Source organism: Passer domesticus, chromosome 15 (assembly GCF_036417665.1).
Source record: "Passer domesticus isolate bPasDom1 chromosome 15, bPasDom1.hap1, whole genome shotgun sequence".
Lineage (NCBI taxonomy): Eukaryota > Metazoa > Chordata > Aves > Passeriformes > Passeridae > Passer > Passer domesticus.
In genome coordinates this window covers 1,665,933-1,883,509 of record NC_087488.1, presented here as the reverse complement: position 1 = coordinate 1,883,509, position 217,577 = coordinate 1,665,933, and the positions used below count along the sequence as shown (strand labels likewise).

At 53.6% G+C, this 217,577-nt stretch overlaps 10 protein-coding genes and 1 non-coding gene across 17 annotated transcripts; 7 read left to right on the top strand and 4 right to left on the bottom strand.

Moving 5' to 3' along the window:
- Positions 1 to 40,895: 40,895 nt before the first annotated feature.
- On the top strand, positions 40,896 to 47,654 carry PRR35 (proline rich 35). The gene is made up of 2 exons (XM_064390704.1): positions 40,896 to 42,514; positions 43,544 to 47,654. Exons 1-2 carry the CDS (start codon positions 40,896 to 40,898, stop codon positions 44,472 to 44,474), a joined length of 2,550 nt encoding a protein of 849 aa, XP_064246774.1. The 3' UTR covers positions 44,475 to 47,654.
- A 9,186-nt stretch (positions 47,655 to 56,840) lies between these two features.
- Positions 56,841 to 57,682, top strand: NHLRC4 (NHL repeat containing 4). The gene has a single exon (XM_064389806.1). It carries the CDS (start codon positions 56,994 to 56,996, stop codon positions 57,672 to 57,674), a length of 681 nt encoding a protein of 226 aa, XP_064245876.1. The 5' UTR covers positions 56,841 to 56,993; the 3' UTR covers positions 57,675 to 57,682.
- A 1,810-nt stretch (positions 57,683 to 59,492) lies between these two features.
- On the top strand, positions 59,493 to 97,203 carry PIGQ (phosphatidylinositol glycan anchor biosynthesis class Q). 3 transcript variants are annotated; one of them, XM_064389802.1, is made up of 11 exons: positions 59,496 to 59,687; positions 62,726 to 63,416; positions 68,967 to 69,098; positions 70,650 to 70,770; positions 77,175 to 77,301; positions 78,460 to 78,613; positions 81,158 to 81,269; positions 83,339 to 83,419; positions 84,381 to 84,495; positions 88,520 to 88,581; positions 92,819 to 97,200. In XM_064389802.1, exons 2-11 carry the CDS (start codon positions 62,752 to 62,754, stop codon positions 92,969 to 92,971), a joined length of 1,722 nt encoding a protein of 573 aa, XP_064245872.1. In that variant the 5' UTR covers positions 59,496 to 59,687; positions 62,726 to 62,751; the 3' UTR covers positions 92,972 to 97,200. The 3 variants fall into 3 exon arrangements, with proteins under 3 accessions (XP_064245874.1, XP_064245872.1, XP_064245873.1); XM_064389803.1 differs by lacking the exon at positions 59,496 to 59,687 and adding an exon at positions 59,800 to 62,566; XM_064389804.1 differs by lacking the exon at positions 88,520 to 88,581 and having other exon boundaries at positions 59,493 to 59,687; positions 92,819 to 97,203.
- A 4,195-nt stretch (positions 97,204 to 101,398) lies between these two features.
- On the top strand, positions 101,399 to 138,290 carry RAB40C (RAB40C, member RAS oncogene family). The gene is made up of 6 exons (XM_064389798.1): positions 101,399 to 101,861; positions 120,029 to 120,089; positions 122,764 to 122,824; positions 132,911 to 132,988; positions 133,347 to 133,569; positions 135,360 to 138,290. Exons 1-6 carry the CDS (start codon positions 101,708 to 101,710, stop codon positions 135,638 to 135,640), a joined length of 858 nt encoding a protein of 285 aa, XP_064245868.1. The 5' UTR covers positions 101,399 to 101,707; the 3' UTR covers positions 135,641 to 138,290.
- Positions 138,291 to 138,434: 144 nt separating this feature from the next.
- WFIKKN1 (WAP, follistatin/kazal, immunoglobulin, kunitz and netrin domain containing 1) lies at positions 138,435 to 145,038 on the top strand. Its single transcript, XM_064389797.1, has 3 exons — positions 138,435 to 141,084; positions 141,687 to 142,332; positions 143,103 to 145,038. Exons 2-3 carry the CDS (start codon positions 142,108 to 142,110, stop codon positions 144,591 to 144,593), a joined length of 1,716 nt encoding a protein of 571 aa, XP_064245867.1. The 5' UTR covers positions 138,435 to 141,084; positions 141,687 to 142,107; the 3' UTR covers positions 144,594 to 145,038.
- On the bottom strand, positions 145,038 to 147,970 carry METTL26 (methyltransferase like 26). 3 transcript variants are annotated; one of them, XM_064389800.1, is made up of 6 exons: positions 147,733 to 147,970; positions 146,420 to 146,582; positions 146,276 to 146,335; positions 145,811 to 145,878; positions 145,552 to 145,630; positions 145,038 to 145,486 (listed from the first exon to the last, which is right to left on the bottom strand). In XM_064389800.1, the coding sequence occupies exons 1-6, from the start codon at positions 147,921 to 147,923 to the stop codon at positions 145,439 to 145,441; spliced, it is 609 nt and encodes a 202-aa protein (XP_064245870.1). In that variant the 5' UTR covers positions 147,924 to 147,970; the 3' UTR covers positions 145,038 to 145,438. The 3 variants fall into 3 exon arrangements, with proteins under 3 accessions (XP_064245870.1, XP_064245869.1, XP_064245871.1); XM_064389799.1 differs by having other exon boundaries at positions 146,296 to 146,335; XM_064389801.1 differs by lacking the exon at positions 146,276 to 146,335.
- A 46-nt stretch (positions 147,971 to 148,016) lies between these two features.
- On the bottom strand, positions 148,017 to 148,087 carry TRNAG-CCC (transfer RNA glycine (anticodon CCC)). The gene has a single exon. It is a non-coding gene; the product is annotated as a tRNA-Gly (tRNA).
- A 1,448-nt stretch (positions 148,088 to 149,535) lies between these two features.
- MCRIP2 (MAPK regulated corepressor interacting protein 2) lies at positions 149,536 to 152,778 on the top strand. The gene is made up of 5 exons (XM_064389813.1): positions 149,536 to 149,693; positions 149,772 to 149,853; positions 151,425 to 151,552; positions 151,767 to 151,868; positions 152,704 to 152,778. The coding sequence occupies exons 1-5, from the start codon at positions 149,642 to 149,644 to the stop codon at positions 152,772 to 152,774; spliced, it is 435 nt and encodes a 144-aa protein (XP_064245883.1). The 5' UTR covers positions 149,536 to 149,641; the 3' UTR covers positions 152,775 to 152,778.
- Positions 152,779 to 156,186: 3,408 nt separating this feature from the next.
- On the bottom strand, positions 156,187 to 185,620 carry ABCA3 (ATP binding cassette subfamily A member 3). The gene is made up of 31 exons (XM_064389812.1): positions 185,527 to 185,620; positions 180,700 to 180,798; positions 177,623 to 177,887; positions 176,866 to 176,993; positions 176,608 to 176,773; positions 174,349 to 174,608; positions 173,549 to 173,665; positions 172,908 to 173,028; positions 171,907 to 172,080; positions 171,114 to 171,295; positions 169,805 to 169,951; positions 169,353 to 169,482; positions 168,454 to 168,608; positions 167,560 to 167,715; positions 167,059 to 167,269; positions 166,630 to 166,780; positions 165,588 to 165,686; positions 165,236 to 165,428; positions 164,098 to 164,401; positions 163,330 to 163,603; positions 162,231 to 162,435; positions 161,559 to 161,778; positions 161,166 to 161,324; positions 160,515 to 160,687; positions 160,099 to 160,233; positions 159,771 to 159,965; positions 158,647 to 158,834; positions 158,320 to 158,490; positions 157,735 to 157,922; positions 157,555 to 157,628; positions 156,187 to 156,388 (listed from the first exon to the last, which is right to left on the bottom strand). Exons 2-31 carry the CDS (start codon positions 180,751 to 180,753, stop codon positions 156,257 to 156,259), a joined length of 5,127 nt encoding a protein of 1,708 aa, XP_064245882.1. The 5' UTR covers positions 180,754 to 180,798; positions 185,527 to 185,620; the 3' UTR covers positions 156,187 to 156,256.
- A 7,495-nt stretch (positions 185,621 to 193,115) lies between these two features.
- Positions 193,116 to 202,472, top strand: VRK3 (VRK serine/threonine kinase 3). The gene is made up of 12 exons (XM_064389893.1): positions 193,116 to 193,272; positions 193,346 to 193,671; positions 195,085 to 195,137; positions 197,505 to 197,571; positions 198,289 to 198,373; positions 198,835 to 198,937; positions 199,281 to 199,373; positions 199,560 to 199,692; positions 200,436 to 200,556; positions 200,848 to 200,906; positions 201,468 to 201,617; positions 202,169 to 202,472. Exons 1-11 carry the CDS (start codon positions 193,154 to 193,156, stop codon positions 201,614 to 201,616), a joined length of 1,308 nt encoding a protein of 435 aa, XP_064245963.1. The 5' UTR covers positions 193,116 to 193,153; the 3' UTR covers position 201,617; positions 202,169 to 202,472.
- Positions 202,473 to 202,677: 205 nt separating this feature from the next.
- Positions 202,678 to 215,221, bottom strand: CCNF (cyclin F). 3 transcript variants are annotated; one of them, XM_064389891.1, is made up of 17 exons: positions 215,088 to 215,221; positions 213,528 to 213,682; positions 213,003 to 213,109; positions 212,212 to 212,279; positions 211,280 to 211,473; positions 210,882 to 210,935; positions 210,239 to 210,343; positions 209,609 to 209,686; positions 209,072 to 209,223; positions 208,174 to 208,338; positions 207,183 to 207,306; positions 206,655 to 206,835; positions 205,666 to 205,753; positions 205,136 to 205,235; positions 204,730 to 204,860; positions 204,377 to 204,546; positions 202,678 to 203,852 (listed from the first exon to the last, which is right to left on the bottom strand). In XM_064389891.1, exons 1-17 carry the CDS (start codon positions 215,098 to 215,100, stop codon positions 203,455 to 203,457), a joined length of 2,283 nt encoding a protein of 760 aa, XP_064245961.1. In that variant the 5' UTR covers positions 215,101 to 215,221; the 3' UTR covers positions 202,678 to 203,454. The 3 variants fall into 3 exon arrangements, with proteins under 3 accessions (XP_064245961.1, XP_064245960.1, XP_064245962.1); XM_064389890.1 differs by lacking the exon at positions 215,088 to 215,221 and adding an exon at positions 214,664 to 214,794; XM_064389892.1 differs by lacking the exon at positions 215,088 to 215,221 and adding an exon at positions 214,630 to 214,647.
- Between the last annotated feature and the right edge of the window lie 2,356 nt (positions 215,222 to 217,577).

Genomic DNA, 217,577 nt, shown 5'->3' with positions numbered 1-217,577 from the left:
GCACCACGGCTGCATCCTTCACCTCCTCCAGCCTGGGAATTCAGCTCTGCTTTTCAAGACAACCCCCACCCCCTCAAGAGCCCCCATCCTCCCCCTGCTGCTAGAGAGAAACTAGCTGATGTTCCTCTTCTCTGTGCACATCGCAATCCCTCCAGCCCGGGCTATGAGGAGCCGAGGGGCTGCACAGCCCCCTGCTCCTTCTCCATCTGGGTCCCAGGGACGCTGGTCGGAGCGGGGCCCAGCGCTGCCGGAGGGGCTGTGGGGGAACACCCAGAGCCGGGGGCGGCCCCGGCGCTGAGCGATGCTCTGACCGTGGCGTGCGAGCTGTCCCCGGGCCAGCGGCTGCTGCGACAGACGGGCCCCGCGCCCGCAGCCCAGCGCGGAGAACCAGCGGCCTCTGCCCGTGCCACCCCCTCTGGCACGCAGGCACTGCAGCCAGCTGGGCCAGGAGGGAGCTGGATGGAGATGGGCACCTCCTGGAGCCGGGGAAGGAGCTGCACCAGCCCTGCTGTCCCAACCCTGCTGTCCCAACCCTGCTGTCCCCAGCCCTGCTATCCCAGCCCTGCTGTCCCAGCCCTGCTGTCCCCAGCTCTGCTGTCCCAATCCTGCTGTCCCCAGCCCTGCTGTCCCAGCCCTGCTGTCCCCAGCTCTGCTGTCCCAGCTCTGCTGTGCCAACTCTGCTGTCCCAGCCCTGCTGTCCCAACCCTGCTGTCCCCAGCCCTGCTGTCCCAACCCTGCTGTCCCAACCCTGCTGTCCCAACCCTGCTGTCCCCAGCTCTGCTGTCCCAGCCCTGCTGTCCCCAGCTCTGCTCTCCCAACCCTGCTGTCCCAACCCTGCTGTCCCAACCCTGCTGTCCCCAGCTCTGCTGTCCCAGACCTGCTGTCCCAGCCCTGCTGTCCCCAGCTCTGCTGTCCCAACCCTGCCGTCCCAACCCTGCTGTCCCAGCTCTGCTGTGCCAACTCTGCTGTCCCAGACCTGCTGTCCCCAGCTCTGCTGTCCCCAGCCCTGCTATCCCAGCCCTGCTGTCCCCAGCCCTGCTGTCCCAACCCTGCGGCTGCCAGGGGCTGGAAATGAGCCCGGGGAGGTGACCCTGGCTGTGGGAAGGGCACACGGGTGCAGCCCTCTTCTCCTCATGTCATCTCTTTCTACTGGTGTTTGCTGAAGTCTCCTGCTCATGGAGTTTACACCTAAAGAAACAACTTCCCCTGGATGCTGCTGTTGCATCCTGTGACCAGCAGACCCCTGTGTCAAGAGACCCCTGCAAAATCCGCCCCCTCTTGGGGTCAAGCAGGGTGCCTACGTGACCAGATTTGGTATTTTATCTTGAAGAGTTCTGAGCTGAGGTCTCAAACCAGCCTGACCATGGTCTCCACCTCCCACAAGGCTCAGCTCTGTTTTCAGAGATTCTGCACCCAAACCAGACCCCGGAGATGTTTCCCTGTACCAGTGAGACACCAGCAATAGTGAGAAAACTGGTTTTATATCCCAGTGCATAGAAGCAGTGTCTCAGTCCAGCCTCTTCCAGGAGCCCCTAGGCAGCAGAAGATCTGGAAAGGAACTGGAAACTCCCACTTCCCCTTTCTCAATGAAAAATGGAAGATTGTTTTCCAGGGCTGAATCCATGCCCAGCTGGCAGATGAACCAGTCTGTGGTGATGCTGGCAAGGATGCTCAGGTGGTTCCTACACAGCCCTGTGCCACAACATGGAGGGGCCCATGACCCTTGAAGGAGCTCAGCTCCAGCACCGGACCCTCCTTGTCACAACAAGGCCAATATCAGCAGCATCCACCCCCCCAACACCTATTGGCAGCTCCATGGAGACATCCCACTTCTTCCCACACCCAAGAAATCCCCACTGGCCATGAGCTGGCATGGAAACCACCATGCTTCCAACCAGGACAGCTGCCTGCTTCTCCTACAGCTTCCTGGCTCACTTTTGGCATGAGGATTTGGACAGAGGACTGGCTGGGAGAGAGCTTTGGAATGAGGCAGCAGCTCTCCCTCTCAGCCAGATCCTGGCCACCTTGGGGCCACCTGAGAGGCCACATCATGCCAGGGTCTCAGTGCAGTGGAGACTCTCTGAGAGCAGGGTTGGATTGCATAGTAGAGAAAAATTCATCCCTGTGAGGGTGGGCAGGACCTGGCACAGGGTGCCCAGAGCAGCTGTGGCTGCCCCTGGATCCCTGGCAGTGCCCAAGGCCAGGTTGGGCAGGGCTTGGAGCAGCCTGGGACAGTAGAAAGCATCCCTGGACACGACAGGGGGTGGAACAAGATCTTTGAGGTCCTTTTCAGCCCAAACCATTCCAAAACCCTAGAAATGGCTGCCTACAGCACCCACAGTGGCTCGGGGAGGGCTCTGCACAGAACTTGTGGTGGCTTTTAGGGGCTGCCTGGGAGCTCCAGTGGGGAATAGCCCACCTTCAGGAAAGCCTGGTGAGGCTGGAAAGCAGAGACAGCTCAGAGTTGATGGATAACCCAGGGCTGCTGCAGAGGCTTCCCCAAACCCAGCCCCTGCCAGGAAGGGTGTCCGGCTCTGTCCCGGGTTCCGCAGGGTTTCTGCATCCCGAGGTGCTCTGAACGCCTCCATCGCAGCGTCCCTGGCACATCCAGCCCCCAGCGCCGCGCTGCCCGCGTCCCAGCAGGGCCAGGGAGCGGGACCGGGCGCGGTCCCGGCACCAGGGGCTGCGGGAGCAGCGGGCACCGCGCCCCGGCCCCGCCGCTGCCTGCGAGGGAGCCGCCGGTTCAGCGGCGGCCGGGGCGAAACAGCTCAGGCAGCACAAATCGACTGTGACAGCCCCAGAAAGGCTGAGCCCGGGGGTGCGGAAAAATACAAGTTAGTTTCCTTTTCCTTACCATATGCTCCCCTTCAGCTGTGGGCGGCACGATAATTACTGCCATCCACCATGCTGGCCCGGCTTGTCACACACGCTGCCGCCTGCTCCCGCCGAGGGCTCCGCGGCACCGCCTCCCGGGCCCGCGGGTGAGACACGCTGGGGTTTGGCTTCCCCGGCACCGGGACATCGGCTTGAAAGCAGCGGAGCTGGGGAGAGGGATGCAGCCCCTCTCCCCTCGGCTGTGTCACCTTGCTGTTGGCTTTGGTGTTAGCTCCTCTTCTCCACCAGTGCCAGGTGAGGACACCCCTGTCCCTCTTCACAGGACCCTGCTGGGATTGTCCCGTGTCACATTCCATGTCTGGATGCCAGGAGATCTCTGGGGACAGCCGCTGCTTGGGCAGATTGGCAGACAAGGTCTGCGGGGCACCCCAAAGGCCAGGGAGGGGGTGAGGCTGTGAGCAGGACCAGAACATCTCCAGACTCCTTCCAAGCCCCAGCAGCGCTGGGGCTCTGTGGGGTGCAGCTGGTGCCATGCAGGGGGAGCACCATGGGCCGAGGGATGTGCTGTGACCCTGGCAGGTGCAGGGCACCCCCTCCAGGGCACCCTTCTGGCCAGCAGGAGCGGGCTGGGGGCTGGCAGGGGGCTGCTCTGTGCCTGGACAGCCCCTGGAACAGGAGGTCCATAAAAATGGGATGGAGCTCTGCTACAGTCCCTGTACAAGCACCCGTGGCTGTGTCCTCCGGGGCCGTGCAGACTCCAGGACTCAGGACTCAAGCCATGGCTGGTTCCTGGCCCCCTCAGAGATGTCTCTCTGGGCCAGGGACAGGTTTGTCTTGGTCATCACCCTCCCTGGGCATGGGTCAAAGTGGATCTTCGTTCCCCAGTTAATGCCTGGCTTGAACATAAACTGCTTCAGTGTCCTCATTCGGGAAGAGGAGGACGAAGCTGTGGCTGCCCCTGGACCCCTGGAACTGTTCAGGGTCAGCTTGGACAGGGTCTGGAGCCCCCCGATCAAGTGGAAAGTGTCCCTGCCCATGGCAGGGGGTAGAACAAGATGAGCTTTGAGATCCCTTTCAAACTGTCCCAAGATTCTTTGAGGGGCCTTGGCACACACTCAGCATCTTGCAGGACTTGTTTCTCACAATGGACAATGGGACCTGGATGGGGACATGGTGCCACGAATCGATGTGCTCCTGCCAGACTGCCTCAGAGGCCACAGGCTGTGCTTCCATCCCTGCAGCAGCTCCTTCTGTGGCTCCTCTGGTGCCAAGAGTGTCACAGCCCCAGTCCTGAGCCCATCCATCATGACTTTGCACAGCACGTGTACTAAAGAACCTGGGCCCTGCCTCAGTTTCCCCATCTCCTCAGATTCCTCTCCCTGGTCACACCAGCATCCCAGAGAAGCTGGACAACTGAAACACTGGGAGATGCAGCAGCTGAAAAAAACAATCCAACTGGCAACTTCCCCGGGATCCCCCTGGAGGCTGTGCTGGAGAGGAGAATGGATCTGGCCCCTGGCTGAACCCTCCTGACCCAGTGCCCCCGGGGCCCAGATTTGCCGGGAATACACCCAGTAAAGCAAAATTCAGGAGACCTGAGGTGCCGCGGGCTCCCCACCTCTGGACAGGTTACATGGAAGACAAACCTTCCCACACACCGAGCGGAGTGCTCGCTTCCTTTCCACACCTGAAAAGGGAAGCTCCCAAACCCCATCTCCCCGCCCTGCCATCCCTGGGAGGTGCCCGTGCCCGGCGGTGCCCGGCGGTGCCCGGCGGTGCCCGGCGGTGCCAGCCGCTTGAGTGACTCGCTGACTCTTTACGCGGCTCTGCGGCGCAGGAGCTCAGCGGAGGCCGGCGCTGATGCGATGTGACAGCCCCCGCACACCTCCCGAGCGCGGCGCCCGGGGCGCGCACCCACCCGGGCAGGGCGGGGGGCTCGGGGCCGGGGGGGCTGGGGAATCCTTCCCACCGCCCAATCACCCTGACGTCACTGCAAGGCGGATTAATATCCGTCAATCGCACGGAAAATCGCATGTTTGGCCCCAGAGCCCTCCTCCCCACGCCCCCCCAGCCGCCTGTCCTATTTTGAAGGGCTCATTTTCCCGGCGCTAATGAAAGCGACAGCCGTGCAGGGCTGGTATTTGGGGTTATCAGTGAGAATATTAATGGTGCTGCTCGGCGTTAACTCTTTGAGAGGCCGGAGCTGGGCAGTCCGGCCCCAGATGAGCCCGGGCTCCTCAGCACCGCATCCGGAACTGGGAGTGGGATGGGATGGGAACCCCACTTCCACGAGGCTTTAATTGATTTAATCACTTTTGGGCTCCAGGGAGGGGATCGACCCTGCTGCTTCCTGCTGAGGAGGCTGAGGGAGCCGAGGTGGAGGCGAGGGGATGGTGGGGCTGCTGTCACCTGGAGCAGCAGCGAGGCTTGGGGCAGGAGGGGACGGTGGGGACACCAAGGCACCTCCTCGGGGGAAAGGCAGATGCCAGAGGCGAGCTGTCACAGCCAGGATGTGGGCAGGGAGAAGGGATGAGCTCACCTTGCACAGGAAGGCTCTGGCAGTCTGAGTGTGTCGTGTTTGGCTGGAGATGTTAATGGTTGACTGGAATGCAGAGTTCCCCACGAGGGCTTTGCAAACAGCTGTGTGCAGATGTTAAAGAACAAACACATCCCAGAAAACATCCTATAACACTCATGGTACAGAGATGAGCCTTTCAGCAGGGCCTGTTGTGAGAGGATGAAGGGTGGTGGTTTTAAACCGAAAGAGGGGAGATTTAGGTAGGATATAAATAATTTTTCACAAGGAGGGTGGTGAGGCCCTGGCACAGGTTGCCCAGAGAAGCTGTGGCTGCCCCATTCCTGGAAATGTTCAAGGCAGGGTTGGAGGGGGCTTGAAGGAGCCTGGTGCAGTAGAAGGTGTCCCTGCCCATTGCAGGGAGGGGTGGAACTGGATGGGCTTTAAAGATCCTTTCCAGCCCAAACCTTTGTGTGGTTCTGTGATTCACATCCTCACTCCACTGACCTCTCACTTGGTTTCAAAGTAATTCAGGTCACTGCCATGCCGGTGGAGGTTCCGTATGAAGTCCCCAAGCCACTGTCCCTCAGTGGCACCTCAGGGGGGCTTCTCCTCGTGGATCCCACGGGGCATGAGCTCCTTGGAGTGGTGAGCGGGTGTTTGTACTGGCACCCCTCAGTCACAGCCTGCAGAGGAGTTCATGTGTCCATGGAAGGCATGAATGTGCCTCCTCAGACTCCCTAAGGAGCCATCCTAAGGGATAAAGGATCTCCTAGGGCTGGATCCCAAAAAGAGATTATCAAAGAGCCACAGAATATCCTGGGCTGGGAGGGACCAAGTCAGTACAAGGATCCCCGAGTCCAGCTCCTTGATTGTGGTCACAGTGAGAACTGGCACCTCAGCCTGTCATACACAGCAGAACCTGACAGTGGGGAAGGGACAGGGGAGCTGTGCTGTGTCCAAGACTCCAGGCAGCAGCTCCCTTGGAGATCCAGGGCTGCTGAAAACCGCAGCAAACACTGACTGATTTTATCCCAGCATCCACCCAAGCTTTGAGCACGACAGCATTCACTGGCAGGTTTCTTGGAGAAAAACCAGGCGGGATGCTGTGAATGCCACCAGGGCCACAGCAGTGACAGGTCCCACCTGAGGAGAGACTGGTGTTTGCCAGGGGGAGAGCAGCTCAGCCCCAGCCTGCAGTGAGGGCCCGAGGTGCCACAGCAGCCCCTGCACTCCGGAGCTGCCGGCTCGTCCCTGCAGCCCCTCTAATTGGATGCATTTAAAGATGCCTCCTGAGCTGTCTGTGTCTCCAGCAGGACACACATCCCTAAAATGACACCGGCTAATTAAGTCCATGGAAGCCCAAGGACTCTTGTGTGCCTTGTTTGTTATCCAGGAGCCTGAGGCAACGCTGAGGCCAGTAGGACCCTGACAGGCAGCTGGAGAAAGCTGGTAATGACAGGGCCACCAAACCGGTCAGGGAGAAAGGGGCAGGAGAGTACAGAAATCAGCAGTGACAATAACAACCGGCCATGCTGACACCTCCTGTGCCTTGGAGAGGTGGGATCAATGAACCAGAGAGCTCCTCACCCTCTTCCAGGCACCTCCAGGCCCAATGGGATGGAGGCTGGGGGCGGCGCTGGGGCACTGGTGGTGGAGTTTGCTGCTTGAAGGCCAAGAGACAAGTCTCTTATCAGACTTTCTCATGATTTCTGGGGAAACATAGCAGCACCCCTCTAGTTTGGCTGGAGAGCTGTCTGACTGCCCAGCTGCCCAGGACAATAACCTGGAAACCCCTTCCTGCTGGCCTTCAGGATCCAGAAACCAGGGCAGAAGGTTCAACATGCACAAGGCTGGACCTGGGAGAGCAGTTCATGAGGGACATCACCTGCCACCCTTGCTTTCAGTATCTCCTCTGCTGTTCTTCACCTTGTGCGTCCACATTCTGTGACAAAACCCCTCCTGCAGCATCCTGGAGCCTGTTCCCACCTCCCTCACCCTGCGCTGTTCACAAAACACTGGAGCAGGATTCCAGGGCAGTGGTGGTCCCCGCTGCTGGAGGGGTTAAAGACCATGGAGGTGTGGCCCTTGGGGACAGTGCTGGGTTAATGGTGGTACTCAATGACCTCAGAGGGCTTTTCCAGCCTCAATGATTCTGTGATTCTATGAGATCTCCTTTCCAGGGTGTGTGTCCACTCCACTGCTCCCTTTTCTCTGACACCACCATATGGGAGAGAAAAAGAGATGATTCACGTGGCTGCCGTGGCTGCAGCAGCTGAGCAGACACCAGGAGTGCAGCCCCACACCATGGCTAATAGTTAATGGCTAATGGCTAATGGTTAATGGCTAATGACTAATAACTAATGGTTAATGGCTAATGGCTAAGGGTCTGCTCATCTCTCTGTTCCTGAGCCAGAGGAGCTGCTGAGGGAATTCCAGATTTTATTTTGAATTATTCTGAAACCAAACCAGGGAGAGATGTTTGGAGGGGGCTTTCAGCCTTTCAAACAAGGTTTCCCCAGCAGTATCTCATGCTCAAGAAAAGCCCATACAATTCCATTATCTTTATGTTAGTCCTCCATCTTTTGATCTTCTCAGGTCTCCTTTATGCAGGTGATGGATGCAATGGTGACCTACCTGGAGCAAAGGTACCTGGTAAGCACTTTGGGGGACAAGAAAGCTTCAGAGCAAGAGCAAAATTCATTTTGCCCAATTTCAGACACCTGGATGATGCTCCCAGTCCCAGTGTTTAACTCCAGGTGGTCCTGAGAGGAGCAGGGAGCTGCACTTGGTGATCCTTATGGGTCCCTCTCCAGCTGGAGATGCTCTACAATTCTGTGTCTGATGGGAGGAGGTGCAGAGCTCTGGGTGCACCCAGCACTCTCCCTGTCTGTGCTCAGGGCAAGGAGCAGCCCCAAGCTCGGTGTTGCTGTCAAGAACTGTTTCCAGTGAGGGCTGGAAGCTGTCTGTCCCCGTTCCTCTGGTGTGAATGATTATTTGTGTCCATGGATGGACCTTCAAATTCAGCACTGACCAGTAACAGAAATACCCAGATTGCACCTGCGTGGGGTGACCTTGAAATAGAGGAGACAAACAAGGACCAAAGAACTCAAGGATCAGAATCAGCAGAGAACTCTTTTGCCATGAAATCCATCCATTAATTATAATTTTTTCTAAATTCAATTTTGGCTGTAACGATGACTTTTTTCCCTGGCAATAAGCACGTGAGAGGAAATGGATGTGCTCAGCTGAGGAGGGGTCAGTGGTTGTCTCAGCTCTGCGTGTGAGTGCTGTGCTCCCAGAGAGGCTCTGGGGAGCCTGCAGCTCTCCAAGGAACCACGTTACATTTCCTTCTTCCAGTTACTTATGATTCCCTGAACATCCAAAGCCTGCAGTCTACATTATATGACAGAGCAAAAATGTCCTATGGGCAAGGGTCTAGGGAATCACACAAATAGCAATTTACTAATTTCATGCTGCCTGTAGAAATCCTAAAGGCCTGGGGGCCTGGGGATGGGATGTGAAGCTTTTCTCTTTTGGGGCAATTAGTTTCAATCCAGCCTTTCTGATGACTGAAGGTTCTTGCTCGCCTGAAGGGACTTCAGAGGCCTGAAGGAAAAGGATCAGGGTCTCTGTGTAGCTCTGGTCTCCAGATCATCAAACCCACCTCTACACATTGGGCTGTCATGAGCCAAGTCAATGAGGTTTCACCCTTTAGGGTGGTGAAAAGATTCCTGATAAGGAGGGAGCAGGTAGGCAGAGGTGTGGAGAAGCCCACATTTCCAGGGAAATTGTGCTCCTGAGTGAGATTGCACAGAAAGCTCCTGCCTTGGCTGCAGGGTCTCTACAAATAATTTTTGTCTGGTCTTGGCCAGACACAACCACTCCAGATCCCACCCCACACCCACAGCAGCAGTGGTTCACCAGATACAGGAGCAGGTTCCTGCTCTGAGCTGGAGCCCCCGGGCTGCTGAGCTCCCCTGCCCAGAGCCTGGCAGCTCAAGCCTCATGGAGCAGGACCTTGTTTCTCCCCTGGATTTTACTGAGGAAGGTGAGCAGCAGGTCCCAGCCTGCTGTTGGTTCTGTTCTTAAGGAGGTGACATTCATGGGATGTCATTTGGAGTCTATATTTTGTCCTGTGTCTGTCATGGACAAATGTTTTCCCGAGTAAGGACATGGTGAGGGCTCCAGGATCCCCAGAGAAGATTTGGAGTGCTGTGGAGGGTTGTCTGACATGGGTGTGACCTGGGAATTTTGAGTAGGGTACCATTCCCATGTGAAGCTGAAAGAAGACCCTTGGGAAAAGCGGTTGGAACAGAAGACCCTTAAGGTCCCTTCCAACCCAAACTATTCCATGGTTTTGTGAATCTTTTACAGAGAACATCTGATATGGGACAGGAGGATGTTCTTCCCCTTGTCTCAACATCTCCCAGGGCAGCAGCTCTCACTCCTCAGCACCAGTTCCAGCAGAAAAGGCCATTTTCTGGGGATCATTTCAGCTGTCCCAGCACAGGACTTTTCCTGCAGGGAGCAGGAGTGACCACGTTCCTGAGGCTGTCGCAGGACAGTCCCACAGCCCATCGCTCCCAGCTCCTGGCTGCACTTCACCGTTCTGGCTCCTGCAGGTGTTTTCCCTGCGGCCTTTCCAGGGGCTGGGGGTGCTGCAGGGTGCTCTGGGCAGCCCAGCCCAGCTCCAGTTGCAGCACGGCAGCCGCAGCTCTGGCTCGCAGCTGCACAGAGTCCTCCCCGTCTGCTGCTGTCCCCCCACGCTGTCACAGCACCGGCACTGAGCTGAGGGCAGCAGGGAGGCTCTCACCCACTCAGGGGGGATTTTCGCTTTTTTCCCGGCTGGGGTTGCTAGGAGGCTGAGCCGTGCCTTTAGCCAGTCCAGCTCGCTCCTTACAGCTGGAAGCAGCTCCTTACAGCTCCTTACAGCTCCTTACAGTTCCTTACAGCTCCTTACAGTTCCTTACAGCTCCTTACAGCTCCTTACAGCTCCTTACAGCTGTTACAGCTCCTTACAGCTCCTTACAGCTGTTACAGCTCCTTACAGCTCCTTACAGCTGTTACAGCTCCTTACAGCTGTTACAGCTCCTTACAGCTCCTTACAGCTCCTTACAGCTCCTTACAGCTCCTTACAGCTCCTTACAGCTGTTACAGCTCCTTACAGCTCCTTACAGCTCCTTACAGCTCCTTACAGCTCCTTACAGCTCCTTACAGCTGTTACAGCTCCTTACAGTTCCTTACAGCTCCTTACAGCTCCTTACAGCTCCTTACAGCTGTTACAGCTCCTTACAGCTCCTTACAGCTCCTTACAGTTCCTTACAGCTCCTTACAGCTCCTTACAGCTCCTTACAGCTGTTACAGCTCCTTACAGTTCCTTACAGCTCCTTACAGCTGTTACAGCTCCTTACAGCTCCTTACAGCTCCTTACAGCTCCTTACAGCTCCTTACAGCTTCTCCCGGAGCCCTCGGCCCAGGCAGAGCAGAGGTGTGAATGGGGAGCAGAGAGGAATGGTCTGAGTGTGGGACAGAGGAGACACAGACTTTGGGGTGCTGGTGGCACCAGGAGAGAAGCATCCATCCAGGCCAAGCTGCTGCCATGGCACACTCCCAGGGACCAGACCCTGCTGCTTTGCCTCACCTCCTCCTCCTCCTCCTCCTCCTCCTCCTCAAAGCCGCTCTTGTTCTACCTCCTGTCCACCCACCGCTGCGGGAAGCACAAACCCGGGGCACATCCCCTTCCCCCAGGACCCTGTCCCAGCCCCACGCGTGACGAGGAGCCACGACCCTCCCCTCCGGCCCCGTCTCCGCCGCCGCTCCCCCCGCGCCCGTCAGCGCTGATGGGCCCTGACAGCGCTGCTCTTTTTCTCACGCCCCGCCGGGTGCTGCGCGGGGGGACCCGGCCCGGGGGAGGTCGCGTTGCACCGAGCAGCTGTTCCCCGTCACATCGCGCCGCGGGACCGCGCCGAGCCTGCCGGAGCGGCGGGGGGACCGGCCCGGGCAGGATGGACATGGTGGGGTTGTGGGATCGGTCCGGGGGAACGGACACTGTGGTGTGCGACCGGCCCGGGCAGGATGGACATCCTGGGGTTGTGGGATCGGCCCGGGCAGGATGGACACGGTGGAAGGTGGGACCAGCCCGGGCATGATGGACACGGCGGGTGCGACCGGCCCAGGGGGATGGACATCCTGGGGGGGTGGGACAGGCCCGGGCAGGATGGACACGGCGGGGTTGTGGGATCGGCCCGGGCAGGATGGACACACTGGGGGGATGGGATCGCTCCGGGCAGGATGGACACACTGGGGGGGTGGGATCGCTCCGGGCAGGATGGACACACTGGGGGGGTGGGATCGGTCCGGGCAGGATGGACACGCTGGGGATGGATCCGGCTGCCCGGGGCCCGGGCGGCAGCGGGCAGGCCCCGCACAGCACAGCAGGGTTCACCCTCGCTGCGCTGACCCAACGCACCGCTCCCACCTGTCTGCGATCCCTCACCCACGCCCTGCAAAACTCTCCTCTCTCCTCCTCATCTGCCACCTCCAGAGCTGCATCCGAGCAGGTTGAACCCTTTCTTTGCTATTCCTGGCTCGTCCAACTTACGGTCAGCTCTGGCCAGGAGCATTCTGCTGCTGAAGACAGAGGGTGCTCCCCACCTTGCTCCTGCACTGTGCATCCAAGCCTACTCCTTTTCCCTGTGGAGAGCAGGGAGGTTTGCAAAGCTGCTAGTGGGACCAGCCTGGATGCAGTGGCCCCTGGAATGTGTGGGGCACAAACCTGGTGTCAGGAGCTACTGCAGCTCCTGCAGACAGGAGGTAGAAGATGAGGGGAGAGATCCCTTCCAGTTCACATCCTGAGCCCAAACAAAGCAGAGCAATGGGACCTGTGCAGGTCCTGCAGCCCAGTGTGGCTGCACAGCAGTGATGTCCACGCTGCTTCCCCAGGCTCAGGCTCGCTCCTCCTGGCCTTCCTTGGGCAGCAGAAGTTCCCATTCCTGGTGCTTGCAGGGGTTCTGCAGCCTCACTGCACAGCTTATCCATTTTTAACGAGCCCACCTCATAAATACTTTGTAAAGCACCTTCTAGCCAAAGTGCTTTTTTTGATTATTTTTTCTTCCCTGGCTGCTTGAAAGAGCTGCTCACCCTCCCATTTCTCTTTGGTCTGTTGTCTTGCTGTTGTCTTGCACACATTTGCTATGCTGAAGTTACAAGGCTCTGCCTCCAACACCTGTGGTGGGTCACAGTGAAGGATCACAGTGCTCCCCTTTGCTCCCTACACCCTTCTCAGCAGCCTGCAGGCACCCTGGTGCCTCCATCGACCCTGCTGAGCACAGGAGCAGCCCAGGTGGGCTCAGACCCTCAGCCAGACCTTCCTCACCATTTCCATCCCACAGGGCCTCCTTCCCTGCTGTCCACGCTGGGCTCTAGGCAGGACTAGAGAGCAGGACCTGCCCTCTTCCTTCCCTGTGGCTCTCACACCTTCCCAGTTGCTCCCAGCTCTGCCATTTCTCCCTGAATTTCCACAGTAGGTTAAGAAGCAGGTGGGTTGTGAGCAGGAGAAATGACAACCCCAACACAACTTGCCAGAGCTGACTCCCTGCCTGGGAGATGTTCCCAAGCCAGGGCCTGCCTTGTGCAACATGCAGCAGGTTATTTTTATCTTTCCCTCTTTTCTGAATCAATGTTCTGCATGGATCAGACCAGTGCTTCCAAGGCAACTGGCCACAGAGCTGTTTTGTCACTGGCCAAGCTTCATCCTCTCCAAAAACCTGTCAGAGCAGCTGAAAGAAGCCAGGTTGTGCCAACTGACATGGATTTGTCTCCAATTCCTCATTACATGGCTCCAGCAAGCCTTGGCCTTGCCAGGTGCTGGTGTCCAGTGAGCAGCCCAGCAGCACCAGTTCATCCCTGTTCCTGTCCCAGCTCCTGCCTGTCCTGCTCCCTCTCACAGTTTCGATGGAGACCTGTGAGTGCAGCTGCTGGACGAGGCTCACGTGGTCGTGCTGGCTGTCCCAGACTTCTCCCTCCCTGAGTGTTTGGCCCCATTTCAATTGAATTGGACGAAATAGACAAAATCTGAAAAGTGGTAAAAATTGTTGTGAGGCTTCTTGGGCTTTGTCCAGTAAAAAACCCAAATTTCCAAGGAAATGCTGCCATGTGAAGTCACCAGGACCTCCTAGAAGCACCACCAGGCCAACCAGTGTGTGAACACAGGAAAGCAGCTGCTCCCACCGTGGCTTTTCCCACCCTTGTGAACCTCATTTCTTCTTTCCTGGGTGGCAAAAGCATCCCAGACACGTTGCAGGGGCTTTTGCCATTTTTCTTCTGCTGATGTTTAATTCTGTTTTTCAGCTGTGAGAGCCCCACTCTTGTCCAGCCTCTCCCACAGCGGCACCCCCAGCCCGGTGAGGACTTTTCCAGGCAGGAAAGGGACAGCTCCAGAGCCTTTTGTTGCTGTTCTCTGGTGTTAATGGCTCTTGAAGGCAGCCGGAGCCCATCAGGCAGCGCAGGCTGAGGCGAGCATCGAGCGGACACGGCGGCCCCGGGCACGGCTCGGCTCGGCTCGGCTCAGAGCCGGCGCGGAGGGGGGGCTGTGCGGGGCCCGGGCTCCCCTGGCTCGCTCTGGAGGGGTGGCGGAGTTCTGGGTGCAGATCCCGCATCCCGCAGTGCCAGGCACGGCCAGGACAGGGCACACCTCTTCCCCAGCCGGCTGCCTGCAAGGGCGGGCAGAGCCCTCTTTGGCTTCTCTTGTGGCTTTGAGATTGACAAGCCCCCGGAGGGGCTGGAATCCAGCCCATGGAGCAGATCCTTGTGGGGCTTTGGGACAGGACACCTTCTGCAGGGAAGGGAGAGGACACCCTGCCTGGTCCCGTGTCAGAAAACCAAGCTGTGAGATCCAAACACAGAGAGGGAGGGCAGGGTGAAGGAGAGCAGTTTCCAAAGGAGTCTGGGGGTTTACTGGGCTGTGGAAAAGCACTTTCCCAAAAGATCAAGCGTGGTGAGATCTATGAGGCAGGAGTGGGCCCATGGCAGCTGCTTTTCAGGATGAACAGGGGGAACATCCCAACAGGAGAACAGCAGGATCAGCTCTGTCTGCAGCCGCAGTCCTGCAGACTGAATTCCACTGAATCATGGAATGGTTTGGGCTGGAAGAGATGGTATGGGCCATCTCATCCCACCCCCTGCCATGGGCAGGGACACCTTCCACCATCCCAGAGCTCCAAGCCCTGCCCAGCCTGGCCTTGGGCACTGCCAGGGATCCAGGGGCAGCCAGAGCTGCTCTGGGCACCCTGTGCCAGGGCCTGCCCACCCTCCAGGGGAGCATTTCTTCCTATTTACTAATCTAATCCTGCCCTCTGTCAGTTTAAATCTCTCCCAGCTGCCAAGAAAATGGCCAGGCCACCAAGCACAGACCACAGCTCAGTCCTGGGAGAGTTTTGAGGAGAAAGGATCAGCAAGCAGTGGAAGGACCTGCCAAGGGGAACCTTATTGGTATGCAAGTCATATGTCCCCATGAAATGCTGCCAACCAAAGACCTGTGGCAATGAGGACATCTGTGAAAGCATTTTACAGTGATGAAACAGAAGATCAGATGGGTAAAAAAGCTCCCAGCCTCTCTGTCCAGCCTAATCTTTTGGAAGACGTGGCACAAGGGACGATGCACCAGGCGAGCTGGATGGTGAAGGTGCTGACTGGGTCCTGTGCAAAGCCTCTCACAGGTCCTGTACTCCTGGAGGGGTTCAGAGATCAACCCCTGAAAAGAAAAGCAAAGCCAGTTCCTCTCTCTGAGTCACTGAGCATTTCTTTACCCACCCTGTTACGGCATTTTTTGGGCAAGTGCATGTTCTCTGGTGGTCTCAGTTGCCCAGATTTAACATAAAATACCTCTGTGTGTGTGTTTGATACAGGCACAAGACAGGGGAGCTTCACACTAACAGAATGGAGACTTTGGCTTTCCATTTTGTCTTACTCAGATCGTTGCTTCAGCCCCCTTTGCTCAATTTGGAATTGAGGACACCTTGATCAGAGAGTTCTTGCCTTATTGAATTACTGGAATTACTTTCCCCTTGAATGCTGCTGTGCTCCTTCTTTCCCTCTGTTCTTTAGAGTTCCACACCCAAATTAAGACGCCACTTGCTGCTGTTTTGGGAGCCCCTCACAGACCTGCACATGTGTTCTCTGGAGCACTTTTGGAAGCCACCTCAAGAGCAGGAGCCTCCCTCTGCTCTGACCCAGCTTCCCTGTGCTTTGTCCTCATGTGATCATTCCTACACGTTCAAATCAAACACGGGCTGGGCATGAAGGGCACATCCCAGTGCCAGCAAGGCCATCAGAGAAGCTGCAATTTTAATGATATGGAGGAAATGCCTCTTTTAGAGCCTGATTCGTGAGGCTCTATTACCCGTGACAGCTGATGCTGGGACTATATTTGCTTCTGCTCTCACCTTCCCACGTTTCTGGGATAATTTTTATTCCACAGATTAACTCATCTGCCCTGATTCCCAGTGGTCCTTAGTTGGTTAAGAAATACAAAATTAATCCTTCTATAAATTGCTTCACATTTTCAACATTTTCATCCCCTCTGTTCATAAGCAGAGAACTCACCTCTGCCAGACCAATGTGGCTTTTGGTAACCCAATTACTGAACTTTCTGATTTACTTTTTTGTGCAACTCTTCCCTCCAACCACCCTGGGTGTTGGAAACCAGCTGGGAATTACCTGCATGTCTTTTCCATGTTTTCCCTGTGGAAACACCTTCCACTGGCTTTGTTGGCTGACAGGTTCCTGTCTCCCAGACAAGGTTTTAGCTGTGTTTAGTTTGCTGCTAAGTGGTGTTATAAATAAGCACTACTAGAGGGATTATCATTCAAACCCAACAGGAGGAGGAATATGTTGCTTATTCTGGGATTTAAACTGTAATTAGCTCTTACTGCATAGAGTTTTTGGCATGAAAAATGGTTCAAATCACTGATCTTCTACACAAGGCTCCCTTTTCCAGCTGGGGACTCATCTCCCAGCCCCCTCCTGCCTGCCCCACTGGCTCCACTCCTCTGCTCCCATGAACATTCTCCTGCTTGGGGCAGCCAGTGTGGAAATGTCACTGCCTGTGCTTTGGGGATTCCTCAGCAGCACTGTGGCAGTGAGGGAGGTGTCCAGCTTGTCCCAGCCAGTGCCAGGGATTTTATGCCTCCTTTGTTGGAAAGTTTTCCTTGCAACTCCAGTGAATTCAGAGGAAATGGGAGCTTTGTCTTGCTGTAATTCCCAGCTTCAGGTGCTAAATGTTTGAAAGGACTTCAGCTGGACTAGATGGTCACTGTTGGTCTCTTCCAACTATCCCATCCCATCCCATCCCATCCCATCCCATCCCATCCCATCCCATCCCATCCCATCCCATCCCATCCCATCCCAAATTTCCTGCTGTACTGGAGAATGGACAAAGCTCCTCCCAGTCATTGCAGCAGCACTCTGGGCCAGGAAATGCTCCTGGTTTGTGGAGATGTCTGGCCCAAGTTTGGGATCTGGGGCAGGAAATGGGTATTTTGTCATTACAGAGCCCACACATGGGTGTTGGCCAAGTGTCCTCTCTGCAGCTGGTGTGTCCTGCTGGACAACTTAAGGCTGGAAATTAAATTTTTCCTGTGGCCCAACCTGTGACAAGAAATAACCCAGTTTACCATTGTCAGCTGGAATTTGGAGTTCAGCTGAGACCATAAAGCAGAAATATCTACAGAGAAAGACTCAGATCTTGACCTCCTATGCACCTTCTTTTAATTCTGTCCTCCAACCTCCACAGGAGCAAGGGAAGGCTCCCCCTTCCAAACAGCCCTGAAGGTGCCTACACGGTGCTTTTGCCCAAGAATGAAGTCTGTGCTTTCAGCTGCTGGAAGACTCGAGCTGCTGTTCACTGTCAGGGTTGAGCTGGTGACAAGGTGTGTGTGTCACCAGTGGCTGGTGGCCTGGAACTTCCAGCTCCTTGGTCTGCGGGAATACAGGGGTAATACTCCAATAGCTTTCCACTGGAAAAACTCCAGTTCATAATTTAGTAGGTAGCTCCCCAGAGTTGGTACAACAGTTCCAAAGGTTTTTTGTGATGATGGTAAATTTGTGATGGAGGATCTCAAAAGATACTATTGGAAAAGCATAAAAAACACAGGCCAGGCGAGGGGACTCAACTTTTTGGGTATCATCTAAAGGAGTGAGTGGTTAGTAAGTACCAAGTTTTTTTCTGCCCTATACATCTCCTCTTCAAGGACATTTGAACATGATGAGTGAAGAAATTCAAGGGAAGAGAGTCTCCATCACCTTTTCTCTGTTAACCACATGGACCTGCTTCAGAAGCATGGTGAAACAAATGCAGTTTCCATGGCTGTGATGTCCCACAGCACCAAATTCAGCCAGGATGAAGAATTCAGTGTGGTGGAAAGAACAGGAGGGGAGAGGAGAAAAGGGGGAGGTGATATCCATCAGAGGAGAAGAGACAGGTTGTCTCACCATGGCTCCAATGCCCAAACCTTTCCTTGGTCCTGAGCAGCATCAGCAGCTGGGGTGGTGCTGGGACTGCTGCATCCTCTCGCAGGCCTGCTGCACCTCCAGCCATGGCCTTGGACAAGCCCAGCTGTCCTCCTCCCACCACTGTGGCAGCAGTGACCCCACTTGTGTGACAGCTTTGTGGCATCATCAGTGCTTATGGTTTGGAGCTTCCTGGGTTGGGAGAGCGAAGGGCTGTTGTCTAACGGGCATCTCCAGCGAGCACTGGAGGTGCCACCACACAGGAGCCCTTTGTTCTCTCTTCCCAGACCCTTGGTCCTGGTGGGTTAACGTGTTGCTGGCCGTGGCCCCTGTTGCTGCCGTGCTTTCCCCCTCTCCCTCGCCCTCGCTCCCCCTCTCTCTCCTCCTCTCCCAGCTCCGTAGCAGTTTCCTCGGGAGTGTTCAGCTAGCTGACACATTTGCCACAGATGGATGGTGCACACGGAGACAGCTGTCACTCCCGATTTGCGGCCCACTGCGTGACAGCAGGGCTGATGCCTTCTGAAAGGCCGTCTCGCGGAGCACATGCACTCTGACATTCTTCGAGATGAGCCCTACAGACACCTCTCAGTGGACCTCAGGAGGAGCTGGCAAGCGAGCCCTTCCCGCTCCCCCTCCCCGGAGCAGCCTGCGGGCTGGAAGAAAGCAGCCACTCTGGTGTGCACACACACACAGGCAGGCCAGCCTCCTTGGGTAGTTGTGTGCCACTGCTGGCCTGCCAGGTCCCAGCCCGGCTGTTTGCTCCTGATGCTGCTGAATGAAGTGAGGCGGGCTGAGATCTGCGGGAGGGAAAGGTCACCAGCAAAGCTGCTCTTTTCCCCTTTTCCGCCTTTTTAATTGCAGGAGGGAGGGATGTGGGCTCCAGATTCATTCTGTCACAGCAGCTGCCTCCAGCCTCTTGAGCTCCTCTGTCACAGAAAAGCTGATGGACTTTGCAGCCACAGCCCCTTCAGGCCTCTCTGTCTCCTCCATCACCTCTGGTGGTCTCCATCTCCTCTGAACACAGCAAAATGGAAGTCCCCCCTCTTGGCAGGGCTTTCCTCCCACCCTCCCACCTCAGCACTGCACAGGGCAATGGGGCAGCTGCCCCAACAGGACCCCGAAAGTTCCCAGGGTGTTCCTCTGACCAGCTCCAGGCCAGCTGCAGAGGCAAGGCTGGCTCCTTGCAGGACAAGGTTCTCCCCCTCTTAACCAGGCTCAGGGTCATAATTTCAGGCTCCAACCACAGATACCTGTCCCAGGCACTGATGTGTAGACACCTGAGTTTTCAACTCTGAGACCTTCAGCAAAACCCTTCAGGTGGGACTTTCAGCTGAGTAGACAAAGCAGAACAGAGGAAATTGTCTTCAGTTCTGGGCAGAACAAAACCCTGCAGACTCAAGACTCCGTGGGAATGGGAACTGGTCCTTGCTTTGGTCCTCAGAGAAACAAATTCCTGTTAGAAAAGAGAAACTCACAGCTGTTAATGGTCAATTTAACTTGTAAAATATTATAATCAAGGGAATAGGTCTACCTAAAAGGGAAAACTTTAACTGATTCTAGAGAATATAATCTGGGTCCCTCTGGAACTGGCCTGAGACTTCCCCATCTTCTCCAGTCTCTGAACCCACCACAGGGGACACCTTGGCTGCACAAGGTAATGAAAAAATTCCTTCTATCAAGGTCTCTGGTGGTGCTGAACAGGGGAAAGGGGAGAGGGCACAGGCAGAGCAAACTCACAGGAGACTTCTCTTGGGCACTCTCCAAGCTTCCTACTGGTCAAAGCTGGAGGACTTAATGAACCAGGTGTGATTTCTCCATACTCAGTGACTCCTGTTGGAGCTCCCACCTCAGCAGAGCCTGGCTAGGTCTGCCCATCCCTCCCATTCCAAAGTCCTTGAGAGCCATTCACTTTCTGAACATTTACAAGTACAGAGCCACAAGGACATCAGTTATCCTGGTTGCTTTCACCCCTCCACTCCTGTTCCATCCCCTGGGAGCAGCCTGAGCCTGCTCAGCAAGGAGAAGGTGTGATTTGCACCAGGACTCAGATTCCCTGGATCCTGCAGCAACGGGAACAGCGTCTCCCACCAGGGTCTGACTGTGTTGCCTTTGAGCTTCCCAGCTGGATGCTGCTCTGTTCCAGGGCAGGGACACCTCCAGCCTGGTGGGAGGTCATGTCAAAGTGGCATCAGCATGAGAGGAAGGTGTTCAGTGGGGTGGTGATCCTGGCAGGGAGAGTGGGGCCCTTACCCAGCCCCAAAGCTGGGAAAGTGTGCTTGTGTGTGGCAAAATACTAGAATAAGTGTGGATCCAGAAAAAAAAATTCCACTATCAGAATCACGAGTTCAAGATTGCTGAAAGTCACTGAGAAGAGGCTGAAGTGGAGCCCAAGTGAAATTCAAGCTAAAGAGAAAGGAGCCATTTCCCTCCTGATGAGAGTACACAGAAAGAGAGAGCACCTGCTCTGTCTCCAGAAAGATTTCCCTGTAGTGTTCCATGAGGCCACCCCTAAAAAAGGTGGGACTGTCCTGCTCTGAGAATCACAGCTGTGCCTGAGAGGAAGAGTCCCAACAGGGGACTGTGCTCCTCAGCTGGAAGGAGCTGTGAGCTCTCAGGAAGCCTCAGCAGGTTCTGGTCTGACACACAGCAGTGTATGCCTGGAGATGGAGATCCAGGGAAACATCCTTTGCTCTGACACAGCTATTTTAACTGAGGCTGGGAAGACCAGACCTCCTGGCACTGCCATGGGCCCCTCTACAGCAACACCACAAAGCTCCAGAGCACACAGAGAAACCAGAAGCAATTGTGCTGTGAGAATGTGGCACTCTGAGGAAATCCTGGTCCTTGTGGAGCAGGCATGCTCAGACCAGGCACTGGCTTTGCCTCTGGGATCCTCAGGATGAGGAGATCTGGTGAAGCTGAGCTGTAGCAGGATGGAGGTGTGAGCTCTGAGGGAGGAGAGCTCAGCCCAGCCCAGCCATGATGATCCAAAGGCAGTAGACACAACCCCAGCTGCAGCTCTGGGGGCAGTTCTGGGGACCACAGCATAAAAAAGATCTAAACCTATTAAAGGGCCACCAGAAGAGGGCCACGAGGATGGTATAGAGGGGAATAAAGCCAGGTGAGGAGTGGCTGAAGTGACTTGGTTTGAAAAGAGGAGGCTGAGGGGAGACTCACTGGGGACTGCAGCTCCTCCTGAGGGGCAGCTCCAAACTCTGCTCTGTGACCAGGGACAGGACCAGGGAACGGTGGAGCTGTGCCAGGGCAGGGTCAGGCTGGAGGTCAGGGAAAGGTTCTTCCCCAGAGGGTGCTGGGCACTGCCCAGGCTCCCCAGGGAATGGGCACGGCACTGCCAGAGCTGCCCAGGGTGGGATTGTTGGGGTGTCTGTGCAGGGCCAGCAGCTGGACTCGTTTCTTTTGGGTTCCTTCCAGCTCAGGATATCCCATGGTTCTATGATTCCAGATGCCTTCTGCCCAGAAAGACCCTTCAATGCAGACACATCACCAGCCTGACCCCTGGCCCCTCAGCTCCTAAGGTGTTATAAGGAAATCTTTGCTCACAGTCTCATGGGGCTCAGCTGTATTTAGAGGTCCTATCAGGGGCCACCTCAAATTCCCCATGTCTGTGCCACCTGAAGATGGGAATCCCTCTCCCAGGTTCAGATGCGAGTGTACCCAAGGTTCCAGAATTGCTTCAGTTAAGTGGTGTAACCCAAAATTATTTTCCCCCCACTATTTCTGAAGAAGGTAGAAATGCAGTTGAGAAGAAGATGCAGGTTTGTGTGCAGGATCTGGGACCTTGGGAGCACACTGTCAGCTCAGCCAAGGCTGGGATGTTTGGGAAGAGAACAAATGAAATTCTTGATGAAGAATTCTTAGGTTTTGAACCTTAACAAAATACAAATTAAAACATTACATGAAACCCTCACCATATTCATAAAGAAAACAGGAACCCATCATTATGGGCAGAGAGGTGACCCATCTGTGCTGTGTGTGACCAAGGGCACCAGAAGACATCAGGCCCCAGGGATGACTCTGGGTTTGGGAGGGACATCATCACCTCATGTTCCCTTTCTGAGGACAGGGAGGCCAAGGCTTTCCCAGAGAGGCTCTAGCCAGGAATGCCCGACCCACAACAGGAGAGTGATGTGCCCTGCTTGGCTTCCAGCCTAGAGACACAGGGGGCAAGCAGGGGGAAAGCAGAACCTGCACATTGGCCTGGGGAGCTGGTGGGGTGGTGGCAGTGGTACCAGGATTGAAAAGCCACCAGGTAAGATCTGGTGCAGCAGATGATGAAACTGGGATTTCTGCAGCCTCTGCTCTGCACAACCGGCTGTGCACCCCTGCTGGGGAGGTGAGACAGGGGAAAGGGAGGAAACTCCTGCTTCTGGAGAAATGTCCTCAGACCTTTAGGACATCTGGCAGGACAGCAGGTCCTGCAGCCTCCTGCCTGTCCTTCCTGTCCCACCGTGGTGGTGGCCGGGACACTCACACCCGGCTGTGCTGGGAGCTCCCCACCAGCCCTTTCCCTGGGGTGGGTGAGGGGAGCAGCCCCCATTCCAAGCACCACAGAGCTTTCCTGGCCAGTCCCCTGCTCCAGGAGATGCTGCCTCAGTACCTTTGCCCCGTGTGATGGCCCTGGTGCCCCAGGATGTTGAGTGTGTTTGGGGCAGGATGGTTGGGAGGCCCTGGGAGCGCCCCATCCCTGCCCTGCCTGGCAGCACGGGGGGCATGGCTGGGGAGGGATAAATATTCCGTGCTGGAGAGCTGCAGGTGCACGGCAGCACTTGGCAGAAGCTGCAGCCCCTCACCTGCTCGGAGGCGAGGCAGGAGAGTGATCAAGGTGAAGGCACCTTCACATCTCCCCGGCCTTGAACAGCAGATGAAAGGGGCACTGGGAGCCAGGGATAACAAAAGCAGAGCCGGGAAAGTTCAGGCCAGGCAGGGATTTCTGGCTGATGGGTTTTCCACTGAGAAATTCTCCCTGCCTCTTTCATGGTGATGAAGATCCTTTTAATTTTTTTTCTTCCCCCTTTCTGCTCTCCTTCTTCTTTTCCTCTTTCGCCAGGCGGATAGCTGGGAGCCGCGGAGCATGTGATGCATCTTCCATATAGGGGCAGGAGCAAAGCAAGACCAACTGATGGACGCCCTAGGGCCAGACTTGCAGACAATATATAACCTACTGCATGATCTAAAACGCTTCCCACTTCCACAGAGCGAACATCAGGCAGAGCGGAGCCGCAGCGAGGGCAGAGTCCTGCGTGCAGGTAAGTCCCCCTCGCCTCCTTCTCCCCGAGGGGGTCCAGGGAGGGGGAAGGTGCAGGGACCTGCTCTGTGGCAGGCTGCCGTGCAAGCAGGTGGGATGGAGCAGTTATTGCTGCTATCAGTGGGGATTTTTAAAGCGTTTTTCTTGCCAGCGGAGTTCAGGACAGTGGTGGAGAGAGTGGCAATAGAATCTGGCAGAGCCCAGCCTCAGCCTCTGCCCCTGCAAGCACGGACACCGTGAGTGGGAGAGCATCCCGGGCCAGCCGACCTTCCTTGACTCGCATTAATTGCCGTCAGGTCCGCCTGGGCTGCGGGAGCTGCTGCCCGGCTGCTGCCCGGCATCCCCCGCCCACCCCCGACCCCGCTGGGGTCCCTTTGCCTTTGACAAAGCAGCAAAAGGAATCACCAAACAACTTTAAAAAGCACTTTTGCTCAGCCCGCCGCTTCTAGCGCCTGCCCGGCTGCCTTCACCTTCCTGCACTGGAATTTCCTTTGCAAGGGAAGCTGTTCCCAGCAGGGACTGGCGGGGGGACGTGGACTGGAGGCAAGGAGGTGGCAAACCACGAACCCAAGTGTGGGGGCGAGGGTCTGGGGGGTGTGGGGGGTCTGGGCAGCCCGGCTGCTGCGGCGTCCCCGCGCACACCCGCGGCCCCACGGAGGGGGAGCAGGCTCTGCGCCGGGGATAGTTTGTGTCCTGCTGAATGGAAAATCATCCTAGCAACAGCTCCGCGCTCCGCGGGGCCTCACCGAGCTTATGGCACGGAGGGTTTGTGTGCTTTGGGGGGGATCTGGGGGTTGAGGAGCCCTGTCTGTGTTTGGGGCTGGGGAAGCTCCACGAATTTCCAGTCTTGGACAAGCCCTGGCAGTCCCAGGCTAAAGGGACTCCGTAATTGTAATGGGGATAAAGATGGACAAAATCATTAAAATGAATGTTTTGGGGCATTTGGGCTTATACACCCCCAGCAAGTGCAGAGACGATGAAACTGCTCTGTGGGTGCAAGGCTGAGGATGTTGCCTTGCTCTGTGCCTCAGTTTCCTTCTCTCTGGGTTCCGGGCCAGGCCCGTGCAGGGCAGTGCTCGATGCAGTGCCCCAGTACAGTAGGAAGGGTCAGCCCAGGGGAGCATCAGAGCTCAGCCACGGGGTGTAATTAAGGTTGTATTTAGATAAGGGGGCTCTGAGAACCTGCAGCAGTCCGAGGCACCTCTGTGAGCAGAGCTGCGGCTGCCAGGGGCGGGAGGGGACAGCTGTGTCCCCAGCACCCAGACTGGCACCAGGCTCACCCCGGCAGCACCCTGCACCCTGCTGGGGGCACCGGGCACGGCTGGAGATGCCCATCCTGAAGGCAATCAGGTGTGATCAAGTTGGGTTATGGACCCAGGGTCTGCCACACGGGGCTGGAGATGTGCTGGGGGCTGGCAGGGGGTCGAGGGTCTGTGCCAGGTGTGGGGTTGGGGATTCCAGCCAAGCTCTCCCTCTGCTGCCATGAGCTTTTCCTGTGTGGGGGGTGGAAATCTGAGGGCTCACAGTAGCTCAGCACAGGGCCTCGGGGCTTGGGGAGTCCCCTGCCCTCGGCTCGGACTGCAGTGGACAGGAGGAGAGAACACCTCTTCCCCATGGCTCCAGACCTTTGAAGATCTTTCTTGGTAGCAAATGTTCTCAGATTTCTTTACTGAAATGAAGACAGCTCAAGCCCTCTCCAGCTTTTTTGAGCCCCCTTGGTTGTGTTCACACCCCAAAATCCCAGCTGTGAGCAGGGCACCGCGCTGCTCCTCCCTGATGCACAGGAACCGAGCATGGCAGGAACTGAGCAAAATCCCAGCTAAATCAGGCCAAGCTGGAACTGCTGGGTGCTGCATCCAGCTGCCACTGGTGAAACAGGAGGTCCCCAGTGCCATACACTAGTGCCCAGCTAGAGGGAGAAGTAAAGATGTCAGGGTTTTTTCCCCCCTCGTGGAATAAGATAATCCCTTTCTCCCACCGCTTTTCTCCTCACTGTTTTTCTCCTCTCCCACCCTTCCCAAATTTCACATTTGGGACAAATTTCAGGGCACTATCAGCCAAGGTGATGTCTAAAATCAGCCTTTCTGGTTCTCCCAGGCTCCAGACTGGTTTTGGCTAGCAGTGCTGGGTTTGGTGGGGGAGACGTGAAGCGTCCACTCCAGCGTCATTTCTTGATGTTCCCATCTCAGTGAGAACCATCTGGAGAAGGTTTTACCCCTACAGTGCCTTACCCTGATACAGGGATTGTACCCTGGGTTTCTCAGGGACACAGCTGCGAGGGCAGTGCCTGTGGGAACCACCAACCCTGCCAGGAGCACCAGCTCTGCCGGGAGCAGACACAGCACAGCTCCTAAGCCGAGAGCAGGACTCGTGTCCCTGAGCTCCTGCCAGCACCAGCTCTTGCTGGATCTGGAGGTGCCTCAGCTTGCTCTTCTTAGTCCAGGAGATGAGCTGGGTTACCCATCTTTGTGCTTGATTGCCTGCCTTGGAGCCCACCCTCAGACTTGGGCTGTGTCCCTGTTTGCATCAGGCTCAGGATAATTATTACTTGCAATTATTCTAATTATTTCTGATTAGAGTGGTACAGAGGTGTGGGGCTGGCAGGAGGGTTGGTGGGCACAGGGGGCAGAGCTGTTGCTGTTCCTCAGATCCTCCCTATGGTTCTGGGGAGCTTGGGAGGAGAATCCCTCGGATCTGGGGGAAAAGGGATGGGCCCGTTTCTGACATGCCGTAGGGCGAGGAGCGAGCTGCGAGCCTGGGTGGAGGGAGCCGCACACAGGGCAGGGATTGCGGAGCATCCGATCGCTCCGCGGGATCCAGGGCGGATTCCTGACACTGAATCCCAAAGCCGGGGTAGGCACCGAGCCTGGCACTGGCACTGCTGGGAAGGGCTGGCAGAGGCATCTGATCACTGCAGCATGGGCTCCTCTCCGGGATCCAGGGGGTTTCCTGGGCACAACATCAGGCGCCCATCCCAAAGGCAGGGCAGGCACCGAGCCCGGCACCGGCAGCGCCGGGAAGGGCTGGCAGAGGCAGCGGGGCTGGCACAGCTGCGTGGCTTTCAGAGATGCTTGATCGATAGCTCCTTCCTCCCACTCCCCCCGCTCCCCCAATCCCCACATGCATTTTTCATGCTAACCCCTCCTGGGCAAAGACTGTCTGCGTAGGAAAAGAAACAGAAAAAAACCACAAAACACAACAAGCCGCAACCAAAATCTACGTTTGTTTCTCTGCTCCCCGGAGATTGTTGTAGTTTAAGGGCCAATCTATAGATTCAGGGCTGGGAATATCTTTGCTCCATGAACAAAGAGGGATGAAAAACCTCCCCGGGGCTTTTCTTAACCTTCTTCAGGTTGGTCCAGAGCTGGAAAAGGCTCTGTACTGTGAGGGGTGCAACTCTGCCTGGGCAAACTGGGGAGGCTGGGAAGGGGAGCTGGGTTCCCCTGCAGCTCCTCCTGGGTTCACAGCCCTCCCAGGACACGCTGGGATGCAGGGAGCAGTAAAGGGGATCCCTCTCTGGGGTACAAAGGGTCTCCAGGGCTCCTTGTGCGGCTGAATGTCAACCCACGCATGCAGAGCTGGGTCCAGGGTGATCCCAGGCCACAGCAGCTGGGAGGGCTGGTGGATCTCTGGGCTGATCCTGCCTGACCCCCAGGAAGAGCTCAGATGAAGGTCTCAGAGTTAGGAAAAACCTGTAGGGTTTGAGCAAAGGGCAGTTTTCAGGGTGAATCCCCTTTTTCGGTCTCCTGTTGTCAGTGAGGCATGTTCCCTTTTTGCTCCTCACTTTTGGATGGCGGCAGTAAAACCCGGGAGCATAGCACAGCCCATGTTTCCCCAGGGCTGGAATGCTGCTGTGACTCTCCTTCCCATCACCGGCACCTGCCCAGGCTGTGCAGGGCAGCTGAGAGCTGCCCGTGTGGCTGTGCTGAAGGACCGACCCTGGGCGAGGCTCCCGGGATCCCTCCAGACCCACGCTCCCTGCTGCAGCCCTGGCACCCCGCTGCAGGCACAGCACCGACTGCTGCAGCCCCGGTGCCTCGGGAGCGTGCCAGCGCCTGTGACACCCGGGACCAGACCCACCTCCACTGGGCACGGTGATCCATCCCTGCACCCCCAAATTCCCACTATTTCCCGTGAAGCCGATGGCACACGGCTGCCCCCGCCCTGCAGCAGTTCCTCTGGTCCCTGAAGAGCCCGGGTGGCGTGGGCAGGCACAGAGCATCCTGCCCGCAGCTCCCGCCGCCCCGGGAGCAGGCACCGGGGACGCGGCCGCACCGAGGCGGCGTGTCCGGGGTGCGGAGCACGGCAGCGCTGCCCGTCTGCCGGCGAAAGGGCACGGGCCAGAAATAGAAGGGGGAGGAGGACGCCGTGACCTTTCCAGCAGCCGGTGACGAATAAAACTTTCCGGCTACCTGTAGGAAGGCGCAGCACGGGCTCCGGTATCGGCTCATCAAAGGACGACGTCCCCTGTGAGCAGGACAGGCACAGGCACAGCCACGGCGCCCGGGATCCTGGGCTGAGCCGTTCGGTGCCTGGCTCCGGGGGCTGTAGGGCTCCAGACACGCGGGGGGCTCCGGCCGCGGCATCTCAGGATGCTCCTGGAGCTGAGCAGGGAGGGAGGAGAGCGTGGTGGCTGCCGCCGGGGCGAGCAGGAGGGCAGAGACACCTCTCTGCCAACAGGCTCCCTTTGGCTGCTCCTTTTGGGACACCCTTGGGCAGGAGGGGACGTGCTCAGTGCAAGGGGTTCCGGATTCAAGACACCCCAAAGACCCGTCAGGGATCCACCTCTGCGTCCCTGCAGCGGGGGACGCCCGGAGGCAGCAGGGAGTGGAGTCGGCAGCCAGCCGGGGTGCACACTGTCCCCACTAAAGGGCTCAGAAATGTCCCCGCAAGCCCCACGGCAGCCGATCCCAGCAGGAACCCGCGGGAGAGCTGCTCCCATCCCCTCCTCTTCCCCCCTTCGGGATGCAGTGGCACCCACCCGCACGGAGCGGGGCGGCCGAGCTGCCCCAGCCCGGTTGTCCCCTGCTCGCTGACCCGGCGGGGGATGGCAGCCGCCCCCCGGCCGCCCCTCGCAGATGGCGTGGGCAGCCAGCACAGGTGGCCCTGCGCCGCGGCAGATTGGGCCGGCTGCCTGCGGAGAGCCCGGCAAGGGCTGTGTCCCTGCCACACTCCGGGGACCAGAGCAGAGCCAGGGCCCCCCATGCACAGGGGGTGCAGAGCCGGGGGGGCCCCACAATGCTGTGCCCAGTGCTGGATCCAGCACTTCACCAGAGCCCTGAGAAATAATCAACCGAGGACGTGGAGCTGGCGGGCCAAGTGTGAGGGGGGACACAGGGTGTCCTCTCTCGGCCCCAAAGAAATGAGCTGGCCCAGAGCATCAGGAGGTTTTGGAAGGGTCTGATTTTAAGGAATTGCATTAAACCATGCCATGCAGGGACAGCCCAATGCAGATGTCTGGAGTGGATCTAACATCTTGTGAGGAGATTCTTGGGATAGAGCTTCCCCCAGTCCTTCCAACCAGGGCAAACACCCTGCTGGGTGCCAGACACCCCAGCTGGATGGTCTGGGACTCATTTCTAGGAGAAAAGGACCTGCAAGGGAGAAGGGAAGCACCCAAGCTCCGAATCACCCCTGCGTGGGGCTCCTGTCTCTCTCCATGGGTGATGGTCTCAGCCTGCACAGGGCACCAGGGTGGGCACGACGTGGCAGTGATGGTATCAGCTCCAGGGTGGGCACAGGGTGAGGATGATGGTGGGACTGTCCCACTCAAGAGGACCCATCTCGTGGCATAGAGGGGGATCTTGAGCCGGAGATGTGGTGCAGGAGATGTCACAGCAAGGGTGGTGGAGGGAGCAGGTAAATCATTAATTCTGGAGAAAACCAGGCTGGCATCCTGCCCATCACTCCTCGATAGAAAAAGTTGATGTTGGAAGGGGAATTTTCACTTGTAACCTTCCCCTCCCTTCGCTGCCTTCCCTCTGGGGGCAGAGGGCTGGAGCAAGGGGCCAGCCCGGAGCCACGCACGCACCCAGCCCCAAACCAGCCTCTCGCCGAGCACGTTCTCTTCCAGCCCAGCTGGTTTTGCTTCCAGCCTGCTCCGTCTGTGCACATTAAAGCTTTTTCTAGGTCTGAACTGCTTTTGGCAAGCCAGGCTCCTGTTGGTCCCCACCACCCTCCCCACGGCTGCTCCCCCCGATCCGCTCCCCGTCTGGCTCCCGCTCCCCCTCCCCGGTCGAAGCCCTGCCAGGGACACGGCAAATCAGCGCGAAGCCTGCGGGGCAAATCGGTACAAATGAGACCAAGCAAGAGGGTGGGGAGGGACGGCGGGGGCGATGACTCCTGGGCTGGAGCTTCTGTTGCCGAGTTTGATGTTTCCTGCAAACAACCCGGTAAATGCTCAGGAGTGGCTCCGGACATCACCTGTCCCCCGCCGCGGCGGGGTTTGGGGACGCTGGGTGCCAGACGGGGGGGACAGCCCTCGCCCCGCTCCCACAGCCTCCCCGCAGCCGCCCGGCCCTGAGCAGGGACCCAGCCGGGACGGGGGCCGAGCTGTAAGTGCTGACATTTCAATCTGTTTTGGGGAGGGATGCGGTGGGCGGAGGGTGGACGGTGCTGGAGGCAGCAGAGGGACTCACTGAGGGTCTGGGCAGGGAACAAAACCCACCGAGGACCTGGAGCGGAAAACAACCCTCTCTAAAAAGCTGCCTGCTCCTGCCAGTTTTGCACTCTCCCAAATAAATCTCCGCGCATCTGGCGGTGCCCAGGGGAGCCCTGTGGCACGCCACAGGCTGCCGGGAGCAGGAGCCGGTACCCGGAGCGGGGATGTGCAAACCCGCTGGGAGCAGGGAGCCGACTGTTCCCAAGTGATGCTCTTTGATCCCGCTCTCTTTGCAAGCCGTGTAACTCCTGATTATTAAAGGCACTCGGCACCGGGAGGTCATATGGGGCCTTTCTGCTTGGGTTGCTCTCTTAATGACACGTCCGACTGCCTTCACCAGGGATCTGCTCACGCGAGTCCCTGACGATAGAAAGTTTGTGGAGGATTTTGGATGCTTTCCCCGTGACCGTGTGGTGATTGCAGAGGTCTGACTGGTTTCCCCACAAAAAAAAGGAAAGGATACATCGGGAAAAGGGAACCAGCCTGGGAGGGCACAGAGGGCAGGTTCATTTTAATATATTTACCTCTCCACGTTTGGGTAACAACCAAAAAGATCAATGGTTTTCTGCAGGTTTGGAGCTGGGATGCGTATTTGCAATTGTGAAAAAATACAAACCAGGGGAAGGGGGAAATTTAACAGTAAGACAGTACTATATTTGTTATCCATATTTTTCCCCTAAATCCTTCTTAAAGGAAGTGAAAACTAAACTGAGCTGTTGAATTGCCAGAGGAGGAGAGTTACTGAGATGCTTAATGGTGTCAACTAGGAATATACCTCCTCACGCCAGGGAATGTGTGTTTGTAGGAATTTTGACAATTAAATCAAAAGGTCACATAACAAGGAATAGTCCACAGCAGTCAGGGGCTTCTCGAAAAAAGGAAAGGAAATCAGGTCAGTGAGGCCCAGCTGTGCATCGGGGTGGCGGCAAACCCCGGGACTGCCACGGGGAGAAGTTTCTGGTGCCCACTGGATGCTCCTGCCCTGCTCTCACTCCTCCTCCCTGAGGAGGATTTGGGTTCCCCTCCGTGAAAATCTGGGACGGGATCTTGTGGATGTGTCACCCCTCCTTCCCTTCGGTGTTGTCACTCTTTCTTGGCGATCCCAAGGAATTTCAGAGCGCTGCCCCACCCAGAGGCAGTGGGGGAGCCCTGATTTGGAAGGGGGATGGAGACAGAGCCCCCCTTCCTGCCCAGCATCCCGGGGACTGTCACAGCGGTCGCTCCCGGCACGGTGCGGGCAGCCGGGACCCGGAGGAACGCGGCTGCACGGCCATTCCAGCTCGTCCTGCGGCGAGCGCAGGTTAACGAGCTGCATTGCCGCTTCCTGCACCAGTTAATAATATCCCTGCCTCCTCCCGGTGGCTTTGCCTCGGGCCCTTCTTATTCCTCCTGGTCATCCCTCGGCCAGTGCAGCCCTCGCTGGGCAATTTGGTGGCCGAGTGCCACCCGCCCGCCCGGCGTGTGCTGCAGCCCCAGCAGCTGCCCTCAGCTCCCGGCCCCGCGCTGCAGCCTGGCACTGCCCACGGCTGGGGCCGGGGGCTGAGCAGCTCAGCCCATTTGTGGGGTGCAATGGAGCTGGAAACACAGGGAGGATCCCAGCAGGCAACACCAGCCTTAATCTGCATTAAGAGCCCAGCCAAACATCACCACCGAGTAGCAGGCAGAAGGTAGAGAGGTGTCTGCTGCCCACGGGTCAGCCCACAGCACTGCAGGGGTTCCTGACCAAGAATAAAAATGTATATAATTATAAAATTAAATACAAATAAAAACATGTTTTGGAGAGAAATCTGTCTGCTAAGAGGCTGCAAAGGGTGTGTAGTGCTCAGGGTGTGATGTGCTGCCTGGTGTGTTCTGTGTCCCTTCAGAACAGCCTCCTCCCTGCTCTCTGCTGGGAGCAGGGGATCCCCCAGGTACAACCCGAGTTCCTCTCCTGAAGGCTTTATGGGTGTCCTTGTGTGCTGGCCCTGTGCCAGGGTGTCCTATCCCTCTGAGAAGGCTTCTGCCTGGCAGAGCTCCCCCACATTCCCTGGAGCCCATCCCAACCAGCTTTTCTGCTCTGCAATCTCCATGCTGTTCCTAAGTTCTCCCAACCAGCATTGAACCATTTCCCCTTCACATTTTTATTTATCAGGTGGAATTGTTTGTGCTCCCCTAAGGATGGGGAGGGAGAAGCAGGAGGTGTTCCTATTTAGGACCATTTTGAAATGGATTTTGCAGTGGGCTGGATTTCATGGATGTGGTCACAAAACTACACACAACATATCAAGCCCCCTCTTCCCAGTTTATTTTATTGGCTTCAACCTTAAAGATAACAAGTCTTTCACAGGTGGCAGTTCCTTGGTGGCTGGTTGGACCTTGCCATGATTTAAATGCCTCCATCCCAAAACAGCTGGCTGGAGCCAGAGCTGGCAGGAGGAGCAGGGATAAGCCCAGGTCCTCCTGGGTGGGGCCCCAGCATTGCAACAGCCCCTCTTTCCTAGGAGTGGTTGAAATCATGGCCCCATCTTGGCCATGCTTTGGCTAGAAAGAGACCTGTCCTGTGCCTTAGGGGAAGGAGGAGCTTTGGGGATTACCCTGGCAGAACAACACCCCAGCCAAGAAAACAAAGGGGTGTACTGTGCAAGATCTGCTCCCTGTGAGCTGTGGTCTCCCTTCCTGCCCTGCCCTGCCCTGCCCTGCCCTGCCCTGCCCAGCTGAGCTGGCAGGAGAGTGCTGAGGGTGGCAGGCAGGAGGCAGTGACTGCGTGTCTGCTGGCAGGGCTGTCTTCAGGGTGTACTGAGCAAAGTTCTTTGGCTGCGTGGGGTGACCCCAAATGAGGTCTGGGTGGCTGCCAGCAGCAATGCTCTGCTTTGCAGGCCCCTGGGGACGCTGACCCGGGTGAGAAAGCCCCAAGAGGGCCAGCTGTGGACACTGCTAACTCCATCCCAGTCTCTGCTGAGACGTGCAGAGGTCCCTGCAGGGACACAATGGCCCCTGGCACTGCAGCACACATGGCTCAGACCCTCCAGGGAGCACCCAGAGTGAGCCAGACATAACTTTGGTCTCTAGGACAGCTGTGAGCTCTCCTTGAAGTCCTTTTCATCTTCAAGGATGGCAAGAAGGTGCCAGGGTGAATTTACTGGGGGCAAATCTTGTCAGAGCAGCACAACTGCTCACACTGAGGAAGGGACTGGCTGCTGAAACCGGGGAGGGAGAGAAAGGGATCCTCCTTAAGTGACTTTAGTGTGGCTCCTGACATGGTCTCCTGCAGTCTCCTCATGGCCAAACTGGAAATGTAAAGACAAGGTGGGTCAAAAACTGGCTGGACTGCCAGGCTCAATGGGCTGTGCAAGGTGCAGCTCCCAGCTGGAGAAAGGGAATGGCAAAGTCCTGCATTTGGGATGCAGTAGCCCCCTGCAGCAGGGCATGTCCTGGCAAATGAGCTAAAAAGCAGCTTTGCAGGAAAGGAGCCACATCCAAGACACGAGCAGAGCCAGAATCTTGACTGCCAGGAGCTGCACCAAGAGAGGAGAGGATGGGAAAGGAAGAATGGGGACAGGGAAGGGTGAGGGAAATGCCTGGGATGTCCTTGTGTGAAGCTCCTCTCCTGCAGCAAAGGATAAGTGAGGACACAGCAATGGACACATCCAGGAGCAGGAGAGGGCTGGGCTGCAAGGCAGGATTGGGGCAGGCAGAGGAGGGGTGAAGACTCCCTGTTCCTGTCCCCACAGGATACATAGGGTAGATTTGAACTGCAAGAAGGAGCATCTGGAAGATGGAGAGTGATTTGGTGGAGCAGGACACCAGAGCAGCAAACACAAGAACAGCAGGTGGGAGAAAGCTCAGGCTGGGAGCAAGGCTGTATCAATATGGGAACCTTTGGCCATTTTTGGAATGTCTTAGAAGACACAAAAAGAGCTGGGCTCTGCCAAGCCAGGAAAAGCAAAGCAGAGGACATCTCCTTCCTTTCTTATCATTCCCATCCCCAGGGCATTTATGGAACATGAACAGCCCAAGGATAAATGTAAAGTGGATGAGAACATTTCTAGTAGGAGGAACTGGGCTGTAGAAGTTTGAGGAGCCTCAGGGAGCCTTTCAGTTGGTCAAGGGGTGACTGAATGCACCTCAGTGTATGACAGATCTCATTGCTTTTCAGGGGAGGTGGCAGTGGAGGTGGAATCTTGTCCACACCCAGACTGGGGATCTGTGCTGATGTGGGCAGAGAGCTGATCTAACCTTTGTGTCCACACTGAGGACACTCATGTGGTTTGGTCTGTGGTGGGAAGGAGAAGTGGATTTTGGTAATCAGGGCAGAGTTGAGCCCCACATTGCCCAGCTTGGACTGCTGCTGATGTGCCACAGCATACAGAGGAGACAGGTGCCAGTGACCAGAAAGGGCTTCTGGAGATCCCCAGAGATCCCCCAGATGGAAGGCTGAAAGGGAACTTCCCCGTGCAGGTGGTCACAGGCAGTGGGATCCATCCTTGACTCCATCTCCTTCTCCAGCAGGAGAAGGAGGAACTTGAAAGGTGGGGAAAGGAATTTCAGAGGTCATAGAAACTGGAAGGAGCTATGGAATTGTTTTCTGGAAACAGGAAAGCCCTGCACATTACAGATATGACACAGACTTTAGCACAAAGGATGGCTGGACCTAGATCCTTCTTCCAGCTGCAAACACTTGTTAAGCCCCCCAAGCTCTCTCCAGCTGTCCATCCTCTTCCCATGCTCCCCATGCCAGCCTGGACACTGGCATGCACATCCCTGCATGCCAACACCACTGCTGATCCTCCTGAGTTAACAGACACCTTCCTCTCTATCCAGCTGCACGTTTTCATTTGGACACTGATGATGTCTTCACAAGTTTGGGGATCATTTTTCCAATGAGCTGCTGACTCCATGGCTGGGAGCCTGTGGTCTCCTGAGGCTCCATTAGCAGGTAGAGAGGAGGTGGAGGAAGATGTAGGAAGCTCCCAGAGTGGGGCTGAGGCAGAACTTTGCGGGTGGTTGATATAATGTGGAGAGACAGTCTGATATCTCCTCACCAGGACCTGCCTCTTTCCCCGAAGGGCTCGCAGCAGGAAAGGCTGTGGGAGGAAAGTCCTTTGAGGTGGAGGACCCTCAGGTCTCTGGAGAGTAGCCTGGAGGCTGTGACGGCCTGATCTCATCTCTCAGGGAGCCTGTGAGCTGTGCTGTGAGTGTCACAGGCAGACGATGATGACTCCAGCCCATTGTCACTTGGTTGAATGCTCTTCACGGGGTGTTGGGGCTGCCACAGGGAGCCTTCAGGCCAACATTTTGTGGGTGGAGGCTGGAGGAGAGGTCAGAGACATAGCAACACTTCTTGAGGAAGTGCACAAATGGAAGAAGATTTGACACAAAATGAGGGAAAACTTTACAGGTGGAGATGCTGTGACTATGGGGAGTATGTTCATCATCTGGCTGAAGGACACCCCAAGGCCAGGCAGGAGATGCCAGACAACCTGCACATCCAAAGGCAGCAATGCTTACAAAGATGGACCCACCTCATGTCTGGGCTGGGGTTTGGGTCTCCACCTGTGAAGAGAGTTAAACTTCCCCAAGCAGAAACTCGAGATCCCGCCAAACACTGGAAACCCAAGGGCTGGGAATCCAAACGCTGTCACATTTGTAGACCATGCCTCTGACTTTGTCTTGCCCCTGGGGTGTGAAGCACATGGTTTGGGGAGCCCACATATGGAGACACAGCAGTGCTGATGAAGAACCCTCGGAGCAGGAGAGCCAGGCTCAGCTACAGGACGTGGGCCACAGCCTCTGGCCTTGGACACGAAGATGTGCTGGGGGCAGACATGGAAAGATTGACTGTTTGGAGGAGACAGGAAACCCCAGCTCTTCTGAAGACGTGCTTTTGGCAAGAGAAGAGATTTTGGTGCAATAATCAAGATCAAGCTGGAGAAAAGCACAGCTCGAGGTGGGAATAGTTTCAAAGCTACTGAGGTAGGGAGGCAGAGGTGGTGGGATGGCCTCAGTCACTCACACAGCGGCTGTACAGGGTGAGGCTGGGGAGGGGCAGAGCCCCCAGCCCCACCAGCCACGCTTCCCTCCTCTTGCCGAGTGCCTGCTGCTTTGCCATGGCCAATTGCCTTCATCCCAGCTCCGATAAACGCTTAAAAGCTCAAATCACACCACTCCAGGCTATGAAAACGAAAAGGGACCCAATAGCCGCTAATAGCCGAGCAGCCCCTGCGGCAAACGCGTGTCGTGTAGGGAAAGTGGTTTGCATTGATCAGCGCCTGCCGCCCCGGCCGCTCCCCTCCCGGCGCTGCCCGGCCGCTCCAGCCACGGCGCTGCGGAAAACGGGATAAAACCCCACGGGAATTTCCAGAAAGGCAGAATCCAGGCAATGGCAGGAGCAGGAAGGTTTGTGGGATTGGCGTGAGATCCCACCAAAGGGCCATCCTTTTGCTCCACACTGTCCTGTCCTGGCACGGTCACCAGGGCAACGCAACCCGGAATGGCAAACAGCAATGCCAGGGCCACACCGACTGGAGTGGTGCTGAGCCCTGAGAAATGAGTGGCTGGACAGCCTGGAAGGAAGCACCTGGTGGATGTAGGAGCAGGGAAGAGCTGTCCTGGGGTTGGTGCTGGGTGTGCAGGGCACCACCAGTGAAATCCTGCCTGTGGAGGGTAGGACCAGCTTGTAGGAGACCACAGGAATGCTCAGCTGCAGGACAAGGGGCAGGGCAGGAGGTTCATCACAACGACACTGACTGCAGAAGAACTTCAGTGCCTTTCCTAAGCCCATTCCTCCATGCCATGTCCTACAGCCATCTGGGAAAGGTTGAGGGCAGCCAATTTCCATGGGAGCGTTGCAGCTCCCTGGCAGCCTCCCAGTCAGCACTGGAGCACTTGGAGGTCAGCAGCAAGGAAAGGACATGAGTTTGAGAGATGGGGTCTTTGCTCCAGTCAGAAAAGCTCTTGGGAGTCTGCAAAAGCAGATCAGGGCAAGTTCCCATGCCCACCTACTGGTGGAGAGGGTTGGTATTGGTACAGGAAACCCACTGGACTGAGCCCCTTCCTGCAAGTGGCTGCCACACACCAGAAGCAGGCTCAGGGAAGAGGGTGGGATCTGGAAGGGTTTGGCCCTGTGTCCAGCTTCAGTTTGGAAAGGAGATGGTGAAGCAGGGGTGTGGTGGTGAAACGTGTCTGGAGGGTGGACAGGAACCGTGGTTGCTGCTTCTACTAGAAGAAAGAATTAGCATCAAATGAGACTTGTGGGGACAAGCTGGAGGGTGAAGCCCTGGGTGGTGTGCCAAGGACTCCCTGGTGCAGCACGCTTCAGGGGCTAAACATTTCCATAGCTTCCAGAGAAGCTCCTGCAGATTCAGAGTGGGGATGTGTATTCTCTGTGCTTCATCTGGTGGCACCTGGTCTGCTGGGATGGCTGATGGGCTAGGAAAATTGGAGCAGTAGTACCATAGATGCTTGTCCTACATCCTGGAAATCGAGTTTTGGCTGTTATTTGAGATGTGAGCTGGATGGACAACTGAGGTGCTGTGGCTCAGCTGCCCCAGCAGCTGTGTGCCCTTTCCTGCATGCCTGTCCCTGGAGACCAGGTTGGCATTTTTTAAGTACTGGAGCACCAGGGACTGCAGATCAGATCTCTTTTGTGGGCATCTCTCTCTTCTTCCTTCCCTTTGTCTCTGCTTCTCTTTCTTCTCCCCTTGCCGCTCGGCTCCCTCCATCGGAGCGTGCCCCTCTCCCCTGGCGGTGCCGGGGATGCTGCAATTCCCTGGCACAGGTGCGCGGTGCCCGCTGCGCGCTGCCCCCAGGCACGGCCCCCGCCGCCGCAGCTGACAGCCCACTGGAAATAATGCGTTGTGGCAGAGAGAGACTCAGCAGACCACGAAGATCTGCTGGTGCGGGAACTGCTCAGCAACCAGGAGCCACAACGCCTGTCTCCCGGCTCTGCAGGGCCTGAGCCGGCTCGGGGGATGCCTCCGCTCCGCCGGAGCCTGCCTGGCTCACACGCAGGGCACTTCCCCACTCTCTCCCATTCTTCCTTTTTGCTCTTTCCCCTTTTCCTCCCTTGCTGTTCCTCTCCGCAGCGCTAAGGATGTGGAAGCAGCCCAGCTGCCTGTCCCTACACGGGACATCGCTCTGCCGTCCTCTGCACCACCGGGCACAGGAGGGGAACAAACGGCTCCCGCAGCAGCCTTGGAGGAGGAGGATCAGGTGTGCAGGAATGGAACAACCAGTTCCAGTCTTCCAGCAAAGATTTAATCTGCCTCTGGCATATAAACAGCAAATGTTTGTTCAACTGACCTGCAAACAGGCGACGTGCATCGCAGCGGGGCCGAGGCGCCCAGCTCCCCGCTCCGCCACTCCCGGTTTCTCGCCCTCTAGCAGGGTGACAAGGGGCAGGGGACCAGGGACAAGCAGGTCCAGGATGCTCAGGGCACCCCAGGCTCAGCGGCTGGAGCCAGGGAGTGATGCTCGGAGGGGCCCCATCCTGCCCAGCTGCTGCTGCATCCCTCCTGCTCCCGCGGGCAGCGCAGCGTGTGCGCAGCTCTCACAGCTCACAGGAGTGACGCGCACACATCGCGGCTGAGCGCTGAAGGACAGGCGTGTCCCCGCGGGCAGTGCCGAGTGCTGAGGTGAACCTGCAGGCAGGAGGCCCCAAGCTCTGCCCGCACATCCCACTGTGATGGGAGAAACCAGCCGGGGCTGCTGCAGGTCAGGGCTGCACCCCGCGGCTCCCTCCCACCTCAGGGGACGCGGGTTTGTTACAAGGGGACGTTTTTGTCTATTTTCTGCATGAGCAGACCTTATTGGCAGGGTTGAGTACCAGCTCAGCCCACAACGTGGGCATACAGGGGTGTCCCCCAGCCCTGCCTGAAGCTCAGCCTGCCCCTGGGAAAGCCACAGCATGGCTCATTCCCTGTCCCCATGGCAGGTGGGAGATACTCCGCTGTTTGATGTCAAACCTCAGAAAGAAACTTGAAAGAGTTCTATGCAGGTAATTCTATGACACAAACATGATCCCAGGGGAAGGGGATGCCCCTAGGTGCCCCTGGCGAGGAGAGTGGGTACCAGAGCATGGGAGCATCCTTCAGTCCAGCACAGCCACTGCCTGGGCACGGGGCTGGTAGGACTGTCCCCATAGGACTGTCCCCCCCAGGGCCACTGGTATTGCAAGCTGCAGCCAGAGCATCCCTGTGTACCTGGAGCAGGATGATTAGGGAAAAAATCATGGGGCCATGGGGCTGCAGGGCAAGAGGTCAGTCCCAAGGTGTGGGCTCACCAAGGGGAGCAGCAGGAATGCCATCCAGCCGTGGGAGGTGGACACTACCATAAGGTCATGTGGCAATCCATCCTCTGGTGTGGTGCTGCTGCAGGAGCCCCTTCTCTGCCCATTCCACCCTGACCCCAGCCCCTTGGCACTGCTGTGCCAATCCCCCTGCCCTGGGAACTGCAACGGTCCGGTCCACCCCAGCCCCAGAGGGAAGCCCCCAGACCATGTGCAGAAGGATGTGGGCTGTGGCTGGGCACACTCCAGGCCGCTGGGGAGCAGGGCCCGTTGCAGGGGCTGTCAGGTTCTTTACCCACTGCCTGGGCCTGGCCCCAGGCAATTCCCTGTCCCAGCTGCCCAAAGTTGCAGAGACACATGCTGTTTCCCTTTCCATCCTCCAAATCTTGTCTCCTTCTTCCCAGAAGCCAAGGAGCAGATTTTTTCCCCAAATGGCTCCAGCTGCCACATTGGTGCCAATCTGGAGCTGCTTCTGGCCTTTTCCTTTCTGGGCGCTGCTCTCCCACACCAGCCTGGCTGCAGGGTCTCTGGGGCAGAGCTCTGCCGTGAGATCTGGTACATGAGGGAAGGATTTGGGCCCTGAGAAATGAGCCCCAGACACACAGAATGACCCCTCAAATTCGCTGCTCTCCCTGGGAGAAGCTGGCAAGTCCCTCCAGAGCAAAGCAGTGTCTGGAGGGGTGACACTGCGCAGGCATTTGCAGCAGTGCTGGGTGCCCGTGACTGCCTGGCCACCTGTGAAGGAGCCCAATGTCACGACTGTGGTGCCTCTGCAGTCTGGATCCTCTGTGAGATGAGGAGTGGGGGAGCTGTGCCCCCTGCCCATCTCAGAGCTGGTGGGGGCCAGGCTGTGGGACAGGCATGACACTGCTGTCCCCAGGGAGTTTGTGGTGGGAAGCACAGAGGGGGCAGCGCAGTGTTAGTGTCCTGCGGGGGATATTGGATGGACATTTTGATCTTGGCAACACCTGGAAGTGGGGAAGCTGTAGTTTAGCCTGGATTGGTTTTCCAGGCCAGATGATCCCTGCTCTGTCACAGGACAGTGTCAGTTCCATGGGGCCAGAGAGGCTGCACTGCTTTTCCAGCAGTAACACCAGGTTTCAGGCAGTCAGTCTGCAGCCTCTCCCATCCAGCCCATCCATCCCACTGCCCTCTTTGCTCCTGGATCACACATTCACATGCAGGGCTGCAGGTATCAAATTTAGCCCATCTCTGCAGCAGTTTTGGTGCCAGAGCTTTGGAACACCTTGGTAGGCTCTGGCACTGCCGTACCCCAGAAGATGGCAAAGCCAAATGAGTCCTTGCCCAGCATGGTATTGGGGCTGCTGACTCTTCTCTCTTTTATCCCCTGCCCTCAGCAGGGAAATGGTCCCTGAGCTGGGCTGGGGCTGCCCCAGAGAGGCTCTGGCTGGCCAGGCAGGTCACCTGGGCACCTCAATGTCAGTTTGAGGTGGTTTAGCTCCAACGCCTTTAATAGTGTTTGTTTTCCTTTTCCTCTGGGGTGGTTTCAGAGAAGAGGGTTGATAATGGAATCAGTGTATACAGGCATACCTGCAGGCTTTGGGCAAAAATTCCATCAACAATTCCATCCAGCCTGGCTTTAAATCTCAAACCTGAGAGCTCCATACTGATCTCCCAGAAGCTCCACTCTGTGGGGCTCCAATCTCTGGGGTCAAGAGGTGCCCGCAGAGCAGAGCCATCTCCCTGGGAGCTGCAGGCAGAGCTCACCACCTCCATGCTGTCCTTCTTCCAGGGCACATTGTGCTTCCCAGAGAGGTGTGGGAAGATTCACCTGCCGTGCTCCTCTATTCCCACCAGGAGCCATCTCCAGGCAGCCTCCACCATGTCCAAGGACGACGGGGGCTGCAAGCTGACCTCAGTCTACAAGCACAAGGAGAGGAAGCCGAAGAAGCCTCACTACATCCCGAGGCCATGGGGCAAACCCTACAATTACAAATGCTTCCAGTGTCCCTTCACCTGCATGGAGAAGTCCCACCTCTACAACCACATGAAGTACAGCCTGTGCAAGAACTCCCTGTCCCTCCTCATCGAGTCCGACTGGCCCTACAAAAAGGGGAACCTGCTCCACCCGGAGCTGCGGCTGCTGCACACGGAGAGCTCCCGCCTGCGCGGGCGGCAGGACGAGCAGGACCCCTGCGACCCCACAGCCACCGCGGCAGGCTCCGGCCGGCCCAAGCAGGTCCCCGGCAGGGACGGCCACGAGGAGAAGCTGACCACAGGGGTGGAGATCCTGCCTGCTGAAGGGGCTGCTGAGGAAGGCGGCCAGTTCCAGGAGGAGGAGGATGTTGCTGGCCTGCTGAGGGAGATGGATGCGGGGGAGAAGAAGGAGAGAAACGAAGAGCCAGGTTGCCAAGGTGACCCAGCTGAACCAGAAGTGAACACTTTGGTCTTTGGCTTCAAGAACAAGAGGGACAACAAGCCTTGCAAGGAGGTGGAGCCCGACTTCATCATCACAGATGTCTTCTCCCTCAAAAACCACGTCATGAAGGGCAGGGAAATGGCCTCCCCTGACCTAGATGCAAAGCCAAAGCATTGCAAAGTGCCAAAGAAATGTCTGGCCAGCGGTGGCATCTTGATGGAGCAGTGGAAACTGGTGGCAAATGGGCAAAGGAGGAACACACCTGAGGTCTCCCCACCTTGTACCGACAGCAACATTATCCCGTGCTACCCCCCTCCAGCCTACAGTGACTACCACGAACCTCAGGGCCTGAACCTCTCACTGCTGGGTATTAACTACCCTTTGAACCCCAGTCTCTTCTCCTACCTGAGCCCCACCATGGCCAACAGCACGACAACACACCCTCACTTGGCTCAGCTGCCCTTCCTGGCCTCCACAGCCCAGCTGATGCACCCCCATGCCTCGCACTTCCAGCCTCTGCAGAGCCCTGAGCGCTCAGCCTTCCTCCCCCGCTTCTACTACCCCCTGCTCTTTGAGCACACCTTTGGCTCCACGGAGAGCAAGATGTCCTCCAGCAAACCAGACCCCCAGCAGCTGGTGGGCTCAGTCATGCCCACACCACCCCAAACCAAACCTTCCAGTGAGCCAAACAAACCCGGGCTGCTGAAAGTTCCCATGCTGAAGACAGGTTTTCCTTGGTCCAGAGGTGTCCGGGAGGAGCCAGGCTCTGAGCTCGGCCACTCTGCCATGGTGGGGCAGGAAGAAGAGGAGAAATGGCTGTCCCAGGAGAAGGAGAGCAACCCAGCTTTGGGCCTCAGCAACCTACGCAAGAAGTCAGCCACTGACATCTACCAAACCGTGGTGGGGATGAAGGATGGTGCTTTCACTCACAGCACTGTCAGGAAGACAGAGCTGCCAGTGGTGCCCTGTCTGGAGACCAGCAGCCCTCCAAGAAACCCGCTGAAGAGGAAGTTCCCTGCCAGTGGGGTGGATTTGATAGGAGCCGAAAGGATGATGCCTGGGAAGCTCAGCTACCAGAGCAGGTAAGGTGCCTGAGATCTCTCTGCCTCCTCCTCATTTCAGGTTGTTATTGTTTATCTCCATGTCCTCTTGGTTCTCTGTTCCCCCCACTAATCCATGGGATAAGTCCTGGGGAGCTGAGCACTCTTCAGGCTGGTGTTTCACACCAGTGCCCACCCAAGAAGAGCTCCCTGCCCTCCAGGGCCTCAAAAGCTCCCAGGGGCAGCCAAGCACCTGGGCTCTGTCACACTTGCTGTCCCTTGCCTTCCCCTGATCTATCTGGAGCCAGACATGATGTGGTGTCTGTGTGGGGGTGGACCTGTTCTCCCCAGTGATCAGGAAAGCACCTCTTGTGTCCCCACATATCCCAGGTTTGCTGGAACAATCGTCTATTTTAAAGCATACACATTTGCATTCCTTTGATTCACCTTCTGGTTTCAAAGCCCAGAAGGAGGGTCACATTCCCAAACATTTCCTTTTACCTGGGGCTAGAAATGTGCACAGCTCCTTTAAACAGAATTTCAGTTCCTCCCCTGGTTGTGCAAGTCCAGCTGTGGCTCCAAGAAAAATGTCACAGTAAACCCACAGCTTTGACACCCAGAGGAGCTTTCTGTGGAGAAGATCTCTGTGGTTTTCTATCTCCACCTGCCCTTGCCATGCCCTCAGGCTGGCTGGACAGATTCCCTGCAATTTGGCCTTCAGGACTGTGGAACAGTAATTTCCATCAACATTCTCCAGTGCTCCAAGAAGAGGGGGAATCCAGGCTGGGCTAGCTGAGGTGGGATCTGCACCATCTCCCCAGGCTGGCCTCTCCCTTTGTCGGTGCCATGAAATAGTGTGTGTCAGGATCCACCTTCCTCTGGTAGAACAGTGCCAGGAGCAGGTCCAGCCAGGGCTCTGCCTGCTCTGACCAAAGTCCTTCCTGGAAGGGTCTCACGCTGGCAGCAGCCAGTGGAGGAAACCTGCCTAATCTGGTAATGCTGGCCCTGGACATAAGTGTGAGGATTTTCCTGTCTTTTCCCCTACTGATTGTATCCACTTCTTCTCTGCAGTGGTCCAAGGGCCAACCCTGGCCACATCCCCAAGGCCCTGGACCACTGGCACTCGGACGTCCTCATAGGCCAGCCTGAGGAGCCAGAGAGGGGCAATGACACTGAAGTCCTTCCCTCTGTGGCTGCTGCCCTGGACCATGGCCTCTGCAATCAGAGCCGACCCCAAGAGACTTCTTCCATGACAGGTCCTGAGGCCACAACCATGCTCATCGGGGACCTGTCCAAAACCTTGGAGGAGTACCAAGAGGTGGAGAAGAAACTGTCTGATCTGTCAAAGGAGGACACCCCTGGGCAAAAAGAGCTCAGGGAGCAGCTGGTCAAAATCCGAAGAGAGCTCTATCACATCCACCAGGCACTGGAGAAAGCCACTAAATCCCACGAGGGGCCGCTGGACCTGTCAGTGAAGAGATCCTCTGAAGGTCTGGAGAAGGCCCAGCAGGCCAAGAAGGAGCCCTGCAATGTGAGCCTGGGAAGCGAGAAACTTCATGGCAAAGACCAAGGGCCCCTCAGCAAGTGTCCGGCCACGGGGGAGGCTGGAGATGGGGAGGGGCTGCCCAACTGCCTCCTCGAGGCTGAGAACAAAACCATTGACCTGCTGATCAAGATGAGCCGCTCCGAGAGCCTGCGGGCGGCCTCCTCCGAGGCCCCTGTGGGCGCCGTGATCAAGGCGGAGGTGCTGCCCCTCACCGTGCCCCTGGAGCTGCGCCACGTCATGGAGCCCTACTACAGCCGGCCCACCAAGTGCGAGGCAGACTCCAGCGTGCTGCTCTGCTCCGACGGCAGGTCCAGCAGCACGCAGGGCCTGCAGCTGCCGGCCGGTGCCGAGGACGGGCCCCTGGGCTGCCGGGCCATGCAGCGCTCCCTGTCCTGCAGCCTTCCCGGCGACACCGACGCCGTGTGTGTCCACAGCCCCCTGCATGCTGACCCCTAAGTTCACTTTGCTCAAAAGCTCCTGGATCTCACTGACCACCTCATGCCTCACCTTCCCAGTGTCCCACCACTCCACTCCTCCTCCTCGCCATGGATGAAAGCTCCACCATTGCCTGGTTGGACCACGTTGTGTGGGGTTCCAGCAGCTCCCCCGGCTGAGTCCACCAGGTGCAAAAATCCAGTCCCTGTGCTCCCCAATGTGTCACAGACAGTGCTGCTGGGCTCTGCACGCTCCCAGCCTCAGCACCCCAGTCCTGGAACTCCCTTAAAAAGGAGCAGGCACCAAGAGAAAACTGCTAAAAACACCAAGAGAAAACTGCCAAAAGCACCAAGCTTTCATCAAGGCTCACCCAGCCCCCTCATCAGGGACACTCAGGGACATTTGCAACCCAGTTCCTACAATCTGTAGACAGGGTAGGGACTACAGAGGGCGAAGCCTTGGTCCAAGTTGTGCTCAAACAGACCATGGCTGTCACCTTGTACAGAGCAAGGACACAGTGGCTTTGTCCCACTGCAGCTGGAGGATCACAGCCAGGAACCAGATGGCCAGCTGGATTGCCCCAGAGACCAAGAGTTTTCTGCACTGTGGAGTCAAGAACATCCTGCAAGTCATAATGACAAGTGTGACAGAGGAGCCACCTTGCCAGCTCCACACCTGGCTCCTGAGCTCTCCTGCCTAGGTCATTTGCCACGTGTAGGGAATGCTGGGATGTGGGGACTTGTTCCTGTCCACTGACCATCCATTGTCCTGGTCCTCCTTTTGCCTTCACACAGAAAAGACCTTCCCTCCCTCTCTCCCCACGCAGGTGTGATGCATGTTCCTCACCAAGGCCCCCATCCTGCAGAGTCCAGCTCCCAGGAGCTCCTGCCCACTAGTCCTAATCCCCCAAACACTGGTGCATGGGACAGCAAAATGGGTGAGAAGGATGCTGTTGTGAACTCAAGAGACACAAACCCCCAAAACAACTGTGAAGGGACAAACTTGGCCTGTCCCAAGCTGGAACAATGCTGAGCAACCACCCCTGAGCCAGAGCACTGGAGATCAAACCATCCAGGCAGATGCCTGCTGCTTGTGGGATCAGCACTGGCCTTCCCAAAACGTTCTCCCTGTGTTCACTGGGGGTTCCTGATTCTGTTGGGCAGACTGGGACCCACTGCAGGGCAGTCCCTGTTCCCACAACCCTTGTGAGAAACACCTGTTCTGGCTCAGGATGCCCTCATGCTTGGGCCAGGAACTCTTGGAGTCTCTCCGTGTAGTGGTCTCCTGGAAAAGCATTTCCTCTCCCATCCACACATTGTATTCAGGACATGGTGGGGTGTTCTGTTAGCTCCCAGGCCCTTCACCAGCTTGGTGGCTTGTTCCTTGAAATGGGAAATACTGAGATGGGGCCAGGAAGGCAGGACAAAGAGGACAAATAAGGGACATACACAGCACATCCCAGGAGCTTTGTACACTCTGGGCCCAAAGAGGCTGTGGTGGCTGAAGAAGGCGAGGCCCCATGCGGGACCTGGGATTCCCGGGTGCTTTGAGGGACCCAGACAATATGAAGAGTTGGCTCTTCTCACCTGATTGCTCCCTGGACAAAGCTTCCACATCATCAAAGGGGTTTATTTCTCATTGCAAGAATTTGCTTAGGGCACAGGGCCCTTGTGGGGTTATTGGTCTCTTCTCTCTGGAGGAAAGTGTGGGGTGGGGCAGAGGACAACGTTCAGAGATGCTCAGCTCTGCAGTGTAGCCTTTTGAGCCAGCTCCACATCTTCCTGATGGGCCGTGTCCTGCTGCTTCCCAGCATGGCCTGGGTCCCAAAAAGGAAGGTGAAAAGACCCCACAAGAACAGACCACAGAACCTGGGTGGAAGCTCCTCAATTCCAGAGCCCAGGGAGGTGGCATTGCCAGCCTTTCTGGGTGTGAATTGTGCTGCCATCTCTGGATGCCAGAACACCACCAGCACAGCTGACCCTCCACATCAAGCACCTTGCTCACATTAGCCTCCCCCAACAGCCTGCCAGTGTCTCTCCAGCCTCTTCTGCCATCCTGTGCCCCTCTGTCACCCCATGCCCTGCTGTCACCTCCTCTCTCCAGAGCCCTCACTGCCCTGGCAGCCCACACTCCCCTTGCTAGCACCTCCCTGTTCCCATATCTCAGGGCTCCCTACTTTCTCCCCTCACCATTTCTTCTTCCATGCCTGGACCTTCACCCCAATCACAGCAGGAAACCCACAGGCACAGCCAGGAAGTTGGAATCCCATTTTCCCATGACATCTTTCCCTGCCTTTACCTCCTCTGAGGAACAACAAGTCATGTAGGTCTCTCTGCCTACCTGGAAATCACATCTCTCCCAGTTCCAAGCACCATCCCATATTTTTTAGCAGATCCACATTTGAACATGGGCACCTTGGAGATCCAGGACAACAGAGGGGTAGCTGAGCTCCGGGACCATCAGCCCTGAGCTTCAGCAGGAGATCCACGTCCAGATCACCAGGCCATGCTCCCTTTCACCCCCTCTTAGCAGAGATGTTGCCTGCACACTGTCACCTCTCTGTGCCCAGACCCTGACTCCATCCTGCTGCCAGAGCTGGGATGCTGCCTTGCTCTGTGGTGCCCATGATGTGAGCTGGACACCTCCCATGAGTAGAGCAGCCCTCCCTGTGTCACTCCCTGTGTCCCTCACCTCTGCAGAAACCTGGGGAGGGGGGCAAATGGGAGCTGGGGGCCAATCACACAGTATTTATTGTTCACAATTTTACGAATGTACAAAACAAAAACCAAACCATTAAAGGAAAAACCTCTGAGTGGGAGTTGCTGCTGGCTGCTTTGTTCTTTCCTGGGAGTTCTGCCTGCCCTGGCTGGATCCTGCAGCAGTCTTATGCCACAGTTCCCATCACAGAGCCTCTGTTTTTGAGGTGCCAGGTGAGCCACCAGCAGGCTGTGGCCAGATGTTGACACTGGCTGAGGGTGGTCTGTGTTTATGTGGGTGGGCTTTGACTCTTTCATTCTGCTGCATCAACACCAGGATCCCACTGGTTTGTCCTGTGCTGGAGAGAGGGTCTGCCCACTGTGTCTGCCAGCAGAAGTCAGGCTGAGATGTGTCCTCATAGAGTGTCCTAATTCATAGAGTCCCAGAATGGTTTGAGTTGGAAGGAACCTCAAACCTCATGTCTTTACACCCCCTGCCATGAACAAGGACACCTTCCACTATCCCAGGTTGGTCCAAGCAACCTGGCCTTGGACACTTCCAGGGATAGGGCAACCTGTGCCCAGCTTCTTTGGGCAACCTGTGCCAGGGCATCACCACCCTCACAGGGAAGGATTTCTTTCCAATCAATAATCTAAACCTGCTCTCTTTCAGTTTGAAGTCATTCCCCATGCCCTACCACAACACCACTTGCTCCTGCAGAAGTCCCTGCACACACACACGTGGCCTTTTCTTTCCATTTCCTTCACAATCCACCATGGCTGGACTTTGGGACCACAACAGCCGACTCTGAGTTCTGGTGCAGGGAAGAGCAGAGAGAGGGTGCACAGCCATATCCCCTGTCCCCAGTTCCACCCTGTCCATCAGCCTCTGCACCTTGCCCCCAGGGGTGCTGGTAGCACCCCCACAGAGGGAATGGCTCCCCTCTCTGCCCTGCCATGGCTGTCCAAGGCAGTCCCCTTCCCAGGGACTCCTGCCTGCAGGCCACCAGGGAGGTGGCTGAGCTGGTGGCACCATTCCAGTTGAAAAGATGAAAGCATTTACCCTTACATTTAAATAATGGATGGGAGTTGAACTACAGGGGTGGCTTATCCAGGCTGCAATCTGCACCCCCAGGGCCCTCAGCCCACTCCAGCACAGGACCCATTACACGCTATTTGGTCACCCTAGAGGCATCTGATAGCGAGCCATTACCCACAGATAGCCATCATTCCTGGCCATGGTTGGCCACACTCCCCCCACTTGCATGTCCCTCCCATTTTCCTGCCATCCAAGCCCACTCCCAATCAACAGATGGAGGACCTAGCCAAATCCCTCCCCTGCCCTGATGAGGCAGCAGCCCCCCTGCTCCTTGGGCTGGGGGATACGGGGTCACAGCAGGTCCCTGGCACAGCTCAGACCCCAGCAGCTCCTGGTCAATGGAGCTGCACAACTTTTATGGGTTTCTAACCCCAGGTGGGTTCAGCTGCTCCCGCTCAAGAATTCCTTCTCCTCCAGCTTCAAGAGCAATGGAGAGCTCAGAGATTGGGAGGGAGGGAAGTTTCCTAATAAACAAACCCTGAGGGAAGGCTTATCTCAGGCAAGGCAGTGGAAGGAACCAGATTGCAAGGTTCCTTGTAAAAGAGGAGGTTGTTATGCTTCCCGTCCCATTGGCACAAGGACACGGCCCCAGGGAAGCTGGGAGTGGAGGGCACGGAGGGTGGCTTTGCTGCATCCCCAACCAGTTTTCCAGCAACATTGGTGTGACTGTGAGCTCTGGCTGGATGCCCTGCCAGGGTCAACAGCAAGGGGAGAGAGTGCAGGGGCACACCAGACACCTTGGGACACAGGGACAGGACCAGAGCTCCCGGGGAAGGGTGGCAGGACAGCCTCAAGCATGAGGTAGGAGCATCCCCGAGACGCCTAAAAATGCTGTGTCCCCAGATTTCCCCAGCTTGGTGGGAAAGGGCTGGTGACAAAATCTGGGGGTGGATGCCATGCTGGAAGAGGATATTTGCTGCAGAGGTACAGTCAGCAGGAGTCCCAGGAGTCATCCACCTGCATGGAGGATGGCTGGGGCCGTGGTGGGCATCACCTCTTCCCACTGCACTCCAGTCTGGCAGGGAAACCATGGTCCAAGGGATGGAGCTGCAAACTCCCTTGGGTTTGCCCACAAGCAAAAGATGTGGCAGAGCCAATGCCATCTCCAGGGCTGGATGCTGCCAAGCACCAGCAGGGTGCTGGGTGTGACACCCAGAAATGGGGACACGTTTGTTGCCAGGGGGAGTTCATCCCTCTCACACAGCAATGTGCAGCTGGGTGGGGGGAATCCAAGTGATCTGGGACCACACAAATCCAGAGGCTGAGATGACCAGGAGGGTGAGTGCTGAGGTGCTTCACCCCACTGTGCCAGGGCCCCACCTGCAGCAGGCTGGGGAGCTGGGCACTCACACGGAACTGTGGGCTACCAGGTGGAACCAGCTGGGGACAAGAAGTGGTTCCTGCCCAGCAGCACAACCAGTTTTCTCTTACCCCAACATGGGCAGGCCGGAGCTCGGAGCAGTGGAAAGTTACCAAACGTGGGCTCAAGAAGGGCCAAGGTCGGGCAGGAGATTTCTGAGCAGACATGTGAAGCTGCAAAGACAACCTGGAGCAGAATTGCTCCATCTCAGGCAGGAGGGAGGCAATGACCCAGCCTTGCAGCGGTGACAGGGCAACTTGAAGTGTGAGACAAGGGTAGAGAAAGATACCAGGCTGAGACAGCTCTGGGGCTGGGAAGACAAATCAGGCATTGACCCCAAAGGGGTCTCATCACTCCAGAGGGTGTGTCCCAACCCATCTTGCACTTCCCACCAGAGGAAAGGCTGGGAAGGTTTCCTTTCTGCCAAGTGACTGCACATTGGGGGGTATTTTCCCCATGAACTTAAGTAAGGACTTGTGCTGTTCTTGGGAGCTCCAAGTGTCCTAGAAGGTACTAACAGTGCCAGGAGAACACCCTTCCCTTTGTCTCTTCCTCACACCTCTTCTCAGCATTATTCCTCCTTGGAAGCCTTAGCACAGTAGGAGCAAGCAGGGGAGGCTGTGACCCCCTCGAGGCACAAATGTTGCCCCCAGGGCTGGTAGCACACCAGGGAAGCAGCACAGATGTGCTGAGAGCTGGCAGGGGCTGATCTGCCAGGGCAGTGCAGATCAGAGGGACAGCCCAGCCCAGGCCTCTGCCTGCTGTCACCCAGGCTGCAGCTCCTGGGGAAGAACAGCAAGTCCTCCTGGGAGCTTCTCTGTGGGAGGAAGAGGAGCACAGGCAGCCAGAATCATCACTCCACACATTGCCTGTGGCTTATCTTGGATCCTCTGCTCCCAGCTGATTGTGGAAGCAGCACTACCGCTCCTCACCACTCTCCCCACCATAACTACTGTGGTGGCATCTGTGCCTGGAGCCATCTCACTGTGCCCTGGTGACTGTCCCCTGGCTCTGACAGGAACACTGCTGGTGTATTTTGGGACCCACATGAACTCTTCAACCCCCATCAGCCACAAACACTGAAGTGCAGAGCAGTCCCTGAGACTGCAGCTCCAGATCTGCTCCGGCAGCAGCTGTCTTCAGCATCCCCCCACAGCGTGTAACCAGTGTGGAGGAGTAGCTATCCCACCTCCTCAGCTTTACATGAGGAAAAACAGTACAAAAGGCTACAAAATTTCCCTGCTTGGTTTTCCCATCTGTTATTGCAATTGGAGATTTCCTCTCCCTGCTCCTAGATGCCTCTGAATGGATTGGTTCCCTGGGTATTTGCCCAGGGCAGAACCTCTCTAGCTTTGGAGCTGGATCAAAGGCCCATGGAGGGAAGCAGTGAGGGTTTAAGTACTTAAAAGAGCTGGAGTGGGTGAGAGCAGTGCTCTGGCTCTCACCAGGGCCGATGCTTCCAAAGGCAGCCAAGCTGAGCAGGGAGGTTTCCCTCAGGCTTTGCAGGCTAAGGCAGGGTGAGATCCCGGCTGCTGCTGCTGCTGGTTGATCAGCTCGTGCCTTCCTGCCCTCTTCCCTGCCTGGAAGGGGCCATGCCCACTGGGACTGGGGCAGTACAGGAGATGCCAAGTGGTGCCAGGGCACCACGGCTGAGTGCTCCCCACTTCTGCCTTGGGGTGCAGGAGAAGATGCTGAGGATCGAATGGTTCAGAGAGAAGGAGCAAACATTCCTGCAAGGCAGAAGCTTCCTGAAGACCCAGGAGCACCAGCACAGCTGGGTACTGTGCCTGAGCAGCCCTGGCTCCCCCATCCCAGCTGCTGCAGAACCAAAACTCCCAAATCATTCTCCCAGATCCAGGGCTCAGGGAGTAAAAGCACTCAGCTGCTGTTATTTCCTCCATGATTTTAGGTGCAGGGTACCCAAGGATGTTTACAGTTTGTGGTTTGGGTGGGAAGTGGGAATGGAAAGTGGAGGAACAGGCTTCCTTGCCCACCTGTAGCCAATGGACACAAGCCTGTGGCACACCAGCAGTGCCAGCCTGCACCCAGAGGAAGGGCTGGAGCAATCCCTCGTGGAAGAGAAGTTGGCTCAGTATCATCCATAAGGGGATGTTTCCATCACATCACTTTGCTCCAGTAATAGCCATGCCCCTGGGAGTCTACAGTGCTCCTGGACATCCAGAGCTCTCCTCAGCGGGCTGAGCATGGAGCTGTGTTTGCAGAAAGCTTTTGTTCATTTCCCACCTCTTGCATGGCCTTGGGATGCTGCTCCCTGCCAGGACAGGAGAATATTTCTCTTTCCTCCCACCACCCTTCCAGACCAGGTGGAGAGGCCAGGATGGGGTGGAGGGAGGCAGCCTGATGGGACCATTACCCAGCTCCCATGGCCCTGGGGACAGCCTTGTGCTCTGGTTGGGTGGAGAAGGGGGTGGCAGCAATGGAGAGGCTGCAACCAGGACAGGGATTCATCCACAGGGCTGCTGCTGGCATGAAAGGGGTTTTGTGGCAGTGCTCCACTGTGCTTCACAGCTTCTGGCCCTTCCCAGCAGTCTTAACAGGGAGCTTCATGTCCCAAAGAGGATTAACTCCCTAATCCTCTTGTGAGCCTTGTGAGCAAGGGAGGCTGCAGAGGAGGAGGGAGAGAGGGAGAGGCTCAGGTGCCAGCTGAGCCCTTATCAGATTCTGGAGAATCTTTTCCATTGGTTAGCTAACCAGCTGCAGGGATTCTGGGCTGTCCATGCTGATCAGAGGACAGGGCCAGGTCAGTTTTAGGGACCAGAGCTTTCATTTCTGGAGGGATTTATGTGATGCTTGAAGAGGAGCTGAATTCTTGCTCTCACCTCCATGGAACCAAGTTTAGGAAGCCCCAGCCCAGTCTCAGTCTGCGTGGGGGATCAGATTCCAAGAGCTGTGTCCCCCAGTGTCCCCAAGTCCCGGCATGGACACTGCAAGCATTCCATGAACAGTGGGGGTGCAGCCAGGACAGAGGCTCTGGGGATCACGTTTTCTGTGTGTAGATGTGCAGCGGATGCTCCAGCTTCCCACGGAAGCCTCTCGCACAGTCCCGGGACACGACTTCCCTTGCACACACACGGACACAGACAGGGTGCGTGCCAGCTGCTGGACGATCAGTGCCCGTCACTCGCGGTTGCTGGGGCAGCGGGGCCGCCTGGTGTCCGCACAGAGCAGTGCCAGCCCGTGTCCGGCCCGACACCCGCCCGCTCCGGGCCCTCATCGTCCCTGCAGTCCCTGCAGACCACCACAGCCCTCGGCCGCTGCCAGTGGTGCGGAGCAGGCTGGGGACTGCTGGCATGCTCGGGGCCGGAGCGCTCTGGTGCCCAGCGAGGACCAGAGCCACAGGAAGCTTTTGCAGCCGCACATGTGGCACTGGACTGACACTGTGGATTTTCAGGTCCCCCCACACTCTCCCCAGTCACAGAGCTGTGCTGTAGGTGGGGAATATTCTCAGTGGAAGGGTTTGACTTATTTTCCTGCAAGTCTGTGACTTGGCAGCAATGACGTTGACTCCTCCTGTGGGATCTCCCGCTGGCTCCCGGCACACTTGTAGCGTGCCAGGCAGGCACCGTGCCTGTCTCTCTGGGCACAGGGACTGGACTCATGTGTTCCTTGTGGACACACAAACAAGAGCTGCTGCCAGGGGAGGAAAAGCCACAAGGGATGAATTTTACCACTTATACCTGCAAGGAATGTGCTCCAGGAAAGCCTGAACTGAACACGACCACTCTTTCCCTTGGTCCATCTCTGGCAGCAGCAGGCTGACCATGGCCATGTCCTTGACCCCTGCAGCTCCCAGTGCTGGCGTAGGCAAGGGCTGTGCCAGGGCTCTGCCATGACACAGACCTCTCCTGGGGTCCAGGGTGGCTTCTGAACAGGTTGTGACAAAGCCACGGTCCTGGAAAGGTGAACGAGAGCCCCAGGGCCAGGCTGTGTTTGTTTATCCTGGTGATGGAGCACACAACAGCAAAACAAAAGGTCAGACCCTGTTGCCCTGGGAGATGGTTTTTGAAGCTGCCTCCCGTCCTGCTGGGGCTCGGACGGAGTGGCCCCAGTGCTTGTCATGTCAAGTTAGTTTTGTAATTTTGGCTGGTAATAGGTCTGAGGCAGGCAGGGTGAGCTTCAGGGATACATTGATCCAGGACCAGAAGGGCCCTAAACACCTGATGAGAAGAGCAGCCAGCCCTGGGACTTTGGAGGCAGATCCCCATCCCACAGCTCCTGCAGCCAGACAGACCCAATCTGCTTCCTTAGTCCTAAGGGAGGCACATGCAGCCCCTCCAAGCATCCCAAAACGTGGCTGAGTCTGACCAAAACTTCACTCACATTTGGCCCATCTGAATAATGAACAGACACAAACTTCTTCATGATTTGGCCAGGTTTAAGGTGGGTGGTTTGATCTCACTGTGGGCAAAGGTGGGGAGGGCACTCTCAGGAAGCACTGTCAGGAATCACTGCCAGGGAGGGAAAGCAGGTTCTGAGCAGCCCCTTGCAGGCTGCTCCTTGCTAACTCTGCTTTTACTCCTGACCCTCTTTGTTGGGGCAGAACTAATAAATGCCACCATCAACTCCAAGCATGGTTTTGTGTAGTTGTGGGGAGCCTGGGTTGAGTAGTGTGGAGATGGAAAGGGGGGATGTTCCAGCAGTCCTGGCTGATCTGCCTCTTCTAGAAATGCTTCTTCATCACTGCACCTCAAAGCCTGACATGGCAAAATTCACCAGTGTCCTTTTTGTAAGGGGGGAGACTGAGGCACACAGCTGCACTGTGCCCAGGCTGGGGCACACAGGGAGGCAGTGGTGAAGCCATGAGGAGCCCTGATTCACAGTGTGAGCATCCCTGTCCCACCCCAGCAGCTGTCAAGGGTGAGGAGCAGCAAATCAGCCTTTTTGCCTCTACATAAAAACCCCAAATCCCCTGGGCAGCTGGGTACCTCCCTCTGGCAGGAGCAGGCAGGCGGGACACAGACTGATCCTGGTAGAAAGGCACCTTGTTTCTGGGCAGGAGACCAGCAGGGAGTAAAAACCACATGGAACAGCCCTTGTCTTGCTGCTTCTGGTTGTCAGCACAAGGAGTTCTTGTGTTTACCCAGACTTCAGGGCAATCGCCCGTCACTAACAACACAACACCCCTTGGTCCCACTGCCCTGAGCCCGGCGAGGGAGCAGGACAGAGCCAGCGGGAGGCCAGGGAAGGACAGGCAGCCCCCAGGACAGCAGGACTGAGGTACAGGATCTGTGGTGCTGAGCTTGTACCCACAGGTGGTTAGCCTGAGCTGTGTGGGGGACAGTGTCAGAGCCCTCTTCTTGGGTTTGGACCTCAAGCAGGTCAAGCTAGGCTCAGGACACACCATGAGGGTCTGATGGCAGCTTTGGGTGTCCAGTGCCCAGGAAGTGAGGTGGATGCTCCTGATAAGGGGTGTGTGGCAGCTGGCACATCATCTCCCTGGCAGTGACTCAGTTTCCCCATCTGTAAAATCCAGCCTCTTGGCTTGAGGACTCTGTCCAGCTCTGAAGGAGGACCCTGGCAAGCAGTCCTGGGATATGGAGGGCTTGTTTCCACCAAGCAGGTCTCTGCTGCTGGAGACACAAGGCATAACCACCATGGGGAAGAAAAAGCTGTTCCCAGGCCCCAAAACAGAAGAAATTGGATTTCTGTCTGTATTCTTTCATCCCCACCATTGTGTATTTGCATTTGGTAACTCTGCAATTATTCAGGGATGGCTTTTAGACAGTTGCAGTATTTGCACATGAGAAGGACCATTTGGCACCGTATGCCTTAGCTTTCTTCAGCTGTGGTCTGGTCACTTTTGTGAGCAGCATAAGGCACATGATCCAGGCAATCATGGGACATGGGGCAATAAAAGTGGAGTGATGGCTTGCAAGCAACTCAAAATAGTCAAATGTGCCCATTATAATTTTAATTATAATCACATTTAAAGCAAAGTAAAGTTATGCCTCTCCAGGAGCTTTAATGAGGTCATATTTCTCTTAACATTTCACTTGTCAGTTCCTGGCTGTGTGTTGTAAGCCATGTTCCAACCAGGCCTGGGGAGAACATAGTAACGCTGGGCTCCCAATGCTGTCTAGCCTTAAAATTTGGGTTCTTATGGTGGCTCTCTGGTCTGAAAAAAATGGTGAAGATTGAATGTATGTTTCAGAGCAGAATCTCCACTTTTCTTTCTGACAAGTTTGTTGGCTACTTCAGAAATAACTTGATCAGCAGGTGCTAATCTCTGCTCCCTGTGACAGGGACAGGACCAGGGAACAGCTGGAGCTGTGCCAGGGGAGGGTTAGGTTGGATATCAGAAAAGGTTCATCTTCCCGAGGGTGCTGGGCACTGCCCAGGCTCCCCAGGGAATGGGCACAGCCCCGAGGCTGCCAGAGCTCCAGGAGTGCTTGGACAGCACTGCCAGGGATGCCCAGGGTGGGATTGTTGGGGTGTCTGTGCAGGGGCAGCAGCTGGACTTGATGGATGATCCTGATATGTCCCTTCTCACTTAAGATATTCTGTGATGCTATGAAACTATTTGGATGGGAAAGGGGCTGCCCTGAGCAAAGACATGCACTGGCCACGTTTGACATCTGACTTGTGGGAGTCAAGGAATGGTCACCCTAAGTGACTCAAGTGTTGTAATGGATTGAGCTTGGTTTGGAGCTGTTGGACATTTTTTTTTGGCTTGTTCCTCCAACTGCATGTCCAGTTTGCTGACCCTTTCATTTCTATGCCATGGTCCTTGTTTGTCTTTATTTCATAATTAGCTGGCAATAAAGTGATGTGGTCTCTCTGGCATGAAGTGAAGCCAGACTAGCACCAACACCTTGACCCTGGGTAGACAGCAAGCACCATAGCACAGCCCTAGCAATGGCAGCAGGCAGGGACAGTCATGGGCCTAACTGCTTCCCCTAAACAGGGACAAGAGATTTGTCATGGACTACACACTGGAGACCAGCCAGCTAAAGCAGAAGCTTCTGAAAACCATCTACAGCCTCCAGCTGAAGTCATTTACCACACTGCAGTCAGCCAGCCCACTGCTGCACAGCCATCGTGGCATGGGCATGGTGACCCAGAACCAGGTCCACCAGCTGGCAGAAAAGGCCAAAAGCCTGTGTGGAGATCTGGACAACATCAAGAACCTCCTCCACTATTGCCAGGATGACTTGGTACGGCAGATTCCCAACCCCACTGGCAGCCGCTATGGGGGTGTCAGTGGAATCCATTGCTCCCTGGATGGCTCCATCTACGTGACAGCTGAGAGTGCTCCCTGGGTCCACGTGCTCAGCAGCACAGGCCACACACTGCAGACCCTGTCCTGCCAGCAAACAGGCAAGGGAGGCAGCATTTTCTTGCCCGAAGATGTGACTGTGACTAGGATGGGAATGGTGGCTGTAGCTGACATGGTGAATGAAGCCATCTGGGTCTTCAACCCTCACACCAGCCTCTCCAAGGGGGAATGGATAAAGATCAGGACTGTCGGTTCCCCCAGGGGCATTGGAGTAGACTCCATGGGCAAGATCCTGGTAGCAGATTATGCACAAGGCCAAGTGCACAGCTTTGCTCTGGACCATGCCTTCAGGACACTCAATGTCCACACTGTCCCAAATCTGCAGGGACCTCGCTATGTCAGCCCGGTGCCCAGTGGAGGCTTTGTGGTGAGCGAGGAGTGTGGAGACGTCAAGGTCTTCATGAGCAGCTGTAAGCTCCTCTGCTCCCTCAGCAGCAAATATGGACACCAGTTTGGCAACCCTGCTGGGGTCTGTGTGGACACGGATGGCAGCATCCTGGTGGCAGATGAGCAACACCGCACAGTCCACTTGTTCCCAGAGCATGGAGCTCCCATCTGCCTGGTGTCCACAGGGCTGCGGAGGCCTGCTGGCATGGCTTGCTCCTCCTCTGGGCACCTCTTTGTGGCAGACACAGTGGAGAACTGTGTCAAAGTCTTTAAGTACTGTGTGAGGCCCCCATACAGACCCACCAACGCTGGGGCATCATGTGCTGACCCCACCCAAACACACAGGTGGGGAGGAGGGGTGATTCCCCTGCAGCCCCGCTGAGCTGTGCATCTGCTGGTGTGCTGAGAGCTCCACTGCTCTCACAGATTCCTGTAATGGAATAATGGAATGGTTTGGATTGGGAAGGACTGTAAAGACCATTTCAGAGACACCTTCCACTGTCCCAGGTTCCTTCAAGCCCTGCCCAACCTGGCCTTGGACATTTCCAGGGATGTGACATTGCCCCAGACCTGACTGCTTGATGGCCCCCAGCTTCTCCAGAGCTAAATCAGCTCTGGACTCACCACAGTATGTAAAGGATCACCCAGCTACTCAGAATTGGCCTTGCACTGGTGCCTCGGCAAACTTGTTATCACGACACCCTTGATTCCTTGTGTGTTTTCCAAAGCTGATATAAATATTTCTCCTCTCTCCATGCAATTTTGATGTGCCATGGTTCCATCTTCCTGATGCCAGAGCATGACCGGAGGGGCAAGGCCATGCTAGAAGTCCATCCTCTGTCACAGAATCATAGAATCACACAATGGTTTGGATTGGGTCCTTAAAGATCACCTAGATCTACACCCTGACATAACTAGGGACACCTTCCACTAGATCAGGTTGCTCCAAGCCCTGTCCAGCCTGGCATGATTGAGCCAACTGGTCTGTCCTAATTCATTCTCAGGCTATTAGGGAGCGTTTTGCAATCAGAGAACGGCACACTGGGTCTGCAGCAGACTTCAGGAAAAGGGTAAGATGTTCTGTGCTGCATTCCTGACCTCTACAGGGAAGCAACAACCACTACATGGAGTAAATTCCATATGGAATTGTGGAACTCCTCACACTGCCCCACGTCCTGGGGTGGAAGCTGCCCTGTTGTCCTCCGGAGAGAAGGGCTCAGCGCCACATCCTCTGCCTTTATCGGCAGGGGCCAGGGAAGGCGGGCAGGGTGTGCCGGCACAGGGACGGGCGTTCTCCTCTCCCCGCTCCAGCGCTCGGTGTGGGCACAGAGCTTAACAACTCCTCGGTCTCTGCTGATGTCCTAGACCCAAGTCACTGCCTCTCATCCCAAATGATCCCTGGAGAGGGCCTTGCTCCCTTCTGGCCCTGGAACAGGCACTGAACACAGCAGACACCCCGTGGGGCTCTCCAGGACCCCTCTCCCTGCAGAGTGAGCAAAGCAGGGACTGGGGCTGCATGGTGTGCAGGAGCAGCCTGTCCCACCCCAGGAAGCTGAGCTCCCTCCCACAAGAAATAATCTCCCCCATCTTATTTCCAATTCTGTAGCATCCAACAACTAAACTAAAACCCCAAACATTTATCTAGCTCACCCCCACTTTGCACCTGCTCTCCCTTTCCATGTGGGACCCTCTCATGCTGCCCAGCCTCTTCCCAGGCTCACTGGCCCAAGCCCACTGCCGGATCACAGGACAAAGCTCTTGGGCACCCGTGGGCACCCGTGGGCACCCGTGGGCCTCTGCTGGGCCAGGCATCCCCTGAGGCGCTCAAGATGGGTGTCAAGAGGGTCCCATCAGCACAGCCTAGTGGGATGGGGAACAGCAGGGTTCCCTGAGGAAAGCTGAGTCCTTGGACTTTGGGGATGAGGGCAGTGGGGTCCCACATGGAAAGGTGCCTGGCCTGTGGGGTGAGTGACAGCAGGCTCCTGTGAGAACAGCGGGGCCCCTCCATTTTGGGAACAGAGGACAGCGGGGTCCTGCGAGGCCAGGTGAGCCCCTGGCCTGAGGGGATGCAGCCAACAGTGTCCCGTGAGCACAGCGGAGACCCTGGCTCCGCTCCAGGCGGGCGGTGGCAGGGCGGGAGGGGGGCACCGCCGCTCCTTATCGCGCCGCTCAGGCGGCCCCGCCGCTCTCGGGGCCCGCGGGAAGGCGCCGGGACGAGCCTGGGGAGCGGCGCTGCCGGGAGCGGGGCCGGCGGGGCCCGACAGGCCGGGAGCGGGGAGCCGGGGCACCGCGGAACGCGGGCGGCGGGCGGCGGCGCCGGCCGGGCCCGTCCCGCTGCACGGCCCGGCGGCGTCTCCGAGCAACCGCGGGCGGAAGCGGCGGAGCGGAGCGGGCGGTAGGAGCGGGGCGGGCCGGGCCGGGCGCGGGGCCTGCGCGGGCACCGGGGAGCCCTCGCCGGGCCGGGGGCAGCGCCGGGCCCCTCGCGATCCTGAGGGGCTGGAGCGTGTCCAGGGAAGGGAACAGAGCTGGGAAGGGGCTGGAGCACCAGGAGGGGCTGAGGGAGCTGGAAAGGGGCTCAGCCTGGAGAAAAGGAGGCTCAGGGGGGACCTTGTCGCTCTGCACAGCTCCTGACAGGAGGGGACAGCCGGGAGGGTTGGGCTCTGCTCCCAGGGAACAGGACAGGACAAGGGGAAACGGCCTCAAGCTGTGCCAGGAGAGATTTAATTTATATATAGATAGGATAGATGGGCAAATTTCTTCACACAAAGCATGGTCAGGCACGGTCACAGGCTGCTTGGGGCAGTGGTGGAATGCCAGCCCTGGAAGTGTTCAAAAAGCTGCGTGCATGTGGCACTCGAGGGCATGGTTTAGTGGTGGTGCCGGGGGAATGACTGGACTTGGTGGTTTTAGAGGACTATTCCAACCTTTACAATCCCACAGTTCTATGATTCTTTAGATCCTGGCCCTAACCTCCTGCAAGGATGGTAGGATGCTCAGGTGTGGGTCTGCAATGGGATCAGTGCCCCTTGGCACCCTGTGGCCATAGGACAGCCTCTGGGGTGAGACCATGGCCACATCCCACCATTCACCTTTGCTTTTCTAACAAAAATTCTGGAATTAATCAGCCCTGGGGTCCTGTATTCATTTGTTGGTTTCATTAACACATTTTAGGTGGTATTTATTTTGTTCATTTTAGTGACCTGAGATCATTGCATTGGTGCTGTCAGGGAAAGGTGGATGTTTTCAGCAGAAATAGGTGATTTTAGGCACTTGATGAACAGAGACTGCATGAACAATGCTAAGATTTTTCTGTTAAAATTAGCAGCAGTGAAGCAGTTGACTGTGATGACATTTGATATTTCAGTCTGTTGAAATGAATAAGGTAGATGCATGACAAGTCATGGATTTGGGAATATGAGAACATTAACATAACAATAGTTGATCAGCCGGGTTTTCAACTATCAAGATATTTTGTACAGCCTGAAAGTCTTATCAGAATCTTCTCTGCCATGTTTCAAGCAGCCAAAGGGTAGATCATTTGACCTGAGCTATAGCCAGAGGAGATGGGTGCATAAAACTATGTCAATTTAAAAAGCTGGGGAAGGTGTAAGAGGAAAAACTCACAAACTAGACAAGATTAGGATGACAAGTATTTCTACTCCATAAGAAGTTTTCCCAGAGGATTGTGGCTATCTTTAAAAACAATCTCAGTGAGAAATAGGTGTGTGTATGAAGAGTCAGTTGACAATTCCTCTCTGCAATGTCCAGTGGATGGACAGACCTTTAGGGACAGCTGTGCATGGACACTGAGAATGTCTTGTAGCAATACTCATAACAACTCTCCCTCTTTCAATGGAAAAAACATCATGGGGCTGTCTTGGATCTTTTTCCTTGGACTGAGTTTTCCCTTTTACTGCAAAACTGCAAAGTGCATCTCAAGGCTTCCCTGTCCCGAGGGATTTTGTTGGCAGTGTGGTGCTGGAAGCACAGTGTTTGCAGGTCCTGAACACAGCCAGCACTGGCCCTCGCTGCTCCAGAGATCCTCCAACCCCCAGCAAGATCTGGAGGCCACAGAGGGACATCATTTCTCCTTCTTTGACCAGAGGGATAACCTCAGAGACCTGGAGTCTGTGAGGAAGCAGGATCTCAGAAGAATGATAGAACAGTTTGACATGGAAAGGACCTTACAGACCATCTCGTTCCACCCCCTGCCACGGGCAGGGACACCTTCCACTGTCCCAGGGTGCTCCAAGCCCCATCCAATCCGGCCTTGGACACTTCCAGGGATGGGGGTCCACAATTCCCCAGATTACCCCAGTGTGAGTGATGAACCCCAGTGGTTATTCACTCCCCATAACTGCTCCTCCATCCCTCTGTGCTGTAGGAAATTCCCAGGTGCTGAGCTTTACTGGCTCAGCTCTCCTAAGGGAGAGGAAAAAGCCACCAGGCCCTTCCCGCTGCGCATCCTCTCCATGCTGTAAATACCCTCTGTGTTCCCTTTCCAACTGACTGGTCCCTTGCAGAGGAGCAGCCTCGGGGGCCTGCGGAGTTCCACATCCCTAACAAAGCACTGAAGGACAGGAAAGGACAGCGGGAGCCGGATGCTGCCTGTTCTGCACCAGCGCCCTCCTTACTCCAATTATATTCCTGTTAGAAACCTCCACCTTATTTAAAGAGACACTGTCAACTGCCTCAGAGCTCCTTTCTGGAAAAGTCTCCCAAGGCCATTGAGATGTGTTCTTAATGATGGGGAGAAAAGCACTAAAGATAAAGAGCACTGATAAAATAGAGGTGCTTCTAATTTTTTAGGCTGTTGAATCTAATGAATTAAAACTACTTCACTTAATCACTGTAGTCCCTTCTGTCAAAATTATCGTCTCAGTTTCCAGATGAGAGGAGTGAGGCAGGAGGAGCTGAGTGATGGGATCAAGGTTGCTCTGTGAGTTTGCTGCAGAGCTCTGGGTTGTAAGGTGGTAAAGAGACTGAATAGCATGAACCAGTGTTTGAGTGTTGGTAGCAGCAGGAAATACTCCCCAGAGGCACCACGGTGGGTTATGATGTAGTCCCTTCTCTGGGAGGTGCTCCAGCACATCCAGTGTGGATCCAAGATCTAAGGCTGGGTGAATGCCAGATCTTGGCTGGTGTGGTGGGCTGTGCCTATCTGTGTACCACCATGAAAGACCTTTCCAGGACTGGGAGAAGGGCTTTACTGGGAAACTCCAGGCTCACCTTCCCTCACTTCAAAGACTGCAGATCATCAGGAACCTCCTGAATGTGTGTATGGCTGTTGGCTGTCACTAATGTCATTATTCATGTAGTTAGGCTTAGTGTTTTCAAACATGCTTAGTTCTCCTCTCTGGTGGCTTTGGCCAGCTCAGATTTTCCTTGCGTTTAATCACCATCCTCAAGTTTAATTTTTGTGTTTATTGACAGGTTTACATCCCTGCAGGGTCGCTGCCATGGTACTGAAGGTGTTCTTTCCATCGTGCTGCTCCTCAGCAGACAGTGGCATTCTGATCGGCCGCTGGATCTCCGAGCAGAACTCTGCTGTCATCCTTGCTGTGGTACACTTCCCCTTTATCCCTGTGCAGGTGAAGCAGTACCTTGGGGAAGTTCAGCGCGTGACTAAAGTCAGTGTTTCTGTGCTTGGCTCATGGAGCAATAGCAAACAGGGCAAAGAAGAGAGTCTCAGTGAGTTCTTGGAAGACCTTGGGACCATATTCTGCCACAAGCCATGGATCCAGATAAGCAAAGAGGGAGACAGCAAATTCTGGAGCTGTTCTATCCTTCAGAAACACTCCGAGAACCCTCAGGAGGAAGAAATCATCTTGGTGTACTATGACCAGCGCAAGGTTATGCTTTCCCATCTGCACCCCCCTTTGGACACAGCTGGCCAGAGGGCAGAGGACACCTCAAAGCTCTCGGCCATCTTTGACACAGTAGCCAGGAGCCAGGTCCTGTTCATGACAGACAGGTACGACGAGGGGCCCATCAAGCTGACCCACTGGCAGTCAGATGGGGTGGAGGCCAGTATCATCGTGGAGCTGCTGAAGCAGGCCTCTGTGCCTGCCTGCATGCTACTGACATTCCTGCTCTCACTGGTCTCTGGGATCTGCAGGAGCAGGTAGGTGATGTGACATCACCCAGCTTGTTTTGCCTGGAAATGTAATTTGTGTTTAGGCATTGCGGGATTACTGCTAAACCCCACTGAGAAATGTGATACAGAACTGTTCTGTTGGAAATAGGCTGCTGCAAGAGATCCTGTTGGAGTGGAACTCCAACAGGAAAACACAAGGCCAAAGGCTCCTTCAGAGCTCTTTGTGGAGCTGGAAGATTTTCTGGGGAGGCATTCATGTCCTCTCCATTTGCAGCAGGGATAGTTCAGCCCTGCTTCAGTTTCATCACAGGTGAAACAAAACAGTGGATTTCCAGCTATTCTATGGCTGACAGAATGACGTGAGGCTCTTCTTAGTCTCCATTGCTGGGGACTCCTCCCTGTTTGCTGTGAGTCCCTCTGCAGCTGTGAAACATCAGCAAATACTGTTTCTAAATCCATCCTCTCTCCAAGAAACTGTGGTGCTGCAACCTTGGCACTTTATGGAAGTTTAGAGGGATTGCTGCTCAGCCTGAATCCTTGGTGAAATCCTGTTCTCACAACTGTGAGCTTGAATAGGATGCTCCAAATGTAACACGTAGCAAGTGCTTGGACTGAAAGCTAATTCTGAGCAGATTTGCAGGGAAGAAACTTAGAATCATGGAATAATTTACCTTGGAAAGGCCCTCTAAGATCATCGAGTCCAGCCATTAACCCAGCACTGCCAAGGCCACCACTAACCCATGTTTCCAAGTGCCTTTGAATACTTGCAGGGATGGTGATTTCACCACTGCAGCTGCCTGGAGAGGTTGTGACAGAGAGGAGAGTGGAGTTCTGGTTCTAAGCTGCAAGAAGACAGTGTAATTGATGAAATTTTGATAACAGCTACTACTGTATTCATTGATAAATCTTTTTAAGTAAAGTCTAAAGGAATGGAGGTATTTAACAGGTTTCCAGCTGTGTGATACAGTTGTAAAAGAATAACAGTGAAACTCTTCCCATGCAAAGATTTTCTGAGCAGTTGGCTTACACAGTCTGGTACACAAAGGAAAAACAGTCCAATTTTGAATTATTGGAAGAGATTGAGATTCAAGCCTGATATCATCAAGGACCCCTGTGTCCTGGGACTGCTCTGTAGATACTGTGTGTTACAGGTTCTTAATGGTGATTGTCACAGCTTTGTGGCTGGGCAGAAGATTTGGAGTCAGCTCCAAAGGTCCTTTTTTTGTCTGTGTGCCACCACCACCAGACAGGATGATTTTTCTTTTCTGCACTGGCACTTGGTCTCACTTGGTCCCACCTCAGCTGGTGCCAGGATTCAGGCCAGGTATGGAATCAGGTTAAGCTCAAGCCTTGCTGGCATCCAGTTGCAGTCTGCAGTCTAAACATAAGTTGGGAGCTCAAGCTCAGCTGGCAGATTGGGCCCAGATAGCTGCTACCCTGCATCTCAGGAATTCTGACTTCATCTTTTCCTAGGGCCAGGATAGATGTTTTGAGGTAGAGCAGCAGCCAGCTGTACCTGGCAGCAGGCAGAATGCAAGGCTTGCTGTGCATAAACCTACACTGAGCCTGTCCTTAGCCTTGGGAGGCAGAGCTTTCTCTCTCCTTGTTTTATTTACCCACAGTATCAACTTTATATTTAGTTATCTCCTATGTGTTTTAACACTTCAGTCTTGGAGAGCAGAGATTAGTACCTGGCTTTATAACAAGTCTCCTGCTTGACCTTCTAAGTAATTTCAAGGAGTTTGGTTCCATTTTGTACCACATGATGTGTGGTACAACTTCCTTCATGCCAACATACTCGAGGCAGAGAGGGTTCAAGATGTCATGTGCAGGTGTCCTTCCAGTCCCCTCCTCCCCATGCTGGGACAGGACATCCCATAAAATAATATTTACTGGTTTTTTTCTCCTTCAGGTCACAGGACTTCTTTCTTTCTGTTTTTTGTGATGTTAAGGGATAGTCAGCTTTGAAAGGCTAAAGAAAGAGATCAGCAATGTCCTCTCAGGCTGGGGAGGCTTGGGGATTTTTGGATACGCCCCTGTTGTGTATTTGCACAGGAGAAGCAGGGCAGCAGTGTTGGAAATCTCAGGGAGTGAGTCGCTGCCATCCCTCCAGGCTCACCCCGTGTTCCCAGGTCCTGCACATCCTGAATTAAGGCATTTCTTCAGCACCACCATGTGCTAAGGGGTGGCCATTGCGATTCTGCTCCAGAGGAACTTGGGGGCAGCATTCCCATTATCCCTGAAGGTCTCTGCTTCTGGGGATGTTAGGATGTTTTAGTCTTAAGGCAATAAATTCCATGTGCTTGTTTTAAAAGAAGTTTGTTTATAAGCCCTCCAATTCCTCATTCAAAGGGAGGCACTGCTCCTGCAGTTTCTAGCAAGGAGCAAGAAAACACTCATGAGTTCTGGTTAATGGAGCTTAATATTTGCATGTGATCCAGATTTGGAAAGATTGCTTTTCATTTGATATCTGAAAATTCCCCTCTCACTCTTGGGAAAAAACTGAATTGGAAAATCAAGACTTACTCATGGAGGCTATGTTAATTTATTGCAAAAATTCCATATATTTGGAAATACCCCAAAGATCTCCTGCTGCTTAAATAATGCAATGACACAACATCACTGGATTTTTGTTGTTTTTTTTTTATCTGGTTGGTTTTCCATTGAAGTTCTGAAAATGGTTCTATATACTGTGTTGTAAACAAGTGGGAGTATTTCTGGCAATGCACAGTCGATGTGCAAAGGGGTAGGAGACCACGCAAGGAATATTTTTTTGCCTTCTTCTCAGTCCTCACAGAGAGGAGAGTTCCCATAGCACATCTTGCAGCTGCTCTATTGAGCTTTTTGCAGTATGTATTTTTATTTCAGAAAGTACGTGTATTTCTTTCCTTTCCAAAGAAAGTATGTGAGTGCAATAGAGGTTGTGCTTGAGGTGGTGGGTGAAAAGGGGGTCACTTGTAGCACAGACAAGAACATCCCTCTGATGTGTTTTTGGCCCCATGTTGTCCAGTTGAGGAGCTGAACCATTGCTGCACAATGTTTTGGTGCTCTGAGGATGAGGCTGCTTTGGAAATCATTCCCACTTGTGCAAGGCATTTCTCAGGCAGACCACAGCAGCCTGTCCTTTCTCTTGGCAGAGGTGTCAGACTGGGGGTGACCCAGGGGCTGGCTGCCTCCAGCTTGAGGAGCAGCCATGGATGGTGAGAGACACCCACTGCTGAGAGAGGATGGGACCATCACCCACTGAGTGTGTAGTGTGGCACAGGTCCCAGAGCTGCTGCTTTCTGCCTGAGCTGACAGGGTCTGGCAGCTGGTGTTTGACCCATAATTCTTCACCTTCAGCCATCTGTACATAATCCCACAGGTAGAGCGTTCCTCCTTCCCCTTCTTTACATTTCAAGTGCAATTCTCTGCTCAAGTCAAGTTTTGCCACACCAGAGTTTGTAACCACTGAGCTGGGGCGTAATTGGAAGGGAAAACTCATCTGCTCTGGTGTCTTGGTGAATCTGTGAGCCCAGGTGTGTATGATCAGTGGCCAGATCAGTCACCCCCTCTCCCTCCCCTGCACGGTGCTCTTTTCTCCACCGCCTCAGCTCCCTCCTCCTGACAAGTCAGCTGAGGAACAGTGCATTCATTTGTCTCCAAGGTGGGAGGCTGTAGCGCAGAGCTGAGTAACTTGGAGACCTCAAATTAAGAATGATTCACAGTACACTGCGTGTGTTTCAAACCCAATGTGTCTGAAATTTGAATGGGGAGGGAGGGGGAAGAGGGGGACTTCAACTGACTCGGCTCCTTCAGCTGACAAACGATGCACAAAGTGGGGTTCAAAGGACTCAGGAGGGTGCGGGGAGGAAAGGGACAGCAGCCCCAGGGAACCGAGCAGGGTTTGGAGGAGCTGTATTCTTGTGATTGGTGTGAATTGTATAAATAGCAGTGAGCACCCCATCCTGGCCAGTCATGGAGGCATGTGCTGCTGGGCATGGGCTGGCATGCTGCAGGTGGAATCCGTGGAAGGCACGCACAGTTTGCAGGGACATCCATGTCCAGGCCATGCTCAGTAATGATCCATGCAGCTGTGCAATTTCCAGAGTGAAGCAGGATTCAAGGAATAATGGTATTGTGTGAAATTAATGTAACCTGAAAAACCGTGACAAAGCAGCACAGAAGAGTAGATGAAGTGACTAAAAATGACCATGGATTCCTGGACCTGTAACAAAAAACAGTAAAACACTGTGAAAATACTGTAACAACTGCACTGGCTGGTGCAGTGTACTCTTGTGTACAGGAGAGAAGTGATCCAAATTCCGTCCACATCAGAATTTATCCCCCAAACCAAACCTGGTGGCCTGTGTTGCTGTGGGTTCTGTGACCAACCTGCTCCCAGTACTGTGTCACTTCAGCCTGCACAAATCACCAACGGTCCTTGTTTTATAGGTTGTGCGGTAATAAAAGTAACTCCCCAAAATAATTGAGCATCATTTTGTACTTTTCTTCTGAGTCATAAGAAAAGAACCTTGTGACTGTTTCCTCCCCAACAGGCCTAATGTGGATGTTAACTTTGAAACCTAATTAAATGCTAAATGTTATCTACATAATACTGGTCACTGCAGAGCAGTGGAGAGAAGGTAGAAGTGAAGACCCTGAAAAAAGAATTTGGAAGTAATAAAGAAAAAAAAAAAAAGGAGAGAAGAAGTGGAAGAAAAAATAAAAGGGAGGGGAAGGGACATAAACTGCATGTAGGGCACAGCTGTTTGTTATACCAAGCTCATACCACACAGAGACTTGTGATCACCTCTGCTCTGGAGCCAGGCTGGGAGAGCTGGAGAGGTTCACCTGGAGAGCTGAAGGCTCTGGGGGGACCTTTGAGTCCCTTCCAAATGCCTAAAGGGGCTCCAAAAGAACTGCAAAGGGACTTTGAACAAGAGATGGAGGGAAAGGACAAGGGGGAATGGCTTCCCACTGCCAGAGGGATATTGGGAAGGAATTGTTCCTTGTGAGGGTGGGCAGGCCCTGGCATAGGATGCCCAGAGCAGCTGTGGCTGCCCCTGGATCCCTGGCAGTGCCCAAGGCCAGGCTGGATGGGATTTGCAGCTACCTGGGCTAGTGGAAGGTGTCCCTGCCCATGGCAGGGGGGTGGAATGAGATGAGCCTTAAGGTCCCTTCCAACCCAACCCATTCCATGATCTGTGATGAGTTACACTGTGGTTTGTGCAGCAGTTACACTGTTTTGTATTGTGGCACTGAATAACTTGACTCTGCTCTCCTGGAGACTGGAGCATTGTGCAAGCCCAGTGATGTATCCAAAAGCAGAGTTTGGAATGAGGATTGCCTTGTGGCTTCCTTGGAAGAGTGAGATGTGGTTTGACAGAGTGCAAATGAGAGCTTGGGTTGTCTGCATGTCTTGGTCTGGCAAGGCTGCCTTAATTCTGTTAACCTTTCCGAGAGCCATTAACTTCTAATCACCAGCTCAGGTTGCACAACCTTAGGTTCACACTGACTCTTTTGCATGGATGTTGGATGCTGGCCTGCCTGCTGCATGGCAAAGGCAAGAGGAGACATTCCCATGTGTTTCTGCAGGGTGCTGAAGTTTTGGCCTTTGTCTTTCTTGTGGAGCAAACTCTCAACTTGTGAGCAGCTGGGGCATCGCCTGCAGCACCTCCAGATCATCAGCAGCAACAAGAAGGCTCAAAACCAAAATCAGCTGATGAGGTATGGAGTACATGTAAAGTTAGGTGTGTCTTGGCTCTATTCCTGTCACCTGTGGAAAACCCAAACCATGAATCCCATGCCTGGACAGCACTAGGTCCTCACTGCACCCTATCATGTTGCTATATTCCCTGCTAGTTTGCATATCTTTACTCTGCACTGTATTCATATGCATATATATTTGTATTTTTATGTGTTAATGATGCCTTTTGCCAGATACCTGCCTTTTTCCCTAGCTCAGGAAAGGCAACTGGGATATTGCACCCCAAAAGCTTATGCTGCACCCATGTGTGAGTGCTTTGCTGTCACTACTCCCACAGGCTCGTTGCTTTCACATGTGCTGCTGTCAACCACAGCCATCCATCAGTGTTCAGTGGCACTTTCCATAAGAGCAGAAAGGTTTAAATGCTCCCCTTTTTCACCTACTCTTTTGGGGAAGCTTTTTGTGCAGAAACTGCAGACCAGAGACTCCACTTACGCTGTTAGAACAGAAACAAAGTGTAAGAGAAAAAGCAAACATGCAGCACAGTGAGAGGAACAGAGCAGAGATCTGAGACAGATATTGGATGCCCTACAGCTCTTCCACAGCCAGTCTTGTTCTGTGTGGTTCTCTGATCCTGCAGTAATAGACTCCCAGGGAACACTTAAAATAGATTAACAGATTTGAAGGCCAAAAGTAACTATGATTGTTCAATCTGATTCCTGAATAACTCACGTCATGGAATTCCATTCAGAAACTCTAGTGAGGAAGGGGCAGCTCAGCAGCCCTTCTGGGTTTGTGTATGAACCCAAAACCACTATTTATTGCCTTGTCTGGGAAAGCCATCTGATCTCAGTGTGGATGTGCCAAGTGCTGCTGCCCTTTCTACTGGTAATTGGTAAATCCCCCGAGTGTGTATATACCTTTCTGTCTTAACATTCCTTTTTGTAGCTTCAATCCCCTCTTTGCTCCCTACTAAGGAAGGTTTTGTGGGGTGGCAGGCTCTGAGTGGCTCTGAGTTTGGAATCATGGTAATGCAGAATATCCTGAGTGGGAAGGGAGCCACAAGGATCATCCAGCCCAGCTCCTGTCCCTGCACAGACACCCCAACAATCCCACCCTGGGCATCCCTGGCAGTGCTGTCCAAACACTCCTGGAGCTCTGGCAGCCTCGGGGCTGTGCCCATTCCCTGGGGAGCCTGGGCAGTGCCCAGCACCCTCTGGGGAATGAACCTTTTCTGATCTCCAACCTGACCCTGCCCTGGCATAGCTCCAGCCGTTCCTTTGGGTCCTGTCCCTGGTAACAGATCAGAGCTGCTCCTCAGGAGAGAGCTGTAAACAGCTGTGAGGTCTCCCCTCAGTCTTCCCTTCTCCAGGCTGAGCAAACCTCTCCTGTGCTTGGCTACAGAAGGAGCAGCACACCAATGGAAGTGAAAAGATTCCAAAATTGTTCCTCTTCAGTGTCCTGGTGTCCCTGGGACATTTAAGGTGCTACATAAGCGAAGCCAACAACTGTCATTGAAACATTAAACACTGTCCTTCCTTTAACTCTGTTTGTCTCTACCCTGCCTGCAGGAAAGCCAACATCTTTGTGTCTCTGCTGATTGATGTGGCCCTGGGGATACTGCTGATTTCGTGGCTGTACAGGAAGAACCGCATTGGTCACCTTGCTGACACTCTCATCCCTGTGGCTGATGTAAGTCTGGCCCAATCTGATCCCCTTTCACCTGCTCTGGGTTGGTTGTTAAGGAGGCAGTGCCTCTCACACAAGCTTTCAGAGAGACCTGTCTGAAGTCATGCAAATTAGGTCTCCTCAAGAACAGTGAAATCTTCAAATTAAGCCTGTTGGGGCTGCTCAAAAGAAACTCAGCTCTGCTTTGCATATGCTGTGAATAGTAATTAGATGTTTATGGGAGGATTCCTCGAGCTTCTAAAGGAACAATTATGGCTTGGACAGAGCTCTGCAGCTGCAGGTTGGGTGGTTATGGAGCCATAGTGCTTTTTTTTTTTTTCTTTTTTTTCCTGGAGTCAACAGAAAGTGTCCTCAAGTTGTTGCTATATGGGTTGTTCATGGTGAAAAAAAAAGCTGTAACCTGGGTTGAGCCTGATCAACTGCTGGAAAGTCAAATATGATAAGCAGTGCAGCTGTGCTTCTGGAAGGAGTTTCATGGGGAAGTCCAAAGGCTTTTCTGGTCAGGAAGCAAACACCTGAAATCCTGCCTAAGAGCTCTGGGATATGGCTAAATTAGGAAAACCTGCTGTGTGTTGTGATTTTCTTAAACATAACTCCTCTTGCCCACTGAGATCCCTCAACATCAGCAGAAATTCACGGATAGAAAGAATGACTCACACTGTCCTGCTCTTCTGGTGGTTCATTTTAGGTACAGAGCTCCAGTGTATCTGTTTAGTGGCAGTAAGGAACATATAATATACTTCAGAGGCTGGAGACCAGACTACTAATCTGAGGTCAGCTCTCTTTTAAGAGCTTCTGTGTCTTGGGATTACATGTGCAGCCAATTTTGAGCCCTGCCATGCAGCTGCACAGCCTAATCCTTTCTCTGCCCACTTTTCTTTCATTTCTGCATGAGTCTTTCCATTGGTTTCTTTCTACCAGCTGGAGAATGTCTTCTCTCTGCTCTTTCTCCAGCTTCTTGGTTGGGAAGAATTTTATTTTGATCAGAGAATTCCAGCAGTGGTTTATTTTTCCTACTTATGCTGCATTTCCTGGGAAGACCTCACATTTCCCTTGATGATGATCTTTTTGGTCCATGTCTAACTCCTTAATTATTGCAAGGTCTCTGATCATTCTTGTACATGCTGGACTTTCAGAAAGCATGTATGGATTGTCCAGCATAGCTGTGGATCAGGACTGTTGCTGGTTTTCTTAGCTTTCATAGTCGAACTTTTAAGGACAGCATGCATGCTGTAGACACTACTCAGCAGCAGTGGTGACTAGGGAGAACCACATTTGTTGCAGGACTCTTGGTCTTGTGCTTGAGCTATACACTGCAAATATTCTTCTAAGCCTTATTCCTACATCTTTTCCCTTACAGATATTTCAGCTGAAGAAGTTTAAGTTCTCTAGAGCTCTCCCTTTGGGGTTACTGGAAGTGCCCAACTCTCAGAAATCTGATTTCTTAACAAGTCTGCAGGGAAGTGGCTTTGGCTGCATTCCTGGTTGCACAGGTGGCTCCGGGAGGGATTCCATCTGCCCGGTGTCTTGGGCAGATGGACGCTCTCCGTGCTCAAGGTGTGTCCAGCCCCAGCACCTGTCCTGGACAGGCTTTCTTGTGAGGGTTGCTTGTTTGTTCCTCTTTCAGTAATTTAGCTCATCTGTCACTCAACTTTTGCATCACAGTGACAGCTATCTTCACCAAGTCTCCTCCGTGTGTGGACTCTGTTACCTGGCTATCACCAGGAGCTGTTTGCTTTCCTTCCTGGAAGTGCTGACTCCTCCATATCTGGGGGGGGCTGATAGCCAGTCAGTGCCTTGCTTCCCTGTTTTTCCAGGCTTATCAGTTCAGGCCATTCACAACTCTTCTTTTTTCCAGCCTTACTTTCTTCGTTCAGGCATATGAGATTGTGGACATAAAATCGTTTAGAGTCTTTTTACTCCCTTTGCTGGGCATTGATTTATATGCATTATGTGCAGGCCTTAAAAAATGCAGATCTGAGTGATCCCAAAATATACCAATGACTTCAGCATGTGGTGTACAAGCCAGCACCACTTCTTTTCCAGTATGACAGCAAAATCTCCCCTCAGCCATTCAGCAGTAGGTTTCCTCTCTGCTGCTGAGTGTCCATCTGGTCTGCATTATTCCCATCACTGGGCTTTCTCAAGTGCTTGTGTTTGCCAAGTTCAGTAACTCAGCATTCCCTGTGTGCAGAGAGCCCCTGTTCCTTCCCTAACACTCTTCTGCTTTGAGCTGTGCCCAGATATGCTGATGGCATTGACCCTACACCTCTGTGTCTGTTGATAAATAGAACATTGGATATCTCATTTGCCCCAGGGGGTGCTGGGCACTGCCCAGGCTCCCCAGGGAATAGTCACAGCTCCAAGGCCACCAGAGCTCCAGGAGTGCTGGGAAAATGATCTCAGGGATGCCCAGGGTGGGATTGTTGGGGTGTCTGTGCAGGGACAGGATCTGGACTGGATGACCCTGGTGGCTCCCTTCCCACTCAGGATATTCCATGTTGCTATTATAATAAGGTTGTTATGTATAATAAGGCCATATACATAACCTCACTTTAACATTATTGATTTTAATATTGACAGACTACCCTTATATAACACATAACCTTATTGGTTTGATTGATTGATTTTAACATTGACAAAATCCCAGCTGTGTGGGCCCTGGATACAGTGCCTGGGTTTTTTCCAGCCAGCATCTCTCTGGAAGGCAGCAGTGCAGGTGGGTGATTTTGACTCAGCACTGCCAGGGTCGCAAGCTCAGCCCGCTGCCAGGAGTTCAAGATATGTTCCCTGGCCATCCCTTGTCATCCTCTGATAAAATGGATTTCAGATCAGCACTTGGGTGGCAATTATTGATGCTGCACAAGACATCACTGAGTGCAGCTCCCACATTCCCAGCGTAGTGAGCTGTACTGTGCTGGCTGTAATAACAAGCTGCTTTTGTCACTCAGTGAGGCAGATGTGATTCAGAGACACCCAGGGAGTAACTGGCAAGGAGCTGTTAGGAAAGACTGATTTTTGAAGCAGGCTTTCAAATCCAAAAATGGAAAACTTCAATAATCTTCTCTCTGTAGGTGCCCTCACAACTCCCACCTTCCTCCTTCTCTTGATCCCACCAGGCTTCCCAATGGTTGTCCTTGCTTTTGCCTTCCACAAGACAACCTTCTGTCAGAAATACCTGACTCAAAGCTCTGCACTGGTTTTAAACAGAAATGCTTATAAACCATCTCCATTTTTTTTCCCTTTATCTCTTTTATCCTTGCTGATGTCTCTTTTTCCTAAGTTGCAATCTGTTTGAAACAGTTACATATTTATCATAGATTGTGCGTGCAAAAGCTTTACTGGGGCTGGGAGATAATTGGATGTATGCTCCTAGTCAGTCTTGTTCCACTGATCCATAAACAAAGCAAGCAGAGAGAGTGCTTCCTGAAAAATATTTTTAGATGTTAATTTATAAAATAGTGTATCTTAGGGCCCCAACCACCTGCAACAGACACAGGGCAGGTGTGTCTGACAGGGACAGCTTTGGCTCTGCATGCTCTGACTTGCACCAGATAGAGCCCTTAAAGTGGAAAAGACTTTTAGGATCACCAAGTGCAGCCATCAGCCCAGCACCACTGTGTTCACCACTAACCCCTGTCCACAAGGGCCCCCAGGCATGGGGGCTCCACCACTGCCCCAGGCAGCTGTGTCAGTGCCTGACCACCCTTTCAGTGAAGAAATTTTCTCAATATCCAATGTAAACCTCTTGTAGTGCAACTTGAAGCTGTTTCCCCTTGTCCTGTCCCTGTTCCCTGGGAGCACAGCCCGACCCCCCCAGCTGTCCCCTCCTGTCAGGGAGTTGTGCAGAGCCAGAAAGTCCCTCCTGAGCCTTCTTTTCTCCAGGCTGAGCCCCTTCCCCAGCTATTTCAGCTGCTTCTGATGCTCCAGCCCCTTCCCCAGCTCCACTCCCTGGAGCATCACAGTGCCCTGTGTGTCCTTCTCCAGCCATGTCACATCAGCATTCGTCCTCTGCACATGGAAACTAGGAAGAAGAGCATGACAGGAAAGAGAATATTTCCACAGTGAGCTCATCTAACCCTCGTTAGTACCAGTCTCTCTCCAGTTTGGTCATGTCCCAGCACCCTGTTATGAAACACTTCCAAACCACTGTATCTGATTTATTAATATGCCCACATTCAGTATTCATGACTGCAGGAGGAGAATCGGACTCACCGTCACCTTTCCTGATTCTACTTGCTATTGATCAGTCCTAAAATATCTGTCTGGAAAACAACCTGCAAGGTTATGCTTCAGGACTCTGTTTTGAGATGCCTTGCCCAGCTAAATAACAGCAAGGTAGGGCACCTTCCCAGGGCTACGTGCCCTGGCAGGGTTTAGCAGCACCTCTGGGACAGGCAGCCTCCAGAAATACTCCCTGCTAAAACTCAGCCTTGCTGAAGGACTGCTTTCAAACATTTAAATATTTCATTAAAATCCCCAAATGCTTTTTCTAAGTTACCAATCCAACACTTTAAATATTAAAACCAGTCTATTTATAAAGCAGCAAACGCTTCTCAGCCACAGAGGTGAGCTCCATGGGATCCAATCAGTCCTGACTTGCAGTGAGACAGACAGAAAAGGAAGGGAATAGAAGGACAAGCCTTTTGGAGAAGCTGAAAATGGAGCCATTAATTTTGCCACTGCATTAAAAGTAAATGTTTACAAACTCATTTTGCCAGGATCTGTTGGTTAATAAAAAAAACCTGAACCATTCCTTGGAAATATTTTTTCCATAGGGAACTTATACATGTGAATGATAAGGAAAGTAGGCTACAGTGCATCAGCTTTAGGGGGCATAGCTTGGTGGTTCTGCACGTGGGCAGTTTTCAGTGCCCTTCACTTGCGTGGCTGTAAGTGCAATTTTTGGAGAAAGAGGGCTTTTCCTCACAATCTCTGTCCATGTGGGACAGTGTAAGAGGTCACTTCTTCCAGATATTTTCTCCACCTGTTTGCTGAAGGTTATCAGCTCCCTCAGCTCAGAGCTTGGTAACTGGAGCTGAGCAATGGTTTCAGCTCAGGGGAGCAGGGCAGGTGTGAAGTTCTGAGGAGAAAAATCACCCAACTGCAAGGAGACTGTGGAGTAGTGGAGTGGAGAGAGAAAATCAATAAATAACACCAGCCTGGGCTGAAATCACCAGAAATGGTGAGTAACAGCCCTCAGTGAGGGGTCTGGAGCACACATTTGAGGTAGGGAAGAGCAAGCCCAGAGCTGTGATTTGGTTTCTTCTGCAGCAGTGAAGTGACAGCACATGGGCCTGGAGCAGGTCCAGGGAAGGGAACAGAGCTGGGAAGGGGCTGGAGCACCAGGAGAGGCTGGGGGAGCTGGGAAAGGGGCTCAGCCTGGAGAAAAGGAGGCTCAGGGGGGACCTTGTGGCTCTGCACAACTGCCTAACACGAGAGGGCAGCCAGGAAACATGGGACAGGACAAGAGGAAACCACTGCAAGTTTCATCAGGGGAGGTTTAAATTGGATATTGGGAAAATTCCTTTATGAAGAGGGTGGTCAGGCATTGGCACAGGTTGCCAAGGACAGCGGTGGAGTCACTGGAGGTGTTCAAAAAGCTGTGTGGGTGTGGCACTTGGGGATGTAGGTTAGTGGTGCACCTGGCAGTATTAGGTTCATAGGACTTGATGTTAGAAGGCTTTTCCAACCATAATGATTTTCTGAGTGATGTGGGGAGGACCTCCATGAGTGTTTTTCATCAGTGATTCCAAAGCTGCTTTGTTGCTGGGATGCCATGAGTACCCATGAAGCCTGCAGAGAGTGATAGGCAAGATCAGGGATATTGTCTAGTACACCACAAAGTATCAAGAGAGATGTGCATGAAATACATTTATGTAATTGTGTTTTCTACCCTTCTCTAAACAAGCACAGATTGTTCATAAAAATTAACTCTTTTTTGCCCATTAGTGCACTGCCTTCTTCCCCCCTTTTAAAATCCTAACAGCCTGCCCCAAACTCAGCTCTGACTTTTCACCTGACTGTCCCCAGAAGTGGATTTGTGCACCAGCATTTGCCATCTATTTCCAAAACCCTCCAAGACTCCCAACCCTCCAAAACTCCAAGAAATCCCACTGTGCAAGCCTTCCAGAGGTGGCCAGAGGTGACATAGTTCCATGATCCCAGTACAGAGACCACTGAAGCAATTCAGCTTCCTCTCAGCTGTTGTGTTTGACTCAGTAAGGAGTCAATAAAAGTGCATTTCTGATTTAGGTAGTTATCTGTAGAGCAGTTGTTTGGATTTTTTCACACTGGTTTGAAGGTTGTGGTAGAATACTTGAGGGGGCAGCAGTTACAGTGCACTGGCTCTGGTCAGTGTGATTACAGTCTTTTCTCTCCATGGCCTGGCTTCCTTGTGTTTGCAGCACGTGGCTGAAGAGCTGCAGGACCTGCTGCAGTGGCTGATGGGAGCACCAGCTGGACTGAAAATGAACCGAGCCTTGGATCAGGTTTTGGGCCGCTTCTTCCTTTATCACATCCATCTTTGGATCAGTAAGTGAAATTGTTTAACTTTCCAGCCTCCCTTTTCATCTCTTCCCTCTGAGTGTTTAATGTTTGCCTAGAGGTGAGTAATGAATCAAAATGCACTTCTGCAAGTACAGACTTGTCTGGGAGTCTTCCTGCTGTGGGAACTGAAGCCAAAGTTGGATTCCCACACAAGGAATTCATGCATATTAAATAAAGTGCTGGTATTGATGCTCTGCAAGAAGTGTGGATGCTGCTGGGGCTTAGTTCCTTGGTGTCACTGGTGGTGAGTGTCCAAGGGAAGGCACTGCTGTGAGGGCTCTTGTTGGGTTTCATGGTTTTTCCCATGTGAGAGGCAGCTCTTGGGATAGGGATGAAAAATGTGCAAGGATGCAAATGCTAGTCCTGTGCTATCACCAACTTCAGCTTAATGCAATTTTATTATTTCAGTTTCTTCCTTGAAATAACACACTCTTGTTATCCTTGATGGAGGAGTACAGGCATGATGGACATGAACTCCATAGTTATTTTACTGATTTACTTTGCTCATCAGTCAAGTATGGTCTTCTTTCTGTGACTATGCCCCACTTTGGTGATGAAAGAGACTGTTTGTCCATACTACTTTATTTTACAAAAGCCATATGAGGTGGCTTTTGTGGGAAGAGCAGAAAAACAGGAATGGTTGTAGTAAAGGTTGATGTGTGCAGTTAAAAATGTACTTAAGAACCTGGACACAAATGTAAAAAATCAAATATTACATCCCTGGAAGTGTTCAAGGCCAGATTGGGTAGGGATTGAAACAACCTGGTCTGGTGGAAGGTGTCCCTGCCCATGCCAAGGGGGTGGCACTAAATTACCTTTAAGGTGCCTTGCAACACAGACCATGCCATGCTAATTCCATGAAATCTCATGTGGAGGAAAGTGACTTCTTTGTTCAAGCTGTGCACACTCCTCCTGGTCCTCCCAGTGCTGCCCCACCTTGGGGCAGAAACTTAGGCAGAAGGAGAGTTTTTGTTGGCCCTCCTGAAGAGAGGGTGGCATCTAAAGGAGTTTTCCATCTCCACTTCCATGTTTTCATGGCTCTGATTTCTGGAGCAGTGTTCTAGGGCGAGGGGAATCAGCCTTTTGAGAGGGTCAAGAGGCAGATGACCCAGTTGAACAGTGACCCTCTGCCATGTCCCCCAGGCTACATCCACCTGCTGTCCCCCTTCATTGAGATGATCCTGTGGTACGTGGGGCTGTCGGCTTGTCTGGGCCTGACCGTGGCTCTCTGCATCCTCTCCGACATCATCGCGCTCCTGACCTTCCACATCTACTGCTTCTATGTCTACGGGGCCAGGTGAGTCCCCCTCCCTCTCTGGGCTTTGCTTGGAAACCCCTCAGGCTGTGGTGAAGCATTTAGTCCTGATGCAGTTCTCCTGAATTCACAGTTTAACCCACAGTCATTTCTTGCAGTCTTTTAAGCTTGTAGAAATGATGGCCACAGTAGTACGAGCAAACCATCTTTCATGTCTCCTCCATTTAGATATTTATCTGTTATGGAAGTGACCTGGGAAAATGAAACTACATGACAGGCAGAGGACAAGAAAGCAGCTCACCCCATCCCTTTGATCCAGCCTCTTAGTACTGTCCTCCATTGCTCCCTGCCAGAGATTTGGAGGGGAACTGGAGAAGAGGAGGAGGAGAGGGGAACCCCTGCAGTTTTGGAGAAGCCCCAAAATCCCTGTCTCTGCCCTGCTTCAGAGGTCCTTGCCTGCACTGTGGAGCACAGGTGGCAGTTTAGGGTTACAGGGGATCTTGTGCCACAATTCTGGTGTCATTGCCTGGAGAGTCCCATGGCCTGAGAGCTGGGCAGAGGCTCTGAATGATTAGGGGGAGTGCAGGGGACTTTGGGGCACATCTAGGGCATGTTGGGCTTTCTGTGCAAGAGGTGCCCATCACTGTGCTCTATTCCTGCTTTCCTCTAATTTGTGCTGCACCAAGGAGTCCCACAGGCCACAGGATGTGCTTGCCAGGGAGATAGGATACAAGAGATGAAGGACATTTTGCCTTATAAAGTACAGAATGGCCATCATCCCTCCTCAGACTTTACATAGGAAACAGCACAAGAAATAGAAAATCTTTAGATATGGGTAGTTTAGGGAATGGTTGGAAATACTGAGACCTGATTTATGAGCTGGATCTGTTGTGAGCATAAGTCTTACAGCCAGAATCAGTAATGTCAGGAGTGCGAGGTCTCTTCCCAACACCTCTAATTACTGGAATTTCTCTGCTGGTCTGGGAGGAATGGCCTTGCTCATCCTCTTTGTGCAGAGTGGTACTAGGAAGTAGGAAAAGCATTTTGTTAGCTGATTGCTCTTCCCTGGAGCTCCAGGGAGCCAGCTTACCCGTCCTGTCAGAAGTACAGAGTGTACAGCTGTGTGCTGTCCCCATGGAGAGCCAGCAAGAGTCAGCAGTCACTCACAGCCACCACAGCCCCCTGCACTCCTGCAGCTGGCTGGAGGAAGAATTTTCTGGTTCAGGTGCTGGTAAAGCCTGAGATCCCCTTGTGGAGCAAACCACAGAGTGAAACGAGGGCAGGCATGTGTATGCAGGCAGCAGGGCAGGTGGGGCAGGTGCCACTGCAGCAACACCCACTGGGTGTCATGCCAGGGGATGCAGGGAGAGCGTGGCCTTAGTCAGAGCCATGGGTAGGTGTGTGCCAGAACCTGGAGGAGTTGTCCTGGGCTCCCTCCTGCCTAGAGATTAGTGCACCAAGCTGTGCCTGCCAGTCTGGAGGCACCCTGCCAATTCCTTGAAGCAGTTGGTGTTCCTCAAACCAGATTCTTCTCTTGGATGAGACTCCTTGCCTCTGCTTTCAGATTGCTGCTGTGAAATCTGAGCAGCCTCCACACCTTAGCTAGCCTGGTTTACCAGTCTGGCTTTTGTAGCTCAGGCTTTCTCAGACTCTGTTCTGCCCCATACATTGGCCATGTACCCTTTCTTTACATCCCTGTGTGTTGGCACTGCTGCCCAGGGCACTTTGTGCCTCCTCTCCATCCCAAGGGCACTTTCTTCCTTGATGTTGTTCCTTAAAGAGGTGTCTCCCTTGTCACCCCAAGTTTCCCTCACTGTTGTCATTTTTCTGTGAGGGAAATAGCTCCAAGTCTCACATAATCAAGTTCTGAAAGCCTAAGAAAGGAGTGCAGTAGGGGCCACCTGGCATTTCACTGGTCTCTTCCCACTCTGAAGGATTTTTAGAGCTGTGGGTTACTAGAGAAGCTCCAGGGGCTCCACTCACAATTGCATTGCATTGACTCAGGTGTGGGGGTGAGACCTTGGCCAGCCCTGTCTGGAAGGGTCTGAAGGCAGGGGAAGGGACAGATCTGAACTGGGGAGACACAGATGAGCTAGGGGAAATAGGATTGATGGTTCTTCTCACAGAATCATGGAAAGGTTTGGGTTGGAAGGGGCCTTAAAGCTCATCTCCTGCCATGGCAGGGACACCTTCCACTATCCCAGGTTGCTCCAAATCCCATCCATCGTGGCCTTGGCCACTTCTGGGGATCCAGGGGCAGCCACAGCTTCTCTGGGCACCCTGTGCCATGGCCTCAGCACCCTTTTGCTGCAGGGAAGGTGTTGCCATGAGGCTGGTGACTGCTACAGCTCCAGGGCATGGCCTGGCCTTTGCCCTCCAGTGGCCCCAGAGCTGGCTGCAGTAGCCCCTGTGCCAGGGACCAGCCCAGACAGGGTTGACTGAGCCATAAGGATTTATCTGCATCATTCTCCCTGCCACCCCTAGCTCTGCAGGTGGGTGAGTGGGCGTGGGGCTGTGCTGGTGACAGCTGGGTGATGTTGGAGCTGAGAGCTGCCAGCTGTGCTGCAGAGTCTTCTCTTTGCTCAGGCTCTACTGCCTGAAGATCTACGGCCTGTCCTCTCTGTGGCGCCTGTTCCGGGGCAAGAAGTGGAACGTGCTGCGGCAGCGGGTGGATTCCTGCTCCTATGACCTCGACCAGGTAGTGCCACAGCCCCGGGGACACCCCAGGGCAGTGCCTGGTGATGCCCTCCCTCCTGCTCTGACTGATACTGGGACAGACACAGGAGCCTTTGTGGTGCCCAGAACAAGGACATACCCCAACACTCTGAGCCTATGGCTCCTCTGCTGCCTTACAGCACTCCTTGACTGCCCTGCAGCACTCCTTCATTGCCTTAGACTCCTTCCCTGCCCTGCAACATCCCTTCCTTACCTGCAGCAGTCCTTCCCTTCCCTTCCCTTCCCTTCCCTTCCCTTCCCTTCCCTTCCCTTCCCTTCCCTTCCCTTCCCTTCCCTTCCCTTCCCTTCCCTTCCCTTCCCTTCCCTTCCCTTCCCTTCCCTTCCCTTCCCTTCCCTTCCCTTCCCTTCCCTTCCCTTCCCTTCCCCAGAGGGCCAAGCTGTGGCAAGTGCAGAGCTGCCCTGAGCTTGTGCCAGGCACCCTGCGAGCTGCGGTGGGTGCTGCAGGTGCCGGTGGGTGCTGCAGATGCCGGGAGCTCCCGAGCCTGGAGTGGGAATGGGGGAGGGATGGAGGCAGTTGGAAATGTGGTGCCCAGCAGTGTTGCCACAGTAACAGCCGTGGCAGCGTTTCTATTAAAAGGCCCCGTTTCATTCACGTTGTGCTGGAGCCTGGCCCACACACTCTCACTCAGGCAGAGGCAGTTCTTTGTGAAGTGCTGTAAGCTCTTTTTAATTTCTGAAATGCCATGCAAAAGTCCAGCAGAGCCTGAACGGCTGCAGGCCAGCAGCTGCAAACATCACTGAAATAATACAGTAATATTTGGAAACTTGCAGGGTCAGCGCCTCTCTCTATTACAACAGATAACCTTGAGCTTCCTGCACCACAGCTGAGAGCTGGTTTTCTGTTTCTTTGGTGATTAAAATCCTCCGTGCCAGGTTTGCATCAGGGCTCATTCCCAGTGTACTTTGAGGAGAATTGGTTTGGCACTTGAGGCTTCATCCTGCTGCTCTGGAGACCAGTGGGAATTGTGTCGCTGGACGGGTAGGAAGAGACATTCAAAGCAGACCTTAAAAGACTTTTGGAGGTTTAAACAACTGCAGTGGAGTGACAGGAGAAGGGAGAAACAACTGTGAGGAGAATGGATTGGGTTGTGCTCTATTCCTGGTTACATCCCTAAAGCTGTGCTGCTGATCCACCTGCGTGCTGTGGCTGCTAGGTTGTTTTCTTTCATGATATCCCACAGCTGTGGTCCCTTTTTGTGGAGGTTGCAGTGCCCTGTGCTCCTGTGGCTCTCTGATCTGGAAGTGGTGACTGGAAATAGAAGAGTCAGGTACCTGTTTGGTATAAATCTGAATTCTCCCACTTGGAATTATTTAGACCTACGCCAACCTACGCTGGTCCAGAATAAAAATAACTTTTTCTGTGGGCAGTGGAGCTAATGACACCTACTTCCTTAGGGATTTTTCTCCTTCATCCTCTAAATATTGCTCCCCGGTTCCAGCTTCTTTGTCTCTCCCACCTTCCCACTGAGCAAGAGGCAGAATTCCTGTGGCTGGAAGCTCAGCCAGTTGCTGCTGGGAATGTTTATCACAAATAATTCTGTCAGGTTTGTGCCAGGTGCCTGCACTGCTAAAACAAGGAGGAACAAAAGTACTTCTCAATTCTTTCCAGAATTCCCATTCAAGTTACCACTTCTTTGTTATTTTCCACATTTTTCTGGTAAAATCTGATCAGTGGCTCTAAAACTTTTGGGGACAGAGAATGGAAAAAATTGCAAGATCACTTAAGTCTAGTTTCCTAAGGAAGCTGGCCTGAAATGGGAAATCTTGAATGTTGTCTGTAAAGGAAAAGTGCTGTCAGGATCCAGCTATTATCTTTCCAAATGTACTCCCATAATAAGGAGTTTTGAAGAAGGCCCAGTGAGAGGAGAAATACTGAAAATGTCCAAGGTAACAACATTATTCATACAGGCAAGATAAAAACACTGATGGAGTTCTGCAAGCTTCCATTGCCTCAGAGTCTCCTATTTTTTATTTGTAATGTATTTTATTTTACCATCGCTCTGCTCATGATTGTGTTTCCTTTTTCCCTAGTTGTTTATTGGGACTTTGCTGTTCACAATCCTGCTGTTCCTTCTGCCTACAACTGCACTGTATTATTTGGTGTTTACCCTGGTAAGATTTAACCCTTGAAACAAGTCAAACACTCTCTTCTGAGGTAGTAAAAAATGGTTTCCTAGACATTTATGGTCATCCATAAAGAAAATAAAAATGTGGGTGTCTTAGGAAGGATTCTCACACAGCTCATGTTAGTGTTTTTCCAAAGAGAATTCTCAGCAAATCCTGTCCAGCAGGACAAACTGTTTCCCTCCCTTTCTCTCAGAAGTTGATATGTTTCTGTCCACATCTGTGGTGATGGCCTCTCTAGTCTGATCCAGAACTTTTTTTTCCCCAGGGAATTAACTTGCTGTATTAAATGTTTTCATCCAACAATGTTTTCATTTCCTCAGAGGTTTGAACTTCTTTATTTTTCTTTTCTTCTCCCAATATGACCAGTCCTCTCCGTGGTCTGCCTGGAGCCAAATTTTCCACAAAAAGTGGCCATCACATGCTTTCAGCGTCTTTTTTGAGCCCTCTCTTTTCAGATGAGATTGGCAGCAGAAAATAGCTGCAGTGTGACAAAGGAGGTGCTTTAGTCAGGGACAGAAAACACAGAGCAGGAAGCTCATTTCTGCTGCTCTGCTCTTGCTTAAACTCTACGTGGGGTTTCTTCAGGCTGAAATGAGCTGTTGCAACTCACTGTTGGAGGGAGGAAAATTTACATTCACTGGTACACAGACTCAAAGTTGGAGATTTTGGGCTTCCTTTTCAACTGTGGCTGTTGAAAGTGGAAGTTCTCACGTCCTTGCTGGTCACAGCTTCTCCAGCTGTAGGAGCTTCATTCCAGTTACCCCTAAAACCCAGATTGCTGAGGACCCTCACACAGGGTCTGGATGCTCAGCACTTCCAGACATCACACCCACTTTGGGAGGCCTTAGCTTAGCACACAGCAGTGTTAGATCCCAGCTCAGCTCAGGAATTGACAAGTGTTTAATCTCCTGTTTCCTGAGATGTTCTGTTAAACTGGTTTTTGTAGCTCCGGTTGCTGGTGGTGGTTGTGCAAGGCCTCATACACTTGCTAGTGGACCTGATTGACTCCCTGCCACTTTATTCCCTCATCCTTCGCCTCTGCAGATCCTACAGGCTCGCAGGTGAGTCCCTCAGTTCTGCCCCTGCAGCACTTCAAGCATTTATGCATTATGTGCTTGATTTTGGTGCACTGGGTCACTCCTGAACTGAGGATGCAGTGGGGGTAGGAAGGAGCCCGAGGCTTGAGTTGTGCAGGTGTCCCTGCTGTGAACCAGTTCCTGCAAGGAGCAGGACGAGGGTGTCAATGGAAAGAAATCTGAACCTGAAGCAGAATCAGGAGCACCTTTAGAAAGTCCTTGGCCACTAAAAATTACATCCAAACAAGCACCATATAAACGAGGTCAACTTTTATTCCAGTTCCAGACTACAAGGTCAGGTAAAACTTATGTGAGTCAAACATGGCGTGGAGCTGTGTCAGGGCAGGGTCAGGTTGGGTATCAGGAAAGGTTCTTCCCCCAGAGGGTGCTGGGCACTGCCAGGCTCCCCAGGGAATGGGCACAGCCCCAAGGCTGCCAGAGCTCCAGGAGTGTTTGGACAATGATCTGGCATGCCCAGGGTGGGATTGTTGGGGTGTCTGTGCAGGGACAGGAGCTGGGCTGGATGATCCTTGTCCTTTCCAAATCAGGATATTCCATGATTCTGTGAAACAAGCTCATAACTTCGGGTGTTTGGACTCTGAAACAAGCCAAATCACAAAAATATTTGGAATATCAGCTGTTCCAAAGGGTTGGATCTGCAGTAGTTGCAGATCAATGGAGCTCTTTCAGTTCTATGCTGACTTTGACTGACTGAAGCCCTGGTGTTTGGATGAATTTCAAAGCTCTGGGCAGAGTTCAGATAATCATTCCCTTTTTGAGACTAATCTGTCACCATTTTGAAACCAGTCATTGTTTTTTCACTTTGGATAACCATAAACCAGGGCTGGCACCAGAGTAAGGACTCAGTTTGGAATGCCTTTGACCGTCCACAGCTATGGTTGGTCTAGTTACAGTCAAGCACATCTAAATTATTATCTCCCATCCTTTCAAAGAGCATGCAGCAGAAATTTAGCATAGAAGAAAGAGCCTGATCATCAGTAAGCTGAGGCAGTCATCAAAGGCAGAGGAAGCTTGAGGCAACCTCAGCAGCTTTGTCTGCTGGAGCACTGCCAGGCTCAGTTTTGGGAAGGTAGAGCTGGGCTCTGTTACTAACTCTGTTGCTTTTCCATGGAAGCCTTCAGCAGGTTTGTGTGAATTTCCTGGCAGAAACATCTTAAACCCTTCAGGGCTGTCTTTGGGGAGCAGGAAATGCTGCTGAAGAAAACTGACCCAGTAATGGGCAGGATGTAGGGCAGGAGGAAATCTTGGTGCCACTGAGAGGTTGAAGACCATGAATTCCTTTAGGTTATGTAAGGCCACAGGTTACTTCTCCTCATTCCTGTTCAGCCAGGTCTCTGCTGCAGGAAACAAGCCCCCACCCGAGTAGGGGGTTGACTTCTCAGCTGTGTTCCTTAAGTGGCACTGCAGTGCCCTGGTGTCTGTGAGAGGAAGAGGCATCTGAGCATTTCTGCAACCTGTGTTCCTACACCAGCACAATGCTGTGGCATGGCAACAGGAACAGATGGAGCAGTTGAATCCAACTCAAAGGACTTGAGAGAGTACACATCACATGGTGTCCTCACTGCTGAGGTGCTGCCTCCCTTGTCAGACTCAGAACTTGGAGAAGACATCCTCTGGCAGGTGTTAGGGCAGCTGATTCTACAGGCACCATCAAGATGGTTCTACCAACATGAATGGATAGTTTTTGTGGTAGAAAGGGGGTTGAGTTCAACTCGGTTCAGTTGTGGCATATGGCCTCCAAGTTCTTTGATTCAGTGTCTGAATTGACAAAATACTCCACTGATGAAGCCCAGGCCAGGGGTAGGTGAATGATCCATCCACACACCAGAAACTAAATGCATTTTTTTCTTTCCGCACATCCAAAGTGAAATATTTTTGACTTCCAAAAACCTTTCTTATCTAGATCACAGCTGATGTCCTCTGTGCAAGAGTTCTGTGCACCCAGTGCCAGCTCAAGGGGTGCCACCTTGGTTGGGATGTGGATTCACAGCCTGAAGAAAGGACCAGCAGGGGTTCCAGGGCTCTCAGACTGCCCACACAGGATACCAGCATTGTTTGATTGTGAACAGGCCAGCTTGTTTTTACTCTACTTCCCTTTCCCAACATTCACAGTGGAATTGTTGGGACAGATTTTGTCATAGTCCTATAGCACCTGCCACAATTGCTGGAGTACAAACCCTCCCTTGAGTGTGCTGTCACGTGAAACAAGGCAAATGAATTCATGTCCTGACCTCTCCTGTGCCATTGCTGATGCCTTTGTACAGGAAAAGCAGACCCCTGAGCTCTGGAGCTGGCTGGAAGTCAGGGAATAGTTCAGGGTTCTTCTGTGCTGGAGTGATCTGCAGGAGCCTGAGCCCTGCTGCTCTTCCCATGAGAGGGAACTGCTCAGAGTCCTGAGCTCTGCAGTCACCTGCAGGCCATTCTAAAATGAATTTATAGCCTTTTTGTGCTTGTATTTTCTTAGAAGTGTAAGACTCTTGAGCAATTAAATAATCTAATTAAGAAAGTGTTGGCTTGAAGCTTTAGAAGGGAGATGTGTGGCCAGGACCTACAAAACCAGCATTTGCTCAGATAATGGATTACTGTTCCTGGGGTAAGACTGCAGGGTCTTACCACATGTCTGAACCTTCAGTGCCTGCTTGTTTCTGTCTCTCTCTGACAAAGTCTGCCAGAAAAGTAGTTTCTGGAATGGCTTAGACACTTCCTCGTAGCCAAAGCTCTATGAATCACATTGAGCACTTTGGTCATCCAGCACGTTTGCTTGTTGAGGCCCAAGGTACTCAAACATCTATTTCAAGCCACTGGGGAAGCCCTTCTATCAATATAATCCAGCAAAATGCAGATAAATCCCTCCTGTCCTGGACAGAAAAGTTGAATGATTTAGGGAGAGAGTTTAAACCAGAGCTGTGTGCTAGAGAAGAGCACTCCATCCCAGGAGTGAACTGTATGATTTTAATTAATTCAGAGCTTGAGGAAAAAGAGAAAACATTTTGGTTTTTCAGCGTTCAAGAGTCATAGAGATACTGCAGCAGTGGCACTTACACTCACAGTGGTGAGGAGTTTTATTCTGTTTGTGCTCCTGTCAGTGTTTGATCTGTGCCTTAGTCTTCTCTCGTCTTCTTACCTGCAGGAAAGAATAACAGGGCATGCTTGGCTGGATCAGGTTTGCAGAGATGGATTGGTGATTTTATTTCTGTGAAGTAATTTGACATCTTTGTAAGAAAAAATGCCTCTCTGGTCCAAGCTGTTACCTTTGAAACACTGTATTAAATCTCTGTGTGCACTGTGTCACCTTCAGAATCCAAAATCTTTTCTATTTATCTTTACAGTATTGGCAATGAGGCAAATCCAAGAGGAAATAGGAAAGTGGCAGGTTTGATGGGGTTAGCCTCTTAAAAACATGTGGATGCTGGGATTAATGGGCAGGGATTGCTTTGAAATGTTGTAATGCCTCCAGGTCAGCCACTTCCCTCCCTTATCCTGAAAGAGGGACAGATCTGCACATGTGCTCTGTCTACATGAGCACAAATTAAAGACAGGCTCTCTGCCTGCTGCTAACATGGAGTTCCCATTCTGATGGAAGTTTGGGAAAATTGGAAGGTTTTTCCAGTCCCTCTATCATCCTCATGTCTGGCTGGCTGATTTCTAGGCTTTGTGCTTGCCCTAGGACTGAGTTTTCCAGCTGGAGTTGAGAGGGGTTACTTTTAATGGAGCTGTGTCATTAGGCTTAAAGCACTGTAGAGACAATCCATGCTTCCTGTTGAAAGTGGGGAACGTTCCCAAATCCAGAAAGGTTGAAGAGAGTTTCTAGGGAATCAGTGCTCGGCCAACAGCACTGGGCAGCAAATTCAAGGTCTGTGCTCCAGGCATTGAACCATGGAATGTCCTGAGTGGGAAAGGACCACAGGGATCATCAACTCTTGGCCCTGCACAGGACACTCCAACAATCCCACCATGGTTTTGCTTTCCTTGTTTTGTGTCTTTGCAGCTGGAGTGAAGTTCAGAGTCCTTGAGCAGCAGGATGGAAAACCTCTGCGGCTCCTTATGCAGGTGAGGCCCCAATGCCTTCCCCCAGAGTGACCCCAGTCCATCTGTGCTGCTCCCACTGAAAGGCTCCACTTCAACATTATCAGCTGTAAAATGCTGAAACAAGGGAAATAATCTTGTGTTGCTGTGGCTGACTGCTGCTTTCTGTGCTTTTTGATGCCCTGTTTGTGTCCTGTGTTTGGAGGAGATGCAGTGCCCTGGATGGTGTGAAATGTAGAAGGGGAGTAGGAGAAGCACAGAGCTGTGTTACTTCTGGGATTAAGACCTCATGCCATTATCACCTCCTGGCTCTGTGCAGCTTCATGTGATAAATTGCTGAACACTGGGAGAAGCAAAGAAGGCAGTTAACCCTCCAGAATGAAGCAGCAGGAAAAGCTCTTCCCCTCCAGTGGTGCTGGAAAGCCTTGGCTGCTCCATGAGGCCAGCAGGACGAGAGCCTGGGCAAGATGAGGGAGGAAAGTTGCCCTGGTGAGGGGCATGGGCAAAGCTTACCTGTCCCACGCTCTGGCATCAAAAGATACTAAAGGAAATTATCTTCTGAAAAGAAATGAAGTGTTGGCAGCAGGGAAGTTCTCCTTACACTTTCAGGAGTGAAATTTCTGTCTCCTGACCCAGCAGGAACACAGCCGTGTTCCAGGGAGGCTTTTCTTGCTCTCTGCATCCTAAAGAGGGGAGGCTGCCAGTAGTGTATAACACTTATAAAAGCACTTGGACACTGGGGGAGTGTGTGGGAAGGATTTAACTGCAGCTTGCCAGTCCTTTTGCTTTTTCCATCACCAGTCCCACCCTATTTCAGCAAAGGTCAGGCTAGCAGGGAACCAGCAAACCAGCTAGTAGCAATTCCAGAGGGAATCCCTTCTACAGATGTCTTCTAGGGCAGAACTAGCATTCTCTAAGCAAGCTGTCTTCCCAGCTCCTGCCTTTCAGTAGGATAGTGGTGTAAGAACCAAAATGTGCCATCCTCTATAGCCAGGAGATTCCAGGAAAAGGAAACCAGGCACCAGAGATGAATCATAGGAGCTGCATAGGAGCAGAGGCTTTGGCATCAGTGTGTGTGAGAGATGAGGTGGATGGAGTCTGCAGAGAGAAAAGACCATGACTTAAAGAGCAAAGGCAGTGAGTCATATGACTGTGATGAATTTTCCTTGGACCACTGCAGGAAGATCCATTTTCTATCTGAAATATAGCACAAGTCATCACCTCAAGAGGTGGAAGTGCTGCTGTAGATGTCTGTCCCAGCCCTCAGTTCCAATAGTAATGAGCAGACAGTCAGAAAAGGCACTTTTTTGGCTCTCTTTGTGTTGGTGGAAATGAAAAATGGGCTTGTGTCAGAAGTCCTGCTGAATATCCCACTTTCTGATAGCCTTTGGAGAGGGTAATCTAAAAACCCTATTTTTAAGTGAAATTCTTATTTATTGTACAAGTGATGTGCCTCTCTTGAGAATCTGCAGTGGCTTTGCCCCGTCTCTATGTGGAAGCCCTCTTGGAGCAGTGCCTGGTGGAAGTCAGGCTGGATGCATGGATCTACAGCCATAATAATTGCAGCTGTAGGTGATAGTCTGAGCTGTCCTGTGGGGCACTGGGAATGGATTAGAAATCAATAATGCTGGGTTTGAGCATTCCCAACCAGCTCCTAATTCAGCCAAGGGATTATTTTTGATTTTTAAGGTAGTGCCTCTGGAATACAAAGTCCAGACCCTGGAGGGGGGCAGAGGATGGGGGATGACATTTCCATTTCAAATGCTACTTAATATTCTTCAGGAAGTCTTACATAGATCAGTATTTTCATTAGTGTTTAAAGTAATTTCTTTTGGTGCACAAGAAGAAATATTTCTGGCAGTGTGGCACAACTGAACTGATAGCCTAGGGAGAAAACTGGCTTTAAGCTGAAGGAGGGCAGGTCTGGAGTAGATATTAGGAAAAAATTCTTCCCTGTGAGGGTGGGCAGGCCCTGGCACAGGGTGCCCAGAGCAGCTGTGGCTGCCCCTGGATCCCTGGCAGTGCCCAATACCAGGTTGGACAGGGCTTGGAGCAGCCTGGGATAGTGGGAGGTGCCCCTGCCCATGGCAGAGGTGCAACAAGATGGGCTTTAAGGTTCCTTCCAACCCAAACAGTCTGAGATTCTGGGATTCTAGATCACAATGAGTTTGATCCATTCATGTACCTTCTGCTGAAAGTCTCATCTTCTCCAGCAATTGCTTTGGAAAGGGTTGAACAGCAGAGAAAGGGAAAAGGGAACAGCTCCATTAGGATGGGTATTCTAGCAGGGTTTATTACAGATTTGACCTACAGAACTTTCATAAGGGGAACAAATATTGCCTCTTCACTAATTAATAAAAATAATGAGTTTTTCCTGTTTGCCTCCATTTGTACCAGTAGAGGCAGAGACCTGAATTGCTTTGGCTGTAAGAAACCCTGATTGTTACAGTGGCCAGTGCTACCCCTGGGTGTCACCACTCCACCCAGAGATGCTTCTCAACAAGAAATGTTGTGTGCAGACCTTCCAGCCCACACAGCTAATAGCCAAAGCAACACACGCTGTGCCTCTCCCTTGTAGGGCAGCAGTTCCTGTCCTCCTGCCCAGCATGTTTGCACTTCAGACACTCTGCTTTGCCTACAGCTGAGGAAATGGGCAGAAATAGTTACTCGTGTTTTACAGCTGTTAGTGCTGGGGACAGGTTTCTTTGGCCTTCCCCCCTCCCCTGTGTTTATTCTATTTTATAATTTTCCCTGCAAACAGCTGCCCTGCCTTTTTCCTAAACTTCCTATAGATGCTTCTGCGTATGGGCATTTCCCCCTTCTGCTTGAGCACTCTTGTACTTTGAAACTAATTTGACAAAGATCTCCAGGATTAGTTCTAATGAGCCCTTAGCTCAATCCCACTTTCCAAGAGCCACGTCTCTGTAGGCACTGGGGGTTCATCCCTCACCACTCCATGAGCTCCAAGCAGCTGAAGCAAGCTGGTGGCACAGGCAGACTCCCAGAAATCCTGATGCTTTTTAGTGGACAAAAAAAAAAATTCAGCTTTTACCAGGTAGTGACTCTGTGCATGGGTTTGCTGTCTCTCTTTCCTTTTGAGGCTGGATTCTGTGCTGTGAATTGCAGTCTCCTTCCCCAGAGCTGCTAGGTTGGTTCCAGCAGAGCTGAATCCTTTTGCTAGGGAAGGATGTCCTTCCATTTCTCTCCACTGACCAAGCTTTCCCTGCCTCTGGAAGCCCCCACCCCTGGGCATCTCTCATGGTCTGAGCCCCATCATTTCTGTGCCATCTTTTTTGGTCCTTTGGAGGCTGTGCTGTGCATCCTTTTCATGCCACACTGGGTCCATCCTGTGGACTTCACCTGTCTTCCTACCCTGATTGCTTCACTGGGATGAGCATTTCAAAGGTCTGACATGCCTCTATCACCCCTTGTACAGTAAGTGTGTCTGTTCATATCCCTGTCTTCAGAAGGTCAATGCAGCAACTGGGGACCATGGACAGAACTTTTGTAGGCACAGACTTGGGGTGGTGATTGAAGTCAAATTAAAAAAGATTAACTCAGCCAAGAAGACTTAATTGAAAATGATAATGAGGAGCTCTGTGGTGTGATCCTGTCATGCTGGGACTTGGTTGCACTGGGTGGTTTCAGGTGATACCAGGTTTAACTTCACACACATCTGTGGGCTGAGGGCTCTTAACAGGTACAGCTAAATTCCAGAGGAGTTCCTGGAGTCCCAGTGCATCCCCAGTGCAGTACTAGATGTAGATTTAAATTAGATATTGGGAAACATTTCTTCACGAGAAGGGTGGTGAGACGCTGGCACAGCTGCCCAGGGCAGTGGTGGAATCACCATCCCTGGAGATGTTCACAAGCAGTGTGGGTGTGGCATTTGGGGACATGGCTTAGTGGTGCCTTTGGCAGTGCTGGGTTAAGGGTTGGGCATAATGATCTTTAAGGTCTTTTCCAAACTAAAAAATTCCATGGCTCTGTGATTCTGTTGCTGTCTGCTGTCTCTCCTGCCACTGTCCCCTGCACTCTGGTGTGTAACACACTCCCCTCTCTTTCTCCCAGCTCTCATGCTGGTTCTTGGCTGCCCCTCTGCTTGGGAATGATTCTAGAAACACCCCTTGCCAAGCAATTGGTTAATGCTGGGGGATGTTGGAGAAGGATAAACAGCCTTAGCAAGCCAGGGAGGGATTCTGTGCTGTGTGAGGAGCAGGACTGATGCTTCCCTTGCTGCTGTCCCTCTTCCTCCACACAGATCAACCCCCTCTCCTACGGAGCTGTGGTCCAGACGTACAGACTGCCCACCTACAGCTGCTATCCCAGGGACTCCTGGGCATCTCTCTGCAAGAAACTGTTCCTTGGAGAGCTCATCTACCCTTGGAAACACAAAGGAGACAAGCAGAACTAAAGACAGTGGAAGAACTTAGGAACTTGACCTGAAAAACACACTGACTCAATGCTTTGGGACCAAAGGCTGCTCAGAGCCAGCAACTGCTCCATCCCTTTAAATAGATTTTGGTAACATAGGAAGGGCTGAATTTTTAAAGGCAAGTATTTTTAAATATTATTTTTCTCTTCCCCTACACTGTGTTTGTATATTATGCTAATGATTATTTTGGAAGCAAAAGGTTAAACCCATCAGTGCCTCATGAAACCAGCACTCAGTGTCGTGGAGGGAGCAGCTCCCAAATGTTTTGGTGATGAATTTCTCCTTCCATGTCAGCTCACAGGGCCATAGCAGATCAACCCCTTACATGGTTTGGAGCCACAATGCTGTGGTGCCTTCAGCCAGAGCATGTTTTGGATCTTTTATGCTTCAGCCCTCAAGCCAGCTGATCAAAACCATGTGGAGAATCAGGTCCTGGAGTCCTGCACTGAAAACTGAACAGCTGGGTGTCTGAGTTCATGGGATATTTATTAATTTCTTTTGAGGAGGGCTTGCACTCACCCTCACTGCAGTACCAGAGGTGTTGGAAGACCAAGGCTGGAGGCTCAGAAGCACAAAGTGTTTTATCATGATTTGTGATTTCTCTTAGGAGAGTAGTTTGCTTTGGATACATTTCCAAAGTGCACGAGTGCTTGGCTTTCCATGTTCTGGTCTCATTTCGATGTGTCTCCTATTCTCTCTCTTGGAAAGGGTGCCTGTGCACTGGAGGATGTCCCATGGGGCATGCAGTGGTTGTGTCAAATTTAAACAGTCCTTACCCAAAATACACTTCCTCCAACTCTGCTCATTCCTCTGCCCCAACTCAAACGAGGAGTCAGTGTCACTGTACCCTGCTTTTTGCACTGGCACATGAGGGCTGTGCTGGATCCTGCCCCTTTTCCCCTGGCTGCCCAAGGACCCAGGGATGGAGGAAGAGGAGAAAGTGCAGTGGCTGCAGTGCCCAGCTCTTCTCTGAATGGCTGCCTCTGTGCACCAGTGGGCATTGGCAGGGCAAGGTGCCCTGGGGCTTTAGGAGCCTTCAGTCAGCACTGCCAGCAAGAGGGTCAGAGTTTCCTACCCCAGCCCTGTGTCCCATCCATGTGCTGGCAGCTGTCACAGAAGAGAAGGGATATCCCCCCCCTGCTTTAGGACATCCCTGGCCAGATGTATTTGGGTTGTCTGGAGCTGCTGAAAGCCCCTCATGGTGCAGTCACTGCCTCTACAGGCATAGCCTGAGCAGGAGAAAAGGAAGTTCTGCAGGCAGGTGCATGGTCCAGGCAAAGCTCCAAGGCCTTTGAGGTTTCTTAGGAAAGGGAGGCAGGACTACATGGGCACTACACTACTCACCCTGAGCCAGGGCAAATCACTGGGGAAAGCCAGTGTGGCAAAGCCCCCCTCACCATCTGCCATTGAGGCTCTGGCTGGAACATCCCTGCCTGCAGAAACTGCAGAGAGCTTGTTCTTTGATGATCTGTGCTTAAAACTCCTGTGCAGTATCTTCTTGTCTTGGAATGATCACTACCTGAGGAATTCTCTGCACTCCAGGTGGGAAACTGCAGGCTGTGATGCATTTAGTGGATGAATCGTCTAAATAACATTTTCTCTTCAGCTGAAGTCAGAGTCATGAGCCCCATCCTCACCTGGCACTGAGCAGAGCAGGTTTACACCTTACCTCCTTCTCATCTCTCCTGTGGAGCTCCTAAATGATATCCCCTGGTTCCTCCCACGCCTGCACAGTTCAGTTTGCTGACTGCTCTGAGAAACTTTGTTATTTTTGATCTTGTGAAAGTAATGTTTCTAATATCCTGGCTTTTAAATCTTTCTGTGGGACCGGACAGGTCATGATGGTCCTGGTCATCCTTGGGGTTCAAATGCCACGATAGCCCCAGTGAGAGCACAGAGCCATGAAAACCAGCAGCTGTGACCTTCCTACTGGGAACCTGCCAGATGTATCAGATGTTCCAGTGCTGGGTTTGTTTACTAAAGGCTGATACTGACTCTGGGGTGGGGAAATACCAAACCAAGAAAAACCTCCTCCTCAAACCTGAGATCCTGACTCTCAGAGAACCTTGAGCAGCCCAGCTGGGCAGTGGCAGCTCCTTGTGCTTGCAGTTGTGTGTCGCCCAGAGCTGGTGCCTGAGCTGCCTCTCTGCTCCTTGCACTGGGTGTTCTCCTTGCCTGCAATGGTATCTGAGCATCTGAGTTGCTTCTGCTGGATGTTTGCCACGTCTCTCCTCTTCCTTTCCAGTCCCTGCTGAAAGAGTCTTCCCCCACCCTTTCCGACTCTGAGCAGAGACATTACAACAGTGTAGCAGACATCCTGCTCAAGAGCACTTGACCTTATGTCATCTCTCTAATTAGAAGTTAGGGTCAGCCTCATCTTCCACGGCAGCACAGACTGGCCCAGTGCTGGCATTTCCTCAGGGAAGAGGCCGCTGGTAAGGCTCTTGCTCTGATTTATCCTCAGATTTATATTATCCAGAGCAGCCCTTGGATGAGAAGTAGTTAAAAATTCCAGATCTCCCATTCCTGCCTCGCACCCCTTATAGCAGGCAGCAAGCAGGCTTTGCCAGCCGTCAGTCAAAGACTCTAATCTTACGGGCTTTTTTTAATACTGCATTTTCTTATTACTATTTCTCCCACCTTTCGGTTCTCAGTGCTGCTACAAACCCCTTCTTTACTTAGGCAGGGGGTTTGTGAAGGAAAATGTGATTCACTGTGTGAAAAACTCTATCCTGAAAAGAAATTCTGCCTTGGAGAAATACTTTCTTCCCCTAACCAGGACTGCATGTGATGATGCTGAAAGGAAACCTCAGTAATTACACTTCACTGAAAGCTCTGGTTATGGGTTTGGGAGTTTTCCCTGATGCTGCAGCTGGACTGTGCCCTGTTCAGGCCCACACAAAGACTGTTGCAAAATATACAATCCATATGTTGACTTCCAGCAGTGTAAGGAAAATCTGCATTTCACCCTGCAGAGAACGAGCTGCTTTCCTTCTGCCCTGTGCTGCCTCTTCCTGCTGCTCCAACACCATTTTCTTGCTTAACCCTATCCCTCAGTGATTTAGCCTTTATGCTTAGACCTGCTGGTCACACGGTCACAGGAAGCTGCTGGAGGTTGTGATCCTCTGGTCCAGCCCCTGCTCATGCAGGGCCACCCAAGGCTGGTTGCCCAGGACCGTGTCCAGATGGCTTTGGGATATCTCCAAGGATGGCAATTCCAACCCCTCCCTGGACAACCTGTGCCAGTGGTTGCTCACCCCCACAGTGAAAAGGTGTTCCCTGCTCTCAGGCAGGGTTTGATGTGTTTCAGTTCGTGACCCTTGTCCTTGTGTTGTGCAGAGCTCAGCGACACCCTGACTCAGATTGCCTCAGTGGATGTGAACATTAGCAGTCCTGTGTCATCTCTGCTCCTGTTCCCCCCCTTCAGGCACTGCTCAGCAGCCCCTTTGCCTTTTGGGGGATAAAGCCTTGGTGAGGGGGGATTGCCTGTGCATTGACTCAGATCCCTGACCTGCTCCTTGGTTCTTTTCTGGACTTGCAGAGAGCCCTTTCTCTCCAGCCACGCTCCTGCCTGTGCTGAGCTCACAGTGGGAGCAGCACCCCAAACCTGGCAGTGTCCAGGTCTGCAGGGCCAGGGAACAGCCCCAGTGTAGAGCCCTGGGGCTCTGCAGGGTGAGTGTGCTGTGCACACACAGGGAACGGGTCTGGATCTCAGCTGATCTTCCACATGACAGGAGGCCACAGGGCTTCCCAGCTGGATTGGGAGTTTTGGGTGCAGGGTAAACATGTTCAGAGCAATGCAAGCCCCATGTGGGCAGCTGATCTGCCTTCCTGCATGACAACTGAGTGCCCACCACCTTTGCCTCTGGCTCAGCATTTTGCGTTAGGGGTTGCTGCAAGAGTCTGTCACCTTTTCCTCCAGCCCTTAGGCACGCCTGGGCCTCAAACCAGGAAAGCTCAGACTCCCCATTTACCATCTCAGCAAGCTAAATATGAGGAGTATTCCTGCACTGATGAGTGCTGCAGGTGACAGGACACCCCGCTGCATTCCCAGGCAGGTACTGGGGCTGGGAGCAGTGGAGGTGTTTGGGGGAAGCTGCAGAACCCAGCTCAGAGCAGGGACAGGCTGCAGCTCCTCTGCCATCCACTGTTATTTAACATGTGTCACTGGGGAAGTTCGTGAGAACTTCACAGTTCTTGTAATCAATCCTCCTCACAGTGTTTTCTGGTTTTGAGTAAAGTATTATAAAAGAGCACTGACTCATTGAGAGTTTCATTAAAAGTGTGTGAGTGTTTGTGAGAGGTTTGGCAAGGAAGTTGAAAGCCACTGTGCATTTCTCCTTCCCTCACGTGAGCCACCAGGCGTTCAGCAGGAGCAAAGTGCTCCCACAGCAGTGACACAGTGTTTGTTTGAAATGTCACCACTAACCCCAGCTGAAGGTGACTTCCTTCCCACTGCAGTCCTGATGTGAAACGCAGCCTGGTGATGTGAAACACAGGCCAGTCCCGTGCACCAGTGCAGGAACAAGACCTGGCTCAGGATCCACACTGGCTTCAGGCTCATCACAGCTCCAGTTCTGCAGGCAGGAGTGCTGGGCAGAGCAATGCACAGCAGGACAGTGACCATGCCAGCAGTGCCAGCTGCAGCAGGGCTGAGGCATGCTGCACATTCCACTGCTTGTGTGCAAGTTTAGGGATGGAGAGCTTTTTTCTACTGATTGGTTTTATTCCTTAATTCAACCTTTTAATCAGAATTTACGTGGATCTTGATTACTCCAGAATAAAGATGTTGGGGGGGAAATCCAGCCCTTACCTCTAGTTTGACTTGCTGCTGAGCACAGCGTGGCTGTCAGCAGCACAGGGACGGGCAGGGCGGCTCAGCTGCTCCAGGCAGGTGTTCATCCCCATCCCAGGGCCTGCCTGGGCACCTCCCAAACCTCTGCTCTCACACACGGGTATTTCAGCATTTGTCCAGCTCTACTTGTTCTGCCAAGGCCAAACCACAAAGCTTGTGCAAGGAGGATCCAATGAATGCCTGCTCAGGCCTGGGAGATGGAGTGATGCTCCTCCAGCTCTGGGTGTTCTGTGATTCAGAGGGGTTCCTTGGTGTCACATGGGCCTGCCCATGTCGTGTGTTCGGTGTGAGGGGGCAGGACAGGTGACAATCCTCTGCAGCACAGCACAATCCAAGCAGCAGCCTAGGCTGGGCCTGGGAGTCACTGGTCCTTCTGGCCACTCCTTCCCTCCTCACAGCAGAGCAGTCACTGCCTTGAATTCCATCCTGTTCTCCTTTTCCCTCTCCCAGCTGAAAGCACGGCTGTGACAAAGTCCCCACATTGCAGCAAGCCCTGCCAAGGTCACCCCTCTGCCAGGAGCCTCTGCCAGGATTGCCCCTCTCCCTTTGCCTCCCACCTCTTGCAGCAATTCCCACCTGTCTGGACTCTGTTTGGTTTCCACCATCCCACCAAAGACAAGAGAAATCCCTGGAATGAGTGAGATGAGTGAGGGCTTTGGCTGGCCCTGTGGAGCAGCAGGACCGAGACCCAGAGGCTGAGAAAAGAGAGATAAAATTGAGGAGATTCCTGCACATCCTCCTCCTGTCCACTTGCACTGCCCTGAATCCAGCAGACTGTTGGACAGAAATGAAGCTTTTCTCTCCTCCTGGAGAAAACAAACATCCCCAGTCCCCCCTCTGTCCTTGCCCTGCTCTGCTCCCCAGGCTGTGCCCTGGGTGGATGTTTCTCCACAGGCTTTACCTTCCAAGCCCCTTCACTCTGGGAATGCAGTGGCCAGGAATGGACAAGAGGACATTTGCTCTTTGGGTTTGCTTTAGCTGCTTTTGTTTTCCTCTGTCAGTGCTCTCACTGTGCTTGGCAGCAGCCTTGGGAGCTGGGAGAGGGCACAGAGGGCAGGCTTGTTTGGGCCCTGCCAGTGGAGAAGCCAAACTGAGCAGCTGAGGGTGAGGATGCCCTTGGCCCACAGGTCACAAACCCCTCACCAGAACAGGCTCCAAAGGAATCCCGAGCTCGTGGCTCCAGGGCAGCACAGGAGCTCGAGCCCTCAGGCTGTGGGACAGGAGAGGGAGCCAGGCTGAAACCACCGAGGAGGGGGCAGCCCCCACTCCCTGTGAGTGTGGAGGGAACAACTCTGGAGAGTCCAGGGAGGCCACAGAGATGCTCCAGGGCTGGAGCCCCTCTGCTCTGGAGCCAGGCTGGCAGAGCTGGGGGTGCTCACCTGCAGAGGAGAAGGCTCCAGGGACACCTCAGAGCCCCTGCCAGGGCCTAAAGGGGCTCCAGGAGAGCTGCAGAGGGACTGGGGACAAGGCATGGAGGGACAGGACACAGGGAATGGCTCCCACTGCCAGAGGGCAGGGCTGGGTGGGATATTGGGAAGGAATTGTTCCCTGTGAGGGTGGGCAGGCCCTGGCACAGGGTGCCCAGAGCAGCTGTGGCTGCCCCTGGATCCCTGGCAGTGTCCAAGGCCAGGCTGGGCAGGGCTTGGAGCAGCCTGGGACAGTGGGAGGTGTCCCTGCCATGGCAGGGGTGGCACTGGATGGGCTTTGAGGTCCCCTTCAACACAAACCATTCTGTGACTATGAAAACATCCCCCTCAATCCATCCCCTCTCCCTGTCCATCCATGAGCGACCCTGCCCTGCCCTGCAGTCCTTCCCAGAACTCCTCGAGGAGCTGCAGGATCCTCGCAGGCTGAGGGGTGTCTGTGCTGCTGGCAGGCCTGGGGCACGTGGGCCATTGGAATGGGATTCACTGGAAGCAGCAGCCTGGGAACGTGGCTGGTGAAATGCCCAGCTCTGGAAAGAGGTGCAGGGTGCTTTGTTCAGCACAGGGATTTGTCAGCAATGATGGCAGGGAGAGGATCCTCCACATTCCCACAGGGAATCCCCTGGGATTGGGTTTGGGAGTGGCTCCTCAGGGATGTCAGGCCAATGCCAAGGGGTTCCAGTGGAGAACATGCAGGAGTCCTGGTACAGGCTCAGCCTGGCACCCACAGCCCCTCTGCCATCCCCATTCCCTGGGGACATGCTGGATGTCACCATGGCTGCCCCCTGCCCCACTGACAAGGGGGTGCACACACCTCCCGCCCCAAGAACCCCCTGCCTGCCATAAAATGGATGCTCACCCACCTGGATGCCCCCAGGTTGTGGGCACTCCTCTCTCTGGATGCCCACCCCATATCTGGAGGAAGACACCCGTATGCCCTCCCACCCGGACATCTCTCACACCTGGATGTCCCCAAATCCTGGGTGCCACCTCTTCTTGGATGCCCCACACATCTGGATGCACCCCATCTGTGTGCCCCTCCCACCTGGATGCTCAGCTCACATCTGGATGCCCTCCCTTCCTGGATGACACCTGGGCGCCCCGCACACACGGATATTCCCCAATCCCTGTCCCCCAGTCCTGATCCCCAATCCCTAATCCCGGTTCTGCAATCCTGATCCCCACTCCCCAGTCCTGCTCCCCAGTCCCGATCCCCAATCCCGCTCCTCAGTCCCGATCCCCAATCCCGATCCCGATCCCCAGTCCCGATCCCCAATCCCGATCCCCAATCCCGATCCCCAGTCCCGCTCCCCAATCCCGATCCCCAATCCCGCTCCTCAGTCCCGATCCCCAATCCCGATCCCGATCCCCAGTCCCGATCCCCAATCCCGATCCCCAATCCCGATCCCGCTCCCCAATCCCGATCCCCAGTCCCGATCCCCAGTCCCGATCCCCAATCCCGATCCCCAATCCCGATCCCCAATCCCGATCCCGATCCCCAATCCCGATCCCCAATCCCGATCCCCAATCCCGCTCCCCAATCCCGATGCCCAATCCCGATGCCCAATCCCGATCCCCAATCCCGATGCCCAATCCCGCTCCCCAATCCCGATCCCCAATCCCGATCCCCAATCCCGATGCCAAATCCCGCTCCCCGATCCCGCTCCCCAATCCCGATCCCCGATCCCGATCCCCGATCCCGCTCCCCGATCCCGATCCCCGATCCCGATCCCCGATCCCGCTCCCCAATCCCGCTCCCCGATCCCGCTCCCCGATCCCCAATCCCGATCCCCAATCCCGGTGCCTCTCCCCCCATCCGGCGCTCCCCCGCCCGACTCGCTGTCCCATCATGCCCCGCTTCCCGCAAGGCACGCCGGGAGCTGTAGTCCTCAGCCGCCCAGTCGTCCGCTGGTCCTGCCCCCTGAGCTCTCAGGGGCGCGTCGGGGCGGGGCGCCTCTGATTGACGTGTGATTGAGCCTATGGAAGTGGCGGGTTTGCGGGGAAGGCGGGGACGTCTCTGATTGACGCGCGGTTTAGCCTATGGGAGCGGCGAGAGCGGAGCCGAGGCGCCGCCTGGGCTGGGGCGGGCGCGGCGCGGCCGTGGGGCGGGGGCGGCCCTGCCCGGCTGAGGTGGGTGGCGGGACCGGAGCCGGGGCTGAGCTGGCGCGGTGCTGCGGCCCGGCGGGGCGGAGCGGGCTCGGGGCCCGGCGGGGCGGCGGCGCTTTGTGCGAGTGGGAGGGCGGAGCGGAGCCGTGTCAGCGGCGGGGGCGCTGCGGGGCCGGGCCGGGCCCTTCCTCCTCCTTCTCCTCCTCCTCGTCCGCCGCAGGTCCCAGCGCGGCCCCGGCGGAAGATGCGCGGCCGGCGGTGAGCGGCGGCGGGGCAGAGGCCGCAGCCCGAGGCTGGCGGGCGGAGGATGCGGGCCGGGCCGCCCCGCCGATGAGAGGCAGGATGGGCACCCAGGGCAGCCCGGTGAAGAGCTACGATTACCTGCTCAAGTTCCTGCTGGTGGGCGACAGCGACGTGGGGAAGGGGGAGATCCTGGAGAGCCTGCAGGACGGCGCCTCCGAGTCCCCCTACGCCTACAGCAACGGTAAGGGGGGCCGGGGGAGCCGGGCCGCAGGACCCCCATCGCTGTCACAGCCCGATCGCTGTCGCCTCCCCCGGCATTGCTGTCACCCGCATCCCGCGGGGACCCCCGGGGGCCGTCACCCCAGCGCCGAGCTGCCGGGCAGGGAGGGGTTGTTTTGCTTTCTCCTTTGTTTTATTTTTGTGGTTTTTTTTTTTTTTTTGTCATTAACTGGGAGCGCAGCGCGTGGCAGGCAGATCAGAGGCCTCCTGAGCTCCTTGAAATGCCCCAGATCTGGAGGCGAATGTGGGCAGAGGGGCTGGTGTCTGATGTAATCCCTGGATGCGCAGCCGGACCCTTCCCAAGCGCTCCAGGCAGGGCTGCCTCCCTCTCCCCGGCTGCCACAAGCACCGAGCCGTTCCCAGAGGAAGCAGGGGCTGTAACAAAAGAACTGGAGCCTGGTTGCCAGCCCAGAGCCGCTCTGGCTCCGTGGCTGTACCGGGAGCGGCCGGGTTGGCTGCTCCACCTCCTGCCAGCGTCGAGGTTCCTGATGGAGCCCATGACAGACCATTAACTACGGTATCACAAGACCGTAATTAAGAGCCAAGGAGTAGCGCTGTGCATTTCCTGCAGTTACGGTGTAGCACGGCCTGGCGGGGTGCGGGTCCTGCTGTAGGTGTCAATCTGTCATCCTTCCCCTCCTCCGTGCACAGTAACATCCCCGAGGGCTCAGACCCTGCCTCATCGCTGCAGCCTAGGGCAGGAGCAGGTAGTGCCGGGTTTTGCCTGTATCAGGAACCCGAGGGAATCGGGAGCTCCTTGGTGCTCTGCACTGGCCAAACCTGGAGCGTGCAGTGGTGGGGCTCCGACCACACTCGGTCCTTGGAGCTACCACCAGTTCCACCAGAGCTGATGCAAATGCACACCTGCTCCACGGAGATTTACGGGGAGGTGGTGACTCAGAAGTGGAGCTGCCTGTGAAATGGGAGCAGCGCTTCAGGAGGGAGAAGGCTTTGCTATCATTCATCTCCTTGGGTGTCTGGCTGGGCTGGTGTGGTTTGCCTTTGAGGAGGTGCTGGGCGCTTCAGAGCTTCCCCGAAGAGAGTTTGTGTTTCTGGAGAGCCTGCCTCACCTGGGAGCTGTGGAACTGCTCTCTGGGGTTGGTGTTTACTGTGCAGAGTGTAACGGGGTGGCTGTTTTAAGTGAAGTGTTACAGTTGGAATTGTCTCCTGATTGAAGTGGGTTTGAAGCAGAAAAGGTAGGAATAAGGAGTGAGTTGAGTGGGGTCTTTGGTATGGGCATGAGACCCAAAGACCAGGGATATTGGCTACTATAGACCTTTTATTTCAGAACCCACTCTTTTGTAGCAACTAAATACCAGCATCTTTTTGTTGGAAAAAGAAACCTCAGTGAATAATTTCAGAACCTTCCCTTGTCCTCTGTGGGCAATTGAGCCCATTCCTAATTAGAGAATTAGGTCACGTACTGTTGTTTCACAGTAATATATGCTCTGGTAGTCTCTGCTTCTGTTGATTCTGAGAGGCGACGCACCTTTAGGATAATCAGCTGGTGTGGCTTTGATATCCAAATGAATTTGATCCTGCTGATGGTGCTGACAGCCTTGGCAGTGGAACTCCCTGTGCCTCTGGCACAGCTGGGACGTGCTGCCAGGGCATGCTGCTCCCCTGCCCTGACAGAGACCATCCCCTAAGCAAAGGCTCTTGGATTTTGGGAACAGCTCAAGCCTGGCATCCTCTTTGACACATACCTAATGTCATCCCAAAACAGCAATGCTGGAATGTCATGTGGAGATTCTGTTTGTAAATCTACTGGGAAGCACGTTGTCCTCATCCTCATCCCCTCCTAGATCCCACATCCCAATTTTAAAATGAGTGTTGTGTCATCTTCCCCTGTTTTGGTCAGTGCAGAAAGCACAACTTGTGTGTGCTTTGGGCTGCTCTTGTGGTGGGGACATCTCGTGTGCAGCTCAGGTCCCTAATCTTGGCAGGAAGGGGAGAGAGAGAGTGTTGCCTTCTCTGTCTGCTTGGGGTCTGCTGCTTTTACTCTGTTGTGTGGAAACAGTTGTAAGCAGCCAGGTTTTGTGATGCAGAGTGGAATGGATTGTCCTTCCAGCTCAGGGAAGGCACACCCTGAGAAGTGAAGCTCTGTATTTTAGCTGCTCTTACCCAGCCTATTAGAAAAGGGATTGAGGGATTCCTCTGTGCTCCCTGGGCATCTGGGTGTTGGATCAGCACACAGCTGAGATATGAAAGCTGTTGGATTTTAGGTGCTGTAAGCAGCCTCTGCCTGCCTGTGTCCAGTATCTGAGAGCCTGGGATGCAGTGGGAGCTGTGTCTGTCCTACAGCACCATGGGTGCTTCTGTCCATCCTTTTTCAGGATCCCTGAACAGCAGTGTCACTTCTCAGCACAGCGTTGGAGCTTGGCACCTCATTCTAAATCGGGCACATCTTATATTAGCCCCTGCAGTTTCTGTGGTGCATAGCAAGGCCTCAGCAATGTCCTTTCTTTAAATTGCTGGCAAAATAAACCTGCTCTGTGGGAGCAGAGGTGGTTGTTACTCCTGGTACAGGAGGAGATGTGAGCAATGCCCTGACCATTGCTGCACCAAACTATGAGGGCAGTGAGTATGGAGTTTCTAGTGACAAAAAGGTGGCATTTTGAGGAGGAAATTGACGTCCAGTTGTCACTTGTGTGTTCCTTACTAGGTTCCTGCTGGAGCTATCAATCTCCAGGAGCATCAGCCAAGCATGCACCCTGTGAAGAGCAGGGAGTGTTGTTTTTGACCTGTGGCTGGGTATTGTAACTGATTTGGACTTAGCTTTTGCTTTTTCTTGTCCATCCACAGAAGACCCTGAATTAAGCCTTCCTACTATTGTTTTGACAGGGAGAACATTAATGCTCTTCTGGGCTTCCAACGTTGTCCTTCTTCCCAGGTTTCACCCTCCCTTTCTCAAATCTGTAGTTGTGGAGGCAGGATGCTTAGAGCCTCACTGCTGCTCTGGACAGCTGGAGGATCTCACCTGGGAACCAAAAATCCTGCATTTTCCCTGAATGCCCTCTGTGCTGTCAGTGCTGGCTCCTTCTCCCTAGATGCAGGGAGGAGCTGCTCTGTGCCATGAGCCACAGGGTTACACCAGACTCGAGCGAAACTGTGCTTTACTTGTGGATGAGTCCCCTGCACAGATCACTTTGGTCTTTAAACAGCTGTCCTCATCCATCCCCAAGTACTGAAGCAGGAGAGAAATGTGTTGGTCACAGGGTGTTTGGGATATGGACGTGGTGGAGCTGCACGTGAAAGTAGGGGTGGTGTGTGTGCTGTGCATTAGGGGCACGAGGCTGCTCCTCACCTGAGGGACCCGTGGCTTTGTCACACTGTGTCACCCATCCACTCTGGAGTAGCTGGTTATTCATGTGCTGAAATGATCTCGCCCAGCAGGTTTGTTGGCTTGCAGGAGCAGCCAGCCCTGGGCTGAGCCCTGGCTGAGTCAGGGCAGCTCTCTGTGCTCTGCAGGAGAGGGCCAGCGCTGCCCTGGGAGACAGTGCTGGTGCCCCAGGGCCAGGGCCAGGGCTGGGCTCACCACCCAGACCTGAGGGTGATGTGCTCCCTCCTCACTCTCCCTCCTCACATGATGGAGGGCTTTTTCTGTGCCTGCCTTCCCCCTCACCTGCTGCTGTTCCCACAGGAAAGCAGAAATGTGTGTTAGGGAGAGAGTAGAGCGTGTTTTGGAGCAGATGGCTTTGACTGGAAAGGGGGTGGATTTTTATTTTTATTTTCCCTGTCCTCAGCTTGTATTAAAAAAGTGATGAGGATGCAGTCAATGTCCTCACTCTGATCTTGCAGTGAGCACACAGAAGCTGAAATGAGAGTCCTGCCCTGCACAGAGTTGGTGCTGACACCAGCCCTAATGCAGAGCCCCAGCACCTCCTTTCAACCCTGTCCCTTGGCTGGGTTTTAGTACCTTTATTCAGGCACCATCCTTAGGTGCTCTGTATCCCATTGCTATCCAGGCCCAAGGCAATGTCAGGGAAAAGGCACCTGAAGTGCTCAATGCAGTAGCTGCTCACAGGTTTTGTGGTTTAGGTGGAAACTGGATCTCTCCCAAGAACTCTTCCCCAATAGCAGAAGTGCAGGAATTCAGCTCCTGGGCAGCAGCAGCAGCAGCAGCAGCAAGCCCACTAGGGCTGGGGGTTCCCTGCCAGGAGCAAGGGCTGGGGCAGTGCAGCTTCCTGCCCTTTCCCTGACCAGGAGGAACGGGAGAGGCAGCTGAAGACACTGCCCAGCCCTTCGGAGGTGGTCGGTCCCTTCCAGCGCCGCTGTTTGCCTGGGGGCTGCTGTTAATTACCAGGTTGTTTATTTGAGTGATCCACAGCTTCGGATGTCTTTTCCTCTGGTTGTTTCAGTGCAACTGTCTGAATCTGGAGATCCCTCAGATGCTTCTTTCAAGTCTTCCTTTACAGCAGTTCCTGTCCTGATATGTCCTGTGACCCCTCAGGCACCAGTGTGCAACCAGAAACTCCCCTGCTAGTTCCATGCCAAGCAGGGGATAATCTGTCCCACAGCAGCATGTACAGGCAGGGAGGGAAGAGACACTTGGTGTCATCCACTTTGCTGCCATGGAGGGCATGTGAAGGGATGTTGCCCAGTGCTTCTGCTCCTTGCCTGCTGAGTTTCCAAGACTGACCACGGAGATGGTCTCTCACTTCTGATCTGCAGCCTCCGTGGTGCTGCTGTTTGGCTGCAGGACCTGCTGTACTGGTTTGCTTTTCACAGCCTTAAAAAGTGTGTAGCTGAGCAGCTCTGCTCTAAACATGAGCTTGTGTAAGCACAGGACCTCTCTTCATACTGGCTCACCCTCCTGAGCAGACAAGAATTGCTGGGTGACCCCATGTGCAGTAAAACCTCAGACAGGGCCAGCACTGATGTAGTGGCACCTTCTGGGTATAGGCATGAGAGCTACAGATGTTGAGCCCAGATTTCAGATGGCAGCTGAGTGCTCATCCTGGTGCTGCTGCACTGTCAGGGCTCTCTTTGGCATCAGCAGGGAGGGAAGCCTTGGTTCTGGTGCTGCTTTGCTGCCTCCTCCTCCTCACCTGACCGGTCCCACCCAACGTCCTGCTCTGCTGGAGCAGCACTGTCCCTGGCAATGGCAGACACGGGCTGGCTGCCCCACTGCTTCAGCTGCTGCACTCCCGTGGAAACTGCTCTTTGTTTTCTGGCAGGACTGTATTCTTTGGAATAATGTTTCAGTTTGAGGCTTTAGCACTCTTGTGCAAGGAGGATTGAGGCAAAGTGTTCCAAGTGCAGCCCAGCCATCACGTTCCTGTAGTGGCTGCACAAGTGATGTGCAGGAAATGTTGGAGCTGGACTGTGCTCGTCATGCTGTTGGAAACCTCTTTGGATGGCTTGCAGAGTGCAGAGTATTGTTGCAGCAATTCCTGCTGTCTGCCAGCACTTGCATCAGTGTCCTTCAGGGATGTTCACTTCCCTGTCATCAGAGATGCAGAGCTGATCTCATCAGAGCAGGCAACTCAGAAACAGCTCCAGCATCTCTTATTTCTGCATTGTTTACTACATAACCTTTGTGTGAAAAATAGTTCCAAAGATACAGTGCTGAACCTCCAGCTCTGCTTGTTGTGGGACTAACCAGCTGCGATTTAAACTTAAATTCCAAAATAAAGCCAACAAACAAAAAAAATCCCCATTAGGCCAAAACCCAACCCCCAAACCAAGAGTCTGGCAGGTTTGGTTTCTCTCTCTAGTCGGGGTTAGAGGTGCAGAACAGTGTAGGTTGTTATGTGTGCAGAACTTCTGAGGAGGGTTGTGTTTTTGTTAGGGTTTTATAAAGCTGGGGACCTACTCTGCAAAGTTCTGGATTGCACTGCAGAGTTCTCACCACCTCTAATCCCTCTATAAAAGCTGTGCTTTTATGGCTGTTAACGTGTTCCAGAGCCCTGAGTGCACAAAGGTGGTGTGAGCTGAGCAGTACAAAGCTGAAATGGGTGGAATGTTCTTCTAATAACTGGGATTAAAAGTTTTGCTGTGTTTTTTGTTTGTAAAAAGCAGGCAGGTTTTGCTCTCTCCAGATTCCACACCAAAACTGTCCACACCTCTCCTGGTGAGGAGGTTTTTGGTTGGTTCAGTATTTAAGCTGCATAGGAAAGACCATGGAAATTAGTCTCCTCCTCCTCCTCCTTCAGCTTTTGTTTCCAGCTGTTCCCTGACGTGTTTTCCTCTGCAGCCTCGCTCTCTCAGAACAGCAGAGCATCTTTCCATTGCACTTGAGAATAGCTACGCTCTGAGCTGAGGCTTTGAGCTGTGGTTTTGTAACCTTGCTGGTTAAAATCTGGTTTTCTTTGCTTTTACCCCTCGCTGTCCCCTGGCACTCCAGCTCGAGCTCTAGAGGAGCATTATGTCATATCAATTCCTGTGTGATTGCAGGCACTGGAGGAGGAAGGAAGCTCCAGTGTGAAAACCTTTTGCTTTGTTTTGCTAAAGGGTTTTCTGTAAGGTGAGCCTCACCTGAAAGAAAATCACCCTGAGGCTCAGAGGGTGGTGGCTCAAGGCAAGAAACCTCCATCAAAGAGTCTGTTTGCTTCTGCAAAAGTTGTAGTAAATAGTAAGGTTGCAACATAGCTTGGAGATTGTTTGTTCCTATAGAGCTTCTATTTGCTGAAAGTATTTTTACGTAGCCACAGCTTTTTAGATTTTCTTCCTCTTTTCTGCTTCATCTTTGTTTCATTTCCATCAGCCAATTCTAGCTATTGTTAGATCATTTAAAAACTTTGACACCTGTTCTCCTATAAATATAACATCTGAAATTCTTAATGTCCTGTATGTTCTGGGCAGGATCAGACATTGAATTGGGACAAAAGTCCTCGTGCAATTCAAACATAATATTGCTGCTTAAACCATCAGTGGTTAAGAAGGAGACAGGCAGAAAGGGGACACTGAAAGGCTGCATTCAAACGACAGTTTAACAAAAGGTTCTGAGCATCTTTGGGGTAACCTTTTAAATAAAATGCAGACTTTAAAAAATAATTGGGGGGGATTTTAACTTGTTTCTAGCCCAGCTGCTGGGGTCCTGGGCCCATTTGGGGGTTTTACTGTACCATTTGCCTCTCTGTGCAAGTGATTGGCCCTGCTCCCTGCTCAGTCCTGGACACAGAAATTACCCTGCCGTGTTTCCTTTGGTGCCAGCTGTAACAGCACCTGTAACAGGCCTTTTTTCCATGGTTCTGGAGTGGAGGCCAAGTGGACTGCAGACAGAACGAGATGGAAAAAGCCTCAACCAAGCAATGAGCAAAGATAATGCAGCAACCCACCCCCTCATAAATAAGGGGATATTTTGCCCACCGTTTATTTAATCTTAAATCCTCTCTTGTCCCAAGAGTTGTTATTTTTCTAACATTGTCAAACTGCCTGAGTAACTTGGTGGTAAAATACGTCCAGGAAACTGCAGGCCTGTGCTGTGGCACAAGGAGATGAAACTCTGCAGGGTAGATCTTACCTGAGGACCTTACCTGTGTTTGCCATGGAACACCTCTGTGGGTGAGACACACTTGTGTTCTTGTAGGGCTCATCTGTATTAAAAGGCTAAAATTCAATACTTTCTTCTGTTTTAAAAATGTCAAATGCTGGCTTTTCCCTGGTGGCAGCAAAAGTGCTCCAGAGAGGCTGCCAGGGTAGCTGGAGTGGGATCTTTGTCCTGTAGGTCAGGAGGGGACCTGGGAGGCTCCAATTTGGGCTTGGAAAACCTGGTTTCAGGCTGGTGAGAGCTGCTGTGAGGCAGCAGAGTTTGTACAGGTGTGTGGTGAGGTGCTTGCTGTGCCAGTCCGTCCTTCAAGGACAAGGAGGGAGAACTGAACACACCTGCCATGCACTGTAAGTCAGGTCTCTGGAGATTTGTTGTCATTGGAAACAGGACATGGAAAGGTGAAACCAATGTTAGCAGCCATCCTGGTGCTTCCAACATGCAGCAGCCCTTTCCTGGCTGTGGTTGGTGCAGCAAGACCAAACTTGGGAGCTTGAGAAATTCCTGGGGAGTGGAATCTCTGTAGCTGTTCTGGGAACTCTGCAAGCGTCTGCTTAACCTGTGTACACCCAGCTTAAGGGCTGCAGCTGTCTCTGGGTGTTCGGGTGTGGAGCATGGGTCTGGAAATGCTGGGCTTTTGCTGGCAAAACCTGGGGATGCCAGCAGGGTGTGGATGGGGATCCCAGGGATCGGAGCCAGGATCCCTGAGCAGGTGTGCATCTGAGCCTGGCATGCGCCGTGCAGGCTGCCCAGGTGTGGTGTGGGAATGCCACGAGGGTCTGATGCTGCAGAGCAGCATTTCCCTGCACAGTGTCCACAGAAGTGTAACTATGGAGGGATAGGATATTCAAAGTATTTTGGACAAATACTTGGATTTTTTTGAGTGTTGGGGATTTTTTTTGTCTCCAAGCATATCTTGATGTTTGTACGGTCATCCAGCAACAATGCAGACTGTTATGGTGCCCTCTGATTTCCCACACAGGCTGCCTTTGTTTCTGTGTGCAGCTGTGTAGTTTTTATGGAGATCTGAATTGCAAGGCATGAAGAAACTCTTTTGTTTGTTGTCACTTCTGTGCATAAAATCATTCTTGATTTTCTTCTAAAGCACAAATCCACTTCACATCCCTGGTTCTGGACTGACTTTGGACTGTTTCTGGGATTTCCCGGGTGTCTGCTGAAATTGTTGGAGCTTTAAGAACAGATTTGCTCCTGGCTTCAAATGCCATTTTGTGATGCAATTGTCCCCCTTAAGTGCGCCCAGAACAGAGTTCCTCTGTGTGAGAACCATATAGCTGCTGAAACGGTGCTGGGCTTGCAGCAGGCAGTGGACAAGTGAAATCTGCAAATCCGGCCTTCTTAGAGGTCTCCAAATCAATCTTTTCTTTTTGGCTGGTTACAAAACCAAAAAGGCAATTATTTGCCGGAGGTGCCCAGCTCCAGGCCCTCTCAGCTGGAGATGAAGATCCTGGGAACTGATGTGAGCAGCCTTCCTGTGAAAGGCTTCCAGGCTAAATGGAAATCCCTCTCAGCTGAAATGAGGCATCTGTGAATGGAAGATGGAGTACGTTTTTCAGGAGAAAATCTACAAATCTGGGTGACTGCAGATAATTGAAAGGCGTGTGTTCTCTCTCTGTTTCAGCAGTGTGTCTGTACGAGGTGCTTGGCAGCTCGCTGGGTTTCTCACGGAGCTGCCAAGCGCCGCAGCAGCGCCCGGGGCTGGCGGAGCCGTGGGCTCTGCGTGGGGCTCCCCTCCTGCCCAGAGCAGCTCCTGCTCCTCCTGCTCTGCCGCTCACGGAATAACGGGAGGCTCTTGTTGCCTCCAGCGAGCGGTGCAGCGAGGGGGGATCGTGGTGAGCTGCAGTCAGCGGGAGGGACGAGGGTAAGAGCAGGGGCCGGGCACGGTGCTGCTCTCCTTCATGCCCGTGGGGACCGAGGCCTCTTGATCCTGCTCCCAAAGCTCAGCTACGGTGCAGGACAGGATGACAGAGGTAAAATCACACACTTGACCTTCAGTGCCAGCTCTGCAGGCAGGAACTGGGCTGTTTTGCTGTGATGCTGTTGGGTGGCTTCTATCATCCTGCTCAAAACAGAATAGTGATACTGTGACATTGAAAGACACAGACCTGGGATAAATCCACCTATGTTTGGTTGACCCCTGTTGTTGGTGATGATAATTTGTTTCTCTCTTTAAAGAGTGGGTAATTGAAACGTGACTCAAAGGGATGAGCTCATGTGTTGTTTGGAAGGGATTTTTTCCCGTGGCTCACAGCTCTGAGCTGACTAGTTAAATTGCTGCTGTTAATGTGCTGCTGTATACACTTTTTAAGGTTGGGTGACTTCATCAGTTGCTATTTGAATAGCTTGAATTCTCTTTTTTCATCTGTTATGTTGACGCCACATTTGCAACATCTGTTATGTTGTGCCTCATACCACATTTTTTCTGAACAATTTATTATCACTTACAGATGACAGAGAGAGTAACTACTCCTGTAAGCTGGGGTGGAAGATAATGCACCTGTGGTATCTTCTTACAGATGTTTCTGCCCGTTTTTAAAGTGCTTGTGAAATTAGAGGATCTCAAGCCTGCATGCATAACCTGGGTGCTGGCCCCAGCAGCTGCTTTCTGCCTGGGAGTGGGTTTAGTGTTGGATTAGTACACTTGGTTAAACCTGTTTGCTCTGAACATGCTTTCAGCAGCTCCTGGCCACCTGTGATTTCCATGCCAGTCTGCCTCGTTTGACTAGAAGTGATGCAACAAGTCCTCCTCTATCAGCTTTTGCCCACAAACAACCAATTCTGACAAGTGAATTCTGCCTTTTCCCTCACAAGCTGGTGAGGGCTTGTAAAAAACCCAAAACAACAAAACCCTGAAATAAGACATTTTAATCCACATTTACAATGTGTCCTGGCTTTGTATTCTGCTCTTGGAGCAATGTCCTGGGTTGGCTGTATGATGCTTGGTCACTGGCCTCAGTTGCTGTAGGTGACATTTCATGACCATCCCCACCATAAGCAGTTCTTAAACAAAAAGGTTCAGGGTGTGGTGAGAGGGAGCCTGAACAGGGTGTGGGGGGTGCTCCACTGTTGTCTTGTGGAATATGGTTCTGCCAGAAAATGAGTCCCAGGAGGTCAGTCCCACTTTGGTGTGAGGGAGAGCCTGTGGAGAAGCTGGCGAGGTTGTATGGCCCTGGCTGTGTGGCAGGAACGTGCTGTGGAGCTGCTCTGTCACTCTGGGCCCCACCTTGTGGAATGCTCCCAGCACACCCCCAAAGCTGGGCACTGGGGAGGCTCTGCTGGAAGCTCTGCCTGTGGGTAACACCCTGTGGCTGGGGGCTGTTCCACCCTGAAATAACCTCACCAGGAGGGTGTCGGTTCAGGGCTGCTCTGAGCTCCTGTCTGTGCTGTCCAAATTCCTGCTGTGAGCCCCATGTGTGAGTGTGGTTTGCTTGTGGAGGTGGTCTGGAGGCTTTGCCTTGGTTTTGGAGCGAGGATTTTGCATGCTGAAGACTGGAAGTGGCAGTGATGTTCTTAGTCCACAGCTGATCTGGAGCTATTATGCTCACCTTTTGGCCTCAATTTTGTGACCTTGCAGCACTTCTCCTCCCTCCTTTATTCTCTTGGACTTGTTGAGGATGGGAATTAGCTGCATGTTTCTGCTTCTGTCTTTTCTTCATGCTCAGGAAGGGATGGGGTTGCCTGGCCACTGGCTGCTCTCCCCCCACAGTGGTTCCAGCTTTCAGGAGGATCTGGGCAGCCCCAGATGGTGCCTGCACACACAGGGGCAAGGCTTTCTATGCCCCAAGTATATCAGTCATGACTTGGAAAGGCATGGATCATCTTGGGAAAGCACTAGTAACATCTTGAGAAGGTCTGGTAACAACTGTGACACCCGGGGACTTGGCAGAATAAACAAGGAGCCTTTGGACACAAGCATGCTTGGGTATCACTGGCTTTTGGGATAAATGAATTTCTGCATTAATGGCCTTAGGCTGGACTTAGCAGAGCACAGAAGGAGTCCAGTTCCAGCACTGGAGAAGGAGCAGCTTCTGCACTGTGTGCAGCACAGATTGTTTTTTCCTTTTTTAATCCAGCAGGAAGGTTGGCACAGGCCCTTTGGAGAGAGAGGGAGGGACCTTTCAGCAGCTCATGTCTTGCATATGCACCAGTAAGATGACAGCTAGTGTATGTGACAGAAAACATGCTGGTATGTCCCCAAAGGTGTGCCAGGGGACTGTGGCAGGGGGAGCCTGAGTGACTCCCAGCCAGGCTGTACCAGCCCTTCAAAAGGACTCAGAGGAGGGGACACCCTGACCGGACCCTTCATGGGGACCCCTGGCTGGAAGGGACAGGGCAGTCACGCATGCTTAATGTTTTCACAAAAATTCACAATTGCTGTGGTGTTCTTGGCATCCACAACCTTGACAAAACTGTTGATAAGGTTTAAAACCAAATTTACCGATCCCTGCTTAGTCACAGCTCCTGGAGTCCTTGGTGCTGAGAAGCTTCACTACAGATTCATCCTTGATATTTTCCTTTCGCACAAGAAAGGATTTGCAGTCCATTGACCCACTCTGAAGTGCTCCTAGGTGCTTATCTACCTTTGTGGCAGTGAGAACATGCGTTTGAGCCCAGCTGCACCCTGAGTGATTGTGGCTTTGATCCTTCCCTGTATAGTAAGGAAGGATTGTCACAACACAGCTTACAAATTCCTGGCTGGATACTCTTGGTGTTGGCCTGTTTTACAATGATGGAATGCCTTTGAATCTGTCAGCTCCTTGCTGTCAGAGCTCTGCGTCCCTTTCTCCCGAAGCTCCTCTCTGGTGCCACGCAGCATGACCAGCCCTTCACAGCTGGATACTCGAGTTCACTGGGAAATGTCAGCAAGTTAAATATTTGATGTGTGTTCTCTATGTTTTCATTCCAGCCCTGTGCTCTTCCCTCTTCCCAGCAGCCAGTGGTCAGTGTGGCACTAAACCTACAAACCTTTAGCGAGGCCCTTTAAGTGCCCCAGACCTTGTGCACTCGGCAGGGCTGATGACCTGTGAGCAAACAGAGGAGCCTCGGGGTGTTTGGGGGAAAATGCAACTTTTCAGTTAGACATTAGTGGTGTGGCGGCTTCAGCTGCACTAATGACAATCACAAAACAAAGTCCATCACCGGGCTGGCTGGGTGAGGCACTGTGGTGACAGTGAAACTTTCTGGTGGCTTCTGGGCCAGTCTTAAGATTTCCCAGTCGAGCAGAGCATTTCTGTAGGGCTGCAAGAGGCCAGGCACAGCTCACCTTTAGCCCTCTTCTGAGGGCTCAGATGCCATCAAGAGTTGCAGAATACAGCCACTCTGACTTAATTATGTCTGTAGATAAAGGAACAATCCACTGAATTGCAGCATTAGTCAGGTAACAAAAGTCCACTCAGTTTATCTTATTTCTTATTTATATGATGCATTGAGTAAAGGTTTGGCCTTGGTTCATCATCATTGCACACCTCCAGTTTTGCCTGTTGACCTTATGTATCTTTTTGCAAGCAAGTTGGTTATCTTCTTTTGAATTATAAATAAATGAAACCAAATTTAATTTTTAAAAGGAGGAAAAAAGCTGAGGCTGCATCATATACCGCATGTCTGCAAGCTGGGGGAACTGAGTTTTAATGAAGTTAAAATAATGTGCACTGTTATGTTGGGGTTTTTTTGTGGGTGGACTAACCGCGAGGTGGATTCCAAGCTCCCACAAGCAGAAACGTTATAAGAAACATGTAAGAAATGAGGTGGAAAAAGCATCTTTGGCCAATCTGACTCACACAAACTGGAAATGACTGCAAGTGACAAGGAGTCTCTCTCGAAAGGGAAGCAAGCTTTAAGTCTTAAAACTATATCAATGTTTCATTTGAGTATATTGATTTATTTTTACTACTTTTTAATTTTTTTCCTTTGGAAAGAGATTTTTGAACATCACCTGGAATGTCTTCTGGCCCAGATTTGTGGATAAATTATGTTCTTCTTGGAGGCACTGCAGATACACACTGGATATGGTGCTGGCAGCTTTTGGGGAAGGTCTCAGGAAAACCTGCTGATGGCTTCGTTCATGTGGGATGAGCCCTTCATCCCTGGTTATACCTTTGTGATGTCTGTGGTAGGTGGGCTGTGGATCATTAGAACATCCCTGGAGGAGGACACGTCATTTGGACCAGTAACCAAAGAAGCAGTGTTGGCTCTGGCATTATCCTGGGAGCTGGAATCACCCTTTCCCCAGTGCAGTGGGGGTCACCTTGGAAAGCTAAAAGGGGAAAGAAGCACATGCTGCTCTTAGGTTTTGCTCAAACCTGCCTTTTTAAGGGGAGGTGCCCTTCTGGCCTCCACCCAGGTGTTAGGGCAGAGTCACTTGGTGAGTCTGCAACTGCAAACTTGTCTCCTTTTCTCTGAAACAAAAACCCACAAAAACCCAGAGGCCGCCACGTTTCAGTAGTAAACATTTGTAGAGCTTTGTTCACTTGAGCTGTTTAAAGCCATTTTCCTAAGAGATCAATGTCTTTAAAGGGAAAGCCTGAAATGCACACCTCCCTTCTGTTTCTCCCTTTTCCAGTGTGACTTCCAGATCCATGTACCTGCATGGCTGCTGCCTCCTGCTTTGTGTTTTTCTGCTCATGCAGGTGCAGAGCAGAAGCTTGGCAGAGTGGACATACACGTGTGTCCGAGCCATGAATTCCCAGGGGAAAGGGAACAGCCTGATATAAAGTAGTATCAAGTGCTGGGGAAAAGTTACCATTTCTCTTGGAGGGGTTTTACTTTTCCTATTCACATCAAGTGTCATCTTTTGGGTGAAAGCTTTAAGTAAGCTGAGGTTGGGTGTGGAGTTTTCAGGTGATACTGATGCAAAGTGTATTATGCTTGGCATGAGTAATTTGGAAGAGATCAGAGTTTCCTGTAACACATCCCATGGATTCCCATGGGAAAATGACTTACCTTCTTAGGTTTTCCTTATAGCAACTGGCAAAAGAAAGAAAGAAAGGTTTGGGATTCCCCAGAACCTTGCCCAGGAGCATGAAACCCAGCTCCGTGAAGGAGAATCAGGTGTCTCACATCAGGCTTGGTGCAGCAGATCCCTCTGTGCCAGGTTGGCTCTGCTGCAGGAATGGGCTGGGATGACATCAGTGTAAGCAGGAGTCTAAAGCAGGGCTGGAAAAATAACACAGGAGTCAGTCTGAATGCTAAATCCCAGAGAACAGCCCAGACTTGTTCTCTGAGCCTCATTTCCTTTGTTGCATCATGGTAATATCGGTTCAGAAAGAGAGATCAGATGATATAAAATGGGCTTTAAAGAAGAGTGTTTTGTTTTCCCCCAGCGCTGCTGCTGTGGGGCCAGGCAGGGCCGTTTCTCTGGGCTGTGTGTGCTGCAGGAGCACCCCGAGGTGGGGCTGACTGCAGGAGCACCCCGTGCTGGGGCTGTGTTCTGCAGGAGCACCCCGAGGTGGGGCTGTGTTCTGCAGGAGCACCCCGAGGTGGGGCTGTGTTCTGCAGGAGCACCCCGTGCTGGGGCTGGCCGCAGGAGCACCCCGAGGTGGGGCTGGCCACAGGAGCACCCCGAGGTGGGGCTGTGTTCTGCAGGAGCACCCCGAGGTGGGGCTGTGTTCTGCAGGAGCACCCCGAGGTGGGGCTGGTCCCTCCCTGTCAGGGGAATGGTATCAGAGCCACTCCGGCAGAGCAGTGTCCATCCTGTGGTGGTCCATCACAGTGTGCTTGGCTGTGAGCAGAGGTGATGCTCAGGTAGGGGAAAGCCTGTCACCTGCAGAAAGGAAGTTCTAAAAACTTCCCTTGTTGTCTGAGCTGCCTGAAACGTAAAGGTGGAAGGGCAGCCCTGGTATGGCTATGGCCAGGCACTGTCGCACTGCCAGCGGCTTCAGAACAGAGGTGGCATCTAGTGGCTGCTGTAACCCTCTGTCCCCCGATCCCTGAGACAAGGAGGAGCCAAGGCTGAGCTTGAGCTGTAGGCTGGGCCTGGGAAAGGCTGCTCAGCTTCCCTGTGAGCTGTAAATGGGGGAGTGCCTTGGGCTGCAGCTCAGGACACAGTTGTGGGTTACTGGGACTGAGATATAAGGGGCCAGTAGTGGTGTTCAGCACAGTGGTGAGTCCCATGATTTTGAGGCCATTTCCAAACTGATGCAGATTTTATCTCACCAGTGAGCCATGGGAGAGCTGTGCTTGTGAACTGCAGCCTGCTCAGTGCTAGCCAGCTAAAATACCAGACCAAAACCAGGGAGTGCCTTTGAGCTGTCCTGATGCACTGAGTGTTTATGGAAAAGGGAAGCTGAAATTTTCTCCAAAACATTGCAGTTGTGCAGGTTTTTGTTTTCATTAATGAGCTTGTAGGCAGGGTTTGCTCCATAAACCTTTTCTAAATTCAATCCTTGTCTCAGTTTGGGTGTTTTCACGTTAAGAAGGGCAGTACTTTCTTCAGCCCATAACCAGATACCAGCTTGCTTTTAGCTGGAGTGTGTGTGATCTCCTTGGGCCAATGTAACACCCAAAGATTGGTGTCCCTCGGGATTAAAGTACGTGGTGTAGTTTCAGATGAACATGGATTATTTAAGGCATTTCTCTGGTGACCAAGTCATGAGTTTTGAGGACAGGGAACCCATGTTCCTCTGGGGATGTAGGCTGGGCATTTAGTGGGTGAGGAGCATAATGAAGACATCTGCGTATTTGACATTTCCATTAACAAGTTTCCTTCTCTTCCCAGTTAAGCTGAACCTCTCTCACTTTTAAAAGCTGTAGTCAAGCAATTTGTTTCAGCTCAGCAGTGGCATTTTTGGAAGCACATGGCCTCCGTGCCCTGAAAACTGTCCCTGTTCCCACCCTGTGGTGCTTTCGTGCAACTGCTCCACCCGGGCACTGCTGGCACTGGGGGTGGTCGGGACTCACTGCTGACAGGGAGCTCTTGTGCCTAAGGAGGGGCCAGAGTTTCTGGGCATTTTGCATCTGAAACAGAGCAGTGGGCTTAATTAGCCCATTCCATTACAGCCCATCAGATCCTGGTTCAGGAACTGGCAGGGGAAGATGTCTGGATGCTCCCTGCTGGTAGCAGAGCAGCCTTACTCCCAACTACTCCTCACCATCCCTGGGGATCAGGGAGATTTATGTCTGCCTGGAAATAAATACAGATCATTCACTTGTCTCTGGAGGAAGATAAAATGTAAACTGCCTATTTTCTGTGATACAGCACTGGAAATAGTTGGAATTTAAGATAATTATCTTTATTGCTTTTTATAGCACCCTATGAAGGCTGAAATCTAATTTGTTTTTCACTAACAGGGAACTCCTGTGGATGACTCAGAAAAATCCATTTGCTTTATTGACAGACTTGTCTGTTTGGTTGTCAGGGCAGTGTTCTCCTTGCAGGAAAAGGGAAATGCAGGTCATAACACAACAGCATGGGGTTTTAATAGAGATTCAAAGTTTGATATCTGTTGGCAAGAAGAAAAACTAAAGTTGATGTAATTAGAGTGAAGTGACACTGCTTTATTAAAAGGTTGTAAATTAGTTGATGCTTCAGTGGGTGTGCAGTAATGGTGCTCTGTGTTTTGTTTATGCAACTTGACTACACTTGAAGCTTATTAACAAGAGCTTGCTGAGAAGCTGCTTTTCCTGGGCACCTGGTGCCCCTTGGCTTTGGGAAGGAGGTGGGAGGTGCAGTTGTGCCTCTTGCCCTGTGCCTGGGGCTGCAGGCAATGCTGTGTTCCCTGTGGTTTGGGCCTGTTGCTTGCAAGGGGAGTTGTTTCTTTTCAAACTCTTCAGTCTGACTGTGAGACAGGCTCCCAGTTTTAACAAATTTCATATGTGTCTGAAGGTAGTGGACACCCCTTGTGTGAGTGAGTTGCATGCCAGCAGAGCTGGGTGTTGGGGTTGGGGGGGTTTCTGCTGCTCAGGTGCTGTGGCTCAATGAAAAGCAAACGCAGATGTCTGTGCTGCCCCTCAGCCCTTCACAAGTGGGGAGTGTGTCCTGCCTTTACCTGGCCCCCTGTGATCCACACCCCAGAGCTGCTCAGAACAAGGGACAGCAATCTTTCAACAGCCTTCCTGTAACCTCTCCCAAATTGCCCTGTGGCAGCAGGCAGTGGCTTGAGAAATGCTGGGACTGCAGGCTGATGTAGCAGAGATGTATCTAAATTGTTTCTGCCTGCTCACCCCCGAGAAGCCTAATTTATCACTCCCCTATGGGATAATGCTACAAATCACTGAATCATGGAGTGGCTTGGGTTAGAAGGAACCCTAAAGCTCACCTTGTTCCATCCCCTGTGCCATGGTCAAGGACACTTTCCTAGGTTTCTCTAAGTCCCATCCAACTTCTCCTACAGCTCAAGTTCTGAGAGGTTTAAAACCACAATGAAGAAGTCAGAAGCAATGTAGGAGTTAACTGTGTTTTCAGGGAGGAGGGATAGAGCTCCACAGAGCAGTCTTTGCCATGGAGCAGAAGTCTGTTCCTGTCAGGCCTCTGTAGCTCTCCTCAAAGAGGCAGCAGAGCAAGGAGGAGAAAACATCCCTTTAGGAAACATTAAACGAGAGCTCCATGTGGGCAGAGCAAGGTTCTTGTGCATCTCTGAAGATGTTCTAAGGGTTTGCTCAGCTTTTCATTGCTTTTCTTTCAGGAATTGACTACAAGACCACTACTATCCTGTTGGACGGCAGAAGGGTCAAGCTGGAACTCTGGTGAGTGTTTCTGAGCCTTTTTAACCCAAACCCTGGGAGCTCAGGCTGGGTGAGCAGGGACACAGGGCTGGGGGGATGCTGTACCTGGCTGTGGAGAGTGTGGACTATCCCTGGGGGTGTGGTGGGGCTTCCTGGCTATTCTTACCAGAAAGTTACTCTGGCAAACAAGATTCCTTTCTGTCAGTCAAGTAGCACAAACACCATGCTGCTCTTTTCTGGAATAGTCTGAATTCAGTCATTGTCTGTCATAACTGACCATTTTCACTGTTACTGTGCACTTGAGACCCCACATGTAGTTCTGTTGTCCAGAACTCCTGGCACAAGAAGCACATGGATATGTTAGAACAGGTTCAAAGGAGGCCATGAAGATACTCCAGGGGCTGGAGCTCCTCTGCTCTGGAGCCAGGCTGGCAGAACTGAGGGACCTGAAGAAGAGAAGGCTCCAGGGACACCTCAGAGCCCCTGCCAGGGCCTAAAGGGGCTCCAGGAGAGCTGCAGAGGGACTGGGGACAAGGCATGGAGGGACAGGACACAGGGAATGGCTTCCACTGCCAGAGGGCAGGGTTAGATTGGGAAGGAATTGTTCCCTGTGAGGGTGGGCAGGCCCTGGCACAGGGTGCCCAGAGCAGCTGTGGCTGCCCCTGGATCCCTGGCAGTGCCCAAGGCCAGGCTGGGCAGGGCTTGGAGCAGCCTGGGATGGTGGAAGGTGTCCCTGCCATGGCAGGGGTGGAACTGGTTGGTGTATAGCATCCCTTCCAACCAAACTATAACATCATTCTATATTCCCATACTGCCCTTCATCACTGAGGGACTGTTATTGTTTTGGAAGCAATACTGGATTTTCCTGATATGCAAGGATGAGAAATAGAAACAAGAGAAGGAAAGTAGAAGAATAAAACAGGTGAAACCCTTGGTGCCTCAGCAGCTGGATATTTCTCAATGCCTTGAGTAGAAAATTAAAACAAGCAGTGAACAGACATCACCACATCAGGGTAGAGTGAACCCCTGGAGAGCAGGACTGACTGGAGTGACCAGACCCTGGGACAGAGATGGGAGAACACTGCATGGGAGGAGTAACCCCTGTCTTATCTGTCAGCACCAGAGGGACAGCTGGAGTCCTTCTGGCTGAGCTTTGTCTGACTTTCTGAGGAGCTGACACAGCAGTCTGGAGATGAAAGAGGAAGGGAAGGACAGGAAAGGTAGTCTGTCCCTACCCTGGTTTTCACACAGATCCAGGAATTAGAGAATGACACAAGTCCTAAAACATGGAGTTAAATATCCCCTTACAAATGCTTGGGTCAAGTAACAGGAATATTAGTAACATGTGTGAATTGTTAAATAGGAATGAAGTCCATGTTCTAAGCCTCAGTGACTGACTCTAGCATTGTGTAGTTTGGTGGTTTAATTACACCCTTGCTCTTGGAAGCTGAATGTCCTCATTTCTTTTACAAAAAAGAACAGAAGCAGCTAATTTATCTCTTCTAGCCTCCATGTTTTTATGTGCCACTTGTTTTCTTGCCTCTCTTGTAAGATACCTATTTTAACATTTCAGTCCCAAGTGTGTAGTAACTTAGTGCTTCCCTCTTGAAACCATCTTTTTATAATGTACTCCTTGAGCTGGAGAGCAGCACAGAAACTGAAAAGCTGATAACACTGATTGATGATGCCTTAGTGTGATCTTTTACCATTATTTACCCAGTATTTGATTGTTGAGGGAGAAGGCCAGGTAACCACAGGCTGTTAGATTGATGTCCAGGATCCTACAAAGCTTTAGATCTGAAAAAATTACTGTCCTGCACATGAGGGAAGTATGTTTTTCGTAGAGCTGCAAATCTGGGGCTGAGGGATTCCTCAGCCTTCTCAGTGGTCATTAAAGTGTCTTTTATCCTGGCCCAGGGAATAGATTTGAGAAATAATGACCATATTATGTCTCTGATTAGCCTGACACATTTCAGTATATCCTGGTTAAATCAGAGTGCTGGACTCTGGTGTCTTGTTCCAGAAGGGCATTGAGCGGTGCTGGCAGTGTTGTCAAACTTAGTTGCACTTTGTCCAGACAGGACAAACTCTAGTGACTGAAAAAGCCCCTTATTGTCACAGTGGTCTGGAAACACTGTACCCCACTCCTGATCCCCAGCTTTCTGAGGCTATATAGCCCAGGTCTGTCAGGGATCTGGGTATAAAGAGAATTCCCTTTATTTTTGTTAAAATGTATTGGAAAAACAGGTGAAGCCTAGTGCAAGGCAATTTCTCCTCCTGTGAGTGGTCATATTTAAGTTGGCTGTTCTCCATGGCTGGGAGACCTCTGCAGACTCACTCTGACTTTGAACTCCTGTGGACTCGAGGGAACTAGGCAGAAAATCTTTTGCCCAGAGGAGTAAAATACTTATACCCTCACACATCATCCAGTAGTGCTGCAGCCCAAGGTTTGGGCTTGTATCTTCTCCATGGGAAGCACGGTGACAGTGACAACCTGTACCCAAAGGTAGAGATGTACCCACTGGTTCTTCCCCAGAAGAATCCACCATGCAGACAACTTTGGGTACCATGTACATCCTAAAGATCTGACTAGATAAACCCTGATTTCTATTTTGTTTCTTTATGGCCAGTAGGAGATGTGCAGTATGGGAGTCAGTTCTCCACATGTCATAGCTGTAACTTTTCTGTGTTTTAGGGACACCTCAGGGCAAGGAAGATTTTGCACTATTTTCAGATCCTACTCCAGGGGAGCCCAGGTAAGTGCTGTTCTCAGGGCTTTGCTTTAACATTACTTTAATATTTGTTTTAACTTTAGGCTGTGTAAGTCTTTCTTGTCATAGTAGAGAGCTCTGAAGAGGAATGCACTGATCACCAAAAGGATCTCTGTAGATGATAAGAGACACTCAATGTTGTCATGTTGCCTGGGATTCTGTTCTTATGAAGTGGTGGGAGAGAAGGGAGTGAATGGCAGAGTTTGCTAAACTCCTACAGGAAAGGTCTGTGCAGACAATATTCAGTCTCAATTTCTAGAGGAGGGCTGAGAGGTCGTTAGAGAGAATGAGGCAATTCTCGCTCTAGATCTGCCTCAGCTTTAATGTGGGAGCTCCTACTTTCTGAGGTTTTTAAAATTTGTTTAAATATGGCACTGGCTTTCCCAATGGAGTTCTTCCAGTCTGTGTTGCTTTCGAGTCAGTTCCAAAAATAGGGGTGGCTCCTACTTGCATGTTTGAGGCAGACTTGAAACTAGAGCAGCTCAATTGGAACGTAAAGTATGTGTGTTCCTCAAAACATGAGGCAGAGTGTTACATTTTGAGTTTCTCCTTTGGGCCCCGCTCCAGAATAGCATCAAGATTCTCAACAGCACAAAAATCTTGTGGTCGTCTGGAAAATTGCTGTTTCATAGTGCTGACAGTCCTGCTGTTGTCCTTTTAGTAACATGGCAGGGTCCCTCCAGGATAAAGTTTACCTAAGTTAAATGAGTTACTTTATTTTCCTTATTGTTTTCAAGTTGGAAGCTTTGGAGAAAATTCCTCCTCTGTTAGACACTAGGAGTTAGAAGCTGTGTATCAGCCTCCTGAGCAGGCCAGTATCCTGGGAAATCACCAGCCTTTGGGAAATGTTGTACTTCTACTCAAGCTCTTACCACTCCTGGCTTTTTGCCCCTTGTATCTGTAGACCTTTGCTTTGCTAACTGGCAAAATCCACGTTGTTCTCCTTCTCTGACTTCCTGCAAATTCACTTGTGCTGTAGACATAGGAGCACCTCACCTGGAGTGTGCTGTTGAGATCTCCCCGTGTCCTGTTTATTCATGTTAGTGCACATCTCTGGTGGTCTGGAGGCTTTGAGGCAGCTCCTTTGAAGCAGAGGCCAATTTCCTGGTGCTTGCAGAAAAGTGCATGGGAAGGAGAATTGGAGTTCTGCAGTGGGAGAGTGCAGCATCTCCCGTTCACATGTTCAGTCCCGAGTCTGAGTTTCTTTCAGCTTCTGCATTTCATTGCTTTCAGCCTCTACATTTCATTTTCTTTCAGCCTTTACTACTTCTCAGAAAAATCTAGAATCCAAATCACATATTCACAGTTTGTATTGGAAGGGACCTTAAGGCTCGCCTCATTCCAACCCCTCCCATCTGCAGGGACATCCTCCACTAGACCTGTGTGCTCCAAGCCCCATCCAGCCTGGCCTTGAGCACTTCCAGGGATCAGGAATCCACGACCTCCTCATGGAACCTGTGGGCTTGAGGCCATGTTGCTTCCCTCACCAGTTAGAAGTGAACGGAACTGGTCAGTGTGGTTTTCTGGTGACCACAGAACTCTGCTTTGGTCAGGCTCTTTCTAAGACCTTGCTGTGTCAGATGCTCAGGTCAAACTGGGAATGAAAAGCAGCAACTACTGTGTCCAGGAATGCCACCTGGGAGCTTTTAGCCCTGTGTGCAGCCACTGTGCACAAGTGGTTACTCCCCTTGGTGTGACCTGGGAGCTCCTCAGAGCAGTGCTGTGTCTTGGCAGGGCTGCACCCTCAGAGCCTGAGCCCATATGCCAGACCTTGTACCTGCTGCTGCCACAGAGCAAACTGGGACACAGGGCAAAGCTGAAATGGGCAGTGATGAGAGCACTCCAGTTGGATGGGGAGAGAGACACACATCTGTCTGGAACCTGCATGGAGCTGTGAGGCAGTGGTGCAGCACCTCCATGTCATTCCTGCAGTCTCTTCTCCCTGGACACTGCATTTGGGTGCCACAAGCTGTCATGTACCTGGCTGCCCACAGGCTTGAAAGGGATTGATTTTCTCTTCCTTCCACAAAGTGAAGCTCTTGGCCTTCTTCAGCTGTATTTATCAGTATTGCTGGAGGAGCTCTCACCTGAGCATCAGCAAGGTTTGCCTCATCCATCTCACTGCCTACCCCTCCCAAGGAGTCTGAGAGACAGTGAACCTCCTCAGCCAGGCAGGGGGATCTCTAATGGGGATGCTTTATAGAATCATGGAATCACTAGGGTTGAAAAAGCCCTCTGAGATCATCTAGTTAAACCAGGAACTCAGCACTGTCAAGGCCCCAGCTAAACCATGTCTCTCAGCATCAAATTCTGCATGGATTTCTTTTAACATCTCCAGAGATGGTGACTCCACCAGTGCACTGAACAGCCTGTGTCAATGCCTGACTACCGTTTCAGTGAAGAAATTACCCCAAAATGCAATCTAAACTTCCTCTAGCACAACTTGAGGTTGCTTCTTCTCACCCTGTCACTTCTTACCTGGGAGAAGAGACTAATCCCCACCTGACTCCCACTTCCTTTCAGGAAGTTGTAGAGAGCAATTCACTGCTGAATGCTGGGGTATGGAGCTCACTTGCACAGCAAGGTGTAGCTCACACCTTTGCCTCAAGACTGCCCTCTGCTTGTGCAACAAATACCTTTTCCAAAGTGCTGTTGTGATGTCTTAATCCTGGTCTGCCCAAACAGTCAATGCTTAAAAGCAGCAAACCAGCCCTAAAGAACAAGGTTGCCTTGGATGAGGAGAGGTGATTCCCAAGGAAAGTCTCTCCAGGCCCTCTGAAAGTGCCCAGGAGATGAGCACAGGGAAGGTGCCTCTTGAAAATGACTGGAGTCCTTGTACATCTTCTCCAGGTGGTTTGGAGTAAAACTCAGATTGTTTTCAGCAACAAATGGTTGGCTCCCATGTGATGTTCCAGTGTTATTCCTGTATTAACAGGAATCCAGATACCATGTCTCTTAAAAAACTCACCACAACTTGCAGTGGAAGAAGAAAGTATCTAAATTTATACTCTGAATGTTTAACCAAAGCAAGAGGACTGTTTGTTTTGAATAACAAATGCCTGTGTGACTGCAAGGATGGACTTCCAACACCTCCAGTTATTTTCAGTATGCAGAAGCTGACTTCTGGCATGGCCTTAGCATAAATACAGCATAACCTATGTGGTCTTGGCAGAGAAACACAGAGATGCTTCTGAGTTCTCTGATTTAGAATTACAGAATGGTTTGGGTTGGAAGGGACCTTAAAGTTCATCCCATCCCACCCCTGCCATGGCAGGGACACCTTCCACTGTCCCAGGCTGTTCCAAGCCCTGCCCAGCCTGGCCTTGGGCACTTCCAGGGATCCAGGGGCAGCCACAGCTGCTCTGGGCACCCTGTGCCAGGGCCTGCCCACCCTCACAGGGAACAATTCCTAATTCCCAATATCCCATCTAACTCTGCCCACTGGGAGTGGGAAGCCATTCCCTGTGTCCTGTCATTTTATGCCCTTATCAAAGTTCTTTTGCAGTTCTTTTGGAGCCCCTTTAGGCCCTGACAGGGGCTCTGAGGTGTCCCTGGAGCCTTCTCCTCTCCAGGTGAGCACCCCCAGCTCTCTCAGAGGGGCTCCTGCCCTTGGAGCATCTTCATGGCCTCCTCTGGACTATTACAAGATGTCCACATCCCTCATGTTGGAGGCCCCAGAGCTGGGTGTAGTACAGGTGTGGTCTCCAGGATGTATTCAGGGCTGTGTACTGTAGTGGCTTCTTAACTGCACTTGTTTGCTTTCCTTTCTACTGTCTTGGAATCATCAGACTTCAAGACTTCTGCTGTAGGAAGGCTGATGCAAATCCCCTTGGAGGCAGGAGAAACAGCTTATTGAAACTAAAAGCCAACAGCTCAGGAAGAACAAATCCAGCAGAGAAAAGAGGTGCCAGCGTGGGAAAAGCTCTGAAGTTCAGTGTGATATTTGTACAAGAACAGGTTGGTGTAAACTGGCCTTGAGCACCTTCATGCTGAGAACTAGTGGAAGGTCCTCACTGACTAGAGGACTAAAGAGCTCAAGGGGAGCTTGAAGAATGAGGTTCCAGAGGGGACTTGTACAGGTTGGCTGAGAGCAGGAGGCTGGCAGCCCTTACCCAGGTCTGAATAACCAGTGCTTAAGAGAATCCTTGTTATGAAAAGTACCTCTAAGCCAGGGAAGCATGCCTGACTTTCCCACACACTCTTTATTGTTTCTGAAGTGTAGTGATAAAATTGAATTTTCTGAAGTAGACCCTGGAGAGGTTGCAACATGGAAAAACAGTCTCTGGACAGCAAGCAGACCTTCTTGGGAGTTCTTTTTTCCCTCATGGCACAGCCTGGTGCAGTGCTCAGGCTGAACTTCAGGTTGGTCCCTCTCCAGAGAAAGGACTCGAGTACCTTGATGCCTTCCCCCGTTTCACCTCCACACCACTGGCCTGGGTCCCGAGCCATGTGACTTTCATGTTCAGCAGGAACTTTTTCCTCTTGAAATTATCTGCAGTAAAACATCCTTGCTGCCCCTGATGAGCTGGCTCTGAGCAAGAACCAGCCTCTTCTTCCAGCATGATTGCCTCAGGGTTTGCTGTGAGGATCACAGGTCTCTTGCCTTCCTCCCTGCCCTGCATTAGCAGATCTGATCTCGTCAGGGGCACAAGGAGCTCTTGGGCTCCAGCTTGTGGTGCTGGTGTGCCTTGGGCCCCTCTTCTTTTCTCTTGCCTCCCTAGGTGTTGAGTTTCCACTTCATTGCCTTCTGTCTTGGGGTCTGATGGGCCAGCAGGTCCTGAGCACATCACTTCAGGGTCTCCTTTTGAGGCAGAAGAGGAGCATTTGTGTCTGGGGAAGCACTGGCCTCCAGGCACTGATGGGGCACGGGGAGTGTGCACTCAGTCATGGTGACTGCAGGGCCAGGGAGGAGGGAGGGATGGAAACCAAGTAGTGTTGCACCCTGCAAAGCCAACTCGGGCAGTCTGGAGCTTGCTGTGTTGCAGAAGGATTTTATGTTAATTGTCACAGCATGGGGTACAGTGACAAGTATTTAGTGTGCTTAAAGGTGCTGCAGAAATCTTTTTGCTCTTGGACTTCTGTTCCTTTTCTGCTTGCCTTCTAGTCTCAGTCATTCCAGCAGAGCTGGCTCGCTGATCTCGGCTGTTTGAGCAGCTGTGAGCAAATGCAAACTATTCCAAGAGTGATCACAGGGGGGAGAAAGAGCTGTGGTGGTGCTTCCTGGTCTAGGCAGGAAGAAGCAGTATTAGGATCCTTCCTGATGTCCTCATATGCCAGCAATTTAAACTGTTTCTGCAAATGTGGCTTGCCAAACTCTTCCCAGACAGTGTGATAAAATGCTCCCATCTTGCAGCAAAGCTGCAGCCCTAAAGAAAGGATGAATATTGTTGAGTTCTGCTTAGGCAGGTGGTTTGAGGAGCTGCTGTTTATCCTCTTCAGGGCTTCTTAGTATGCAGAAAGGTGGTGGATTTTTGGTAGCTCAGCAGACTTGGGTGTAGATTAAGCCCTCCCTTATGGCTTTTTTGGTTACTACAAATACTTCACCTGCCATGGGTCATTTGGACAGGATTGTCCAGCTGCTGGAGGAGCCTGCAAAATACTTATCAAAAGCTCAGTGATAAATACCCCCCAGTGTTGGGAAGAGGATTGGCAGCAGGATGTCACTGCCCATGAGGCAGTGTCCGAGGTGCCAGCTGGAAAGCCACGATCAAAAGGAGATGTGAAAGAGCAGGAGACAGAGTGTTCTGGTTCCTGTCAGCACTGGACCTTCTGTTTAAGGTTTATTTCATCCTGTGGGACAGAAAATTCATTCTGAGGGGCTCTTCAGCCTTCTTCAGCAACAGCTTTTTTCCATCAGTGGAGAATATCAGTAAGTGACACTTTCCTGGCTACCCTGTCACCTGCCTGCATTGGGCTGAGGTCCTTGGCAGTTGTGCAAGTGTTCCTAGCAGCTTCTTATGTGCTGGAAGCCCCTAAAGCACCTGGGAAGCTTTTTTAGACAAGCCTGCTTTGCATTGACAGTGTGCAAGCTGATTTTCTCTTACCTTTAAAAGCTTTTTGCTTATAAACCTGGTCCAAACCTGCTGCAAGCAGGCAGAGATGATATTTCCCCACCACCACCTCAGTTACATGGACAGGTCTTTGTGTAAGCTCCTGCTGGAAGCAAATTTGGGGTTTGGCAGAGTAAGTGTCCACATGTGCTGCTGGATACAATAACTGGTGGTCTCTCTGTGTTCCTTGTTCACTATGGGAAGCACTCATGTGGAAATTTTTGTCACTGGCTTCTGAGGGTTGTGCCAATCCCAGTAGTGTGGAACAAAACCAGAGTGGGAATGAACTCTGAAAATCCAACTGTGAAAAGACCCCAGATGGATCTGGGGATGAGTCCAGTCAGCTTCTAAAGACCCCAGATGGATCTGGGGATGAGTCCAGTCAGCTTCTACCTACACAGAAGCTGTAGGCAGGCTGGGGAGGAAAAGAAGGAAGGCTCTTTGAGGGTTATGAGGGGTCCAGGTCTCCTTGGTCTGAGAAGCTGAATGTGGAACTTTTCACTCTGTACTGTGGGAACCTGGAGTACATAATGGTACAAAAGGGCTTTGTGAAACTAAAAATTGAAAGCTGTGGAGACAATAGGGTGTTGACAGCCATCTAAGCACTTAGAGAACAAATTAGGCTGCAAATGGGAAACTGTTCATTTGTTGAGTTGAGGAAATTAAAATTCTGTGCATGTTATTCCAAAGGAGACTTTAAAAAAGCCTGACAGATCTTACTTGGAACTGTCTGCAGAGATGGAGCCAGCCCCCTCCTTGTGCATGGCTGAGTGCTGTTCTCTCTGGGGCAGAAATGGCAGTGACAAAGTGGCTTTGGGATGTGTGCTCTGGGAACGTGGGGTCTGCAGCATGCCAGTGCTACTTGGAAGCAGTGTGAGGTTATCTGGAGCACCAGGAGCTGGCCAGGGGTTGAGCAGCCTCCTTCCTGCCCCTGCTGAGCTGCAGCACAGCTGGGCTCCATACCCAGCTGGGGATGGAGCAAGGCAAGGGCAGCTTGGCCTCCGTGTCTCCTGACCTGTGAGAAGCTCTCCTGGACAATCTAAACCTGTGTGCTGGAGCCATGGTGTGGCTTGGAGGATCAGCTGGCAGACAAAGGGTCATGTTTTGCATTTAGAAATCATGGTCTTGTCCTTCTACGCTGCTGAGAACGTTAGGGGTGTGTGTTTTTGCTGAAGTTTTATCCTTATTCCTATTCAAAGAAGATCCAGGCAGAGGCTGCCAGCAAGCTTAAGAACTCTCTCCTCCTCAGGCATATTCCTGGCAGAAATAATCGTCACAAACTAGGTCTTGGGTCTGTTTTTCTTGGCTGAAGGAATTTGTCAATCCAGAAAAGAAGCAAGGAGACTTTATTTATCTTGCTGGCCATTTGTGTTGGAAGGGGCTCATCAAACCCTTTGCTTCGTTATTTACTGACTCTCATTAATTCTCACAGCCTTGGGGGCTAGAAATCAAAACAAATAGATGAAAAATTAAAAGAAAGCTCAGACTCTTCTTTTCTTTTTTTTTTTTTTTTAATATGCAATTAAAATGTGATGTGAGAGTAGGTATTTCCAGACTGGGTCCTTGACAAGCAGTATCTTTGGTTTTGTGGGACTTGTTTTTTGGGATTTTTTAATTATGGAAAATCATTACTTCCTTCTTATTTTTCCTCTCTAAATCTAGGAAAAACTGATTCTTTTCTCATCCAAAACAAAAACAACCTCAATTTCTTTTGATTATGTAGTTTTTGGACTGTCCTAAAAATGAAACTACAAAAAATTACAGACTCCAGGTAGGAGCTCCAGACTTTCCTTGAAGGAAACTGAAGATGTTTTCCCCACCCCACAGATGCTTCTGCCATTATGTAAACTCACCTTCAGATCCTACAGAACAGCATCAAACCCAGACTTTGAGGGGCTTTCTCTTTGTGTTGGACTGTCAAACATGAAGCCAACCCATCTGGCTTGCCTTTTGTGCTCGCTGCCCTTCTATTTTTGTGCATTTTGAGCCTTTCTCCACAAATGCAGATGTGGAGAGGACAGAAAAAACAAACTTCACCTGGAGAGTGATTGCCTGGCATGGAAGCAGTGGGCAGTGAGGGTGGGGGTACAGCTCAAGAATCAGAATTGTGCTACAAAGAAGAGTCTGAATTGTTATAAAATTACAGAATTGGTCAGGCTTTGAGAGCTGCTTATTCCAGAAGAGCTGAGAGGGAGGCAGACAAGGTCCAGGCACACCCAGTGCATTCCAGGAGCAGCTGCTGTTCCATGAGGGGGAGCAGTGCTAGTGCCAGCTCCAGATGTGACTTTATTATGAGAATTCAGGTGCCTTTGTGGCCTGATGCCAGTTTATCATTCCTGTGTACTCCACATTTCATGTTAATGATTTTTTTTTGTGAATTTGAGGTATATCATACACAGAGCTTCTGCACAGGCTCCTCTCAGTTCACCACAGGGGCTGGCAGCAGCAAGGGCTGCAAAGCTGAGGTTTGGCAGGACTGGGCAGCTTGTGTTTCCCATCTGTGTAGCACACCTTCCATTTCAGTGGGCAGAGGAGCAGCTCCACTGGTACATGAGGTGCTCCCTGCTCCCTGACTCGTACCAGGGCAGTGCTGGGAGTGCCTCAGCTCTCTCCTTCCTGTGCTCAATCAATTTCAGCTCCTGGGCTGAAAGCTGAGACCTTCCTTGGCCAATTTGAGATCTCTGCTTGTGCTGGGGCTTTGCTGTGGGGGATGGCTGTTCCTGGAGGAGACCCCTGATTCAGAGAAGGCTGATTCTGCAGAATCTGGTGCTGGTTTGGTTTGCCCTTAGTCTTGCTGCTGCTGGGTTCCCTTTCATCCAGCACTGCCTTCCCAGCTGGGTTCCTTCTCTCTCAGCACAGCATCATCTCCTCTTCCCTAATTCCCATTCCAGGCTTCTTGTATTGAGGTTCTGCCGAGTCAGCTTGGAGTGCCTGTTGTCACTTGGAATGTCCTTTATTGCAAAGAAGAGTGACAAGAAGTCAGAAAAATAATGGGAGGATTGCAGAGAGGCTCTGCTGAGGACAATTCCATAAATGCTGTCTGTGCCCAGCTGGTACCAAGAGGCAGCTCCTGACTCATGTGCCTGCAGGGCCAGGCACAGACTCCTTTCCTTGTGTCTGTCCTCAGAAACACTCAGATTCAAGAAAAGCTTATTTGCTGGGAGATGCTGTGGACCTGAGTGGTGGCCAACAGTCTGGCCATGCTCCTGGGTCCTGCCAGCCCGGCTTGGGCTGAGATGGAGACTCCTCAGAGCTGCTCCTTGTCTTTCCTGCCTTGAGTCATGCCTGTGCTGCTGCCAGCACCATGTGCTGCACCTGAGGAGGTGACTGGGAAGCAAGTCATGGATGTGGGTGGTGTTCAGGGACAGTGGATGTCAGCCTGAGGATGCTGTAGGTACCTCTGGCCTGAAGAAAGCGTCCTCTGCCAGTGTGGCAGTGACAGTGACACCTTCCATGAAGTCTGGAGGGATCCTAGTCCTGAGAGCTCAGCTGTGGAGATACTGTGGTGCTTATCAGCATTATTCATCTTCTTCTGTGTCAGCAAAGGAGTCACAGTCACGCAGGTTCTGGAGAAGAGGGTGTGCTTGAAAATTCCTTCCTGTCCTGCTGCCTCCTCACCACTGACTGCAGCTGTTCTGTGTAAGGGGATAGAGAAGAAGGTGTATTTGTGCCTCAGCAAGTTTGTATCAAGAGTTGTGACAGGAGAAGGGTGTGTTTTGCTCCTCCAGATAGAGCCACCAAGGCAGTTCCTCCTCCTGTGTAGAGACTGCAGCTTTGGAAATTATTTGGTGGATACCAGAGCCAAAACAGGAGTAAAATGTTCCCTAATGACCGGGGACTGCAGTAGCACAGCCCTGTTGTCTCAATTTTTGCCCTATCAGCACACAAACAGTGCAGCTGGAGCAATGTTCTGTCCCTTTGCTTCTTGGTTTCTGCGTGTGGGGGTCTGTCAGGGGTGTCCTGTCCCTTTTACATTGCCTGCTATGGAACTTCCTGATTGCTTCTGGTTGTGTTCTACCAGGGAATTCTCTTGGTGTACGACATCACTAATCGCTGGTCCTTTGATGGGATAGACCGATGGATAAAGGAAATAGATGAGGTAAGTGAATGGAGGAACACATGCAATGATCTATAGCAGAGACATGGGGTTACCTGACATGGGGACAGGAATGGCTCTGCAGTGCAGTCATAAGTGGAAAAGCAATAAATGTCTGCCCTCCACCTCTGTGTAAATCTGGAGTAGTAGGAAATGGCTCAGGAATGGTCAAGAAAGACAGGAAAGTTCCCTCAGAAATTAATGGACTGAGGTGACAAATTAGTTGTCCCCACCACACAGAGGTGCTGCTGGGCAGTCCCTTGGCCACAGAGCAGCATCTGCTTCTTTTCCCTTACTGCTACTGCAGCTCAGCAGAATGCTGGGTGTAGCCACGATTTCTTCACTTCTCTCCTTGCTGCAGCACGCTCCAGGTGTCCCCCGGATCCTGGTGGGAAACAGGCTGCACCTGGCCTTCAAGCGGCAGGTGCCGACGGAGCAGGCGCGCGCCTACGCCGAGAAGAACTGCATGACCTTCTTCGAGGTGAGCCCCCTGTGCAACTTCAACGTCATCGAGTCCTTCACGGAGCTGTCCCGCATCGTCCTCATGCGGCACGGCATGGAGAAGATCTGGAGACCCAACCGAGGTCAGTGGGCAGGAGGGTGCTCCGGGGGGAGCTTTGGGATCGCGTGGAGCCCTGGGGCTGTGGCTGCCCGGGTGGGAGCTGTGGAACTGTGGGAGCTGCATCCACCAGACAGGGAGAAATGCCTCGGGCCAGACAAGCTGAAGCTGAGCCAGGAGCTGCCTGTGCTGGCGTGGGGATGGGCAGCTCCAGAGGGCAATTCAGCATGTCTGGGACCTGAAGTGCTCTGGGGCATCCTCTTGCTTTCCACTTACTCTGGATGAGGCTGAGGGCAAATAAGCTCCCACACTGAAAGTACTTCAATCAAACAGCTGTGTGGGGTAAATCCAAGTGTAAGTATCTCACTCCTTGCCCTTGCCTGAGCCTGTCTTCTTCATTTTGGAGGGAAGCAGAGTGTGCCCCAAGAACTGAAAGGGACTAAATCTCATCCCTGCTGACAGCATGTAGCAGTGGGCTGGGTTATTCCATATATCCAGGCATGTATGCCACAGGGAGGGAAACCACAAGCAAATTCCATGTTATGTCTCAGCCTGTTGAATTTGAAGCAGAATAATCTCACTTCCCACATTATTCCTGGCTGGAGGCAGTGTGTACCACTGCAGTGTGAGCAGCAGCAGATCTGTGTTCCTGGAGTGACCTGCTCTCATATGGACCTTCAACCCCTGCTCACTGGGGTGAGAAAATCCTGTTTGCTAACCCCAGTCACCAGATTTTCTGCCTGGGCTCCTATCCCAAACCTGGCTGCTGTGCCATGGTCTGCAGGTCACAGAGGAGTGGTGGGCAGGGACTGGGCTGAATACACAGACCTTTCCTGAATCTTTTCCAAAGGATTTGTGACTGCAGACTGCCTGCTTGGGAAGGGAAAAGGCAACAGGAAACAGCCTCAAATTGTGCCATAGGAGGCTTAGATTAACATTATGGGAAATTTCCTCACAAAAAGGGTGGTCAGGCACTTAAACAGTGCCCAGGGCAGCAGTGGAGTCACCATCCCTGGAAGTGTTCAATAAAGATGCAGATGTGGCACTTGGGGACATGGTTTAGTGGAGGCATCGGCAGTGCTGGGGGAATGGTTGGACTCGATGGTCTTAGAAGGCCTTTCTAACCAAAATGATTCTGTGATTGCACGAATGGGGGCTCCCTAGCAGGGATGGGGATCTGCCTGCTCGGGAATGGCAGCGTGGCTTTGGCAGGCGGGAGGATAACGAGTGCCCTCGTGTGGCCCCTGGCTGGGAATTCCCCCGCAGGGAGAGGGACTTCGCAAGGCAGGCTCACATGGTGCAGGCTGAGCTGGGAGGATGCTGGGAAACTGGAACGGGCAGAGTGGTGTTCTGAGTGCTCTGGCTTGTTGGGGTCTCTGTGGCCTGGAGGTTTAGAGCTGCCCCCGAGCAGATCCCATTTGACACGGTCCTGTTTCAGGACTTGCTGACCCTGTTGCCTCTTTCCCAGGCATGTCCTGGTTGCCAGAGGATGGGTTGAGAAGCCAAGTGTCTGTCAGGAACGTGAGCCAGGCTCTGCCAGCCCCGGGTGCTGAGCAGAGCAGGGCTGGCAGTGTCTAACCCTGTGTTCACACCAAAGCTGGTGTCTGGCAAAGCACAAACCTCCAACAGCAAAGCTCACCTTGATTTCCCAAGCTTCTGTCCTAAATATCCTGCTCCCTACTCCCGGCTCCTGTGCAATCATTATTGACATATCTCCCTGAGGAGCTGGAGCTGTGCAGTGTAAGGAATAGTTGTGGGGGAAGAGCAGCCCAGGAGATCTCCTGGCCCTGACTGTGTGGTGCTTTCTCCCCGCAGTGTTCAGCTTGCAGGACCTGTGCTGCCGAGCCATCGTGTCCTGCACCCCGGTGCACCTCATCGACAAGCTGCCCTTGCCCGTCACCATCAAGAGCCACCTGAAGTCCTTCTCCATGGCCAACGGGATGAACGCCGTGATGATGCACGGCCGCTCCTACTCCCTGGCCAGCAGCGGGGGCGGGAGCAGCAGCAAAGGGAACAGCTTGAAGAGATCCAAATCCATCCGGCCGCCCCAGAGCCCCCCACAGAACTGCTCACGCAACAACTGCAAGATCTCTTAGCAGGATGGGCACCCTGAGCTTCTGTCGGATCCACACCCACCCGCCGATGTACAGCTGTTTGCACACTGAACCCTTTTCCACTGGATCCTTTCAGATGGGCCACGGTTGCTTTTCCAATGGCACGCACAAGCGTTAGGAATGTGCTCACGTTTTGGCTTGGCATAGGAAGAAGCATGGTGCCGGCTGGATCCCGCAGCGCTGGCGGGGAGAGGATCTGCCAAGTGACCCTCCAAGAATGCTTTGGGCTTTGCCTCTTGGCCTGGGGTGGAAAATTCAGCAGCTGCCGGGTTAGGGAGGGGGGAAGGGGAAAAAAAGCTCATCCAGTCTCAATGGAGCAATGGATTTAATGGAAGATTTGAGAGGCTTAAGGGAGTAGGCAAGGAGAGTCTGTGCTGCAACTTTAACTCTTGGCCTCCTGAACAGATTGCTGGTGCAATAGTGATCATTGGATGTAGGCAAAAAGGGACAGGGGACTAATGACAGTTTTCACCAGGACGTTAACCTGCTGTTGCCAAAAAAACCAGAAAGCAAGGGAAGAGTTGGCCGATTGGAAAGGGGAAGGCAGCGCTCCGTTCGCCGCCTTCACTTATTTATGTAAATATTATACATATATATAAATATCTCTTGTTTTTTAAGGGTTTTTTTAAGAAGCAGTCAGGGAAAATTTTATGCAGCCATGTAAATACAAGCACTGGATTGACTTTCCCAGTGTCAGCAAAGGGGACAAGTGGAGGATTTTCCAATGAAAACACATAAATGCTTTAAGAGACTTTCCCTCACCTCTGGGCTTGTGCTGGTGCTTTTAAATACTACATGTGCAGAAGGAAAGGACAATTGGTGTGGAACATGCCCCAAGCTGCTCTGTTCCTATCATTCACTAGAACCTGTGAAGGCAAGGTGGGATGGCAGTGCATGGAGAAGCAGAGCAGTGAGGCCAGGGTCCTGGGGGTTGGAGTGTTTTGGCAGGCAGGAGGAAGAGGCAGCTCTGGGGTCAGACTGAGGCCTTGCTTACTTTGTGCTTTCTCATCGGGGATTTGGGAGCAGCTGGTGGAAGCATTGTGCCTAAAGCAGAGGAAAAATGCTGAATTTTGTCCCTTATTGTTGCAAAGTCTCATCCATTGCTTCTAGTGCCCTCCATCCATGTCAGCACCACATGTGACAGCTCCTGGATCCTGGCTGCTTCCAGCTTTGCTTTCCCAAAGATGCTGCCTGAGCTCACGCTGCTGTGGCTCCTCCTGGATGAAAGTGGGCAAGGACAGAAATGGCTTTTCCCACTGGAGCATGAAGGAGCAGGGACTGGGAAGGTGGAAGGTTGGGGTGAGGAAATGGCAATCTCCAGGTCCCTCCGTGGCAAAATCACTTGGCTCTTGGAGCAATCCCAGGAGATTGGGAGAGCAAACTGCTTTGCTCCATGGCATGGCTCCTGGATCTTGGAGGGGCAGTAGCTTGGGATGGATCTTCTGTCAAGCAAGTGCACCTGCCTCTCTGGCTTTGTTCCACAGCTGACCTGTGCTGGAAGTTCACCTGCAAACAGAAATAGCACCCAGCCCTTATCCCAAAAGCTGAGGGAGCCTGGCAGTGGGGCCGGGCTATGGTGGCAGGTTCTCATGGGTGGCCAGGGTGTGCAGACTGTGATAGCGTGGTAGCAAGTGAAGTGTACAGTGCTGCCATCTCCTCCTGGGATTGCTGGCTCTGCTCCCCCTTTCCAGGCAGCCTGGGGCACTGCACGGGCAGAATGAAGCCGCTGCAGCGGCCGACGGACCCGCTGTGTCCTGGCAGCAGGGACAGGAGGGACGCGTCCACCTGCGGGGACACCGCGTCCCTCGCTCCCAAGCCGACCTGGGGGGTGCTGGAGGCTTCCCCCTCCCCTCTCTGCAGAGCACAGCACAGGCAGGTCTCTTGGCTCGGTTCTCTCGTGCTTTATCACCCAGCTCAAGTGAGCGAGGACAGAATTAAACCCCAGGCAGGTGGAGGGGGAGAGGAATCCTTTGAAGGGGTGCTTTGGCTCAAGAGCAAAGCCGCAGCCGGGCTGTCCTGGTGGCACGAAGGCCAGGGGATTTGGAGAACCTGTCTGGATGGCTGGCACCTGTTTCCCATCACTTAACACACAGCAGAAGACAATCGCTGGCTCAGCAGCACAGGGATATACGGCCAACAGGTGACCAGCACTGCCAAGGGCAGGAATCACCCGGGCCCGGCGCCGGTGTGTGGGACAAAGAGGAGAACAGGATCCTTCCTGGAATCACCAAGCTGCTGCATGTCTCAAAACTCGCTGTACCTCTGCTTTGGTTTGGCTGTGCCACGTGTGCCACCTCCCCATGCTGTTTCCCTGTGGTTGGTTTAGGTTTTGTCACCCTAAAGTCTCACAGATCCTGTCTGGAGTGGGGATGGAGGATTTCCCTGGAGTGATTGCCCAGCAACAAACTTTTTTTTATTTTTTAATTTAAAAGGAAAAGATTCTTGCATCTGATGTCAACACTAGTCTGTAGCTGCTCTCCAACACTTGTACCATTCCTGAGTTGGGTTTTTTTTGGACTATCCTTTTATTTTTTTATTCCTTTGTACAGTCAGTGTTGTTTAACTGATTCTACATGGTTTTGTTTTGTATAAATTAAAGTCTTTTTGTTTGTTTTGAACTACCAATTGAAAAGAGGAGAAATTGTATTCGTTTTTGTGTGGGCTCAGAAGAGGTTGAAGGGAAAAAGCTGGTGGTTTTGCCCATGCCTGGGGATTTGGGACTGTTTGTGTTACAAGTGTATATTCCCATTTCTAGGTCATCTACAAAATAACTTGAATTATTTTCTGGGGAGCCATGATTCCTGTTCTGTAGACGCAGAGGATAAATCTGTTCTTGATTCTCACAGAATCACTGATTTGGGGTAATGGAGCCCTAAGAAAACACAAACTCATCTCTAACAGGGCTGGTGCTGTAGGTGGCTGGAGGAAGCCATGCTCTCCAACAGTTTGCCAGGAATTGCGCCCAGTCCCTGCTCCACAGGGCAGCACAAGTACAGTCAAACCCTAAATCCCTTGTTTGGATCTGGATGATCCTGGGGGAGCAGCAAGTGCTGTGGCAGACCAGACTGGAGAAAGCCGTCCTGGGACAAATGGGACTGAAAGGGAGAGGATGCTGCAGGGAGCTCAGAGCACCAGTGTCACACCAGAGTGGCCTTTGGAGGTACCAGGAGCCCCAGAGAAGGGGCATTTGATCCTGGGCTGGAGGGAGACTTCTTGTCTGATCCCCTTCTCCCAGCCCACCTCCCCTTGACCTCCCTTTTCCCCTGCCTTCTCACTTCCCTAGGATCAGATTTTCCACTTCGTACCAGACTGGCCACGCTTGTTTTAACAGCTTAAGTAGTAATTGCTGGGGCTGGGAGGGGGCAGGGGAAAATGAGATCGTGTCTGCCGCCTGGAAAACCCTGGAGCTAAGGTGAAAGCCTGGTCAGGGAAGAGTCACACGGCCCTTTTTTTCCTCTTTTTCTTCAGGGGGTTCTGGAAGTGTCTGTTCCCTCTCCCGGGGCCGAAACAAAGGCTGTGTGTGGTTTCAGGTGGGGTCGGGACAGCCGGAGCCCATTACGGCGGAGCAGCGGGGGCTGCAGCTGTCTGCCTGGGAAGAGCTGGGCAGGAAACACTGCACAGCCTGAGCGGGCTGGGAAGGCTGCAAGGGCTTCAGGGCTCTGCTCCTCCAGGAAAGGAGGGAGCAGGTTGCTCTGGGATGATTCAGGTCTTCGGTCACTGAGTGTGTTTCTCTGCACCCACCTTTCTGATGTGAGGTTTCTTGGGTTGGTCCCATTGTCCCACATAGGCTGGGAACAGGTGGTGACCTTCATACAACTGCAAGATTTTTGAAAACGAGGGTGCAGCTGCCCACGGGTGCCTTGGAGGGGCAGGAGCCTGCTGGGTGCAGCAGGTTCTGAGAGCAGGGCACAGCACCCTTTCGTCCAGGACACGGTGCAGAGCCAATTCCTTGCCTTGGAGGGAGAAGATGAACTATAAAACCCTCATCTATGTCTGGGATCTTTGAAAGTGACCCAGACTTTCAAAGGGTCACTTCCTGTTCTAAGGTGTAGTTAGTGCCTGGACACACGGACACAGCTGAGAACTATTGAGATGGTGGAATTCCTGTGGGCTTGGTCAGGGTGGGAAGAGTTGCTTTGTCATTCACCTTCAGCTGAAGAAGCACTAAGAGGCTGGGTGGGGGTCCCAAGGAGTGGGTGAGGATTTCCAGTTGCTGGGAGCTGCTTTTCTAGCCATGCAGCAGCTGCCATTTCTCCATCCAGCCTTGCACCACTGTGATGAAGGTTCCTGGCTTGTCCTTGCAGCTGCTGATCTTGAGGCATGAGGCACTCAGGCTCCGGTGTGAGACACCTGCCACCCTCTGCCGCTGCTCCTCTGGGTGTGGAAAGGGGCAGTGGGGCAAGAACCAACCCAGAGCCTGGCACTGGCATCATGCTGTGACCACACAGAGCTCAGACATGGGTATGGGCAGAAGTTGGGCTCCAGGTCTTGTTCACCCTTCCCTCCTGCACCAACCCCCTGGAAGGACCATGGGACACCCCAAAGTGGCCCTATGCCTCTGGGCTGCAGCCCTGAGGACCAAGGTGCCATGCATCTGCCACATTGCTTCCCAGCTGGAGTTTGTGGGTCTGTGGATTGGGGATCTCCAGGCAGCGAGTGCCTGGGGCCGGCTGGGTCGGTCTGGGGCTTTCAGGGCAGGCAGGGTATAGGCCCTGGCAGCTCCTGGCTGAGCTAGCCTGATGCAATTCCCTGTTTGTAGAACATCAGCCTCCCCATGAGCGTCCCAGGGCAGCATAACCTTCCCTCAGCATCTGCAGCTGGATGGACCCTTGGGTGCCTGCTTGGCAGAGGACCGGGATTCAGGGCACAGCCATGGGACACGCTGCAGCCCTCCATGCGTGGTCCTGGCCAATTGGTGACAGACTGACTGTGCTTTGGGGTTTTGGGCCCTGGGGGGCCCCAGAATCACCGTGGGCAGCCCAGAGCCAGCAGCAGTGCAGCCGTGTGCTGGCGGGCAGGGAAGGGGCAGGGGTGGCAGGGGTGGCCGGTCACAGCGCTGTGTTGGTGCTGCTGGCTGGATGTCACTGTGCCAGAGCATCGTGGCTGCATCCTGCTCACACCAGCATGGGGGTGTTGAGGGTCCCCCGAATCACCTGGACTGGGGCAAGAGGGCTTCCCCAAGGAGCCACAGATCACCCCCACCCCAAAAAAAATAACAACAAAAAAAAAAGGGAAAGGGCTCCCACCGGTTTTTTTGTCCTCTCCACCAGGTGCTCACCGAGAGGGGAGAATGGAGGTGCTGAGCTGCTCCCCGGGGCAAAATCCCTCGGTTTCACAGGAGCTGCAAACCCCCCTCAGGGCGGTGGCTCTCACCAGAGCCGGAAGAGTTAATGCTCCCAAAATGCCATTAAATGTTCCTGCTGCAGGTCAGTCTCCATCGGGGATTAGGGGGATCTGGCCTGGGAGCCGGGGCCGGGTCCTGCCAGCTCTGGGCTGGTGCGGGACGTGGTGGTTGAGCCCAAGCACAATGTGCCGGGGTCTGGTGTGGCTCAGGAAACATCCTGGCTGTAAATCACCGGGGAGGGAGGGCTGGGAGCCCCATGGGGGCTGGGGGAGTCCCTCCAGGGGGGCTGGGTGGGCACCCACCCCGCCAGGCGAGACACGGTCCTGTGCCAGCAGCACGGCGCTCGTGGGATGCGGGCTGGAAAGCAGGGATGGGTCCGTGCCGGTGTCCCGCTCCCGGCCACCTTCGGCTGTGGTGCCGGTGGGTGCCCAGAGCTGCGGTGCGGGGTGAGGGACCCCCGGGCCAGCCGGGTCCCGGCCGCCCTCAACGTGGGCTCCGCGTAGCTCCCCCGGCCGCCCCGTCCGAGGGGACCGCAGGCTCCGGCTGTTTTCTCATCCTGCAGGAATTCGGCTCCGTGTGCCGGGCGGGTTTTTGTGTGCGCCCCCACCCCCCGCCCCCCTTTCACTCTCCCTCTTTGGAGACTTTCTGCATTCTGCCTTTGATCTCCCCCCCGTGTTTGCCCAGGGATCGCCGGGCTCGCCGGGGTTAGAGGCTGAGGTCAGCGCCTTTCCCATTCCAAACACCCAGAAACATCAGTGGGAAGGGAGGGGATTCGGATTACAACCTCCCCGTCCTCCCCTTCCACCCCACTCGCCCCGCTGGCCGTGCCGGGGATGGACTGAGCCCCGAGAGCCCCGAGAGCCGGCCGCCACTGCCGCCGTGTCCGCGGCGCCCCGAGAGCCGAGCGGCGGCGATGGATGGAGGCGGCGGGCGGCATCGCCGGTGGTCCGGCGGGCGCCGGGCGTGCTGAAGGACAGAGGTTTGGTCCTCTCCTCCTACTCTTTGTCCCCCCGCCCGCCCGCCTTCTCCCTCATCCCGTCCGTCCTGAATGTGATTTATGCTGAGCCCTCGCCAGTGAGGCAGGCCGGCGGCGCGGGGTGGCCCGATGGCTCCTCGCGGGAGAGGCGGGCGCGGCGCCCGGGGCCAGCGAGCGGGCCGGCCGCGGGTCCCCGCGGGCATCGCGCTGCTCCTGCCCGTGCTGGCGGCGGCGGCCGGGCTGAGCCTGCAGCCGGGCAGGATGCGGCACCTGGGCGTCTGCCCCAACCAGCTGAACCCCAACCTGTGGGTGGATGCCCAGAGCACCTGCGAGCGGGAGTGCCAGGCCGACCAGGTGAGCGGGGGGCTGCGGGCGGTAACAGGGTTTGGGGGGCATCCCCAGGTCCCCGAAGGAGGTGCTTCAGCGTGTGGTTCCTGTGCCGGGCAGCACGGCCGGTTCAGTTGTTTCAGAGCAACGGGGTCAGCCCTGCTGCAGCTTTGCCCCCTAAGCCCCTCCTGTCTGCTGGGCTCCCCAGTCCCCCACAGGCAAGGAAACTGCTTGTTGCCCCTTCATGTCACCCCCTCAGACCGTGTCCCATGGTCAGAAGACCCTCCTCGTGCACCCCCAGGATGCTTCCATCCTTTCAAAGGGCTGGCCGGGATGAAGGGAATGAGTGTGCTGGGACACGGACCCCTGAGAGTCGGAGCCCACCCACGGACCGGGTTGTCCATCCCAGAGAGCCCTGGATCTGACCTCCACCAGGCTGAGCAGGGGCAACCCCACCCCGGTTAGGGCTGTCTGAACCCCGAGGGGAGACTCCTTCACAATCCATCTGTATGCGTCCTGCCTCGGCCAGCAAAAGCTGAGAAGGGCAAGTTGCTCTGTACTGTGGGGAGAAGGGACCGACATCACTGCGGTGCACCCCCAAACATCCTGGGGGTGCTGAGGGTGGGCTGGGGAGGTCTGGCTCTTACCCGCAGCCCAGCGATGCTGAAGGTGCACAGGGCTGAGCGGGGGACACTTGTCCACCCGAAAGTCCCACAGGGGTGGGAACAGCACCCACAGCCCCAGAGCGGGGGTGACCTCCACGTCCCCCCCGCAATCTGTTCTCCCTCCCCGACCAGGACTGTGAAGACTTTGAGAAATGCTGCACCAACGTGTGTGGGCTGCGGAGCTGCGTGGCCGCGCGCTTTGCCGACGGCAGCGTCCCGGCGCTGGCGCTGGCGCCCGCCGCCTCCTGCGAGAGCTTCGTGTGCGCGCAGCAGGGCTCCGACTGCGACATCTGGGACGGGCAGCCCGTCTGCAAGTGCAAGGACCGCTGCGAGAAGGAGCCCAACTTCACCTGCGCCTCCGACGGCCTCACCTACTACAACAAGTGCTACATGGACGCCGAGGCGTGTCTGCGCGGCACCCGCCTCACCACCGTGCCCTGCAAGCACATCTTCACCTGGCCCGACACCAGCCCCGTGCCGCAGGAGACCACGGCGCGACCCACGCCGGGCGCCGGCCCCGAGGTGCCGGTGCCCCCCGCGCTCTACACCAACCCCTTCCACCAGTCCGTGCGGGCCGGCGGCACCGTCAGCTTCCGCTGCGACGTGAGCGGGCGCCCGCAGCCCGACATCACCTGGGAGAAGCAGAGCGAGCGGGAGGAGAACTTCATCATGCGGCCGGACCAGATGTACGGCAACGTGGTGGTCACCAACATCGGCCAGCTGGTCATCTACAACGCCCGCCACGAGGACGCCGGCATCTACACCTGCACGGCCCGCAACGCCGCCGGGCTGCTCCGCGCCGACTTCCCGCTGTCGGTGCTCAGGCGGGAGCCGGGGGGGACCCCGCGGACCGGCAGCCCCCAGCCCTTCCCCAGCTCCGAGTGCCTGAAGGAGCCGGACCGGCGGCGGTGCGAGGCCACGGAGGTGCGCTGGCATTTTGATGCCAAGCAGGGCTCCTGCCTGACCTTCCGCTACGGCGGCTGCGGGGCCAACAGGAACAACTTCGAGACGTACGAGGAGTGCCGAGCCGCCTGCCTGGGCAGCGCCCGCCCCACCTGCCTCCTGCCCATGGTGCAGGGGCCCTGCCAGAACTGGGAGCCGCGCTGGGCCTACAACCACCTGCTGAAGCAGTGCCACTCCTTCGTCTATGGCGGCTGCGAGGGCAACACCAACAACTTTGAGAGCAAGGAGACCTGCGAGGACGTGTGCCCCTTCCCCAAGAGCCTGCAGTGCAAGGCCTGCCGCCTCAAGAGCAAGATGGTGCTGAGCCTCTGCCGCAGCGACTTCGCCATCGTGGGGCGGCTCATGGAGATCGTGGAGGACCAGGACTCCGGCATAGCCCGCTTCGCTCTCGAGGACGTCCTCAAGGACGAGAAGATGGGCCTCAAGTTCTTCAACATCAAGTACCTGGAGGTGACCTTGACCGACATGGACTGGAGCTGCCCCTGCCCCAACATGACGGCGGAGGACGGGCCCCTGATCATCATGGGCGAGGTGCACGATGGCATGGCCACGCTGGACCCCAGCAGCTACGTCCGGGCGGCCAACGACAAACGGGTGAAGAAGATCTATGAGCTGATGGAAAAGAAAACCTGCGACCTCCTGAACCGTTTCCAGGACTAGGGGAGAGTCAGGAAGTGCCGAGAGGGTGAGCTGCGGACACAGCCCGGAGGGGACAGCCTGAGGCAGGGGACAGCCTGCGGGAGCCCCTGCGCCAGTGCCTGCCTCTAGAGGTTACCACTGTCATGTAGTTCTCCCCAGCCCATGCTGAGCCCCATACCAGCTCCCACCACCACTGTAATTTATCTGCCGCATGTTCCCCCCACTATGTGACCCCCGCCTCCACCCCCAAACTGTCCAGGAGCAAAGAGAACGGGGTTGGATTGCAGAGGGGTGGGAGATCTGCCGGGACCACCCCACCCATAAAATCTTCCCACTTCACCAAAGCCTCTGGGCCCAGTGTAACACCCGCGGGTGCTGGACCTGACCCTTTCATTGGTGCGAGGTGGAACTGGGGACACCCTCAACCCCAGGGTTTGTGCTGAAAACATCAGGGAGCTGCTGGGGTGTGGGGGCTAAAGCCACAGAGTTTATTAGGGAGGCAGCAGCACAATCCTGGGGAGGGGGGAAGGGGGACACCATCAGCACAGCATCCACAGGAAATGGAGCAAGGAGTCTCCCCTTTGCCCAGGGGTGTTGTGTCCCCCTCCTACACCTGTGCCCCCCTTAGCAGCTGTGCTGGCTCTTGTGGTCCAGGCTGGGGCACCCCACTGCAAAGGGAGACCCAAAGGCACCAGGGGAGATGGACCCTGCCCAGCCAAGTCAGCCCCAGCTGTGTGAGTGGGGCTCTGTCCCATCAGTGCTGTCCCCAGCCCCCCGTGGCAGCCACGGTGGGACAGTGACACCCTGCAGGAGCCATCAGTGGGAGCAGCAGTGGCGGGGGGCGCTGGAAGTGCTGTCAGGGCGGGTCACAGCTTGCGGAAGATCAGGCTCTTGTTGTTGGCCGGCATGTCCACCTGGAAGCAGAGCCGGGCTCAGGGTGCACAGGGGCACGGGCAGCCCCCAGCCCATCATCACCTACCATCCTCTCCAGGCACAGCCCGTTGGCCTCGGCCAGCTCCCGCAGCAGCGCTGTGTCCCGCAGCCCCCAGGCGGGATTGCTGCGGGGAGGGAGCCGTGGGTCACTCAGGGCACACCCGAAGCAGCCCCGGCTGGGGGCTGCCCTCAGGCCTGGCTTATCTTGAAGGACCACGCTGGGAGGGAGCTTCCTGCGGCTGCAGGGGCAGGACAGAGAGGACAGGAGGGGCCCCCAGGAGCCCGAGCCCCCCAGCCCCCCCTACCTCTGCCTCAGGCTGCGGTCGAAGTCCACGTTGCTCTGGGGGCTGATCTGGCCATCCACGGCGTAGGGCTGGTGGGACACAGCTGGAGCTGCAGGCGGGAGCCACCCCGTGCACCCCAGCCCCCTTTCCACGGGCTGCTGCCCCCACCAAGCAGAGAAGCCAAGTGGGAAGAGACACGGCCCCCAAAGAGTCCTGTCACCTACTGTGAGTCCTGTCACCCTCTGCAGGCACCCCCAGACCCTGCTTGGATAAGGTGAGGGAGGACAGGATCTGTCTCCTCCAAAACTGCCCCTTTCAGGGCTCAGCATGTGCCCCAAAAGGCAGAGACCCCCCCAAAAGCCAAGCCCCTGCATTTCCCAGCCCCCTCCCTAAGCCATGGCTGGAGCTGCCCTCCCACCTGCCCCCCAGCATCTGCTCTGACACCCTGCACCCCAGGATGCTCCTGCACCAGGACAGGTGACCCACCCCATAGGTGAAGAGCACACCTCCAGGCTTCAGCAGCACGCCAGCACCCTGGAACAGGCCCTGGGGAACGAGAGAGGTGATGACCGGGTCACGGGGCCGGAGCCCCCGCGGGCTGCAGGCACAGGGCTGCCGAGGGCTGCTCACCTGCGTGCACCGCAGCTCTGAGATGTGCATCATGTTGATGCTCACGATGAGGTCCAGGGTGGCGGGCTCCATGCCCCCCCAGGTCTCCCAGCCCTGTGACACGTCCAGCAGGATGGGGGGCAGCAGGTTGGGCAACCCTGTGGCCTCCACATAGGCAGCGATGCTGTGGGCACCAAACCCCAGCTCAAGCCCTGACGGGTCCCCCTGCAGCCCCAGCAGCTGCTGCAGGCAGGGACAAAGCCCTGCATGGACTCCCAGAAGTGGAAAAAACACCCACAAAGGGATGTGGTGCAGCACAGCCTGGGGGCTCCTTGCCCAGCCCTTTGCTTCCAGCTGCCAGATGCAGAACTGGAAGCACCTGGACAACCAGCAGCACGTGGATGCAGAGGCCCCGGGGCCAAACCTCCCCAGTTTTGGAGCACTCTCCCCTTGTGGGGAGCCCCACTGGCACCATTGCACCAGCACCTCCTGATTTTTGTGTTATTTACACCCTTTTTGGCACATTCACCACCTAGGTCTCACCTCCTGCAGCCTGCCAGCCTGGAGATTATTTTTACCCAAGGTGGTGGGTGCTGCTGGGTGGGCAGCACAAAACTCCTCCTGGACAGGGGCTGGTTCCAGCACACCCCCACCAGGCTTATTTTTTTTTTTTTTTTCTTTCTGCAGTGGAAAGCTGGGTTTTGGGAGTTTTCTGGGAAAAATAAAGTCCTGAGTTGGGGAGCATGTGTTGTTTGGGAGTTGGATATTGGGGATTTATTGAAAAAAAAAATAGTGAGTATTGACCTTGGGAGCCTGGGCTGGGCAAGAGTTGAATACTGTGGTTTGTCTGGAAAAAATAAAGCATCAAGCCAGAGAGCCTGGACTGTCCAAGAGGGTTTTTGCTGGGAAAAAATACACATTAAGCTCATCTGAGAGAAGGATATTGGGGTTTTCCTGGAAAGAATACAGTACTGATTGGGGAAGCCTGGACTGCTGGAGACTTGGCTATTGGATTTTTTCCTGAAAAAAAAAAAATGTGGAGCCTGGGCCCACTGTTGAGTGTGTCTTTTCTGGGAAAAAATACATTCCAGTTCATCCAAGAGGTGGATATTGGGGTTTTCCTGGAGGGAGCAAAGCACTGAGCAGGAGAGCCAGGGCTGCAGGAGAGTTGGATACTGAGGTTTTCCCAAAATCCCCAAACGAAAAAAAAATAAGAAAAAAAACAAAATGGGGAGCAGGGAACCGGGGCCGCGCGTCCATGGGCCCGTGGGAGGGGGCTGCCGGCGGTGCCCCCGGGCTCCTGCGGCGTCCCCCGTCCCCCCGGCCCCGCTCACCTGCGCAGCGCCCGCGGGTCGATGTCCGAGGGCTGCCAGCGCGCCCGCGGCAGCGCCCGCGCGAAGTGCGCGGCGTGGAGCCCCGCGCCCGCGCCCACCTCCAGCACCCGCAGCGCGCCCGGCGCCGCGCACTCCCGCAGCACCGCCAGGATCGGGCCCTTGTTCCGCTCCGCGGCCGCCGGGACCTGCATGGCGGGGAACTGCCGCTCCCGGGACCGCCCCGCGCCGCGGGTGGAGCCCGGCACGGCGGGGACGGAAAAGACGCAGGGGAGGGAAAAGAAAACTGCGCCGCCCGGGAATCGAACCCGGGTCGCAAGAATGGGAATCTTGCATGATACCACTACACCAGCGGCGCGGCCGGTACAGCCTGCGCCCCGCCGCCCCTCGGCCCCAGCGCCCGCGGGGACCCGGGCCCGGCGCTGCCGCTCCCCCGCCGCGCACCCCCTCAAAGGGCAAATGAGGCTTGGCGCAGACACCCCAGGGAAAAAGGGCCGAGGGGGGACCCCCACCCGCCCTTTCCGCGACAGCTGTCACTGGTGATGGAGGTCCGGAGGGATCCATCTGGAGCACGAGGATTAGGGGTTCAGCCCTTCCGAGCATGGAAAAGCTCAGGGATGCGCCAACAAGCGCTTAGAAACCCCTGGCAGGTCCGGGGGGGAAACTGAGGCACAGCCTCCAGCACGTTACAGGGCGGGTGACAGCCAGTGGTGACATCCCGTGGGTCAGGGTTGTCTTTAGGCACAGTAACAGGGTTCGGGGTGACAGCGGTGGATGCACACTCCACGCGAGCCTGGCACCCACCACGGTCAGGCGCTGCTGGGCTTTTATGGGAGGTACCCTCCTACACCCCTCCTTCCTTAGCCACTACCGGGGCAACGTGGCGGAAAGGCAAAGGTCACCCTCGTGGGGTGGCTTTGCAGCCCCTGGAGCCTCGCAATGCCCCAGTGCGTTTGTCACACGCTCTCTCCCCAAAGGTCTGGGTGCTGTCGCCAGCCGCAGGGGCGGCCGGTGGACACTGGGGGGTAGCCGGGGACCGGCTCGGGGTCGTGTCCTGGGTCTGCAGCTCCTGCCACGTGGGGACACCTTAGCGGGACCTCCCACTCCAAAGGTCACCGTGCTGGCCACCCTGGTCCCTGCGCTGGCCATGGGATGTGCAGCTCAGGGCTGTTCACAGCGCTGTCCCGGCGGGGGTGGCACCTCAGTCCCTGCCTCTGCACCCCTTCATTTTTCCCTGCCTGGGTCCTCTGTGTCCCAGGAATGACCCCTGTCTGTCCCGTGTGTGTGCCGTGGCTCCAGTGTCCTGTCTCCTGAATGTCCCGTGCAGGTCCCCTCCGAGTTCCCCGTGACTGCCGTGTCCCCTGCGTGCCTGTGACATCTTGTGTCCCACGTGCCCGCTGTGCCCTCTCCCCTACTTCAGCCCCGCATGGTCCAATGTCCCTTCCGTGCATTCTGTGCGTCCTGTGCGAATCCTGTGTCTCCCACGTCCCACATGTCCGCTCTGTGTCCCACGAAAGTCCCACATGTGCTCCCAGCCTGTGCTCTGCTTGTCTCCAGCGTGTGTTCCCGCATCCCGTGTGTCCCCATTAATCCCCACGCGCGCCCCCGATGTATCCCGCGCGTGTCCCCTATGCGTCCCCACAACCCAGACATGTCTCTTGCACAGCACATATGTGTCGCATGTGTCCCGGCACGCGTCCCACGCGTCCCCCTGACCTGTCCGGCTCGCGTCCCCCGCGCCCCCGAGCGCTGGGCGCAGTCTGCGCGCCCCCCCCGCGCTCCGCGCGTTCCCTTTAAGCGCGGGGGCGTGTCGGAGCGGGGGGGCCGCCCGGCCCTGCCCGCCTAAGGCCCCGGAGAGGGGCACTTGCGGCACTCGAGAGGGGCGGCGGGGCCGTGGGCCGGGGCCCGCAGGATGTACACGCTGACGCGAGGCCCCAGCAAGCTCGCCACGCAGCGCCGCACAGGTACCGGGGGGCGCGGGGCCGGGGGCGCGGGGCTCCGCGCCGCCCCCGCCGCCCCCTGACGCCCCGCGCTCCCCGCAGGTCCCACGCAGCAGGCGGTGGAGAGCAGCAAGCTGGGCGAGCTGCGGGGGCGACCCCAGCCCGGGCAGTGGCCCCCCGCCAGGTGAGCCCCGCGCCGCCTTGACCTTGGGAGGGGAGCGGCGCTGGGGCGGCCGGGCGTGACCTTGGGAAGGCGAACGGGACGGCTGGGCCGCCCGGCGGGACGCGGGACGGGGAGCCGGGGTCTCCGCTCGGTGCCGCTCGCCCCGGGGGTCTCGGCGGTGCTTGTGGCCGCACGCGTCCCGCGGAGCTCTGTGCACGCGTGCCGTGGGCCGCCCCGCGTGGGGACACCCCGGAGGGGCTGCCCCTCCTCCTTCCCGCGGGCCACCCCCAAAAATCGTGGGGAGTGGGAGCGGTGGGGTCACGCCAAGGAGGGAGCGCGGGGGGGTCCCGGCGCGGGGCAGAGCCGGGCCGGGCTTGCCCGGCCCCTCCGCGGACGGCCCCGATTGCACGAACCGGGCGGCGGGGCCAGCGCCGGTCCCGCCCGCCTTGGCCGCGCCGCGGGGGCCGCGGAGCCCGCGCCGAGCCGGTGTTCCCCTCTGCCCCAAAAGCCGGGGTGACACTTTGTGGTGAATTCCAGTGTCCCGCAGCAATACCTGGAGCTGCTGGCGGGGTGCTGTGGGGTATTCCAGTGGCTGGGAGGTGGTGATGGGATCCCTAGGGAGACCATTTCCCGACTGGAGGGCTGGAGTCACAGCACACCCAGGCAGGGTAGTGGGACCCCACTGGTTCTGCACGTCCTCTCCAGCTCCCCCCTACCCACCCAGTTCCTCTCCTTCCCAGGATCCCCGGAATTCACTGGGGTGGCTTCTGCCACACTTGCCCTCCTCCTGCCTGCCCAGTGCCCCTGGCTGTGGGGGCTTGAGGGTCACTGCCCTCCCCAGCCTCTGCCTGCAGATCTGCAGAAGCTGCCTGCTCCCAATCTTTCCTGCCCTCCAAACCCACTCCTAGGGCCCCTTAGACTTTGCCCCGTGAGGAACGTGGCTGTTGCAAACGTGTCCTGTCCTAGAGCTGGGCAGAAAAGCCGAAATACTGGAGTTTGCATTGAACATGCTCCCAGGTCTCATCCTAAGTCTTGCCTTTGGCTCTGGTGGGTGTTGCTGCATCCAGTCAGGGAGTGGTTGAAGTGCCCCTCACTGGAGGGGATCCCAGCTCTGAGGAAGCCTGAACTGCTCCCACTTTTCAGAGTGTAACATCCCAGTCCTGGGGCACCTGGTGTGCCCCATGCTGGGGCCAGAGCTGTTCCAGTGAACCTGGGTGCTTGATGTGCAGAGGATGGCACATCCCCTGTCCAGTACCTGACTGGATTTCACTTCCATTTCCTGATATTCCTGCAATTTTGGTGGCAGATTCTTTATCTTTGGGACTGCACTTGGTGCTAGATTGGAGGATGGGTGGGAGATGGGCAGCTGGTGCTTTTCCCCAGGAGCTCCCCTTGCACCCCTCCTGTCCCTGGGGGCTGGGTCCCTTTCCATCCCAGTTCCTTGGGGATGGGGCTGGGTGACTGCAGCTGTGGGTGAGTGTGTTCACCATGGGGCAGCCCAGGACACCTGAACCGCCTCACTTCTCGCTGGGGTGAGCAGAGCTGCCTGTGCCCTCACACCGTCCCCCCTCCTTCCTTCCCTCTCTCCACAGCCCAGCACAGAAACTCGTCTTCAACAGAGTGAATGGCAAGAGGCCCCCACTGCTGCTGCAGCAGATCTCAGCCCCTGAAGAATGTTACACCCTGGCCCACGAGGAGAATGTCCGCTTTGTCTATGAAGGTGAGGGCAGAGGGTCCCTGGGGCAGCACCCGGGGGAGCTGGAGCAGATGGAGCCCTTCCCCAGCACCTACACCGTGCTGGGGACATCGGTGGCAGGCAAGGAGTCCTCAGCCTGGGGACTTGCCCTCCTTTGCTCCGCCTCCTGCTCCTGTCCAGCAGCCCCCACCCTGGGAGCCCTGTCCCAAACCCACCAGTGCTCGTTCCCCCTCCCCAGCCTGGCAGCAGGTAGAGCAGCAGCTGGACGGCAGCCGGAGCGGGGAGAGCGCCTGCGGCCCCGTGCAGTACGTGGAGAAAACCCCCAACCCCGGACTCCAAGGTAAGTGGGCAGTGCTTGTGGCACTTTGGGGTGCATCAGGCTCGGGGTGCAGTGAGTGGCTGTGGGCTCGGCCTGCACCTGAACAGGGCTGTGGTGGAAGGAGGAGGAGGATTCCAGTGCTGGATGTGCCAGAGGGGCTGGTTGGGTCTGTCCTGATGGTGCTGAGGTCACTCTGGGCGTGCTGGGGGGAGACAGCTGTCCCCAGGCGCTGTGGTGGGGATGTCCCACTGCATCCCTTGGATGGTCCTCTGTGCTGCTGACTCCTCTGGGCTTCAGGCCTTCTCCTGCCATCAAGGGGTTCAGCATCATGCTGGAGAGAGAGGAGCTGCCCGTGGGAATCTGCTTCTCCTGGGGCCAGCAGGACCCATTGGGCTTGGGGACAACACTTTTCTGGTGGCACCTGGAGTCAGCAGCCTGCAGGCTCTCACAGCGGCTGAGAGCTCCCCAAGGAAGAGAATGTCCCTGTAGACCCAGTCTGGCCTTTTGAGGACATGGCACAAGGATGGAGGAGACCTGGGGGTGTCATTAGATTGGAGATCAGGGAAAGGTTCTTCCCCCATAGCGTGGTGGGGCATTGAACATGCACCCCAGGGAATGGGCACAGCCCCGAGGCTGCCAGAGCTCCAGGAGCATTTGGACAAAGCTGTCAGGCCCAGAGTGGGATTGTTGGGGTGTCTGTGCATGGCCAGGAGCTGGACTGGATGATCCCTCTGGGTCCCTTCCAGCTCAGGATATTCTGTGATTCCATGGTTATTTTTTCTGGGGTTTGGAAGGGAGCACACCGAGCTCTGCTCCTGCTCCAGCTGGTCCCCTCTCTCCCTTCCTTCTTTTACAGACTTCGTTCCAATCGACCTGGAGGAGTGGTGGGCACAGCAATTTCTGGCCAAAATCGAGAACGGCTCATAAAAGGGAAGAAAAGGTGGTTTTTTTATAAGAGAAACGAAGCTGCGAGCACCTGCTGACAGCCCAGCATCAGTGGCGTTTTTGAACCACGTTTTTAAGAGGCCCAAAGTGGAGAGAGCCAGCCCCGAGGCACCGGACCACAGCCATGCCCGGCCCCGCGCCCTCCCCGTGCCCGGCACAGGAGCAGCGTGCAGCCCCAGCCAGGATTCCTTAAGTGCCAGTTCTCGGACTGCTGCAGCTCCTGCAGCCTCCAGCTCCAGGGACACTGCGGTGCCACGCTGGGGACGAGGGAGCCGCTCCCCCTGCAGCCAAGGGAGGACAGGGGGTTGCTGTAGCAGGACCGCCCGACAATAAAGCGCTGAAACTGCCCGTGGAGATGCGCTCGTGGGACGGGGATGAGGGAAGCAGGGCCTGCAGCATCCTGTCCCCTGGAGAGGGGATGCTCCCAGCTGACTCGTGGCTCAGTGGGAACCTGGTTTCTGTGGATTCAAGGGCTTGGAGCTTCTCTTCCTTGCAGCTGCATCCTTGCTCCAATGCTGCCTCATCTCCCAGGGCTCAGCCAGGGGCTGGTGCTGTCTTAGGTGATGTTTGGGATTGGGGGCGTGGGGCATATGGGCATCTGCAAGGGGGGCTGAGCACCCTGGCTGTGCTCCAGAGCTGGGCTGCAGCATGGAGCTGGGCAAAGCTGCAGGAATGGGAGTGCCAGGGCCAGCTGCCCACTGCCATGGAGGCCAAAAGGCTCCAGGTCTCCCCCTCACCTGTGGTTGTTTGGAAGGGCTGAGAGAGGATAGTTGTGGCTGCCTGAGGTAAAAAGAATAGGGACCCCAACTTCTGCTTCTGCAAAAAAAACTCCTCAGCTGATGGGCTTTTCCAAGCCACACTGACCTTTTCTAGTTCTGGTTTTGTAAGACACCCCTCTACCCCCATGTCCTTCTCCCCAAGCAGAGAGCAGGAGGCCAGCACAGGGTGAATAGTCTGAATCCAAAGGAGGCCAGGAAACACCCACTGGAAAAAAAAATCATCTTTATTATTCCTATGGTGGGAATAACAACCACACTGCAGCCAGGGGGGAGTAGAAGCTGCCCAGGAGCTGTGTTGCTTCTCCCACCTGGGAGGCCAGAGCAGTGCCAGCAGCAGCTGTGCCCTGGCACCTGCCCATGGAGCACTCCTGGTCCTGCTCCCTGCCCCAGGCGGGCACACCTGGCACTGTGGCTGTGACTGAAATCAGGAGCAGCACCACGCACAGCCTGCAGTGCCTGCCTCTGACAGGCAGGGTGGTACAGCCCCCTGGGACAGGGAAGTGCTGCTTCCAGAACACTTCCTTCACTTAGGCCAGGGTGGCCCCAAAGTGATGGAGGGCTGGGGCCATGGACTCTCCCAGCAGCTCTGCCCTGGCATCGGGGGCAGTGTGGGGTTACCCTGCCTCCATGTCCCCACCCAGCACCAAGCCTTCCAGGGGGCACCAGAGCCAGCAGGACATGGACTGTCGCTGCTGTGCTCAGGCCACTGCCAGCCTGTGGCAATTTTGCATCTCACCCCCTGAAACCTCCACATTCCCACTGTTCCCCCGCCCAGGAAAAGCCTGTGAGGATCTACTACATCCTGCTGTACTTCCCTTTCCAGAAAACACTTACTGGGAGTTTCAGCGCTTCAGCTACCCTCCCAGAAAAAAGCATCCTCCCTTTTTCTTCCCTCCCTGGAAAGTCACTGCTGCTGTGATTGCCCCCTGCATGGTGCCCTGGCAGTGGCTGGTTCTGCTGCCCACCAGGATGCTCCCAGGGTGCAATCCCTCCCTGCCAGCAACTCCAAAGGACTCCAAGGTGTCTAAGCAGGCCATTCACCTGCTGGCTGCTGACTAATAAAAACACACATCTTTAAGATCCAGGGAAATTCTTAGTAACATGATGCACCATTGTTCTGAACAACAACATTAGGCAAAGGGAGAAATGGAACAGGAATAAATGAGTCAGTCACAAGGAAAAAAATGAAAACCCAACCCAAAAATACAACCCAACCCCTGACAATGCAATCACTGGGAGGGAATCAGCCCCCCTTGCCATAAATATTAATTATGTGCAATTGTGTGTAGTACTATAGTGCAAATAGCTCTGCATTGATCATGGGGCAGCTCCCAAGGGGCTGCCCCAGGTGACACAGGGACTAGTTAAGGACAGACAAGAATCAACACAGATTTCCAACAAACAAACAAACAAAAAAAAACCCCAACCCAGCCACTGGGAAACTCCCAAAAGGAGTTGCCTCCTCCAACTGGGCCCAGGCAGGACTGGGCAATGCTGGTGCCCAGCAGTGTCCTGGAGCCAGGCAGGGGCAGGACAGGGCCTTTGCTCCCTGCCTGCTGCTGGCACAGCCTGGTGGGGGCAGAGGGGATGAGGAGGGGAATGCAGGACAGATATGGTCAGGTTGGAGCTGTGTGGGGTGTAAAGAGGTGAGCTCAGCAGGACACGGGCACAGCGAGGGCATCGCTGGCTACAAACTGGTCCTGTGGCTGCACTGCACAGTGTAGGGCAGTGCTGCTGGCAGAACGCCTGCATGGGCACAACACTGAGGCCAGCAGCATCCCTGGGCACCCTGTGACACTTCATACCCATCCTACAGAGCACAGCAGAGACTCTGCAGCACCTCTCACCCCACCCACAGGGACCTCGTGGCACCTCTCACCCGTCCCTGCAGTGCCCTGGGCGCCCCTCACTGCCTCCAGCTCTGGCTCCCCAGCCGTGCCCATCACGTGCTGCTCCTGGGGCTGAGCTCTGGGCATTGCTCCACTGCTACCTCTCACCCAGTGCCAGCTCCTGGCACCACAGCTCCCCTTGCACAGTGGGGCCAGAGCCAGCTCCTCGGGCCAGGCTTGGCAAGCAGGCAGGAGGAGACAGTTTTCCCTAGCACTTAAAGGAGACAGAGCCTCCTCTTTCCCATGCCAGGCAGGTGCCAGACAGGAGCTGAGCTGTGCCCCCTGGCTGGACACAAAGTGCTCCCAGGGGCAATCCCAGCACATCCTGCTGCCCCAAGGACGGTTTGGATCTGAGCTATGTGACAGCCTCCTGCTAAACCACGAGCAACCACCAAACAAGACAGGGACATGCGGGTGAGGAGCACGGGGCAGCATCTGCTGGGTGTGAGCGATGGGCAGGGAAGAGGGGAGCAGAGGGGATCCTGCCCCTCCTCTGCCAGCCCAAGTGCAAAGCCCCTCTCCACCCATCCACCTCTCCTGGCTTTTTGGGTGGATTTTTTTTGCTGTGTGGATGGAAGAAGGTTGGAGAGTGGCAGTGTCACATGCACACACACACGCACACCCACGCACGCCCAGCGCTGCTGTGCTGGCAGCGGCAGGAGGCTGCCATCCTCTCACCCCTCCTGGAAAGGTTTACATTGATACAGTATTTAAGACACTCCGATATATAAATTACTGTCTCTATATATACTATGTATAGGCTGAGGGCCAGTCCGTGACCAAGGGCACTGGGGGCTCATTTCCCTCTGTCCTCTGTGTAGTGCTGGAAGCGAGTGAAGCTCATGAAGACCTGCTCCAGGGAGATCTGGCTCACCGAGTAGTCCTCCAAGCGGTACTTCTCTTTGGCTTTCTCCAGGGCCCCAAAGACCTGCAAGGGAGGGCAGGGACATGAGGCAGCATGGCTCAGTGTGGGGGGACTCCTGGGACCACAGGGGGAGCCCCGGGCCCTGACAGGGAACACCCTGCTGTGACAGGGAAAGCAGAGAAAGCTTTTTTCGCCAGGGAGACCCAGGAAAATGACACCTTCCCTGGCAGGAGTATCTGACACCATTTAAAAACATATGCTATGGATATGATTGTTTTACACATTTATAAGTGATAAATGCATACATATATACAAATACATACATATATATATATATGTGTATATATGTATTTATATATATGCACACACATCTGGGTTTGAATTCCTGCCCAAGGTTTCTGCTAACACTATATATAAAAATATTTATATAATATAGAAATAACACTTAGGATACTATATACACTATACATAACTATCTGTATCTGCATACACACCATTTTTATATACATATATATATAATATACATATTTATAAACTCACTCTCTTCTAGTTTTTATATAATCCTATACATAATTCTAATATAATCTGTATACTATGTACTCTCTCTATATCTACTCTACAGACTATATTGCATACTTGATATATATACTCCAGAGTATATATGTATAGAGTATTACCAATACCGTACTGAGTATACGTGTTGTACATATACAATATACAGTATATGATATACACTACATCCAGTGCATGCAATATACATATATATATATATAAAAATATATATACTCAGACACTGCATATGAAAACTATCTATATACTTTGAATATCTCTATAGTATACATGTATTTACATACAGATAATGTACATATGGACAGTATATACAGAGAGATATACTAGGAATACTCTATACACAACTCTGTATACTGTATGCAGAGGGTTACATACTGTATCTGTACTGTGGGTTTTTATCGGTGTCCCTGGGCTAGGACCCCTCAGGATCAGTGGCTGGGGAAAGCCACTGCCCACAGCCCCGGTGGGGCCACACTGCAGCACTGCCAGGGGGTTCCTGGGGCTGAGGGGCAGGAGCAGGGAGGTGTCAGCACGGGGAAGTCGTGCCCACCCATGCCACATTCCCACAGCGTAACGCAGCGCGGGGAGGATGCACCACCGAAAGCAAAGCACCAAGAGCATGGGAAGGGGCAGGAGAAGGGTTCCCAGTGCCCCCCTACCTGTGCCCAGCTGAGGTTCTTGTTGGTTAAGTGGTAATGCACCATGCCCTGGTGCTCGTGCTTCAGGACACTGCCTGGGGAATCGAGCAGGGAGAGGCTCTGTGTTAGGGAAGGTGCTGAAGTTCACACCCAGCACCCTGCCCCTGCTCCGGGGCCAACCACTCCAGAAGCTCACGGTACCTGGGAAAGTCTTCTCCACGAAGGCCTTGAAGGCCTGCAGCTCACCCTCCTCCTCACTCCGGGTTTTGGCCAGCAAGGTGTATCCACTACCAAACTTGCTTTTGAGGTGCTGGGGGCTGCCCAGGCACTTGAACTGCCCATTCACCATGATGGCCAATCGTGTGCACAACGCCTCGCACTCCTCCATGCTGCAGGAAGGAGAGGACTCATTCAGAGAATCCCAGAATGGTTTGGGTTGGAAGGAACCTTAAAGCTCATCTCGTTCCACCCCCTGCCATGGGCAGGGACACCTTCCACTAGAACAGGCTTCTCCAAACCCAGTCCAGCATGCCCCCAGAGATGGGGCAGCCTCTGGGGGCTTCTCTGGGCATGTAAGCACCAGGACACAAGCAGAAGCTTCTGGGAAGCAGCTGGAGGTGTGTTCCCTTCTCTCTGGATTCTTTGAGGAGGGAGATTTGGGTAAAGCCAGCCACTGGCTGCAGGTGGTGCATGCCCACCCACCAGGCCCTGGAGGTGTGTCCCATCCCTTGGATCCCACCACTCTCCCTGATCTCTCATGCCAAACCCTGCCCAGCCAAGTGTCACCTGTGGGAGGTGAAGATGATGGATTTGCCACACTCTCGTGTCCGTGTCACTGCGTCCCAGAGCAAGCGCCGGGCCACGGGGTCCATGCCAGTGGAGGGCTCGTCCAGGAAGATCACGGGGGGGCCACCAATGAGGGCAATGCCAGCACTCAGCTTCCGCTTGTTCCCACCACTGCAGAGCAATCACAGAATCATCAATGACCTGCGAGATCATCAAGTTCAACCTTCAGCTGAAAACGGGAGCGAGGAACGGCGCCAGAGAGCCAACACGAGCCCAGGGAGCACCAGGCAAGGGGAGAGACAGCGCTCTGCCCACGCCTGCTCTCACCTGTAGGTCCTGATGAGCTTGTCGGCGTGCGGCTCCAGGAGCAGCCCGCGCAGCATGTTCTCCACACAGCTGCCAATGTAGCGCTCGGGGATGCCGCGCAGCCGCGCGTACATGCTCAGCGTCTCGCGCCCCGTCATGTGCTCCAGGAGGGCGTCGAACTGCGGGCAGTACCCGATCCGCTGCTGCACCTGGGGCCGGGAGGAGCGCACCGCAGTCAGCCCACGGGCAGGTCTCTGAGCCAGGGGTGCCTGCGCACCCACGGGCCTTGCTGCTCCTTTCTGAGGTTTGCTCAGTGACGGCAGCTCTGAAACCATGGGTGGAATCAGAGGGCAATGCCCCCTGGAGCAGCTGGGCTGACAGGGACGGACAGATGTGTCTCTGGACAGTAACTGGGTGGGCTCACAATGCCTCTGCCAAGCTGGTTCCTCACTGTGAGGGACCATTCTGGGGTTCCCAGGCTCTCAGGAGAAGGAAAGAGCTAGAGGGCTTGTACGTCCCTCATGTCCTGCTCACTTCCAGGGACAAGAGCATGAAAGAAGGCAGTTTCAGGGAAGGAAGCAATTTGGGGCATGCTCTCAAGGAATGTTCTTCATGTCTGACCTTGTCTGGGATCCCCATTCACTTAATAATTGGACTTGATGGTCTTTGTGGGTCCCTTCCAAATCAGAATGATCTGTGAAATCTGGGACAGTGGTAGAGCAAGGACTGGACGAAAAGCCTAACCCCTGGTCATCTCTTCCTCTTCCAAAGGGAGTGGGCAATTCCCAGCAAGGAGACCCCTAGCAGAGGTCTGGAAAGGTTTGATACACTCATTTTAGAGACCATCCTCTAAATATTTTCCACATTTCCAACTACGGAGGTAAAACCCTTTGATGAAGGGTTTGCTACCCTCACCAGGTTTGGCCTCCATTTGTACCACATCTGTAATCCCAGTGGAGAGGAGACTGCTTCCACATGGCCAGAAAATGGAGAGCTGACCCAGCCAAGGACACAATGATCCTGGGATATTGTCTCTGCATCTGGAACTTCAACCATGTCCTCTTAGGGGCACTTGCAAGGTGGCTCAGCCCAGCCAAACACAGGATGGTCTGCAATACCACTCTCACCCCCGCAGCCTTGGGTACCTTCTTGATGTTGGCCAGAATGCTGTGGCCATCCACAAAGGCGTCCCCCGATGTGATGCTCTCGTCACCCGTCAGCATCTTGAAGGTGGTGGTTTTGCCCGCTCCGTTGAAGCCAAGGAGACCAAAGCATTCCCCTTTGCTGACAGCCAAGGAGATCCTGTCCACTGCCAGCAGGGACTCCCGGCTGTCGTAGACCTGGAGGAGACCACACACGAGCCACATGTCACTGCCCGATGGCCGATGGCACGGCAAGGCAGGCGGCGGCGTTGCCAGCCCCGAGAGGACACGGCTCAGATGGCAGCAGGATGCTCAGCTCATCTCGCCTCACCTTGGTGAGCTCCTTGATGACCAGAGGGCTGCTGAGAGACGACAGCAGTTCTGGTGGTGACTCCAAAACCTTCTTCCTCTCATCTGCCACGTCCCTGTCCTCTGGCAGCACAGACACCCTGTTCAGCAGAGCCACCTGAACACAGGGGGAAGACACACGCTGTGTCACCTGGCTGCTGGGGGATGAAGGGGTTCCTCCAGTGTGCCCAACCCTAAAAGGATCCATCCCTTCCATCAACTACCTCTGGAGATGCCTCACTCCCTTTGCCAATCCATATACTTAACAGGATTGGCTCCTCCAAGCTCCAGGGATGCTCCCTGGGAAGATGATTTAGGTGATGAGGGCCTGTCTCCAGCTCACAGGGACTCCTGGGCTGGGTTTGGAGGGCACAGCTCCCTCCCACGTGCTTCACTCACCCATTTCCGCCGCCTACAGATGCCACAGACCAGAGTTCTCAGTCTCCAGAGAAGGTTTGTCTCAATCAGGAAGAGGAGGAAGAGGAAGGAGAAACCCTGGATGGCCAAGGAAGTCAGGTACCGCCCAATCCCAGGGGTCTCCCAGGAAAAGTAGTTCATCTGGTAACTGATATCTGAGGAAAGATAGAACAAAATCAACTCCAGGATCAATCCACACTTTGGGGAGGGGCAGATAGACTCCAGAGGAAGCTGTGAACCCAAAGCTTTGCCAGGCTTATCTTCATCCCACACTGGCTCCCTGCCCACAGCTCTTTCCAATGCTTCCCACAGGAGGATTTGGGTCTGGAGGGGATCTGGCAGAAGATGCCCAGTGGAGGAAGGCAGAGGACTCCAATCTTGGGATTGCAACTTCTTTACTCTTCTGTGCATCTTCCACTAGCCCACATTTTTCCTCCAAATCATAATAAGGTGATCCAGTTAAAGAACTTTTTCCTATGTATGTCCTAATATGCTGCCCAGGTTTTGCTCTAAAATGGTACCTGCAGCTACTGCCCAGGCAGAGGCCCCATGACACTGCCCAGTTCCACCATCCACCCCACACAACCCCCCAGTGATGCTGTGGGGGGTGGCCAGGTGAGGACAGAGACTCACTGAAGGCCTTGCAGATGAAGATGGCTTCAACAGAGGAGGTGCAGAACTGAATGAACTCGTAGTTCTGGTAGAAATCACTGATGCACTGGCCCAAGCAGTAATTGGGTAAGACCAGAAAAACTTTATCCAGGGTTTTGGAGAGGTCCACCAAGCCCAGCTCTGAAAGAGATGGATCAATGAATTAGAGACTGCTGGTTTGCGAGAAAAAACCCTGACACCTGAAAAACCCTGAAGTTTAGAGGGAAACCAAACATATTTTGTCACATTTAATGGGTGAGAATGGAGTGTTGTAGTGTTTTATGGCTATTGTGGGACCAGCCCTGGGGTGAGAGAGCCTCCTGGGGGCTGGACCTTGTTGGTGATGGCTGGGCAGGTACAGAGGGAGTGACCCACCTGGGATGCTCATGATGGTGACGGCGAGGAAGGTGGCGGTGCCGGAGAGGATGTTGAAGATGGTCAGACGGGTGTAGGCTGTGGCTGCCACTGAGAAGAAGAAGCTGAGGAGGTACATGAGGGGGATGATGGCCCAGCCATAAAGGAGGAAGATCAGCATCACATCAACAAGGTGGCTGTCTTGGGTGAAGGCTTGCACGTTGAAGGCTTGGAATATCACCTGGGGCACAGCAACGTGGGGAGAAGGCACATTTGGCTTGACCTTAGGCGATGTCTCCTTGTCCCAGTGGCCCAGGGTAATATCAGCACTGCACTGACCCAGACAGCCCCTCATGGATGGGTCCTACCAGCAGCCCATGGCTGTCCCCAGGGGAGGCCCTTTCTGCAGACTGGGATGCAGAAGGGCAGATCTGGGGAATTGCTCTCAGAGATCCCATGGATTTAACATTTTCTAGTCCCAACAGCTAAGTGTTCAGCTGCCAGAGGACATTGCCCCAGCTGGCTGGCCATGGTCCAGCTCCCAGCAGGACCAAGGGACAGCTTTCTTGCTGTCCTTTCTACACAGACATTGACAGTGGCCTTGTCCTCCTCCCTGCACCCACACACTCCAGAGGAGCAGCACTCAGCACTCCCACCAACAGGGAAGGCACTGGGGTGCCAGGAGTGACTCACCAACATGAGAGCACAAGGGATGAGGAAGTTGATGATGTCCCAGAGCAGGGCAGAAAGCCAGAAGTTGACCACGTAAACGCCGCTGACGAACTGGACGTGCTTGGCCTTGATGGCGCGCTCGCTGACCAGCAGCAGCGCGAAGGTGCTGGCCAGCGAGGCCATGCCATAGAGCAGGTTGATAGCAATGGCAAACCCAGTCTGGCCTCTGTGGGGACAGGGGGACACGTTAGGGCAGGGACACCTCAGCAAAGCAATGCTGAGGCTACACAGGGACAACACAGAATCATAGAATAGTCTGTTAGATGGGACCCACAGGGATCATCCAGCCCAGCTCCTGGCCCTGCACAGACACCCCAACAATCCCACCCTGGGCATCCCTGAGAGTGTTGTCCAAATGCTTCTGGAGCTCTGGCAGCCTCGGGGCCATGCCCATTCCCTGGGGAGCCTGGGCAGTGCCCCAGCACACTCTGAGGGAAGAACCTTTTCTTAATTTCCAGCCTAACCCTCCCCTGGCACAGCTCCAGCCATTCCTTCGGGTCCTGTCTCTGGTCACAGAGAGCAGAGATCTGCACCTGCCCTTCTGCTGCCACTCTTGAGAAAGCTGTGGCCAGCACACCCACACTGGGCTTCCTTAAGAGGCTACTCCATACCAACATGCTGAAGAAACACTCAAGGGAGACAATCATCCCCCAGGCACAGCCCACCCTGCACACCACAGATCTCCATGCTGCCTTGGTGAGGTCCCAGACATGGCCCCTCTGCTCTAGGTGAGGTTCAGAGGCCCTGGATGTGGGGTTTTGTGAAGAGCATGGCCACATGGCCTCCCCTACTATGAGCACCTGGGAAAAACTAACCCCAGCCAGTATCTTGAGGGGAAGAGCCAACCCCTGAGATGTGCACGGGGTGACGTGGCTGCCAGGCTCAGCAGGAAAGTAATCTCCACAGCTTTGCTCCCCTGACCTCCTGAGTGCAATCACAGCTACATTTGGGTTGGAGAAGCTCCAGCCTGGCTTCTTCACTGACCCCAGCACAACCAAGCCAACCTGCACCCACAGGAGCCCCAGCGGGAAAGCGAGTCCTGTGCCATCACCACACGTACTCCATGAGCTGGTCCTTGGCCTTCTCGGTGATGTTGCGGGGCTGGGGGTAGTTGGTGACGGTGATGGAGGCGTTGGGGCCTGCCAGCACCCTGAGGACGGCGTTGTCAGCCAGCATGAGGGCGGTGGCCGGGGAGTGGTAAGCCTGGTTGTTGAAGAGCGCCGTGACCAGCGTGCGGTTCCCCGCGCCCTCGAAGGAGGCAGCTGCAATGTAGTGCTCGTTGAAGGCCCCTCCTTCCTCGGAGGCTCGGGAGATGAGGTACTCCTCCAGCCCACCTGCCAAACACCACCGCTGTTACCGGCGGGCTCCATCACACCACTGCTAACTGAGGCCAACTGGAAAAGACCCCAAGCAGACTCAGCCCTGGTGGCCCACCCTAGTCCTGATCACAGAAACACAGATCCATAGAATCTCCTGCGTTGGAAAGGACCCACAAAGATCATCGAGTCCGACTTCTGGTCTTGCATAGGGCATGGTGGCAACAATGTCACCGTGTGCCTGAGAGCATTGTCCAAAGCTCCTTGAGCTCTGGGAGCACTGGGGCTGTGACCATTCCCTGGGGAGCCTGTTCCAGTGGCCACAAACATGGGGTTATGGAGAAGACAGCTCTGCTCAGGTGAGGAGAGGTCCTGCCAATGATGTGACACTCCCACGTAGGAAAGAAAAGCATCAGAGAGGCCGCAGCTGGGACCTAAACCACCCACACCAGTGGACCCTTGGACATCCCACCAGGTACCACCTGCTCCAGGGGTGCTCCCTGAGCCCTCACCCAGCACCTCCAGTGGCGACTGACGCTGGGCATCCAGCAGCTCTGAGTACTGCTCCGCCAGCCTCTGCGGCAGCCCCGCGGCGCCCGACACCGAGAAAGGCACGATGGTCTGGCCGTAGGGCTCCAGCGTCAGCCGCAGCTGGGACGAGTCCCGCGGGCCCGGGAAGGTCTTGGCCACGATGAGGGCAAAGGCAGTGAAGATCAGAGGCACGAGGAACTGCGCTGCCACCATCTTCCAGTTGCGCCAGCTGTACATGGCCCGCTTCATGAACATGGCGTAGAACTGCTGGCAGCACAGGTAGAACTGCGAGGGGAGAGGCCGGGTCATGGTGAGCCCTGCCAGCTGTGGACACGTCACCCCAGGCAGCTGATGTGGAAGATGACCCCAAACCACCGCCATCCTTTATGCACCTGCCAGCCTGCAGCAGAGCCTGCTCTCCAGCTAAGCCTATAAAGGGATTAGCAGGGCAGCTGCCCAGCTCCAGCTCATCCAACTCCATGGCTTCTGAACGAGTCACAGTCACTTTGAGATCTCAGGTGTTAAAAGCAGCTTTGGCCATGACCTTTACCTTCCTCCACCTCCCAGCAGCTGAGGCTCCCAAACAGGATTACTACAGGGCAGGTGTCAGCCAGAACAACCGGGTGAGCACCTGCAAGTGCCCAGCCCAGCTCCTGCAAACACCTTCTGTGCTTTTCAAGCCCAGCAACATCCTCCTCCCCCTCTGCCTCTGAGAGGTGCCCTTGAGAAGACAAGAGATATTGATCACCGGTGCTGAGGCAGCGGGGCATGAAGGGCTGCCAGGGAACTGGAACACAAGCCCAGTGAGGGAAGGAAGATGGATTTTCTCATCTTCCTTCTGGAAAACCCCAGTGATGGAAAAACAGCAGGTGGAAAACCGCTTTAGATCGCCTAGAAGAGCAACTCAGATTCCAAGATTAACAGGAAGAGTAACCCCACCAACCCTAAAAATCATTTGTCCTAACAATGCAGATTCCAACTTGAACTTTCAATTTGACGTTCTAAACCACATGCAACAAGAGCAACCCTGGGGGAGGCTCCAGCTGGTAACCCTACTTCAAGCCCCTCCCTTCACATGTCCTGTCCCTGCTCCTGCTGCACCGACCCCCCAGCACTCACCCCGGTGTTGAGCTTGATGCTGGAGCAGTCCTCGGTAATGAGCGCGCCGCTGTCGTCCGTCATGTCCGTCATGCCACTCAGGCTGCTGGAGTCATCCATGGCCCAGTCGTTGGAGCGTCTCTCATGCTGGTACTGCAGAGCAGGCAGCTGGATGGCCTGGATATCCATGCTGGAGTCCACAAGCTTCCCAACCCTGTGCCAAAGGGAAAGCAGGTCATGAAACAGATCCAGGCACGATACAGCTGTTCTGAGCTGGGGAAGCCAAAGCCAAGAGACCAAAGTCAACAAGTGTCCCAGAGAGCTGTGCTGGACATCACCAAAGCACACGGGCACTGGTCACCCCTTCACCCACCTGAGGAACACCTCCTCCATGGTGGTGACCGAGGCGCCGTAGCTGGCGATGCCCAGCTCCTCCCGCCTCTGCTCCAGCTCCGTGAACAGGGCCTCAAACCTGAGCGGAGAAGGGAGACGTCAGACACCGACACTCGTGGGAGGGGGCACTCAGGGGTAAAGACCCTTTGGGCATCAGTCTTGCAGCTGGCTGGAGTCTTGCATCCAACCCCAGGGCGACCTGTGGCATTGAGTACACCCCTGTCCCCAAGGGCAGATTCTGAGCTCCACTGGCTGTTTGTTCTTGCCTCAGCTATCACAGAATCATGAAACACAAAGGGGTTTGAGTTTGGAATGGACCTTACCAACCATCTCATTCCACCCCCTACCATGGGCAGGGACACCTTCCACCATCCCAGGGTGGTCCAAATCATATCCAGCCTGGCCTTGGGCACTGCCAGGGATCCAGGGGCAGCCACACCTTCTCAGGGCACCCTGTGCCAGGGCCTGCCCACCCTCACAGGGAACAATTCCTTCCCAATATCCCATCCATCCCTACCCTCTGGCAGTGGGAAGCCATTCCCCTTGTCCCAAGTCTGTCCCCAGCTCTCCTGGAGCCCCTTTAGGCCCTGCAAGGGGCTCTGAGCTCTCTCTGGAGCCTCCTCTTCTCCAGGTGAGCATCCCCAGCTCTCCCAGCCTGGGTCCAAAACAGAGGGGCTCCAGTTCTTGGAGCACCTCTGTGGCCTCCCTGGACTTGTTCCAGGAGCTCCACATCCTCCTGCTGGTGCCTCCAGGAGCAGGAGGGAGCACTGCAGGAGGGGTCTCACGAGAACAGAGCAGGAGACAATCAGCTCCCCTGACCTCCTGGGTCCATAGATCTGATTTCAGAGACAGAACATCCTGCCTCGTGTGTGCCACCCTCAGCACTACAGGAGGAACTGAATCCCATTTTCCATGAGCAATGCTGATGCACGGAGCAGCTCCCCTTTCCAGCAAGCCTGTGAGGCAGTGTGTGGAGACAAGGGGACCCCGCAGGGAGGGGCAGCAGAGGACAATGCCATTACCTGTGTGTGCTCTCCTTGGGCAGGATGAAGGACAGCTCTGCCCCAGCATTGCTCTCCATAGTGGCGTTGGGCACGTACTGGCAGATGAGGCGGGAGATCTCCCCCAGGTTGCAGTAGGGCTCCTTCACCATCACCATGTGATATCCTGCCCCTGGGGGGAGCCACAAGAGAAGGCAGAGGAGGGTCAATCCCAGCCCAGCCCAGCCCGGGCAGGGGGCTGGAACAGAGAGGGATGCACAGGCACCGCTTTGCACCAGACACGATGCAAGAGCAAATGTGGGGATGGGCCCCAGGAGAGGCTGAACAGCAGGAAGGGGAGCAACCAGCCATCAGGCAAGGAGCAATGGATCCCCTCCCTGCTCTCTGTACCCCTCCTGCTCCTCCCTGGCAAGGAGAAGACACGGAGCACAGCCTGCTCTGCTCCCGTACCGTATTTGCGCTTGAGGAAGAGCGAGGAGCCGCAGCACTGCAGCTCGCCCTTGGCCATGATGGCTATGCGGTCCCCCAGCAGGTCTGCCTCGTCCATGAAGTGAGTGGTCAGCAGGATGGTTCTGTTGCTCCTCTGCTGCTGCAGAAGATCCCACGTGGCTCTGCGGGAGGCTGGGTCCATCCCCGACGTCGGCTCATCCAGCATCACCACCTGCACTCAGGAGATGGGAGCAGGTCAGAAAGGGTTGGGGGAGGCCCAGCAGCACAGGAGGGGACAACCTCAGGACCCAGGAGGAGCCTTGGCCTCACAGCAATGATCTGGGGTGAGTAGCTATGAGACAGCAGAGCCTCAGGGCATGACCCTCAGAGTGGCAGTGTTCCTGCCCACTCCCCACTGTCCTTGCTTCTCCCACTGGCTCACTGCAAACGAGGAACAGCCTCAGAGCCACACCAAGGACTGGCACTGGTCCCAGTACGAGGTGAGCCAGCAAAGCCACCTGCCTTGGAGTCCCCGATGAGGGCGATGCCGATGGACAGCTTGCGCTTCATGCCCCCGGAGAGAGCCTTGGTCAGGGAGCGGCGCTTGTCCTCCAGGCTGAGGATCCTCAGGATGTGGTTGATCTCCTCAGGACACTTGGAGGCTGGGTATCCCTTCAGCTGCCAGACAGGGGAAGGGAGGGATGAGCCCACCTGCAGGGCTGCCAAACCCCACCACACTCCCTGCTCCACACACAGACGGGAAAGGGGGAAAGCAGGAATGGACTCCTGCCCGTGCCTGCAGGAGCTGGCACAGCTGGTGGGGCTGTTCCATGGAGTTGTGCTGTCTGAGACCCTCCACTCCTCCACCAACCTGCAGATGAGGTGGGAAGAGGATGCAAGGACTGCTCTGCTTATGGAATCACAGAATAGTTCGGGTTGGAAGGGTCCTTTATGATCATTTAGGCCAACTGCCCTGGCGTGAGCAGGGACACCTTCCACTAGCCCAGGGTGCTCCAAGCCCTGTGCAACCTGGCCTTGGACACTTCCAGGGATCCAGGGGCAGCCACAGCTTCTCTGGGCACCCTGTGCCAGGGCCTCAGCACCCTCACATGGAAGAATTTCTTCTGTACATCCCATTTAACCCTGCCCTCTCTCAGTGTGAAACCATTCCCCGTTGTCTTGTCATTCCAGGCCCTTGTCCAAAATCCCTCTCCTGGAACCCCTGCAGTCACTGCAAGAGGCTCCAAGGTCACCCTGGAGCCAGGTGAACACCCCCAGCTCTCCCAGCCTGACTACAGAGGTGTTCCACCCTCTGACCATTTTTGGACCCACTTGATATATCTCAGCACACTTCCCCACCTCCAGGAGCCCAGGTGCCTCCCCCAGGGCTGTCCCCTTGCTCGGTGCCAGGCTCACCCCTGCATAGAAGTGGAGGTGCTCTTCCACTGTCATGTTGTCGAAGAGGACGTCGTGCTGGGGACACAGCCCCAGGCTGCGGCGGATCAGGACCATGTCCTGGGAGATCTCGTAGCCATTGATGTAGGCCTGCCCGCCCGTCGGGGAGTGCAGACCTGTGGGAGAGGAACACAGCTGCTCAGGGTGACCCCCGTGGCAAAGAGCCACTGGAAATGTGGAGGGTCCTGATGAGCATCCCCCCCCAAACCAGCTTTTGCCAAAAAACAGAGCAAGTCTGTCTCGTGCTCAGGCTGGGGTACAACAGCTTCCTCCTGTCTGCAGGACAGGCTGCAGGGCACCCACAGGTGGGAACTGGGCCAACAGTGCAGAAAGGAGAGGAACAGGCAGGTCAAACATGGCTCTGAGCTGTGCAGAGAGCCAGGCAGGGCCAGGGCAGAGTTCCAGGAATGTCCCGTGAGCCCCCTGAGCTGCCAGGAGCAGCTCAGAGCAATAGAGAACAGAAGAGGACCATCAAAGGTCACTGTGTCCCTCGTGCCAAAATAGGCATCCTGGAGCCCAGCAGATCAAGAATGACAAACACCAGTTCCACCTTATCTGTGTTATCATGGCAAAGCCTACAGAGAGCAATCCTACAGCAGTTTCAGTCTCTTCTCACAGCTCTCCAGAACAAAACCTGTCTGTCATTTCACTCACTGTCTGATCCCACTCTTGTGGAGGAATGAGCAGAGATCCCCCATGCTCCTTCCATCTCCCTCTCACTACTCTGGCACTCCTAGCCAATGGCTTGGGAAACTGAAGGTGCTCCAAGGAAGATCAAAAACACCTCCCTGCCCTCAGAGGCAGGGTCTGGCTCTTCTTCGAGGGTAAAGCCATCAGTTTCTGCAGCAGAAGACTCCTACCTGTGAGCATGGACAGAGTGGTGGTCTTCCCAGCACCGTTGTGTCCCAACAGGACAGTGATCTGCCCTTCATACATGTTCACTGTCAAGTCCTTCACTGCCTCTTTTGTCTTGTTTCCCACTCTGAAGACCTGTGGAGATCAAGTCCATGAGTTGGTGCTGCACACAGGCAAGTGCCTCAGCCCCACCCAGCAGGCAAAGCCTGGGATGCTCACAGGGTGTTACCAGGAGACAACAGGTCTAATTCAGGTTAAACTCAGATGTCAACAAGTTAAATACTGATGTCACTGCCCCTCTAAGGATGCAGCACTTCATCCACCACAAATGCAGCCAGCTCTGGGGAAGAGCCATACCCAGCCCCAGGGCAGCACAGGATACAGAAGCTGCCTTCAGGCAACAGATTTTACAAAACAAACATTATGGTGTGTTTGTGCCCTGCTGGGCAGTCAGTACCTTGGACAGGTGCTTTATTTTGATGCCTGACACGAGGTCAGCTGGTTCCTCCTCAATGTACTGACTCTTCAGGGCTTTCTCGGGATCCTCCTCCTCCTCCTTCTCTTTCCCCACAACAGTCCTGGGCCGCCCACACCAGTACGAGGGCTGAAGGAGGAAGGGAGAGACAGAAATCAGGCACAGCCAGAGCCCATCTCTTCATCCCACCCTTGGCTTCCCTCCTCCTCCCACAGACACCTCCCCAGGATCTCTCAGACCGCTCTCCTTGGCCTGGGAATTACCAACCAGAACATCTTCAGCAGGCAGGGCTGACACAATGGAACAGCTCTCCTGCTGCCCTCCTGCCTTCCCCCATCTCTCCCTTACAGCACGACTGCCTGTGATTACACAGCAGCTTTTCCCCATCTTCATCTCCATGGAAAAAATTCCACTGAGAAGTAAAATCACTCAGACAGAATCATCCTGCCCAGGAGAGCCCATGGATGATCACCCCCTCCAAAACCCCTGAGAAACACTAAATACAGCCTGGGGTGCAGCTGCTGCAGTTACAGCCCCTTTGACATGGCTCTCTAGGAATGAAACTGAGTGTTTGGGACCTTAAATCCCAGCAGGAATAATAATTCAATAACTCCTGGATGCAAAATCAGTTTTTGTCAATGGCTGCATCTCTGTTTCCCTGGTCTGACTGCAAGAGGGAGTGGGATGCTGGAGTGGAGCCACTCTGGGATGAGGAATTTGGAAGGGAGAAGGAAAAGCCTCTCTATCAAATAACAAAGGAGCCATCTCCAGTATCCAAACAGAACATATTATCTTTGCAGCCATGTAGCTGCAGTGTCCTTAGCAGCTGCAGCTGCTGGGGGTGACGCCAAGCGTTTGTCCTGGCAGAGCGAGGGTGGCTCAGCTGATTCAGTGAGAGCTGTCACCCACCCCTGGCACATGGCGGCTAGCAGTGGGACACAGGTCACCCATGCCCACCTGCAGGGCAGTGCTCAGGGGTGTCAAATAGCTGTATCTGGTTGCTCCCACCTGGGGTTTCTCTCCAATGCCTTTGCTTGGGCCTGGAGACATTTAGGAACACCCTGCATGCCAGGAAGTGCTGGGAGAGAGCTTTAAAGCCAAGACAACATTCATCCACATTAAAAATCTCCAGGTGCATCAGCCTTTAGGGAGGACATGCTGCAGGCCCTGTGATTTTGGAGGCCAGATGGTGCCACCCTCGTCCATCAGACTGGCCTACTGCACAGCACAGAAGTGGTGACTGTCCCACGTGATGCTCCTCAAGCCCAGGGAGGGTGTAAGCAGTGCTCACCGTGAGGAAGAAGTACCAGGGCTGTGGCACACCATACTCCCCGGGGAACACGGCCTCCACGTACCAGGCCACCAGGCCATACAGCACCGAGTCAAGGAGCAGCATCCCCAGCACCTGGGCCAAGGTGAAGTTGTCATCCACGCTGACAGGCTTCATGAGGTCCCTCCACTGGATGCCAGTCCCTGCAAGGCACACGGGACACTGCTACCTCTGCATCCCCAGGAAGACCATCTTCTCAGGACTGGCAGAGAGCAGCCCCTCTGCCAGCTAACTGCTCCCTAACCAGGAGCACCTGCACAACTCTATGATCCTCTGCAGATGGAGGGAAAAGAGGCACTGACCCCTCGAGGCTCCCCACCCCACCATGCTCCTTCCATGGCGTTCTCTGCCACTACCTGGGAAGAAACAATCCCTTCTCCAGCATCACCCCTCCAATCACTACAGCCACTGAGCTACTGCCATGCCTAGTAAGTGCATGGATCTGCATGGAACCAACAAGAAACTCTTTTAAATTAAAGACATTAAAGATATATACTGTGAAGGAGGAAATGCAATGGTTCCCATCCATTAGAACAGAATTCCTTTGGTAATTAAAGTGAGGATGGCACTTTGCACAGCCCAGGGGCACAGGCACTACTTCGGAGAGCCCTGGTATGGGAGCAACCAGCTCTAGTAAGAAGGAAATTGCTTCTTCTCTCCAATGTCTCTCCACCAAGCCAGTCCCATCCCACCACCAAATCAGGCTGACAGGAAGAGGATGCTTCTGTCCCCAGGAGCAGATGGCCCTGCTCACCTTTCCCTTCAAACATGCCGATGAGTTGCGCCCCCATGGCCATGGCCACGTTGGAGATGAGGCAGGATGCCAGCTTCTGGCTGTGGGACATCAGGTCGTAGCGGGGCGAGATGAAGAAGTAGGGGATGTAGGAGAAGAAGTAGAGGAAGCCTCCAGCAGCAGCTGCGACGTTTGCTGCCAGCACAGGGAAAAACAAGAGGGGAAAAAGTCAGGGTGGTGCCACCCAGCACTCCTTACCAGCTTCCCATCCAGGGATGTTCCAGACTTGTGCACAAAGCATGATTATATGGGGGCAGGACAAGGACTTGCCCACATCCCACAGCAAGGCAGGAGCCTGACCCCAACCCCATGGTGGGCAGCTGCAGAAGCCTCCTGCCTGCCCCAGAGCAGAATCTGGGGCCAAGCCAGCCAGATGAGGCCCTAAGACAGGAGCTGGTCATAGTACCAGGGAATGGTCTGGGTTGGAAGGGAATAGTGGAAGGTGTCCTTCCCACCCCCTGCCATGGGAAGGACACCTTCCACTATTCCAGTTTGCTCCAAACCCCATCCAACTTGGTCTTGAACACTGCCAGGGATCCAGGGGCAGCCACACCTTCTCTGGGCAACCTGTGCCAGGGCCTGTCCACCCTCACAGGGAACAATTCCTTCCCAATATCCCATCCAGCCCTGCCCTCTGGCAGTGGGAGCCATTCCCTGTGTCCTGTCCCTCCATGCCTTGTCCCCAGTCCCTCTCCAGCTCTCCTGGAGTCCCTTTAGGCCCTGGCAGGGGCTCTGAGGTGTCCCTGGAGCCTTCTCCTCTCCAGGTGAGTACACCCAGCTCTCCCAGACTGGCTCCAGAGCAGAGGGGCTCCAGCCCTTGGACCTGCTCTGGTTTGAGAAGCAAAAGTACCCACATCCCTTTCCACACACTGTGTGGAAAATGCAGCCAAAAATGGGAAGAAATGTCCCCTGCACAAGTCAAAGTGGTCAGTAACAAAAGGAGGCAGCGCAGGGGGACTCACCTCGTGAGAAGAAGGTGCTCACCATGAAGTTGAAGGAGATGGAGGAGATGGAGAAGATGGCCAGGAAGGTGAACACCAGGGTGGGGTCACTGTTGGTGAGCACCGCTCCCTGTTCGCTCACCTGCCAAGAAAATCTTGTGAAGCCCAGAGCTGCTGGAGCCAGCTGTGGCTTTAGCAGAACAGACCTGATGTTCTCCAAGTGTTGGAGACAAACTCAGATGGGTGAGGACACCCAGAGACTCTAAGACCACTCCAGAGGGAGGAAGTACAGATCGCCCTCGTGTGATGCAGGGTCTAAGGGGCATGGGACACCCTGGCCAACACCCAGACAGCCCCCTCCTGCTTCCCCTGCTGTGGGCACATGTGGAGGGGAGAGCTCAAAGCCCTCCAGATGCTGGGGGACCAGGGTGGTCCTGCTCTGCATGCAGTGTCCCTGGAGCTCCAATCCCCACCTCCCTAATGGGGGAGTCACCCCTGCCACGGATGCAACTGTGGGGCAGCACTGCCCGTTTCAGTCTGGGAAACCCAGACTTCAGTCTTTGGAGGAGCCCTGGGACACCAGGACAGTCCCATGGCAGAGTGGCCCTGCTATCCCTCTCCCTTTCCAGCACAGAGTTCGTGGCCTGGGGACAGACGCTCACCTTGACACAGAAGAGCACGGTGACGAAGAACACGGACACCAGGAGGAAGAGGAAGAACATGAGGAACCAGGCGCTCCAGTGCAACCAGTTGCTGAGGCCCATCATGTGCATGTACTCCTGTGGGAGTTCACGGTGTCACCCACAGCTGCACCCACACTGCCCGGGCACAGCCAGGGCAAGGCACAGGTGGCTTTGCCTCGTGGCACAAGCAGAGGTGGCAGTCCCGGTACCACCAGAATGGTCCTGCTCAGCCACCAGCATGGCATGGTGTCCTCCACCTCCCCAAACAAGGACTGCCACCACTGCAGGAGTTCCCAGAGAGCTGAGCTGAGCCCAAACCCAGAGCAGAGTGCCAGTGGTGCTACCAGGGCCACCCAGCACAGGGCACGACAGCCCACGCCTGGAGGAAGCCAAGCCCTGCTGTTGTAACCATGTGGCCGAGCTCCAGCCGCCCCCACAGCACACACACAACGGGTCTCTACATGCAAAAGGCAAAAACCTTCCTTCAAACAGGCTGAACTCTTGCATCCACAAACTCTGGAACCCAGACATGTTGCCCTCTCTCCCAGCCCAGGAGAAACACCATCCCTGTGGTCCAGCACCCCGGGTTGCACTGCAAGGAGAGCCCAGCCTCCCCATGGCAGCAGGATTAGCAACATTCTTCCCTGGGGCCTGCTAATCCGCTGCCAGCCCCCCCTCCTGCTCACTGGCTCTACACCCAGCAGGGATTTTGTTCCTAATCTAAAGTCATCATCCACGGGGAAAGCTGCAGAGGGAGGGGAGCACATCCCAGCTCTCACCTTCAGCTTCTTCTCCTTCTCATGAACAACGGCACGGACGATGTTGAGCGAGGTGTAGGTGAAGCTGAGCATGAGCAGCAGGGGCAGCTGGTTCTGGATGGCCAGGAGGAAGAGGTCGTTGACATAGGCGGGGAAGGGGAAGCGCTGCACCACCACGGTGATGTTCTCCAGCAGGCTGGCAGAGCTGGCACCAGCGTGGTACTGGATGATGGCCCTGTCCACCGCGTGCTGCACTGCCAGGAATCCTTCCCGGAGATAACCTGCACAGCAAGAACCACACCGGGAATAGAGGGGGCTGGGGTTTGGAGGGACAAACAGCCTTCGTGGGAAAGATTGCATGGGAAGAGGAACAGGGACTAAACTGGAGTTCAGAGGAAAAGCAATATAACCATCACTGTGACACGGGGGACTGGGGAAGGATCGATACCCAGCAAATTCATGGAAACACTGGTTTGGTTTGGAAGGGACCTTAAAGCTTATCTTGCTCCAGATCCTGCCATGGGCAGAGTAGCCTTCCACTAGACCAAACTAGGATCTTGCATAACCATCATTTAGAAGGAGCTGCCAGGAAAACTCTGTTCATGGTTCCTGTCTTGCAGTATGGCTGTGACTTTGTAATGGGGAGATTCTCTGTCATCATCAACCACCACAACTCACTGAGCTTGTGTTTCTCCCTTTTTTCTTTGTAAACCAGAAGAATAAACAATACTATACAGGTTGCAGTGAGAAAAAGTATATCCTGTGACTCACACATCTGGCTTAAACTTTTGTGCATTAGAAAACACTGCAAATATTTTAATTTCCCAACAGCATCTCCCAAGTGGGAAGGGACTCACAAGGATCATGAGTCCAGCTCCTGTCCCTGCACAGACACCCCAACAATCCCACCTTGGGCATCCCTGGCTGCACTGTCCAAACACTCCTGCAGCTCTGGCAGCCTCGGGGCCGTGCCCATTCCCTGGGGAGCCTGGGCAGTGCCCAGCACTCTCTGGGGGAAGAGCTTTTTCCTAATATCCAATCTAAACCTCTCTTGACACAGCTTTAGATAACAAAATAAACTTAAAATAGTTTCTTTTTAAGTGGAATTGCTGCCAAATGTTACCTGAACAGGAACTTAAATTCTCTTACAAAACCCCAAATGAACATTTTGAAAGTCAGTCGGCTAAAATAATCCACAGAGAGAGAAGATAACAGTGGAATTATGAGATTGGGAACTTTGTTTGATATTAACTCATGTACTGAGCAAACACTCTGGGGCTCTGCTTTATTTACACACTGTGAGCAAAACCTGTTTGCCCACTTCCTCGCCCTCATTCTCCCTGGACACTGCAATGAATACACAGGGAGAAATCCCACTGAGGGAAATATTCCCTTTGCCACCACAGGAGGAGCTCCTAAAAATCCAGTCCTAAGCAGCACCAGCTCCAAGAATGTCCCTGCTGGCTCATGCTCTGCCCGTGGCTTGGCTGCCCTTAAACACCGCAAACCATAGAACTGCTCTATTTACTTTTCAAGTACTTAAGCAGTACAATAAACACGGGGCAGTTTGGATAGCGATATAAAATTTTCATTAAACATTGAAATGGGAAAAAAGTTAAATTTTAAAATGATTCATGCACATTAAAACTTATTCTTATCCAACCCTGCTCAGCAGAGGTGCCCAGAGGCCAAGCAGTGCCCATGAAGTAACAGGATAAAATTTAAATAAAGGATAGCTATAATGAATATAACAAAATTGCAAATAGAGTTCAATTAAATCTAAGCAATAAATAATAATTCAACAAAATAAAGACACATTAAGATATAAATAATAATTTACTATCTATAATGAATATATTAACAAATATTAAGAAGATCTATATTAAATAATTAATTCGTATCTAAATATTAATTTTATAATGTGTCGTTATTTGATGAATTGTTTATATATGTACAAAACTGACTATAAACATCTATAGAAAAGCATAACTATTTAACTGTTTATATATTCATAAGTATTTATATGTAAATTTTAACATTTTAATATATATAAATATTTAATTGCTTGTATTTATATAAAATAAATATATGCTTATCACAAACAAATATTTAATTGTTCGCCTTATACAGATATAAATTTAATGCTGGTATAAATAAAAAACAATATTTCTTTATAATTGCTTGAATTTAATAATTTCTTTAAAATGAACCTATTTCTCAAAAAGCTGAGAGCCTGCCAGGTGCTGCAGGAAGGTGACCCCACGTCTGGGCCGTGCTCACCTGGGGTGCCCCCATCAGCAAACTTGGCCTCGCGCGGCCCGGGCAGCTGGAAGAGCGGGAAGAGGTAACTGGTGTGCCAGTCGCGGTCCAGGTTGGGGTTCAGCCCCGTCTGCTCGCTCCGCGGGGCGTTCCTCGGGCTGTACTTGAAGCGCAGCTCATACTCCACCTGCAGGGGAGTTCAGAGGCGGGTGGGGCAGACGCGGTGACACGCGGGTGACACCTGGCTGGGGGAGGCAGTGCCACCTTGCCCTGGCTCACCTGGAGGGGCAGCGGGGCCGAGCTGTGCGGGAAGCGGTGCCGGAACACGACGGCGGCCAGGACGCTGCCCGAGCGGTTGTCCAGCCTGACGTACTCCTCGAAGTCCCGCTCCGAGGGGAAGCCCTGAGCTGTGGAGGAGAAACAGGGAGATGCAGGACAGGGCACAGCAAGGCACCATGCGCTGCTGCCCAGCCATCCCCAGGAGCATCGCTGGGCCCAGGACAGGAGGGATGCGCCGTGCCTGCTGTCAGACACAGGGGAGTTGCACAGAATGCTGCCCTGTGTCCTGGGCATGCAGATATTCCTCCTCCTTGAGAGCAGGAGTAAGCTTTCCCACAGAAAATCCTAACAGCTTGGAACACCAAGTGCTAAAATTTTCTGTGCCAAAAGATTTCCAAAAATACTCTTTCACAGGGAAGCGCTGTGAAAGCCACTTTCTTTAACTGTTTTAGGGTGATATTTTTCTAAATGGAAACTGCAATAAAATGAGACCAAAAAGCAACCCCATATCCTGTCATTTTACTGAAAAAAACCCAAAACCCATCAAACTGTAGCCTTGAAGTTCAGAAAAAAATGGTGTTCCAGGAGCATGAGGATTCAGAATCAGTCACAGAATGGCTTGGGCTGGAAAGGACTGAAAGACCATCCAGTTCCAAGACCCTGCCATGGTCAGGGACACCTTCCACTGGACTAGGCTGCCCAGAGTAAAGATCACACCAATCTCTGGGGTGGAAGGGGCAGCCCCAGCCCTGCTCACCTCTGATGTTGATGGGCAGAGCTCTCTCCACTGCCTCGGCAATGCTCCGGACAGCGCTGCTGTTGGAGGGGACATAGGCCAGCTCCCAGGGGTTGCTGGCGTGCTGGGAGGAGAAGAAGCTGGGCAGGTCATCCACAGACTGGGTGGGGTAGAGGGTGGCGTTGGGGTGGCTGACGGAGTGCACGCGGTGCCGCAGCGCGATCAGGATGGCGGCAAAGAGCAGCGGCAGGCACACCTCGATCAGCGTCACCAGGATCTGCCGCTTCTGGGGCAGGGGGAAGATACAAACGTGGGTAAGGACAGAAAATATATCCTGTACCTGTATATCGCACAGACACCTAGATATCCACCAGAAGTGTGTACCTATACACAGATACTTATCCATATATAGTACACTCTCTCAAGAGATGAAACAGAGGATGCAAACACTGAAGGTAGATGAGCACAGTCACAAGGTTCAGGGCATGAGAACACCAAGGAGCAATAGCATTCTTGCATTCCACAAGGTTTCACAACCTGGGTTTTTCCAGAAGCCAGGAATGACACTGTGCTGGTTCCCACATCCTTCAGGACTCTCCAGCCAAGGGGTCCCCTATCCTAAGCACTGCTCCAGCTCAAACCAGCCTCCATCAGAGCCTTCCTCACCACCTGGGTTGAATGACCCTGGTTTGTGCTTTGTTCCTTCCCTGAGGCCTGGGGCTCTGCCACGTGCAGCAACACTGCCTGAACCAGTGCAACTTTTCCTCCTGGAGCTCAGTTGCTCCAGGCAGCTGGACATGGGATCTGCATCCCAGGATGGGGCCCAGCAGAGCCTCTGGCTACAGCAGGACTACAGCTTGGCAAGCACACCCACGGGCATACCCAAGCCACTACTGTACTACACACAGTGGCTCTTTTTTTTTTTTTTAATTGAGATTCAAGAAGCTGGAGAATGAACTCAAGACCTGCACTCTGGACCTTCACCCATCAATTCCCCCAGGGCTATCTCTCCTGCACAATGCCTCCCAGCTAGTAACACCCCCATCAACACAGGTTCATTAGCATCCAATGAAGATCAATCAGCTTTCAAACTGGTGTCCCAGGGGAACTGTGGTCATCTGAGCAACCTGGTCTAGTGGAAAGTATCCCAGTCCATGGCAGGGCAGTGGGATGGATGGTCCCTTCCTATCCAAACCATTTTGGAATTCTGTGATTTCCTCCTACAAACCAAGATGCCTTCATCTCAAGCCAGGCTCAAGAGCAACCAGCTTCAGCCACAGCAGTGACAGCTCAGAGATGTCCCTGGCCACAGGGGTTCATGGCTGCTCAGAGCATGTGCCTGGAGCAGAAGCAGCAGCATTAACCTTTTCTGAGGCCTCTGGCTAATTTGGGCTTCACAAGACATGGGGATTTTGCACCCTCTCCCTTCGCCAGGATGAAAAGAGGAGCACCAAGTGCTTAAGTCTCACAACTTTGCTGTCTTAGCAACTGGATTTTATCCAGCAGCGAGTGGGCAGGCTCAGGTGGGCAGAGTCTCCAGTGGGGCAGGTAGGGAGCCCTGAGTGCAGCCTGGACATCCTGGGAAGGGAGACAGCCCTGCAGAAGCCAGGGTGAATGGGATCTTGGACAGTTTGTCAGGAGATGGTAAGGGGACTATCATTACCCTGGCTCTCAGAACCCACTGTCAAAGCCCCAAACACCTCTTGGGGCTTCTCCTGGGAGGAACAGTCTGATCCAGCCACAGCCAGCCCCAGCAGCGTAGGCAGGAGGCAGAAGCTTTGGGCAGGCAGGGAAAAAGGAGCTTTCCCAACGCCACGCTCATAAAAGTGAACGCTGCAGATGTCTGATGGGTTTATAATGCAGCCCTGGCAGCCCAGCTGCCTCCCACTGATTTACTATCACACTAAAGCTCTCCCTGTCTCCTGGGCTGCCTTCAGAACAGCTCTGCCTCCCTGAACTCACAGGCTCACACACATTCACCAGCTCTGCAGCAGAAGTCATTCAAGCACTGTATTCCAGAGGTGACAGGGATACTCATCCATAATCACCACCTCTGCCTGGCCCAAGCAGCTCTGGAGAGCCACATGTGCCAGCATGCATCCTCTCAGCGGGCTGGGGGTGACTTGGGAGCTCTGTTTCTTTATCAGGAAGAGGACTTCTGGCTGTATCCTGGCCCAGTAGACCTGAGTCAGCTTGTGGCCTTGGAAAACACACTGCGATGTGTCCTCAGCCTGGAGCACACCAGAAAACAATGCTCTTCCCCTGCAAAGGGGATGGGGGATGCTCCTGGCTGCAAATCAGCCCTGCTGCCAGTCCCTTTAGTCCCCTCGAGCCCAGTTCCCTGCTCTGAGCCTGCAGGAAGGCTGGGTGCAGCCAGCATTTCCCTCTTCCTTTGGTTTATTTTTACAGCACTGTGCTGAGCTGCAGGCGGGTAATTGAAAGCGTAAAGCCAAGCTGCAGCCATCCCTGCTCCCTTCTCTTCCCCACACTCTGTCAGGGCTGGCTCCATGTCCCAGTGGAGCCACAGAATCCACCCAGGAATACTTAAAGAGGCTGTGGTCTGGGCCAGCACCAGGTGGGACCTGCTGGCCCTAAGGTCCCCAAATCCCTCAGTACCACCCAGCTGCCACGGTGGGAGGTGGGCTGCCAGTGGGTACCAGTGGTTTAATATTTTTAAGACCCCTAAAAGCTGCTCCTGAGAATGGTAGAAAGCAATGGAGGAAAAGAACCCCAGGGCTCCAGTGGGTTGAGAAGGCACTGGGACTTCCAGAGGAGGCTGTGCAATGAGACAGCTCAAAAAACCCCACTGTCACATGGATGGGGTGTGGGTTACCCAGTCCCAGGAGGAGAGAGCTGAGCTCATTGTCAGAGGGCAGGCTGGGGAGGCTGGGGACAAGGAAACTGAGTACAGAGCACACCCCATAAGGTCACACAGCACAGCACAAAAGACACCACGTGCACAAATAACCCAGTTTTCCTCCTAGAGATGCCCTGTGTCCAGGGGGGAGGTTTCCTGAAGAAGCCAGAGGCTGGGCAAGCTCTGATGTACCCCCATTTAGCGGTGCCAGAAGCAGTCCCTAGGTGCAGTGCCAGCCTACCTGCAGGATGTAGTTCTTCCAGAGCAGCAGCCTAAACTGCCTGAGCACAACCATCCTCCCATCAGAAGGGGCCCAGCACCACCAATGCTCCACAGGACCCTGGAGGAGAGAGAGGAGAGAGCTGTGAGTGCCAGCTGGTGGAGCTGGGCAGCAGGAGGGCAGCATCCCACAGCCACACAGCCCAGGGCAGCTCTCTGCTCCCAGCATGCAGCCACAGCAGCTGGCTTGACCCCAAAAATAACCCTTGTGCTCCCTCTCCTAAGAGTAACGGCCCCTGGTTCCTGGCATGGCTGTTCCCAGAGACGGAAGCTGCTGTTTCAGTACCCGGCTCCTTCCCAGCAGCAGGCAGCAACAGCTTTCCTCAAGCTGCAGGAGCACAGGGTTGCAGAACCACAAACACGGCCCCAGGAAGGCTGTCAAACTTCTGGCAGCCTATTATTTTGGGATGGGTGGAGATTCCAAGTTGTGCCTCCACCTCCTGCCATGTGAAGAGTTGGTTCTGCAACACTGGGTGCTTTCCCAGCAGAAACTCTGCTGGGAGAGGCAAGGATGAGAAAAGGGCAAGGGAAGCACAAGGGAAGGTCGGTGCTTGAGAATGATCCCTCACTGCCTCCTCCCCCTCTCGGGAAGCATCCGCCATACCTTCAAGTTGTTTGTGTCTCCATTTGCAGTGGCATTTCCTGATGGAGCACTGCTATCCCACCAGGACACTGGCTGGGATTCTGGGCTTGCAGAGCAGCACAGAGAAGAAAGGGGCAGCCCTGGCACCAGCAGCGGCTTCTGCCTGCACTGCCAGACTCTGGGCAGTCCTCACCAAGCAGTGCCAGCCTCTGAGCATGGCAAATCCTGACAGGATCACAGTGGACAGCTGCAGGGTCAGCTCCAAGCCGGTGCTCCAAAGCCTGGCAGCACTGAAAGCTGCCATGGGGACACGGATGGGCACATAATCCACGAGCAACGCCCTGGCAGATGCTCCACAGCACGTTCTCCAGCCCTGGTGGGGGTGGTATCAGCTATGGGGACGCAGCTGGCACCCAGCAAGCTCAGCAGGGGTTTCAGGGTGCCCCAGTGAGAGGATGGGAGGTTGCTGACCCAGCCTGCCAACCTTGGCTCCCAGGCTGGTGAATGCACACAGCGAGCACAGCTCCAGTGGCAACAGAGCTGCAGCAACAGCAACCTGAGACACGCAGGGCACAGCAACAACACCCATCTGCCTCACCCGCTCTCTGCCACAGCTCCTTGAGCTCTCCAGGAGCCTTCTCCAGCCTTGGCACACACCTTCCAGCCCCAACCCTAAACCCAGGAGCCTTCTCCTGCCCTGGCACACACCTTTCCAGGCTCAACCCTAAACCAGGAGCCTTCTCCTGGCTTTGCAAACACCTTCCCAGCCCTAATGTTAAACTCAGATGTGTTCTCAGAGCACAAAAAACCCATCAGCTCTTTGCCACTCCATGCATAGAAGAGAGATTCCCAGATTCCCACAACAGCAGGGACATCTGTGTTCAAGAATCTTTCTCCAGGCAGGAAAAAGCAGAAGAGATTTATGCTTCAGCCCCAAAAATCCATCAGAGCCCCTACCCAGAGCAAGCAGGAAAGGAATAGCAATGAGGACTTGGCAAAGGCACCTTCAAGCGCCTCACAAAGTGCCATGTCTCCAGCTGACCTCTGGTCCACATGTGGCCAAGCAGAACAGTGCAGGCTGTGCTACAGGATCCCTCAGCAGGCCCCCGGGCCCACACACACACCCCACACAGCACTGGAAGCGCCCCCAAATAACCCCCCACCCCCAAGCAGAAACCTTTGTCATGCACCCCCTTGAACGAATGTAGAGCAAAGCAAGGGACTCAAAGCAGTGGCTCACTTTGAAGAGGATGAATGCTTCAGGTCAGGCAGGAGCAGCTGCTGCCCTCACCGAGATCCCAAATCCTGCTCGCCCTGCCGCACCCTGGAACTCAAGCTGCCCCCCCGACCGCCCTCACGGGTCTTACAGCTGCTGCTGGGAAAATGTCAAGCAGCTCTTGGGTAACACAAACACTATACAAAGACTGAAAACTCCATTATTGCCAATAAATATTTTCCAAGTTTTTAAGTGTTCCAAGAAAACTCATTCGGGGACCTTTCGCTTGCCGGAGATGAGAGGAGGAAGAAGTTAAGTTACAAAAGTTCTTAGTGGATTTGAGAGCAAAAATGGTTTTCCAGGCTCTGGTATCCAAAGAACAATTTTTTTTCCAACCCAAGAGAGAAAACCTGTTTTGGGAGGTGCTCCCAGCCATGATCAGAGGCATCTCAGGCAGGGCCCAGGTCCATGTCTGGGCCCACCTTCGGCTGAGTGCCACAGATGGATAACGACCTTGGAGGCAACAAGGTGCCTTGCTGGGCAGCACATTGGGTTGTCTCCTCTGAAGATGCTTCCACCTGACCTCAAGCACTACAACATAAGCCTGAATTTCCCACCAAGAGGCAGGGCCAAAGATCTGGGAGGAGAGGTGACCACCAACAGCTTCTGTGAGAGCAACCCAGCTCCTCTCCCTGCTCTCTGCATCTGACCACAGCAGGAGGAAGGGTCTCCTGAATACGTGAGTGTGGACACACCCTGGCCATCCTCAGGGAGGTCATTGAGGAAGGAGACAATCCTGCCTGCCGACAGCCTGCATGAGTGGGTATGAGACTGGTCCTCACCGCCTGGTCCCCACCAGCCCCTGCCGCAGTCAAGCTGTGCCAGATAGCGTGGTGGCACCAGCTGCCAGCCTGGACCAGAGCTGTTCTGCCAGTGGATTTAGATGAGGACAGGCTGAGGATCGGCAGGGATCAAGGCCACAGCATCCCACTTCCTGACCCACTTCCACACCGCCTTGTCGCCGGGAGCTGGCTGTGCCCGGCCACCGCCTCAGCACAGAGGGCCGAGCAAAGGCCACGTGCTCCCGGGAGCCTGCAGTTATTTTAGAGCACACAGTGCATTTCTGCTCTTCTGATGTCCCGTTCCCATAGAAACCAGCCCTGCAAATGGCAGACGTTGCCTTTTTTAATATAAACCCGGCATTTCTTCCTGCTGGTTGACAGAGACACCGTATCACCCCTACAAGATGAGCTGCCAGGTGCCAGGGGTGGTGGCATCACACACCTGGCAAGGGCTGTCAGTCCCTGGGTACTTTCCACACTGTCAGTGAGCAGGAAATTCCTCTCTGCTCCCCACAGTGTCTGTGCTGGAAATTAATCAGCCATAGCAGCGCAAGGAATTTTATGGCCACTGTTTACAGGAAGAGCAAGTGATTTCCGAGGCGGGTGCGTGCAGAAAACCTCAGGTCCTGCAGAGAGCAACCAGGGCCAGCAGCCACCAGACCAACCATGAGTGTTCAGTGACACATAGCTCTTGTTGCTGGGGTGTTTTCACCTTCCCAGTGTTCACAGAGATCTGAGAGTCACAATAGAGACCATAAAAACCTCACCTTGGCTGTGCAAACAGTAATAAAACTTTCTAAGAGGCTGTAAGGCTGGTGGGGTGCTGGGTGCTGCAGGGACCAGTGACCTCACAGCCCTCTACAAACTCAACACCCAGTCTCTGACAGATATGTGAGTGTGGGTTTGACCCAGACAGGAACTTCAGGCCTTGAAATAAAGAAGAAAGTTGAGGCTGGATCCTGTTTGCAGAATGAGGGGTTGGCTTGTGCCCAGCTGCTGCCCTGCAGTGGGAGTGGGTTGGTGGGCATAGGGAGTCTGATGGGCTCCATGGCTGCATCTGTGACTGCCTTTGCTGGGGCAGCAGCAGGAGAGGGGGGACAAAACTGCTGCAAGAGCAGGTCAACCCCTTTGCCTTAAAAACAACACCACTGGTTTGCCGTTGCTCATAAAATGACAAACTCTGCAAACTCACTGGCCTCATGAATTTAGCAAGAACAAGGTCTGAAGCACAATGCACGGGTTTCTCACAGACCCTGCTCCTGCCCTGCAGTTCTCAGGGGCTGGGCAGGATAGGGCATACAGGCAGCTGCGAACAGAGGACAAGGAGATCCCTTCTGCTTCTACTTGGTTTTAAACATTTCCAGGGATGGGGGTGCCACTACCATCCTGGGCAGCCTGTTCCAGTGTCTGACCACCCTTTCTGTGGAGAAATTTTCCCAATATCCAACCTAAACTTGCCATGGCACAACCTGAAGCTGTTTTCTCTTGTTCCATCACTTGTTTCCATGGAGCAGAGTCCAACCCCCACCTGCCTGCACCCTCCTGCCAGGGAGTTGTGGACTAAGATCTCTCCTGAGCCTCATTTTCTTCAAGATGAGGCCCCCCAGCTGCTCCTCACTAGACTTGTGCTCCAGACCCTTCCCCAGATCCGTTCCCTTTCCTCGACACGCTCCAGCCCACCAAGATCTGTCCTGGCATAAGAGACTTTCTCATACCGAGGCAGGGCCCCGGGGCGGAGCGGGGCCGGCAGATGCCCCCTCGGTCGCCGCACGCCGTGCGCGCTCCCCGGCAGGGAGGGGCGGCCGGAGCTCCCCCGGGATGCCGGCGGGTCCCGGCCGAGCGCGGCCGAGCATCCCCGGCGGAGCCCGCGCGGCGCCGCCTCCATCCACCGCAGCCCACGGGGGACGCGGGAGCCACGGCCGGCATCGAGCCCGAGCCACGCCGGAGCGCGGAGGCGGCAGCGGAAGGAGCCGGCCAAGGGCCCCGGCGCTGCCGCAGCTCCGGGCGGGGCCGCCCCGCCGAGTGGACATGAGGCCGCGGCCCCACGCATCCCCCGTCCGGCCCGACGCCCCGCTACCGCTACCGTCACCCCCCGATGCTCATCATCCACCCCCGGTTCCAGCACCCATCGCCCCCCAGCTCACTCACCGGGCCGGGCGGCTCCGGCTGCGGCTCCGGTTCCGTCCGGCCCCGCCCGCGCCCGCCGCGGGACCGCGGCACCGCGCACGCGCCGGAGGCGGGAGCGGAGCGGGGCGGGACCGGAGAGGGTGAGGAGGAAAGCGTGTGTGTACGTACACACATGCACACACACGTGTGCCACTGCTTGCGGTCATTTATGTGTGTGCCATCCTGTGTGTGCGTGGCATGTGTGTAGTACTGGGAACCTGTGTGTGTGTATACATCCCTCTGGGTGCGAGCTCTCAGTGCGTGCCCACACCCCGCTGGGCATTACGTGCACCGGTGTGTGCGTGCGCAGGGCACTGTGCACCTGTGTGTGCCCAGGCATTGCACGCGTGCCAGGTGGGTGAGGCTATGGCTGTGTGTGCACCCATGCCAGTGTCAGTGCACATCTGTGCACAGCTGTGTGCACATGCACTGGGCATTGCACAGGTGTGGGACACAACACAAATTCACATGTGCCCACTTGGACACCCGAGTGTCCGAGCGGCCATGTGTATAGGGGCTCTGTGAGCCTGTGTAGGGGCTCTGTGTGTGTGTAGGGGCTCTCTGTGTGTGTAGGCATGCTGTGTGTAGGGGCTGTGTTTGTCTGCGTAGGGCTCTGTGTGTGTGTGTAGGCATGCTTTATATGTGTAGGCATGCTCTGTGTGTGTGTGTAGGGTGCTGTGTGTGTGCAAGGGGTCGCGTGTGTACATGACAGGAGCTCACACGCACTGTGGGGGGCAGTGGCTGCGAGTAGCCGTGGTGGTTCCCAGTGCGGGGTCAGTCCGTCCCTGCAAGGGCATGGTCAGTCTGCCATGTCCGTCTGTCTGTCCACCGTGCTCCCGAACAGCAGCACTCCACACCAGGCCCTGCCCTGGTTTTTGGAAGCAGGTGCCAGCTCCCGTGCGTGGGAATGCGGCACTCCCGGGCCACTCCAGGGGTCAGGTGGAATGCTCCAGATAAGGATGAAAGTGCCAGCCGTGGTCACACTTGCTGGTGCCTGGCTGCCCCGCCCGTCCTGGCCCCTGGCTGCCAAGTTGGCAGGAGAAGGTGCTGCTGCTGCTAAGAACACCAAAGCGGGGAAAGTTTGCACAGTGTGGGCAGAGGGAGGAGGAAGAGAAGGGTGGGGAAAGGGGACTGCGGTGGGGACAAGGACAGCCATGGCTTGAGGCAGCTCTGCTGAACAGGGGACATGGGGTAGCTTGGGTGCTGTGACTGCTGGGGGGATTTGGGGTGCCCCAGTGAACCCAACCTGCCCCAGGCTATCACAGGCAGGAAGCAGGGCAGCCCCCAGCCACTGCCTTTTTCCACATGATAAAGAGAAGGAATTCAGTTATCAGAACAGGCTGCTTAGAGAAGCGTGGAGTCCCTGGAAGGGTTGAAAAATCATGTAGATGTGGCACTTGGGGATGTGTTTTAGTGGTGGCCTTAGCAGTGCTGGAGGAACAGGTGGACTTGATCTTAGAGAGCTTTTTCAACCTAAATGATTCTGTAATTCTATGATTCTATAATTTTTGGTGTCTCCATGTAGCTGGATGCTACAGTGATAGCTTTGACTATGACTGCTTTGGAAACTGTGTTCCTCTCTGATCTTGGGGATTTGTAGCCACTTTCTGGACCCTGGCTGGCTTTGGGAGAGGAGGAAATAAACTGAGAACCAGGGCAAGGGTGAAGGTGTCTGGGTATGGGAGCAGGAATCAGCAGCATGGGTGTTAAGATGAGGCCAAACAGAGAGTGGCACTTATGACTGCACTGCTGGGACCCCCTGAGCTGGGAGACCCCACTCTCCACCTTGGTGCCTTTGATCCTGGTGATGGCCAAAGCTGAATTTTGGCTCCCCAAGGCACTTGGAGCAAGTTACAGCTGTGGTCTGGCCCCAGATGGGGTGCTTACAGTTGAAGCTCTGACTGTCTGGCCTGTGCCCAGATCCCATTTCCTGCTGGGCTGCACTGGGAGAGGCCTGGACCCAGTGCCCATCTTCAGAGCTGCAGCTGGCGCCCTGCTCCTGCCCTTCCCCAGCTGGTTCCACAGACACCAGAGGAACTGAAGCTGTCTCCATGGGTGACTGAGCAGCCACCAGACCACAGCAAAGCTTCCCTGCTCACACTCACGTCCTTAGCAGCACACAGCAAAGCTCATTACAGTGCTCAGAGGCAGGAAGGAGCTGCCTGCCTCAGAGTTGTTATCCCTCAGAAGAGCCACATGGGTGTTTTGAGATGATGCAGCCCGGCCAGGCGTGGGGATGGTATGTGCCTTCCCTCCAAGCACGGCCTGCCTGAGGGCTCGTCCTCTCCCTGTTTGCTTTCCCCCATTGTGTGTCACCTTTCTGCATGGCATCCTGCTGTGGCCACCTCAGGAATGGTGTGGTCTTGCCCAGCATCTTCATCATTATGGGGCCACTGGCCCAGTCTCAGGTGATGCCAGCAGCCAGCTGAGTAGTCACAGGTGACTGTGGGCCTGGGGAGGATCTGGGACAGTCATTGCCTGCAGTGACACGCCAGAGCCTAATGCCAGCCTGGGCTGAGCCACCTGTCCACACCCCTGCTCAAGCCTGGGTTTGATTCTCCCCAATTACAGCTGCCTCAGTTCTCCCGTGACCTTCTCTGTTGCCTCACGCAGTGCCTCTCTGTGCCTGCCTTTGAAGGAAGCTGAGCCATTAGATCAAAACAAAAATCTTGCCAAAGAAAGTATTTACAGGCTCCTCGTGGCGCCTAGAACAGAAGACAGGAGATGTTGCAATGAGGTGCAGTGGCATTGCAGTGACTCAGCTCACACCCAAGGTGGGGAGTGTGCAGGAGACTCAGCAGGAACACAGAAGAAACCCAGAAAAAGACAGGATCAGGCAGAGAGGAGGCAGCAGGGACAGCAGGGATTAGGCAGTGGGGAAGCACTTGCCTGGGGAATGTCCCTGTCTGACCTCTCACATGAGCCCTGGGAAGGAAGAACCAGCCCCTGTGCCAAACTTGTCAACCCTGCTCCTGCTGGCACCTGTGACCCTGAGATCATAGTTCAAGCTGCTCTCCACCACCTTTCCTTGTTGGCTGTTGTCACCCTTGTTTCCCATGGTGTTATTCCCAAGGGGAAGCCACAGGGGCCATCCTGTCAGCAGCAGTGGGGAGGTCCATCCTGCTGTTTCAGACCATCTGGGTTCAGAAAACCCCAGCCCTGCTCACCCCATACATGGTTTCAGGGTTTAACCTGTATTAAAGGTGCTGGCTGGCTCATTAAATCATCGTATCTCTGTCCATCAAGGACCTTCCCTTCCCTGTCCAAACAACATCCAAAATGCAGGACAGGTTGTGGGGAGGGTGTGTGTCAGTGAGTCCCCAGGGTAGCATGCCAGTGTGGGCCTGGCACAGGGTGCGCTGGCCCCTCATCTCTCAGCCAGCAGCCAAATGCAGATGTTGGGAAGAAGAACTTGGTTAAGTAATTCCTCTTTCAGTTCCTCTGCTACCCTCATGGCCCTGCCACCCTGAGCAGTCTCCAGACAAGGGATTCAGTACCACTGTCCTTGTGTAACCACATCTGCATTGCTCCTTGCCCTCCATCCCAGCATCCTGCTGCTCCCTACGTGGGAGGAAGGAGTGTGAGCAGGGCACACACCCCATGATGCCCAGTGGCACCTTCCTCCAGAGCAGCTGGTGGCTCAGGGACATGCAGCAAGGGCTTCCCTGGACACATCCTGGGAGTTGTGGTGCAGGGAAAGACGCACCGACTTCTGTTGAGAGCATTTTCCATCTTCTCCTCATTTCTTCCCATCCTTAACTTTGCTGCAGTGCTGCATGGTGCAGCCCTGAGATTGGCACTTTTACCCTGAAGTGCCATTGCCCAGGAGTAAAATGCCAGGATGGTGGTTCCGATTAAAGAGGCTGAGTGGATCCAACACTTTCTCTTGGTGCCCCCACACTTGCCAAGGACCAGATGTCTTGGGCTTCTTTTCCCCAAGGGTGGGGCCCCTATTCCCTTTCACCCCAAGGCATGCCAGCTTGCAGCCCCCCAGTCTTGGCTGCCAGGTTGGAGTCTCTTGGTGTATCACTCTGCCCTTTAAGTGCTGAGAAGATGCACAGCAAAACAGACTCCCCTCGGAGTGCTCAGACACAGGAAAATCTCCATGGGCTGGGAAGGGTGACACAGGAGGAAGCTTTCCAGAATACCTGCTGCTCTTCCCAATCCCTATTCTCCTCAAGTGTGATTTCCCTGGCAGTTCTCTGCAGGGAGCAGGCACAGTCTCTATCCACACCAGCCTCCAGCAAAGTGTCCCCAGGGTGTCCCTGTGTCCCTGCTGGGGGTTACAGAGCTCCAGGCCCTTGACAGACCCTGGAACACCACCAGCATAGAGGAGACGTGGCTGGGAATTTCAGCAACCATTGCTCCTCTGTGCCTGGGTGAGCCTCCCAGTGTGGTGGGAACTGGAGAGGCTGCATGGAGAGGCCATGGACACGGGGGCAGGCTCTGCCTGCACTGCCCCTTCAGCCCAGAGAGGCAGCTGCTGTCCCCAGGGCCACTTCCCATGGGTGTGCCAACAGCCAAGACCTCTAAAGGCTGCTGGATTGGACCTGACAATTTGGAGCTGAAAGGGTTCCAAGGCCTCTCCCAGGCCTCTAGCATGGCTTCTCAAGAGGCATCACTTCAGGATCCAAGAGCTGTGTAAAAGAAAAGGAACAGCCTCATTTCATTAAGAGGCTGAAGAACTGGCAGCTTTGGGCATTCTGTCAAGCTCAAAGATCTCTGCCAGCACCTAAATCTGATAAGTCATGTGTTTGGGCTGCTGGCAGTGTGCTGGGAAGCCAAGGGTGAGATAAGGGAGACATAACTGGCACCAAGGAAACTCCTGCAGGGGAGAGACAGGGATCTTTCTGTTGTCACCCCAGCTGTCTGCACTTTCCCAGAGCAGCACAGACTTGCAGTTGGACTCAATGATACTTGTGGGTCCCTTTCAGCTCAGATATTCTGTGACTCTGTCAGACCATCCTCAACATGCAAAGGCCACAGGAAGACAGGTCTTCTCCCTAAAAATTTATACTTTTCCCTCTTCAGAGAACAAGGGAGTTAAAAATTCACCCAACCCACTGCTTTCGAGGAAGCTGGAATAGGGCAGGCAGTGCTGCAGGTTGCTGAGTATGGGGGTGAATTTCAGCTTACAAGAGAAATTTCAGTTTTCAAGAGAAACTTGGGGGATAGAGGGAGCATCTCCATGACAGATGAGCTCTGGTTAAAGGAGAACAAAACTGGGGTGTAAAAACCCTTGAAATGAAACCCTGGGAGGGGTTTTAAATAATGGCTTATGGGTGAGATGGGTGGGCAGTGCAACAGGGAATTATCCAGAGCTAAATCCTTCCCTGTGAGGGTGGTTAGGCCCTGGCACCTCACCCAAGGACTTGGGAGCTGGAACGCTCAAAGAACCAAAGGTGTACTCAAGATCTGCTCTGTCCTGCTCTCCAGAGGCTCTCCAGGAGCCAGAGCCTTTTGCAGCCCAAAATCCAGATTGGTTTTCAATGCTCCAGGTAGGAAAGAGACAGCAAATTCCTGCTGAGACCAGGCAAAAGGTGCAATGCTGCAGACACAATCCCCCTATGGAGTGACTGCAGGCACCCAGATTGCCCTGTTGATGCAAATTACCAGTTATGAAATGGAGAAATTTGTTAATTATTTCCCTTTTCATCTATTTATTATGGGTTTCTTTTTTATTGCTAATTATTACTTTCAATACAGCACTAAGTAGGATGGAAGTTTCTCTTCTCTGATGCTGGCTTGGTGGCTCTTGAAATAAATCTTAAAGAATTGCCTTTTCCCACAATTTTCTGTCTGCCTTTCCCTATCACTCTGTTTTCTGTTTTTCTCGTGCTTTTGGGGTCTGACTTTTTAAAGCACTCTGTATTTCTGTTTACTGCATGGATTCTTCTCTCCCCAAACTGAATGTAATCAGGTCGTGATCTTTGTTCCCTAGGCAACCACCAATGAAATTATAGAGCAATGATCAAGAATTAACAGCCTAAATTAAAAAATTAAAATGGTAATTGGAAGACTTCATAAATGTGCTGAACTAAGGCATTCCTGGCTGAGCCACTGGTTACTATGGAGGGCTTGTGGACAATGATCTTGGTTCAGGAATTAGGGGAAACTAAACACCACCCACCAGCCTGTTCAGGTAAATTCAAACAAATCTGATAAAGGGCTGCTTATTTTCTGTCAAAATTCTGAGGGGATGGTTTGGTTAACAAAGGAATTGAGGGTGTACCTGTATAGGATATGGGAAGAGCTGGAACTGAAGTGGTTGTGCAGGGGGCTGGCAGTGAGGTGAGGCAATTCAATGTTCTGCTGCTGCCTGCAATGCCAGGGGAAATAACAGAGTGCAGTGTCCTCATGGCCATGGTGGGCAGGAATGGAAGAAACACTCCAGCCTGCCCTGTCACTCCTGACAGTGTCCAGGTGCTTAAAAAAAAAATCTCAGCAACCAGCTGCAGAAACCAATACAAGCGCATGCCAAGCTTCCCAGAGTCATTTGGCAGAGTTCTGGCTTTGCTGGGACTTGTGTGCTTAGTGACCATCAGGAACACATCCTGGCGTTTGGAGCGACTGAGAAAGGGCGACCAGCCCGTGGCAGACTGAGGTCTGTACAGGACACCCTATCTGGAGATGCTTTTTCCAAGCCCTGCAGCCCCATGATGGGCTCAGTCAGGGGGTTCATACCCCAGGGGTTATTTCATGCTGCCTTCCACCACTGCTCCACCTTCCACCACTGGCACACGGAGCTCACTCCTGCTTCATGCTAAGCTTTTGTGGGAGCAGCTGCTCCACTCAGCTCTTCATGCAGTGAGCAGCTGCCTTTCAGGTCCGCTTTGCTCCTGCTCGCGCCCAGTGGCTGGTGTTCCATGGCTCACTGGGATGGACTCTGAAAAACATCTTTACATGTGAGATGTTCTGTGGGACAAGAACCAGGTCCCTACTGCCCCCAGCTCACCTGCTACCCTTTGCTGTGGGGGCGCAGGGGCCAGGCACATTCTCGAGGCAAACCCTGGCCTCAGCCCACCTGATGGGAAAGGTTTAAGTCCACCTACACCTCTTTTATGGAAATGGTGCCTGCTTGAGGTGTGGATTGTACACAAGGGATGGGACACACAGGTGCATACACTGAATACACAGCCCTGTGCCATATTAACTCCTGCACTCATTAACCTGTGAGCGCCTGTTCCACAGCCCCAGGGTCCTTTCTGAGCAGTTCTCTGGTGACTTTTACAAAGTAATGTGAAAACACTCGGCCCCAGAAGGCAGAGCTGGGAGCACAGCCTGAGGGGATCCGGAGGCTCCGCAGGCCCACCGGGGCGGCCTGACCACCCGTGTCCCTGCGCGGGCTGCAGGACCCTCGTGAGCCCCGGTGCCCCCTCACATCCCCGGCATTCCTTCACAAGCGCGGTGTCCCCTCAGAAGTCCCCGTGTCCCCTCAGATCCCCGGTGTTCGCTCACAGTCCCCGTACCCCTCAGATTTCAATGTCCCTCAGGCCGCCGATGGCCTGGGGCAGCGCCGCGGTGCCGCCAGGCCGAGGCGCGGCCCGGGCAGCGCCTGCGCCGTGGCGGTGGCGGCGCGGCGGGCGGGCCCGGCTGCAGCGGCGGGGCCATGTCGGGCAGGGGGGTGCGCGGGCGGCGCGGGACGGGGGCAGGGGCACGGACACGGACACCGACACGGACACGGACCCCGGAGCGGCCGCGGGCGGAGCTGTCCGGCGGCTCCCCTAGGTGCTGGGGGCGGCGGGAGCGGGGCGGTGGAGCGGGGCGGCGGACGGGCTCTGACGCTGTCCGTGTCCCGCAGGCCCGACCGGTTCTGCCCTCAGTGCGGGCTCGCCGTGGAGCCCACGTTCCGCTTCTGCCCGGCCTGCGGCACGAGGCTGCCCGCGCCGCCCGAGGAGCACACCGAGCCCGCAGAGCGGGCCCCGAGCCCGCCGCCAGCCCCCAGCCCCGCCGCCTCCCCCTCCCCACGGGCGGCCGCGGCCCGGCCGGGGCCCCGTTCGCCCCGCAAGCCCCGGCCCGGCCCGGCCGCGCCGCTCCCGGCGGACACGGTGCTGACGGACCAGGGCGGGCGGCGGTGGAGGCTGGTGCGGCTGCTGGAGCAGGGCGACTGCGGGCTGGTGTACGAAGGTACTGTGGGGCCCGCGGCAGGCAGAGCGGGCCGGGAAGCGAGGGCGGGGGTCCCCCGGCGACAGCTGTCGGGACATCCCGAAACCCCCGGAGGCCGCGGAGTGGGTGACACTGCGGTGTCGCCGGGCTGGCGGTGACCCGCAGGCTTGCAGGATCCGTCATTCATACAATATTCTGAGCTGGAAGAGATCCCCAAGTACCCGGGAGTTCAGCTCCTGGCCCTGCACAGACACCCCAACAATCCCACCCTGGGCATCCCTGGCAGCGCTGTCCAAACACTCCTGCAGCTCTGGCAGCCTCGGGGCCGTTCCCATTCCTTGGGGAGCCTGGGCAGTGCTCAGGAACCTTTTCCTGATATCCAACCTAACCCTGCCCTGGCACACCTCCAGCCATTCCTCACTGGGCATCTGCCTGTCAGCCACTCTGCCACCAGCATAACACCAATCTGAGGCCGCGCTGCTCTGTTATTATGGAATGTCCATCGTTGGGGCCACACTTCCTCTTTCTGTTCTTTTAGGTCCAAAAACTATTTGCTGGCACAGTGCAGGAGTTCCTGTGCTGTAGGTGATGTCAATATCCACTAAATGTCAATTCTCAGCATGTTTTGGGGCCAAAGAAAGCAACCACACCACACAGGCTGCTTCTCAGCCATGTAGTAAGTGCGGATCTTTTCAGTCTAGCTGTAAACTTCCAAAGGGGAGTTTTTGATCTTCTCTCATTAATTTGGAAACTGTTCAGGAGGAATTTTTTCCATTACCGACTTTTGTCTGATTTGGCTTTACTTTCTTTTTTATTATTCAAGCTGTTGCATAACAAAGTCTGAGCATCTATCTATGTTTTAAAAAAAATGTGATAAAAAGGAAAACCAGTAGTGGAGGGTGCTTTCATAGAAGTAGGTTTTAGGTGATGAGCAGCAGTTGACTTTGGATAGCACTTGCTCTAAGAGCATGAGAAGAGGAACTGCCCTGAGCCAAGTCATGGGTGCAAATCCTTTTGGAGAAGGGAAACCACATACAACTTTAACATCCATACAGAGCAGAGGGACTTGGCATCCCTTACAGATTTGTCAAACCATGGAGTGAGCTGGAGGGAGTGCTCAGCAAATGAATTTGGGGATGCCTTTGGGATTCTACTAATGATCTATTCTTTACATACCCCTCAAAGCCCCCCCATACTGTAGCCCTGCCCAGATGCTTCTGTGACTTAAGCAGAACTGCACTGCATGTCAGGGTGCTGAGCTCCTGGAGCAAGGTAAGAATTATCTTGTAGTGGTCTGGGAAGGCACTGTCACAGAGGGAAAAGCTCAAGGGAAAGAAGCAGAGGATGAGTTAATCCAGCTGCACAGGCTGCCTTTAATGATGCACAACCTCTTTTCCATGCTCCTGTAACCACATCTGTTCCATCCTTCCGCAGCGCAGTCAGCATCTGGAACCTGTCCTCAAAAGCAAAGCTACTCCCTCAAACTTGTGAGTTTTGATCTGTTTGGGTAAGGAATAGTGCATAGAGTACTGTGTCCTGACCTATTTGGCTGAGAGTATCTGAGGAATTGGGAAAGAGTGGTCAGAGAGGCCCCTGCTAACTTAGGAGAGGGATCTAACCTCCTGAGGGTGTTGTGCTGGGATTTCATTTGGCTTTTCTGCTAAAGGTGTGAAGAAAATGGATATGAGGATTAAAAAACCCCCAAAGCCATAATCATAGAAGGCTGCTGCTTTGATTGACCAGGCTCAGGAACCTGCAGAACTGAACTTGGTGCTGTGAGGTGGAGATTTTGATTTGGGAATGTCGGACCAACTTTTCTCCTCTATGGCAGGCGTGCACACACCCTGCTGAAGTCTGGGAAACTGGAGAGGTTGGAATTTGGTGCTGTGCTGAGGCTGTGTGAGAGCTAGGCTGTGTAAAGCCAGAGCACATTTTGAAATCAAATAGGAATTATAGTTGGAGTTCCAAGCCAGCTTTCCAGGTACTTGTCAATATCTTGGGTTCTCCAGAAATGTGTTATTTCCAGTAATGGCTGTTCTGTTGTGGAAATTCAGTCGATTGATTTTCAGTAGCTCGTGAACCAGAGTTGAAAGACTGTATTCTTGTCTACTGTGGCTCTTGGGGGTTTCTGGTCTGTAGGAGGGCCAGTGCTGACTGATGGCTCTGTGGGGCTCTTGCATGCACTTGGATAATCCCTCTGCCTTTTGTCAGAGGAGACATGTAAGAGGATGGAGAAGGAATGCAGTGTGGATGAGAAAAGTCTGCTAAGTGCCACAAAACTAGAACCAGTTGGTGGGAAACTGTAATCACTTCTGTAGGCAACACTCCCAACTTCTCTGTTTTTCTTTTGACTCCTTGGTGGTCTGCTGAGCACTGTGGAGTGTGATATGGCACATGAGAGCATTTTGGCTTTGGGGTCAGATGACCCACATGGGCTCACAGGCACGATGCAGAGTGAAATACCCTCTGGGACACAGTCTGTGTGTCTGCAGCCTGCTGTTCCTCCAGCTGTCTTTGATACCAGTTTTGTATCCAACCAGGTAGAATAGCACTACAGCTTTCTCCCATGCTGGATAGCAACTGTCCTGAGTTAGTGTTGAATTGATAAGTGTGTGTAGGCAAACACAGACATTCTGAGTGGAAACTGTATTGGAGTTTGCCAATATTACTGACAGGACTGCCTTGGTCTGTCTGGCCTCAGCTGCTGACCAAATAGCGGCACCTGTGGTCCTTCCTCCCCAGTGATGCTATTCAGTAGCTGTGGTCTCAGCTGGGCACGTGGAGACAAGTCCGGGCATGGCCCGAGCTCCAGAGCTTGTGGGCTGGAGCTTGCTGCTGAGGGCGTCACTCCTCAGGCCTTCCTGAGCTGGAGAACCTTTGAGCAATGGTGAAGAAAGGGGCGGGTCCTGATGGAGAGTTTTTAATCCAGAGTTTTTATTTTGGTGGTAGAGCCTCTGAATCTTGCAACAACTCCAACGAACTCTCCAACCGATCTCTCCAACAGAACTCCACCGTGTGTTCTGCTTGTCCTTTTACCTGGGGAGAGGGGCAGGGGAGGGACCATAGGGAGCACCAACCAGGCACAGGGGGAGGAGGTCTCAGGTGAGAGGGACACCTGGGTGGGCCAATGGCCCCCCAGGGGGTGGAGAGCATCCTTTGAACCTGCCAATCACTCGATGCTGCCCTTGGAATCTCTGGGTTGATAGACAATGCCCAGCATGGGTCAAGGGTGGGGAAAGGAAAGGTGATTGACACCCCACCTGGGAAAGGAAATTTTGGGGAGAAACCAGGGGAACTGAGGCAAGCCATGACATCACATCGCAACAGAACTGTGTGCAGTTGAGATCACTCAATGACAGCAATACCTCACGTGTTACTGATACAGACTTTCCTATCACACTTTCTTGTGTCACTTTCTGACAGCTAGAATAAATGTTACAGCTCTCTGTAGAGACTTGTGTGTTTGTAGAAATGCCCTCATCCCTGCTGTGGCTAAGAAGGTCACCCCTGGCTCCCGTTAACGTAACAGCTGTGGGACCAGAGCTCTCTCCATGCTGTGCCTGGGCTGCGCTGCCTGGCTGTTGTTAACCCTCAGGCAGCTGTAAATGGGCTGCTGGAAAGGCCCAACCTGAGATGACCCCTCTCCTACTCTGTGCTGATACTCAGAGTTGATGTGATTGTTAGGGGCAGCATTAAATAGGGAACCAAGACACCTGAGCTCTACTCTCAGCTCTGTTAGTTGATCTTTGCTTTTTTTAAAGTGAGTAGTTAAGGTCTTATAGCAATCTTACCCAAGCTTCCCTTTCCAGCAGGATGTGTGTGGCTGAAGTAACGCTCCTCCCTGTTCCCTTTAGGATGCCAAAGATGGGAGGATCTACAATGAACAGAATTTCTTCCAGCGAGCTGCAAAGGCAGGCACAGGTTGGTCCTTCTTACAAGGGCAAGGACTGAGGATAACTGGCATTTCCCTCTCTTCAGTTATGTGAATCTCTTGGAAGGCCAGGCTAGGATAAATTAATCCCCTGCTTGGTTAGTGCCAGAGTGCTGAGGAGTTCGGTCAATGCCAGTTCTCCCAGCAGTCTGTATGCTGTAGGACAGTGCAGTATGAGCACAGCTTTCTTGTGCTCCTCACTCTGTCTTGATGTGTCTGGGAGCTGCAGCCTGTCTCACCTTGCCTCACTCTCCTGTCCCTCTTCCATGGGTGGTTCTGTTAGCAGTTCTCTGGTATCAACTCCATTATCTCACAACTTGAGCAAGAGCAAAGCTGCCCAGAGAATGTAGGCAGGAAGGATGGAAGAATTTATGTCAAATCTACACTTCTGGGAGAAGTGTAAAAATCTGATTGTCCTTCACCCTCTCTCTCTCCCCTCTCCTTGTTTTCCCCAGCCCTGGAGCAATCCCATGCCATAGCCTGCTCTGATATTCCCAGAATCTTCCCTGCTCCATCCTTGCTCTACAGTGCTATATTCATTGACTTGCCAATGCACACATCAGACTGGAATTCTGGGGACAGAGTCAGGATGAGAGACCACTCTCCGGTCTCCAGGGCAGAGCAGACCTTCAGAGAAGGAGCCTCCCTGGCTCCTTCCTCCTGGAGCTCCTCAGCAGCCTCTGCTGCACTGTCCTCTTCTCTTGTAGTGGAGAAGTGGAAGAAGTGGCATTCCGTGCCGCTGCTGGGCATCCCCAACTGTGTTGGCTTTGGACTGCATGCAGACAGCTACAGGTGAGGTGACTGAGCTCTTGGGCTGTCTGAGCATCTCTGGCTTTCCCTCTCCTCTGCCTGCTGTCCACTGGTCCTTTTGTCTTTGCCCCCCGGGCTCCTGAGTTTATGCTCTGCTCCTATCATGTCTTAAATGGTTTGCCTCGCATTACTTTGTTTCCTTCAGTCCTTGTGTTGCTGGTGAAGTTACTGCTTTTGCTGCTGCTGCCCTTCAGGCTGGGGACACCTTATTTTGGTCCTTGACACAACACAGAGGGGAGAGAGATTCAGGCTGTGTGTCTGCAACACATGATGAGCACACCTGTCTCCTTTATAAGACATTTTCTCTTATCAAAAGTCAAGGAAGTGTTTGCCCATGTCAGCTTGGAGTTGAAATGGGGTCCAATGGATACTTGGCAAATGTCTGTTTCAGGGTCTCCAAACCAGGTAGGTACTGCCATGTGCAAAGCCCTTTTCTCCTGCAGGTTTTTGGTGTTCTCTGATTTGGGGCGATCTCTTCAGTCGGTCCTGAGCGATGGCCTGCACCTGCTGAGGGAGAAGGCAGCTTTTCAGATTGCAATTCGTGTGGTATGTGGAGAACCAATCCTTCCCAAGGGACTGTTTCAGAAAAAAAGTCCAGACTTCCTTCTGGATCTCCCAGAGTGTTTTAAAGCTGCTCCAGGGGCTTGGGTGGGGTCTGCAAACTTGCTGTAAACTTCAGTAGCATCTTTTGAGCACTGTGTCACCTTGAAGGAATTTGGGATAAAAAGAATGAGAAAACCTTGACCTTTGAACATGAAGGCTGTGAGACGTGGTGTTTATAGTGCTCATCCACATGGCTGCAGGGAGCTGGGGAAGATCCTGCTCAGTGATAGCCAGGGTGCTGCAGGAGCCTGCATGGATCTGATATACTCCCCCTGTTTATTCCCAGCTAGACTGCCTGGAGTACATTCATGAGAATGAGTATGTGCATGGGGACATCACTGCTGAGAACATCTATTTGAACCCAGCAGACCTCACACAGGTAGGGAGCAGGAGCAGTGCTGCCAGGGAAGGGCACTGGGGGTGGGATTGTCACTTGGGATAAGTGACTCCAGGTCTCTGCCTTAGGCAGGGCAGCAGAGCAGGCTGGACAGGGCTCAAGCATGAGCTGTGGGGCAGCCCTGGGGGCTGCTCTGCACTCAGGTGGGTGCTCTGTGCTGCCCTGCAGGTGACCCTCGCTGGCTATGGCTTCGCGTTCCGCTACTGCCCCGGGGGGAAGCACGTGGCTCGGCGTGAGGGCAGCAGAACCCCTCACGAGGGCACAGTGGAATTCATCAGCCTGGACAGCCACAAGGGCACAGGTGGGTCTGGGTTTGTGACACATGATGGGGCTGCTCCTGTGGTGGTGCTCCCTGGAGCTCGGGCTCTGTGCTGGTTTGCTGCTTTCCAGGCATTCACACGCACCAGGAACCAGGTTCCTCTTTGGGCTGTTCACTCCTGCCTCCTGATGGCTGCTGTGTTGGACTTGCCAGGTCATTCAGTGATTGCAGCAGGGATGTTCCTGCTCCATCTGGAGCCTTGGCTGCTGCAGGCGTGTGGGGAATAGAAAACAGAGCCCTTCGTGCTGGTTTAGCACGGATCTGTTCCAAGCCAGACTGGATCCCTGCCCAAAACAGACTTGCAGCAGGCTCTGCTCTGACCTTGAAACAATGAGAGCTGGAAAGGCACAGAATCACTTTTGTTGGAAAAGACCTTTAAGATCATTGAGTCCAGCTGTAAACCCAGCACTGCCAAGGTCACCACTAACCCAAGTTTCCAAATGCCACATCTACATGGCTTCTAAATCCCTCCAGGGATGGAGACTCCACACTATCCTGGGCAGCCTGTGCCAAATTCTGTCCTTCTGGTTGGGATGTGACTGTTCTCTCAGTCACAGTGTTCAGGAAAGGAACTCTTCCTTCAGATGCTGGGAAGTGATTCCTGAACTATGTTAGCAGGCTCCCAGGAGTATTGATACCCCAGAGCACACCCTCATGAAGCTCCTGAATTTCTTTACTTCTGCCCCTTCATGATTGACATGTGAATGTCTCGTGTTTCCCATCAGGACCATCTCGACGGAGTGACTTGGAATCTCTGGGCTACTGTCTTCTGAAATGGCTCTGTGGCATTTTGCCTTGGTCTGATGAGCTGGACAAAGTAAAAGCTGTGGTGGAACAGAAAGAAAGGTAGGAGAAATCATCTACTGGGAAATACTCAGCAGAAAGCAGTGATGGGGTTTTGTGACTGAAATCCTCAGGATACAATACACTGTTGGGATGTGGTAAATCCCACAGCCAAGTCTAAGCCTGGTTCCAGGGTGTTTGGTGAACCCCAAGTTCTGCTTCACCCTGAACACAGCCAGCTGAATTCAGCCTTTTGGGGATTTTTTTTTTTTTGTCCCTGTTGTCAAAGCCAGGTGCTCAGGTGCCTGCTCCATTGCATCTCCTTCTGACAGGACTCTGTGCTGACTATTTCAGGTACAGAAAGGATGTGAGATGCCTTCTCCAACTATGCTTCAGGCAGAGATCCATTCCAGGTATGGGCTTGCTCTCAGTGGCAATGGGACTCAGCGATGGAGGATTGATTGTACCTGAAGCCAGAACTTCCTCTGTGCTGGAGTGCTGGTCCAGAATGGCTTCCAGTGGTGATGCTGACCAAGCATTGCATGAACTGCCTGGCAGGCTGGGAACAAGTCCCTTGTTTTCTGTACAGAAGAATGAGGGCTGCTTTCCATGATCTGCCTTCATGAACCTTGCTGAAGGGTCAGTTGTGCTGGTGGGTTTAGAAATGAAATGTCTGTTGCTAGAGGACACTTCCCCATCCCATTTTGTTGCCCAGAGAAGCTGTGGCTGTCCCATGCCTGAAAAGTGTTCAGGGGGGTGGAAGGAGATAGGCTTCAAGGTCCCTTCCAACCCAAACCAGTTGGTGATTCTATTTTATTGTATAATTCTTTGAGCTTTGTATTAGCCTTGGTTTGGTTTTTCTCTCTGCAGCTGCCTGGGGGAGGTGGGTGAGCTGGCTGCAGGACAAGCAGCCTGAAATGGCCATTTGGCAGCTGGAGTTTGTGTGCTGCTCCAATGAGTCCCTTTCCTTGCAGATGCCCTGGAGAACTACCTGGAGCAGGTGCTGGCACTGGAGTACGAGGAGAAGCCTGACTACACAGCCCTGCGGCAGCTCTTTGGGAAGCCACTGGAGAAGATGAAAGCTTCAGCTTACGACTCCGTGGATGTCAGAGTGGTGCCCTGAGGTGAGTGCTGGCACCTCCTCTGTGTGCCCTGTGTTGCCACAGGCAGGTGAGGACAGAGCAGGCTGGGCTGTGACATCTCCAGCTGAAACCAGCCTGCTCCTCCTGACATGTCATTCCCTACTGAAACCAGTCCAGTGCTACACAAAGCCAGGCTTAGCCTGTGTTTCCTCAAGTTTTTCTGGAAATACTTGTCTATGAAGGGATATGAGGGTTAATAAAGCAAATGCTGAATGGGCTGTAGGGCTGCAGACTCAGGCCATCTGGTAATTTTTTCTTTTTTTATATCTGAAGTGCTGGCTTGTAGTTTTTGCTTTTCTCTCTCAGAAAGCAGCCTGTAGTTCTGGTTTTAGTGCCCAGGTGCTATTTTAGCCATGAGGCACCTAAAGAGTAAGGCTTGATACAGAGCCAGATCTCATTTTAGTGCAGGGCTGCATCAGCCAAGGTTCTGCATCCAGCAAAAGGAGCACAGAATCAGCTCTTCACCTAATTTCCTCCTCCTGGGAAGGAATTAAACTGATTCATCTTCCCCTTTTCTGCTTTTATTTTTTCAGATCAAGGAAGAGTTCAGAGCTTTCTGCAGTGAGGCCTTTTCCAGATATATTTTCACTTTTACCAGTTTTAGAATGCCAGGTTTTTATAAGTGTTTTCTTCCCATGTTAATGTGACCCAGTGCTGAAATTTGAGCTGCTGCTGCACCAAATTAATGTGAAGACACTCCTGCATGGGAGATCAGGGGAAGCAGTAGCTGGAGAACTGGAATGGAGCCACTGTGAGCCAGGAAAACTAAATCAGGGATTTTCTCTTTTGAATGGGAGTGGCAGTACATGGTTTTGTAATAAACTTTGTGGACAAGTACCCAAGGCTGCTGTTCTTTATTTGGCAGATTCAAGGCCTTTCTGGAGCTGCTGTAGGGTTGTGAGGGTGATTTGTGTAAATAGCCTTCAGGCAGTGCAACCTAACCATCAGAACCCAGCTCAGAGCTAAACCCTGACCTCATCCCAGGAGTTCTCCAGGCCTCAGGCCAGGGAATGAGGGGAAGGAAAACACCAGGATCCATCTCTACTAACAAAACAATTTTATAAAAAAAAACCAGTCAATAAACACTCACTACACTGTGTGTAGCTGAACTGTTGCCAATGCCACAGTAAATTCTAAACAGTCCTGGAGTCCAGTTCCAGTGTTAGCTTTAGTGACATCTTTTTGAAGTCTTGTACCTTGGTATTCCAATTCCTATGTGTTAAGGCACAGAAGGATTTTTCAGGTAATGTAAACATGGCAACAAGAGAAGAGGCAAATGGAGTTTAAACCATATGAGAGGTAGGTGAGAGAGCAGCTCAGACCTGCAGTGAGCCTTCATTTACCTCTGGGGGTTTTTAATAAAAACCTTGTGTCAGTGCAGCAAATGCCATAGACAAGAAGAGGGGAGCTGAGAGAGACCTGGACACAGTAAAAAGGCAGCACAACCTCAAAATAGGTGTTTCAAGTGGAAGATTCAAGCATAGTGTTACATTCAGAAACTTGAGAACCAATTCATTTCATTCATAGTGCCAGGCCTCAGAGAAAGCAAGGGACAGGACAGTTCTTTTCTATCACTAAATAGGGATGATAAAACTGGGCTATGAATTTCAGAGAGAGCAGAACCTTAGCAGAGAATCAGGCAATAGGGGATACATAAAAAGACAGCTGTGAATGGAGGAAATAGCCCAGCTGTACAAGATAGACAAGGTTCAAGGGAAGGTATTTTGGAGGTATTTACAATTATTCACTACCATCCCTGTATGACAGCAACAGAAATACAGTTTCTAGAAATCCTGGTAAAGTTAAAAGCATGAAGAAATCAGAGGCTTAAGAAGGCCAAGTTCAGCCTTTCTTCAGTGTGTTCTGCCATGTTTTTTCTCTTGACTTGCCTCCTGTGCAGGTAGTGGGGCTGGCAGGGCTCCCTGTTCATGGAATCGCCGTGGGGCAGTGCTGAGGTAGGTTTGGGAGGAGCTCCAGGGCTGCCTTCAACAGAAGATGTAGGACTGGCAGTGTTGACAGAAGAGTAGCCTGAGCTCCCCTCTGGGTTGGGATTCCTTGGGGTGAGATATGCCCCTGGTAGCTCCCCCTCCCTGTGGGGTGCCCCAGAGCCATCCCACTCCCCGGGCAGACTGTCCTCATCACTGGAGTCCTGGCCACAGTGCTCTGCAGGGTCCAGGTACAGCACTGTCACATCCAGGATCCCACTCGGGCTGGTCACTGCAGGATGGGAAAAGAGAAACCTTAGTTTGTCCCCATCTGGAACCAAACAGGCACTCAGCACAGAGTAAAACAGAAAAAAAGCCAAGCAAGAGTCAGCCTTCTGTCTGCTTACACCTGGAGGGCAGGGCACTGGGTTCACCCTCTATTCACACAGCATCATTTCTTCCCTCAGACTATTTGAGCAGGTACTAAGAGCTGTTAGAAAATGAGCAGCCACGCCCAGGGTCACTAATTAGTGTTTCTAAGACAGTGGCTCATTCATCACATTTGGTGCACTGAAAACAGCCTGACTTTGAAACGCTGAGCAAACACAAAACCCCTCATCATGTTCTCAGCAGTGCAGAGAAAGAACTGATAGATACCTCTGAGAGAGTTTAACAATTATAACCACAGGGGAAGAGTTTTCCACCTGGTCTTCAGCTGAAAGTTTAGGCATCTGGTGCCTGAGAAACAGTTTTAAGCAAAAATGAAAAGACAGGTTTAATCTTCTTGGCTGCTTTTTATAAGAATAAACTGCTCACCATCTCCTTCTCGCTCGCCTTCGCTTTCCTGATCACCTTCATAACCAGAACAGGAATCTAAACTCCAGTCAAGGAAGTTGTCCAGCAGACTTTCTTCCTGGGAGGACAGCTCTGCTGTGGGTGTAGTCACAAAGCTGCCTCTGTCATCCTGAATGCTGTCTTCCCTCCTCCTGTAGCAAAACACCCCAGAAATCACATGTTAAAAACCAAGTCTTTTCCAGCTCTTTTAATAGGTATGTCAAGATGGTGACAGGAAAATGGATTGTATTTAGGAATGAAACTTCAGGGTACCAGAGAGGAGGAAAGGCTCTGGCTGATCTTCAGAGCTGCTGACAGCCATGAGTTATACTCACCTTTTAGCTCTCTTTCCAGAGGGAGAGCTGAGGAAAGTCTGAATTTCCACTACGTTCCTATGCAAGGGACTCGGGTCTGGGTCCTTCTGTTTCACACCCAACAATGAGCAGAGCTGGCTGTAACTCATAACCTAAAATATTAAATAAATAAATAGGTTTTAAAAAAATCAAAGCACCTGTAAGAATGAGACCATGAGATTCATATGAGAACTAAATAGCCAGTGGGACACTTTATTTTCTAGGAGAAATCTATCCCAGTGAGTTCTTCCCACAGGCACTCAAACATCAGTTTAGAGTCCCTGCAACTCAATTTTTAAACTCTCACGTTATTCACACAGCCTGCCACATGGGACAGCAGCTCTGCTCTGGTGTCAGGCAGCAGCAGATGCAGCCACAGCTCACCCACCTGTTCTTTGCCAATTTCTTCATAGCGCTCATCTTCAAATCGCTGTTTTACTGCCATGAGGGACACCTGCCTGTAATCCTTTGGGACATCATCATGGAAGCTGCAAAGAAAGATTGAAACCCCTATGTTAAAATGGATTCTATGAAACAGTATTAAGAAAACCAGCCAAGTTAGGTAATTTTTAGTTAGGTAATCTTCCCCTGTCACTCAGTGCTAATGGAGCTGGTGTTTCAGCGGCTTCATCAGGACACCTGGTGGCTTCTAAGCACATGAGCATGTAATTCCTTTTCTGTCCCTGTTTTTTGTGACCCAGGGCCAGACCAGCTGGCAGAAATAGAACAGCTCTCCTTGAGCTGGACCTTAGTGCCTCATGGCAGGAGAGCAAGGCACCTAACCAAAGGTCCTTACTTCACTGGGAAGGGCTGATTGTTCAGATGCAAAAGCTGCAATCTAAGTGTCTCACTCATGTGTCCCTTCAAAGAGTCACAAAAAAAGTCCCCCCCCCCCCCCAAAAAAAAGAGTCCCATTACCACTTTTGGTGGAGGCTCAGCACACAGGGCAAAAGGTCTTCTTGGGAGAAACCAGTGCACTCAGACAGCTGGCTGGTCCAGGGGTGTGCTGGAGAAGAGAGTACATATTAATATATTGAATTACATATTCATGAAGCGTAGTAGTTCTGTAGTGAGTCACCTTAATTTTTTTAAAATAAGATAAGGATCATGATATTTGCAAGCTTGTATCTGTCCACAGTTCATTCATGTTCACAGCTGGCTTTAAGGATAGGTTTATCTACCTAACTAATGTTACACCTAACAATAGAAATCTTCAATCTCATTTAAATACAAAGCTTGCATAGTCTGATACTAATGCTCTAGTTCATCACTGCTATTAAGAGGTAAAATAGAATCAGAGAATCGTGGGATGGTTTTGGGTTGGAAGGGACTTCAAAGCCCATTTCATCCCATTCCCTGCCATGGACAGGGACACTGTCCACTATCCCAGCTTGCTCCAAACCTTGTCCAGCCTGGCTGTGGACACTTCCAGGGATCCAGGGTCAGCCAAGCTTCTCTGGGTACCCTGTGCCAGGGCCTCAGCACCCTCACAAGAAAAAAATTCCATCCCAATATCCCATCTAACCCTGTCCTCTGGCAGTAGGAAGCCATTTCCTGTCTCCCTAGGCCCTTGTAAATAAACTCTGTCCATGTCCCTTGTCAGCTCCATTCAGGTACTGGAAGGCCACAGTTAGGTCACCCTGCAGCTTTTCTTCTCCAGCTCAACAATCCCAATTCTCCCAGCCTCTCCTCATCTGGGTTGTCCAATACAACCAAACAGGCTGAACTCAGCTCTTCATTCTGACTTCTTATACCTGGCACCCTCTTCTCTACCCTTCTCTCCAGCTCCCCCAGCCAAGTGATTGGGACATCTTGCCTAAAGACAAATTAGCACCCAAAAATCCCCAAAAAGTCTCCCTGGAAGAGAAGGCAGACTAGCAGTCTTTGCTTGAGGCAAGATGGGTTACCTTGCCCGTGCAGGATCTTGGCCAGCAGCAGTGCAGCAGCAGCCAGCCGGGCTGGGGAATACATGCTGAGGCTCGTGTTCAGGAGGGACAGCTCACAGATGAAGCTGTAAAGGTGAAGAGTTCTTCTCTCCAGCGAGACGACGCTTGACAGAACTTCTTTGTAGTCCAAAATGGTGGGTATCTAGTGCAGAAAGGAGAACAGAGGTTGGAAATACAAGACCAAGACAAAGTGTTTATAACAGCTGTTTCCAGGTGCTGGGTTTTATTTGTTTGGGGCTTTTTTGTTTAATTACTACACTGACATTGATGCATTCTCCAGTGATAGAATACATGGCCTCTTAAAACTGAAGTTTTAATCTCGACAGAAGGCAGAGGGTTCTGTGTCTGCATGCTTTCAGACATGCACAGGCTCCACAGTTGATTGAGAACACTGACCTAAACCCCCAACTCATTAGATAGGAACTGCTACAGCTGGATTTGAACAGCAGCCCAAGGGGGGGGAATATTCCATCCACTTTCCAAACTCACCCTTATCTTTCCTTCTAAGGCAGAAATTATCTCGCCCATCATTCTGACCAACTCTTCATACTTGTAGGAGTTGTCTGTCAGCCACACAGCTTCCCGTATCGTCAGCATCTCTTTACTGATGAAACTGTAACGTAAAATAAGTTAGCCCCAGCAGAAAGGGAATTTGTGCACTTACAGCAGATAACTGCACCCACAATGACCAAACAACTTCACAAGGTACTTTCCCAGGTAGACCAGCAAAGAAGGAATTGCAGCTCTTTATTGCACCTGGAAGATGGAACCACCTACTAGAACATTCCTAATTTGGAATGTTCTTACTAATACAGAAGAAATTCTTGGCTGTGAGAGTGGTGAGGCCCTGGCACAGATTGCCCAGAGACACTGTGGCTGCCCCTGGATCCCTGGAAGTGTCCAAGGCCAGGTTAGAGGGGCTTGGAAGCATCCTGGGATAGTGGAAGGTGTCCCTGCCCATGGCAGGGGGTAGAATGACACAATCTTTAAGGTCCCTTCTAACCCAATCCAGTCTGTGATTCTCTGATCCTAATTCTTCATCTCTGAAGCCCTTCCTAGGTTAAGATGCAAGATATTAAGGCAATTAACAGAGAAATACAATCTTCCACCACACCATGCAGTTCATCTGAGTGTACACAGGCTCAGCTATGGAACACTGCTGCTCTTCTTCCTTTCTAGCTTTCTCATGCCAATATGGTGTCAAAGACTCCAGCTGCTGATGGAATGCATTTAGAGCAATCCACAACCATGATCATGTGTTTAAATAAGAAAAAAACCTTCAAGGAACTACCTTTTTTGCCTCATTTACAGAATCTGTGTTTGTATGTAAACACAGTAAAACAGCAGTCAAAGTAGAGGAAAGTCAAAGAGCCTTTCCAGTATTACAAGCAAGGGATGGGGTTTGGGAAGAAGTTTGAGCTGCAGGAAAGAATTTGGAAGATCATAACGACCACCTCTGCTCACCAGCCAGAATCCTCACCGTGTACAAATGACCATGCAGGCTATTCCCAAAAGCTGGAGCCGAGCACGAGGTACAGGTCTCAGCGTCAAGTAACGGTCCACACATCCCACTGTCATGTGAAGGCACAGGCTAGAAAAGTCCTTCATGGTAGCCACTTCCACCAGCCAATCCACCAGGATATACCTAGAACAGAAAGAGAGACTTAAGAGCTTGGGAAGTGGTGTCCCACACCATGACATCCAACTGGAGAATGAGCCAGGCCAAGCAGAGTAGTGACAAGTGTTCCTGAGATGCCTCCCAAGACAAGAGCCAACTCCCTCTGTGGCTGTGGTGGATCCTCCTGCAGCCCTCCTGGAAAACCTGCCTGCTCCATCCCCTCCCTGCACACCAACACACCTCAGGAATAAACAGGAGGAGCTGGAGATGTGTGTGTGGTCACAGGACCATGACCCCATTGCCATTACAGAGCCACACTGGGACACCCATGTGGCTGGAATGCTGCCATGGATGGTAATGCACTTTTTTAGGAAAGCAATAGCAGCAAGGGGAAATGGTGGAGCTGCCCTATATTTGAGAGAGCAACTGGAAGGTATCAGGGTCTGCATAGGGGAGGATACAGAACTCATCCATAAGGATAAAGGGGCAGCCTAATACAGGTGACACTGCTGCAAGTGTTTATTCAGGAAAAGGAAGTCAACAGGGACTTTGGACAAGGCCTGAAGTGACAGGACAAGGGAGAATGGCTTCACACTGACAGATGACAGGGCTACAGGGCTAGATGGGGATATTGGGAAGAAATTCTTCCCTGTGAGGGTCATGAGGCCCTGGCACAGGTGGCCTAGAGAAATTGTAGAAGGATTGTAGAGATGTACAGGGAAATAGGGAACAGTTTCTGCTGTGGGATCCAAGTTCCTACCTCATTATTTCATTCATTCCTTTCTGCACAGTGAAGATGCTTTGCTTGCTGATAGGAAGGGAAGCTTGAAAGATTTGAGAAACCATTTCCCTGGAAGATTTTGCTTCTAATCCTAGTTGGTTTCCATTCCCACAAGCTTTGGCTAAAGCGATCTGTAGTAGAGAGCAGAAAAGAAAGTATGCTTATTTTACCAAATGCAAACTAAGGCAGCAGAGGATAGTCCTCTATTTTTCCTACTGAAAACACAACATAGCAAACTACTTGAAGCAGTAGTTCTTAGTTTGATTTAAATGTTGAGCACACAGATTATTTGGGGCTAGTCTTTTAAGTCCATCAAAAGATGCATCTTTACTCCATTCTGCCACTGGCGTGCTGCAATTTCCCAAAGAAGAGAGTCTGCAGAGTAGATACAGACATGCATATAAAAGCATTACTCAGCAATGCTGGTCCTCCCTCAAAAAAGAGAAATTTAAACCTACAATGGCAGCACAGAAAGGACCAAATAAAGACTGCAATACTGGGAAAGCTCAGTCTTACCTGTGCTTCCCAGCAGCCCTTAGCTGCGTAGTCTCGTAGCTTCCTGAGACTTTGAAGGTATCTGCCAGGATCTGACATCTAGAGAGGAACACAAACAGATGTAAAAACCCACAGCCTTCACACAACAAACAGAAGAATTGTAGCACCAGTATCTAGAGAAAAACACTGCCTGGAGGTACATCTATTATTTCAGCAGCAAGTCTGTTTTTTATCATGACAGCACTGTTTTTAAGAACCCTTTTTCAGCTCTTGCCCAAGGTCTCACAGGAAATGAGAGCATTCATTCAGGATTCCAAGGGGACAGGTTTGGCAGATTTATTAATGACAAGGCAGGAGCCTCCCACTCCTGTTCTCTAGAGCTCTGGGATCACTGGCCAGCAGTGCCCAGGCCTTCAGCAGAGTTGGAGTAAAGCAACTTCTGTGGCACCTTGGCTACAATTGCTCATAGCCTCATTTCAAACACCCAGGAAGGCACCAGAGCTCATTTCAGAGAGTTCTTAGCACCCTCCTTGTTTATGAAGAAGGTAAGCTCTGAGGAACAGCAATTGCTTTCTGAGGACATTCCTTGCACATAAAAGAGATCCAGAAGTTAGTGTAAAAGTTGTTTGGAGACAAAAAATGACTACTTACAGCAGCTTTTCTGTTGTTTTCCCAAAGGAGGTAGGAACTGATTAAACAACCCTGTTTTGATGATTCTTCAAGCATTTCAAGGGATTCTTTCTTTTTTCCTTCATCCTAAAAACCAAAGGCATATATTGGTATTCCTTCTGTCCAGACAAGTGGAGGACTCAACACTTCAGAAGCTGCAGAACACTGTGCTGAAGCTACAGAGCAGAATCCATCCCTTGGGAATGCCCTTCAGCCTCTGAGGAGTGCTTCCCCATCCACTCAGTGCTGCCATTTGCAGATGCAGCCTTTGAGAGCAGTTAGTGCTTTTCTTCAGCCAGACAAATGCTTTTTGGCTTGCTTGCCACTGAAGGCTTTTTATTTTTTGTTTTGCTAGGCATTACAACTGGAAGGCTTCCTTTGAGACCTGAACATACTGCAAGCCCATGATTAAGCCAAAATTAATTTCACTGTTTGTACAATTCAATAAAGTAAGTTAATAATGTTCCTTTAAACAACCAGTAAATTAAACTCATGAGAACAGAAACTCCTGGGACTCTTGAGGAGTAAAAGAGCATCTGGCTGATTTATGTTTTTAATCAAGGTAAACAGCATTAGCATCACCAGAAAAAAACCCAAATCCAAACCCATCAGAAATACTGCTCACCTCAAAGAAATTCAAAACCTTAGCCAAGCTGTGGAGAATAGATCCTTTCTGAGCCTGAAGAAAGCATCAAAATAAAGCATTGTTAAACCACAGCAATTCTTGCTAGTAATTTCAGACTACAGTTTTGGTTTATCTTTCAATCATTCTTCCCCCTTGCTTTTCTCTGTGTTTTGTTATCCCTGAGATAGCACTGAACCTCTCCAAAGAGACAGTACAGGCCTCCAGCATTCATGATCTATCATGTGCAGTTTTGCAATAAAGTCAATAAATGACTGAGCCACAGTCATTGAAGCAACAAGAGCACAGGAGGCTCCTTGGGGAAACAAAAGTATTCTTTCCAAAATAACAAGATGCAGTTACTGACGTAGGGTAAAGCCAAGGGCAGAAAGAAACCTGACCTTGTCAAGCTGGCACTCTGCCTTGAGACTCTCGTAGACCACAGCTTTACAGCAGCTTCCAGAGAAGGACCAGGGAGGACGGATGAACAGCCAGATAAAGGGGACTGCACACACATTCAGGTGCTCTGCCAAGCTGAAGTAGTGAGATGCCTTTATTCCATTCACTTCTGCACGCCCATGGCCTGTGATGGACACTGAACCAAAGAGAAAGCCAGGAATCAAGTGGAGTTTGTTCACAATGCCTGCTTGGCATTCAGTCAGGACACAAGACAACACGACGCAGACACACTGCTGCTCTCAGGCAGGAAAAAGAGAGCGTTTATTTTCTGACTCCTACATTTATAGATTTCTAAAGGTGATAAAGGATTGGAGGGTGAAAGTGCCACCTCTCCAGGGACACTGGACAAACCAACAGTCCATCAAGTTTCTCCTCCTCCATAAAAGAAAGCAAAGCAATAAGTTGTTTACAGAAAGTGTGTGAGAAAGTTTCATACAAGAATGCAAACATCAGAAAGCTTAGAAAATCTTAAAAAGTCAGAGCGACAGACAGACAAGAGGAAACAATCAGAAAAAAGTTGAACTACCTCTGTAATTTAGAGCCTTAGAAATCATGGAGGTTGCTAAAGAAGAAAAGTCTTACTACAGTCAGGCTTTAGGAACACATAACCTAAGCTGGGGGGTTCATTCTGCAAATACCAACTGCCTTGCCAGGACCTTATGTCAGGAGGCTCCTCCTGTCACTTGTCAGGCCCTTATGATACATTTATCACAAGTCTGCAGAGGATAACTCCTAACCCTGAATTCCCAGGCTATATCCTGCCCCATCACTGAACACGTGGCAGCTTTGTGGCCAGTGCCTAAGCAGAGCAATGTAAAACATCCTTGTGCTATGCCACGTTCCCCAAAGCCCCTGGACAAGCTCCCACACTTACGGCCTTCGTTGTACAGGTACGCCAAGCTCAGCTTCACAGCAGCTTCAAAGTTACCACTTTCAGCAGCCCTGAAGGGCAAACAGAGAAGGCACTGGGGGTTAAAATCCTTCCTAGCACCAGAATCCACAGTTTGGTCCTTGTGCCCTCAAGGACATGCATCAAAACATCAAGCCCTCGTGTTCCTCCCAAACTGACGTGCACATACTGGTCTTCCTCAAAAAGAAGTGACACTCAGAAGCAAAACTACTATCATGGCATTTAAAAGTGTTAAAGAAATCTCTGACACCAATGGACCCCCTTCAAATCAGATGCATAAAAAGATGTTCCCTATCTTTCTGACGCAGATTTATTATTACCTTTTCAAACTTTGTTACTGAAATTCACTTAGTTTTCAATACACTGGTTTGCACAAGAAGTGACCAAGCCAACTTAGACTTAAAAACAGGATTGGTCTCTGAAGCCCCTGACCTCACTTGTTCATTCACATGGCAGCACCAGAAAGAGGTTTTAGGGAGTGTGTTAAGTTCCAGTCTGGAACTGGAACTTAACTTCCAGCCTGTGAAAAGAAATAACTTCGGTATATGCAAGAGAGTCTGCTCTGGTTAAAGAGACAGCAGTGACCAGCAGCAGCTTAGACCTGAAATCAACCATTTTTTCATTGCCAAAGCAAGTATTTCCCCTCTTTGTACAACACAGATTCCCCAATTACACTGAGGACTGATTAGAACAGTTAATCTTCCTTCAAGCATCCTGTTCTAAAAGACCAGACAAATTTGATGTTTAAAACTTACCTTTCAAACATCCTCAGATGGTTTGGAGATGGCCACAGGTCTTGGAAACTTGCATGTGCCCAAACACTGGAATGATTATCCACAAGGTATTTAAGATGTGAGTGCACCTGTATGGAGGGAACCCCCAATAATGATTACCAAAATAAAAGGACCAACAGAAAAACAGGTCTTTGCAATCTTATTTTAGAGAAGTAACTAATTAATCACAAATTATGTTTAACTTGTTGCCTGCCTGATAACCAGTAAGGCAAGAGATGCCAAACCAACCCCATTTGTTCAGACACAGTAATCTGGCAGGACAATTTCCACAGAAAAGATACAAAAAGCAGTCAAATACTGCTGCTACTCTTAACTTGAGCAGTGAGAAGTGAAACTGTCCCTGGGATAGCAAAAATCTCAACCCTGCAGGCACGCTTTGGGTTTCTTCAGGCTCTGTGACATGAGAAGCCTGTTCTGTGTGCAGTCCACGCTCCTGGAGGCAGAGCTGAGCACCGAGCCCAGCAGAGGGGAAGCTGAAGCACTTACAGCTCTGACTGAGAGGATATCTGCAGCAGGGAGGCCCTTCAGGATGTGAAACAGAACATCCTCCGGGAGGTTCAAGAACGTCAGAACACGAGGTCGTTTTATGATCCTTCGCTTTGAAGGGAAAGAAAAACATCTGGAACACCTACAGTGAACCACTGGAAAAGAAAAACACAGGACACCTCAGTTAGTGATAGAACAGCATAAGGAAAAAGGATACTACATAGTAGTACACATGTACACAGGTGTTCACTTGAGCACCTCTTCACTGCAGCACAGGACACTGCAAACACATTAATCAGGGATATATAGCTCATGCCTCATAATGCCACAAGACTAGAGCACAGAACAGAAAGGGCTTGCTCAAATTGGTTAATGAAGCCAGGAGACTCAGAAGGGGTGGCTCAAGCTCAAGTGCTCTTCACCAAGAGCCCCTCTGAGCCCTGACTCCTGTGACCATGCTTAGTAGTGACAAACAGTTCATCTGTCCCTGTTCAGTAGCAACAAAGAGTTTAACTGTCACTACTGTCACTTCATCCACCTCCCCCATGCCCCAACTTTTCCCTCTCAACTGACAGCAGTCCCTGGAACACAACCAGAGATATTAAGAAGACAACCAAACCTACTCAAGCCTATCTTCCCAAGCAGTTGCTGCCAGGGGTGCTAATGGAAGACCCATTGACTATATCTTCTGGAGTATTATTTCAATGCATTTTTTATACATACACACACACATATATGTTTATGTATACAAAATGTACTATCCTCAGCAGTATTACTGCCATGAAAATGAAATGGACACCCAAACTGGGCCAGTTCAGCCTATATGAGCAGCCAAATGGGGTACATGAGTAACTCAGTGAAAGCTCCATTTCTACAGACAGGAAGCGGCACAGGTTCATTTCCAATGGTGGCTTCACAAAACCAGAGTGGTTTAGGCTGCAAGAGAACTCTGGGGGTCACCCGGCTCAACCGCCCGGCCAAGCGGGGCAGGACCACATCTAGGTGGGTCTGAGCAGCTCCGAGGATGTGGATCCCACAATCGCTCTGGGCAATCAAGTACCATCGTTCAGCCATCCTTACAGTACCGAACACTTTCTCTTACTTTGGAATGGGGTTTCCTGCACAGTCCTGCGCACCTTGCAAACTTACAGACGCCCCAGATGCTATCCCACGCGCAATACACATCCCGACCCCTTGGCTCTGAGGCCAGGCGCGCCCAGGCACAGCCACCAGCCACAGTCCCGGGCCCCGTGGTCACAGAAGGGCTGAGGCACGGCCCCGGCGGGGAGCAGGGCATGGACAGAGCCGAGCCGAGCCGGACCGAACCGAGCCGGGCCGCGCCGCCCCCGCCGCGTTTGAATTTGGGCGCGCAGCCGCCGGCCCGGCCCCCACACCGCCGTCGGTCCCTCAGCCCTGGCTCGGGATATCCCGTTAACCCCCGCCCTCAGACCGCCTCAGGAAGCGCCCGGCAGGCAGAGCCCGCTCTGGAGCCGCCCCTCAGCGCAGGAGGACCCGGCAAAGAGCAGCACCCGCGGAGCCCGCGGGCAGATCCGCACTCACCGCCCGCCTTCATCGCGGCGCGCCCGCGGGACCTGCGCGGACGGACACGGCGGCCGGCCCGGCTCCGAGAGAGCGGCACGGCGGCGGAGGGGCCGGGGCGGGCGGGCGGGCTCCGCGGCGCTGACACGCCCCGCTCGCAGCGCGGGCGCGCCCAGTGGGCGCCGGCAGCGGCGGGAGCCCCGCCCACCAGGCCCACCCGCCGCCCCGCCCACCGCCCGCGCGCACTTGTTTTAAACACAGCAGGCTCTGCTATTGGTCGGGAGGCTGACGGAGGCGTGGTCGTGCCCGCCCCGCGCGCTGTGATTGGTCGGCGAGGATGCGAATTCGAATTGAGGCAGTTGGCGGTTCAAACCTGCGGCGCAGCGGCGCATGCGCGATGGGCACGGCGCCCCCTGCCGTGCGGGGCGGTCCGGTGGGGTGGGCGCGCAGCGCTTCCCCTCACGGTGCCGCCGCCATGGGCCCGCGGCTCCTCTGGGGGGCCAGGAGTCTCTTCTCCTCTCTCGGCCCCAGCCGGCAGTAGCCGTCCTTGCTAGTGCTTTGTCGCTCAGTCACCTATGCTTAGCTGAGGCTGCCTGGCCGAGGGTGCTGTTGAGGAGAGCAGTGGGGGCTTGTTGCTGCCTGATGATTTGTGCCTTGAACATTCAGCGCCTGAGGGTGCCCGTGCTGGAGATAAGCATCGGGGAGGTCGTTGCGTGTCCCAGCCTGGGCTGGGTGTGGCCGGCTGGACAGCAGCTCTGCAGAGGAGGCTCTGGGGTCACAACTGTCCTTGACCAGTCCTGGGGCCAAGGTGGGGGATCCTGGGGAGGGAAGGGCATTGCCAGCAGGTCAGGGACAGACTTCTGCCCATCTCTGCAGCCTTAGTGAGGCTCCTCTGGAATGCTGTTCTGGCCTCCTCAGGAGAGGATGGACATGAAGCTCCTGCAGTGGGTATAGAATCATAGGATGAAAGGGACCTGAAGGACCATCCGGTTCCACTCCCTGCCATGGGTAGGGATGGCTTCCACTATCCCAAGTTGTTCCAATCCAACCCCTGTCCAATCTGCACTTGAATATTTTCAGAGGTTGGGCAGACACAGCTGCTCTGGGCAACCCGTGACAGAAAAGGCAAGCCAATAACCTCCCTGACAGCCAAGAATTTCTTCCTAATATAAGCTAACCTCATCAGTGTGAAGCCATCCCTTCTTGTCCTCTCTTTCCAGGCCTGTGTCCCAAGTCCCTGTCCAGTTCTCTTGAAGCCCCTTTAGATACTGGAAGGGGCTCCGTGGTCTCCCTGGAGCCTTCTCTTCTCCACGCTGAACAGTCCCAGCTCTCTCAGCCCGGCTCCAGAGCAGGAGGGTTCCAGCTCTTGCAGGATCCCCACTGCTTCCTCTGGACCTGCTGGAGCAGGTGATGAAGGGACTGGAGCATCTCCCTGATGAGGAAAGGCTGAGGGACCTGGGGCTGTTCAGCCTCGAGAGGACACAGAGCTGAGAGCGTTTGCAGGGAGAGGTCAGAGACCAGGATCTGCTCCGTGGGGCCCAGCACAAGAGGCAATGGGCAGAAAGTAAAATACAGGATGTTCCTCCTGAGCAGGAGAAATAACTTTTCTGTGAATGTGACTGAGTGCTGAAGAGACTTCCCAGAGAGGGGGTGGACTCTACCTCAGTGGAGATAATCAAAACCCATCTGGACACAATCCTTGACATGTAACCCTGCTCGAGCAGGGAGGTGGGACCATTTGATCCACTGTGGTCTTTTCCAGCCTGAACCATTCTGTGACTCCTGCTGGGGGAAGGAGCCAGGGGCTGCCTGGACAGAGTCTGTTTCTGATGTCCTGAGCTGCAACCTTGCCCCATCCCTCCCCAGCACACCCCTGTTCCTGGCCTTGTGTGGGGGTGAGGGGAAATTAGGCAAACAATTGGGAGTCAAAGTTCAAACCTGAATACAGGATTCAGAGGAAAGCCCTGAACCTCACAAGGCAAAGGGCAGAGCGGGATAAGGAGGTGTATTGAAAAGGCTGGCAGGGAAACAAAGCAATGTAAGGAAAAGCAGATATTGAATTCGCTCAGCTGAAGACTTTTGTGAATCCTAAGTCTCACAAGACTACAAGCAGTGAGAAGAGGAGCTCTTGTTTTGTAGGAGAGGAAATGATTGTACCCCAATTACTGGTGGTTGGAAAGTTTCCCAGTGTTGTACTGTGACTAAACATCATCAATCCCAGCAGAGCTGAGGTTTCTTCCTGCTAGTGTGTATGAGATTCGTTTGAGGGTTTTACAAGTGCTTCTCGTTGTTAGAGCATGAACTTCTGGATGCTCCTCTGCACCCGCACCCTTCCACCTGCAAGGGGTTGGAATAGCTTCAAAATCTCACCGGAGATCTCATTTTGTGGTTGGGGAGGCTGAGCTTGCGTGGCCTGATAGCTTCTCTGAGCCCACTCCACAGTGCTGGCCATGCTGGGCATTTCACCTCATGCATTGTCCCCCAGTCCCGTGAGGTGACCCCAGAGGGAGG

Bases quoted from the DNA above. Each gene is read 5' to 3' on its own strand.
- PRR35 (XM_064390704.1), top strand. From the start codon at position 40,896: ATGTCCAAGGACGACGGGGGCTGCAAGCTGACCTCAGTCTACAAGCAC. The intron at 42,515-43,543 runs GTAAGGTGCCTG...TCTTCTCTGCAG, and splicing joins AAGCTCAGCTACCAGAGCAG to TGGTCCAAGGGCCAACCCTG.
- NHLRC4 (XM_064389806.1), top strand. From the start codon at position 56,994: ATGGGAATGGTGGCTGTAGCTGACATGGTGAATGAAGCCATCTGGGTC.
- PIGQ (XM_064389802.1), top strand. From the start codon at position 62,752: ATGGTACTGAAGGTGTTCTTTCCATCGTGCTGCTCCTCAGCAGACAGT. The intron at 77,302-78,459 runs GTAAGTGAAATT...CATGTCCCCCAG, and splicing joins TCACATCCATCTTTGGATCA to GCTACATCCACCTGCTGTCC. The intron at 88,582-92,818 runs GTGAGGCCCCAA...TCCTCCACACAG, and splicing joins CTCTGCGGCTCCTTATGCAG to ATCAACCCCCTCTCCTACGG.
- RAB40C (XM_064389798.1), top strand. From the start codon at position 101,708: ATGAGAGGCAGGATGGGCACCCAGGGCAGCCCGGTGAAGAGCTACGAT. The intron at 120,090-122,763 runs GTGAGTGTTTCT...TCTGTGTTTTAG, and splicing joins AGGGTCAAGCTGGAACTCTG to GGACACCTCAGGGCAAGGAA. The intron at 122,825-132,910 runs GTAAGTGCTGTT...GTGTTCTACCAG, and splicing joins CCTACTCCAGGGGAGCCCAG to GGAATTCTCTTGGTGTACGA.
- WFIKKN1 (XM_064389797.1), top strand. From the start codon at position 142,108: ATGGCTCCTCGCGGGAGAGGCGGGCGCGGCGCCCGGGGCCAGCGAGCG. The intron at 142,333-143,102 runs GTGAGCGGGGGG...CTCCCCGACCAG, and splicing joins GGGAGTGCCAGGCCGACCAG to GACTGTGAAGACTTTGAGAA.
- METTL26 (XM_064389799.1), bottom strand. From the start codon at position 147,923: ATGCAGGTCCCGGCGGCCGCGGAGCGGAACAAGGGCCCGATCCTGGCG. The intron at 145,879-146,295 runs GTGTGCTCTTCA...GTGTCCCACCAG, and splicing joins CGTGCTGCTGAAGCCTGGAG to CCCTACGCCGTGGATGGCCA. The intron at 145,631-145,810 runs GTAGGGGGGGCT...CCCTCCCCGCAG, and splicing joins GACCGCAGCCTGAGGCAGAG to CAATCCCGCCTGGGGGCTGC.
- MCRIP2 (XM_064389813.1), top strand. From the start codon at position 149,642: ATGTACACGCTGACGCGAGGCCCCAGCAAGCTCGCCACGCAGCGCCGC. The intron at 149,854-151,424 runs GTGAGCCCCGCG...CTCTCTCCACAG, and splicing joins GGGCAGTGGCCCCCCGCCAG to CCCAGCACAGAAACTCGTCT. The intron at 151,553-151,766 runs GTGAGGGCAGAG...CCCCCTCCCCAG, and splicing joins TGTCCGCTTTGTCTATGAAG to CCTGGCAGCAGGTAGAGCAG.
- ABCA3 (XM_064389812.1), bottom strand. From the start codon at position 180,753: ATGGTTGTGCTCAGGCAGTTTAGGCTGCTGCTCTGGAAGAACTACATC. The intron at 173,666-174,348 runs GTGAGAGCTGGG...GAACTCCCACAG, and splicing joins AGAAGGAGAAGAAGCTGAAG to GAGTACATGCACATGATGGG. The intron at 164,402-165,235 runs GTGAGTGCTGGG...CTCCCCTCGCAG, and splicing joins GCATCAAGCTCAACACCGGG to TTCTACCTGTGCTGCCAGCA.
- VRK3 (XM_064389893.1), top strand. From the start codon at position 193,154: ATGTCGGGCAGGGGGGTGCGCGGGCGGCGCGGGACGGGGGCAGGGGCA. The intron at 195,138-197,504 runs GTGAGTTTTGAT...TGTTCCCTTTAG, and splicing joins AAAGCTACTCCCTCAAACTT to GATGCCAAAGATGGGAGGAT. The intron at 199,693-200,435 runs GTGGGTCTGGGT...GTTTCCCATCAG, and splicing joins GGACAGCCACAAGGGCACAG to GACCATCTCGACGGAGTGAC.
- CCNF (XM_064389890.1), bottom strand. From the start codon at position 214,712: ATGTGTATTGCGCGTGGGATAGCATCTGGGGCGTCTGTAAGTTTGCAA. The intron at 209,687-210,238 runs GTAAGTAGTCAT...GTTCCTCTCTAG, and splicing joins AAAACAACAGAAAAGCTGCT to ATGTCAGATCCTGGCAGATA. The intron at 205,236-205,665 runs GTAATGGGACTC...CTTTCTTTGCAG, and splicing joins CTGAGCCTCCACCAAAAGTG to CTTCCATGATGATGTCCCAA.